General features: G+C 36.3%; 1 protein-coding gene and 1 long non-coding RNA gene across 2 annotated transcripts; both read left to right on the forward strand.

The window, feature by feature from the left end:
* Nucleotides 1–47,732: 47,732 nt before the first annotated feature.
* LOC111513102 (octopamine receptor beta-1R) lies at nucleotides 47,733–147,530 on the forward strand. Its single transcript, XM_074176806.1, has 4 exons — nucleotides 47,733–48,264; nucleotides 52,111–52,419; nucleotides 123,101–123,331; nucleotides 145,045–147,530. The coding sequence occupies exons 1-4, from the start codon at nucleotides 47,804–47,806 to the stop codon at nucleotides 145,397–145,399; spliced, it is 1,356 nt and encodes a 451-aa protein (XP_074032907.1). The 5' UTR covers nucleotides 47,733–47,803; the 3' UTR covers nucleotides 145,400–147,530.
* Nucleotides 147,531–217,008: 69,478 nt separating this feature from the next.
* Nucleotides 217,009–218,512, forward strand: LOC141482882 (uncharacterized). Its single transcript, XR_012465777.1, has 2 exons — nucleotides 217,009–217,525; nucleotides 217,585–218,512. It is a non-coding gene; the product is annotated as an uncharacterized lncRNA (long non-coding RNA).
* Nucleotides 218,513–235,866: the final 17,354 nt, after the last annotated feature.

A 235,866-nucleotide genomic window follows, 5' to 3' on the forward strand; every position in this document is an offset into this window, starting at 1 on the left:
TCTGTCACAAATATGTCGCTGAAATTGCAAAGGCTGCTCCACAAAAGCTAGTAATTCTGTTCCGAACCAGGAAACTGTACACAACTCAGCAAATTTTGATGCTTCATAAAGCTCAGATCAGACCTTTTTTGGAGTACTATTCTCAAGTATGGAGCTTCGCCTCTACTCTGAAGCTGCTGAATTACATTGATGACTGGAGACACTTGAAACCTTGATAGTCTGGAATATCGAAGGAAGTTTGGAGATTTGTGAATTGAATCTCCAGCGATTTAAATCCAACGTGAATCGCTACTTCCGCTTTGAGATCCTCAAAGATGTTCCCGTAATGCTTGTGTTTTCCATTCAGGAAAAAATATCCATTTCCACATCAAATAGTTGAAAAATCCTCGCATATAATTACTTTCTCCTTTTGAATCCTCCACATACAACCCTACAAACACTGGCTTATCCCGGGATATATAATTCCTTTCCTACTGAATTTTTCTTTGACGAAGCTTGAAAATGAAAACAGAATTATCCTTCGAAATATCTTGCTTTTCTGATTCTTTTCCTACATTCAAAATCTACAACGCCAATGGAAATCCATGAATCCCGTTTCGTGTTTTTGCTTTGATCAGCTCAATATCACCAACGTTTTCAATTCCATACCTTTGGCTTTAGGCACAAAAAGACAATAGGAAAATTTTATATTTCATTTGGAAAACCGGCTGAAGTTGTGAATATGGTGTATAAGAAACTGCAATAAATTTACGTTTTTCAGCAATGAGAATATATATTTTCCAAAAAGCAAGTGGTTTTTGTATTTATCAGTTATCGAGGTCTGAATTCTAGATCGTTTATGGTTTGCTTCAAGACACGTAGTTCATAGGCGAAATTATATTTCAGATGGTTGTCTTAAGTATTATAATTCTCATGCATTTTTTCATGATGTTAATATGACGCTGATCACCATTCTCAAAATTTCCATCACATTTTGTATATACTTTCCAAAACATGGATATGCCTCATCTTATGTTATGTTTGGAAAGTAAACTTACTCTGGAAACGTCATTAAGATTATGTTCATCAATATTTTACTGTCCATGATTTTTACGGCGGAAAACGTACGTTCCTTTGACAGCATTTTCTGATTCAAAATGAATTTTCTCCCATGAAAACCTGTTGAAAACTTGTCCATTTCCTCAACATGGAAATTGTTCACAGATGATATATCGGATGTTATAATAGAGTCTATTTCGGAAACAAAATCATTAGAATATATATCTTGAAGATCTCAACTTTTGGACTGCACGATTCTGAATTTTGTTTTTTTTTTTCAATATTTCGGGAAATTTCTACTGAATGAAATTAAGTATTGTAATACTCATTTCTTCGTGAGCAAATACTCAATTTTCATTCATTTTCCATTCGACGTACGCTTTCCACATAAAAAATTGATTCATAGTAAATATCGAAAACGCTTATCTATCTGCTTCGAAAAATCGTTTCATTTCCGTTATTTCTGAGAGAAAAAACTATTCCGTTTTGTTGTTGGAAGTAACATCAATTGTTTCTTCAACGTGAAATGTCATCGATTTTTGTTGTTTGTCAATCATCACCTAGACATAATTATTTGTAAGGTTCGAGTTTCTATCAATTTCAAGAAAGATGGCAATTCAATGTAATTTGTGCCATAAAGAATGAGTCAATTTTTTATATCGAGTTTTGTGATGATAATTTGAATGAATCAAAATATGAAGATTTACTTAGGAATGGAATTCAAATGATTTTAAATAATGAACCAGGAAGACAACGTGTATGGTACCAAATGGATGGTGCTCCACCCCATAATTCTCATTCAGTCAGCGAAGCTTTAACCGAAATCTTCGAAGACAAATGGATTGGTAATGATGGACCTTTTCGTTGGCCTTCTAGAACACCAGACGGCAATCCATTAGATTATTTCGTGTGGAGTTTCATTAAAAATATGGTTTACTCTACTCCAATAACAACAATGGAATATATGAAATCGAGAGTTACAACTGCTTTCAATAGTTTGACTCCAGACTTGATCAGAAGCGCTACACATGACAATCTTTTGAAGAGATTACATGTTTGTTTAAGTAGAGGTGGAGATGTGTTTGAACATATTCTGAAATACACTGACGATTAAATTAACTCATTAATTTATGGGTTTATTATTTTCAGTTCGTGTTTCAGCGTTAATAAAACTATTTGGTTGGTGGAATACTTTCAATGATAATCTTTTTATTGTATTATCTGTGACTAATTGAGAAACATCAAACGAAATCTGTTTTACAAAAATGAGTGATGAACAAGGAAACCATGTCAATTTCCGTTTGAAACAGTTTATCTCGAAAACGGTTCAAAATAGAAATAGTATTATCTGAACAAAGTCAATCTGAAATTGGATGTAGAGCTCTAAAATGTTGGAATATACAGGGTGTTCCATTTGAAAAAATTGAGTTCCACTAATTTTTTCATGAGATCAAAGTATCTGCATTTTTTGAAAACCCTGTATGAGGCAAATGAAAATATGAGTCATAGTGAAGATCCCCATAGTATCACTCCACTCCATTTCAAATTTGATCGTTTTAGTGCAAGAGAGTTCAAGATTATCAGCATTTATAAAAGTTCGTGTTTGGTAAAAAAAATATCGAAATTAATTTATATCTTCTAAACGGTAATAGATACGTATATGGAAATAGTATGCGAATTCGTTGATAAAGTGATAATGAATCATAATATGATATTATATACGGGGTGTTCTATTTGAAAAATCAAAGAAGCTGCTACTTTATAGTAGAAGCGACAACGCCGCTTCGTCTAAAATATTTTAGGCGTGTAGGTCATATTGACTTATGCATACTGTAGAATTTTCAGGTTGATCCGTTGGATAGTTTGCCATAAACTGCTAATTAACGCTAATCATGAAAAGCCCTGTATAATACCTTCTCTTTTCTTTTTTTATTTTTTCTTTTTTTTCTCTCCAAGCTCTAATAGAATATTTTATTTTTATACATTTTCGGCATTGTTGGAAGAACAGATACGAATGCAAATTCGCGATCTGAACCAGAAGTAATTCGCACATCAAATACAAAGTGTTTTTATTTTTCTCTCTCTCTTTTATGTTTTTTCTTGTTATCTTTTTATTTTGATGGGCATTAAATTCATTATTATTATTATTGATTCACGAATATTTTCGATGATCCACTTCCACTCCAACAGATAATATGTAACAGTCAAATCTGATGATGCGGGAACCTATTCGTGAATCAGTATAATTTGAATACTGATGATGCTGAAAAACTTCACAATCATTTTCTCCTCTCAAATAAATATTGATTACATATACATCTAAGAAATACTAAATTATCCACATTCTGAAATTAATTGATTCATTCACAATAGAGTTGACCTCATGAATATGAATGAAAACATTTGTCAACAATTAAGTGATTGCGTCTATTTTTTCAAATTAAAATTTGATATTGATATTGAAAATTGATAAATTATCAATTGATGACAACTGCGCATATAGAATCTCATTCATGAAAGGAATTCCCAAATGCCAATTCAAAATTATTGTTTTTGGTGTAGAACTAATGTTATGGAGAAGAAAACAGTGGATCTGGAAGTGGAATTTGAAATGTGTATCATTACCCACCTTGATGCTCAGACTTGAATAGATCAATTCAAAAAAAGCACGGAACTTCTGTTTTGGAATTCAAAATCACCAAATTCAATAATCGTTATTTTATCTCATGTATTCAATTTTTCTGGCAAATATCTACTTTATCATCAGTTACAATTGAAATTTTCAGAAGAGAGAAATTTAATACCTTGCAAGACAAGAAAAAATATGTTATAATTATGAATCCAATCGAACTCTTGAGTTTTTTTCTTGCAGACGAGGTCAATTCAGCACCGGAGCTTTTTGAGATGAAATTGACATGGGATAAATCTAAGACCAGATGAATCAATGCAGAATCGATTGTTAGTGGAAAAAATATATAACGAATTGTTTTTATCCCTTTCACCTGCCAATCTCAAAAATTTCACTCGTCCGATTACAATGGACAAACAAAACCTCTGTTGAAAACATTTTGCCGAAGTGGCACACATGTATCCGAAAAGCAATAATCTAAGACTCTTTATCTTTTTGCGGAACACTCAACAAGGAATGTAAGAGGCTGACATCTAGAAATAACAGTGGAATTTTTCATTTAGCGGAAAGAACAAACTGGAGATTTATAAGATTAATGAAATTTTTCTTCCTATTTTTGGATGTGGGCTTCAGATGTGAGGGATTATTAGAATTGTGACACTGCAACCGACTAAGAATGGATTGTGGAATATGCATACAAAAGAAAAATGAACATACTCGTGTAACAACGTTTTAATTTTTGTTTGCTATGAGAATCAGAAATATAGCTTCAAAAATGTGGCGAAACGAAACAAGTATACGGTCAGCCATAAACTACGATTTGAATTTATATTAGAGCTGGTTTCCGACTATATCAATTTTTTTAAACAGTTTATCGACTTCTGATGTTTCAGTAATTTCTTTTTCACTGACTAGCCCCCACAATTTCATGGTTCCTACTTCAAATTATATAGGAATACAATCCATAATTTTCAATTGAAACAAAAATTATTAATTTCAATATCGTAGATGAATATCCATCCATGTTTACCTAAAAATGTTACGAGTCAAGATATCCAACACTTGCGAATCCGCCAAAAATTCAACACCGGTTATTCATCAACAATCAGAGCATACTCCTTCACCAAAACTCAATTCATGTTCCTTCGCCAAACAATCGTGGATGATCCTTCGCCAAATATTGAAGTTCCGTCTTCGCCAAATTTTTTGCAGCTGTGCGTCCATCATACTGTTTACATTTAAAGGTTGTTTTCTTTGGAAGTTATTGATGATTACAGAAATACCTATAACTTGAAAATTCACTTCACGCAATGTTTTCATTCAGGTTCAATAATCCATTCTCTGTCGCATTTTGGAGGTCAGATTTATATCCACCCTGTAAACATCAACTTTATTCTGTGATATTTAATTGGTGTACTATTTCTGTTTGTAAATATATTAGCTATATAGAAAAATGAACTGTGTGATAAGTACGCTATAAAAGGTGTAAATAATTTAAATGTTATTGTAAATTGATGTTCGTTCTCAAAATGATGTACCTTATTTATGTTTTGTTATTTGTTGCATTGTATTGATTATTGCCGTCTTCCATTTGAAATGGAGCCAATTCAAGCAGAATTGTTCAAGAATAATGGAGTTATTTTCAAAAAGTAACGTAAAAATTCAATTTTTGCACTGCCTGGAACCAAATCCCACCCTTTACTGTATAATGTGCTTCATTTTCCCTAAAAAATGAATAAAATTCCATCAGTTCCTTCATTTACTAATTTAAAAAAATATTAGTAATGCCGGCTAAATATGAAAAGTGTCAATGTCAAATCTATTATCAGTCATTACGAAATATATCCCAATCGGATTTACATCTGTCGTTGAGATAAATATTCAATTATTCACTCATTATATATGAAATACTTTATTTAAATATGTCAAACAATTATCTGCTCTCCAGGTTTTTTTGCTTTCCAGGAATACCAAACGCAAAAAACTTGACTGCTGAATTGAAAAATTCATTTGCACAATTCAGTTCATTCAACATTCTGCTCATCCCTCCGAAATGATATCCTAGAAGAAAATGTACATAGAGTTTCAAACATATGAAGATGAAAGACAATCTTTTAGGCCTATTTTGTAAAGCTAGATAATTATAATGAATATCATCCATGTTATAATGTACACTACACAAATTGGGAAAGAAATAAATATACTTATTGTTTGTTAATATAGTAGAATGAGTTTTATTTAATTTTCCCGAAACATTTTTCGGTCCCGTCAATGATTCAAACCAGATAAACTGAATAAAAAAATCTACGCCAAAAAACTACAGATGTGACCACAACTTTAGTCAACTATAATAATATAATGTCAGATCTACAAATGTTATGTTAAAGGCTTGAAGCAGGTCTACAAAATCAGGGAAATAACCCTCTATATTTTGATTTTTCGTGGTGTCAAGTTTTCAAAAATATCCATTTTTTTTGTCATGAACCTGGAGTACAGTCTGTATTGAAAAACAAGGAAACTTCCATTGAAAATCGATATTTTTCCACTCATCAGGTTTTTCAAAGTATCACCAGGAGTAATCTTTCGAAATTTGATTGTATGAATTGGGAGAGAAATATTTATTGATTTTGATGTGACTCAGTCATTTTCTAAAGATAAGGAATGATAGAAACTGAAGCATTCAGGCTCTAACTTGATTTTTGTTTATTCATCGTACGATCACATTTCTACGTACTTTTTACTCAGCGTAAAGAAAGAAAGGCTCGGTGGTTCAGCATACGCTGATATCTCATTCGGAGAAGATAGGTAGAGCCATCTATGTGGGAACTTATGAAGTTCAAGAACATTAGAACTAGTTTTCTTCGATCTCATAAACAATCTATCCAAAACTTCAAGAATATGACACTAGATGTCCCCAGGACCATCTAGGAATATATCAGATCAATATACAAAGCGTTGTCTTCAAAAATATAGTCATCTGTATGAAGTAAGGAATCAATATTCGAATGAAATAAGTGATCGTTTCGATTCTCTCAGATTCATTTTGTCGAAAGATGTCAGAGTCATCCTCAATACCAGTGTTGCATATAAACTTCAATGACAAACTGTTTATGCACTAAACAAATTGTTTCTGAAATTAATAGAGCATACAGTGGTAAAATTTTGTTTGCTATAAACAAAAGCCTACAAGAATCTCGCCGCCTGGCTCTGCAGAGGAATCTCAATGACCTTTTCTGCAGAATAAAAATCGATTCGAGTTAGGTTTGATTACTCACCCCCCAGAAAGGGATACCATATCGTAGATGTGATTCTACTAATGAATAATAGACAGTTTTAGCTGCAGTTAGTCCTAGTTCGTTAGAGGTTATTTTCATAGCATAACATCCAGATAAAAGTTTTTTATTAAGTGATAGTATCTGGTCCTCAAACTTCAACTTATTGTCAATTGATAACCCAAGAAATCTGTTGCATGACGTGTTCACAGTCACATTCGAATTAGAAGCTAGAGGAATATTATCAAGAATGAAATTGAAGGATAAACTTTGATTTTTGAGACAATGAAAGCTAATAAATTTGCCAATCTGAGAGTTTGGAAATATCAGAGCAGATGGCATTATATGTATAGATCATTGTTGCTGGTTTTGTGCCATAATATTGTGGTGCCGTCTGTAAATAAAGTAAATTAACCCTCTATATCGATGGTAGTCAAGTCGTTGATATAGAGTAGAAATAGGATAAGTCCGAGTACTGAACCTTGTGGTACTCCGTTAGATATGTCAAAAACATCAGATACTATTGTATATTCGATCCTTTGACTTCTACCCGATAGATAAGATGTAAACTATTTGTGACTAATTCTCTCAAAACCCCAGAGGTTCCTGAGCAGAATTTTGTGATCAACACAGTCAAATGCTTTAGTACGACACTTCGACTCCGTTCTGATGACTAACTGCCTACAAAAGTTACTGCGCTCTGAGAAAAAACGAGAAACTATTTTTTTTACACACGATAGACATACTGCTGTGTCAAATAATATGCTTTTTGTAATCCAGTAAAATAAAACAATTGAATTTGTTCTCATCACATGACTTGAAAATATATATATATGTGTATGTATATGTGTATGTATATGTGTGTGTATATATATGTGTATATATGTGTATATAAATAATTATTCATCTTTACATTTTATATTTTCATATTTTTTGTCTCATATGTATTGGACACAGTGGATATCCACTTCATTGTTATTTATTCACTTTGTCAATAAGAATAATTATTCATGGACAATAAAGTACAGTTTGATTGATTGATTGATTGATATGGTGACAAGAGTCAAGGCTATAGTTTTACTGAATTGTTAGCGTCAACCTGATTGTTCGTCAGAATAGAGATTTATTTTATTGCTCAACATGTTCTTATTGGAAGAATTCGACTTGATATCATGATGGAATTGTAACTGAATGTAATTATGCAAGACTGTTTCACTATCAGTGGAATCAGCAGATATTATTCGTAAGATATACCATTATCTAGTTCCAGCGGAGTTGAGAAAATGGGAGAGAACATAAAAAAAAGAAAAACAACGACAAAGTGATCTTTACAAAGGCAAACAAAGGTAACAGTATCGTATGCGTAGAAGAAATTGAGTACCTTTTAAAAATGCACAACTCTGTGGACGAATTTTATGATACCTTTCTGAAGAAAGACCTTACAAAATATTTCGCTAATGAAGTCAAGATGAGATTTGAACAATGAAAGATGGTATTTCCCATATCCTTCAATACTAGAAAAATAACGTGTATGAATCCCCAACCTCTAGAGATGTACGATTTGCTATTTAAACATACGGGTGCATTCCTTTGCTGAAACACACTCTAGATCAGTAAAGGTCATTGGAAAACCACATCGCACATGTTTTTCTCATTAATAACATAAAAACTGGATGTGAGAAGCTAAAGTACGCCCCTGCAGATGATTTATCTTTCTGAAGAAGATGACAAGACGAAAAGAAAAATAGCTTTCCAGTCCGTACACTCCTGAAAATATATGTCTTGCGTAAATATCTTGCCATGGATCAGACTCGAATGACGGATTGGCTTTTAAAAAGCCGTCTCGATGGAGAACATCCGAAAATGATCTTCAAAAGATGTACACGTGTCATCGAACTGAATTATTCCGTTCAGTGAATATTTCAATCGAAGCTTTGACGAGTTTTTGAAGTCTTCGGGGGTTTGCATAGAAGACAAGAAATGGAAAAAAGTATCATGTTACTGATAAATGATGCAGAATGATGATGGTAATAGCGTCTACTGCCCAAAAGTTTCCCCTTCACAGAACAAAAATTAACAATTCAATGAACACACAAATGAAAGCACTATTTTTTTAGCTCGCATATACCACAATTTCAACAATGAAGTGGTTCGAGCTTTTTTGCACAAAAAAGTGGTACTATTCCTAGATGTTGATCAAACAATCAGGAGTATTTGATCCTAGACAGCTGTTTCACAAGTCACTGGTATTGAATCAATTCAGAGTGTAACTGAATAAGTGTAAAACATTTTGGTAGTACCAAAAACAGAAAACAACCCACGAGCAAATTTATGCAAATTATCAAATTATTCCAGTGGAAGACTCTTATAAAATTCCAAAAATGATGAATTTTGATATTTGTTCTTAAGCATATCACTGCACCGTGAATCAATAATTCCCATTTGGACTTCCGGAGCCACGATTTCAATGTCAGAATCAAAAGGATTTTGAAAAAGCTTAATTTCATTCGCAATGACATCAAAATTTGGAAAACGAGTATCAAAATTTATCTTCAAAGCACTCAAAGTTTCGATTGCAAAATTGACGGGAAATTCAGTCTCCGTGTCGTTTCAAAATGTGTGAAACATTTTTTACGTAATTGCGATTGAAATAGTATTATTTTCTGCCTGAAGGAATTGATATTGGTGTATAAATCAGGGGGGATCTGATTTTCTCCTTGCAATCTCAAATTCAGTTCGTTCATATAATTTGTTAAATCGACATAGAAGGCTAACTTCCACATCCATTCACTATTTTCTAAATCGGCAAAAGGGCGCTGCTTCTCATTTGAAAAAATTAGATCTCTGCTCGAAGTTCAAAAAAGCGCTTGACGACTTTTCCGCAACTAAGCCAGCGTACGGCAGTATGATATGGTAAATCATTTTCTCCAATCTGTTGAATAAACTCGCGGAATAGTCGGTGATTCAGCCCAGCGAATCTGATGAAGTTAACAACTGATATGACTGGTTTTAGAACTTCAGACATATCCAAACATTTTCCGCACAAGGACTGTTGATGAATGATATAATGTAAGACTAATGGTTTTGAACCACCATCATTTTCTACAGCCTTTGACACAAGTGCAACCACTTCTCTATTTTTACCTTGCATATTTTTGCCTCCATCAGTTGTTATAGATTTCAAATTTCTCCATCGAAGGTTCATTTTATTAATGGCATTTTCAATTCCCTTAAAAATATCTGCCCCAGTTGTCGTGCCGTGAATACTATCAATATCAGGAAGTTCTTCATACACTTCATAGCTTTCATCTACTCCGCGAATAAAAATCAACATCTGACACATTCGTTGACTCATCCAATGCTAGAGAAAACCACTCATGATGTCCATTTCTGTCAGACAGTTAAGATGATATATTTTCTGCGATGTCTTGCACCCTCCGAGCCACGGTGTTTGCTGACAAACTGACACTTCCAAATAAATTTACCTTTTCGGGGCATATTTCTTCGGCTACTGCAATCAAGCATTCTTTTATCATTCCTCCATCGGTGAATGGTTTGCCACGTTTTCCGATTTCAAGAGCCACACGAAAGCTGGCGCGAGTTGCAGACTCTTGTTCAGTATTCGCTTTGGTAAACAAAGATAGCTGCGATTTGAGTCCGCGTTTCAAAGCTTCAAATTTTTTCTTCCGCAAACTTCCTGTATACTTGGAGTAACTTTGAAGATGTTTCGATTCATAGTGTCGTTTAATGTTATAGTCTTTGAGAACAGCTATGGTTTCATTACAAATTAAACATAGCGCCTTATTACTGGACTCAATCACAAAGTACTGAAAGTTCCATTTTTCTTGGAACGTTCTGCATTCACTGTCGATTTTTCGCTTCTTTTCCATACTAACAAATTACACATAAAAACAATAAGTCAAATTAAAATACTTTTATTGACGGGTGTTACTTTATTTCACAATTTTTCACAATTATTTCACAATTTTATTTCACAACAGTTTCGCTTCCTTCGCCTTTCCTACGCAGACTAACTCGCCGTTGCGCCGCTAGCCTTTTTACATGCAATTATTACTGCCATCTCGAGGTGATCGGAATACACTAGCTAGAACCAGAACTTTCTCGAACCAACACGGTAATTTCAAATATTTAATTACGCATAATGCCACCTAGCGGGTAGCTGAAAAAGATAGTACACAGTACCACTACTCGCCACTAGATGTCGTTAAGTGTCACAATACACAATAATAATTGAAATGCAAAAAAAGCGTAAGTTTGCTAAGGTCACGCACTTTGCGACTATCCTAGTCTAGAAATATAGTTAAGGGCAGAACTGGCCCTTGAAACAAACTGAAAAAATCATTATGGCCTGAAGGCTTCAAAGTTAGGAGACCCCTGGGTTAGAGAATTCCTCAATGATTCGTTAAAATGATTCAGTTACAACGACCATTTACATTTACCATTATATATTATATTTTTTATTTTCAACTACCTGTTTCTAAGTGTATTGTCAATTTGTGTGTGAGTGTGAAACATGACGTGTATGTCCATCTTATAGATGGCTGCTGTTGCAAATACGAATGGATGAATTCGAATTTGAATCAGTAATAAATTCATCAATGATCTTAAATAAATCTTCTCTTCGATTGTCACCTTTCAATGGCGATATTGCTAGCCACTCTTTCCTAAAAATCTGACACCCAGTATCAAGAAAATCTTACGAAAATAGACAGTTGTCCATCATCAACAATGTCACATGATTCAAGTGCTATTGCGTAGCAAGGGGCCTTCTGCAGGAGTTCAAGAAGAAATAATCTGGCAGTAATCTCAGTGTATATCGACTATTTCTTCATGGAACTATAACATTACCTTCGCAACGAAGACTGGACACTCCACAGGGATCCCCTCTGCTAAAACTGCATCATTAGGCATTCAAAAACGTTTTCTCAGAATCCCCGAGGGGCACTTCCATTCCAATTCTATTTCCAAGGCCGACTCGAACACCGGAATTAATTTCTCCTTCTGCGTTCGCAAAGGTGGCACCATAAATAAAACACCATCATCATTTAAAAATTCACTTAGACTCTAACGAGCAGGGAAGCGAGAATGTTCTTATCGCCATCCAGATGGCGCTGGACGCGACGAAAAGCCGCCAAAACCTGGAGGATTTTCCACAGTATCTCGCGCTCCATCAGTGAGAGTTGCTCGTGGAATCGCGGGAGTCTACTCGACGCGAGTTTTCGAAAGTTTTCCAGGTTCCGTTCGCGGTTCTATAATCAATGCATAGAAGTTTCACTGAAGTTGCTGTTATTATCATGTAATTCCGTCTGGAAATGTATCCATTAATACTCACGTGGAATTGCTGAAGAGAAGGTAATTATTTATAGCGATATTTTTAATTTTATTTCATGTAATCACGTCTTTGATTTATAAATTGAGTTTTTGTTCTATTTTGTATTTTTATTATTTTATTTTGTTTTTTTCTGATTTATTCGGCCTACTTGATGAAGATCTATAGTAATTTTATAAAACACACACAAGCACTACAGGAAATTCCTGAAGCCGCTCTAAGAGCGGTACCTGTGCGAAAGTAGCGATTCACATTTGATTTGAATCGGTGGAGATTATATTCATTTGGAAAAAGGTTCTCAGAAAGTTTATTCCACATAAACGGTGTCCTCCAAATGAAAGAGGTCTCAAACAGTGAAGTCCGAGGTGTACTGAGTTGAACCTCATAACGATGATCAGCCACATTCCGTCGCGTATTTCTGATATGTACCGCTCTTGGTGGAATCAAATCACCAAATCACTCTCAACTAGCAATTTCGTATTTTATAATAGTTGCGGAAATGTTTCGGAGAAACAAATTATAAAACTACATTTCTCCCAGAAATGTTTTCAATGTGTTTATAAAACTGTTATAAATAGAAAATTGGCACCGTTTTATATAACATTATAGCTATTATCAATATTTTGTAAGGCCTTTCACAAACACTGCAAAACAGTTTTATAAACATTTTGGCAGTTACTATAAAATTTGTCTAACACTCTTAAAAAGTAGTTTTGTAAAGACTTCCCTCACTGCACTTTTGCAACATATTTGAGCGATACTTATAAAATATTCAGAAGACAGTTTTATAAGAGTTTTTCAATAGTTCCAAGTAAGCGTTATGAAATATAATACAGCCGAAAACGATAACAATAAAATAAAAAAGTGTTAAAAAAGTTTTCTTGACGACTCAAGAACTAATTTTGTATTGGACACTAGGAAAATATAATTGATATGTCACCAACTGAAAACTAAGGAATAGAAAGGTTAAAGCCATTTTAAAATTTCACTTTCGCACTCATAAAACTGTTAAAGACATTGTTTGTGTTTCGAAGATTGATATTTTTACTGCAAAAGAAATTTTCTTGACAAATATATAGCCTATTATTAGCAAAATTTAAGCGCGCCACTCATTTATAAATGTTTTCGGTAAAATTATTAATTATACAAAAATTCACTCTGTCGACGTATTGATTTTCTAATCACAAACTTAATTCACTTCATTCCAAATGATATAATGTTATAATATTTATGTATTTTTCAGCTGTAAATATCACTTTATGTGCGGTATTTCATATTTTCAACTCATCTAATTTAAGTATCCCGGGTCGCTATCATATAAAATGTCGTCATTCTATAAAATAAATTGGTATCAGTAGCAAGCATTTCAACGTATTTCAGCTACTATGTTACCCCTATAAAACTGTTGAGAAACACTTAGTTCTGGGAGTGATGGTAGTGCGGCAGAGTCGAACTACTTTTAAATCTGTAGGTTTCTATAAAAGTGTTTGTATGAATAAAGGATTTCTCACATACAGTTTGGATAAATATTATCTGTCGGGATGTTTTCGCTAAAAAGTTTCTTTCATCGATTATAAAGGCTAAACGACGGGTTTAAACCATTATAATAACCTTTTCCTGTTTTTTGCAAAAAAAATTGAAGCACTAGGTTGGGTGGGATAGTTTAAAGTGTTTTTTTCAATATTTCCAATATACAGGGCGACTCAAAGCTTCCAGAAAGTTTTTTATGGAACACCAAGTCATTTCTTCGTCTATTTGAAGCACCTCGTACTGAATTCAAAACTAATATATACCCCCCAATAAATGTTCAAAATGACCGCCATTGAGTTATTATTCATTTTCATTTATATATTCGGGATACAAACAGAAAAATCCACTACAGTATCCGCACAATGGAATTATTATCAAATTCAAAGTATAATATATATATATATATATATATATATATATATATATATATATATATATATATATATATATATATATATATATATATATATATATATATATATATATATATATATATATATATATATATACACATATATATATATATGCCTATCATAGTGTCTAAAATTGAGGATGAATTAAAAATATTGAATTTACTTATGGTGTACCTATACTCAATAAAAATCAAATATTTAGAAGTTGCTGAAGAACTAATTTTCACCATATCGATGGTGTCCCTTGAATAACTAAACAAAAATATTGTTACTGAATACAACTAAAATTTTGAAGAATTTTTCAAAGCTATGATTAGGAATCGATGTCAGCTGGTTGTTCTTAAATGCTGCATTTTATTCTTGGTGGCAGCAAATATATATTAGCAAAAGCAATTTGATTTTATAAAAGCTATATTAATGTTTTTGAATTGTAGTTAATATACCATACTATAAAATAGTTGGGAAATTATCATTGAAGTGACATTATGGTAATGAAAATGAAATAGTATCTGAAAGCATTGTAATAAAATAATTTCATTAAAGCTACAGGAAACAGTTATAAAATGAGCTTGAAATAGTTTTATAACTATCATAAAAATATCGCAGAAAAGTGTTATAGAACTGCTACATAACAATTTACTTCTATGGAAAAATAAGTTTTATAAGTTAGTTGCAAAAACGTTTCTGTGATAATTTCCTGACTATTTTATAATGGTTTCTTAATTTTATTTCATAAACGTTTCTGTGACGAATTTATAAAACATTTCTATTGCCTACAAGTGTATTGTGTTCACCGATCATCTAATATAATCAATTAGCATTTTGGAAGTAATTATAAAATACTAATAAAATAAAACTGTTGCAACACCATGGAATTATAAAACAACTTTGCTGGTTGGGGCTTGAATACTTCCTGTGAAAGTTTCTATAAAAGAGATACAAATACCCAACCTTTTATGGATGGAATACAGCAGTTTCAGAGTATGTTCGGGAGCGGAGCTGGGTACTTGAGATCAATACTCCAAAGAGGGTCTTATCTGAGCTTTATGAAGCATCAAAAGTTGCTGAGGTGTGTACAGTTTTTTGGTTCGAAACAGTGTTCCAAGCTTTGAGAAGCGGTCTTTGCAATTCCAGCGACATATTAGTGTCCATTTTAAATCCCAAAAACTTATCAAATTTCTTTAGCTTGTGGCCAATGTAATGGGCAAGCTTGTCTCAATGCTCTACCATATCAGAGCGACATTAACGAAGATGGAACCTTTGACCCCGAAATCATGGAAGAACTTAAGACAAATGTCGTTGAAGACGATAATGAAGACCAGTTTGAAATTTACCAGCAGCCAGAAGACGACGATGAAGAGGAAGAAGATGATTAAAATTATAAATTGTAGTTTTTGTACCCTTTATTCTATTTCTTTACTTTCAATAAAAATAAATGTATTCAATGATATTTTTTAATAAAAAGATTAATTCATAATTTATTTGTTTTTTTTTTCATCATTCAAGAAGTTATAAATATTAATTAGATTGAAATTCAAATATAATTCCTATATTTTCATTAACAATTCTGCAATTACATGGGCAGGTAAGTGTTGTTAAATAAATTAATACTGAATAAAAAGTGGATAAGTTAGGAAAAAAATTGTGAAATATAATATAATAGTTAATAAAAATTGACAAATATTTATAATAATTGATTTATCGATAGTTCATCAACTATATATGGCGCGTTTTCGACCGGAGGCACCGGTTGACCTGAAGTGATGCTGTGACCGCGTGCTCTCCACCCTCTATCTCGAAAACGGTTCACCGTATGAAAAATTTTTTCAAACCAAATTTGTAGAGAATTTTGTATTCTACAATATTGATAATGGATACAAATAGGAAAAAACCCATAGGAAATGAGATATTTCCAAAAAAAGTGCAAAAATCCGATTTTTGTAACCTTTGACCTTGAAATTTAATAGTTGCTTACACCCTACTATATGTAGGTTTTGAGACAACTTTTAGGGTGTCAATATACAAGTATTTACAGACTTACAGCTGAGTATCTCGAATTCCGAGGTGAACTTTCTACAATGACTGGACTATATTGTCTATGTGTGAAATTTCAAAATCTCCGTTGAAGATATGACTTTACTCTAGAAGATGATTTGAATATTTTGAAGTTGTTTTCTGATTCATGAGAAAAGATACGTATCAGTAATCCTAATAAAACAGAAATAATTACCATTATCATCAATAACTGAAATAATGACCATTATTATTGAAAATAATCTTGTCGCTTCCTTATGATTAATTCTGAAATTACTCAGCATCTTGCACAATCCAAGAACGAACCTCTCAATTCAAATAAAGTGACCATCTCTGGCTGTTTGACATATATCTCATTTCTGAAACTCATTATTAATTTTTTGTGTGTACTTCTTTGGGATCTTCTCCAAGTCACGATGCTATCGATTTCAATATCCTCACTCATCATTGAGGAATCCCAACCTTCCCAATAACCGCTGGTACCTTCGATAATGACTGCGGTCAAGATAGGAATGTCTTGAGGAATTCAGGTGATTAGTATGCATAACAAGAATTGGAAAGAAAAGAACATAATTTAAACTTTTGCTTTCTAAGCTATGCAGTAGATATTTTTATTCTTTCAACGATATTTTTTTGTGGATGACTCAATATTTCAGATTGTTTTTTAAGGTTTATAATTTTACACAATCTGGTATTTTGGAAAAAAAATCAGGGCTTTTGCATCACGATAATGTTCCTGCTCACTCGTTGCTTGTTGGTAATTTTTTTGGCCAGAGATAACACCGTAATCATGACTCGGCCACCATATTCACCGGATTTATTCTCCTGCGACTTCGTTCTGTTTCCAAGATTGAAGAAAACCGTAAATGTACCGTATTTTGAAACGATTAAGAAAATGAAATATCAGAAGGGGTCATCTTTGAAGGAAACATAATAAAAAATGATGAATGAATGAATAATTTTTTGAAAGAAATGAAAATTCACCCTCTTTTTTGAACAGAGGTACACTTTCACCAAATCCACCCTTCAAAACCGCCTCCAACTTGAAAGAGCAAGTGATTGATGAAATCCCCATCGAAAGAAATGAGCCCCGGAACTCTCGAATTCCGGAAATCCTCCGGAAATGAAAATGGGAAACAAAACTTTCATTCATCTGCCGGGACCACCGCATGCCGCGGAGTTGATTGAATTGAATTGTCTGAGGAATTCGTCGAAAGTTTCACGCGTCATCAACTCCGAAGGAGTTTTGTCACCGAATGGAAATCCATGCGAGATACAAAGTTCCTTTGTGAGCGAGTTCCTTTTTTTGTTCTTGATGCCTTACCCAAAGCTGCGAAGTTTTCATACAGGAATCTGTTAGCGATTAGGGAGAGGCAATACGACGATAATTCACACCAGAAGAGAGTAGAGTTAGGAATGTACAGCTAGTATTTTTGTAATAGAAGGAAAAAACATTGAAATACCTGAAAGAAAATATAAAGAATTGAAAGCCATCGAATTTAATTTAATTTTTCATAGTTTTTTTTAGGGATTTTGAATCAATTTATATCATTTTAGACAATGGAAGTCCGTACTAATGAAATGCGCCACGAAACATTGTCAACCACCTTTAAACAAACGTAGAAAGAGAAGAATCAATTACTTTATAGATCGACTTAACAGTTATTTAAGTGTCAAGGGCATAAAGTGAGCTTTTATGGATCTCAGCGTGTAAGCAGTAACACGCCTATGTCCATAAAAGTAAATTACGCCCAAAATACATACAATATTTAATGCACGATCGGTATACAATACAATACTTTATTTTTCCTGAGACTTTTCTACAAGCATGGAAATCGTCATATACACAGTAAAGATTGGAGTTGAAAAATATCAAGTGATAAAATATGGAACATACATAAAAAAAATTAAATCAATAGTAGATGTAGGAGATAATTATATAAAACAATTAAAAAAATACATAGTATAAACAGTGGAATATTGACAAGCAAATAATCGTGATGTCAAGCAGCCAGATCAGTTTGAAAATATTCATCAAGTGAATAAAAGGCATTTTTGTAGAGGATATTTTTAATGCTATTTTTGAAATTAATGAGATTTGAAATTTTCTTAATGAATGTTGGAAGTTTATTGAATATTTTTATAGACACAACATGAGTTCCGTTTGATACAGATGTTAATTTGTGTACAGGAACTATCAGATTATAATTTTGCCTGAGAGTATAACCAGCAGCTTTGCGGATAGTATCCCTTTGCTGAAACTCATGGTAATGATTCTTAATGTAAGTGACACAATTCAAAATATACATGGATATCACAGTTGAAATTTATAACTCAGTAAATAACTGCTTACAAGAATCACCATATTTTTTGAAACACATGGTTCTTAGTATCTTTTTGTGAGCAATCAACAGATCATTCAATTTGCTGCTGTTACCGTAGCACACTAACCAATAATTTAGACTTGAGTGAACATAGGCATAGTAGTAACTTAATAAAATATTTATAGGGACAGAATTTCTGAGATTTCAAATGACGAAACAATGCTTGGATAATTTTATAGAAATAGAGTCAATATGATCATTCCAGGATAATTGGGAATCAATGTTCAACCCTCAGAATTTGACTGATTTTTACTGCACAATAGATTTAGTATTAGCTCTAACTAATATACTGCAGTCCATTTCTCTAAGCGAGAAAACAATTGTATTAGATTTGTTGCTATTCAGTACGATGCCGTTTCTGGCGCAGTAATTAAGCATATTAGCAACTGCAATATCAGCAAGGTCAGATAACCCTTCACAAGAAGAAGAACTCAATAAGAAGGACGTATCATCAGCAAACTGTACAGTGCAATGTTGTTGATTGATATTAGAGATACCGTTGACGAATAAGAGAAAGAGAGTGGGACCCAGGACACTACCTTGGGGAACACCTGTTAATAGGTTACGATTTTCAGAATGATATATTCCAGATTTGAGCCTAACCTTAACAGATTGTGATCTGCCAGTCAGATAAGTCTCAATCCATTCTAGACTTTGGCCGCGAATTCCAATATCATAAAGTTTATCAAGGAGAAGTTGATGGTTGATGGTATCAAATGCACGTGACAAATCGAATAGAATACTGAGCGATTTTTCGCCATTTTCAAATTTGGATAAAATATGATTGACTAGAGAAAGAGTAGTATTTTGGGTGGATAAACCAGATTGGAATCCATATTGGCTCTTTGCGAGTAGGTTATACTTTTTACAGAAGGATACAAGTCTGATGAGATAGGATTTTTCGAAAATTTTTGAAAATGAAGACAGCAATGCAATACCTCTGTAGTTGGAGATTAAGTGCTTATCATTTTTCTTGTGAACAGGAACAACAAGGGAACACGAGGGAAATGAACCCTCAAGTAAAGAGAGATTAAGTAGGTACGTAAGTGGTTCAATGATTAGTTCAGCAACATACAACAATACTTTACCTGGTAACATACAACTATAGTTCTTAGACGATATGGACTTGATGATATCAAGAAGTTCAGTTTCGTCTAAAGGATGAAGAAAAAAAGAGTTTGTTTTTATATCGTGATGATGTTCACCAGCAGGTGTCATGTAGATAGATACCTCTTCATATCTAGAACTTGATAGAAATACATTCAGGCTGCATTTTATTCATTTATATACACGAGCAAACCCAATTCAGATATAAGTTAAACTGATAAATACAGTTTATTGTATAATTTTCACACGCGACACTTGTTTCGCTATACTATAGCTTTCTCAAGCATGTACTATAGTGAAAATCATACAATAAACTGTATTTGTCACTTCTAATATGGATTTTCATTTTCACAATCTTGTTCGAAAATACAGAACTAACTGCCCCCAACCAGAGATACGGGAGGCAAGAGAGATCCACAAACACACGGAGAATTTTAACAGAAAAGAAGAAGCGGTGAACCTCAGTTGAATATGGAACCCCATTTTAAGGAATTCGAGAATAACGAACAGAATGACAACAGGAAGCAAGATTGTTAATATTCCAGGTTTAAGTACAGGTTCAAGTACAGGTACGAGTACAGGTATAAGTACAGGTACAAGTGCACATACAAGTACAGGTACAAATACAACTGATTACCTGAGAAGGCATAAATACACTTTACGAAGCCTAAAAGTTGGTCATCAGACAGCAAGCCATGATGTTTAAACCTCTAAAAAAGTGACACTGAAAACCTCAGCCGCGAAAGTCTAAACCATTTTGTCAACATGAACTAATATAATTCTCACAGGCAAGTAACAATAGCCACAATACAACAACACAAGCAGAGAGTATTCGAAGGCTAGGTGAAGAATATAGTTTTCAAAGCCAGAAACTGATATATTGAAGATTTGAAGGTTAATTGAAGAGTTAGCCAATCGGAGAGTTCTGAGAATGAAGCTGTTATATGAATCTGTGAAAAAAAAACGTGAAACGTTTGTACATGTCTAGTTGAACCACTAGGGACGTGTAAAGATATTTTGGAGAGGAACTCGGAGCTGATACTCAGTCTGTTAATAATTTTGAAAAGAAGTTTTGAATCTCTATGTTTTCTGCGAGCCTCAAGAGAAGGTATGTTCAAAATGCATTCCAATGCAGAATAGTCATAGTATACTCGCATTATGAAGGCAATATATCGCAGAAAATTGTGCTATACGGCCTCGAGTTTAACTTTTTGTGTAACGTAATGGAGGGACCAAACTGTGGAACAATAATCGAGATGGGATCTAACCAAGGAAAAATAAAGAGATTGAATAGCATTGATGTTGGTTAAATCACAGATGATTCGCTTTATAAAGCCAAGCATCTTCATAGATTTTTCAATTACAGTAGAAATGTGTAATTTATAGCTAAGTGTGGAGTCTAGGATCACACCTAGATCCTTATAAGGTCCGATTATTTATACTATATTCGAAAGTGACTGGGTGATGTATTCGATGAAAGCGAAGAATTTGGCATTTGAATTCATTCAAACACATACCAGTTTGCGAACACGAGTTAGATAGGCAATCTATATCGTTTTGTAGACATTTGTACAGCTTCACTTTTAATTATTTCAAACAGTTCAAATCGTTGGCAAAAAGAGAAGCTTCATGGAAATAGCTGGTTAGATCGTTGATAAAAAGGTTGAACAACAGCGGTCCCAAATGTGAACCTTGTGGAACACCCGATGTAACTGCAAATTTATGAGAATAGTAATGAATTACTCTGACAATTTGCGTTCTTTTCGTTCACATTATATCGGAAACAGAATAAATCAATGAGTGATGAAATGAATGTTACCATGGCAACTCGGTCAATTTTTCGAAATGAGATTATATAGGCTAGTAGCCATATTTATTGTCAATTTTTGTGATGACAGATAATTTATTAGTGATTACATAAACTACACATAAGATTTGATTTGAATACGTTGAAGTTGTTTTCTCATTCCTGGATTCATTTTTTCATTCCTCGTGCCTGAATTCGATTCCTAAATGCAGGGTCGTCGTCATGGGGCCACCCCCCCATATATAGAGACAGAAAAAGTCACTATACAAATTAAAAGATGTCAGTGAATTTTTATATCTGAAAGAGACATTCCCCAAACTTAGCGACGCGAAAATTAAAGGAAGAAGTTATGTAGGATAAGAAATACGACAACCCATAAAAGGTCAGAGCTCTGAAGGAAAACTGAATGATCAGGAAAAAATCGCCTGGAAATGTTTTGTGAGTCTGGTCCAAAATTTTCTAGGAAGTCATGGAATGGAAAATACAAAGACTTAATAGAGGAACTAATACTGCCAGACAAAGCTATGTGGTGTAATGTGTCTTAAAAAATACATATGTTCGACTCTCATCTAGATTTGGATGCTGTGAGTGACGAACAAGGGGAGAGATTCCATCAGGATACTTACCTAATGGAGAAGCGTTATTAATGGAAATGGAGTCCAGGAATGCTAGCAGATTATTTTTGGAAACTCAGAAAGGACCTACCAGAAGACAAATATACACTAAGTAATAATTTCTCTGAGTGTAGTTGATTTTCAAAATATATAATTTGATGTCAAGAGAAAACCTGTTGTGTCAATTTTTTCTCATTGATATAATAGTGGTTAGTGGCCCTAGTAGATTCAAAGTTTGATATAAGTTTTTATGTGACAAAAACAGTTGAAATTTTGTTGAACAGTGTTATTTTTAAATTTCGGATGCCCCATATTTCATTAAAACAACTTCCATGATCGTGCAGAGAGATATGCCTGTGCCGCCATTCTGAAAGAAAAAGGTCTGCCAAGACCTTTATAATGGGCTACGTGACTGTTATATATCACCAGGTCAAATATTGACAAATGTCCCGAACAACAAACTGACTCACTACCCCAACTTTATTATTCATGTCCGTTTCCTTTCCGTTATTCAGAAATTGGAGGATCTCGATGTAAGTTCCTCAATAAATCTTCTTGGGGAAATGCTGATGAGGAGGCATCAAGGGGGTTTACTGTTGTGGAAGTGATTATCAAGGACGAGATTCGCGAAACAACGCGATTTGAGAAATGTATGAATTGAAGATGGAAAAAATATTTTTCAGAAGACAGGATACAATTTGTATTGAATACTTTGGAAAACTTGTGAAAACCGGACTAATACTGTACTTGGAAAAATATAAAATTCTAAGTAATAGATAGTTCGGTTTCAGAAGTTGTAGATCCACGGTTCAAGCCGTGGAAGAGATGGTGGGCGATATATTTGAGAGCTTTGAAGCAGGTAAAGTATTTGCCATGAGACAAGTTCAAGAGAATAATTGAAGCATTTTTCAATAACAACGCATTCTATTCTCTCGATGAATTTAAGAACTGCCAACTGAATTGTAAAATGAGTTGACATGTTGCAGTCAAGGTCAAAGATGAAAATTCTTTGCTAGTTTTTCAAGCTTTCGGAAATGTCTATTTCCTCCTTCAGGACAACTGAAATGATAATTGTAAAAATGTATGTATGAAACGTTACAGATATAACTTACTCAACATGAGATTGATGTAAAAAATTAGCAGCAAATCGAACGAAAAATAATTCAAAAGTTAATTTTGACATGAATCAATGAATGACAGTTATCTGTTGATAACAAAAATAATAATTTGTTTTACATCAGTCAGTTACATAATGGATGAATCAGCATTACTATTTCTTCTTCGACTATTATTATCTAATTTAAATAAATAAGTATAAACTTGACTGAGATTATTTAAGTTAGTTTTTTTATTCGTGGATTTTGATTCTCCATTTATGTGTATCATTTCTACAAAAGAAATAAAATACAATGAAAGGAAATGAAAAAACTAATTCAAATAATCTCACAGAAATTTATACTTATTTATTTAAATTAGATAATAATAATCGAAGAAGAAATAATAATGCTGATTCATCCATTATGTAACTGACTGATGTAAAACAAAGTATTATTTTTGTTATCAACAAATAACTGTCATGGATTGATTCATGTCAAAATTAACTCTTAAATTATTTTTCGTTCGATTTGCTGCTAATATTTTATTTTAATCTTATGTTGAGTAAGTTATATCTGTAACGTTTCATACATATATTTTTACAATTATCATTTCAGTTGTCCTGAAGAAGGAAATAAACATTTTCGAAAGCTTGACAAACTAGCAAAGAGTTTTCATCCTTGACCTTGACTGCAACCTCATTAAAAATCCTACTTGTCAAAAACTTGAATGGAAAATATATTTTTTCGTTAAACAGCTATCACCCCCGTACGAATGACAACCCTCAGAAGTCGAAATTTGTGCGAGATAAGGATTAACGGGGTCTCACCTTTCAGCGTGCGATTTCGATTTTCATTTATGAAATGCCAATTCATCATATGATTTTCATCACTTCACGATCAAAACAGAGTAAAGAAATGATCATATGATAATAAGGTTGATTTTTATAACTGAATATTACACATAATATAACACATGACGAATGGACAGTTAAATTACAGCTTGAACTTCCGATTCGGAAGGATGCTCCCAATTTCCTGGTTAAGCATCAATCATTTAGATAATTGGAGCTTTTCTACAGACTACTATTAGTCTTTTTTAAAGAATCCATCAGTGTGACGGCATTTCTTTGTTTCATCGTGAGCCATTCCTCACTTAAGCCGTGACAGAAATCCCTTGAAATCACTTCTCGATCTCCGAGGATTCTGCTCCGGTTGAAATTGTTTCCCAACGTGGTATCGCGATGATAATAATGGTAGATACTCGGTAGAAAGGCGTCGAGGTCACAATTTTGATGTTGAGGGTACTTACATATATTCATAAGGCCATGGAAAGAATACTACATCCAGAATTGATGAATCAATCAGCAGATTGATGTTCATTCATAGTGAACTGTGTGTTACATAGTGAATATTTTTATTCATCGACCTTTAAAATTGATATAGCGTATAAAGTTTTATCTGCAATGCTCATTTCATGGCAGACAATTGTTTAACTTTCTCATTTCTGATGCACAGTAATAATAATAATAATAATAATAATAATAATAATAATAATAATAATAATAAGCCCTGCGGAGACACAGGGATAAGCCAATGCATGGGGTCTTCTTCAATAACATTGAAGACCTTGGCTTATCAAAGCGCCTGACCTTCGCTTTTCTCAGGTCGAGTGGGCTGAAGTCGGAAACTGAGGGGTTCATCATGGCTTGCCAGGATGGTGTCTTCAACACCTTAGTCTACCGCAGTCGCGTGATGGGTATAGAGGTTCCTGACACAAGGTGCAGGGCCTGCCGCGAGGCGCCCGAGACCCTAATGCACTTGCTATCAGCATGTCCAGCATATGCGGTCTCGGCCTATATCCATCGACATAACGCGGCCCTAAGAGTGCTATATTACCATCTACGGCACTCTTACGGTATTGACGAGACACCGGTGTTGCCCTACGCTCCGGGGGATATTGAATCCGTTGTGGGGAACGAGAAGTGCCGAATTTATTGGAACTATTCGTTCCCCACCCTCAGGCTCATACAAGCTAATAAGCCTGATGTAGTCCTTCTCGACCACCAGACCAAAACGATATTTGTCGTGGAGTTTTCAGCTCCTGGCGAGACGAATATCGTCAGAAAAGAGGAGGAAAAACGGATAAAATATCGAGATTTTCTCTTCGAACTCCGCAGACTCTATCCAGATCACTCTGTCAAGATGGTCGTTCTGATTGTTGGAGTCCTTGGTGGAATGATGTCTTCTCTACTCTCGAATCTAAAAATCATACCGGCTTGCCGCACTAAGGCAGAAATCTTAGCCGCACAGATGCAGAAGGCTGTCATTCTTGGCTCACTGCGTTTGCTCAGGGCACATGATTCTCGGACCCAATGATCACTTACCCCACGGTGTGGGGAGTGGTCATTGGTTGATTATGCTGGCGCGCCCTCCCGAATGTGTCGGGGCTTCGGGGGATAGGGCCTGATCAGCGCACACTACGGTGAAAAAAAAAAAAAAAAAAAATAAGCAGGGATGGCCACTAACACCCTTGGCCTTTGGTGAGTTGCGACACCACTTACCCGAGCAACTGGTGCAAAACCGGACCGGCAGCCCAGGCGCACCCGGGAAGGAGAACTCTATTCTCCCTCCGGTGCCGGCCGTGGGTCCACAGGGCTAACCACCCGGTGGACTCAACACTTGGTTCCCAACAATCGAGGAAGAGGCCCCCACAATCGACCCGCTCGGAGGGGTCAGAGGCAAGGTGGTGGGGCCCATAACGATGATTTGCCTACCGACGACAACCCTGGCAACGACAACGGACGCTTTGAGTGGACGCATGAGCTGAGAGATAGCCTTATGCATTGCTACGAGAGTAGTGAGCCCGCGCGAAGAGGGTACATGGCGAGATTGCATGCTCTGTGGTGTGAAACACATCCGGAGCATGCCGCCTTTTCCGCCCAAAATCTTAGGGATTACGTATCCTATCTTCGGCGGCAGGGCTATATAGCTCCTCCCCAGTCTGTTAACGAAGTGGTAGAAGTGGCAGTTCTACCACCCGTTGGCACGGCTGGAGAGGAGACTCGCACCATACCACCAATGGAGACGACAATCAGAACACGCAGGGCGCTCCACAGAATTAGGCCCCTGAAGCCACAAGAACTGGCTTGTTTGGATGCGGAGGTTCATAGTGTTCTAACAGAAGAGGCTGACATCTGGCAAATCAACACCGCCGTGTATAACGTCGTCCAATCGCTTTCCGAATCGGAAGGACGAAATCCCGGCCTTGCGGTTCGGAAGATTGAACGGCGTGTACACAAGATGGAGGCTAAGATCACGTCGGCGAGACAACACGCGTCTCGTATCCAATGTGTGATGGACTACAGGGCGGCCAATAGGCCTTTCACGCCCGCAGTGCGGCGAATAGCCGCCAATTTACGACGTATCCATCACACTCTAAGCCAAGGCGTGCTGTTGACCACCAAACAGCATTGCCTTGATAGGATACGAATGCTAGTGGCTGCTAAGAAGTCACTAGTGAGGCGAGCGAGAAGTATCGCGGAAAATCTTAGGTTCCGCGAGAAACCTTCTCGCTTATTCCAAGAGCCTCCACGTGTTGTGGATAATCCGCCGACTGCTGATCAGGTGGAATCCTTCTGGAAGGATATCTATGAACACCCGCAGCCACTCAACTTAGACACTCCAGCCCTAGCGCAGTTCGAAGCTTTCAACAGAGAGCTTCGACAGCCTGAGCTCAATGAACTGCGCAACCCGATAACCCCGGATGACGTTCGAAGAGCCCTTGTTGGTTCCAAGAACTTTGCTGCTCCAGGCCCAGATGGGCTGAACACTTATTGGTGGAAAAAACTACCAAGTACCCACCGCCATCTGGCCAGAGTTTTCAACTTATGGCTGGACGGAGAGCAGCCGATTCCGGATTGGTTTGTCGAGGGGCGGACCGTTCTCATCCCCAAAAGCGGAGATTTGTCGATTCCTAAGAATTACAGACCGATAACATGCTTGAATTCGTGTTATAAGTTGTTTACAAGCATCTTATACACACGAATACTCACCGCAGTTGACCGAGTGTTCGAACGGATATATGAGCAGAGAGGGTCGAAGAGAGGAGTCGCTGGATGTAAAGAGAACCTGCTCATCGATAGATGTGTAACGCAGGACTCGATACAATATAAGCGTAACCTCTCTATGGCCTGGATCGATTACCGTAAGGCATTTGATACAATTTCGCATGAGCTCATTTTGCATTTGCTCAGATGCCTTGCGGTACCCGACAACATAGTGAGATGCATTGAACAACTGATACCACTTTGGCGAACTCGCTTCACCATAACATCTGGTCAAGCAAGAGTCCAAACAGGGTGGGTCACTTTCAGAAGGGGTGTATTTCAGGGTGATTCCCTCAGTCCACTTCTATTCTGCATCTCACTATTGCCATTATCCGTTGCGCTCAGAAACACTCGAGGGTATAACTGTGGCACCCCCGGAAACCGGAGGCACAAGGTCACCCATCTGTTTTATATGGATGATCTTAAACTTTATGCCTCTGGAGAGAAGGATCTCCATCAGTCCTTGAGGGTGGTGGAAGAGTACACGCATGCTATCGGTATGAAATTCGGGATAGACAAATGTGCAATGGTTCATCTCAAAAGAGGACGATGCGGGGACTACGGAGAGGATGTGCAGCTCGTAGATGGAAGCATCCTACACCATCTGGATGCCGGAGAGACGTATACTTACCTCGGGGTGGAACAACGCCACTCACAAGAGGTAACCGCAGTGAAAAACTCTCTCCGCGGCAAGTATCAGCACAAACTTCGACAGATCTGGTCATCGGAGCTGTCGGGGAAGAACAAAGTTGCTGCAACAAATATGCTTGCCGTTCCAATCTTACTCTACTCGTTTGGAGTAGTGAAGTGGACTCGGGAGGAGCTGTATCAACTCGACGTAAGGACCCGAAAAATGATGCATCTCTATAGGAGTTTGCATCCCAAATCGTCCGTTCCACGGTTGTACTTCCCCCGACAACAGGGAGGTCGTGGACTTTTGAGTTTGGAGTGTCTACATGACAGAATGGTACTGGATACAGCCTGTAAAGTCGTCAGGAGTTCGGATCCCCTTCTCTGCATGGTCCGTGACCATGAGAGAGCAGGAATTGGAGCATTTCTCTTTAGGGCAGCTGCTCGAGCAGCTGATGAACTCGGTATAGTTTTCGACTCTGAACGAGGTGACTACAACTCTGTCACCGAGTTGGAACCCGTTCAGCAAAAAGCTCAGATAAAAGCCGCAGAGATCACCTTACTTCTGCGGAGACACAGGGATAAGCCAATGCATGGGGTCTTCTTCAATAATATTGAAGACCTTGGCTTATCAAAGCGCCTGACGTTCGCTTTTCTCAGGTCGAGTGGGCTGAAGTCGGAAACTGAGGGGTTCATCATGGCTTGCCAGGATGGTGTCTTTAACACCTTAGTCTACCGCAGTCGCGTGATGGGTATAGAGGTTCCTGACACAAGGTGCAGGGCCTGCCGCGAGGCGCCCGAGACCCTAATGCACTTGCTATCAGCATGTCCAGCATATGCGGTCTCGGCCTATATCCATAGACATAACGCGGCCCTAAGGGTGCTATATTATCATCTACGGCACTCCTACGGTATTGACGAGACACCGGTGTTGCCCTACGCTCCGGGGGATATTGAATCCGTTGTGGGGAACGAGAAGTGCCGAATTTATTGGAACTATTCGTTCCCCACCCTCAGGCTCATACAAGCTAATAAGCCTGATGTAGTTCTTCTCGACCACCAGATCAAGACGATATTTGTCGTGGAGTTTTCAGCTCCTGGCGAGACGAATATCGTCAGAAAAGAGGAGGAAAAACGGATAAAATATCGAGATTTTCTCTTCGAACTCCGCAGACTCTATCCAGATCACTCTGTCAAGATGGTCGTTCTGATTGTTGGAGTCCTTGGTGGAATGATGTCTTCTCTACTCTCGAATCTCAAAATCATACCGGCTTGCCGCACTAAGGCAGAAATCTTAGCTGCACAGATGCAGAAGGCTGTCATTCTTGGCTCACTGCGTTTGTTAAGGGCACATGATTCTCGGACCCAATGATCACTTACCCCACGGTGTGGGGAGTGGTCATTGGTTGATTATGCTGGCGCGCCCTCCCGAATGTATCGGGGCTTCGGGGGATAGGGCCTGACCAGCGCACACTACGGTGAAAAAAAAAAAAAAAAAAAAAAAAAAAAAAAAAATAATAATAATAATAATAACTTTATTAATTCCTTTAGGATCACAATGTGATACAGGACAAGTCAGTGAAAAATATAGATGAATAAACTTCAAAATACAGATATGATGAAACAATAAACATAGAAATTTTTGATTTAAAATTTTGAACAAACTTTTAAAATGCTTAAACAATACACAAAAGCAATACACATATGAGCATTTCAATCACTTCTGTTCACATATTCGACGACACTGTAGAAACATCTGGAAATCAAAAACTCTTTCAGTTTTGCTTTGAAAATACCTGGGGTTTCTTCCGTCCGTACCTCAACCGGAAGTTTGTTATAAAATTTTGTCCCTGCATAGGAAGGGCAATTTTCGAAAAATGCAGTCGAGTGCTTTTTCAATCTGATTTTATTCTTTTGTCTAGTAGGATAGGTATGAAAATCTGAGTTTTGAAGGTGCGTGTCATATTTCTTCATAAACAAACAAACGCATTTATAAATATATATACATTTATAAATATATATACAAAATATATATGAATATTACCGAAGTTTTTTTCCAACACCGAATCGTTATTTTGACACCTGGACACGTGTTTCGATCACCAAGTGATCATCTTCTAGAGGAAGTTCAATCTTCCTCTTGAAGATGGTCTCTTGGTGATCTCATGTTGATGCTGCAGAGCATCTCAAACCAAAACAACGTTTGATGGATAGATGTTTTCATTGTCTCGGAGACTTTTCAGCCACTAGAAATTTTGGTGAATTTTTTTATTCATAATATGGTTGAAGCATTCGTATAGGAAATAATTATTCTCTACATGAAAAAAGAAAATGATCAGTAATTATCCAACTCATTGTATTTTCATCTATAACACCATTTTCTTCATTAGTTGTTGATGATGCCAGAGTAAATATTGCTTAGTGAAAAGAGGATTTGAAAGAAGAAATGTTCAGGTGGGAAGCACGCTTTTCTCTTCAAATACACAGCTCTACAAAAGAAAAATTGTGTTGCCCTAGATATTTTTGCAAATTTTTATGTTTTCGAGTGCCTAAATCACAAATATATTCATGAAAGTACTGAATGTGCTCTATTTTTCATGATTTTTACGTATCTTGTATTTTTAATAATAATCGGCTTGTTAGTAAAAAATTCATTTTCTCAGTCATGATTAGGCTTCTGCGCAACTTCTTTGCGCGTACAAACATCACGTGATCCCTACTTCTCGGGCTCCTTGCTCTGCCAAACAGCTGAGAACTCAGTTTTTTGATAATATTGAAGTACTAACACGAAAATCTGGATAAGTTGTTATATGTTAATATTTTGTTTCAATTGTTGAGTGTCCGTTCTAATATATTTATCTTGTCTTTTTAAACATGAGTTTGTCACGAAGGAAGTGCAAATATAGTAGTGATTTATTCTGTTATATTTGTGGTATTTATATATCAAAAAAAACAAAAAAGAAATATCACAGACTTTGTTAAGGAAACTTATGCTGAATAGTTCGGTTTTAAAATGGACAAATTAGATAAATCATGGGTTCATAATGAAGTTTGTAACTCTTGCGTTGAGTCTTTGCGGTTGTGGAAAAAAGGAGAACGTTTTGGATTAGACTTTGGTATTCCTATGATCTGGATGGCGCTTAAGAATCATTTCGATGATTGTTACTTTTGCGTAGTAGATGCTAAAGGTTTTAATCGAAATCAAACGTGGAGATATCCAGACTTACAGTCTACAAAATGTCCTGTTTTACACAGTGAAAATCTCCCTCGGCCTATTTATGTTTCAAAAGTGATTCGCATGCCCTCAGAAACAATGATGTTGCCAAATTCACAGAAATCGAATCAGTCTACCAGTGGAAGTGAATGGGAGGGTGAAACATCTACGCCAAAGTTGTTTTCTCAAAATGAACTCAGTGATTTAATACGTGATCTAAATTTATCAAAACAAGGATCAGAACTGTTAGCTTCAAGATGAAAGAAAAACATTTATCAGCACCGACAGTTACAATTACAACGTACAGAATGCGAGAAAGTGAGAAAGTGATAAAAATGAAGGATTGGTATACTGTAATAATATTGCGAAGCTGCTTCTGGACATTGGTTTGAAAGAATACAAACCTACTGAGTGGCGTCTTTTTATTGATAGCTGTAAAAGAAGTTTAAAATGCGTCCTACTGCATAATGGAAATAAATTTGCATGAATTCCAATTGCTCATTCTACAAAACTCAAAGAAGAATACGAAAATGTCAAATTAGTTTTAGAAAAAATCAATTACTCGGAGCATCAATGGTCGATCTGTGTGGATTTGAAAATGGTTAATTTTTTACTTGGTCAACAAAGTGGATACACGAAATACCCTTGCTTCATTTGTATGTGGGACAGCAGAGCAAAGCAACGTCATTGGGAAGAAGATGTTTGTCCTGAAAGAAATTCTTTAACCGTCGGTAAAGCTAATGTAATAAGAGAGCCGTTGGCGACCAGAGACAAAATTATACTTCCATCATTGCATATTAAGTTAGGAATGATAAAGCAATTCGTAAAAGCTTTAGACAAGGAAGGAGATTGTTTTAAATATATTTGTATAAAAATTACAAAACTTAGTATGGAAAAATTGAAAGGTGGAATATTTGATGGTCCTCAAATACGGCAATTGATGAAAGCCACTGATTTTATTAAAGTTATGACTGTTCCGGAAAGTAAAGCTTAGGAAAATTTTGTGTTGATAGTCGAAAATTTCCTAGGTAACCATAAAGCACCAAATTATGAAGAAATTGTACAAAATATGCTGACAAACTTTCAGATTCCAGGAGCAAATATGAGTATTAAGTTACACTATCTTCGCAACCATTTGGATAAATTTTCAGATGATTTAGGAAATTATAGTGAGGAGCAGGAAGAGCGGTTCCACCAGGATCTAAAAGTAATGGAAGAAAGATATCAGGGTCGATGGGATTGTCACATGATGGCCGATTACTGCTGGTCTTTAAAAAGAGATTGTTCTCTGGAAAATCATAAAAGAAAAGCTCTTAAAAGGCGTTTCATGGAAATATAACATGTTTTGGAAATTTCTCTCTCTATTTACTTCAAAGTATCATATTTTCTTCTAAATAAAACTGAGATTATATATATATCTGTTATTTTGTTTCTTGTTTTAGAATTTTTGTAATGTAAAATAAAAATGATTATTTGAAAGAAAACGAGAGCAAATCTTACAAAACCATTGATAATTTCATGAATTGTGAGTATAAATACACCCAAAATCAATCTTATATCTAGGGCAATAAAACTACGGTAGACCAGTGATATCATTCAACATTTTTGCAGGTACAGTTTATACAGTATTTGTTTTTTGTCTACGGATCATAAAACTCAAAACTCACAAAAAATTATCTTTTGCTATTCAAACCATCACAAATGGAATAAAACTACAGCAAAATGAGGAGTAAATCATTATTTCATCCGAAAATGGAAGATAAAGAACTGAAATTTCATAATTACTGATTGAAGAATGTTTTTTATTGAGATTTATGTATCATCAGTATTCGTACTTTTTCCTTTTCTTGTTGCCGGTTATTAAAAATCTATCTGGAAAGAGAGTTCTCTGGAAGATGACTACCACAAACATCAATTATTTTTTATTCTCGAAAAGAGAGGTCCCGTTGCAGTGAAACACACTGTATACATAAATGAAATTCTCTACAAAAAATAAATTTGGTGAAACTGAAGGGAAGCGAACTGACAAATTTCGCAAATAATTTTATTTCATTTTGATCGCTATAATGGAAGTCGTAACTTTCATAGCGGCTTGAATCTCCGGAGAAGTTTCAACAGGTGGTGGAGTTTTGCTCGTATAGTTTCTCAGTAGAAATATGTGAGGAATATGACTGCAAATAAGATAAATCAAGAAATTATGATTTTCCCGATGGATCTTTTAGGTTTTTTTTCCATTGCGCAAAAGTACATTATATTTGCAGGGTAAAGATTTTGATTGCTGAACTTTACTCTGAAATGAGCACGAAATTTTCATCACTGTCTGATAAAAATTTGTTGATAATTTGGAATGTATGAGTCGTTGTTTGTTGGAAATTGTTGTGAGAGAGTGAGAATTGCAGAGAGCTGCAGGAGGAGGCTAGAAACTTTGTTTCCGTCGAACTCTGCAAAATCTGCTGGAACTCCTTTGTTAAAATGCTTATTCTGTTCATTAGAGTCAATGAAAAATACTGTCATCCTGAACTCATGAAGTTTTTTCAGGGCACTCTTGGGTCCAATGATCATCTACCTTCTGATCTGTAGAGTAGGGACCGTGAGTGTAAGCCTACAGCACTCAGCCCACATGTGACCATTGTAAATGTCAAACTTTTTTTCCGTCACAGAAAAAAATATATTGTCACCCAATATTTTCAATGGTTTCTCATTCTCCATCAAAATATTTCAGGTATCATCAACAGAGAAAGTAAATACTAAACATATATAGGAGTTTTTCGACCCTATTCTGTTTCAGACGGCTAATTATACCTGAGCAACCCCAATGTTGAGGGCCTGGTGGATGCGAAAATAATTGAAATAGCCGAATATGCCCTGACTGAAGGTGTTTTGGGTCAAATGGAGGGCAACCATAGCCATTATAAAGCTATTTATCCGTCTGGGGAAAGAGCATAAGATGAGGATGGAAAGGTTGATTTATTATACAGGAGTTACACAGGCGAGAATAAAGCGGAGCACTTAAAGTCCGATGTAAATCAACAAAGTTATTCATTTCCAACCCATGTCTTCGAATGATATGGATTGTCTTTGATGTTTCAAGTCCACTTCTAATGATCAATATTATTGAAGCGATATTTTTGACACAACGCACACAGGAATCGATGATATAGTTCAATAAAGTGTCAGGTTCAATTTTATACTCAAGAAGGATGAATATAAAAGTTCTAATTGCGACAGCTTTGGTCTTCAAGACAACAAATAGTGTCAATGAGGTTAGGTTAGGTTAAGTCCAAAGTGATTTAGTCTATTGGACCCTACACCGCAACCCGCAAAGGTTTATTGTGGCTCACACCTATTCAATTTCGACAAAATAAACAAAATAACACCATTGAAGGAAAGTGGCGTTAGATCGTCCAATTTTCTCCACCTGGTGAAGGGGATTATCACAGTTTTGCTGGGGTTGACAGACATCTGCTTCTTCAGGCACCAACTGTGAACAACGTCCAACGCGCTTTGGAGGATATTACACGTTACCCTTCACGACGTAGACCTTGACAAGACGACAAGGTCAGCGATATTCGGTCGGATCAGGACCAGGCAAAACGGACAACATCGGTTTCAAAAAGGAAATACCTTTCCAAATCTTTTGAAGAAATCAGAACTCTTCAACGGCGAGTGGATCAACAAATTGATCAGGAAAGCAACAGATGAAACATATTCAATGCTAATGGTAGTTCCAACAAAGTATAATGATTGTAGATTATAAAAATACCAAAGTGATTCACTTCATTTACAGGTAGCAACAATTACTGGGTTTGCTGTTGCGTGTAGACGGGGAAAACTAACGAAAATGTCAATGTCGAAGTCTTGTCAATGAATGACAAGGAAGACATGTTGCTTGTGAAAATACCAGATTTCAAAACACATATTGGGGGAACTTTCGTTAGAATTCGGCAAGTAAAAACACATATCTATCTTTACGGCCGTATCATACTTCACAAAACAGATTATACGTGAATTCCAAAAAATGAATTTTGTTCTATTCAACTTGTTGGTATCCACAGTTTTGGGAATCTCGGGGATTGAGAATAGTAGAATTTTCAAGTTCACCCAATCCCAAAAATCACACAGGCTATAGCATTCATCGAACTTCAGCGACGTTATTTGCTGATAATGGTGGAAACATTACAAATTTGAAGAAACACTATAGCTGGAAGTCTACTAATGTCGCTGAAGGATGTATAGACAAATCACTCACGAACAAAAAGTCAAAATTGCCAAGACCATTCAAAAATTTTCAAATGAAAACAATCAATGTGAAACTGAAACTTTACCTTCTTGTTATGACTTCAACAAAAGTTGTATTTCCTCAGTTCGGACTTCCATTGTCTAATATTATGATATAAATTGATTTGTAATCTCTAAAATAATCTGCAAAAAATTCAAAAGATTAGTTGAAAAAATACAATTTTATTAAGCAAAAAACTCAAATAACATGCAAGCAATAACCAAAAAAATGAAAAAAAATTGAACTATCAACAAGAGCTGAGAAAATCAAAAAATTATTAACAAGAAATGAAAAATGAAAAATATAAAATTTGAAGATTCCAAACCAAGTTGTTTCACGACGTTATGATTGTTAGTATCCACAATCGTCTTTGGGTGATAACCATCTTCAAACAAACGTTCAACAAAAGGTATTGAAATAAACCAACCCATTTCAAACAAATTGAATTTCTTCAATATTAGCAGCTGTTTGAATTATCATATTAATATGTATTAGTATAAAAAAGGATGAGAACAAATTCAATAGTTCGGACTTCCATTTTCTACTATATAAAATGATTTGAAATCCCTGACACAAAAAAAGAAGAAATGAAATTGAATAGCTGAAAATAACAATTATATTAACCAATATAAACCTGAAATGAAATAATAGTGAAATAAAATACAAGTAAAAATAGAACAATTGAATAAATTAAATGAAGAAATGAAAAAATAAAGTGAAAATAAAAAGTTGAGAGATTCCAAGCCACGTTAGTTCACGACGTTTCGGTTGTTAGTATCTACAATCGTCTTCGGGTGATGACTGGACTGATTCCTCCGAAAGATGACTATTTATAGGTCGTTCGAGTAGTTTCACTTATCCCCGCTTTCCATTTTCCGCTCCACTGGTTCCGTGGGAGATGACCGTTTTGGCAGGAGTTGGCCATTTTTCGCTTGATGATGGGTTTCCATATGTTGCGTATTTCTACGCTGGCTTGGCTGAATACGTTGTTGGACAACATGTCCTAAATTTTCTCCTAAACCAATGTTCCTCTCTGTGCCAGATCTCAGCTTGGGACCACTCGATGTTGTGTTGATGGGTCCAAAAATATGGTCTGCTATTCCTGATTTGCTGGTTTCTCCTCGCTGTGTGTGTTTCTTGTGCTCGGCAATGCGAGCATTCAATGGCCTCTTAGTTTCACCAATATAGGATTTTCCGCACTCACAGGATGAGGGACTACCAATGGGATCGCCACTTTCACCAGTCATAGCCAACATATATATGGAGTGGTTTGAAACGCTGGCCATTGACGAAGCCCACAAGAAACCTCGAGTCTGGTTGAGATATGTTGACGACACCTTCATAATATGGAAACATGTTCCTGAAACACATCAACAGCGTGAGACCTTCCATCAATTTCACAATGGAGAAGGGAATCCACAACGAATTGCCATTCTTAGACCTTTTGGTGAAGAGGACCGACACTAAGTGGAAACATCTGTATACCGAAAACCCACTCATACGGGACAGTATCTGAACCACGAATCCAACCACCATCAATCGACTAAAAGATGAATCATCAAGACTCTATTAGACCGTGCTTTTGGGATCTGTAATACGAAGGAAGGTCTCGAGAAAGAACTAGGCATCATCAAAAATGATCTTCAACGGAATGGCTACTCCAAAGCAATGGTAGAAAAGACTTTGGCTAGAAGACAGCAGGAGCCTTGCATAGAAGAGAAGCCGTCACAATCAGTGATTGCACTTCCCTACATTAGAGGATTATCGGAGAGGATAAGAAGAATTGGTACCAAGTACAACATCAGAACCTAATTCAGATCTGGTAACACTATCCGTAGCAGCCTCACGAAAACCAGGCCAGCAAACGCGGACTGCGATTCCAAGAATTTCATTTTCCGGATACCCTGTGAGTTCGAAAAATCCTATATTGGTGAAACTAAGAGGTCATTGAATGTTCGCATTGCCGAGCACAAGAAACACACACAGCCAGGGGAAACCAGCAAATCAGGAATAGCAGACCATGTTTGGACCCATCAACAAAACATCGAGTGGTCCCAAGCTGAGATCTTGCACAGAGAGAATCATTGGTTTGGGAGAAAATTCAAAAAAGCCGCATACATGTTGTCCAACAACGTATTCAACCAAGCCAGCGTAGAAATACGCAACATATGGAAACCCATCATCAAGCGAAAATGGCCAACTCCCGCCAAAACGGTCATCTCCCACGGAACCAGTGAAGCGGAAAATGGAAAGCGGGGATAAGTGAAAGTACTCGAACGACCTATAAGGAATCAGTCCAGTCATCACTCGAAGACGATTGTAGATACTAACAACCGAAACGTCGTGAACTAACGTGACTTGGAATCTCTCCACTTTTTATGTTCATCTTCTTTTTTCATTTCTTTATTTTATTTATTCAATTGTTCTATTTTTACTTGTATTTTATTTCACTTTTATTTCATTTCAGGTTTATTTTGGTTAATATAATTGTTATTTTCAGCTATTCATTTTCAATTCTTCTTTTTCAGTTGTTTCAGGGATTTCAAATCATTTTATATAGTAGACAATGGAAGTCCTAACTAGTGAAATTCATCATGAAACATTGTCAATCACCTTCAAACAATCGAAGGATGAGAATGTTTCTCTGTTGGAGCCTACCTTCTGTAGGCACCAATATCTATTAGAATTAAGAAATGAAATGTTCGAAAAGGTATTCTATGGAAGAATATAACAGATAAATGTGTCTCTTCGATTCATCATTCTACATTGTGTACGCCACTCATCCGAAAACAGCTTCTAGGACTCGCCTCCTAGAAATTTGTCTATTCATCAAAAAAATATTCTCCAGCCCTCCTACGCAAATTACTATTCGGTCTCAGAATCTATTAATTCATTTGACTGACCAGAACAGTCCTGAAAAACTTGAAAAATTAATGAGGGATTCTCCTGCAAAACTTATCAAACTTTTACAAGGTTCACTTTTGTTTGTTCTACTTTGATTAGGACACTCAGTTATCCGATATATTGATCTGGAACAAACACGAAAACAAAATAGACAATAACTCCTTGCAGGACAACTGATAGTTTGATACCCTGGTAGCGTTTCTATTTGTCTTATCGATCATTACCAGGAATGAGGTGATCCAATTCTTATACGACAAAGTATTTCTATTCGATTTACTGAGTTCAATTTCATATTGTCAATTCGATTGGAAAGTTAGTTCAGCAACTACGTGTCACGGCTTCGTAAATATTAGAAAAATCGTTCAATTTTTCAGTGTGAATATTCAGGTTGTCATTCGGTCATACTACGAAGCAGGATGATCGTCCATATTCTAATCCATTCAAAAAATTACTCATTGAAAACAGCATTCTCTTATGCCGATTTCAACAACTATAAATAATAATATTTTATTTTCCATTCGACCATTAACAATTGTATTGGATTCGTCAATATAAGTTAGTAAAATAAAATAAAATTGAACCCACAAGTAATTTCAGGCTAAAACAATTACATCAGAAAAACAAAGGAAGGAATGAGCAGATTGTCGCGTCTTCGGATACTTAAAAAATAATAAAAATGAAAACAAGAGTGGACTGTAAGAATTGTAGCATAAAGCGAGCTCACCGAATTCCTCGCACAAATCCCTGCTTCTCAAAGGTCCCTTTCTTGGAGTGTTCTTTCTTCAGCTTCACTGGATTGTACAACAAATCGGGAAGTTAAAACGAGTTACCAAACAGTCGAAGATGACACAGAGTCCAGAGCACACACGGCGCGAAATAAGTAATTAGCAAAAATACTAGCGATTCACGTAGCGTACTAAGCATGAGATGGTAGGTAGGTCTCTAATGATATGGTCTAGATCAGTGGTCGCCAACCTGTCGATCGCGAGCTACCGGTAGCTCGCGGAGGCAATTCTGGTAGCTCTCACAACAATTTTAATTTAAAAAATACAAACTGCAAAAATCAGAGAAGCTTCCGAAAATTCCACAAAAAAATCTAATTGTCATAATATTAAACATAAACAGCGGCAACGTTGCGTTGAGCGATCTGCCGCTGACGCCATCAAGCTAGAATCGGCTAGAACCGACCAGCCGGACCAGCGCGTTAGTGTTCGAGAACGATCTGGATTGCTTTGAACGGGATAAATACGCACGGCGCGGTGACATTGCGCTTAGTTTGAAACTGAACGCGTAACCAACGTCCAGCGGTTGGGTTAGTAGAGAACAACAAAAATAATATTATGGCAAGCAGTTTTAAGAAGGTGAAGACATACCACTTTCAATCGGAATGGGAAGAACAATACTTTTTTACAGAAGTTAAAGGTAACAATGTGTGTTTGTTATGTAATACTTCGGTCTCCGTTGCTAAAAAAGGAAATATTGAGAGACATCATAAAATTGTACATTATAATTTTGAAAAATCATTTCCACTACATTCTGCCGCCAGAAAGGAGAAACTGAAACAGGTAAAAAAGCAGTTAATTGGACAACAATCAATATTTTTAAGAACAGTCGACAAAAATAAGGCTGCAACTGAAGCATCGTACCGTGTGTCCCAGATAATTGCACAAAAAAAGAAACCCTATGATGACGGGGAAATGATAAAACAGGCGTTTTTAGAAGCTGCTGATTCGTTATTTGCCAACTTTAGAAATGAAGACGAGATAGTTTCAGCTATAAAATCTATGCAACTTTCTGCTAATACAGTGATGAGACGTGTAGAAGTGATGAACAATGCTATTTTATTTTTTACAGTTAAGAACTGACTTAGATAACTGTGTTTATTTTTCACTTCAACTGGATGAATCAATAGATGTCGTTGACACTGCCCAGATGGCCGTGTTCGGCAGGATGGTTTTTAGTGATTTCACGATTGAAGAAGATCTTTTAAAGTTCATTCCATTGAAAGGACACACTACTGGACATGAGTTGGTTTCTCATTTAAAAAATATTATTTCTTCCGAGAAAATTCCAATATCGAAAATGGTAGGCTTGACAACCGATGGCGCTCCAGCTATGGTGGGTTGTGATAAGGATCTGGTGGCGTTATGTCGTAAAGATGAAAATTTTCCGCAATTTCTCTGTTACCACTGCATTATCCATCAGCAAGCATTATGTGGAAATTTCCTGAAACTTAACAACGTTATGAAACTGGTGGTAAAAATTGTGGACAAGATTAGAGCTCAAGCGTTACAAAGAAGATTATTCAGAACCTTGGCCGATGAAGTTGACTGTCAATACGGAGACCTACTCCTTCACTCTGAAGTCCGATGGTTAAGTAGAGGACGGGTGCTGAAACGTTTCAATGATGTCCATAGTTCAATTTTTCAAACAACGCGATGAACCGACTCCGGAACTAGAAAACTCGATCTGGCTTAGAGATTTTGGTTTTCTCGTGGACATTACAGAGAAATTAAACGAACTTAATTTGCAGCTTCAGGGAAGAGACAAAGAACTAGCGGAAATGATTTCTGATATAAAAGCATTTATCAAAAATCTGGAGTTTTGGGAACAAAACCTAATTAACAGCGATGCCAAGCATTTTCCTATTCTTTCAGAAAAAATATCTCAAAATCCATTAGAACCCTATGACAACAAATATCATGTAGAAATAATTTCTACCCTGAAGAATAACTTCAAAAATCGTTTTGAGGATTTCAAGTGAAATGGCTTTAGTAGCGCAGTTTGTTGTTTCACCCTTTATGGAAATTGATATCCAACTGTTTGCAACTTGTGTTATGCAGAACTTTGGCGAAGACATCGCTGCAACAGAAATGGAAGTTGAGTTTCAAAATGATTTAGCCTTGAAATCGTTAGTCTCAAGTACTGAATGTATCTGGCTTATTGTAAGTAAAGACAAATATTCAGTTCTATGCCGTGTTGCCGCCTTGAAAGTGAAAGCATTATTCAGTTCAACCTATTTGTGTGAATCTTCTTTTTCCAATATGAAGTTTATTAGGAACAAATATCGCAATCGACTTACAGATGAACATTTGGATAATTATATTCAAATGGCCTTCTCATTGAACGTGCTTTTTTATATTTCAATGTTTATGTTCATGATAGTGCGTTACTTTTTTGTTGTTATTATTAACTATTTTTAAATCATACGTGACATGCCATTGTGGCTGGATAAAAGTTTGTGTTTATTTTTCAAACACCTTCGTTTGATAGGTAGGAATGTAGCTATGAACAAGTACGTACTAGAAATAAAAAACTAATGAATAGAGTTTACTACTAGTAATATTAGTTATTTTGTTATTATTAGTACCTATGTACTATGTATTACCAGTTAAATAGTAAAATAAATACATATAATGATAAATTAACTGTGGATTATTTCATTTACGTTGCGTTACGTGGCTTCCGTGTGGGTAGCTCGCTGTTTATTCCAAAATTAACAAAGTAGCTCAACACATTGAAGAGGTTGGCGACCACTGGTTTAGATGGAACACTTTGTCACTAGGAAATCCTTCAATTTGTTTTTGAAACAACAAATTGTTTCCCACCTTTTTATTTCTTTGGGTGATGAATTGTGAATCCGGGGAGTCATAGCTCTAGTAGAATTATAATGAAATTCTGTACAACTGAAAGAATATAAAAATTGTCTTGTGTTCGTGTTTCGTATCTGGATTTGTTCGGTGTGAAGTTACCAATACTTTTCTTACGCAAATGCAGAATTCAAAAATTACCAGTGATGGAAGCGTAAGGATTCTTATATTCTTGAAGTGATCTCTACAGGATGAGGGTTTAAAAACCCCAACTATAGTACGAGTAATGCGTTTCTGTGCAATAAAACATCTGATGATGAGATGGATAGGCCCTAAAAGCGCACTCCGTATCTTATTCTGACTACTGACTTTTTAACAGTAGGATAGGTTAGTTGATCGCGATGTCGTGTGTTATAGTCGTGGTTTCGTGGTGATACTTCATTTTTACTGAAATGATGCTTCACATTTGTACAATAGTAATATAATTGTCTCATATCCATAACTTCACTTCCTTCATACAGGAGATCTGACGAGAAACGCGAATTTCAAGACATGATCAACTTCATGAATTTCCTTTGTAATATGTTGACGCCTAAGTATTTGATTTCTCTCAGGGAATAAATTTTTAGTTTCTTCCTTGTCCGCCGACATCCGAGAGTCTCACATGGACAATTATTGGATATATTGCAGCTGAAAGGAAGAAAATTTGTTATTTTTTCAGATTCACTGTCAGGAGCCTTTGGTCAAATCATTTTTTGAGCAAGTGGAAATCTGTTTCTACTTCCTTTTTCAAATCAAGGCAAGTGTAATGGCACCAAAAGGTCTCTCAAACGAATGAAACATTGTGATGATATCTGACACAAACTTTGGTTTATTTTAATTTGGAGATGGAAAGCGCGTAATGAAAAGCTCTTTATTTTCAACCGAATTGGTAACAGATAGCTATTCACAAGCCTTGTGTGAACCATTCTGAAATCGTTATCGATTTCATTCAATCAGATTGTTTAAAAACTATAAAATAACACCCCGATCGCAATGATCACGTCGACACCCTTTCAATCCCCTTTCAAATTGACCATATAGATTATCCGAAAGTTCATAAACTTGAATTTGATAACTTCTTTTCATTCCATTGAACTCCTTTTCATTCCATAAAACTCCCGATACGAATGAATTGAAACGAATATTGCTGAGGCGGCATTGTCGAAACTTTCTGGTGGTTTTGATTGCCAGTTTGGAAGTTTTTATCGCGACGCAGCTCGTTTAAGATTATTCGAAGTCTTTTAACACGGTAGCAGAACTTTTTGCATTGGAGTTACTCGCGATTCCAATCTTGTTGTCGGAAGTGTGCAGGGCAGGCTTGTGGAAGTGTTCGAGCCCATTCCAATCAGGCAATCGGCTAATGTATCTCAGTTTATCAATTAGTAGCAAATGTAGCTCAACCTGATAGCAAATTATCAAGATAATACAGAACTTACATTTGATCTTCATGATCTGTATCTGTAGAGTAGAGAGAGTGAGTGTAGGTCCACAGTACTTAGGCCACATCCTCCCGAGGAGTTGTCCTCCTAGGTCATCGTCCATTCTGTCCTTTCCAGGAAGGTGGACAGGTCACTGGGAGGTATCTCTTTTATATCGGCAGGTGTAGGACAAGACTCGCCGAACACACACTCTCTTATTGACGATAACTCCGGAAACTCGCAAAAAACATGGCTGACAGTCTCATCTTCCTGTTCACATCCTGCCTAGAAGTGTGTCCCCTTCCTCCATATTATGGAGGTGTTTTCTTAGTTGTGGCCAGTGGCCAGTTAGAAATTCTATTGTTAAGCGTAGATTTTTCTTGGTCATCGCCAGATAATTCTTCGGCGCCAGCTTCCCAGGGATTGAGCATGGATGTAACATTTGGCTAGTTCTGCAATTGTCGAAGTCATCAGGCCGTAAGTGCCACTGGGTCGTGAAATTCATTGTCCAGCCTCTTTCTTGGATGAATGCTCTTCATTATGTTTCGAATCCAAAATCATATTGTGACTGTCGTGCGAAGCAAAGGAGTCAGCAAGGCGTTTCTCGTACAACACTTACATGCCTTTTGCCATTGATCTAACGTTACCCAGTTTACCGTTGGTGATATTGGAAAGAGATTCTGCAAATTACTATGTGAAACAGGTCAGGATTCTGCCATGAAGTTCAAATGCTTATTATGCTCATCACCACAAAAGTGAACACACTAATTTGGCACTGACGAATGCTGATTAGCTGGAACATAACACTGCAGGTTCTCCTCTTGATTCTTCTGGAGTTTTGACAATTTCGAAGGAATAGATTGATAAAAATCATCTTTTGTTTGTTTCTATTGAACTATCACACTCTTATGCTGAGAAATGTCATAGTCAGGAGCTAGCTTCAATGGAAGTTGCCCCCTTAGTTATAGAATCTTATAAAGTTTCTCCTCTCCTTCTGAACCATAGTAGTAAAGTACCAGGCTGACTGAGTAATCCACGTCCAGTGGCAATATAATTAGATAATAAGGACCAACAGGTCCTGAATATCATGAGATGTACCAAGAGGGAATAGCTGTATCTAAGACGATCCAAATCGACCACAGTGGTATTTACCAAGACAACAAAAATAGCAAGTGTGCAACCTCTATTACTTTGAGGTGGAGAGATACAATTGTCATGAAGAATTGAATGTCTGGTAGATACACTAAGAACTAATATTCAAAGAGACAAAAAGAAAATCTAAAAAAGCACTGGTGCTGGCCAGATATTCCTAAAGAGAGACATGGGGGCTAAAACTAGAAAATATTCATCGGTTAGAAGCACATGGTGGTTGAACTCTTGATAATATTCTTCAGAGACCAACGTCCTTGGGGTTTTTTACTTTCGTTTTTTGCTAATTGCCAATAAAACACGATATCACCCTGGTAGGTCTTTAATAATGAACTGCTCTGGTCGAACATCTACAAGCAAGATAGGGGTCAACCAATACAAGACCAATATAAATACAATATTGCCGAGTATCAAGTGCTGCTAATACATTACATTATTCACATTATTTCTATTCTACAACATACAATTATCTACAGTATCATCTACACAACACTATTTCTTTTTTCCAACTGAACTTTTCAAAGAATATGGTTCCCTAGCATACACCTCTTTCTCAAGAACAGTATGTTGTCGATTTCTTTGCTATTGCGAAGGTGGTGGCTATTATTGAGTCAGGCGGAGTTCAAAGGTTCATTTGTTGATAACGAGAACAAGGAGAGTTACACTAACAGTAGCAGTATGAAAATGGAAAAGGGCAACCTCAAGTGCAGATAATACAACATATTATATTTACAGCGACAACTTGTCATGATAGATAGATAGATAGATATAGATAGATAGATATTTATTTAACTATGTAACTCATACATGATATGGTTTATAGCAAGTCAATCACAATTAATATATCATATTGAATGAATATATAATAACATTATCTAAAAGCCTCCAGGTATACAATATGAAATATATCACAAACACATAAATTGGGTAATACACGTCAAAATTGAATTTTTGTCTGAATAAACTCGTCTCTAGAATAAAAACAATGTTCGAGAAGATAATTTTTTACATTAATTTTGAACAATTTCTCGTTCATGGATCTAAATTCGCAGGGCAATTCATTATATAGTTCAAAATCTAATGAATTTTTCTCAGATTTGGACAACCTGTAACGTGGCAATACTAAATCATCAGCCCTAGCAGCCCGGGTAGTGTAATGATGCAGGCCAGAATCTTTTTGTTAATTCTGCCTTTCTGAATGGATTCCTAGTAAATTTTGGTATATATACACACAAGGGAGTGGTAGAATCCTCATTGTTTTGAACAGTGGTTGACAGTGGTCTCTATACCTAGCCCCAGCTAATAGTCTTACTGCGCGTTTTTGTAACCTGAATATTTTTGAGGAATCAACAGCATTACCCCACAGAATCGCACCATAGCTGATCACAGAATGAAATAATCCAAAATAAACATTTTCCAACATGCTCGAATTGAGGCAGTACCTGAGCTGTCTAAGCAAAAATAAGAGACTGGAGTCTCTCTTACTCAATTTATCTATATGAGGAGTCCAGTTCAAACGATCATCTAAAACAACCTCAAGCAATTTACAATGCTTACCTAACGTGATCTGATTATTACAGGAAATTATGAGGTTTTGTGTCTTCCCTTTATTCAGTCGAAGGTTATTGGCAGAAAACCAAGCTTCCGCTTTAGTCATCAAGGTTTCAGCATTATCAAGAATACGTGAAATGTTGCTGTTTGAACTGATGAAAGAGGTATCATCCGCAAATAGAACAATTTGACATTTCGTCCTCATGTGAACACATAGGTCATTAATGTAGATGATAAACAACAGGGGTCCAAGAACAGAACCTTGCGGTACTCCATGTTTTATGATTTTCAGTTCTGAATCAGAACTGTTGTTAAGATGGACAAACTGTTGTCTACCTTCTAAGTAAGACTAGAACAGGTTCAACGGCGTGCTTCTAATGCCATAGAATGTAAGTTTTTCTATTGAAAGTTCGTGTGAAACACAATCAAAAGCTTTGGAGAGATCACACATGGTAAGTACTGAATGACCATGTCTCTCCAAACCCTCGACTATGCTTTCTAAAATCTCTAGGAGGGCTTTTGTTGTAGATTTTTTTCTATGGAAACCGAATTGAGCTGAAGACAACAGTTCAAATCTCACACATGCATCTTCTGGCCACAGTAGAGGATCCATGGCTTCTTGTAAATTCTTTTCATAAATTCGAACTCTGAAAGATGAGTACAAGTCAGGATACTTAGGTACAAGAGCTTCACAAGAAACCTCAGGAAAACTAGCTCTTAAAAATTTCGCTAAGGCTTCAGCTTCCGTGTTGGGTGCTATTCGGTAAACATGCAGGTCTACTTGTTTGGAGTGAATTTGATGCATTTGTGTTTTTACCAACAATAACTTTAGTCCGGGAAGGATTCATGCTTTGTTTTGTTTTATTATTCTTCTTATGACTGACTGCTGTCCAGTCTTGCACAGATTTTGAACAGTGCGGTTCACCCTCTACTCATGGATAATCTTATCCATGGTCAGTTTTGTTTGTGCCTCCAATAAACCAGCTGATACTTTTTTTATAGTTGTTTGGGAATTCCCTTATGTGAGGATGAGAAAGATAAGCAGTCCATGGATAACCAAAACCTAGCCCAGGAATTATGACAGACGTGAACAAACCAGTTGATTTTGAATGGGTGTCATGAAAAGTTTTTGAAAAATACAATTAACCCGTGGAACTGGCAAGTTAGAGGAAACTGAAGTACTGTTAACCGTAGTTCAATGGTATCCGCTAGGATTCCTCATACACGCGTTTTCATTTTACCTAAAATTTTCCTGAATGATCACGTTCAGCGGAAATATAACAATTTTGTCGAGTGATGAGGCTCTATAATTTACAGGAATAGCGGTGTAGTTTTGAAAACAAAAACTGTATCCCTCATCAGAGTTGGTGTTTTCACAAAAACTATTTTACTTCCTGCATCTGAAATGTAGAAACAATACAAACCCATTTGAGCAGAAAGTGACTTTTGAGGTTTTTTTTTACCCAATGGGTATTTCCACTTGTAACTGAAAAACATGACATCAATATTCAGTTTTTTTTTGAGCTCCAACCACTGATCTTTCTTTGTTTCAGATCCAACCAACGACATGATGTCATCCTACACCGTAACATCCCCACAAATCATTAGGCCAATTTGAACAGGAAAGGACACGTCACCGGCCAAAATGAACGAACTGGTGCACATCATACAGCTGACAACTCAAACACCGAGGAACCTTTCCGACCTCAACGAAACCGCTTCCTTGGACCACATTAGGAACAGCTCAACCTACACGACATACTTCGACCGATCATGGCCCTCACACTCCTGGGCTTTGTGCTTCCTGGTAGCGCTGAAGCTCATCACGATGGCTATGATTATAGTGGCGGCGATGTTCGGGAACCTTCTGGTGATAGTGTCTGTGATGCGGCATAGGAAGCTGAGGGTTATAACGAACTATTTTGTGGTTAGTCTCGCGCTGGCGGATATGCTGGTGGCCATTTGGGCGATGTGTTTCAATTTCAGTGTGGAGCTCACTGGAGGACGATGGATTTTCGGGTATTTCATGTGCGACGTGTGGAACTCTTTGGACGTTTACTTTTCGACGGCTAGTATCCTGCATTTGTGTTGCATCAGTGTTGACAGGTATGTCAATTATTGGTATGGTTTCACTTGTTTGATTTCAATTGAGTTTTTGAACAATCTCAAGTTCAGAGAGACTAAAGTAATAGTAGCAATATTAACCATCACCATTATTCATTGCACACAAAAAATGTTCGTAAATACAGCAGTAATATTTTTCATGAGAACATGAATCCTTGGGAACTGCCTTTGCGGAAGATGCAAAAGTATATCCAAGCTGTCGAATGCAGAAACTCAACAAACACAACAGATATGTTCTGTTCTGAGATAAGTCATCCTAAAAAATGTATACTCACCTTGTGGCAAAAGGTTATTGCAGTTTCAAGTTTGGTAGCTCTAGTCATCAGGAAGTTCCATGGGAATTTCTTTTGCGGAAGTTATGAAAGTACATCCAACCTGTCGATGAAGAAACATAAAAAACACAACAAAGATGTTCAGTTCTGAGACGAAGCATTCTAAGCCCTCCTAGAGATTCATACTCAGCTATACTCACCTTGGTGTGGAGTCGCAAGAAGTAATTGCAGAAAAGACCTCTTCCCCGTCAAGTTTCAACATATACTCTGGTAGCTCTAGTCATCAGGAAGTTTCTTGGGAACTTCTTTTGTGGAAGTTATGAAAGTGTATCCAAGCTATCGATGGAGAAACACAACAAACACAACGAAGATGTTCAGTTTTAAGACGGAGCATCCTAAGCCCTACTAGAGATCCACACTCAGCCATACTCATCTTGGTGTGGAGTTGCAAGAGGTAATTGCAAAAAAGACCCCTTTTCCGTCAAGTTTCAACACAGACTTTGGTAGCTCTAGTAATCAGGCAGTTCCTTGGGAACTTCTTTTGTGGAAGTTATGAAAGTATATCCAAGCTATCGATGAAGAAACACAACAAACACAACATATATGTTCAGTTCTAAGACGAAGCATCCTAAACCCTACTAGAGATTCATACTCAGCCAAACCCATCTTGGTATGGAGTCGCAAGAGGTAATTGCAGAAAAGACCCCTTCCTCGTCAAGTTTCAATACATACTCTGGTAGCTCTAGTCATCAGGAAGTTTCTTGGGAACTTCTTTTGTGGAAGTTATGAAAGTATATCCAAGCTATCGATGAAGAAACACAGCAACAACAAACACAACAAAGATGTTCAGTTCTAAGACGAAGCCTGCTGAGCCCTACTAGAGATTCATACTCAGCCATACTCATCTTGGTGTGGAGTCGCAAGAGGTAGTTGCAGAAAAGAACCCTTCCCCGTCAAGGTTCAACACAGGCTTTGGTAGCTCTAGTCATCAGGAAGTTCCTTGGGAACTTCTTTTGTGGAAGTTATGAAAGTATATCCAAGCTATCGATGAAGAAACACAACAACAAAAACACAACAAAGATGTTCAGTTCTAAGACGGAGCATCCTAAGCCCTACTAGAGATCCACACTCAGCCATAATCATCTTGGTGTGGAGTTGCAAGAGGTAATTGCAAAAAAGACCCCTTTTCCGTCAAGTTTCAACACAGACTTTGGTAGCTCTAGTCATCAGGCAGTTCCTTGGGAACTTCTTTTGTGGAAGTTATGAAAGTATATCCAAGCTATCGATGAAGAAACACAACAACAACAAACACAACAAAGATGTTCAGTTCTAAGACGAAGCATGCTAAGCCCTACTAGAAATTCATACTCAGCCATACTCATCTTGGTGTGGAGTCGCAAGAGGTCATTGCAGAAAAGACCCCTTCCCCGTCAAGTTTCAACACATACTCTGGTAGCTCTAGTCATCAGGAAGTTTCTTGGGAACTCCTTTTGTGGAAGTTATGAAAGTATATCCAAGCTATCGATGAAGAAACACAGCAACAACAAACACAACAAAGATGTTCAGTTCTAAGACGAAGCATGCCACGATAAAACAGTGTTCCATAAACTACTGTGGAAAGTTGATTTTTGAATGTGAGGTTCAAATTATGGACGTCTTACAATCGATGTCTCCATATCCAGCCAACCTCCTGAATTGAAGTTGTTGACACCTTTTGTCGATTTGACAAATCATATGAATGAACTGAATTTGAGATTGCGAGGAGAAAATCAGCTTCTCCCTGATTTATACACCAATATCAAATCTTTCGGACAGAAAATAATACTATTTTAATCGCAATTACGTGAAAAATGTTTCACACATTTTGAAACATGTGAAATATTCAGCCACACTACAGAGACTGAATTTTCCGTCAATTTCGCTTTTTCAAAATCCTTTTGCTTCTGACATTGAAACCCTGGCTTCGGAAGTCCAAATGGAAATTATTGATTTACGGTGCAGTGATATGCTTAAGAATAAATATCAAAATTCATCTTTGTTGGAATTTCATAAGAGTCTTCCACTGGAACAATTTGATAATTTGCATAAATTTGCTCGTGGGTTGTTTTCTGTTTTTGGTACTACTTACTTGTGTGAGAAGACGTTTTCCAAGATGAAGTACACAAAGAATGTTTACAGATCTCAATTAACCGATGAGCATCTTAAATCTCTTTTGATAATTGGTACAAGTGAAATTGATCCACAACTACAACGTACTGTCGGTGGAAAATCACAATTACATAAATCTCATTAGTGTTTTTGTTTTACTGTGATTCATTTCAATTATTTGTTAGTTATTAATATGCCTAAACTTAGATACTTAATTTAAATTTTCTTTGTCATCATTTCTGTCGTTAAGTTTTACCTTGCAAGTAAATAAAACCGAGTAATTATCATTTTGTGTTTTCTTCTTCAACTTATCACAGCAATAATAACAACAATTAGGTAATCATTGGCTGTCGCGGGCCGGATTGATGACACTGCCGGGCCGGATTTGGCCCGCGGGCCGTAGTTTGGAGTCCCCTGGGTTAGAGTACCCACGTTTGATGATGTAGTTAACATGAAAGGAATATCTTGAAAATTCTCACATCCAACTAAGGGTTGTGCAGAGTTCCGTCAGGGACAAATTTTGTTCATCGAGCTGGATGCTAATACAATTTTCACATTTTTTTCTCAAAGCTACTCGACCAAACTGTCTTCAAAGGATTGACAGTAGACAGTATTTCATCGACTTGAGACACGATACAGCCAGTCAAGGCGTTGAAAATTGTTAGCGTAGCTGTGGAGGTTGGTATGTAGTTGGCACTTACGAAACTAGGTTATGTAAATAACAAACAAAATAGGTCCGAGAATTGATTGATTCATGTTACAATATAACACGTTGAGTTCTACCTGACTAGTATATTCTGGAAAGTTCCGCAGAATCGGAAGAGAATCTAAGACAATCCAATAGGGATATCACCACCAGATGGCATATTCTGTTAACTATCTTGTTCATCACTATCGAAGGTTTTGTAAATATAGTCAACTACCTTCAACTGGGCTATCATACAGCTGTAGCAATATCTAAATTCAGATTGAGACACAAACAGTATATTATTTTCCCCAAGATACTGAAGATTCTGAATGCTCTTAAATTTTTCTAGAGTTATTGATGTAGCACATGAAATATTGACCAGCCACAGATCATTGAAGTCATGCGGAACATTGACGTTTGCCAATGGAATACCATCAAAAATATCAACTTTGGTTTCCCATGGTTAATCTTAGATTTTTTAGATTTTTTTCGCATCTGTTTTATAGAAAGAACAATTATTGTTGGTATTTTGATGTACCTTTCCAGAAAATAAGCAAAAAATAAAGTAAGAAGTATTAGTTCGAGATAATGGATGTGTCTATGAAGACTGTATGAAAAATATTCTCATCATCATCATGAAATGATTAGTTGCTTTTTCGTATTTTGACCACCATCAAACATCGTATCAGACTATCCTGACACTGGTTAATTTTCTTTCAGATACTACGCGATAGTCCAACCGTTGGACTATCCTCTGATAATGACCAACGTGCGCTTGGTGTTCATGCTAGCCGTGGTGTGGTGTAGCCCAGCCTTACTTTCTTTTCTACCAATTTTCATGGAATGGTACACAACCGCGGATCACTTGGAGTTCCGCAAGGAAAACCCGCATATCTGCACGTTCATAGTGAATCGAACTTACTCAGTGATTTCCTCTAGTGTGAGCTTCTGGGGACCGGGCATGGTGATGATCCTCATGTATTACAGGATATATGTGGAAGCTGATCGACAGGAACGGATGTTGTACAGGTAATGCATAAAAGCTTTACTGGATAATGGATTATGAATGTTTTAATGTCATTCTTTTTGTTACACGATTTTTCCATCAGTCGAACTAGTATATCAAATTATGCTACAATGTATTCTTTATAATAATAATAATAATGTGTTTCCATTTTATCAATCTAGTACACATATAATTTTTTTACATTTGGAAAATCAATTCTAATTCTAGGGCTGACGTCAAAGGCGAAGTCGAAATCGATAATTCAAAATTACCGATTTGTTCTACCACTCAATCTCATACAATTTTAACATCATAGAATATGCGTAGAATACATAAGTTAAAAAAAAACTGTGACAGGGACTCTTAACAACTCAAGGATCTTAAATATATTATTGAGTATATCGTTTCCACAAAACATTCTCATAGTCATAGTCAAAACTAATCACATCTATTTAAAGGATTCCTGACGGTGAATTGGTGGAGGCAAACGACTTGCTTGGCTGAATATATTGTTGAACAATATGTATGCGGCTTCCTTGAATTTTCTCCTAAACCAATGTGTATGATCTCAGCTTGGGACCACTCGATGTTATGTTGATGGGTTCAAACATGCTCTGCTATTCCTGATTTGCTGGTTTTCCCTCGCTGTGTATGTTTCTTGTGCTCGGCAATGCGAACATTCAATGGCCTCTTAGTTTCACCGATATAGGATTTTCCGCACTCGCAGGGTATCCGGTAAATGCAATTCTTGGAATCGCAGTCCGCGTTTGGTGGTCTGGTTTTCGTGAGGCTGCTACGGATAGTATTTCCGGATCTAAAGCAGGTTCTGATGTTGTACTTGGAACCAATTCTTCTTATCCATTCCGATAGTCCTGTGATGTAGGGAATACAAGCACTGGTTGTGACGGCTTCGGCTTCTCTTCCTTGCGAAGCTCCTGCTGTCTTTTAAAGTCTGTTTCACCATCGCTTTGAAGTAACCATTTCGTTGAACATCATTTTTGATGATGTCTAGTTCCTTCTCGAGACCTTCCTTCTCATTACAGAACCCGAAAGCACGGTCTAATAGAGTCTTGATGATTCCTCTTTAAGTCGATGGATGGTGTTTGGATTCTCGGTTCAGATACTGTCCCGTGTGAGTGAGTTTTCGGTATACAGATGTTTCCCACTTAGTGTCGGTCCTCTTCACTAAAACGTCTAAGAATGGCCATTCATTGTGGATTTCCTTCTCCATTGTGAAAGTAATGAAAAGTCTCATGCTGTTGATGTGTTTCAGGAAGGCGTCTAGTTCAGTATTCCCATGGTTCCATATTATGAAGGTGTCATCAACATATCTCTACCAGACTCGAGGTTTCTTGTGGGATTCTTCAATGGCTAGAGTTTCAAACCACTCCATATATATGTTGGCTAGTACTGGTGGAAGTGGCAGTCCCTCATCTTGTGTAAACAATTCCTCCTTCAGTTGGAAATAACAGTTTCGTACACCACATCCTAGTTATCATATAATTGCCTATCTAGGTAAATTCGTTCTATCTTTCAGGTCCTTGACTTCGGATAGCTTCCTCTGTATGATTTGGAGTGCTTCTTCGACCGGCTTTTCACGTCAAAACTAATTAGTTGGTCTTCCTGTGTGACTTCAATTGCCCCTAGTAGCCTTGAATTCTTCACAAAAGACGATGTTTGTCCTTGTAATGATTGTATTATTGGGGGTAAACCTCTAGACAAGTTTTGAATAGCCAAATTTCTAGAATTGATGATCTGTCTGAGCTGAACGGCCTCCTTGTGGATTTTGGGTAGTCCATACAAGTGAGGAGGCCTACTGTGGTGAGGTTTTAGCAATGATCTCTCCTTGTCCGAAAAATAGACTTCAAAATCTGGTAAAACTTCCTTTCAATTGATGCAGTAGGGTCACGTACGATCTCCGTGTATTGATCCTTCTGAAGAACCTCTTCGATCTTCTGTTCGTAGAGAACAGTATCCATGATCACACTAGCGTTTCCTTCATCTGCATGTAGGATCTTGATGGTGTTGTCTCAACGTAGGCTGTTCAGAGCTCTACGTTCTTCACTGCTGATGTTTGATTTTGGAACTGGTTCTCGATCAGGGATTTCAAATCATTTTCTATGATATCAGACAATGCAAGTCCGAACTAATGAAATTCATCATGAAACATTGTCAATCACCTCCAAACAAACTTCGTTATGATTATTCTGTAAAATAAGCATCTTTCATACAGCCTCCTACGCATTGCCATATTCAACCAACCCGTCTCAACCAATTTGTAAGAAATACTTCCTTACGCTCCTTGAATGAGACGTAAACATGAGTTCGGAATCCTCTGGATTTATTTGCTCGTCTGCTCTCATTAAGCAGGGATCGTACACTGAATCAGCAAAGTTCAGGGTAGACAAAACAAGACTATCACATAACATTATTATTGTTGCCTTTGTAAGAAAGTTTCTATTTCCATAAAGAATCTTAGGAGTTTCATAAGCCTTTCGAATAGTTTTTTACGTGGGTTTCGAATCTAAAATCACTTTTTAAAATAAGCTTCAGACTTTTCGTTTGATCTACAATGGACAGGTCTTTGTCAAGAAGTTTTATTTTTAATTTGTCTCCAATTATCTCGCTGACAGTTTTTGGCCCACATACAAAAACACTTGGCTGTTTTGGGTTGTTAACTAGACAATGATCAGTTGCAGTTTCAACAAAATCATTGATGTCTTTATTAACTTGTACACAAGCCATATTAGAGTCTTCAGGTTTGAAAGAGGTATAGATCTAATAATAATAATAATAATAAATGGGCTTTATTTATTGATATACATTGTTTATAAAGAAGAAGTACATACAAAAATCAATGAAAGTGCGAAGTTCTGCCGAGGCTGTTTTACAATCTTGCTGTCTTCTAGCTGAGGCCTGTTCTACCATCGCTCTGGAGTAACCATTCCGTTGAAGGTCAATTTTGATGATGCCTAGTTCCTTTTCGAGACCTTCCTTTGTATTACAGAGCCCGAAAGCACGGTCTAGTAGAGTCTTGATGATTTCTCTATTAGTCGATTGATGGTAGTTGGATTTCTGGTTGAGATACTGTCATGTGTGGGTTTTTCCACTGAAATAGTTCACAGTGTTTACTGAAATCTAGAAGTATCAGAGCTGTACATAATCCTTTATCTGAAGCTGTGTAAATATTATCGACAATATGTAGCAAGGCACTAGTGCAACTATGTTCTGCTCTAAATTCAGACCGATATGTAATCACAAAACCTGATCAGATGAATGATGAATTCTGGTAAAACAGATAGATTCTGAGTTAACAATTACAATACAATATTACTTCTAGAAAAACAATTGAAATGTTTGTATTTTTATGTCAGAACTCAATCAGATGGATGAATATTTTTGGCAGAGAACGTAGATTTCGAAAAAAACAATAACAATACGATATCATTTCTAGGAAAACAGAAATTTCATAAATATATTGATTATTGAGTATATGATCTGAAAAGAAAACTCAACATTTTCTGATGAAATCAAAGAAATGAACTTCATAGAAATAAACGTTCAAGCCAATCTCGAATATACCTACACAGTATGTTGAATGGACTGACGCCTATCAGAAAACAACTACTTCCCTGGCTAATACCACGCAGGACGTTGAATTACATTCGACAGGCGTCAGTGCAGGAATCTTCACAGGAAATTTCCTGCATATGCAATTGGCAAAAACCAACTGCATATCCGAAATTTGCCCGATTCCTCTGAATAACGAAGGAAAACTTCCTTATCAGTCAGTGGGCTATGCTTGAAGACGGGCAGTAAACAAATCTAAAGAAATGAACTTTAAACGTTCAAGCCAGTCTCGAATATACCTACACAATAGGTCGAATGGACTGACGCCTATTCTGATGACATCAATATGGGTAGTGCATTGAGAAGCCAATCGTGGAAAAAATCAACAAGAAATCGATTGGTATCCCTTACTAGTACTTACTAATATTATGTTTGACTAACATGGAATCGAAGTATTGTTAGCTTTATTCTAATCAATGAATAATGTATTTTTCATTCATTCATTCATATGTAGGTCGCGGTGGGACAGCCGAGATTATCCAGCATGATTACTACATCGATAGACTGACTGGCAATAACATATTTCCATGGAAGAATATGAACTAACGGACAACATTAGGTTTTGAAAATATCAATTTCTAAAATTGTTACACATTAGAACGTCTCCCACACGTAAATCAAACGGACAACTGTGACACGTAGTGTATGAATGTAAAAGGATAATTGAGAACCATAAGACTGATCTTCTTGAGTGATTTATACAGGTTGTAACTGAATAAATGTAAAATATTCAAGGAGGTGATTCCTCATCGAAAAATAGAAATAGAAAGGATCTTTCATATAAAGAAACTTCATTGGAGCATCCCTTGTTAAGATACAGCCCCTTAAAGCCCCTTGTACATAAAATTTGTATAACAATTTTTTTCACAAGTACTGAAAATGTTACAATATTGAAATTAACCTGACGTTTTGTACTACCAAAAAGATACTTAGCCAGTAATTTATTTGGTGTACCTCATGGTTGTAAGAGGTGGAAAAAGCAACCCCTAAAATTTATTTCCAATGTAACTTTTTGTCTTATTATTTGTTTACCATTTGAAAATTCATTTCTGATAGCCTTTTTCATTCTGAACAAAAAATGTCTCCTGGATGTTCTGCCCAAAATAAACCTGTTCGCAGCAAAAATTCATTTACAAACAACTACAGAGCTACATTGTCATAACTCCGAACTGGATTTATTGTTATTGTATAGTTCGTACCTGCATTAAACGATTAAAGGGTAATAAACAAAACTAATTAATTAATAACAAAGCACACAACTTGTAAAAATCATAGTAAACGTTCAATATGTCTACCTTCAGACATTACGCATGCGTCTAGACGTCGGCGCATTGAGCCACCTATTTGCTCAAATATTCCTGGAGTATCTCTGATTACCCTGCACACATCGATGATGCGGTTTCTTAAGTCCTCTACATCGCGAACAGGAGTACGATAAACCAAATGCTGTGAATGGTCCCAAATAGAGAAATCGACAGGATTGAGATCCGGGGATCGAGCGGGACAGTTCTGTGGTCCTCCTCGACCTATCCACTGATTTGCATATGTTTCAGTTGAATGCTGATGTGCTACTTGACTAAAATGGGCGAGAGTCCCATCATGTATAAAAAACATATCCCTTCTGACGCCCAAAGGAACTTCCTCCAGCAGTACTGGATGCACTTCTCTTAAAAATTGAACGTTTGCCTCTCTATTTAATCGAGGAGGTAGAAAATGAGACCCAATTAAATCATCACCAATAACTCCGAGGCACACGTTAGAAAAAACTGTTCTCGATGCTTAGTTTCAACAATGGCATGAGGGTTTTCATCAACTCACATGTGGTAATTATGAAAATTAATAATCTTGTCCCGAGAAAAACTACATTCGTCTGTGAATTCTATCGTTTCCAGAAAGTCACAATTTCTTTAAATCATTTCCACCATCAAATTGCAAAATTCAAGACGGTTCGGAAAGTCTTGTGGTTATAGTGCCTGTACTAGTTGCAAATGGTAAGGGTATAAGAGTTGTTCCTTTAAAATTCAAAATAACGTTATATGATTAACATTTAGCTGGAAGGCAATCTTTCTAGTACTGGTAGTATGTTGTTTTTCAAATAAATTAAGTACTGCTTCCTCAAGCTGTGGTGTTCGTACTTCTCGATGGCGACCATAATCCTGCGTTCTTTTTTCGAATGAACCATATTCTCGTAATCGTTGATGAAGTCGAGCGAATATTCTATGTGAAGGATGCTGTCATTGAGGATACATTTCAGCATATCTTCTAGAAGCTTCTAACCCATTTCCCTGCGACAGACCGTAACCTTAATGCATATCAGCCATTTTCTCATTTGTGTATGCAATTTAATTACAAGTGAATTATTAAAGTAACAAATTAAGAACCGAACAACAACACACAATAAGTATTAATTCAATTTCGAAAATTCACAAACTGACAGCGTCATACCAATTTAATTGTCACTATCGCTAATAGCGACCTACTAGATAGATTGGTTTCGTATTTTCGCATTTATGACGATGTATCTCTGTAGTTGTTCATAAAATAATTTTTTGTAGCGAACTGGTTTATTTTGGGCAAAAATCCTAGGAGACATTTTTTGTTTAGAATGAAACAGGCTATCGAAAATAAATTTTCGAATGGTAAACAAGTAATAAGACAAAAAGTTGCATTGGAAATAAATTTTAAGGGTTGCGTTTTTCACCCCTTACAACCATGGGGTAAACCAAATAAATTTCTGGCTAATTGTCTTTTTGGTAGTACAAAACGTCAGGTCGATTTCAATATTATACCTTTTTTAGTGCTTGTGAAAAAAATTGTTATACAAATTTCATGTACCCCCTTTAAGGGGCTGTATCTTAACAAGGGATGCTCCAATGAAATTTCCTCATACGAAAGATCCTATCTTTTTTTCGATGAAGAATCACCTCCTCAAATGTTTTACACTTATTCAGTTACACCCGGTACTATTTTGAAATTTCCAATACTCATATATCCATGGAAAAATATGAAACCAAAAATGCCGATTTGCCATGTACAATTAGAAGTGAAGATTGCAGTTGTAGCCTCAAGTAGTTTCAGCTGGAAATTGTTATACTGTTCAGAAGTATGCCTCGTAAAGGCAGCCAAATGAGTTTATGAGACTAGTGTGTTTTCCAGATTCTTGGAAAAATGGACAAGTCGGCCATCTCCGAATTACAAATAGAATGACACTGGGCGAATCATTCATTCAAATCATAACGTATGTTTGGCAAGTTTCATTCCATTCAATCTGTTCTCATCTTGAACATTTCGAAAACTCTATCCTAAGAATACCTGAAACCCAGGTGGATCTATACTAAAATATTCCAGAGCCCATTAACCCCTGACAAGAGATTGAAACAAAACTCGGATCCGCTCCTCCAATCGCCATTCTTTCACGCAGCACGTTACCTGATCGCGGTGAGCCGAATTCAATCTCCAGCAGAATGACCTGTCGGTCACATCAGGCGCCAGCTGAATACAATTCACGATTTTCATTTTCCTCTACGAGATGAACGATAGCTCGCAAAATGGAGGATGGATTTATCGCTGTAATGAACCGATCTCCTGTTCATAATTCATACACTCGACGTCTATTGTTTCGAAAGGAGCGTTTCGGTTGAATTGTAGTGGTGTAAAACAGGTTTTCATTTGAACTGCCTATCGATGTATTGCTACTGGGAATCAGGGGGGAAAATAGCATCAGCAGAGGTAGCAGAGCGGGTGGTTGTTGATACTTGGCAGCTGTCAAAATCACTACTTATTGAAATTCGGAAAAATGGGTACGTTGAAATTCCTCATCTGACACCAAATTTGAAGGGTGCAAATAAATGGTTATAACTCTGCAAATTGTAATGATTTGAAGAATGTTGGGATAAAACTATAGTAGGCAAATGATACGCGTCAACGACACATGACATATAGGGGAGGGGTAGGCATAGTGGCCACCCTAAGGAACATCTATTTTTTTCCACCCCTAAACTTTTTTGAAACATTTTATAAATCCCTTCAACATTTAGTATGGTTTTTTAGGCCTGATCCAAAAATGAAAACGACTTGATTTTTACACTTATTTGAACAAAATTTTGACTTCACCAAAAGTTGTCAAAGTGGCCACTTCAGGCCACTAGGTAGGCAGGGACGCGCCGTCCATATGGGCAAGGTCGTGCGGCGCACGACGGCGCCAAGGCGTTAAAGGCGCCCTTTGAGTTGGCAAAATTGAATAAATATTCAATCCAAAACCAAGGATTTTTTGAAACTTTACAAAAAATCAACATAAAAAATATTTCTACCAATACCGATGGTGAAATTTTATTACTCACCAATGCTGACCGGTGGTGAAATTTGAAATTAATGCTATTTAAACTACCTACCTACTTGTCTTCTCTAGAAGTGTAGGCGCCGCGCATTCCCGGCAAGAGTTTTCTTGTTTAAACTTGTAAAACGTTATCGGAAAAGCGAAGTGGCGAAGAAACGCTTCAGTGAAATGCTGGTAGATGCCAAAGAATTGGCAACTGCCTTGGATGTAGATGCGAAATTCAAAAGTGCAGAAACCTTACGGCCACGAAGAATAAAAAAACAATTTTCCTATGAAAGTGAAGATCAGCCAATTGAAAACCAAGAATTAAAATTCAAAGTCAACTGTTTTTTTGGAATGCTAGATATTACTCTTTCATCTGTAAATGAGAGATTTGAGCTGTTATACTCCCATGCCGATGTTTTCAAATTTTTGTGGAATACTGAGGATTTCGGCAAGTATTCTGATGAAGATAAATTTAATTTTTGTAAAAAACTTGAAGAAGCGTTAACTGACAAAAATCGAAACGAGAGAGACATAGACGGAACGGAACTTTTAACCGAATTACAATTTCTACAAATTTGCGACGGAAAGGTAACATCTGTAGTAGAAACACTTAATTACATTGCAAAAAATAACTTGGCCCACTCATTCCCAAACATTACTATTGCGTTACGTATATTATTAACTATACCGATTTCTGTAGCTTCAGCCGAGAGATTATTTTCTAAACTTAAACTAATTAAGAATTACTTAAGATCTAGAATGGGTCAGGAGCGGCTAGAAAATCTTGCTATTATTTCTATAGAATCTGAGTTGTTAAAGGAGCTGAATATTGAAAATCTAATTTATGAATTTGCCAAAGGTAAAGCAAGAAAAGTTCAATTTCTATAAGAAATTTCCGTTGGTTTTCATCATAATAGGTGTATTTGTTTAAAAAAGAATCGCAATCTAAATATGTTTTATTTGATCTTCAGTTTTTTAATAATTTTAAGTAATGTTTTATAACTTTAACATAGTTTTTATTCTGTTCTGTTTTATTGTGCAATATAGCCAATATAGTGTTTAATATATTATTTTTTATAAGTGTACTGTGTACTTATTGTTTTCTTCAAAAAAAAATCTAGGTAGATGTAGAAAAAATTTCATAGTTTTCCACGCTGAGAGGGGAAGGAGTAATTGATTATAATATTTCTACCCTGGTAATTTTGATAAAGGCGCTTATCAATATTTCGCACGACGGCGCCGAAGTTACTTGGCGCGTCCCTGTAGGTAGGGCAAAGTGGCCACTGCCTAAATGGATTTAGGTAGTATGGAAAAAATAAAACGCATTCAGTTTCAGAACTCAAAACGATTGTATTAGGGTTTTAATCATGAATAGGCATTACTGAAAGTTTGTGAAACTATGAAATCACTAGTATTTACATAAATCACAAATAAACTCATCGTCCTCCTCTTCGGCCTCTGTGAAAGTTTCGTGAGCCCATTTGAGGCACCCAGAACATCTAATCCAGCCTTCGTTGTCCTTGGATTTCGAGTAACAATCACCACAGAATAAACAATCGACGTCGCTGACGTTGCCTACATCATCATCATTATAGAGATGGTCATTCTTTTTCTTAAACAATGCGCGTTTTCCTTTATTTCCAATTTTAGCCACCCTTTTCTTAGGAGCCTGCTGTTTCGCATTCTCTTTATCTTCCTTTTCTTTCCTAATTGCCATGAGAGTGGCCTATATGGACTGGATGTTAGAACTGTTGCTGTTCCTTTCTTCCGCTTAGTTTCTCTTTTGATAATCCTATTGACCTTGGGTACAGGAACAATTTCACGTGGACTAACAGCAAATGAAGTGGACTTTTTGTTTGGTGGACTGTTCAAATTTGAAGTTGTTTCTAGGAAACCAGCTGATGAAGTGCTGGGAATAGACGGATCAAATGTGGCAGAAGGAAGTCCACTGCTAGAGCTGATTGGATGATCAACAGAAGGTAGGGATACCATTATGAAGGCGATATTGGGGTTTTCAGAACCACCAATGAGTTCTGTTGAGCTACTGTTGTTGACAGTCTGAGATGAAGATGCACAAACTTGTATGATGGTGTTATCCTCTCTTCTGTTGTTTCAGCAGCTGCATAATCCAGTTCTGTAAACACATTTCTGTCGATTGGGACGATTCCACATTTTCTAAAGCCTTTTATGGCGATAACTGGTGTAGCTGCCTTCAAAAACGCTTCACCAAGTAGCCGGGAAACCTGTAATTGGGTCACTGTCCGTCCTGGATTATTTCTTAAGAACTTTCCAATGCTTTGCACAAAATACGTATTGAAAGGTGCCATAAACGCAACGTCAAGTGGCTGCATTTTATGACTGCAGTGGGGGGGATGCACAAAACAGTGACATGATTGTCTCTGGCTTTTCCGATTAAGTCTAAGTTGTTCGTGTGAGTTGCATGACAGTCTAGTATCAGAAGAATTGGGTCTTTTTTTGTTGGCTTTGAAAATTTTAGGAAGTAGTCAAACCATGAGGTGAATGTTTCCATTTGCATCCAACCAGTAGGATGACATGCTGAAGCTGATCCATTTTGCAATTCAACTTTCATTCTACGAATTGGTAAAATCACCAGGGGGTGGTATAAATGTCCCTCCAGCTGAAACACAGACTACAAAAGTTGAAAGAACGCCTCGTTCAGCAGATGTTAAAGAGCCGACTTGTCGCCGACCTTTTAGAGCAAAGACCTTGGACGACTTGGACTAAACTGTCAAGAGTCCAGTCTCATCAACATTGTACACCCTATGAGGTGGGAATACGTGATCTTTCTGAATGCCTTCCAAAATGTCAAAAAACTTCAATACATTAGTTTTGTTAAACGCTTGAGCCCGTGCAGCTGAAGTCGGCTCAGGCTTCCTTAATGCAATCATAGGGTGGCGTTTTCTAAATTCCTGAACTCAATTTTTCCCAGCAGCTTTTTTTTATGACTGAAGTTATGAGGTATGCAATTTTTAACAGCGAGTTTGTAGGCAAGCGAATGTTACACCAAAAAAAAACTGACTTCCATGTCCAAAAGATGATTAACTATTTCTTTTTCCTGCTCCCCAGTAAATATAGGCCGAAAGTGACCAAGAACCTTTTTTGTGTTTACTGCTTGAACATTTTTGTCGAGAGCACGCCGTTTTAAAGTATTTTGAGGTAGCTGGAACCTTTTAGCTGCGGTTTGCCAAGGCAACCCGTCCTTCTTCCCTGCATCAATGGCGTTTTGCATATCTTCAGAGTTCCAGGACTGCTGAGCGGTTTTCCGTTTATACTTGGACACCATACTGTTCTTCTTCTGTAAAAAAAACCACGGAATTAGAATAACTGAAATTTGCCGTAATCTTGCTCTTGATATTATAAGCCTACTTAGTTTTGTTTGTGATGAATGCAGCAACATACATTGCGGGCAAAGTGAACACATTCGCGGTCAAAGTGGCCACGGCTGTGGCCACTTCGCCCTCTAGCACGCCATTTTTTAAATACAATATTTCTCGTACAGCCCATTGTTGTATCTACTGTTGAGACATATGAATTCAAAGCTAGAAACATGTTGTTTTGCACGATTGATGTACAATTCACTTCACCTAGACCTACAATAAAATAAAGCGAAACATGTGATGCACTTACCTAACATCAGAGGGTCGAAAAAGTAAAAAATTTGCAATATCTCGGTGAGTTTGCGTCTGAGCGGCACCAAACTACAACACAATAACAAAGGCTGCAGGGCTAGTAGTTGTGACTATTGCCGTGAGGCTGCAGCACTATACAGTGAAGAAAACTTCAAGTGGCCACTATGCCCACCCTTACCCTACTCATGATGATCTGATCAATATACACGGTGTAACATAAGTAAGATAAAAATATTCAAGTGCCGTATTCCTGAGACATTTTTAAGAAAAAAAGTGTGTGAACTTGTGTCCGAAAATGCTTCGTTTCGGAAATACGGGGTGTTGAAATTGATTTTTTTGTTCGCTTTTTGAAAGTAACTCTTACAAAAAATAAGTTATTTGCACGAAACTCGGTACCCGAAGTTTTTTTGACGTGGAAAATCATAATTTCGTATGAATTTTCATGTTACATCTAGAGAGCGCTGCGTACGCTGTCATTATTTATTTCAAATTGCCCTAACTTTTTGAAGTTGCTGAGAACATTACAAAAACTGAATATATGGTGGATCTCATCAAAATAAACAACTTTTTACTATGAAATGTTTATGATTCGTTTTCGAAATATAGATTGTTTAAATTTTTCAAAACATGGTAGGTTTTTGTCATAAGTTTTTTGCAATTTCAATTATTTTTATCGAACTTTATACGCAGTATACCCGTACAGACTTCTTCTCAACTGAGCATTATCGAACTGCTTATTCAATTTAAATTAAAAAAAATTTGTCAGGTTAAATTATTCAATTAGAAAGTGCTACATTTCGGAGTTTGCAAAAATAACAATTTGGACAAGTATAAAAATTGAACGAAACAACTATTACAACAACTGTTCGAAGTGACGACCCCCAAAGAATTCCGCACCCGTTGAAAAGTGCCCGGAGTGTTTTTTACCGTTTCGAAGCAAGCTATGATGCGATCCCTCAACATTTCCCCGTTTTCAATGGGGATAGCATAAACTAGTGATTTAAGGTGACTCCAAAAGAAAAATCGACGGGATTGAGGTCCGGTGACCTCGGGGGCCAATGCTCAGTGCCTCCTCTTCCTATCCATCGTTGGGGATATGCTAGGTCTCAAAAATGTCTTGCTATCACACTAAAATGAGCAGGAGCTCCATCGTGCATGAGCCAAGAGTGATTTCGGAGACCAATGGGTACATCTTCCATAAGTTGAGGAAGCTCGTGTTCCCAAAAATTTAGGCAAGCATCTCCATTCAAACGTAAGGGGAGAAAATAGGGCCCAATTAAATAATCCCCAATTATGCCTACCCAAACGTTAAAAGAGAATCTGACTTGGAAATGAGTTTGTGTTATCGCATGTGGGTTATCTTCCGCCCAGATGTGGTTGTTATGGAAGTTCATGATACCATTTCTTGAAAAATTAGCCTCATCTTTGAAGATGATTTTCGATAAAATTTGCGGATGTTGTTCGACTTTTCTTTGAAGCCATTGAGCAAATTCGATACGTGGTTGGGAATCACGTAGCGTAAGTGCCTGGATAAGAATATAATTGCTGTTCTTTTAAAATTCTGTAAACTGTCATGTGACTTACATTTAGAGTTTGAATAATTTTTCTTGTACTTGTCTCTGGATGTTCACTAATGTCTTCGAGAACCGCCTCCTCCAATTCTACAGTTCTTGTAGTCCGTGGACGTCCTACTGCAGATTTTGTTTCAAAGCTTCCAGATTCGGAAAGTCGCCATAAAAGATCCGCAAATGTGGCTGCACAAAGAGTCACGCGTTAGGGATACCTTTCCTGATAGATACGTCAGGCCTCGCTTGAATTTCCGTCAGCCACGCCGTATGCAAAATCCATATCAGCCATTTTAGCATTCGTAAAGTCAGGCATGGTACCAAAAAATCACTTTATAAACTTCGAACTGTGAATTTGTCAATTAATAGTTAAAAATCTGACAGCAAACTTCTATTTTTATAAACAAACTTTCATAGCCTACTCGATTCAAATAACTCAATTTGCAAGCGGAAAATGACAAAAATTATTGAAATCAAATTTAGCTATAAAGTAATATGCATCGATATAGAAAATTGTAAATATCTCGAAAACGATCACCTCTAGCGTTGTTGAGGAAGTGTACCTTTTTTACTTGGAAAAGGTGTGGGAATTTGGTTTTTTCACGAAGAGTACTGAAAGTTCACTGTCAAAAAAGTTAGGGCAATTTGAAATAAATAATGACAGCGTACGCAGCGCCTCTAGGTGTTACATGAAAATTAATACGGAATTATGATTTCCCACATCAAAAAAACCCCGGGTACCGAATTTCGTGCAAATAATTTATTTTTTGCAAGAGTTATTTTTAAAAGCGTACAAAAAAATTCAATTTCAACACCCCGTATCTCCGAAACGAAGCATTTTCGGACACAAGTTCATATAGACTTTGTTTCTTAAAATGGTCTCAGGAATACGTCACTCGAATATTTTAACGTACTTATGTTACACCCTGTATACATTTGTCCGAAAACAGGTCGACTCAGATCGCCAGAACAGACACTGTTTTTCCCATTCAAGAACTATTTGAACTGTTGATGAGAAGTAACAGCTTATGAAATGTAGAAAGAGCGTTCTGAATTCCGTTTTGATCCCGCTCACTAGATCTGTGTTCATTAGAAGACAGTGAAAGTGAGAGAGAGAGAAAGAGAGAGAGAGAAAGATTTATCAAGTCTCTTCCTAGATTTGAGAAGCTGTAGTTCTTGAAATCTATCTGTCTGTTTGAAATCTGTTTTTCCGTTAACCAGCTGTCGTACCCCTACGAACAACAACCCTCAGAAGTCGAAACTTGTGCGAGCTAAGGACTAACGAGGTCTTACTTTTCAACGTGTGATTCCTAACACGGGTTGGACGATAGCAAGTAAAAATTGATCGTTCAGCCCTGGGCTTCAACCAGCGACCAACACGGCGGTCGATTTGAGTGTGAGAACAAAGCACCCACGTCGAACCGACCGGCTACCGATCTTTGATACACAGCACGTTTTGACAAATTCCTGTATAAAACGCAAGGAAAATTATTTCGTTGATGCATGGTGGAAAATGGGTACCAATTTTTTCTCAACGCACTAATAGACTCTCACGGTCTCGATGCGTTTCCCAGTTGAGAAACCTTCGCAAACGAACCCCAAACTACTGGGTCCTTGCACCAGAAGTCCCTGACAATCTTCTTCTTTCTTCTTTTCTCATAGGATAAAATTGAATCAAGTTAATGCCTATCATCCCATCATAAACTGGGAACGACCTTGAGAGAAATTTGTAAATAATACATCCTGAACCGTAGATTCATCAACGAGTTCTTCAATTGTCTTAAGAAAAGAATAATATTTGGGTGTTGTTCCAGAATCTTCTTCACAAACGAGAGCAGAAGGGTCTCAAATTAGAAGAGAAAAGAAATATTATGATTCACTTCTAGATTTATGACAATCGCTGAACGGGATTCGTTCTCCGTCTCTCTCTGCAGCTTCCAATACACGCTCTGTGGTTGGGCTGATATCGTTCAGCGATCTATGTCGCTTAGCTTTGCAACGGGGTCTGGCCATCTCATAGATGGTATTTTCGAAGTGTGAAATCTAAAAGCCTTTACTTTTTCAATTATACAGTTTGGATTGCAAGAATTCAAGTAAAGATCATTCAATTCTCTTCCGTGAATTAGAAATAGTATCCGTTCAATATGAGACTTCCGAATCCCAGTCAGTGACTTGTGGAATCCCACAGGGTCCTGTTCTTGGTCCATCGTCTTTCCTGGTGTACATAAATGACTTAGCCTCTATTGATATTGAAGGATGATTTCGTATGTTTGCTGATGACACTGTGACAGTAGTATGGCTCATTGAACTCAATATTGAGACCGTTTTAGATAGAGTTGGAATACGGTTCAATGCAATTAGGCTATTTTCCAATACCACAAAAACCTAGATTTCAATTTTCATGAGCGTTTTTAATGAAATTACACAATTGGTTCGACGCCAGGTATATATGTTGATGATAATCTTAATAATCACATTTCATCGGAATGCTTTGCTTTGAGAGTTGTTCTAAAGGACTTTGTCAGCAAGAGATTACTATTATTTCGGACAATGAAGTGATTTGCCCTTCCTTTCCCAGGTTTATTCTTCAAAGAGAGTTGAGTCTAGCAATTCACTCACAGTTCAGCCATGAATCACTATTGGGACCAATAGCGCTCTGTTGGATCAGGAATGCTTTGGTTGGGATACTACTTTTGAAAAAGATTGTTTTTTTAATCGTGATACAGATTCTTGAAAGAAGTGACCAAACAACAAATAATTGATTTCATCTGAAACTTATTTCGTACAACTGTACAAATCTTCTTCTGTTTCAAGAATGATCATTTGGAAAATATGCACTGCACTATAAATTTGTTCTTATGCTCATACTTCAGTATTCCGCTGCGAAAAATAAAAGCTTTGATTTTGATTCGAGAGCTTTTATGAATAGACTTTCAGCCCAGACTCAGGAGTACGTACAAAAACCGATTCACGTGAATGCTTTTGAAAGGTATAGATACGTCAGCATTCCAATACTGACATTTTGTTTTACATCTTCGCGAAATTCAGCTTCATTTTAATGGTTGAATGGACGGAAAACTGAAAATAGAAGTCGCAGAGAAAGCAGGAATTACTAACTACAAAGAGATATAGCACAGTCAGCAGTTATAAAGACCAATAATTCGTTTTGGAATTTGGTACCCAAATGATCGTTATTATCAACTTTTATTCATCTGAAATTTGGAATATTGGTGAATTTGATCAGTAAAATCCCGATTGAAACAATCACTTTCATATAAACATTGAATCAAACCAAAAACACTTTTTCCTATTCAGTTTGCACTCCAAACATTCGTAATGGAATTGAATCTTATATCAGATATCTGTGGTGTCGGATAATTTTTCAATGAATGAAACATATCGTTGCTTTTCCACTTCTTCATCTTCATAAAAAAAATGTGAGGATATTCTTGTCATTTAATGTTTAGTGAGAGTGGTTGTTTTGAGAGGGCTTTTCCAGTTTGTATCTGAAAAAAACGTTTGTACCTAATCTACAGATCTTTGTTTAGAGTTTATTTCGAACTCAGTTACTTATTGTTCTCTCTTTAGACATTTTCCATATCAAAAACATGGTGAATATCAGAAGTTTGCCTGTATTCTCCATAGATGGCGTGCCTCTTGCAATCCAGAGCTTCACGTTCCCAAAAGTCATGACAAACTGTCTATCTAAATCGCCTTCGTTGAATTTTTCGCTACTGTGTTAATGGCAATATTTACTTCTTCGAAGTTTTGTTCTTGTACATTTCCAGGTATATTTTTCCACAATCCTTCATATGTGACACTGACGAATTTCCTGATCTAATTCCTAACTGAACACTTTGGTTCCTCTACACTTTTTTTGTCCCTTTTCAGCTTACAGTAATCCAGGATGAGGATTTGAGAACCATGGTCCATCACAAACGGTATCTGGGAAGGCGCAATAACTAAGCGTCAGATGTAGCTCTTGATGGTTTGGAACGTAGTGGAAAGGTGGATGCCACACGATTTGAACGACTGAAAGAAATTGTCACATTATGAGTTCTGTTCTACTTTTCTTTTGCGCAATCAGAACGATCCTTTTTGGGATCGGATCTTGGGGTTCCCTTCGTGGAGGTGCGGGCTGTGGTTCATGATATCCTTATCCATTTTTATGAATAAATATTGATTCAGAGTTATTTTAGGTGTTATGTTTTTAAATGTTGGCTTTTTGAGCTTCTGCTACATACAATTCAGTTTGTTTCAGAGAAAATCATTGAAATGTCATGGCGTTATATGAGAAAGTTCGATTGACTAGTATTTCACGCAGTGATACTGCGTGCTGCAAGAGAAGTGTTTTCGAGATTAATGATTATGGCAGTATGACATTGTTTTGTAGAAATACACTGTAGAAGAGATAAGCAACACGATGTTATCAAAACCATCAACAAAAATTGGTAACCAAATATATAGGCGAATCTTTATTGACAAATAGAAGAAATGATTAGAAAAATACACACTTTTCTCTATGGCTCAAAGTATTTATCTCGTTTCCCAAGAATATTCGATAAACAGCGTTACATTTGCCTGATTACATTAGCCATAATTGTGAATTCGAATATTCACTTAATTTTATACTGACTAGACTGACTAGGATGGGTAGCTTTAGTTCACAAGCATTGCGGCCTGATGGATCTATATTTTCGGTACTGAAGTTACCAGATGGAAGTTATTCACTATGTATAATATTCCACTTTCTATGAAAAATTCATTTGAAAGTTTTTTATACCTTTCAATTACCCATGTGACTACTTGCCCCAGATACTGTGACAACCATCCCCGTCTCGGGGTTGGAAGTCACACTTTTTCTTTTCCATAAGAAGAGTTATATTTCCTTTATGGATGATGTTGGAGAAAAAAATTAATCTTTTTTAAATGAGTATAAAAACACTATCTATTGATATGAAAATATCATTGATAATTTATGAAGAAGAAAAAAAATGTTTCTCCCAACCCCGGTCTCCCCTATTTGTGTATACCCGTGTGTATACCCCGGTTTCCCCCATTCTGTGTATATCAAGGCCCTGAGTACAACCTGGATGACTATAAGACTATCAAACCGCCCATCCCGTTGGCAAGAATGAAATTGCCGCATTGCATATACTTCCTCTGAAAGACGAATGTATGTTGATGAAGTGGATAATTTTCATGTAGGTATATTCCAACTACACGGTATATCCTAGCTCGTACCATTATCCTATCCAAAAGCTATTTTACAAGGGTCAGAAAAAACCTTCGAATATCCAGCGAAACATGAATATATCTCCCTTAAACATTCAGATAATATCAAAGAGAGATCAACATTTTTCTTCAGCCTCTCATGAATATTATTATCCCGTGTCCTAATAGGACACATCCCGCTCCCTTCCACTCGAAGAAAACCTAAACTCCAGTGTCTTCCAGGGTTGAATTCTCAGATACAAAAGATTCCTGAATAAAATATTGGAAAATAAATCTGATCGAAGTGGAATGGATCTCCATAACAAGGAATTATTTCCACAAATGATCAAGCTGAACAAGAGAAAACGGGAACTCAGCGAGAATTCTGCTCATATCGGTAATTTTGTTTTTTTTTTTGTGGGATTACAGTGAAAGCAACGAATGAAGTATTCCTCTTTCCTAACAATGCATGGATTTATTTCAAAGAAATGATACCTGAGTAGACTTGTCTGTCCGTACTTCAAAGTATGGAGTATGTGTTCAAAGAATTTCAGTGCCGAAGGGAGTGATTCGTTCAAAATGATCTGAAAGTAATTTTGTTAAAATGAAAGTTTATGTTAGCATAACGGAAGGTTATAGAACTCTCGATAAAAGTTATGCTATATAATGTATAGCATAAGGATTTCTGATCTGGTCCATTTTTGAATAATCTTCAGAGAAATACTTCTTGAAGCTTTTTTGAAGGCCTTCCAAGTGAACAATGATATCCGCAACCACATCTGGTATTGGAGATATTCCATTTTCTTCAAAAAATGATGATAGAGTGGGAAGTGCAGATGAATTCTCCTCCTGTTTTTGTGAACAAAACAGGACCAACTTCCTCTTGAAGGAGTTTATTTTGTCACTGGATGTGGAGGCTGTTGTGTTTAGTCCCTGAAGTCCCAAATTCACTGTGTTGAGTTTGTCAAAAATGTAGGCTAGACAAGCCACTCTTGACAACCATTCTTCATCAGCAAACAATTTTCTCATGTCATTTTTTTTACTTGAAAACATGAAAACTTCTGATCTCAGTTCAAAGAGACGGTTCAAAATTCTCCCGCGAGATAACCACCTCACTTCTTTATGCGGGAGTAAAGTTTTGTACTTGCCACCCATTTCTTCACACATCAAGGAGAATAGTCGTGTGCTGAGCCCTAGCCTTTATGAAGGCTATCTATCTTTTGCAATTCTTAAACTAGCAAGGTATGACGCCTTTATCAAGTTATCAGTATTGACAAACTTCGTCAAACATTGGGTTCCTTTCAGTTAATTGGTGTATCATTTCAATTTTGTATGGATGATACCTATTCCTCTTCAAAAGTCTCTACTTAGTAGAAGGATATACCTTACAAACATTCGCGACGGAATGAGTGGACTGTTCAGGATTTACTACCAATTATTTGCACTTGCTATTATTCCGGAATGAAGGAGCATTTGACAATGCACTACCTAAATCTATAGGATTGTCTCTGGCTAGAAAGGGTATAGAATCGACCATAACTGGCTGGATCTATGTCATGCTAGTAAACAGAACTGCAACTACGACTCTTCAAGGCGAAGCTATCAGGTTCAGGGTCACCAGGGGCTGCCCTCAAGGTGGGGTACTATCTCCCCTTCTGTGGTTGCTCCTGATGGATAGTCTGCTTGATGCTCTCGACAGAAGAAAAGTTGATCTGCAAGCTCATGCAGATGACCTTGTCATCCTGGCAAGGTCCACGTCGGGAACGGTAGCTTGTAATATCCTCCAAAGCGCCTTGGACGTTGTTCACAGTTGGTGCCTGAGGGAGCAGATGTCTGTCAATCCCCTTCACCAAATGAAGGATATTGGACGAGCTGACGCCCCTTTCCCCTCAATGGTGTGGTCATTCCATTTGGAACGGAGGTGAAATATCTTGGCATTGTCCTTGATAAAAGACTCACCTGGAACGCTCACTTGGAAAAAGTTATACACAAAGCCAGACTGTCTCTATGGACATGTCGAAGAATTTGTGGTAAAACTTGGGGTTTAGGTCCCAAACAAATCCATTGGATTTATGTGATGATTGTCAGACCAATGATCACCTATGGTGCAATTGCTTGATGGCCGAAGGCTTTACAGAAAACAGCCCAAGCGAAGCTCTCTGGCTTACAGTGACAGGCTTGTCTGGCTATCAGTGGTGCCATCAGTACCACACCGTCAGCGGCCATGGAGATCCTCCTAGATCTACCTCCTCTCTAGATTTTTCTAGAAAGTGAGACTAGATGGACTGCATACAGACTTGTGCACATTGCCAATTGCACAAATCAATTCAATGCAGAGTGCAACAGACTGTTGGCTGGAAGTCACAGCGTTCTGACTTTATGCCTCCAACTGTCAACTACGAACTACCTTATAAAGAACTATTCATGAGTAGAGAGGACTGAATCCTATGGAATAAGGAAATATTAAGAGCAGATAGTTATTGGTTCACATATGGATCAAAACACCTTCCGGTTCTGGTGCAGGTGTTTTCAGTCGCAGACCCAGGACAGAGTTCTCTAACTGCTTAGGAACGTATGCGACTATATTTCCAGCGGAAATTTAAGCTATTGAATTGTGTGCGGAGAGTTTGGATAAATCCAACCTCACTCAGAAGTCGATAAATATATTCTCGGACAGTCAAGCGGTGTTGGAAGCTCTTGGCTCCTACTGAGCAACGTCTAAATTGGTAGCAAACTGCCAAAAAAGACTCTTCTCGATATAGGCAGACTAAACAGATTGTCTCTGGTCTGGATTCCTGGCCATACTGGTCTGGAAGCCAATGAATCTGCTGACTCTCTTGCAAAGGAGGGGGCTGCAAGCGGCTTCATTGGACCAGAACCTGTCAGTGGCATCGCTTTGGGCTTTGTCAAACAAACACTGAACACATGGATGGCAAGAAGAGTTATGGGCTTCTGGCAGAATCTTTTGAGGACTGGCTCACTCCAAGGCGTTTATTCACCCTTCGAAGCTTGATTACAAACAGTTGTTGGACTAAAGTCCAACTTCGATGAACTTCGATGTCTAACAGGCCTTCTTACAGGTCACTGTTATTCGAATCATCACATGCAGAGGCTTGGACTGTCGGAAGGCAGTGTGTGTCAGCTCTGTCTGGAAAATGATGACACTGCAGAGCATATACTTTGTGCCTGCCCCGCTGGGGACCGAATCAGGTTCTTTGAGTTCGGCAGATCCGTACTCTCACCATCTGCCCTGAAAGACCACTCACCGTACAAACTTATATATATAAATCCTTTATTTAGCAATGAAACTGCTAATACAATACATCTATAACTAGTTTAGTTAACTAACACCACAATGTGTTAGTTAACTAATCTCAGGAATAAAATTTCAAAGTATGAGTACTACAATAAATATACAACATCTACTTAAAATATCACAGTTGTTAGTCAATATAAAACACAAACAAAATACAAAAATAGAATACAAATAAAAAATTTTATACAGTCAAAATGTATATTATATAAAGACTAGTTCATTCACCCAATAGATGACTCTTCAACTTTCTTTTGAATAATGCAAGAGTGCTACATTCTTTAATATTTTTGTTCAAACTATTGAAAGCTAACATTCCTGTATGGTAAATGGTTTTCTCAGTACACTTTTTATTTTTAACTCCTACATATATGTTATTACGCGTTCTTGTATTATAGTGATGATGATTCTCATTGTATTCAATATGCCTACTCAGGAATGTCGGTGATAGGTGATTATCCATTTTATATATCATTATCATTGTATAGTAATATATGAGATCTGTCACAGCCATCCATTGCAATTCCTTCAGCATTGCTTTGATTGGTGTCTCTCTTGGTTTTCTTAATATGATCCTCATGGCTCGGTTTCGCTGTTTTTGTAATCTATCCATTTCATTTTTATTGGCAGTATATATTATCGATGCACAAAATGTAAAATGTGGTAATATGAGTGTGTTATATATTATAATTTTTGTAGATTTTATAAGTGTTGACGAAATCCTTCCTAGAAAGCTAACATTTCTTGAGATAGTTTTTATTACCTCTTGTACGTGTTCTTTGAATGTTAAGCCTCTATCAATTAAGACTCCAAAATATTTCGTCGCACTAACGGTTTCTATTTCTATATTATCAATATGGATATTTAAATGTAGGATATTAGTAAATAACATGAATTTTGATTTATTACCATTTAATTTCAATACATTGTAACTACACCACCGACTTATTTTTTGTAGTTCACTATTCATTGTATCTATCAAATGTTCCACATCATGTGCACAGTAATATACAAGTGTGTCATCAGCAAAGAGATGAATTTAACACTTGTCCACCTCATTATCGGCTTCGTTAAGAAGCTGGGTTCATTTGGCCAAGTGTGAATAGGTATGAGCCACAATAAACCCTTGCGGGTTGCGGCGGAGGGTTGAATAGACCCACTCACTTTAGACCTACCTACCTACCTATTCTGGAATGGACGAATGACCTGGATACAAGTTACCTCAAATATTTTCTACAAAAATCAAAATGATTTCAATTGACGAGAATTTACCATTTTAGAGATTGTTGACGTGATACTTTTCTACTGGTGAAACCGAAAACTAAATGAGAATATTCTAACTGAACAATGATGTTCATTGTCGTGCTGACATTTTTTGACGTTTTTATAAACAAAAAATGACTCAACAAACCTTATCGGTTTATTGGAATTGCCAATTGGCAGATAAAAAGGAATATTTCTAGAAATATCGACATTAGTGTGTTTGTCTTCAGGAAATTAACAAATGTTTCTCAATTTTGTAGTAGGTGAAGATATTGACCTTATATTCTAGGGTTGTGAAGTATTCGTTAGGGGCTTTAAAAAGATGTGTCACAAGGCCCCCCCTTTTTTATAAATTTTTTTCTCCAGATGTCAATTTCCTTTCAAAATAAAGTATTTATGCATTAATTTCATTATCCCAAATTTCAATTCCTTGACCCGTTCAAAAAACAAAAAGGAAGGATATGAAATACAATGTATGCCACGACACAGTGAAATAAATAACCATTGAGATATCGAGCAACAAAAACGCATGACATTAAAACGGTCAGAACTTTTGAAACAATCACAAACTCATTCACTGGAAAATTCCCATTATTTTCCAATGTCATAGTCATCAGAATGAATGAAAACAGTTTTCTGTCGCTTTACTAGCTTGACAATTTTCCTGGCTTTGAAATGAAAAACGTGGATAACTTGCAACTTCTGCCATTTAATCGATTCCAAGTTATAAGGTTGCCATTGCCGTAATATAATGAACTTGAGAAGTAAGGTTGGCATAGTTTGTGGAAGTTAGTGAGGAAAACCCAATTAGTCTTGTGATTGAGGTAGATCCAATATTAAAGCCACTTTATGAGCAGAAAGTTCGTTTGTGATAACTTGTGTCACGGAGTCAAACTATGCTTTGATATCATTGATTCTGTTACACCAACAGCGATGTAAGATTTTTGAAATTGGTAATAATAATCATGAAATTAATAATACGTATGGCATATTGCGAGAAGAAATATGAAGTAAACGTCCGGTAATATAAAAAAAAACAATTCATGGCTTTTGCATCACGACAATGCATCTGATCGTCCGTCATTGCTTGTTCGTAATCAGCCACCGTATTCACCAGATTTGGTCACCAGCGACTTTCACCAACCTAAGGTTGATGAGACGCGTAAAAGGAGGACGTTTTGCGACGATTGAGGAGCTGAAAGAGCTCAAGGGCATACCGAAAAGCAGAACTGCTTCGAGAATTGAAAAACATTGGCACGAGTGAGGGGGAAAAGAAATAGACATTGATGAGTAAATAAATATTTTCAAGGGAAATGAAAATTAACTTCAATTCTCCTGTCCACTTCCAAATGTCCTAGTAATAATGATAATGGAACTGCAGCAACAGGGATCGAGAATTGTATTTACCAGGAATAAATACCAATTATCCGGTATCTGAAATTTTACTAAGCGTAGATACTGATTTCCTTTAACAATTCGAAGATGAAGGGGGTGTGCAAAGCAGATACTTTACTAACTGTGGTTTTTTATAGCAAATTCAATTTTTAGGAAAAAATATCACCACGGTAATCTGATGTGATCTAGAAAAAACTCTACGATCTCACTGTATTTAGAGGATGACTTGAGATTACGAGAATAAGAAGAAATGAATCCTCTAACCTAAAAGCAGCAATATGCAGAATCAGAATAGGTAAATTATTGAACTAGTAATATTTGCAAGACTCTAAATTTCATCGATGACTGAATAAAAGCCAGTATAAGCCAGTATAAGCCAGTATAAGATCAATTAGGAAATAAGTAACTCTATACATGGATGTGTAGATCATGCAAAGAGGTAACTTTCAGACACAAACTGAAGTCCTGAAGTCCTCCTGAAACAGCTACTTTCATATAAACATACTTTCATATATAAATAAGATTCCTCTTGGCTGGGTAACCCTAACTGTGGCTACTCGTATTTTCAGAGTTCAACTCAGTACACCTCAAACTTCACTGTTTAGGAAATCTTCCATTTGGAGAACTGCGTTTATGTTGAAGCTTGTTCACCTTGTTTTCCCCACATTGGACCCCAAAGTAACTTCCCGGAATCAAGGAGACACATTGTATATTATTCTGATTCCAAATAAAAGCTTCATATAAAAAACTTTGTGATAGTTCCGTGTTTTCCCCCCACTTGCCGTTAGTGGCAGTTTTCCCGATCGGAAAAATCGCCGCTAACAAACGAAATTCCTATGTGATTCGCAGTTTCTTCACGAATGAACAGCTCCCGAGGCGAAGAAGCCATTAATATGTATTACAATCCTTCGGAAACACCTCAATTGTTTCGAGCGTCGAAGCCTCCGACGGCTCTGCGAGCGAAAAAAATAAAAATAATCCGAGACCGTAAAACGAAATACAGTTAGAGATCTCCTGCGCCTCCGATATTGGTTTTCAACTCTCCTACCTTCGGGGAATATTGGTCTCCGGTGTTTATTTTTACTTTCCTGTCGGTTTTCCATCGAGTCCTATTCCGTTCCTGAAAAACATTGAAACTATTTACCGGGAGCTTGAAAGAGATTAGTTGTGTTTGAGAGATCACGAAGTGATGGCTTTAAATACTAATTCAGTGTCTAATATTTGCAAGTTTGACCTATATTATGAAAATAATAATAATTAATTATCTATTGAAATCACTTTCCCAACACCAGATTAAAATTACGGTCTTTCGATGCTCGTTTCGCTAACCAAGTTAGCATCCTCAGGAGATAATTATGACTGAATTTTGATTTTTTGCTGGCATCTTTTTGGCAACAGTGTTTTTGACAGATCACGCGTGAATCGTGTCTTCTGTCATTGTCAAACCTGTTCAGTTTGGTCTATAATTCAACCATGAATCGACTAACGAATGAACAACGCTTACAAATTATTGAATGTTATTATCAAAATTCATGCTCGGTGAGGAAAGTGCATCGTCTTCCAATTTATGGGCAGTTTCGTCGGCCAGTAGGGAGCTATTCGGAAGCTTGTGACTGAATTTCGAACCCAGTTTACATTATTAGACATTAAGCCACCAACATGCATACATAGAGTGAGGACCGAAAAAACTATTGCGACTGTATCCGCCAGTGTTCGTGATGACCGTGAAATGTAGATTCGCCGCCATTCGCAGCAATTGGGCCTCTGTTACTCCACTACGTCGAAAATTTTGCGAAACGATTTGGGTGTAAAACCTTATGAGATACAGCTGGTGCAAGAATTGAAGCCACACGACCGCCCACAACGTTTAACATTTGGTGAATGGACGCTGGCAAAGTTGGAGGAAGATCCACATTTTCATCGAAAAATTGTGTTCAGCGACGAGGCTCATTTCTGGTTGAATGGATACGTTAACAAGCAAAATTGCCGCATCTGGAGTGAAAACCAGCCACGAGCATTGCAAGAGCTACAGATGCATCCCGAAAAAGTCACTATTTGCTGTGAATCATGGGTTGGTGGCATCATCGGGCCGTACTTCTTCAAAAACGACAATGGCTGGAACGTTACTGTGGATGGCGAGCGCAGTTATTGTAAGATAATGGCTGAATAATAATTATGGAAATCGATGGATGGGTCGAAACAATTCTTACATCTAGTGGCCGCCAAGATCACCAGACCTGTCACCGCTAGATTTTTTCTTTGGGGTACTGTGAAGCAGAAAGTCCAGACTGCAGTCCTACGCATCAGAATAGATGCAGCTTGTGCCGAAATTACAACAGAACAACTGAGAAAAGTTATATTGATCATTAGAACAAGGTATGACAAGTGCATTGCAATGAATGGCGGATTGATAGGAACAACGAGAATTCGATTGAAGTTAATTGCTGTGTCAGTCCACAGTAATTTTTTAATGTTGTTTTTCAATTGTTTAATTTGTCCAATGAATAATTGATCAGAATGTTCATTCATTTGCGATACGATTTCCTGTATTTCAAGCAACAAAAATATTCGCAGCAGGTCTTGGGTTCTGTAGAAAAAAAAAAGATATTTGTTCACAAAGTACAGTTTGTTGAGCTATTCAATTCAGAGTAAAGTTCAAAATCGGAGAAAAGATGCATTTTTTAGGGAGGTGCTTTCAAGTGGGTCGCACTGTATATCTTCATCCTGAAACATAACAAACTAGTTAATTAACTTTGAAAACAAGTCGCGAACTAACAAGCTTCAACTTCCGATGACAAAAGTCCATTCAGCTGTCCTTTCTTATTGCAATTATTCCAATATCTACCCATCCGTTAACTATTCTGAATAACTATAAAACTCATATGTACATTTATGCTGTCGTTCCACTCCGATGCTAACTAGGCAAGTTTCAGCAGAGTTGTTGTCAAAAGCATTTCATAAACTTTGCATGAACACAGTCTTTGCTTTTCAGGGTAGTATTTCTCCTGGATGACAGGACTCCAGCGGAGGGACGGCTAGTTGGATAATGATGATACGTGTCCTAGGTGGAGAGGAAAATATGTTTTTTAATTGAAGCGTTTCAGACGTGAGAGTAATTATTCAAGATCTTGCTATCCAATTCATTATTTTTCAAGCAGTGAATTATCAATCTTGAATTTTTTATATTCAGCCTAGAGTTGCCAGCACTTAAATTTCTATCACAAAGCAAATTGGTTCATTGCATTATTCATATTCCAGGTAGTGTTAACCAATCTTTTTCAAGTTGTTCAGTTTTGCATTATTCTCAGGGGTCTCACAATCTGGGTTTTCCAGTTGGTCTTCCAATGTACGGATCTTTTCTAATCCACTTATCATTATGAAATTTAATAACGTACAGATCAAGAGGGGTCAGACCCGTAATTAATTCCATTGCCGCGGTTGGTGTTGTTCTCATGGCTCCTGTTTAAACAGGAGCCAGTCGCTGTATTTGTTATAATTTTTGGACGGTCGTTGCTTGCAGAACTTTCGGTCCCCATGCAATGGCTCCGTACGTTAACATAGGTCTTATAATTGCAGTGTAGATCCAAGTGACCACACGGGGTGAAAGACCCCATGCGCGTCCCACTGTCCTCCGACATTGCTCATAAGCCACGGTTTTCAAACCCACCAAGAAGATACAAAAAAGCATCAGGTCAGCTAAAAACGAGAGAGACCCACAGCAACAGAGGTATATCGCATACTTGTGGGAATGTATATAACGGTACCTCCAAAAGATCCATGGAAACAAGGCTGGGACTGTCTGTTCCTGCTCAAAGTAACTTCAAAAACTGGAAGTGAACCCGAAAAACTGTTTCAAAAGTTTTGGAGTAATACTTTCAAAATAATATATGACTCCGTCCTGGGGATCACACGTTAGAAAAAAGTCGTTAATTATGAGCTCGTGCATGTTTCAACTTCTGAGGGTTGTCATCCGTAGGGGGGCGAGAGCTGGTTGACGGAAAACAGATTTCAACGGAGTTTTTCCACTAGATTTTGAATTGGAATTAAAGTCTTCAATCACACCATTGATAATTAATAGTTTTTATTCACAAATCAAAAAGAAAATTCCTTTACGAGCCAAGGCAATTTGGTAATCATATTCTAACGAATAATAATGTTTGAGGGAATATTTTACATTCTCCATACCATTTATAATTCCAAATTCCAAGCAACTAATCATCTTATTGGAACAGTACAATACAGCAAAATGTAATTTTACTTTGAAATTTTCATTATGATCGTTATTAAAAATTTTAAACATCGGTTTTGGTTGTAGACGTGGAAGTTTTGATTAAAAATTCATGTTTGCTTCAAGGATGATCAAATAGTATGCGTGAGGATGATATTTCTGGTTCACTTTATTTATTACGCGCTTTTATATGCTGAAAACCTGAATATTCTGAGAAAAATAATCAAAATGAGAGACTGTCTGAAAATTCAGCCTAGAAGTATTCCTTTAATACTGCAACCGTAAACAAATATTGGTCTTCACAACTGATACTCCTTCAATTTTCCAGTTGTGAAAGTAGTTATTTCATGAGGGCTTTTTTCAACTTTGTATCTGAAAGTAACCCCCATGCCTGATCCACACATATTTGTAGAGAGTTCATTTTGCACTGGATTACTTTCTTTCTTTTTGTTCAGAAGTTACCTACATTATTTTCGAAAATGAAGCATCAAAGATGAAACTGAAACCTCTAGCTTAGAATAAATTCAAAAACAAACACCTTTCTCGATTACAAGAACTTCAATACTCTTCTCGATGCGCGTTTCACCAACCAAGATACCTTCATCAGGAGATGAAAACATCAATTTGATTGGTGACGGCCAACGTGGTTATCAAAACGCACATCGGGAAAAATATTCGAGCTTCGGTGACTGGAAAAGGTTCCCGTTCTTGAAAAGATAAAGAGCACAAAACCAAAACATTTCTTTCCCAAAAACTGATCCCTTTTCAAAATATAGGGGAATAGTTGTTTCCTGATAGGTGTCACTCCATTAACCTACTATGTAGGTTAATTATTCTTTCAGATTATTTGATTTATAGCCAGTCTAGAAGTGGACCCGCTCACTAATATGTTGATTATTGATGTATTCCAAAACTACATGAATTTTTTCATCCCTTGATTTTCATATTTGATATGTTTAAATATTTTTTTGTTGCTGCGTCACATTGACGCAATGGCCGCGATATCCAAACTACCCGTTTTTTACTCTAGTTTCAGGGCTCTGCAAAAATTATAAATAATAGAAGTTCAGCTCCGGGAGTCGAAACTTTTCCCAGCAAATTTGATGATCTCTTTGGATCTTTTTTTAAAGTTCGAAAATTCTGAATATTTTTCGAGATATTCAAAAAAACTAAACCTTTTTCAGTAATTTCTTCATGACTTTGGTAATTTTTTCGAACTTTCCCTTGAACTTTTTACGTGACAACACGAATTGAATGACACCTTGATGTTAATTTTCGGAAACTACTAATAAAAGATGGTGAAATACCGGGTGTCAACGAATCTATTAGACAAGTCATAACTTCTAGACTATTAGGTGTATCAAAACGAGATTTGGTACAGATGAATGGTATGTGGAGAGGAGAGTTTTCACATATTTTTCACTTTCCGGTCACTTCCGGTTTCAGCGGAAATGGCTCCGGTTCTGAATTTTTAAATGGAACACCCTGTATATTGTAACATTTTTGGATTTCTGAGACAATTCTGGATCAGAAACTGACATTTCCGAAAGTTTTTCAGCCTACTTGATTTTTTCAGAGTCACTTTTAAAATTGCATCTAGGTGGCCATGATCGGACGTAAACTAATCTATGGACCTCAGGTGATATCAGAAAATTGCAATAGCGGAGTTTTAGTGACTAGTGTGTTGAATATGAATGAGACAAGTTTACAAAATAACATTTTCGTGTCTAACTATTATTTTTCAAATGGCGACCATTTTTTGACAAGCACTTTCCGAAAAAAGGATTTTTTGACAAATCTAACGATACTAATTTATTTGCGATTGAATTACAAATAAGAACATAAATTAAATATTACTGAGGAATGATGCATAATATTTTGCGGTTATTTCCATCAAGTCCACTTTGGAGAACAAAACGCTCACCTAGGTTATGACAGTGACATAAGCTTTATGAGCAGAAAGTAGAAGTTTCTCTTGATTTTCGTTAATGTTAGTTTAATTTTTCGTCGAAATAATGTATACTCAAAGTGAAAAAGTGGATATGTTGTTATTGTTTGGAGAATGCCACAGAAATTCAAGGAAAGCTGCTGAGTTGTATGCTCAGAGATATCCCAATCGGCAACACCCATCTCATCAGTATTTTCCCTATGTTGAGAGTCGTTTTAGGCAAGAGGGAAATCGAGACGCAGAACAGAGGTTTGTCATAAATGAGGAGACTGAGATTAACGTTCTTGTTATGGTAGAAGTTGACAAAACGGTTTCTTTAAGAGAAATTAGTAGAGAAATGCAGATAAGTCACGAATCAGCAAGAAAAATACTGAAAAAGCACGGATATCGAGCATTTAAATATCAGTTACATCAACATTTGTATGCTGACGACGGCAATAGAAGAGTAGTATTTTGTGATTGGTTGCTTCAAAATCATAGAGTTAACCCAAATTTTATCAACTTCATTCTATTTTCCGACAAATCACGGTTTACAAATAATGGCATGTTTAATAAGCAGAATTGTCGGTACTGGGCCCAACAAAATCAACATGCAATGAGAGAGGGCAATTTTCAAGAAAGGTTTGGCGTCAATGTCTGGGCTGGTATCGTTGGAAACAGAATAATTGGTCCAATATTGTTTCAAGGTCAGTTAACAGGGGTTAGATACTTGGGTTTTCTTCAAAATGAAATCGAGGATCATCTTAATGATATGCCTTTAGAAGTTTTACGGCAAATTTACTTCCAGCAAGATGGAGCACCACCCCATAATAGCAGAGACGTACTTGATTTTTTAATAGAGCATTTTAATAATAGAGTTATTGCAACCAACGGTCCAGTACGGTGGCCTGCCCGCTCACCGGATCTGACTGTGTTAGATTTCTTCATTTGGGGATATGTAAAAGAAAGGGTCTACTATGCAACAGCCCCAGCCACTCTCGAAATCTTAGAAGAAAGGATTCAACAGGCATTTAGAAGTATATCGCCTCAAATGTTACAAAACGTGTTGAGAGAAACAATTGAACGAGCTGAAATCTGTCTTGAACAAGGAGGGATGCACTTTGAAAATTTACTATAGTGGAATTTTCAAGAACTTAGGATATTGCAAAAAATCTAAGTGCATCGCTGAAATTATTAGTTAAATTTGTTAAATTTGTTGATCCAATCGCAAATAAATTAGTAACGTTAGATTCGTCAAAAAATTCTTTTTTCGGAAAGTGCTTGTCAAAAAATGGTCGCCATTTGAAAAATAATAGTTAGACACGAAAATGTTATTTTGTAAACTTGTCTCATTCATATTCAACACAAAAATCAATTAGGCTGAAAAACTTCCGGAAATGTCAGTTTCTGATCCAGAATTGTCTCAGAAATCCAAAAATGTTACAATATACAGGGTGTTCCATTTAAAAATTCAGAACCGGAGCCATTTCCGCTGAAACCGAAAGTGACCGGAAAGTGAAAAATATGTGAAAACATTCCTCTCCACATACCATTCAACTATACCAAATCTCATGTCAGTTCTCCTAATAGTCTAGAAATTATGACTTGTCTAATAGATTCGTTGACACCCGGTATAGAAAGTGACTTTTTTCGAAAGATGATATTGAAATATAAAGGTATTATTAAAACTTGGAATACTAAACCTGAAAATTATTCTTACAGATTGAGTTCTAGCCAGTCTTGCTTATTGTATAATATTCCCTTCATTTCATGCTTATTTATTTATCATTATCAACATCAGGGTAGATAGTTTCCCAATCCTAAATATATACCTAGCTCTAAACTCCATTCACCTGGTTCTCCCTCTAATCACTCCGGAAATGATGAGCTCATTCATGGAGTTCTAATTACAGAATCCGCGATATCTAGTTTGAACTGCTCGGTCCGCGGAACAGTCTCACATTCACCGTTAAAGTTGGCGGAGTTTATACTTAGGCTGACAGATCTGGAAATATCGATTTCTAATTAAACCCTTGTATGACCTCACCTTGAACACGGAAAGCAGGCAAACTAAATAAGTTCGTGAAAGCACTGAACTGGAATATAGAAAGTGACTTTTTTGAAAAATTATACTGAAACATGAAGGGATGATTTAAACAGCCGTGAAACCTTAACCCTACTGTTGGTATTGTTAGATGGGAGTTGCATATCTTGATGAGGATCTAGAGGGATTTTGAATTGAAGGCATCCAGGTATCGGTTTCCTCCAAAAAGATAAATGATGTCGGGACAGACAACTCCGCTTTCTGTTTCCATAAGTTTGTTGGGGGTTGAAATGGACACCAATAAGTCTTGGCACAATCATGTCGTTGGAATTGCAAAGGCTGCTTCTTGGAACACGGTTCCGAACCAAAAACTGGTACACACCTCAGCAACTTTTGATGCTTCATGAAGCTTCTTTGGAGTATTGTTCTCAGGTATGGAGCTCCGCCCCTAAGCATAAGCTGAAGCTGCTGGATTTCATCCAGAAAAGAGTCATTCCCCTGATTGGAGACACAAACATCACTTGCAACCTTGATAGTCTGGGACAGCAAAAAAAAATTGGAGATTTGCCACTCTTTTATAGATACTTTCACGGGAGGTGTTCAAGTGATTTGGCACATTTGATTCTTCCATCAAGAGCGGTTCATATCAGAAATACGCGACGGACTGTGGCTGTTCATCGTTTTGAGGTTCAACTCAGGACACCTCGAACTCCACTGTTTAAGAATTCTTTCATTTGGAGAACTGCGTTTATGTGGAATGAACTTCCTGAGAACGGTTTTTCAAATGAATTTATACTACAGCGATTCAAATCAAACCTGAATCGCTACTTCCGCACAGGCACCGCTCTCAGAACGCTCAAAACAGTTCTAAAATGCTTTATTTATACAGTGTGTAACAACGAAAACTTAACAGAGCTGTTTTTGAATATGAGAAGTAATATTTTTAAAAAAAGCTCGGACACGTCGATTCATAATTGAAGGGGGACACCTTTCAGACTAATCAAATTTTTTGTACTACACACCTCCTCGGAGGGGTGCGTCCGACGACCCTTATTTAGATAGGGAAAGTAGGTCGAGTGGCTCCTTGTTTTAAAGGTCTTTCGAATACCTTTACAACTCTGTTAAAAGAAAATTTTTGTAACGATTAGTTTTCGAGATAATTTGAAGTTAAAATTGACATGTTGATAATACATTAGACATACCACTCGGTAACTTCTATGCCTAAATAAAAAAATTTTGAGCAGTTCTTCTTATCAGCTTTTTGTTAAATAAAATCCTTTTTTTAAAATCAATACCCACTCCTCTTCTTCCAGTTTTCATTAGTACATCGTTCGATTGTTTTGTTTTAACGGGTCGTGTATTGTTATTTGTTTAAAAATGCCTTACACTAGGCCAAATGATAGTTAATAAAATGCTTCGTTTCTCCTTGATGGCATATCAACTGCACAATTCACATCTTCGACAAGGGCCCATGATACTTTAGTAAATAGCTACATCTGATGTAACTGTAATTTTTTTGCCAAATCGTTCGCCTTGAATCCGAATGCTTTTTGGCTAATTTCCTTAATGAATGCATGCACTTTCACAAATGATTTGAATCCTTTCCTTTGCCTATCCTCTACATACATTGCGATTTCTGAGAGCAAGAGAAGGGTATCTTGTAAAATAATTTCACTGCAGAGGTTTTGACACTAGCATTCGGTATATAATAGTATATTGTGTAACAAGTGCGTGAAATCGACTTTTTTACACAAGCGTGGAATTTGCGACACGAGCCCTCAGGCGAGTGTCGCAAACAACGCGAGTGTAAAAAAGTCTTCACGCACATGTTGCACACTCTACTTTTTCTACGACCATATAGAGAAAATTAAGCACCATTAGTTTAAAGAGCTTTATTGAATTTCAGAATAATTAGTAAGTACCTATATTATAAAATTAACAATTAATTCTTATACTGAGATTATTATTTTTGGTTTTCATTCTGATGTGGAATAATAATGATTATTAATAGTAATATTGGAACCTGTGACCATTCTAAAACTTACACCTGCAGCATTTGATTTTTCTATTAGTGTGATTCTTGACTTGGAAGTTGAGATGATAGAAGTAATGGCGATAGGGGCTGAGGAAATTTGATTTTGAGGCGATAAAATTTTATTTGCCACATCAATTTTCTAAGTAATTGAGTTTTCTATATACTGCTCTGCCACTGCAGAGGATTTCCAACCTCCATGTTTTTTTAAGGTAAGCAAATCGCCTCCAGCTTCTACTAATAACGTGGCAGATGACCGCCTAAAACAGTGGCCTGTATATTGTTTAGCAAGAGGTAAATTTAGGTATTTTGCGATTACCGAAGGAACTTTACCAATTTTATTTATACCAACGATCTGGCAGGTACATTTTCCACCTTGATAATTAATAAATAATTTTTTTTCTGCGTATTTTTGCGGACGGAGTGCCGTATATTTTCGGTATAATTCAAGATGTTCCGTGATGGTAAATTTTCTTGAGATTTTGGTTTTTGTATCATGGACGTTTACTATGAGTATTGTACCTGAATCTTCAATATCATCTAATTTCAGTTTATACAGTTCATCTCTTCTAAGAGCTCCAGCAAGTCCAAATATTAGTATAACCTAAAAGAAAAAGAAATTACAATATAGAAACTAAAAAAAGATTATGACTGTCAAAAATCGAACCCAGGTCCTTGTATGCGCGAGGCCGACGCACTACCGCTGAACCATTCGTATTTACAAATATATGTGTGAAAACGCGATTCTCAACGCCCAATTCAAAATAATTTAGAAGATCATAGTTAGATATCACATTAACATAGTTTTAGATGATATATCTGATTTGGCCAACTATACTTATTAGGATCTACTTAATTTATAGATATTATTTTCTATTTATTTAATACTACCGTGAGACATTAAACTTACCTTGGTCAATAAAAATTTTTCGTCAGGAGCTTCTTGTATAAACTTCAGTATTTGTTCTTTTTCCAAAACTCTGGATTTTTTGGGAACGTATCCCTCACTCTTCCTTTTTAAAAAAGCACGTACCTTAGGATAGTCAATATTTTTTTTTCAATGCTGATGGTACTTTTTAGCATTGACAAATTACTCCAAAGTGTTGCTGCCTTAAAGTTCTTGGATAATTCTGACAAATGTGCCAATATTGCGTTTTCAGAAAATGAATTGATATTCTTTGTTTTCCTCCATGCCATGAATTTCTCATACGTATTTTCATACACGCTCAATGACTTTTGGGGTAATAAAGTCTTACTAGCCTCATTGGCTGCATCCATAACATCCGGCGGGGTACTTCGTATATCTGAATGATCAGAATCCATTATAATATAATGTTAAAATATTAATAATTAACTCTCAACAATGCGCTCACAACAATAATGATCAAGCTATTTTGACAGTTTATTTATGATTTATTGCTGCTCTTAAACAAAAGATGCACTAAGGCCGCCTATCAGCGAAATATTCATGTATTAGGTCTTATGGACAGACTACAATGTATTTCTTATGAGTATATTTCACGCACTGGTAATAAAAACACTTGAATGTACCATGTTATTCTTATGGGTTTATTTCACGCCCTAGGGCGCAAAAATAATTTCACGCACAAGGGCGTGAAATTACATTTTACGATTCGTGAACGGTGTGTGAAAGTACTATTTCACGTACGGGAGTAGAAAAATTTTGTTAGTTCAATATGGGCTGCATCAAACTGAAAAGCTATCCTCTTCCAACTGGTGCAGCAACTCCATCATCAATTCCATGGAAGTAATTTCCATTTTATTCGAGTTATCATACAACTTCAGGCAATCTGAAGCACCCCAATTATTTCCAATTACTCCAGACGCTCCAGAACTTCCGCTAACTCATTCGAAGTCACAACCCGAGATGTCTGACGTGTTTTCTTTAACAGAATTTCAAATATAATCCCGCCGATGCAACATCGTTTTAACTGAAATTTTATTTCATAATCAAACAAACAATCTAACTTGGAAATGAGTTTTTAATACTTGCCAGAGTTTGTTCGGGTATTTTGTTGATTTGCTCGCGGAGTTCTATTTGAGTGATTCGTACATTAGCAAGATCCATTTCATGTTGTGTAAAGTGTTATTGAAATTGAATTGAAACGAAACGGCGAAAATATTTAACAAAATTTGTGAATTCTGTACTGATGCTGAGATGCCAATCACATTGGCTGCGGATTCACATCTTCACCGGCAGCAGGAGGTTGAATTGGGGTGAATGTAACCCGGTTCAATTCAATGCCACAAAAACCCAGGCATCGTACGTTAACATAAGTCTTATTATTGTACGGAGCCATTGCATGGGGACCGAAAGTTCTACAAGCCATGGCCATCCAAAAATTATATCAAATACAGCGACTGGCTCCTGTTCAAACAGGTGCGAACCTCAAAGTAGGAATGGGTCAATTGAGGCTGGGCCTATGGCGAGAATTACTTACGGCGCAACCTCTGCTGCAGGCACCCGGTGATGCAATTGAACCCAGGTTTGTGTTTAGTTAACCCTACAAAATACAAATAAAACAGAACACAGAGTCAGATGCTACAAATGCAATACGCGTATATATATATATATATATATATATATATATATATATATATATATATATATATATATATATATATATATAGAGTATTTAGATGAGAGTACAAAACTGTCGAGAGCTATTGACGGTTCACTTTATACACCAGGTATAGTGGGATTGAACAATATAAAAGCTAACGACTATTGCAATGTTGTGTTGCAGGTAAATACTTTACAAATATTTCTTTAACAGAGTTAAAAATATATATATATATATATATATATATATATATATATATATATATATATATATATATATATATATATATATAATAATGTTGGGGATGCAGTCAAAATTGCTGGGCTGTTGTTTAAAGAATACTCTTTGTTATATGGTCGAGCTTTCGAGAATGTTTATTCCCTTTATCAAGACATCTACAATAAATTGATAACATTGAAGCAAAATTGTAAAACAATAGATAAAAAGTACTCACTAACTTGAGGTTATAGTAAAAAGTCGAAAATTTCACTGAGAAACACAAAAATAGTCCTTTTCTTTATGTAGAAAAGTGTCACACATTAAATTTTTATGGTTTAAAGAAAATATATATATAAAACTTATTCAGAAGTAACATTTAGAGGATTTGAAATTTTAAATTTTATTTTAACGGCCATGCATGGCACTTACTAGTGGCGTGGTAGCAACTAGAAAGAAAGGAAACAGGAAATATTTGCAAATTGATAATTGACATTATGACATTTGAAGTTTAAAATTTGAAAATTGACAATATAACTAAACCAGGATTACCAAAAGGTATACCAAACAACAGTGTTGACACTAGCAGTTTCAAAAAGTATCTGAAAATGGATACAGTGCTGCCAAGTACTCATAAAAGAAGTGAGTAACAAGACTCAACACTACCTCCAAACTCACACACTATCTGTTACTTTGGGAACCTGGGGGAATCAGTTCCAATTTCAAGATATAATTATAAATATTACTGAGGTTGTTAATCTCAGTCTTTTTGTTCATGTTGTTTGTATTCCTTTTGATAAAGAACATTTCTTTAAACAGCCGTTTCTGTTAGAGTATTGTGTACTGAAAGTGATTTACAGAAACGGCTGTTTAAAGAAATGTTCTTTATCAAAAGGAATACAAACAACATGAACAAAAAGACTGAGATTAACAACCTCAGTAATATTTATAATTATATCTTGAAATTGGAACTGATTCCCCCAGGTTCCCAAAGTAACAGATAGTGTGTGAGTTTGGAGGTAGTGTTGAGTCTTGTTACTCACTTCTTTTATGAGTACTTGGCAGCACTGTATCCATTTTCAGATACTTTTTGAGACTGCTAGTGTCAACACTGTTGTTTGGTATACCTTTTGGTAATCCTGGTTTAGTTATATTGTCAATTTTCAAATTTTAAACTTCAAATGTCATAATGTCAATTATCAATTTGCAAATATTTCCTGTTTCCTTTCTTTCTAGTTGTTACCACGCCACAAGTAAGTGCCATGCATGGCCGTTAAAATAAAATTTAAAATTTCAAATCCTCTAAATGTTACTTCTGAATAAGTTTTAAATATATTTTTTCTTTAAACCATAAAAATTTAATGTGTGACACTTTTCTACATAATGAAAAGGACTTTTTGTGTTTCTCAGTGAAATTTTCGACTCTTTACTATAACCTCATGTTAGTAAGTACTTTTTTCTATTGTTTTACAATTTTGCTTCAATGTTATCAATTTATTGTAGATGTCTTGATAAAGGGAATAAACATTCTCGAAAGCTCGACCATATAACAAAGAGTATTCTTTAAACAACAGCCCAGCAATTTTGACTGCATCCCCAACATTATTCCGTATTTCTATATATATATATATATATATATATATATATATATATATATATATATATATATATATATATATATATATATAAATAGATAAGTACTCTTTGATCATTCCCATATTGATTTCAATTTAAGAGCCACCAGTAGACAGCTGTTTCAGCCTATTGGGCTTCGTCAGTACCGGGCAGGCGGTCCTCGATTGAAGACAAAATGAGACGAAATCCATCTTGATTTTGTTCAGGTTGAAAATCTCTTCCCGTACCCTTTCGACTGTCTCTCGCCAGGAGGACGAGTGGTTCATAACTTAAAGTGTTTTTTGGTAACGGCATAAAGGTCAATGGCATCTATGCCGCTCCGGCCTTGTGTACCCCTTCCTGACTGGGGTATTGATGAACAAACTGTTCATTTTAACAGACGTCGTGGGGCCTTCACTCAACCGAGCGACGGGACCTTCTGAATCGAGTGGGGTCGTCTATAGTGTAATCTACGGCTTCCCTAACTAATGTGTTATCATGAGTTTCCGCTGACTCGAAAACTCTCTGTCTACCCAAAGACCTAGGTATTTGACTCGCGTTTGCCATTCGATCTCCCTGCCTGAGATCGTGACTCTTGTGTCTGTAGAAACGTTGCGCCTCCACAAATCTATCGCCTGGGTTTTTTCTGGGTTCACCCGAATTTTCCACTGTAGGTACCAGCGTTCGAGGTCGTCCAATGCGCGTTGCATGTAGATGACCGCCAACCCCCGTCCCATGGAAGAAGCGAGGAGAGCCGTATCATCGGCGTATAGGAAAACCTTCACGTGATCGAACCTCGGAAGGTCGCTCACGTAAAGGCTGTACATTAGTGGAGACAGCACAGCTCCTTGAGGCACTCCAGCTTGGATTTCCCTGACGGGAGACAGGGTTCCTTCAACTCGGACCTGAAATGATCTGCCCTTCAGAAAGGACCTAATCCACCGGATCAGGCCCCGAGGCAGGTCAAAATCGAGCATTTTGTGTAGTAAGCCTTCGTGCCATACTCGGTCGAAGGCTTTTGAAATGTCCAGGAGGACAAGATGGACTGTCTTCCTGTTATTTAGCTCTAAGATGGAGTTTTCGACCAGTCTCAAGGCCTGCAGCTCGGTGGAGTGTGCCCTCCTGAAACCGAATTGTTCATCAGGCAGAACATTTCGGTATTCAACTTCTTCTGTTAGCCTTTACAGCACAACACGTTCAGCCCGCTTAGCCGTTGAACAAAGCAGACTAATTGGACGATGATTCTGGGGAAACAACGGGTTCTGGCCCAGTTTCGGAATCATGACAACTACGGCATGCTTCCATCTTCAGGGGAAGTATCTGAGGGCGATTGAGCTGTTTATAATGTCCAACAAATATCTGATAAAGTTCTCCGGGAGCTGCTTCAACAACCTATTATTGATTGAATCAATTCCCGGAGCCTTCTTGGGTTTGGAGGCTCTAATGTACCCCCTCAGTTCTTCCTCCAAAGCTGGACGGATCACATCGTCGTCATTCTCCCTGAGGATACGCTGAATTCGCTGTTCCAGCCGGATATCACGGTCAATATCATCATCCGGATCAATGTTAAGTTGGAACTGATTTTCCATTGTATCTGCACAGGCCAACGCCTTCTCGGCGGGGGAATAGCAGATACCGCGCTGTCCATGAAAAGGGGAGGAAGCAATTTTCCTCTTCTCGAGTCTGCGGGTGACTCGCCATAGCTCATCATCTCCAGGTTCAAGAGATTCCAAACACTCACTCCACCTCTCGTTTCTGTAGTCAATGATGGCCCGTTTAACTTGGTTGGCCATCCTGTTAGCAGCAGTCTTGTCCTCAGGATAGAGGGTCCACTGTTAAACTCTTCTGAGTCGGTTTCTCTCCCGGATAAGATTCTTTATCCTGGGAGGAAACTCATTATAGTCTCACAGAGGACACTCCGTCCTAGTTGTGGCTGCGCTGAAAGCGTTGTTCACAGACAAAATGAGAAAAAACCAAGAAAGTACTTGATAAAAATAGCTGCGTGAACGCAAGCGAAACATAAGTGGAACCACCTATTGGTGTGACACCCAACTCAACTTGCCAAGTTTTTATGTCAGTGTTGGTGGTTTGACCAATCAACCGACAACTGCGGTAGCAGACATTTGGGAAGCTAACCTGAAATGCCATCGGAGAACGAATCCACATCTTTCTAGAAATTATTTGAAATCTAGAAAGGTTAATGCAACTTTGTAAATGAGAATTCATTCTTGGACAATAAAGTATATACAGTGTCACACATAAAGTCCGCATCAAATGGGATTTTTTTTTTGTTCATCTCTTCAAGCAACTTTTGATATCTCCATTAGGTTGTGCTTCAAAAATGATGCCAAATGACATGCATATGACCAATCAAGTGGTTTTTCTTCTCTGTCAAATTTTACATTTTTTTCAAAAAATATTCAGAAAAGCAGTTATTGCTTGAAATTTCGAAAATCGGTAAAGAGAAAAGATGATTGTTTTTTCATTTTTTACCCATATACCAATTTTTAGCTCTCTAGTACAAATTTAGTTTTTTTACAGTTTTTCGAAAATTTGACATTTGCCGATTTCTTAAATTTAGCCAAACCTCAACGAAGTCAGTGCTTCATGCCTAACTTATCTTTCCAACGCATTTTTATTACCAATTGCAATTCTAAATACAACTTATTTCGCAAAAATTTAAAACACCAGAAAAAATTATGCCAAAAATGATGCAAAGTAATTTTTCGTAATTAGTAAATCAAAGTTTAACTGTTTAACTGTAAAGAATAAATTATTGACTTTTCATTGATATTGTTTTTCAATTATGCTTATGTATCAAGCTATTTCGCAAAAAGTAGAAATAAAGTGAAATATTTATCTGTTTTTAAAAACTGTATTTTCGAAATTTCAAGCAATAATTGCTTTTCTGAACATTTTTTGGAAAAAATGTCAATTGGACAGGGAAGAAAAATCACTTGATCGGTCATATGCATCTCATTTGGCATCATTTTTAAAGCACAACCTAATGGAGATATCAAAAGTTGCTTGAAGAGATAAACAAAAAAAATCCCATTTGATGGGGACTTTATGTGTGACACTGTATATATCTATCTATCTAAAAATAAGTCAACAATTTTCCACTAGCCTGTTATGTCTTGAAATTGTTATTCCATCCGTGCCCCGACAATTCTCAGTCTTTCCACTTCAGTTCCGTAATTAAAACGAATAGTCGATTCGATAATTCCAAATGAATTGGAACTGCGATTCATCTTTCACTCCTTAATACCTCAGTAACTGCATTCGAACACAATTCCAAGCAGCCTGAAATTGAAACGGCATTCATAATATGTTTTCCAATTACTTTTTGCACTGGAAAAACATGTACTTCAACTCCGACTCGATTTTTCTTCGGGTATTACCTGCAAGGAATGAAAGCAGACCACAAATCTTCTCAAGCCCAGAGAAAAAGGTGAATGGAAATTGGAGATGTAGCATGGGAGAGGTGAAAATTTTAAATTACAGTTCAAAATATTCATTTTTTGAAATGAATATGTGGTTTTTGAAATCCTTCGTTGTGAATTTCCTTCTGTATTGTGAAGGTGTAAAGCTGTTGATGTTCTTCAGGAACTGCCATTCTCAGATTTATTCATGAAGAAGACCAGGAAAACATCTATATATTGAAAACCCACTCACATGAGACAAAGCTGAATCACGAATCCAACTACCATCAATCTACCAAACGAGGAATCATCAAGACTCTACTGGATTGTGCTTTCGGATTGTGCTAAGAAAGGTCTCGAGAAGAAAGTAATCTTGATCAAAAATATCTTCAACGGAATCGTAACTCCAAAGTGGTGGTGAAGAAGATGTTGCCTACAAGACAGCAAGAGCCTCGCAAAGAAGAGAAGCCATCATAACCAGTGCTTACCCTCCACTACGTCAGAAAAATGACGTATAACATCAGAACCTGTTTCAGATCCGGAAACACCATCCGTAGCAGCCTCAAAAAGCAGACCACCATCACGGACGGCGATTGCATTTAGCGGATACCCAGTGATCGGTGAAACTGAGAGGACATTGAAAGTCCGCATTGCCGGGCACAAGAGAAACACACAGCTAGAAGAAACCATCAGATTGAGAATAGCATGTTTGGACTCATCAACATGACATCAAGAGGTACCAAGCTAAAATCGTCCACAGAAAAGAACACTGGTTCAAGACAAAGTTCAGAGAAGCTGCATATGAATGTAGTCTAACGACGCATTCAGGTTATTTGGCGTAGAGATACGAAACGTCTGGAAACTTGGCTCTAGCTTTTTGGAAAAACCATTTTGTTGAAAGTTTTTTTCGGTCTGGTTCAGCTCCCTCCCAAAACTCTCTTTCATATTACAGGAATTGAATATAATCAGAAAATGCAATTCCGCATTATGATTCTGTATGATATTTCAATTTCTCCTGAATCAGATCGGCTGAAGGGGAACAAGTTGCTCAGAAAAAACAATCCACACAAGATAGTATAGTCACGTATATTTTTGTACTGAATATTCCATGAATCTACATTTCGTTTCTATCGGATATGGTGCTCATCAGTAGTGGTCAGTCGAGTGCAAGAATGGGCAGAACTTGGTTGACAAAAAAAATACAAATGCACGGAGCCATCAGCAGAAACCAGGTCAACATTCGTGATTTAGGTTGGTAGATGTTTTGGTCACAAGGATCCACCTGAAATCTCCACGAAGGCAGCTATAGCTACCTATGTGATGTCCGGGTCCAGGAAATTATATTGATATAAATGCAAGACATTGCACTAAAAAAAAGGCAAACCATAGACACGTTTTCCAGACTTCTGGTCCATCATCAATATGGTGCAGCTATGTACAAGGATACCATTGAAATTAACTTGTGTGACATCCGGGTCCAGGAAAACATACAGCTATGAAGAATTTCGAGTGTTTTAATATACATCCAAGAGATGATTTTATTGAACATATCATCCAATGAAAAGAAGAATCATAGATACGAGTTGTGGACTTTTGACACATCATCAGTATAGTTTAGCTGAGCGCAAGGATGGGCAACACTTGGTTGCCAAAATTAGTAAAAATGCTACACAAGACACATTTTCGTAATTTTTTACAGTGGTCAACCATAACACTTCAATTAACCAAGCAAATCCTCTCAACTTCATCTATTCGCCAAACCTCGACTCTTCAATGATTGATCAAAAAAATCAGAATGGAACAGTATAATCTCACATAATAATGAACAAATGTGTAACAAAATAAGATTTCGTAGCAATGTAGATACATACATACGATGTACAATGGATCAGTATAATCTCACATATTAATGAACAATGTATAACAAACTTATAACAAAATAAGATTTCGTAGCGATGTACAGACAAATACACGATGTACAATGGAACAGTATAATCTCACATATTAATGAACAAAGTATAACAAACGTATAACAAAATAAGATTTCGTAGCGATGTATAAACATATACACGATGTACAATGGAACAGTATAATCTCACATATTGATGAACAAATATTTAACAAAGTATAACAAAATAAGATTTCGTAGCGATGTACAGACATATACACGATGTACAATGGAACAGTATAATCTCACATATTAATGAACACATGTATAACAAACGTATAACAAAATAAGATTTCGTAGCGACGTACAGACATGTACACGATGTACAAGGGAACAGTATAATCTCACATATCAATGAACAAATGTATAACAGAAAAATAATTCGTAGCGATATACTGACATACTTAGGATGTACAATGGAACAATATAATCTTATTGTGGAATTGGCCGCGGTGGTAGTGCGCCCGACTCACAATCGGAAGGCCGTGGATTCGATTCCCGCCTCAACCAGATATTCTTCTCGAGAGAATTTATTTGAAGCTGGGATGATTCTGCAACCGTGTTAGGAATCACACGTTAAAAGGTAAGATCTCCTTAGTCCTTAGCTCGCACACGTTTCTCAACTTCTGAGAGTTGTCGTTCGTATGGGGGCGACAGCTGATTAACGGAGAAACAGATTTGAAACAGATTTTTTCACTTATTAATGAACAAATGTATAACAAATGTATGTATAACAAAATAAGATTTTGTAGCGATGTACAGACATACATACGATGTACAATGGGACAGTATAATCTCACATATTAATGAACAAATGTATAACAAAATAAGATTTTGTAGCTATGTACAGACATACATTCGATGTACAATGGGACAGTATAATCTCACATATTAATGAACAAATGTATAACAAATGTATAACAAAATGAGATTTCGTAGGGCTGTATAAAGACATACATACGATGTACAATGGAACAGTATAATCTCACATATTAATGAACAAATGTATAACAAAATAAGAATTTGTACATACCTGAAATTTGAGGTTTAAAGGGTTACTTTCTCCTCCGTATAATACGTAAAGTGTATAATAATATAAAGTCAGTAAAGTTTATTTATTTAAGTGCTGTTACAAAAAATATATCATCGTTGCTCAATCAGAAAGTCATTGATTTCATAGATTTTATACTTTTGGAAAAATTTTAGTAATAACATTCAACATGTTTTCTCTCCCTCTTCCCTCTCTCTCCTTCTTGTTTTTTTCTCTTCTTATTTCTTTGTTTTTTGTCTAGTTTAGTTTTCTTTCCTTCAAGGCTAGAACTGAGATCAACAATACCCTTCCGGTACATGTTGTTTATAGCCTCATTTGTAGGTTTTTTTATGTTTATAGATTGAGTATTTATTTCACTGAAACAGAATCACAACTTGCCAGTCTGAGTAATTTAGAATTACGTGTAATGCCGCAATGCCAGAACATGCCTAATGTTGTAACTCTCACCCTCGCGTGGCATATTTCTGAATCCACGCATGCAACTTGTATTAAAGACATGACCAACAGGAGGTTACGTCATGAATTCATATGGAAAATGTGACTGGTTCTATTATTAGATTGGGATGAACAATTAAAGAGCAATCACGATATTTAGTCCCGTACGAGAATTTCACCAACGAATAAGGAAACTTGCTTAATGATTTTGATTCATGAAAAAACTATACTCGTAGCTTGTCATATAATCCCGCCAAATTCTTCAATGACCTTCCTAGTTACAGGGTCTGTTTAAAACTCAATGTGGTTGTTTTTCAAGGTCAAAACACAAGCACAACAGGAAAATCTTCGAAGCGCTCTAATATCATTGCCTGTGCGAAAAAAAGGTCTGATCTCAGCTTTATGAAGCATCAAAGGTTGCTGAGGTGTGTACAGTTTTCTGGTTGGGAACAGTGTTCCAAAGTTTTGAGAAGCAGCCTTTGCAATTCCAGCGACATTATAGAAGGTCGCCTGTTGATCTTTGTTACCGAAAGCCATATTGATGGTCGCTCAAGATGTTAAAGCCTTTTAAATATTCAAGGGTATGTTGGTTTATGACTTTCTACATGTTTTTATAATATCACTGATAGTGAAGCAGCTGGTCTATAGTTATTTGGATGATTACTGTTGTCTTTTTTGGAAGATTTTGAACGCGAGCAATCTTTCGATAAGAAGGAATAACCGCTAACACGTCAAAAAGTCTGCAAAATACTGATACGAGGAAAAAATGAAAATTTACCTTATTTCTTGAACAAGGTATATGTCAATATAATCTCTCGAGTTCGCAAAGGTATTGGACAAGTCATTCAAAATCAATGGCCAGTTGAAATTAGAAAAATTGATGAATTCCAAGAAACTCAAAAAGAGTTTTTGTGGAACAAGCTTCTTGGCTTTCTGATTCTCCATCGTGAACAAAAAGTTGTGAACTATCTAGAAAAGGAAGAAACACCTACGATAAAAAAATTTCATGAAGATATGTCCTTCAGACACAAACTGTAAGATTGAATCCTTTTGTAGCAACATATGCACATTGAATTAGTCTTTTTCCCATTCAGTTTATACCCAAAACATTCTTAAAACCATTGGAATAAATGTTTTCCGTAAAAACGTTACACAGCATAGTATCAGAAAGAATTTTAATATGAAATTTCACTTGGATGGAACATTATCATCCTCAATGGTGTACTTCGGAGTTTCGAGATAAGACACCTGCTTTATCTCCCAATCAGAATCGTTTTAGATATTACTGAACAAAGCACACATTCCTTTCATAACATTAAGACTTAATGTCAACGAGAGAGACAAATTTGCGCTTGTTACGAAGTAGCATACAAATTGGAACTACAGAAATGCCAATAGAATTGATTAGGGAATATTTTGGAAGTTTGGTTTATGGGGTACAAAATTTTTGGCTTTGAACTGCCTCATCATCAAATGAAAAAGTTTTCCACGTGTGTCATTCAGTGATGAAAAAGTGGAACTCCCAAAATAGTTTTTCATAAAAAACAATAAGCAGATATCAAAAACGTTCGATGAATTCATTCATAGCGTAGGGACAAAATATCTTATCTTCATCCATAGACTGTTGAGTAGAAAGTGGGAATCATTATTACATGAACAGAATTGTGGGCCAAGGATCCAAATAAAATTTTGCGAGATTCAAAACCAGTTTTTCTTCATATATCAATATCCTACTCAAATGTAAGAAACTCCTGTTTCAACAACAAAACTTACTCGTTAGGGAAGCTCACTAGACCCTATTTCTCGGACACATCCTCTCCCGGATGAGCTGAAGATAATTAATCGCTTCCACAGTCTTCCATCGTGAGATCAGAAAACCCGTAAAAGCAACTGTTCATCAAACATCCTTCCAGGCGGAACAAAAACGTGGGCCCTCTCCTATGACAAACTCCACAGGGCAGAGTGCGTTTCGCGAATCCAATTAACAAGATCGTTTTTGCGATTTACAGTACTTTTTGCGATGAAGGAAACCGAAGCTATCACGTATGAAACTGAAGGAACTTCATCGTGTTGTAGAAAAACACGGCATCCTGGTCATGTTTTGAGGATAAATTAGACTTGTGTTTCTTGTTCAGTGTTCAAACTCGTGAAAGTATGATACATTAATGAAACAGAGGTTTGATGCTCTATATGTTTGCTAAGGGAGAAATGTATGTATCTAAGTATAGCGCAACATGTTTCGCAATACTATATATACATGTCATAATACTGTAAATAATGTCACGATATTGTATTGTCATGTGAGAAAATGCTATTGTATAGCGAAATATATGTCACAATACTGTATATACTGTCAAAATATCATATTATATCGCTCAAGATGCTATTGTATAGAGAAACACGTGTCACGAAACAGTTTATACGTGTTACGATATTTTTATACTGCCACGATATTGTATTTTAATGTCAGAAGATGCTATTGTATAGCTGATCACGTACCGCAATACTATATAAACATGTAACAATATTGTATTATGACGCCCAAAAATGCTATTGTATAGCGAAACATGTGTCACAATATTGTATATACGTGTCACAATACTGTATATACTGTCAAAATATCATATTATATAGCCCAATATGCTATTGTATAGCGGAACACGTGCCACAATACTGTTTATACTTGTCACGATACCGTTTATTCTGTCACGATATTCTATTGTAATGTCAGAAGATGCTATTGTATAGCTGATCACGTTCCACAATACTATATAAACGTGTCACAATATAGTATATACGGTCACAATATTGTATTGTGACGCCCCAAGACGCCATTTTATAGCGAAATATGTGTCGCAAAACTGTATATACGTGTGACAATACAGTTTATACTGTCATAATATCGTATTTTGTCTCCCGAATATGTTATTGTATAGCGGAACACGGGCCACAATACTGTTTAAACGTTTCACGATACTGCTTATACCATCACGATATTGTATTGTAATGTCAGAAGATGCTCTTGTCTAGCTAAACACGTTTCACAATAACTATATAAACGTGTCACAATACTGTATATACTGTCACAATATTGTATTGTGACGCTCTAAGACGCTATTTTATAGCGAAACATGTGTCACAGTACTGTATATACTGTCAAAATATCCTATTTTGAAGCCCCAAAACGCTATTGTAAAAAGGAAAACGTGTCATAATACTATATAAACGTGTTACAATACTGTATACAGTATCAAAATATCATATCGCCCAAGATGGTATTGTATAGCAGAACACATGTCATAATACTGTTTATACGTGTCACTATACTGTTTATACTGTAACAAAATTGTACTGTGATGTGGGAAGATGCCATTGTATAGCTTATGCTAATCACATTTCACAATACGTGTCACAATACTGTATATGCTGTCAAAATATCATATTATGTGCAATGCTGTTATATTCTATTATATGCTATGCTATTGTATAGCGAAACACGTGTCACAATACTGTTTATACGTGTGATAATAACGTTTATACTGTCACGATATTGTATTGTAATGTCAGAATATGCTATTTCATAGCTGAACAATTGTCACGATACTATATAAACGTGTCACAATAATGTATATACTTTCACAATATTGTATTGTGACGCTCCAAGACGCTATTGTATAGCGAAACATGTGTCACAATACTGTATATACGTGTCGCAATAATGTATATACTGTCACAATATCGAATTTTGACGCCCGAAGATGCTATGGTATAGCAAAAGACATGTTACAATACTATATATACGTGTCACAATACTTTACATATTGTCACAATGTTGTATTGTGACCCTCGAAGATGCTATTGTATAGCGAAACACGTGTCACAATACTGTATATACCGCCACAATAGTTGAATAGAACTGGGTGATACTTGATAAAAATCTATATTTAAACTCATCAATACAGTTTATTGTATGTTTTTCACTATAAAGGATTTAACAAAAAACGGTTTTTGTACAACCCTTTATAGTGACTGCCACAATATTGTATTGTGACGCCTGACGATGCTACTGTATAGCGAAACGGTTTTGTAAACTTCCAAGTGAAAATCTCACAATAAAATATGCTTTGTGAATACGTTAAAATGGATTTTCATCAAGTATCTTCATCTTTTTCTACCGATATATTTATATTCTCAATTGTTTGTAGGAATATCATTTTCAGTGAGTTATACATTGTTTTTTTAATATCAAATTTCTAACCTCACAAACATATGAATGGCCCCATCTAAGAATTTTGTTGTTTTCCAATATTTAGCAAGATCCAACATTTCTAATGATATCATTTAACATACAAAAAGCCCTGGTAACTTCCGCCCTTTGAGCAAGCATCATTCGTTGATCCGAATTCAATCAGTTTCGCCCTATCAGTCACTTTGATCCGGGAAACGTCTCGTTTGCGATGGAAAGATCTTTTCACGCACCCGCTTTTCCTATCTAAATAGAAGTTTAGCTGGCTTCAGGCATGTCAAAGTATACTACAAATTTTGTTTTGCTGACGGGTGAAATGTCGTTAAGTACTATCAGCAACATTCTCTATAAATCGACTGTGTATCCATGTCGTGTAATGAACTGTCGTAAAAAACTACGGTCTATTCTGTCAGATGATTGTGTGATTCTTACCTTCATTAATCAGGTCAGTCAGGAACACCAACTGATGTATAAAAAAAGTGAGTCATGGATGGCTCGTTTAGAAGAACGACCATAGAAAATTCATAGAGGAGGCTGTTACAAAATGGTACGGAAGATTCTGTAGAAGTCTCAATGTGTCAATTTTTTTAATGAATCAATCAATTCCTCAACGATATAAGTACACAACTGGTTCACTAGCAGGTCTTCCAACAGGGATTTGTATTTACAGTTGTTATTACAGTTAGCTTTGAACATGACATTACTAATATCGGATATCTGAAAATTATGACATCATTAACATAAATGCGCTAATTTTGTCAGTTGTAAAACTCAGATTACCTAAAAGTATTGTCCATTTTTTCCAGTTCTTTTCTATTGTATATCATTTTCCCCCACCAGAAAACATCAAACTCAGAAAACAAGTCAATGAAGGAAACCGTATTGACATCTGAGAAAACCTAAACATCCATAAATTCAAGTGTCATAATTCACTTATCGAGGAACAAATACAAATCAAAACACAACAAGACCTAACATTCAATATACTATACACTACAGTACACAATCGTAGAAACAATGAACAAAGGATATTAACTGATGTAACCCAAATATAGGCAAATTTAAAGAAACATCCGGATGACAGAAGGAGACAAATACATGCACTAAGGCGTTCGAACCGTATGAAAGAACAAACAAGGAGATAAAACGTTCAGTTTGAGTAGAGCCATGCTATCGAAAGCGCTCGCATGTAATAAGTAGAAGTTATCAAAGCTTCAAATTCTTTTTGTAAACATATGTTAATATTGAAATACTGAAAATAAAGGGAGAGTATTTGTATCAATAAAAAATAATAATTTTGGTGTCAAAAGGTTCTCTTATTTACGTAGAGATCCAGCACTAGGCGTCATCTGTTAGGGCGTCGCGACACCGACGCCAATTTCTTTAAATGGTAACCCAGTATTTTCGGTAAATTTTCGTTATGTGGACACCCAGCGATTTTGAAAAAATTTTTGACTGTACTTACGTATTTTGATGCGTAGATTACGAATCTGAAAGAAAAAAGCGGCGTTCTCTCTTATTTAAAAAGTTACCGCCCTTCAAAGTTCAGAAAAAGGCAACTTTTCAGCCTTCTTTTTCACTAAATAAACTATTTAAAAATACAAGCATTTATTCACTAGGTCACCTTTACACCTTATTCCCCCTTCTTTAACACTTTTCACTTCAATAATCAACATTTTTCTTATAAAAAACTTAATTTAAAAACGAATGCTTCTCCTGGTGACATTATTCTATTTTTAGGTTAGTTACTAGTGACATTTCAGAAAAAAGCGGTTGGTATTTGCCGTCGCCTACTATTTCAAATTCGTAATACACCACCAAAAACCAATTTACGATCTGAAGAATGAAGGTAAAAAACATTTGAATTACTTCAGGAATATGGACTGCATCAGTCGTACCAACCATATCATTAACCTTAAAAACGTAAAATACAGTGATATGTAACCAAAAAGCAGCTCCGTACATTTTTTAACATTTTTATAAGAAAAATGTTGATTATTGAAGTGAAAAGTGTTAAAGAAGGAGGAATAAGGTGTAAAGGTGACCTCGTGAATAAATGCTTGTGTTTTTAAATAGTTTATTTAGTGAAAAAGAAGGCTGAAAAGTTGCCCTTTTCTGAACTTTGAAGGGCCGTAACTTTTTAAATAAGGGAGAGCGCCGCTTTTTTCTTTCGGATTCGTAATCTACGCATCAAAATACGTAAGTACAGTCAAAAATTTTTTCAAAATCGCCGGGTGTCCAAATAACGAAAATGTACCGTATTTTCAATTGGTTTTTGGATTCTGCATTGAATTCTGAATTCAGCCATATACCACACTTGTAGTTTTTCTTGAATACTGATGAAAAAAGGCAATTTTATTGCGTATTATAAAGAGGGCCATGAATGAGTCAAAATAAATTCAATAATGTATTTATCGATCTGTCAGGAGACCTGTCAGATCCGACGAAAGTGAAAAGTGAAAAATTGAAAAATGGTTCAATTTTCAAATGTATAAAAGTTGGATATGATATGTATTTATGGCGAAGCAAAAAGGAATTGAAAAGAAGCAGTAAGAATATACGCTTATCGGTATCCTGACAGAAAATTACCGTCAGACAAAACATTCGCTGGCTCAGCCAAATCTTTGGCACGAAATGGATGTTTTAATGAACAGAGGCGAAAAAAAAACAAAAACGGCTACTGATGAGAATCACAGTGTTGTATTGCTAGGTCAAATGTTATTGGAACCACATAATTCCACCAGACAAGTAGCAATGAATTGTGACATTTCGCAATCGTCAATACAACGTATTTTGTCAAAAAACAAATTCCATCCATAGAAAATACATTTGGTTCAAGGAGTACATCCAGGTAATAATCTTCATATTTCATTTTCAATAACTAAAATACATTCCCATATTCAGGAGATGCTGATAGAAGATTGAACTTCATTGCATGGTTGTCCATGCAATGATGATGATGATGATCAGTTTCTGAAAAAAATATTATGGAGTGATGAAAGCCGTTTCCATAACAACATTATGATAAACAAACATAATTGTCATTATGATGATGATCAGTTTCTGAAAAAAATATTATGGGATGATGAAAGCCGTTTCCATAACAACGGTATGATGAACAAACATAATTGTCATTATGATGATGATCAGTTTCTGAAAAAAATATTATGGAGTGATGAAAGCCGTTTCCATAACAACGGTATGATAAACAAACATAATTGTCACTATTGGTTTGACGTGAACCTTCATTGGGTGCCAGAAACGAGATTTTAGTCTGTGTGGTGGGTTGATGTTTGGTGCGGAATCATTGATGGTTATTTGATAGGACCTCATTTTTTCGAAGGAATTCTTAATGGGGAGAGGTACTCCCATATGTTGCCGAATCTTTTGGAGAATTCACCAATACAAACTCGACTGAATATGTGGTTTCAACAAGATGGGGCACCTCCACATAATAATAGAATAGTTACCCAATATTTGGATGATACTTTTAATGAGAAATGGATTGGAAATAAGGGTCCAATACCATGGCAAGCTCGAAGTCCAGATATTACTCCACTATATTTCTTTTTGTGGAGATATATCAAAGACTTAGTTTCTATGCGACGTTCACAAAATGTAGAGGATTTGAAAAATAGTATCACAAATGTTTTTGCTTCCATAACGCGAGAGATGCTTTTAGCTGTCACGACTCGGGAATTACTAAAACAAAGATGCAATATGTGTATTCTACGTCAAGGGAGGCAGTTCGAACACTCACTAAAATTATTCTTATCATCGCTAATTGATTTCGTTATCATCATGTTAGTAGAGTTATGGTCGAAGTAACACATTTTTGGTAATTTGAAACATTTATATCATTTATATCATATTAGATGGGAAAAGAAAGCGGCGCCATCTGTGGGAAATTTTAGAAATTTGGAATCAGATCTGCAATGTATCACAATTTTTCAAAAGTTTGTACAGAAATACGCAACTAAATGAAATTGAACAGACAATGAAATCATAACTGATGGATTCATTTCATTAAACTCGTATTATTGCATTCATTTTTGACTTATGCATGGCCCTCTTTATAATACGCAATAAAATTGCCTTTTTTCATCAATATTCAAGGAAAACTACGAGTGTGCTATATGGCTGAATTAAGAATTTAATGCAGAATTCAAAAAATTATTGAAAATACTGGGTTACATTTTAAAAGAATTGGCGTCGGCATCGCGACGCCCTAACGAATGACGCTTAGTGCTGGATCTCTACGTAAATCAGAGAACTTTTTGACACCAAAATTATCTGCTTTCACGAAATATGGATTTTTTTTTTCATTTTTTAGATATTTGCCCGCGGAGTTTTATATGGGACACCCTGTATATAGTAACCAAATAATTACTGGTAATCAATTTGGTGGACTGTAATGATTGACTGTATGACTTGAATTGAATATAAAGATTCAATCCCAATCTATAAAATGTTCATTTTTCAAGACACATAAAAGTCAACAAATTCCTGCATTTTTCTCAAGAGTGATCATTTCAAAAGGAATAACCTGTTGGCAAATTGTGATGAATATAAGTAAACATCAAATGGAAAATTGTTCAAACTTTCTGCCTTTGAAATATTCACGCAAACATTGAAAACAATAAACTGTAATTAACTAATATTTAATAAAAGTCCACAAACAATGAAGTTTGTTTAGAAATGATTATTTGGCCATGATTGAGGTACATATTTTTGATATACTCTCTTGAATTTACTGCCCGACGTTTCGACTGTTGCAACACGAACAACGCCGACTTCTGCTTAGTGAATCTGGATAACGTGCTCGAACTGTCATTTGCCAGGTGGAATCCACGATTCTCCATTTTTTTCTCAGTTGAACTTTACTCAATAAATTTTTGACAGTTTTTTCTAAAATCACATCCACTTCCATTAGCTTCTAACACACGTTTTGCCTCGGAAATTATCACCATCAATTATGAATTATTCAATTCACCCTGAACAAATATGTATCTTGCGGATTCCTCATGAATAAACCGATCAGGACCCGTTTGGGAGCAGAGGTAACCAGAGTACACATAACTACAGTTGCACCCCCACGTTCATGCAGGGCAGGGGGACAAGGACGAATCAGAAGCGAGAGCGTCACGGAATGCTTGATGGAAAAATAAAAGAGGAAAGAGATTGAGGATTTACATTAGATTACTTAGGATACTTGGATGCAGAGTACGTCGGAAAGTGTGGTAGCTTCTATTTTTAAAACAAGCTATTGATTTTATTTAGTGGAGACGAACGAAATAATGAGGTTTTTTTTTGGTTGGTATCTTTTCGGCAACACTGTTTTTGACAACAGATCACGTGTGAATCGTGTATTGTTTCATTGTGTCAAACTTGTTCAGTTTGGTCTATAATTTAACCATGAATCGACTTACGAATGAACAACGCTTGCAAATTATTGAATTTTATTATCAAAATACATGCTCGGTGAAGAAAGTGTATCGTGCACTTCTTGCAATTCATGGGTAGTTCCGTCGGCCTACTGAGGGAGCTCTTCGGAAGCTTGAGACTAAATTTCGAACCCAGTTTACATTATTGGACATTAAACCACCAACACGTATACGCAGAGTGAGAACCGAAGAAAATATTGCGGTTGTATCCGCTAGTGTTCGTGATGACCGTGAAATGTCGATTCGCCGCCGTTCGCAACAATTGGGCCTCTGTTGCTCCACTACGTGGAAAATTTTGCGAAAGGATTTGGTTGTGAAACCTTGTAAGATACAGCTGGTGCAAGAATTGAAGCCACACGACTTCCCACAACGTCTAATATTTGGTGAATAGGCGCTGGCAAAGTTGAAGGAAGATCCACATTCTTATCAAAGACGAGGCTCATTTCTGGCTGAATAATAATAATAATAATAATAATAATAATAATAGCGACTTTATTTTCTATTTTGAATAACAAATAATTATTTCCATTTTGAAATGCTAATTGTTGGCATAATAGGCGGAGTTCAGCTTAAAAAAAATGAGGTTGAGTTTCAAACCTCAAACTCAACCTGTTGGAGAGTATGGAAAATGTATTGATACCTGACTTTTTTAGGTATATTTTTTCAGGTAGATTTATTACTTAGGTAGACGAATAGGTACTAGGTTATAGTATATAAGGTGTAATTTAGAAGTAACTCTTAGTTATGCTTGAAGGAGCTATTGTATAGCGAAACACGTGTCGTGGTTTTTGTAAAACCCTCATAGTGAAAATCATAGAATGAACTCTATTTATTAGTTTTTTAAATATGGATTTTCATCAAGTATCGGCCAGTTCTATTCAACGTTCCTACAAATTCAAATTCTAGGAGAACTACCTGTTCCAAAAACCGAAGAAATCTTTTGGAATTTCGGCTTGATGAGTATTTGGATTTTGTTGAAATTTTTAAATTCTCCTTCCCTTCACAAAGTTCATTTTAACAATCTCCTATGCCAAACATCAAAGAAGTCATACAAATTTTTGAGTAACATGTGAAGTCTACGAAATAAAGTTCCATCTATGAAAGTAACATGGATTATCAGGGTTCAAGATGGTTAGATTCGGTCAGATGCAGCTTAGGTTAGGTAAGGTTTCAGTTCCGAACGTTGTTCGTCCTCACATCCTGTGTTCAGAGATTCGGGTACCTAGACTTCTCTTGGTGGTCCCAATATAGACCAATCTACAGCTCCAAAGGACTCGATGGACCCCGGTGTTGCTAAAAGTCTCCTGGAGTTCTGAGCGGACCTCAAAGTCTATCTGACGAATTTTGTTTGCCTCAACATCAATTTCATGTTTCTCCGGGTGATAACATTCTTCACATGTGGCAGGAGAGATTTTTCTCTTGAGGATCGTATTGCCTGCTCAAAATCGGCTTCGTCATACCTATTCCCTTCGAAAGCATATTTCAAATAATTGAATTTCTCGGGTGGGAGAGTATCATTCGACAGACACCCCAGGTCCTCTCAACTGAGGACCTGGGGTGTCTCTTTCATCTTGGCTGGTGGTTGAAATTTTCATTCAGGCACCTATCTAAATGAGTTGGTTCTCTTCACACTCCATGATCCAATGTCTCATATTCATGTCTGTTCACTATTGAATCCAATAAGGTACTTTGGGTTTCCCGTTCGATTGTGAATTGAATTTTCAGGTTGAGGTATTTTAGATAAGCAAGAAATTCGTTAAGTTGGATCTGATAGAGATGACTTGCTGTGTTGCTACGCCATAATATTGTGGTATCATCAGCGAAACCCGTAATTCACCTCATATATCGATAGATGCAAGGTCAATGATATACATCAAGATAAGAATGGGGCCCAGTATTTATCCTTGTGGTACTCCGTTTTCCATTTTGCGTTCTGATTAGGATGATGAGGTTGATGAGGTTTTCACAATCTGACTCCCACATATTCATCAGTTATTTCACGGATGCCATAGTAACAAAATTTATTCAGCAGTAATTGGTGATCTACACAGTAAAAGACCTTTGCACAGAACACAGAACATTGCTGTTGATGACTCTCTGTTATTAATATTTTTATTATCATAAACGTTGTATGTATGTACCTTAAACATACTATTGCATATGATATTGATTGTTTCAGAAGTTTCGATCATTTTTATCACTCTATAAACTGTAGAATCTCAGTGTATACTTATTCAGTTCAATCGAAATAAGCACCATTTAAATCAGTGCACGTATACCAACGTAATTCCGTCTGCCTAAAAATCAGATCAGGACTCGATAAAGTCGCCGTAGGCAATTGTTGCCTTGTCCTGATTGGAGAAGGTTCTACCCTGATTGGAGAATGTTCCACCCTGATTGGAGAAGGTTCTACCGGTGAGGAAGTTATCAGAGTGCTTGAAAAGATGAAAGTCGGTTGGCGTTAGGTCTGGGCGGTAAGGTGGATGAGACAAAACGTTGACACTTATTTCGTTCAATTTCCAGACCTTGATTTTTGATTTGTAAGTTGTCGTGGAGCAGAATCAGATCTCTGCTGATGCTGATGCAATTTTTTGTACAATTCGTCGATTTCTCAACAATAGAACTCTGCTGTGATGGCCGCTGATCACCATAAAGTAACCATGGATTTTTCGGATAAATGTGGGAATGTGATATGGATCAACTATAGAGATCCTATAGAGGGTTATCATAAATTTTAACTTTCAATTCGTTCAATACAGTTGGCACTTTGTTTTTGAAATAGTATATTACTTAATTTAGCTCACTAACATCTGAGTTATCACTGATCCAAATATTCTCTAAATAAGTCAGTGGATTGTATATCTAACATTCTAAATCAACCGTCATTTGAAATGAGGCAAATTTTGCAAACAATTATTTTCAATGTGTCCAACGAATGCATCAGCCAATTATATATTTGAAAGAAAACCGGAATTCCTTAAGTAATTGCTATATAAATTTCAGTAAATTCTCCATGCTGCTGAAACAACAAAATCATTATTCAAATTGAATTAAACGAATCAAGAAGATGGAAACAACTGAAATCCTCATTTCGCTCATCCTTCAAATTTACCTTTTCCGCTCCATGAGAGCAGAAGAAAACTTCTGCTCTGTGAACGAATTAACATTGGCATCAATAGGACTTTATGCCGTCGGATCAGGTAGCGACAGATGTTTTAAAATTGCACAAAGTACCCTTCGAAACAGCTGTTTCCATCTGAAACTCTTCAAACTAATTGCAATCAAAATTGCCTACAGCGGAAATAATTCCCGAAATTTCTGCGTCGAACATTTCACCATTTGAATAATGATCCGATTAAATTCGACTTTTCGCAAACGGACCAATCCTTGAATTGATTCTTGGTGAAGAGAGGATTTTTCGACAAACGTTTTGTTTTCGTATTTTCTATTGAATATTTTGGAATTTTCATTTTCCAAGAGAAAACCTCTTTTCATTTCTTTGAAAAATTCTGTGGACATCACGAGATGTTATGAAACAAAGTCATCTATAAACCGGTCTATATGTCTGTCTAACTCTCCGTCCATCTGACTATCTGTCTATGTCTATGTCTGTGTCTATGTCTATGTCTATTCTATAATAAGTTACCATGTCACATAAAACAACTCAGTTTCTACTGTTCCAAGCTAAAACTGAATTTTTTTAATCACTGTTTTTATTCTACAGATGAATACATGTTATACAACATAGATAATTCATGTGACTGTGAATGAGTTACAATTGTTCTCATTTTCAACATTAGTTGATTGATTGTTTTTATTATTATATTAACTGTTCTGTTATACAAGCATTGTGATGGTTTTATTTGTATATATGACGTCATATTTATAATTTTTTTCGTTTTGACTTGCTACAAATATTTGTTCAAATGTATCACGTAGCCAATATTCTATTCTATTCTATTCTATTCTATTCTATTCTATTCTATTCTATTATATTATATTCTATTCTATGTCTATTTCTATGTCTACGTCTACGTCTGCGTGTACGTCTACGTCTGCATCTGCATCTGCGTCTACGTCTACGTCTACTTCTACTTCTACGTCTACGTCTACGTCTATGTCTATGTCTATGACTATGTCTATTTCTATGTCTATTTCTATATCTATGTCTTTGTCTATGTCTCCTTTTCTGTCTTTTACTCATAACTGGTTACGAGTAAAAGACAGAAAAGATTGCCGTCTGTGACAATGACGAGAAGTGGTCATTGGAAGTTGGTACCAACTTCCGGTATAACCGGAGGTGTGGGAAAAATCATTATTTTTATTCGATAAAGCATATCAAAAAACCAATATTTGGTAATTTTCAGAATATGGATCCTATTATTTGCCAAAATTCGGCCAAGCGACGGCCATCGCTCTGTCCCCAGTTTATCGACAAACTCTCTAATTTCCTCACAATCGTTGATAATTACGTAACACAATATCGATGTATATCAGAGGTACATTATCCCCGCTGAATACAGGAATACTTAATAGGAGCTTCGCATTATCAGATAGTGCAAGCTATGCATTGTAATAATGCTATTCAAATCGATAAAACTACTTCAATGCAGGTGAATCTAACCCCGGATATTACCAGCGGTATAAATTAGCAGAGGTAAAAGTTGTAATTTCAGAAAACTACTTCCCCCGATAATACCATGACAGATATTGAATGACATCCGAAAAACATTTGTGAAACAATTATTCCAGTTGAAGATAGAACTGGAATCTCAGGCGTAGAACAAATCCAGAACAAGCATTGTTCACAACAAACACCAGAACTGCAATACTTTTTTAGACGCGCGATTAACACATTAATTTGGAGTAGTCAGGAGATGGAGTGGTCTAGTTTTGAACTCTGAAACCTAGAAAGAATGATAATTTAAATATCTCCCAAAATTGGTGGGTTTTATGTACCAATCAGTTATTAATTTTTTAGTTTCTGTTCTGATAACTCTTACGTCAAGAAAAGGTATATTGTTATTCTTTTCATAATCAAAAAACAAAAATCAATTTAGTATTAGGGTTAAAAAATAGGATTGACAAATTGGTACATCCCACTTTAAAAGAAAAAAATTCAAAATTTTATATAATATTCTCATTGATAATTCTTATCCATTCAAATTATTAAAAAAAAACTAATCTAAAATACGGCCTCCAGAAGAATTAATAATCCTTACTATGAAATACAAAATTTCAATAATAATACAAACAATCAATCTCAATCTTTGGGTATGTTAGCACCAAATGAAACAACTATATATTCTTCATTGATTCATATTCCCTTTTTATCAAAACAAATCGAAAGCATATTCCCAAAATTCAATCAAAATGTCAATATTAAAATTACAAACAAAAATATCAAAACCGTTGAAAATCTATATATTAAACTGGAAAGTAAAACAGAACCAATGAAGCAAACTAATATAGTATATAACAAACCTTGCAATGATTGTGATCATTGTATTTCTTTTTTCAATTTGTTAAGTCAAACACAAATTTTCTCTGACATTTTGTTATAAATCAAACATAACTATATATTTCCATGAACATCAACTATTTGTTTTTCAAAATTGTTAAACAAAGTTATATCAATTTTGACAACAACTATTAACTCAATTTAAATTTCAATCTTTTGACAATTTTTTTTTACAAACTTTCCACAATTATTAGAGCCACCGGTAGACAGCTGTTTCAGCCTATTGGACATCGTCAGTACAGGGCAGGCGGTCCTCGATTGAAGACAAAATGAGGTACTTGATAAAAATAGCTGCGTAAACGCAAGCGAAACATAAGTGGAGACACCTATTGGTGTGACACCCAACTCAACTTGCCAAGACATTTGGGAAAACTTGAACATCCATAAATTTAACAGTCATAAATCATTTATCGAGGAACAAGTATAAATCAAAACACAAGAAGAACTCACATTCAATATATTAAACAAAACCATACACATTCCTAGAGAAGATCTAACACAAAGAAGAGTATCTGAGGCAGTACAAATACAGGCAGTACCTAAAGTACCTGAAATACCTGAGTTGAGACGCTCTGACCGTATAAAGAGGCAGACGACAGGATGACAAGTTCAGTTTGAGGAGTGTCTAGAAGATGACAGTACTACCAACTGTCGAAAGCGCTCTCAGATAATTAATAAAGCTTCAAATCCTTTTTGTAAAATTTAATATTGAAATATCTGTTTGTGATGCATACTCACCATCGTAAAAAATCCTAATCACTTGCGATGAACTGTCAGAAGCATCCACTCTGCGTAATGTCAGACCATACTTCAAGGTAGCCTTGATAATCTTAACCCATTGAAGCGTCTACCCTGACGGATAGGAATCGCAAATACTTCAAAAGCTTGATTAGAGACAAACAGTTCGAATCGGCAGTAGTTGACGAATGCAAACATCGAAGAGTGTCAGGCAGAGCGGCATATGTTTTATGCATGAGAAAAATGAAGAGGTAGATATGCCTTCACTTCGCATATCGCTGTATCGATTTTTGTTTTCTCGTTGACGGAAACTTTGAATTCCTTTCGGCATTACTGCGAAAGTATTCGCTTTGACTTTTGTAAGCGTTTCGCTATTTTGTTAGCTCTGTTAAAGTACGCCCACTTTTAAAAACGCACGTGTTTCAGAGTTACCATGACAATCTCAAGATCCCAAAAAACGTGAAGTTTAAATGTCGAATGTTTAATTAATTATCTGACAAGTGAACGTTGTGATGTTATCTAATTGTAAAACGAACTAGATGAGATTCCTTGGAGATATTCACCAAATTACAGGAAATGTACAAAGGTTTTGATAAAAAATATATGCGAAACAGGGTGATTACTTAAAAAAAAAATAGCTACCACTAAAAGACAATAAATAGAAATAGAAAATATCGAAAGAAGGGAAAAAGTAAAAGAGAATACAGTTGAAAGGTTCTAGTAGGATACATTTCTTTCAATGAATTGATGGATGTAGCCATTACTACGTGGTAGGAAATCATAATGAAGAAAAGAGATATGAAACTACTTTTATTTGTAACTAACGTTACTGCAGTTTCGTCCTATGCGGACATTTTCAAACTCATACAATAAACTAACAATGATTCATTACATTAGCCATTATATACCACCCCTGTAGGTACTAATAGAGGTACTTGGTTTGATTGAGTACCTGAATTTACAGTTCACGAAGCGGATCTGCCAATTTAAAAACCGGCGAGTAAACTAAATCGATTTGATCATTTAACAGGTTGCACCTGCAATGTTTATGCTTGTGAATTCACAAGAATTCTAAATAATTAAGTTTGTAACCCTTCCTTGCATAGTACAGATTCCGTATCGTTTAGATTCGGAACTTGTGGTTGTATGCCAAGGAATGGTTTGAAAACGTCGAATAATTTTTTCCTAGTCTGAAGGACCTCCCATGCTCATGTTCAGCATTCAGTTTTTGGAAATTTCGGCCACATTATCCCACATAAACACTATTACATTCCGGACACTTGAGCTCATAAACTCCAGATTTCTCCAACTTGTCCACCTTATCTTTGGCATTGAAAAGGAAATGAGATAACCTGGCATGTGGTCTGAATACCACTTCCACATTGTTTTTTCTGAAGAAACCCGCAATTATCTCTGTTCTTTGTCCAAAATATGTTAGCGTTACCCATTTCTTGATTTCTGGTTGTTTGACCTGAGGGTGTATTAATCTGTGAGTGAATTTCCGGCTTTGTTTCCTGACTAACTTCTGGATAGTATCTGCGTTGAAACCATTATTATGACCTATCTGTGTAATTGTATCAATTTCCCCAGCTAGATTGTTAGCAGACAAAGGCAGTGAGAATGCTCTGTGCAACATTGAGTTGTACGCTACTAATTTATGACTTCTGGATGGAAAGTATCGCTTGGGATGGTGATGTCTGTATAGCTAGGTTTTCTGAAAACATTGAACTCAAAAGTAATTCTGATTGTGTGTAATAGTCAGGTCTAAGAAATTTATCTGTTTCTCTATCTCTGTTTCGAGTGTGAACTAAATGTTGCTATTGAGATCATTCATGAATATCATAAATTGGTTCAGCTGTCGTGTAGTACCTCTGAAACAGGCGGCCTTAGAAATATCGAGTGCCTTTCTAGTCCAGTCATTATAGGAAGTTCACCTCGAAATTCCAGATACCCAGCTGTAAGTCTGTAAATACTTGTATATTGACACCCTAAAAGTTGTCTCAAAACCTACATATGGTAGGGTGTGAGCAACTATTAAATTTCAAGGTCAAAGGTCACAAAAATCGGTTTTTTGCGCTTTTTTGGAAATATCTCATTTCCTATGGGTTTTTTGTTACTTGTATTTATTATCAATATTGTAGAATACAAAATTCTCTACAAATTTTGTTTGAAAAAATTTTTTATACGGTGAACCGTTTTCGAGATAGAGGGTGGAGAGCGCGCGGTCACAGCATCACTTCAGGTCAACCGGTGCCTCCGGTCGAAAACGCGCCATATATAGTTGATGAACTATCGATAAATCAATGATTATAAATATTTGTCAATTTTTATTAACTATTATATTATATTTTATCATTTTTTTCCTAACTTATCCACTTTTTATTCAGTATTAATTTATTTAACAACACTTACCTGCCCATGTGATTGCAGAATTGTTAATGAAAATATAGGAATTATATTTGAATTTTAACCTAATTAATATTTATAACTTCTTACATGATGAAAAAATAAACAAATAAATTATGAATTAATCTTTTTATTAAAAAATATCATTGAATACATTTATTTTTATTGAAAGTAAAGAAATGGAATAAAGGGTACAAAAACTACAATTTATAATTTTAATCATCTTCTTCCTCTTCATCGTCGTCTTCTGGCTGCTGGTAAATTTCAATCTGGTCTTCATCATCGTCTTCAACGACATTTGTCTCAAGTTCTTCCATGATTTCGGGGTCAAAGGTTCCATCTTCGTTAATGTCGCTCTGATATGGTAGAGCATTGAGACAAGCTTGCCCATTACATTGGCCACAAGCTAAAGAGCATTGCAAGCCCGCTTTCCTGCATCCGCATCGCTAACCACAACCACTCTTGCAGTTGCAGAAAATTGTATTTAGCAAATCTTCTGGAGCATTGCCCAACCCCATACCTGGGGTTCCAAATCATGTTCTAACCAAGTTTGAAGATAATATACACGGTTGAAATGTTGATGAGCAGCTGCACTTGTTGGTGGAATATTTGAAAGCTGCACAGGTTTATTAAGTTTTGTAGACTTGACGTAATGCATATAATGAAGATGATCGAGACTTTTCACAGATTTCGGAGCATTATAGACTCCCAATGAGGTTTGAGTTCCACTCTCTAATAATTTCTGGGCCGAACAATTTTCTTCCTCAAATGCTGCAGCTAGTTCATCCAAATTTGTCAGTTTCTCAAAAACTTTTAAAAATGATTTTTTCCCTTTTTAAAAAGCGCAAAAGTTGTGTCACAGCCACTTAATGCGTGCAGAAATAAAATATGTTTTTTAGAATGAGCATAATTATCAAAACTTTTAGTCGAGTATATCTCCGTTTTTACATTACCTTTCCCAACTTTTTTAAAGAAAATTTCTTGTTCGTAAGACAGTGTGCGCCCAATTAAAATGACAAGTAAATCAATATCTTGTCCTATTATAACTGCAGTTTTTTTAGACTTTGATTCTTCAATTGCAGTTTCAACAATAAGAATATCCGCATCATCTCTGGCTTGTTTAGTAGTAATATTTGCAGCTTGTAATTTTTCAATTAACATATTAATGAACTTATCTTTGTTATTTCGATTTGATAAGAATTTTTCTTGAGTAACTGGTACAACCATTGTTTAATCGAAACAAACTTCATACGTTTTTGAAAGTGCAGCAGGTCTTCTCTGCTGCTCCATAGCTTTTACGTTCTTACTGTAGTCTGAATATCCGTCAAATACAACAATTATTTTGGAACTGTAATGCCTTTGTAAATAATTCATGTATTTATCAAAAATAATAGAAAAAGTATCTTCTCTGCTCCATACGATATGAATAGATATAGATTTAATGCATGAAGAAAATGATAAAATATAATATAATAGTTATTTAAAATTGACAAATATTTATAATCATTGATTTATCGATAGTTCATCAACTATATATGGCGCGTTTTCGACCGGAGGCACCGGTTGACCTGAAGTGATGCTGTGACCGCGCGCTCTCCGCCCTCTATCTCGAAAACGGTTCACCGTATAAAACATTTTTCAAACAAAATTTGTAGAGAATTTTGTATTCTACAATATTGATAATAGATACAAATAGCAAAAAACCCATAGGAAATGAGATATTTCCAAAAAAGCGCAAAAAACCGATTTTTGTGACCTTTGACCTCGAAATTCAATAGTTGCTTACGCCCCACCATATGTAGGTTTTGAGACAACTTTCAGGGTGTCAATATACAACTATTTTCAGACTTACAGCTGGGTATCTCGAATTCCGAGATTCTTACCTAATTTAAGCTTAAATGACTGGATTATTCCTCGAAATATAACATAGATAACTATCATTAATATCGCACATATCACAGATATTGAATTGTTATGCTTTGAAACTGTTATTCGTTCTGCTAAGATCACAATGGTGTCCCTCTGAGGATATATTCCTGTGACCTTGAAAAACGTATATTTCAATTTTCTTGAACAGCATCAGTATGAAGTATGTGGCAATTGTAATTTGGATATCATATTAACACGCCATATTCTAGTTTAGACCCCACATAAGCGTTAAACAGTGGTATAATCCTATTTAATATTTTCAAACTCTCTTGTACTTCTTATAATAAAGCCCAACATTCGATTCGCTGACAAAATTCACAGTTACTTCTCCGTTAAACGGATATTGAATACCTCAACGTGCTCCGAGGATAATGAATTTCATAACTCATTCGACAGCAGATCGTATAATCAATTTCAATTTGCAAAAAATCTTCACAACCACCCCCATTTGACGCGCGTCAAACTCCATTATCCATGATTTCTATTTTGTAATGCTGTCAATTCTCTCAGCTTGTAGCGTAGCCTGTGCTTTCGGATAAGTTTACGCCCTATTTCCCAGTTCATGTTGGAAGTTGTTAAACTCTCATGTTTCTAGAAGTTTGCCGTCGCAAATTCGCCAGGTACTGTATTTGTTCCCACCCTGCGAGAATACATGAGGGGAATCGAGAAAGTTTGAGTGTCTGACAATATCTGAGTAACAATCAAAATTCAAGGGGATTTTCTTCGTAAGGTACAAAAAGATGAGCACCGTATGCGAACTTGATACTTGTTACGTGAGTGGAAAGTTGGAATTGTATCACCATTCATTCAAGGTAAAAGGAAATTCATAAAGTGAGGAGGGTTGTTAGAAAGAGTACTTACATTTCAAAGAGTGAGTTGTTGAAAAATATAATGATGTTGTAAATTGAAGTCTCAGAAAAACAGATTAGATTTGTATCTGAAAATCTGTATCTGGAATAGTAGTGGCACGAAAAACATTAGTCTAACATTAAAAGAAGTTCTGTAGTCACCTTTATTCAAATTGTAATAGACGATCTACTAGGATCTTCTGGACCACAATTGTCATGCAATATAAGGCTTCGCAGACGACTCAGTCATGTTTGAGTCCAGAGCATGATTATATGAGAAGATGCTTTTAGTAGGCCTGAATATTATAACGAAATGTATCAGAGAAGGGCTTAATAGTTCATGGGTCCATTCAAATCAACATTAGTAGTATTCACTAATGTGGAACTTATGTGGAAAACCATGAAATCTCTAATTAATACTAAGTCTAATACAGGTGACACAAACAATATTGAATTTGAAGGAGAAGGACAAGTAAAAATCCTTAGAGATGAAGCTGAAATAGCAGAAACTTTCAACAAATATTTTGAATCCTGTTTAGAAGAAATTTTTAAATCAATCAATGGAAAGGTGAAATTACGGCGGTCTTCAGTTTCGAAAGCTTCAATCAACTTGAATTGAAAGATCTTACAGGAATTGTTAATAGATTGGAAAATAAATCTGGAACAGAAATCTTAGATATCAAGTTTATTAAAGCTACCTTTGGAGTCATTGGTCATGTTTTGTTACATTTTATAAATATCTCTCTACAATATGGGCAATTTCCTGAGCAACTGAAAACTAGCATAATAGTACCTGTTCCCAGAGTCAAAAATACTAATAAAGCGGGAGAATTCCGTCCAGTAAACACCTTACCAGGAATGGAGAAACTACTAGAAATGGCTGTATACGATCAGCCAATAATATTCTCATAAGTAATCAATCCGGTTTTAGAAAAAATCATTCTTGTGAAACGGCTTCACAACTTACGATTAGTAAATGGACTCAATCTATTGACAACGGAGTTGTCAATAGATGTTGTAACAGTATTCTTAGACTTAAGAAGAGCTTCTGAGACAATTGACCGTAATATATTAATGAAAAAATTAGAAGCTATAGGTCTTAAAGGAACAGTGCTAGGATGGTTTAAGGACTACTTAAGCGATCGAAGACAAATCACTAGAGTGGGTAATGTTCTCTCATCTCCTATTAACGCAAAATTTGGGGTACCTCAAGGAAGTGTCTTGGGCCCTTTTCTATTTCTTATATATATTAATAACATCAGTTTATGTCAAAATTGTGACTTTATGAATTTATTTGCTGATGATACAATGTTAACAACATCTCATAAAGATTTAGAGATAGCTTTGACAAAAATGAATATCTGCTTGGAGAAGATTCATAAATACTTGAACATTAACAAATTAAAACTAAACGTGTCTGAAACAAAAGCCATGATTCTGACCACAGCATATAAATATAAATATATAAACATGAATTACTATTCTTTGGAAATTAATAAAGAAAAAATTGAATTTGTAATTTGTTAGACAACTGTTTATCTTATGATGCACACTTCAAATACATTCTTAAAAATTATCACAGAAACTTTACTTTTTCACTCGAATCTCTAATCATTTGTCAGTTTCTTCCAAGGTCACTATATATAACACAATCATTCATCCTCATTTCGAATATTGTAGTACATTACTATATGGGTGTGATCAAAACAAAATTTCTACTTTACAAAAACTACAAAAACGTGGAATGAGAGTCATATTGAAATGTAATCATTATTCAAGCATAAAGTTTATGCTCGACGCATTACAATGGTTATCAATACAAGAAAGGTTCTATAGATCAGCAATGATATTTATTTTTAAGACTATCAATAATATGTTACCATCTTATTTTGATGAAATCATTACTTATCGTGATAGTACTCACAACTACGAGACAAGACAAAGTTATCTTTTTCACTTGCCTAGATGCAGATTAACCAGCTCAATGAAAATATTGTTTTATGAAGGTTTAAACCATTTTAATAAGCTGCCAAGAGACATGAAATAAAGCGAAAGTATTTATATATTTAAATCTAAACTAAACAACTTTATTAAAACAAACACAATTTTGTAGGAAAAGACTCAATGATGCAGAACATCAGTAGTCTCAAACCTTTACATTTATTATCATGTATCAGTATGTTTTAAATTGTTAGTATAGTCTTATCTAAGTTAGTCAACTTTGAATTTTGTTTCCATTTCTATTTTATTTCTCAACATTGTTAGGTTACAGTCATATGTATGACTCTAGTTATTAGTTATTATTATTGTTTTTTAAGGACATATTATTATTGTTTACTGATTTATTATTATTATTGTATATTATTATTATTATTGTATATTATTATTATTATTGTATGTATATTAGGATTTCCTAAATGAACGGATTCATTCATTCACTAAGAGGCTAACAGCTGGGCTGAAAATTGTTTCAGTAGCAGTTTTTCAGCATCTGAGGAATCGGTATGAAATGACAAAAAAATTAATTTTTTCATTGTTATTATCCTAATTTATACGCTAAAACATCATTTCGAAATCAAAAATTATTTACCCAGTTATCCTGCTGAAATAAAATTACTCCATTCTGTATCTGTAGAGTAGGAAGGGTAAGTGTGAGTCCACAGCACTTAGGCCTCATATGACCCATTGTACATCCTTCCGAGGAGTTGTCCTCCTAGGTCATAGTCTATCCTGTCCTCTCCAGGAAGGTTGACAGCTCACTGTCGCCAGATATTTCTTCGACGCGCCAGCTTCCCAGGGTCGCCCAGGGTGATTCTGGCAAGACTGCATCCTTTGAATCCATGTCACCTCTTTAGGGATTGAGCATGGGTGTAACATTTGGCTGGTTCCGCAATTGTCGAACTCATCAGGCCGTAGATGCCACTGGGTCCTAAAATTCTTAGTTTAGCCGCTTCTTTGGCTGAAGAGTCGGCAACGCGATTACGTTTACTTCTGTCGTGCCCTTTAACCCACCTCAGGATAATGTTATTATCTACCAAGGCTTTGGCTAAATCTTGGTGGCACTCAAGTACTAGCCCTGAGGTTTCACGTTCAAGGCTAATATGGCTCGTCTGCTATCAGTGCAGATTGTTATGTTTTTGCCAGAAATTCCTTTCCTGGTTATTTCTTTTGTGGCGATTGAGATACCAGCCAGTTCTGTTTGGACCACGCTAGTATTTTTGCCATTCCCTACGTAATCCTTAGGCTTAGTGACCTGAAGTACACTCCACATCCTGAGCCTTCTTTGGTTTTGAGCCGTCTGTATATATGCGTATAGAATTTGTAGCATCTGGCACAGTGTTGTGTTTTATTTGTATTTTGTAGGGTTTAATGCACACAAACCTGGGATCAATTGCATCACTGGTTGCCAGCAGCAGAGGAATGACCCCATTTTCCTGTGGTTCATCTGGTAATGTTGAATACACAAATTCGTTTTTGTTTTCTTCATTAGTTAAACTTTGAGTAATATTCCTATACCCAACCGCATATTATTAAAAAAAACAATTGGTCGTTCCTTAGTACGACTTTGTACAAGCAGCTATATCTGGGAGATCACCTGCCCAATGCAGGGTAATGTTTTGGAGCACTCCGTTTCTTGAATGAAGTGTTGGAAAATCATATATCATAGTTGATGTGTCGGCGAAATCATGAAAACTTGACGATTTCCTTCCTTGTTACAGGAGCAAGGTAGCAGCTGCTCTTCTCAACAAGCACCTCCAGATCAACGGCATCTCAGCTGGGCTGACGACGCTGCGGCAGTCTGTGGATGAAGGCTTCGTGACTGACGAAAAGGCCGCGGCTGCTGCGGAAGCTGGCACCAGCAGCAAGATGAAACGAGAGCGGAAGGCAGCCAGGACGTTGGGGATCATAGTATCAGCTTTTCTTGCATGCTGGTTACCCTTCTTTTTATGGTGAGCAAAATCAAGGGAATTTCCAAGAAGTTATCTGATATCACTTTCATTGAAAGGACTGGATTAGGTTGGGTCCAAAGTGAGTGGGTCTATTCCATCCTCCACCGCAACTCGCAAGGTTTTATTGTGGCTCACACCTATTTACACTCGACCACTAGTCTTTCAGTTCAGCTAGTAAGAGTACGACTCTGCCGAACTCTAAAAATCTAATTCGGTTTCTAGCCGGGCAAGCACAAAGTATGTGCTCTGCTGTTTCATCATTTGCCAGAAAGAGGCAATCACACTGTCTTCCGACAGTCCCAGTCTCTGCATATGATGATTGAAATGACATTTACCATAAGAAGGCCTGTTAGACATCGAAGTTCATCTCTACTGTAGTCCAACAACTGTTTGGTATTAAGCTTCGAAGCGTTATTGAACGCCTTGTAGTGAGACAATCCTGGAAGATTCTGCCAGAAGTCCATAAATCTCTTTGCCATCCAGGTGTTCAATCTTTGTTTGGCAAAGCCTGAGTTGATGCCACTGACAGGTTCTAGTCCGAGGAAGCTGCTTACAGCACCCTGCTTTGCGAAGGAGTCAGCAGCCTCATTGCCTGCCAGGCCACTGTGGCCATAAATCCAAACCAGAGACAATCTGTTAAGTCTACCTATCGAGGAGAGTCATTTTTGGCAATTCGCTACCAATATCGACGTTGCTCGTTAGGATCCTAGAGCTTTCAACGCCCCTTAACTGTCCGAGAATATTTTTATTGACTTGTTTATGAGGTTGGATTCTTCCAATGTCTACGCACACAAACGCAATAGCGTGAATTTCTGCTTGAAATACAGTCGCGTAGGTTCCTAGGCAGGTTGATAAAACTGTCCTGGATCTGCGACTGAAAACACCCACACCAGAACCGGAAGGTGTTGTTTTTGATCCATCTGTGAACCAACAACTATCTGCTCTTGAAATTTCCTTCTCCCGAAGTATCCCGTCCTCTCTACTCGGGAACCGTACATTATAAGGCAGTTCGTAGTTAACAATTGGAGGCATAAAGACAGAGGTGCTGCGACTTCTAGTGTCAACCAACAATCTGTTGCACTCTGCATTAAATTGTTTTGTGCAATTGGCATTGTGCACAAGTCTATATGGAAGCCGTCTAGCCTCTCTCTCTCCAGAAAAATGTGGAGAGGAGGTAGATCTGGAAGGATCTCAATGACCGCTGACGGTGTGGTACTAATGGCATCACTGATGGCAAAACAAATCTGTTTCTGTAGACCAGAGAGCTTCACCTGGTCTAACCATAACATGAGTCCAATGGATTTGTTTTGGTCCCAAACCCCAATTTTAACCAAAAATTCTTCGGCATGTCAATAGGGACAGTTTGGCTTTGTGTATAACTTTTTCCAAGTGAGCGTTCCAGGTAAGTTTTTTATCAAGGACAATGCCAAGATATTTCACCTCCGTTCCAAATGGAATGACCTCATCATTGAGGGAAAGTGGCGTTAGATCGTCCAATTTTCTTCTCCTGGGGAAGGGAACTATCACAGTTTGGCTGGGGTTGACAGACATCTGCTTCCTCAGATACCAACTGTGAACAACGTCCAACGTGCTTTGGAGGATATTACAGCCTATCTTTCCCGACGTGAACCTTGCCAAAATGTAAAAGTCGTCTGCATAAGCATTGCAGATCTACTTTTCTTCTGTAGAGGGCATCAAGCAGGCTATCCATCAGGGGCGACCACAGAAAGGAAGATAATACCCCGCCTTGAGGGCAGCCGCTGGTGACCCTGAACCTAATGACCTCACCTTGAAGAGTCGTAGTTGCAGTTCTGTTTACCAGCATGGCATAGATCCAGCCAGTTGTGGTCGATTCTATAACTTTCCTAACGTATTCTAAATAGTATATTATGTAACAAGTGCGTGAAATCGACTTTTTTACACAAGCGTGGAATTTGCGACATAGCCCTCAGGCGAGTGTCGCAAACAACGCGAGTGTGAAAAAGTCTTCACGCACATGATGCACACTATACTTTTTCTACGACCATAATTCTAATTGATATTGGTGCCTACAGAAGGTAGGCTCCAACAGTGAAACATTCTCATCCTTCGATTGTTTGAAGGTGATTGACAATGTTTCATGATGAATTTCACTAGTTCGGACTTCCATTGTCTACTATATAAAATGATTTGAAATCCCTGAAACAACTAAAAAAGAAGAATTGAAAATGAATAGCTGAAAATAACAATTATATTAACCAAAATAAACCTGAAATGCAATAATAGTGAAATAAAATACAAGTGAAAATAGAACAATTGAATGAATAAAAATAAAGAAATGAAAGAAGAAAATAAAAATAAAAGTGGAGAGATTCCAAGTCACGTTAGTTCACGACGTTTCGATTGTTAGTATCTACAATCGTCTTCGGGTGATGACTGAACTGTTTCCTCCGAGAGATGAATATTTATAGGTCGTTCGAGTACTTTCACTGACTCTACTTCTCCATTTCACGATGGAGAAGGAAATACACAACGAATTGCCATTCTTAGACGTTTTGGTGAAGAGGACCGACACTAAGTGGGAAACATCTGTATACCGAAAATCCACTCATATGGGACAGTATCTGAACCACGAATCCAACCACCATCAATCGACAAAAAGAGGAATCATCAAGACTCTATTAGACCGTGCTTTTGGGCTTTGTAATACAAAGGAAGGTCTCGAGAAGGAACTAGACATCATCAAAAGTGATCTTCAGCGGAATGGCTACTCCAAAGCGATGGTAGAAAAGACTTTGGCTAGAAGACAGCAGGAGCCTCGCAAGGAAGAGAAGCCGTTACAACCAGTGCTTGCACTTCCCTACATCAGAGGATTATCGGAGAGGATAAGAAGAATTGGTTCCAAGTACAACATCAGAACCTGCTTCAGATCTGGTAACACTATCCGTAGCAGCCTCACGAAAACCAGGCCACCAAACGCGGACTGCGATTCTAAGAATTGCATTTACCGGATACCCTGTTAGTGCGGAAAATCCTATATTGGTGAAACTGAGAGGCCATTGAATATTCGCATTGCCGAGCACAAGAAACACACACAGCGAGGGGAAACCAGCAAATCAGGAATAGCAGACTATGTTTGGACCCATCAACACAACATCGAGTGGTCCCAAGCTGAGATCTTACACAGAGAGGAACATTGGTTTAGGATAAAATTCAAGGAAGCCGCATACATGTTGTTCAACAACGTATTCAGCCAAGCCAGCGTAGAAATATGCAACATATGGAAATCCATCATCAAGTGAAAAATGGCCAACTCCCACCAAAACGGTCATCTCCCACGGAACCAGTGAAGCGGAAAATGGAAAGCGGGAATAAGTGAAAGTACTCGAACGACCTATAAATAGTCATCTCTCGGAAGAATCAGCCCAGTCATAACCCGAAGACGATTGTAGATACTAACAATCGAAACGTCGTGAACTAACGTGACTTGGAATCTCTCCACTTTTATTTTTATTTTCTTCTTTCATTTCTTTATTTTTATTTATTCAATTGTTCTATTTTTACTTTAATATAATTGTTATTTTCAGCTATTCATTTTCAATTCTTCTTTTTTAGTTGTTTCAGGGATTTCAAATCATTTTATATAGTAGACAATGGAAGTCTGTGAAATTCATCATGAAACATTGTCAATCACCTTCAAATAAGAATTCGAAAATGGAATGATTAAAAACATGTTTCGGTGTTGAACGTTTTATTGAAAAAAAAAGATACTGGTGATGAAGATAATGTAGCAAAGGCTAAAAAAATAATCGGATGGTCCTATGTAGCAGTCGTCACTCTTGAGTAAATATGTAAATACTACGTTATTATTTTTGTATCTGATCAATACCCCAGATTGCTGAGGAGAATGATGTGATGATTACCACCTAGGATCTTCCCCCAATAATTTTCCAGCTTCCATTACATCATCTACATTAGTATCATTTTTTTTTTCAATAAACTATTCAACGTTAAACTTTTTTCACTTATTTAATTTGTGCTGTTCGGATAGCGCTTTCATTCAATTTCAATTCGTAGCGAAATGATGGCCGAAAATCGCTCTGAAACAACATAAAAGGGGGCATAAATTCAAAATTTCGAGAATAAAATGAACAGTGTCAATGTTTATAGTACAAACTTCTCTATGGATCAGTATATATCACGACGCAGTAGAATAAATATTTATTGAGATATGGAGCTACAAAATACATGATTTCGAAACAGACAAAACTTTTGAGACTTCTTGTTCATTTCAGTGCTCTTATAATGGATGTTCTATTCAATACCTTACTCGTTATAGAGTTATCAGGGTATAGAAAGTGATTAGGTGGAAACAATGTGTTTCAAAACTCAATTTTCAAAACAATACAGTCTGCTCGTTTTGCCTAACAGCTTCTGGGATTTCACCCTCTCTAATGATATCCAGGAGAACTCTCAGAATTATGCCTCCTTCAAATGCCTAGCGTCTTCAAAAACAGGATCTTATTTGTACTAAACAGAGACAGTAATTGAGTATTCAAGTTACACATTAACTCGGATTATTACCCTCAAAGAAAATTACTTTACTCTGCCATAAATCTTGTCTCGAGGACTAGGTTTTTCACAGTCATAAATGGGTCACTTGTTACGCTAAAACTCCATTATGGAATTAGGCTGATAGTTTATAACGGTTTACAAGTATTTTGGAGTTCATTGTCATTTGATATTAATCACTACTCCTAACCACAGGATTGAGTTGTCGAGAAATAGTGGATTATTTCTTTGGGTGTATATTTTTTAGGAACACCATAGATGAGTGATTTACTAACTACACATTCTAAGATCGAAATCAGCAGAAACTCTTTGTATAGATAGTTGATGACTTGTTCATTTTGTGGTAATTCATGATCACTTCATTCATTTCATTGAAGAGAACTCTTTGAAGTACTGAAGAAAGAAGTATTTCAGCCTTTATGCTTTGAAAGACTCTGATATGAAGAAGCCAATGTTTGTTTCCCTGGATTTTCAACCTTCAGCATCCTGAAATATAAATTGGTGTAGAGTTTAGGGTATATTACGCTAGGAATTCAAATGACTGGTCAACGAATAGCCGGAGGATTTCTGCGTTAATTATTTTAAGGTAGGTATACAATTCACTTACTCTACACCCTCTATACTGCCACATTTATCAAGAAGATGAAGTCTTTTAAATATCAACTTTATGCAGATGACTACCAAATATATTTATCTTTCAAATCTTCAGATATAAGTCAAGCAGTAACCGATATACATTTTGATTTAAATACGATTCTAAAAGTGTCCACTGTCCATATGTTGAAAATCAATTCCAACAAATCAGTAGCTATTATTTTTGGAAGTGATGGCATCAGAGAAGAAGTAAAAAACTACACCTTGAAGAAGGGAAACCCTGAGATACAATTCAGACCGTATTCAAAAAATTTAGGGTTGATTTTAGGTCATAAACTAAGATTTCATAAACATACAGGGTGATTCAAAAGTACTTTGACAAACTTCAGGAGGTGATTCCTCACAATATTATAATATGAATTGTCCGAATAAATAAATGTCTGGAAACGCTTCGTTTCCAAGATACAGGATGTTGAAGTTTTATTTTTATTTTCGTTTTTTTTTAAATAACTTTTGAAATACTGAACTTAATCAAACGAAACTTGGTAATAGGAGGTTTTTGAGGTGTCGAATTCGAACCTGATGTTCTTATTGCTCTTACTCGTAGGGGGCGCCACCTACACGTCTTTCTCTTCTTTTAAGGTTCATAACTTTTTTGAACGTACTTCTAGCACATTTTTCGGTGAAAAAATCGATTTCTCTATCATATCTACGTAAATAAGCTACCCTTGTTACTAGTCGCTGTAAGCAACCGTTTTCTAAATATTTGGACTTGAAAACTTCAAGTCGATTATTTGATAATCGATGCATGTTGAAGTTATTACGAATATTTTGCTTATTTCACAAGAATGCTTTGGAAATGAATTTGACGTTTTACTCGTTTGAAGACGTCATTACTGGGTACGTTCCTTTATGACATCCTTAAGCGAAATAGTTATTTTTGTATCAAGGGTGCATAATCAGTATTTGTTTTGATAAAATTTGCAAGAAATGTCAACATTTTATTTCAGGAAATTTTGAATATGTAGAATAAACTAAAATAAACGAAACTAAATTGTATTCAAATAAATTGTTGGAAGTGTCCACCTTCAGTGAAGATACAGGCAGTCAGTCGTCTAGTTATTGAATCTCGTACCCGCTCAAAAATTATTGGTGTGTTTCTTATTGTTTCACAGGCGTCTACTATTCGGTTTCTTAGATCTTCCTCGTTCACTACTGGAGTCTTATAAACTAGTGACTCCAAATGTCCCCAAAAATAAAAATCTATCGGGTTTAGATCTGGGGACCTTGGTGCCCACGCCTGGTTAGGTTCTTCTACACCCCTACCGATCCATCGATTTGGATAGACTGTGTTAAGGAATTCCCTGGCTACAACGCTAAAATGGGCAGGAGCCCCATCATGCATGAACCACATGCGGATACGAATTTGTAATAGTACATTCTGAAGTAGTCCCGGCAATTCATTTTCTAAAAAGTGTCTGTATGTTGCGCCATTCAGTCGGAGCGGAAGAAAGAAAAGACCTATCAAGTAATTATCAATTATTGCCGCCCATACATTAACAGAAAATTGATACTGATAATGCCTTTCATTAACTGCGTGCGGATTTTCTAGAGCCCAAACATGGTTGTTATGAAAGTTTTTGATAGCATTTCGGGAGAAGTTTGCCTCGTCCGTGAAGAGTACATGTCTTAAATATTGAGGATTTCCAGCCAATTTTCTCAAAAACCATTGACACATAGTAATGCGTTGGGGAAAGTCTCGTGGCAAAAGAGCTTGTACCCTTTGAATATGGTATGGATAAAACTGTAGATCGTGGATAATTCTCCAAACTGTGGACTGAGTAGAATTGATAGCTTCAGCAATTACTCTTGTGCTTGTTTCTGGATTCTCCTCGAGAGCGTTCAAAACAGCTTCTTCCAATTCTGGGGTTCGGACTGCTTATGATCTTCCAATAATATTAGCAGCCCTCTTAAAGCTACCTGTTTCTGCCAAACGACGGTGGAGACTAGCAAATGTTGGAGCAGAAGGCAGTACTCGATTAGAAAATCGCTCCTGGTAAATACGTCTTGCTTCGCGCACATTGTCATCCGCAAGACCATAAACGAAATGCATATCGGCTAAATGAGCATTATTGTTTCAATAATCCATTCTTTCAAAATGAGTGTTTTCTACTTCTACTTACGGAAACTTCAACAAAACGTCTAACTGTCACAAAATATGTAATTACCAAAACTACTCACAAACGTCAAATTTATTTCCAAAGCATTCTTGTGAAAAATGCAAAATATTCGTAATAACTTCAACATGCATCGATTATCAAATAATCGACTTGAAGTTTTCAAGTCCAAATATTTAGAAAACGGTTGCTCACAGCGACTAGTAACAATGGTAGCTTATTTACGTAGATATGATAGAGGAATCGATTTTTTACTGAAAAATGTTCCAGAAGTACCTTAAAAAAAAGAAAAAGACGTGTAGGTGGCGCCCCCTACGAGTAAGAGCAATAAAAACATCAGGTTCGAATTCGACACCTCAAAAACCTCCTATTACCAAGTTTCGTTTAATTAAGTTCAGTATTTCAAAAGTTATTTGAAAAAAACGAAAATAAAAATAAAACTTCAACATCCTGTATTTTGGAAACGAAGCGTTTCCGGACATTTATTTATTTGGACAATTCATATTAGAATATTGTGAGGAATCACCTCCTAAAGTTTGTCAAAGTACTTTTGAATCACCCTGTATAACACACAAACTTAAAATTGCTTATTCATCATTGAAACTCATATATCCCCATAGACAATATTTGGATGTAGATGTCAAGAAAATGCTATGTGATTCATTAGTTTTATCTCATTTCAACCACTGTGACGCTGTTTATCATTCATGTTTAGACAAGAAAGACAGGTGTCGCAAACAAAAAGTTAAAAACTCTTGTATCATGTTAATATTTGGTATCAGAAGAAGGTCCAGAATTTCACAAAAATTAGCAGATTTAAAGTGATTGAATATGTTTAATCTTAGACGTTTTCATGCAACATGCATATTCTTTAAAATATTCAAATATAGGAATCCTCCCTACTTATATGAACATTTGTCTTATAGAACAGATATCCGTAACCTGAATTTGCGTAAAAAGACAGTGCTAAACATTCCTGTACATAAAAAGTAAATATTCAAAAGATCTATTTTCCTATAATATCTCCACCACAATAAATTATCTCCATAAATGAGAAAACAATTGTTTCAACATGTCGGAAACTGTTTTTAAAAGTAGGTTTGAACCGCGTTTGTTCAGCATTCAGAATAACTAGGTCCGCGACGAGAATCCTGAAAAAGGTTTTAGCTATTCATATAATATATGAATAAAATTGCCGTAGACACAACTTTTTCAAGTAACTTTTTGTTAAATTCGATCTAGAAATGAACTTTTTCAATTAAAAAAAAATGAATTTGACAAACACTGAACGTCAGTGGGTCGCAGTTGGCCGCATCATTGTAACAAGTGCCGAAGTTAAACTTCATTGAGACTTTTCGAAAAAAAAGTTTTTCATATGGTGCGCACTTTAATGGTGACACTGTATATTTTTTTATACCACTACCTTCACATTTCACATTACCAACATCTTCCGGTCAAATTTCTCTTTAGAAATTTCTAACCAGAGAATAAGTTTTCCCCCTCGTTGTGCAGGAGATTGAAAGGGTAGTTTTCTTTTTCCCAAACACACTATCCAGTTTTCCCTGTCGTGCACGACCCCCCTCCGTGATTGGCTATTATTTATTAGTTACGGTTTTCCATGCACCTTGCCAAACCCTGTGTAGAAATTTGTCAATAATTCCATTTGCTAAATTTTGAGTTTTATTGGATCTGCTTGCTAATTCGTTATATAGGGTTTATAGTAAATCTTTCGACGCCCTTGGAACATAAATCATTTGTATAACTCACCTCCCCCTCCTCTCGCTGTCTAAAAGCTAATTGTCAGTAAATAACCCTACCTCGTTTATATCTAAAATACCCCACATATGAACTATTCATTGAATAAGTAAGAAGGAAAGAAAATAATACGTAACAATGTTATTTATTTTCTGTATAGAGTATATCTAAAATACCCCACATATGGGGTATATATTTTTTTCAAGTACGTTTATGATGCACTGGACCAGAGAAAATATGTTGAGGCACTTTTTTTTGATCTATCGAAAGCATTTGATGTCATTGATTTGAATATAATTCTAAGCAAGTTGCATTCCCTTGGCTTCAGGGGTAATTTTCTCCTGTGGTTAAAATCGTATTTAACATTCAGAAGAATACATGTGAAAGTAGAAGAAAAGCAGTCTTCGTCATATAATATGGATTTAGGTGTTCCGCAAGGATCCATTTTGGGCCCACTAATTTTTTTATTGTATGTCAATGATATGCCAAACCATATTAGTACAGATTCTGTAGTCTTATATGCTGACGACTCGACACTTGCCACTGATGCAAATAGTCCTGAGGAACTCCAGGACAAACTCAACAAATTATCTGTAGAATTCACAAGCTGGTGTCGCAGGAATTCTTTAATTGTAAATTCGAAGAAAACTGTTTTGTTGCAGTTCCATTACAGAAACCAGAGAAAAATAAAAAATTTACAGGTCAAAGTCAATAATGATCTCATCAAGTCATCAGAAAAAACTAAATTTCTTGGCATATGCATAGATAGTGACATGTCATTTCAATCTAGCATTAACCAAGTGAATAATAAACTTAACAGCGCATACTATGCCCTAAGAGAGTTAACTTCAATTTTTAATAAAAATCAGCTGTTAAATGTTTATTATGCCATATTCTATCCTCATATTTCCAACAATATAGCAGTGTGGGGCTGTTCTTCTGATATAAACAGAATTTTTGTCTCCCAAAAAAAAGTTATTCGTTTGATATTCAATCTTGCCTATAGAGATTCGTGCAAACAAATTTTTATTGAAAATAGAATCATGTGTTTACCTTGTATATATATTTATAAATGCGTTTGTTTATTTATGAAGAAATATGACACGCACCTTCAAAACTCAGATTTTCATACCTATCCTACTAGACAAAAGAATAAAATCAGATTAAAAAAGCACTCGACTGCATTTTTCGAAAATTGCCCTTCCTATGCAGGGACAAAATTTTATAACAAACTTCCGGTTGAGGTACGGACGGAAGAAACCCCAGGTATTTTCAAAGCAAAACTGAAAGAGTTTTTGATTTCCAGATGTTTCTACAGTGTCGTCGAATATGTGAACAGAAGTGATTGAAATGCTCATATGTGTATTGCTTATGTGTATTGTTTAAGCATTTTAAAAGTTTTAAAAGTTTTAAAAGTTTTAAAAGTTTGTTCAAAATTTTAAATCAAAAATTTCCATGTTTATTGTTTCGTCATATCTGTATTTTGAAGTTTATTTATTTATATTTTTCACTGACTTGTCCTATATCACATTGTGATCCTAAAGGAATTAATAAAGTTATTATTATTATTATTATTATTATCGTAGTTGATATTGAAATCGTGATTGTTCTCCAAAAGGTGGCACACAGGTCAAATTGGTATTCTTCAGTTCAAAACTTCTTTATATACGAAGATTCCTGTTTTAAAAATTCTTGAATTCCTTTCTACATACATTTTCGGGCATGATCCGCATGTTAGTTTGTAGACACCTGATCTGTTATCTTTGTCTATGTGTCTTCACATGCCTACCCAAGGAGTTACCAGTCTCATATGCTATGTCAATATTCCGGTTATTCAGTAGTCTTTTGATTTCATCTGATATTTTTCCAGTATACCGGGTGTCAACGAATCTATTAGACAAGTCATAACTTCTAGACTATTAGGTGTATCAAAAGGAGATTTGGTAATGGTATGTGGAGAGGAGAGTTTTCACATATTTTTCACTTCCCGGTCACTTCCGGTTTCAGCGGAAATGGCTCCGCTTCTGAATTTTTAAATGGAACACCCTGTATATTGTAACATTTTTGGATTTCTGAGACAATTCTGGATCAGAAACTGACATTTCCGGAAGTTTTTCAGCCTACTTGATTTTTTCAGAGTCACTTTTAAAATTGCATCTAGGTGGCCATGATCGGACGTAAACTAATCTATGGACCTCAGGTGATATCAGAAAATTGCAATAGCGGAGTTTTAGTGACTAGTGTGTTGAATATGAATGAGACAAGTTTACAAAATAACATTTTCGTGTCTAACTATTATTTTTCAAATGGCGACCATTTTTTGACAAGCACTTTCCGAAAAAAGGATTTTTTGACAAATCTAACGATACTAATTTATTTGCGATAGGATTACAAATAAGAACATAAATTAAATATTACTGAGGAAAATACTCGATACAAATTCATTTACTTTTGTCAAGGGTGCCATGGATAGGAATGATGCATAATATTTTGCGGTTATTTCCATCAAGTCCACTTTGGAGAACAAAACGCTCACCTAGGTTATGACAGTGACATAAGCTTTATGAGCAGAAAGTAGAAGTTTCTCTTGATTTTCGTTAATTTTAGTTTAATTTTTCGTCGAAATAATGTATACTCAAAGTGAAAAAGTGGATATGTTGTTATTGTTTGGAGAATGCCACAGAAATTCAAGGAAAGCTGCTGAGTTGTATGCTCAGAGATATCCCAATCGGCAACACCCATCTCATCAGTATTTTCCCTATGTTGAGAGTCGTTTTAGGCAAGAGGGAAATCGAGACGCAGAACAGAGGTTTGTCATAAATGAGGAGACTGAGATTAACGTTCTTGCTATGGTAGAAGTTCACAAAACGGTTTCTTTAAGAGAAATTAGTAGAGAAATGCAGATAAGTCACGAATCAGCAAGAAAAATACTGAAAAAGCACGGATATCGAGCATTTAAATATCAGTTACATGAACATTTGTATGCTGACGACGGCAATAGAAGAGTAGTATTTTGTGATTGGTTGCTTGAAAATCATAGAGTTAACCCAAATTTTATCAACTTCATTCTATTTTCCGACGAATCACGGTTTACAAATAATGGCATGTTTAATAAGCAGAATTGTCGGTACTGGGCCCAACAAAATCAACATGCAATGAGAGAGGGCAATTTTCAAGAAAGGTTTGGCGTCAATGTCTGGGCTGGTATCGTTGGAAACAGAATAATTGGTCCAATATTGTTTCAAGGTCAGTTAACAGGGGTTAGATACTTGGGTTTTCTTCAAAATGAAATCGAGGATCATCTTAATGATATGCCTTTAGAAGTTTTACGGCAAATTTACTTCCAGCAAGATGGAGCACCACCCCATAATAGCAGAGACATACTTGATTTTTTAATAGAGCATTTTAATAATAGAGTTATTGCAACCAACGGTCCAGTACGGTGGCCTGCCCGCTCACCGGATCTGACTGTGTTAGATTTCTTCATTTGGGGATATGTAAAAGAAAGGGTCTACTATGCAACAGCCCCAGCCACTCTCGAAATCTTAGAAGAAAGGATTCAACAGGCATTTAGAAGTATATCGCCTCAAATGTTACAAAACGTGTTGAGAGAAACAATTGAACGAGCTGAAATGTGTCTTGAACAAGGAGGGATGCACTTTGAAAATTTACTATAGTGGAATTTTCAAGAACTTAGGATATTGCAAAAAATCTAAGTGCATCGCTGAAATTACAAGTTAAATTTGTTAAATTTGTTGATCCAATCGCAAATAAATTAGTAACGTTAGATTCGTTAAAAAATCCTTTTTTCGGAAATTGCTTGTCAAAAAATGGTCGCCATTTGAAAAATAATAGTTAGACACGAAAATGTTATTTTGTAAACTTGTCTCATTCATATTCAACACACTAGTCACTAAAACTCCGCTATTGCAATTTTCTGATATCACCTGAGGTCCATAGATTAGTTTACATCCGATCATGGCCACCTAGATGCAATTTTAAAAGTGACTCTGAAAAAATCAAGTAGGCTGAAAAACTTCCGGAAATGTCAGTTTCTGATCCAGAATTGTCTCAGAAATCCAAAAGTGTTACAATATACAGGGTGTTCCATTTAAAAATTCAGAACCGGAGCCATTTCCGCTGAAACCGGAAGTGACCGGAAAGTGAAAAATATGTGAAAACATTCCTCTCCACATACCATTCAACTATACCAAATCTCATTTCAATTCTCCTAATAGTCTAGAAATTATGACTTGTCTAATAGATTCGTTGACACCCGGTATGTCTGTCTTGGCACAAATTTTTTCATCAAGGATGTGATAAACTGCGTTCGGATTGCACTTTGATTCATTAGAATCAATTCTTTACTGAAATTCTCCGTGGTCATTAGTATAGTATTGAGTTTGTGCATCATACTGGAACAATCTTTGTGAAACTGGAGCAATACAAACAGTAATCACCAGAAAATCTCAAATATCACTTCTTCAACCGTTCCAAGACCCAAACTGAATCCGAACTTGACTTTGATGACCAAACAAATCGACAGAAAACTCCCGACCTGTCCGATATAAATGCGAAAGCGAAACAGAGGAGTAATTCAATCAGGACCGAACGGATTTCAATTTGGAGTGAAACTCGTATTTTTGAAAGCAATCTCGACACGAACGCCAAGGGAAAGCGTCAAACAATCAATTCACAACCGATAAAATTACCCGGCATCGGGAACAGTCAAGTGTCATTTTTACCACGGGTTATGGTCGTCACAACGAAGTAGGAAACAATTCGATATTGAGCATCGGTTCTGTTCTGTTTCATTCGGGAATGGAACATGGAATTCGTTGATAAGCATGATTTCATGTGGTGGAATAATCAATGGCGGTAGCTATATTTCATTTCTGGAACAGTTGCATCACCGAATGGTGGATGTGCAACTTCAAATTTCTGGAAATATCGAAGAATTATGACTTCAGGATGGCATGGGTTATGTTGGCTTTGAGAACCACTTTGGCTTTTAGTTTATTCGCATATACCTGCGAACAATGGCCCCAAGTTGGAACCTTGGGGGACTTGACTGATTGCAATATAGTTTGGTGGGTATGAGACATACTATTCTCTATTATTCAAGAATGATTTCGGAAGGATCAGAAAAATATTATTGAAACCTAAACAAGCCATTTCCTTCAGGAGTATTTCATGGTTTACTTTGTCAAAGGATTTGGAGATATCAGTATACACCACATCAACCTATCCTCTTCTGCTCAATGATAAGTATTGACTAAAAATGGATAAATTACTGATTGTAGATCTTGAATTCATGAAACCACATTGAGATTCAGAAATGATATGTTGAATTGTTGGATAAATGCGATTATACTGGCAAACTATTCAACGGATCAACCTGAAAATTCCACAGTATGCATAAGTCAATATGACCTACACGCCTAAAATATTTTAGACGAAGCGGCGTTGTCGCTTCTACTATAAAGTAGCGGCTTCTTTGATTTTTCAAACGGAACACCCTGTATATACTATCATATTATGATTCAATATCACTTTGTCAACAAATTCTCATACTATTTCCCTATACCTATCTATTACCGTTTAGAAGATATAAATTAATTTCGATATTTTTTTTACCAAACATGAACTTTTATAAATGCTGATAATCTTGAACTCTCTTGCACTAAAACGATCAACTTTGAAATAGAGTGCAGTGATACTATGAGGATCTTCACTCCGAGTCATGTTTTCATTTGCCTCATACAGGGTCTTCAAAAAATGCAGATACTTTGGTCTCATGAAAAAGTTAGTGGAACTCAATTTTTTCAAATGGAACACCCTGTATATTTCAACATTTTTGAGCTCTACATCCAATTTAAGATTAACTTTGTTGAAATAATACTGTTTCTATTTTGAACCGTTTTCGAGATAAACTGTTTCAAACGGAAACTGACGTGGTTTTCTTGCTCGTTTTTTTTTGAATTCATCACTCATTTTGGATATTCAACATTTTTTTTATATTTAGTAATATTTCTTTTTGATCCAGTTTTTTAACTGTCTCAGATCAGTCAATTCAAAATTGGTATGTACCTACCTTAGAAAAAGTTACAATTTGTATACACTGAGGTATTGGTCTCTAACGTACAACAGTACACATTAATATTTTTTAATAGTGTGCTTTGGAAAAATAAATAAACCAATTATTTAACGTCAGACTTTCGTTGGTGGTTTTGACTGATTGTGATAGCTACCAATTATAATAGAATAATGTCAGGATTAGGTTACAGTAATGAAGATTTCTTGAATTTATTAATAATTTATGATGACTGCAATAGAATTGCAAGTAGAACATGCCGAGTATTTCATGAAAGATATCTACAACTTCCGAAGCCGAATAATAATGTGATAAATCGACTACTAAAAAACTGTAGGTTGAATGGAACCTTCCGTCCAAAAATCATTCGTAAGAAGACTAAAGTGGATGATGATGACAATGGTATAACAGTTTTGGGATACTTTCATGCATTTCCAAATTCTTCTCTGCACGAGGCTGAAAGGGAGATAGGTATACCCTACGTGACAATTTGTCGAATTCTTAATAAGCATAAATGGCATCCCTATAAGTTCTACTGTGTCCAACATTTGAAAGAGACTGATTTACCTCGTAGAGTAGAATTCTTTGAATGATTACTTGTCAAGACTCAAGAGGATGAACATTTCCTTGACAATATCATATGGACAGATGAGGCCAAGTTCACAAAAAATGGAGTTTTCAATAGACACAACAGTCATTATTGGGCGCCAGAAAATCCCCATGTTGTCCGACAAAGGGGTTTTCAAGAAAGATGGCAATTCAATGTATTTTGTGCCATAAAGAATGAGTCAATTTTTCATATCGATTTTTATGATGATAATTTGAATGCATCAAAATATAAAGATTTACTGAGGAATGGAATTCAAATGATTTTAAATAATAGACCAGGAAGAGAACGTGTATGGTACCAAATGGATGGTGCTCCACCCTATAATTCTCATTCAGTCAGCGAAGCTTTAACCGAAATCTTCGAAGACAGATGGATTGGTAATAATGGACCTTTTCGTTGGCCTCTTAGAACACCAGATGGCAATCCATTAGATTATTTCGTGTGGGGTTTTTAAAAAATATGGTTTACTCTACTCCAATAACAACAATGGGAGATATGAAATCGAGAGTTACAACTGCTTTCAATAGTTTGACTCCAGACTTGATCAGAAGCGCAACACATGACAATCTTTCGAAAAGATTACATGTTTGTTTAAGTAGAGGTGGAGATGTGTTTGAACATATTCTGAAATACACTGACGATTAAGTTAACTCATTAATTTATGGGTTTATTATTTTCAGTTCATGTTTCAGCGTTAATAAAACTATTGTTTGAAGAGAAGTTTCATTCGATGGTTGAGGATAATTTTAATAATTATCTTTTCATTGTATTATCTGTGACTAATTGAGAAACATAAAACAAAATCTGTTTTACAAAAAGGAGTGATGAACAAGGAAACCATGTCAATTTCCGTTTGAAACAGTTTATCTCGAAAACGGTTCAAAATAGAAATAGTATTATCTGAACAAAGTTAATCTAAAATTGGATGTAGAGCTCAAAAATGTTGAAATATACAGGGTGTTCCATTTGAAAAAATTGAGTTCCACTCATTTTTTTAAGAGATCAAAGTATCTGCATTTTTTGAAGACCCTGTATGAGGCAAGTGAAAATATGACTCGGAGTGAAAATCCTCATAGTATCACCCCACTCTATTTCAAATTTGATCGTTTTAGTGCAAGAGAGTTCAAGATTATCAGCATTTATAAAAGTTCATGTTTGGTAAAAAAAATATCGAAATTAATTTATATCTTCTAAACGGTAATAGATAGGTATAGGGAAATAGTATATGAATTTGTTGACAAAGTGATCATGAATCATAATATGATATTATATACGGGTTGTTCCATTTGAAAAATCAAAGAAGCCGCTACTTTATAGTAGAAGCGACAACGCCACTTCGTCTAAAATATTTTAGGCGTGTAGGTCATATTGACTTATGCATACTGTGGAATTTTCAGGTTGATCCGTTGAATAGTTTGCCAGAAACGGTTAATTAACGCTCATCATGAAAAGCCCTGTATAATCTCCAATAATAAATGAAGGACTGTGGCGAAAAGTACATCGGTCATCCTTAAGGAGCTCTTGAAACTCGTTTTAAAGAACACGCAGTCTATATTCAATTTTGGAGACCCTAAATATCTAGTGGACGAATTCGGTTGATTTTGCAGGAATTTTGAAACTCTCTTGTAGTCTAGGTGTTCAGTATCTATTCGTTATGGCCTAATGGAATACCAATGATAGGTTTTGGTCTAAAAAAACCGCCTGCAGTGCGAGAGAGTCAGCAGCTTCGTTACTGTTGAAGCCAATGTGCCCAGGAATTCAGATCAGAAACAATTTGTTGAGACTTTTCATTGAAGAGAACCTTTTTAGTTGAGGAGCTCAAAGATTTGTGTGTGAGGAGGGTTTCTCCCAATCTCTCCAAATACACACAAACCAATCATCGCAACCAAGCTGAATTGTGTCCCCAGATATCTCCTCAGCCTTATTCTCTGTCCTCAGCATTCAATTATACTTATTTAATATCACCACAAGCTGGAACTTTCTCCAGATCATCATTGAAAAACAAAATTTGTTCTTGAAGATGCACATTCTTATCTGATGTTCCTGAATCAATATTGAAAACAATTATGTTGCTGTCAGCAGAACAATGTTTCATATCACTGCTCATTTCCAATCAAAGAGTTGGCAATGTGATTCCTGGAGTGACGAAAGTGAAAGATCCCAAAGGATTTTGGATTTCATGAAACTTCATACAATGCAATATATCCCTCAGCGATCATCAATCACACCAAAAACACTCTAATGATTTCCCCCACAATGATGTGACTTCACTTGCTGGCGAAACTCAATATATCCGTTACATTTGATGTCATCCATTTGTTCTACTGGGTTGAGTTTTACAGTGAAATATGTATAAACATGCTGATGACATGGAATTGAGTGAAGATAATAACATGAACCTCATTTCCAGAATGGAATAGATTATATTCAAAATGGAACATTATGGCGTTTGGGATATTCCTGTATCACACGAATGATAGCCGTTATATTTCTCCACAATGTGGATGTAAAATTTTGGAAATTTTCCAAGAGTACGTATGTCCTTCAGTAGTTTTTCAAAGTGGAGGAGTATGTGACATATTGTGAGTTTATTTAACATCAGATACTTTTGAAAATGATATAGTCCATAATATATGCTATAAAGACATTATACTTTTCACTGGTTCGGAGTATTTTGGAATATAATAGTGTAATTTGGTGTCCTCTTTATGCTTGTCATAAAGAGAGGCTTGAAAAAGTGCAAAATCGCTTCTCTAAATATATAATTTGGAAACTTGGCCTACCCTACTTTGGATTTACCTCGCAAATGAGGCTGTCTGTATTAGATTTATTATCACTTGAGGACAGACGTAAACTTGCAATGGTTCTATTCCTTCATAAAATAATAAACTTCCACTACAATTGTTCAGCTATTTTAGAGGACCTTTGCCTTTCTGTTAACTCAAGATCCTTAAGAAGCAATTGCATTTTTTCATTTGGGTTGCGATTCTACAAGACTAACTAATGCTCGATGGCAATAAGTTGTAGGCTTCAAAAAAATTTCAATACATACTTTTCAGAACTCGATCTTTTTCATTTGTCATATTTAAAATTCAAAAAAATGGCAATTAGACGACTTCATCAAGAGATTCTGAATAGTCGTTAATTATTTCTTTTAATAATCGTAACTTATTCTAGTATTCGTACATGTCTTTTTTTTATTTGAACTTAATGTACTACTTGACAAATGAAAATGCATACCTTTATTTAATATGAAGTAATAACTTGACTCTAGCGTTTGTTTGCACATTGATGTAATATTTGGGACTTTGTTACAATTCTGTAATGTACTTGACATAGTTACGTTTTTGTTTTATAATTTAATTATTCATTAGTGTTGAATGTCTTTAGGTTCATTTTTGTCTTTTTAATATTTTTTCTTTTTTTATGTTCCATTTGGTATTTTATTAATAGTATAATATATGTTCAACTGTTATAGCTGTATATAAAACAATTTTCAGATATATGAAATAAATTTTACAATATTGCCTATCTAAATTTATTTTTGCAATGTGTCCTCATGTATTAATCAGTAAACCCAACAATATTATTTTAACAAGCTAGATAGTATGCTCTTTGGTATAGGTCCGTCATCGTTATTCATAATATTATTGTGTTTACTTATTTCTACACTCTCTTAGGCATCTAGTTGCCTGTTGTTGTTAACTGGTCTAATTAATCTTAATGAACTGAAGTCTATGGAATAGTTTTGGTCTTCCATATTTCAAGTGTGCTATGTGTTCCTTATATCTTACTTTAATAGATCTTTTTGTCTGTCCATAATATTTTGCATCGCAGTTGCAATTTCGTAAATTCCAGACTTTTTCGAATTCTCGACTTTGTCTTTTGGACTTCCCAAAAGGCTCTGTTGTGTATGACTTGTTTTGAAATCCTCCTTCATACCTAGTTCCAAGAAAATCTTTCCAAAGTTCCTCGTATATTGGTGGTATGGAACTGAGATGTATTTATCTTGGTTTTTGCCCTTTCTGAAACGAACGAAACGAAACGAAATGAAATTTCGACTTTCAGGAAGGACAAAAACTCCAGTAATATTCATTACTACACATTCCAAACAGTGCATCACAAGTATCATTAATATTGTAAAATCATGGCGAATAATGGCACATTTAACAGCCTAACATTTGTTGCAATGTTTATACTTTTTAGATGTTTGCATTTTCATTTTAACATTTAACATCGACCTAAAGTCGATGATGGCCACTATCTTGCACTGAGTGGCTAATGAGCCCGAAACCGGTCTGCAAGTGTGCCCGTTCCAAAATTGAAGGTCTACTCTTTCAGTTGTATTGCCAATTGCATATGCAGGAAATTTTCTGTGAAGATTCCTGCACTGACGCCTGTCGGATATAATCCAACGCCCTTCGTGGTATTAGCCAGGGGAGTAGTTTTTTCTGATAGGCGTCAGTCCATCAAACCTACTGTGTAGGTATATTCGACACTGGCTTGAACGTTCAAAGTTCATTTGTTTAGAATTGTTTACTGCCAGTCTTCAAGCATAGCCCACTGACTAATAAGGAAATTTACCATTTTTATTATTTTTTTTGTGTTTCATTCTCACATATTACCTTTTTACATTCTTACATGATTATATTTTCACATTTTAACATTTCCAACATTCAAGATTTCCACATCTTTATATTTTCATAACCTGAATTGTCAAATCCATTTTACTATCACTCTTCTGATTCATAATGTGAATATTGTGAATAAAACAGTGATTTCCACGCACAGGGTGTCCTTTATGGGTTTCCTGAATTTGTTCAGATTGTTCAAATTGTTATTGACTGATCCTTGTACAGAAAATTGAATAAATTCATATTATTATTATTATTATTTGGATCGGATCCTTCCCTTACTGATGCAACGCAATATTAGGTTGTTTTGATATCATGTGTTTTTGTAACTCCATATCACTAAATATCCTATCAGATATAATTCAATGTTCAGCATGGTATCAGCCGGATGAGTAGGTGTTTTCCGGAGATTTCTTTTCAAAATATTCATTTACTCATCGCTGGAAAATCTATTCTCTGTAATTTGTGTCTAAAAATAATATACATTATCAATAGGGTGATAGGATAATTGAAATGGGTCAGATGTTCTGATGAAAAATGTAATTATATTTCATCCAAACTCTTCTGAATTATAGGAATTCCCTCAGTAATTGCAAAAAAGTTGTTTTTATAAAAGAGCTCTAAAACAACGCATTTGAAACTTATCAGTTCAACCTTTTTCTTTAAAAAATTATTTAAATACTCAAAAAAGAGGAATGAAATAATGCATTCAACATTTGAAGGCATTCGTTTCTATTTCACCATTTGGCAACATCGGTTATAGCTAATAAAGGACAATGAATCTGTTACCTGTATGAGACAAACAAAGATGACATATTTCAGAGGCGTGCTGTTCTGTTTACTTATGTTCCGAGTTCTGAGGCATTCTGTAACATATGACATTTTGTGCACCTAACCTATCTTCCTCTATATGAATAAATAACAAAACAACTGTTGTTTATGTAGCTTGTGGAGGTGGTATTGAACTATAATTTATATTTTGCCCCAATCGTTGATTAATACAGATAATTTTCCTTTTTTAAAGTAGGATATCTAGGTAACCTGAACTTCGATGTAGCATTCTAGGCGCTGTTGCCAATATGTGAATTAGAAACAAATCCCTTCAAAAATTAAAATCCAACATTTGAAACATCGATTTGAATACTTTCCGAAGTGAATTTGAAAAACTCATGAATTAAACTCAACTTTATTTAGTTCAAACTTGCATTTGCTGTAATAACCCAAATTGACTTACATTCCCCATTCTGTACTCTATTCCCAAAAAAAATAAATTATAATGTATCTACATTTGTCGACAGGTACGTCATATCATCCCTCTGCGGCTCCAGAATCTGCCCCAGCCCGCCCTGGGTGGTCACCCTCGTCTTCTGGGTGGGCTACTTCAACTCCGCCCTCAACCCTCTCATCTACGCCTACTTCAACCGGGAGTTCAGGGTGGCGTTCCGAAAGACCCTGCAGAATTGCTGCGAGGTCACATCCAGGATAATATGGTGGAAGTACTCCAGCAGGAGGAGGGATGTCCCCATCACCTGCAGCAATGCCTCCAGCGAGATGCACAACAACTATCTCAGAGCCGAGGCCATCATACAGAGGTTCAACAACATTTCGGAGCAGGAGGTTGTCAACTTGAGGCACAACGAGGCGGTGATATAAGGTTGTTGCGGTGGGGTGACATATCTGCTCATGATAAGACTGAACATCTCGAGTATTAGTTTCAGGTGTATATTGTCTATGATTTCAAATTGTTAGTGGAAGCTGGGTATTTCCGATTCATTCACCAAACTTCGACTTTCACTTCTTAAAATAATCCACTGTCACTATGAGGAAGTTTTCACAATTCAAGTACTAATATCGATGATAATCTGGTCAGCCTAACATTTGCTCAGGCTAGAGTCCAAACATAATGGGTCACTTTCAGAAGAGGTGTATTCCAGGGCAATTCCCTCAGTCTCCTTCTCTTCTGCATTTCAATATTGCCACCATCTGTTGCGCTCAGAAATACTCGGGGATATAACTGTGGCACCCCCGGAAAACCCAGGCACAACGTCACTCATTTGTTTCATAGGATTGATCTCAAACTTCATGCCTCTGGAGGAAATGATCTCCATCAGTTCTTGAAGGTGGTGAAAGAGTAGATGCATGGTATTGGTATGAGATTCGGGATAGACAAATGTACAAAGGTCCATCTTAAAAAAAGACAGTGCGTGGACTATGGAGAGGATGTGCAGCTCGTAGATAGAAGCATCCTGCAACATCTGCATGCCTGAGAGACGTATTCTCACCTCTGGGTCAAACAACTGGTAACAGCAGTGAAGAACTCCCTCCGCGGCAAGTAATAGCACAAACTCCGATAGATTTACAGCTGCAACGATCCGATCTTACTCCACTCGCTTGGAGTAGTCAAGTGGATTTGGGAGGAGCTGTATCAGCTCAACGTAAGAACCTGAAAAATGGTGCACCTCCGTAGAAGTTGCGTCCGTTCCACGGTTGTACTTTCCCCGACAACAGGGAGGCCCCGCACTTTTGAGTTGGAGGGTCTACATGACAGAATGGTACTGGTGGAGCCTATAAAGTCATCGGGAATTCGGATACCTTTCTCTGCGTGGTACTCAATCATAAGAGAGCATTTGTCTTTAGGGCAGCTGCTCGAGCAGATGGTGAACTTTGTTTAGGTTTCGACACTGAACGAGTTGATCATAACTCTGTCACCCAGCTGGAACCCGTTCAGTGAAAGGCCCATATGGAAGTCGCAGAGATCATCACACTCCTGCGGCAACACAAGGATAATCCAATGCGTGGGGTGTTCTTCAACAATATTGAAGACCTTGGCTTATCAAAGTGCCTGATCTTCGCATTCCTCGGGTCAAGTGGGCTGAAACTGGAAACTGTTGGATGGAATCTTCAACACTCCAGTCTACAACAGAACTTGACGCGAGGTGCCTGAAGTTCCAATGCACTGGCTGTCAGCATCTGCAGCACCAGCCTATTTTTATCGAATTATGAATGGACTGATCCGTTACTTGAGACCAAAACAAAATGAGGGCCTTACCCAAAAGGTCCAAATACTTGCTAGTTGAAATAATTGATAATTTTATGCATTAATTGAGAATGTTGTAACATTAAAAAGTTTGTTTACGTTCGAAAGTTATTAATGATATCGGGAGATATACCCAGGCTCACATGCTGATGAACATCCCTAATCAGTATTCAGAGATACTTGATTGTAAGTTTGATAAGATAATACTGAATGTGGAGAACATCTGAAGAGTTCAATAATACACATCATTTCACAAACCCATAGACTTCCATGATCCAAAAACATCAAAAAATTCTCAGTTCATAATCATCTTTCAATTCAGGATCGAATAAAATTCCTGAATGGTAAGCCTCTGGAAAGACGTCCATTAAAAAAAAACAATTGATGTATAGAAGGCATTTTCTTCTAATTCTTCTAACATTAAATGATCATGAAGTGCCAGATATATTTTCCTAAAATATGACAGAGAGTGGGGAATGGGCGATTAATTTCATTTATGTGTTTCGTCAATACCGTAGGGGTGCCAGCTATATAAACCCTGTTAGAAGCAAAAACATTACTCCTCTGTAAACTGCAAATATAAATTTTGTCAACAGTAACAACAACATCGAAGCTGATATAAAATAATTTTTTATTTTTCCATATTGAACTCATGATTTTGAATTTATCCATTTAGGCATGATGAAAATCCATAACGTATTCAAAAACAGTTTATTGTAAAACAACAAGAAAAAAAATATATTGGCGCTCCGGTGCGAGTTTATTAATTTCAGTGCGCATTTGCTTTTTCAGGTGCAGGAAAACCCAGAAAACCAGAAATAGTTCACAAAACCGGTACACGTGTTCAAATATAATAATAATAATAATAATACAGTGTGTCTCACTTCTCATGGAAACACCCCCGTATCTTCCGTAATATTCGAGGTGGAACGATGAATCTCTCAGGACTGATGGAAATGCTCAAAATGCACCTACCATCTAAATGTGGTTGACCAAAGTGATATACACTGTCCGCCACTCGCGATGGAACACCCCATTTTCACGGTAAAAAATATTAGGGGGCAAAATAAGCTCAAAATTCATTCAGATTCGTGATCAGGACTACCAACTTACTATGAATACACTTTTTTCTTGAAAAAATTTCAGTCCTGAAAAATCCGAATTTGTCTCACTTCTTATGGAAACACCCCCGTATCTTCCGTAATATTCGAGGTGGAACGATGAAACTCTCAGGACTGATGGAAATGCTCAAAATGCACCTACCATCTGAATGTGGTTGACCAAAGTGATATACACTGTCCGCCACTCGCGATGGAACACCCGATTTTCACGGGGCAAAATAGGCTCAAAATTCCTTCAGATTCGTGATCAGGACTACCAACTTACTACGATTACACTTCTTTCCTGAAAAAATTTCAGTCCTGAAAAATCCGAATTTGTCTCACTTCTTATGGAAACACCCCGTATCTTCCGTAATATTCGAGGTGGAATGATGAAACTCTCAGGACTGATGGAAATGTTCAAAATGCACCTACCACCTAAATGTGGTTGGCCAAAGTGATATACACTGTCCGCCACTCGCGATGGAACACCCCATTTTTACGGTAAAACATATTAGGGGGCAAAATAGGCTCAAAATTCCTTCAGATTCGTGATCCCCCCAAAACCTCAAACGCGTTCAGATATGGAGATAAACGTGTTTTGGGTATGTGAAAATATGTTTCGATGCGGGTATTATATTCATGCAAAGATAGGTTTTGCTTGAGAAGTTCTTTATTTTTATGGATATACAACAAAACTTTCAGAATGTAGAAATTTTCAATATTTTAAATAATGTTCTACACGATGATCTTCATGATGCGTTCGCAGTGGTTCCAATAATTCTCTTTTACGATACAAAAACATTGTCTGCAGGTGGAGAATTTCCCCAAACAATAATTTCATAGTTAATTCTTGATTGTATCTCAGACCAGAGCAGTCTAGAATTCTTTTCAAGTTTCTTAACATGTAACACTTCTTATTGAGTATTTTAGTGAGGTTATCGCACTGCCGTCTAGAAAAAGCCCTAAAAATGTTAAACTGTCAACCCTGTCCATTTCAACACCGAATATTCCAATATTAATGTTTACCGTATTAATATTTTGGGCAGTACGAAAAGCTACTGCTTTCGTTTTGAAGGCATTCAAAAATAATAAATCTTCTCTGAACCAGTTTTGCTAGTTATCGAGAGATCAGAGTTTATATTTTGTTGTAATTCAGGCAAATCTTTTGCTTTGAATTGGAAGGAAGAATCATCAGCATACAAACAAGTGAGTGACTCTTGCAAAACAGATGGCAACTCATTGATATAGAGAATAAAAAGGATTGGCCCCAAAACTGATCCTTGGAGAACACCTATGTCATTATTCAACTGATCGGAAAATAAAGTTTCGTACAAGAGCTATACAAGAGCTTCCTCAGGCGTGGAGCATGTACTATATAGTGAAACACGTGTTACACTTTTGTAAGCTGTCCTATAAAAATGTCACAAGAAATGGTTTCTTGAATCAACATTTTTCCTTGAATGTTGATATTATGGAATCAATGTAAATCATTTTTCTTTTTTTTGTATTTCAATGTATCATATGAAATCAATACTGACCATTTCGTGTTTGAGTAATGTTTGCTACAACCAATATCCATAAAATTTGGAGTCACTTCCATGGAATAAATCTATGATGAATTGTTGAAAACAAAACAAAATATAATGGAATTGTTCAGTATTGCATATTAATTGCACGAATTGTTTTTACATATTTATTGGACTTGTTCATATGAAATACTGACAAATTCCATCGATACGGATTATGCAATCGGAATATGTATTACGGCTGTTGTCATCGTGAAAGTTTTATCACGGAAAGCGGAAAATCTGTGGCATATTGGCTCTTTCGAAAAATGATGGCGGTCTATTTTTTTCAGCAAGCTTTCATATAGAAAGAGAAAAAATATTATTCCCTCCTTGAGAACGATATGAAGGAAATTCTGTAGCTTCATGAAATTATCACATCTTCTCGTGGCATCCATCGCAGCATTTTCATTCCCTGTACTGGTTTGCATAGTTTCATAGGTTATCTTTTTTCAACGACAAAGCAGAAGCACCACAGGATTCACATTGAATTTGAATTGCTGGAGATTAAATCCAGTTTTCCAGATGAAAGAAACCTCAAACAGTGAAGTTTGAGGTGTACTGAGTTGAACCTCAAAACGATGAGCAGGCACAGTTCGTCGCGTATTTCTGATATGTACCGCTCTTGGTAGAATCAAATGTGCCAAGTCACTTGCAAATGGTCTTTTCCGGTTTACGTCTTGTGAAAGTGGACGTGAATTGTAGGGGAGACCGGGGCAAGATGAAGTTCGGGGCAGCACGGGAAGTAAGCTTGTGTGCGTGAATAGTAATCGTGTTCGGAGCGGCGACAGCGCCATTTGCACGAACTTCACTCTCCGCTAGTGTGTCCAAGCAGAGCGAACAGGTTAGAACTCGTTTTTGCGTTGCAGAGAGAAAAAAGTGATATTGCAAGTGTTTTTACGCGATATTTGATTCGAAAACTGATGTAAGTACCTGTGTTAATGTATTATTTCAATCCCGAGCTTATTATAGTAGTCCAAAACATTGAATTCAAACCAGATTTTTTCGCCGGTAAAGTTTGAGGTTGAAATTGCGTCATCTTTTTTAACTACGTGTGGATCGGAGCAAGATGATCGGGGCATAATGGGATACTATCCCGTTTTGCCCCGCCCTTGTGATTAAAATAACATTTTCTATGTACTGATAATCAAGTGACTGAAAAAGGTAAAAAACAAATAAAGAAACCTGGAAAAAAGACTGCAAAGAAGATTAAAAAGACAACTGACAAGGAAAACCTGCAGAAAAAGCGTCAAACCCAAAGGTGCAAAAAAGAAACTGAATCGGAAAATAGTTCATCCCAAGAAGAGGATGATGACTGTGCTTGCATCTATTGTGGGTACTTATACTCAGATTCAACCAAAGGTTGGCTCATCTGCGGCGTGTGCCACGGTTGGGCGCATAATTCATGTGCCGGAGTAGATGAGGAAGATGAAGAGGTACACATTTGTGAACGCTGTCTACCCGATTAAAAAGCGTACTCGTTTTGCCCCACAGCGTTTCCTATCTTACCCCAGTTATGGGGCAAAACGGGAAATTTGCCGAGTTTATTTTTTCATTATTTGCCAAAAAAAGTTCTGTGATTTTGCATGCTACAACGTTTTGTTAAAGAATGTTATTAAAGAGTTTAATTTTCCTTGTATAACGAGTTTTGTCTTAGCTATATCATCTTGCCCCAGTCTCCCCTAGTTGTTGACTTATTGTGTTGAATGTTGTTAACATTCTATCTACGTTTTCTTTTTCTATGCACAAAACTATATCATCAACATATCTTTTGAAAAAAATTATCGGAAAATTACATTGACGTAGACATTTATTTTGTAAGTCAGACAAACAATATCAGAGCAAATTGGTGATAAACAGTTTCCCATTCCCAGACCGAAAATCTGTTTATAGAAAACTTCATTGAAATTGAAATAGCTGTTACTCGTCACGAACTGGAATAACTCAATGAATGCTTCTAAAGGGATAGTAGTGTGTGGTTCTAATTAATGTCATTTTTCATTAACGAGATATAGTACTAGATCTATTGGTATGTTGGTGAATAGAGATACTACATCCATTAATATCAAAATGAAGTCGTCTGGTACGATAACATTTTTCATTTGATCGACAAAATCAAATGAATTTTTCACGTAATGGTCATCTTTTATAAATGCATATTTGAGGAGACCATCTAAAAATGTACTCGAATTATATGTAGGTGATCCAATAAAACTGACAATTGGGCGTAATGGAATATTTTCCTTGTGTACTTCACAGTCCTAAAGATGAAACAATGAAGTTTCGAAACTTCGACAATTTAGAAATTGGTTTTCTTCAACATTTTGACCGAATTCCCGCCAACTTGACAATCAAAATACGAATAATGTTCATCATGCCAAGCCTGGGCTTCAGCAGTATTTTTTTCACCGAATAGCAATGCTTTATCAACACACAAATTTCCTTTGTATAATTTTTTTCAAGCCAACAAAAGTTGAAATATCTTCTACGTACAGACAGCGGCGATTCGTTACACTGTCATAGAGTGCGAAAGTAAATAAGTTTCCCCTACCCTCCTAACTTTCGAACGGGGCAAGATATCAGAATCGGGCAAATCCGATGAACAAGCAGGCCGTTATAGAGTCAACTCCGGTGAACGAGCAGGCCGTTCTAACGGACCACGAATACCAATACAAGCTAGGTTATGTCTGAACCAACAATGTCTAGCAGGACTGGAAAATGTTAACAAATGGGGGGACCATTTTCATCCGCAGTGTACATATTGTTTCAATTGAAAGTTTCCGTAGCGGAGTATAGAAGGAATGTTCCCGCTGAAGTTGTTCATGGTTGATTTTCTATTAATTATCTACCGTGGATTTGAAACAAAACTGTACCCATCAAAATCGTGACACTTCCCCACAAAGCGTGTTGAAGCATCTCGCGATATAACAAAAATTGCAGCAATCGCAGACCAAACAACCATAACTAAACGCTCTCCAGCTAACCCCTAGCGCCTTTCCAGTCACGCTTCAACCCCGTAGTTACACTAATGACCCTCCAGAAGCATATTCAGCATAATATTTCGATCCGTCACAATCGCGGAATTAACTACGACTTACTACGGCAAACCAGCGGAAATTCTCGTGGCCTCATTAAAATGTTCTTGGAGCGTTTCGCATTGCCGTTTTCGTCTTGTAGATGACCGAAAGAACTACGGGGTAGTTCACATTGTATCGGAAACCTGATGGCTGGTGACTCTGATAGTATCAGGTTTTTCATTAGGCGCTATTTATCTCTAAATTTGAATAGAACAAAGCGTGTGAGACTTATCAAGGCCATTATGTGTTGAATCTAGGTTACGTTAGGTTCAAAGTGAGTGGATCTATTCGAACCTCCACCGCAACCCCCAAGGGTTCATTGTGGCTCACACCCATTCACAAAATCATAATCATCATAATCTTTATTTCATCCACAAAATTCATACACAAATATAAACAATAGAAATTACTTACATCCTGCAAGAAATATATCGGACTAGTCAGCTACATAAAAAAGTAATATATCAAAATGTATAGAATGTATAAAGTAAATAAAATGTATACCACAGCCATTATATTAATATGTAATCATCTTAGAATTTAAGGAATTCATCCACCGTGTAGAACATGTTGCTGTAGAGAACATAGAACATACAATGACATAAATGTTAGGTTGGATGACCAGCTGATAGAAGACCCAGAAACTATCTCTTCCTTGTTTAATACTTTTTTTATCAACACTCCTTCTAAGTTGGTGAATCAAATACGCTCTACAAACAGTGAATTTGAAAGATTAGTAGATTTCAATCCTCACACCATGTATTTGACTCCATACACAGGTGACGAATTGTTTATACTATTAAATAACAAACTAAAAAATAAAAAAATCATCAGGTCCAGATGAAATACCTATGTTCATATTAAAAAGAGTTCTTCCTGTAATTATTGCGCCTTTGACACATTTGATTAATATGTCATTTACAGTAGGTGTTTTTTAAAATCATTTAAAAACTGGAAAAATTACACCCATTTTCAAAAAAAAGGATCCAACATCAATGGAAAATTATCGCCCTATCACAGTTTCCTGTGGATTATCTAAAGTTTTTGAATACGCTTTTCTTGCACGCCTCTGTTCATTTTTAAATAAACATTCCATATTAAGTCAAATACAACATGGATTTCGTTCCAAAAAATCAATTAATACAGCAATGTTTTGACTTTTGTAATACCACAAATTAGACGAACACATGAGTTCGGTACTTTCTGTATACGACGAATTTCGACTTGACTAAGGCAAGGACTGTAAACAACAACGCAATAATTAAAATGAGGAAGAACCAATGTGTCACATAACATTTTTTTGAGGTCTTTTCATAAAAAGTGTCTTTGAGGAAAAATTAGCTTTAGAGAAGCGTATGCGATTCTCAATTTATTAGTAACGTGTTCTTTGAAGCGAAGTGTTGTACAACTGTGAGTCCCAAATTTTTACAATGTATTTTTTAATAGGTATTTTTTTGTCTCCAATTTTGTTATCAGACAAAAAATCTGAAGCATTATCATTTCCTCCAAAAAGTAGAGCCATCGACTTGTTACGATTGATTTTCAGTCCATGATCAACAGATACCTTGTGCAAGGAAATCAAATCGTGATTTATAGACTCCGTAGCAGCTACCAAATCCGAGTATCGAAAAGAGAAGTAGATCTGCGTATCGTCCGCATAGAGATGATATTTACAAAATTTGAGTACGTCAACGAAGGTTGAGGTATAAACAGTGAACAGTAGGGGTCCTAAAATACTTCCTTGAGGAACAGCTGAAATAACTTCCAGCGGTGTAGAAAGCTCGTTATTAAGTTTAACAACTTGTAATCTATCACTCAAGTACGATCTCATAAGAGCATGAGTTGAAATACTGAAACTGAAATAATGTAGCATTGACAACAACATATCATGATTTATCAAGTCGATGGCTTTTGAGTAGTCGAGAAGAATGAGCGCACTCATTTTACTTTTGTCAATAGCCTCAATTAAGTCGTCAACTACATCAGTAAGAGCAGTTGCACAGCTATACCCTCTTCTGAATCCAGATTGTTTGATGGGTAAAATATTGTTTTCAGACATAAACATTCTAATTTGCGATTCCATTATTCTTTCGATAATATTAGAGAAGGTAGGCAAAATACTAATAGATCTTAAATCACCGTATTCTATCGGGTACTGATTTTTAGGCAAAGGAATAATATTAGCGTATTTCCATGCTCTGGGAAATCAACATTTCATTAGACACTGATTTATTATATGAGTTATAATAGGTTAAATGAAGGGGCAGCATAACTGGATTAATAATAATAATAATAATATTTATTCACACACAAGGATAATAGTACAAGGATAATAGTACAAAATTGTAATTTGAAAACAAATTTCTAAAACTAACGGTGAATAAATTTACAGCTTACGAAGTACAATTGTGAGTTTTAAAAGAAACACATAAGACATTACTAATTGAAACGAAATATACATACACAGAGTGTATAAGTTCATCTAATAAAATGATCTAAAATTAAAATCTAAAAGCAAAAACATACTAAAATATCCACATTAAAGAATTCAATGGTAAAAATGTCATTACTTTTATTATACTTTTATTTTCATTCTATTCATTTTAATCCATTGCCTATTTGATTTAACTCTCTATAATTTCATGAAAATAGTTTCTGCTTGTATTTTGTACATAATGTTTAAGAGTTTTTTTGAAACGGTGTGCGCAGACCCCATTTTTAATATCATTTGGCAATGTATTAAACAACTTAGGCCCAAGATATGGATAGCTTTTTTGCCCGATCGACTTATGCATAAGGGGTGATTTGTAATTATATTTATGCCTAGTCGAGTAATTATGGTTTTGCATTATCAACTCAGATCTGTATATAAATTGTCTCAGATTTGCTTGTATGTAATATAATTGTTTAACATCATTAACACCAGCTTCACAAAACAGCAAGTCACTAGAATATCTTCTATTCTTATTGAGAAGAATTTTGAGGAACCATTTTTGCGAGATTTCCAGTATATTGTAATAACTTTTCGAAAGACCCCCCAACCAATGATTCCATAATTCAAATGAGATTCTACTAAACTCTTATATATCATTATTTTCTGCTTGATATTGAGATATTGCGTCAGTTGTTTGAATTTGTACAGGATACAGCGTAACTTTTGATTACTACGATATTCAAGTCATCATTGCCAAAAGCTCGGGATTTGATATTTTTTATTATATCATGAACATTCTCTTCAGAAACCAAATTAATGAAAAGGTTGAGGTTATTCCCTCTTTCACACTATTTGTGTAATACTCTAATCCGAATCTGAAAGAATATTTATTTTGCAAAAATATGCAGTAAGAATCATTGCCGGTATTGGTTGGAGAGAATCATGTAGAAATGCTTTTAAAAATTTCAAGATACTAACTGTTGCTGGTCTCTATATTCATGAATTGTGTATATACGTTTATAGAAACAAGCATAATACACCTTTCCAGCAACATAATTATCCAACTCGTTCTAGAGGCAAACTGATGCCCAATATTCATAGAACAACTCTTTATCAGAAAAGTTTTCTTTATCTTGGACCAAATGTTTAATAAATTAGAAGAATCAATTAAAATATCACCAAATCTTAACATTTTCAAATCAAGACTGAAAAAGGCACTTATTGAAAAAAATTGCTACACACTTGACGAATTTTAAACTGTTTTTTTATATTTTAATGACAAAATATCACAACTATGTGATAAAATTGACTTTCATTTATTTATAGTTATTTTTTTACATAATCTAAGCCAAACAAATAATTATATGTATATACCTATATGTATCATATTTTTAGATTATTGATTACTACAAACATTATACTCTGTAACATGTCCTACCCTCAGACGTTTTCCTTGTCACTGTACGTATAACAATGTACTTTTTAACAAGGAAATAATAAAAAATTATTATTATAATTATTAATCAAAAACCAAAGGACTGCTCGAACAGAACTGTAATCTGCTCCAAATAATCAGAGACCTACCTACTCAACATGAATTATGTGAAAAAATAGGAAGAGTCGGCTCACTGACTGACAAAAAAATGACCATCTTCAATGAAGGACCTATACAAAATGGTACGAGAAATGAGATTGTTGGATGTGGTCACACGGAAAGATGGGAGAAAAACAATCATGAGATTGAAGTTTTGGAAGGACCGCAACAAAATGAACAAAATCAGACCTTACCCAAACAAATCAAACAATCTCTGAATTGCACTGAAAACAATCTAATGAGATACCTAGCTCCTATCCATCAAATTTTCATGTAATGATCCTTCTGAATATCTCAGTTTCACCCAAGATTGAAATATGATCGACTTGTTGCCAATAAAAGATGCAGCTCTGATAAATCATATATTTTCACCGTCGCAACATGCAAGGTCAAACGAAAAATACCCTTGTAACCGTTACCCAGGACGCCGTAATTCCAGCCAAGTTCGCATGCAGGGATCATTAGACAGGCCGATATGATTTATAGCTCTAATACCTTCTGGAAGTAAGGCCGCGCATACCAAGGTGACTGAAACTTCAAAATTTCAGAAACGTGAAACGTGGAATGTTGTTTCCATCAAGCTGTTTTATTTGATATTCTAGCCGCCTCCTGTTACCGTAGGAGAATTTATTGAGTCATTAAATCTGGTCTCGATGGATGTGCCAGTTTAGATGGTGCATCCTTAGATTATTATTCCATCGGAAACTTCCCTTCTCGAATCAGTATATAATAATAATAATGATAATTTCCTCAGTCCCCTTCTCTTCTGCATCTCACTATTGCCATTATCCGTTGCGCTCAGAAATACTCGAGGGTATAACTGTGGCCCCCCGGAAACCGGAGGCACAAGGTCACCCATCTGTTTTATATGGATGATCTTAAACTTTATGCTTCTGGAGAGAAGGATCTCCATGAGTCCTTGAGGGTGGTGGAAGAGTACACGCATGCTATCGGTATGAAATTCGGGATAGACAAATGTGCAATGGTCTATCTCAAAAGAGGACGATGCGGGGACTACAGAGAAGATGTACAGCTCGTAGATGGGAGCATCCTACACCATCTGGATGCCGGAGAGACGTATACTTACCTCGGGGTGGAACAACGCCACTCACAAGAGGTAACAGCAGTGAAAAACTCCCTCCGCGGCAAGTATCAGCACAAACTTCGACAGATCTGGTCATCGGAACTGTCAGGAAAGAACAAAGTTGCTGCAACAAATATGCTTGCCGTTCCAATCTTACTCTACTCGTTTGGAGTAGTGAAGTGGACTCGGGAGGAGCTGTATCAACTCGACGTGAAGACCCGAAAAATGATGCATCTCTATAGGAGTTTGCATCCGGAATCGTCCGTTCCACGGTTGTACTTCCCCCGACAACAGGGAGGCCGTGGACTTTTGAGTTTGAAGTGTCTACATGACAGAATGGTACTGGATACAGCCTGTAAAATCGTTAGGAGTTCGGATCCCTTCTCTGCATGGTCTGTGACCATGAGAGAACAGGAATTGGAGCATTTCTCCTTAGGGCAGCTGCCCGAGCAGCTGATGAACTCGGTATAGTTTTCGATTCTGAACGAGTTGACCACAACTCTGTCACCGAGTTGGAACCCGTTCAGCAAAAAGCTCAGATAAAAACCGCAGAGATCGCCTCACTTCTGCAAAGACACAAGGATAAGCCATTGCTTGGGGGCTTCTTCAATAACATTGGAGACCTTGGCTTATCAAAGCGCCTGACGTTTGCTTTTCTCAGGTCGAGTGGGCTGAAGTCGGAAACTGAAGGGTTCATCATGGCTTGTCAGGATGGTGTCTTCAACACCTTAGTCTACCGCAGTCGCGTGATGGGTATATAGGTTCCTGACACAAGGTGCAGGGACTGCCGCTGGGCGCCCGATACTCTAATGCACTTGCTATCAGCATGTCCAGCATATGCGGTCTCGGCCTATATCCATCGACATAACGCAGCCTTAAGAGTGCTATATTACCATCCACGGCACTCTTACGGTATTGACGAGACACCGGTGTTGCCCTATGCTGCGGGAGATATCGAACCCATTGTGGAGAACGAAAAGGGCCGAATTTATTGGAACTATTCGTTCCCCACCCTCAGGCTCATACAAGCTAATAAGCCTAATGTGATCTTTCTCGACCTCCAGAGGAAGAAGATATTTGGCGTGAAGTTTTCAGCTCCTGGTGAGACGAATATCTTCCGAGAAGAGGAGAAATATCGAGCAGCACTGAGGCAGAAATCAGCCGGACAGATGCAGAAGGCTGTCATTCTTAGCTCACTGCGCTTGCTCAGGGACATGATTTTCGGACCCAATGATCACTTACCCAACGGTGTAGGGGGTGGTCGTTGGTCGATAATGCTGGCGCGCCTCCCGAATGTATCGGGGATTCGGGGATAGGGCCTGACCAGCGCATACTACGGTAAAACATAATAATAATAAGAAACGACTCTTATTGTTATTCGAGAAATGGTTCATTCATAGACTGTTGGCGGAGTCTAGCTCAAAGCTATTCCACTCAACCAACAAAGGGACAGAGCCCAAAACATGGAATAAAATCAAAAATAAATTATAAATTGTGAATTATCGGTGCATACATACCTAACAATACAAATCATTATGCAAATCATTATACAAATATAAACGATGTATTTGTTCATAATAAATATATTAACAATAGCTGTGAAAAATTTAAAAAAATATTATTAATTAGTTTTCAGCCATGAGACATTGAAAAAATGAAAAATTAGAGAAAAAAAATTTTGTAATGTATTTTTTATAAATTTATAATTTTTAATTGTCAATAAAAAAATTGAAAATAATAATTTTTTCATTTTGGCAACGGTAATTCAGTTTTTTGCCTATTAAGGATAACTTCATCAAAGGAAAAAATGCCAGGTTTTTAGTTTAATAATTATAGGGATTTTTATATCAACTTTCAATTCAGAAAAAGTTATTAATTAACAAATTTATAATTAACGTTGAAATTGGGATAAGAATTTTTTGACTACGGATTATTGTTTATTGATGTATCCCAACATTACATGAATTTTTTCTTTCCTTAATATCTACATTTAATATGTTTAAATATTTTTTTATGTCAGAGTGACGAAAGGCGCGCGGAAGCCAGACTACCCGCTTTTGGCTCTATTTTCAGGGCTCTGTAAAAATTATAAATGATCGGGAGTCGAGGTTTTTTTCACGCAAATTCATTGATCTTTTCAAATCTTTTTTCAAATTTCCAAAATTTTTAAAATTTTCCGAGATATCAAGAAAAAACTAAAGCCCCATTTTTTTTCACTCAATTGTTTATAACTTTTGTAATTTTTATCGGCGCGTTTTCGGACCTTTCCTTAAACTTTCTAGGCAAAAATACGAATCGAATGACACCTTGGTAGTAATTTTTGGACAGGGCTGAAAAATGTTACAAAAAAAAGTACATGTGAACTAGACTACAGAGTGATTTTTGTGCTTCTCTATCATCATGTTATCAAGTATTCCATTCATCTTCAAATATTCAATACAACCAGTCATCCAAACTGGCTTTCATTCTACCAAGCTGTATAGTATATGTTTTTCAGGAAAATAAACAACAAATAATGAAACCTTATCCATATGGTGCCCTCCTTTATTAACGAGCGTCACATACAAAAGCCGATCAGCAGAGCAACTGGATATCTCCAATAAAAAAGCCCACGCAATTCGAACCCCAAAAGGCATTATTTTCTCTCGAGACTTGAAAGTTTTCCAGCAGTCCTCTGTAAACTCGTCCCTCACAAATCTTTTTCTGTAATGCGCTATAAAATGCAGGCCGGGAATTTCACCTGTCGCAAAGTGTACATTATTGGATTTTGAGCTCCTTTAGTTCCGAAGCAAGGTGCTAGCTCTGAGAGGCCTTTGACAGGAGACTTGTCTAGTGCAAAATTAAAGGATCGATCATTTGAAATATCACCCAATAGTTGCGAAAAGCTGGAAATCTTAACAAATCAAATCAGGGACATAACTACGCATATTTTTAAACAATAAGCATGATATCAATATAAGGAATACAGTTTTTTTGGAACTCTTCATGAATTAATTAATTCTTACAACAGAATAGAATAGAATGAATTCCTGCAATGCATACATAAATAGTATTCTCATAAATAGTAAATAAATTAAAATCAATGTTACACAATACAGTCAAATTAATACATAAATATTGTTGTGAGAAAATATATCTATTAATTATCAGACACGCAATACATTTGTTGATGACACGAAATAATTGAAATATTTTTCGAATTTGTAAAAGGGATTGTGTAAAAAATATTCTTTCCACTTTGAAAGTGTTCATACTCATGTCCAAAGCAACACGTTAAAAAATTTCAAAGATATATATATATAAATAAGAGTTTTGCGATTTACCTTATCTATATTTGGGTAGCCTTACATTTGTTTATCATGGTAGTGTATGTCCTGCTAAGTCAATTTATTTTCCCTATTACATTTTTAACACACAGTTATTAATATATGAAGCAAGATCGCGGAGTTAATATACGGAGATTTTTGGAAAAAGTTTAACAATGATCGTCGTATTTAGCCTGTGTCATAATTTTTACTATTTTTTTGAAGTTTAAATATTATATCTAGATGACATGATGAACTCCAAACTATTAGTCCATATATCATTATGCTGTGCAAAATGGCGAAATGAGCTACTCCTAAACAATTCGTTGTTATTATGTTGCTAAGTTGTCTTATCGTATACAGTGTGTAACAACGAAAACTCAACAGAGCCGTTTTTGAATATAAAAAGTAAGATTTTTAAAAAAAGCTCCGACACGTCGATTTCTAATTGAAGGGGGACACCTTTCAGACTAATTAGAATTTTTGTAGTACGCACCCCGTTGGAGGGGTGCGTCTGATGATCCTTATTTACATAGGGAAAGTAGGTCGAGTGGCACCTTGTTCTAAAGGCCTTTCGAATAACTTTACATATCTGTTAAAAAAAATTTTGTAACGATAATTTTCGATATAATTTGAAGATTCAAAGGTATTTTCATTGGGTTCAACTCTTTTTAAAATAAATCAAATTGTTTTTAAGGAACAATTTACATTCAGAACTTTCATAAAAAAAAATTGCCTTTTGTGACAACCTGCTAATACGTGTCCATTTGATTTCGTAAAAAAGTAAGAATTATTTGTTTATTATTTATTTTATTTATTTATTATTACGGGATTTTTTCGGGGAATATGGTTGGTTACCACCCTTACATTTTAGGTAAATTGAGTGGCACCTCCTTATGAAGGTTGCCTTTTGACGTGGATATGTTATGCTTCTGATAAAAAAGTGAATCATACTTAAAACTTACCTACACAACGAATACAACCTGCTGATTTCCTTGAATTCTGATGACACGGAAAAGTTTAAAAAACTGTTTTTAAAGCACACACAAAAAAGTAACACCTAATAAGGGTAACTCACATAGGAAATTCAGAGTAAATGTTCAAAATGTGCGCCATTTTGCTCCATGCAACTGTAAAGATTTTGTTCATCATCATCTCAGGAGTTATAGCTCGGCATTCATCAATAACTCTACGACGTAATTCATCCAAATTGGCTGGCTGTGTAGCAAAAACTTCAGACTTTAAATATCCCCACAAAAAGTGGTCCAGTGGCGTTAAATCTGTTGATCGTGCTGGCCATTCGATTGGACCTCTTCTATCAATCCATTGTCCTTCAAAATGATTATTCAAAAAATTTCGAACATGCTGGCCATAATTGGGTGGTGCACCGTCTTGTTGAAAATGGATGAATTCATCTTGGCATCTTGGATCCTGTTCAATTATTTCAACTATACGAGGTTGTATTGCCTCTTCAAGAAGTTGTAAATAAGAATCACCGGTTAAATTTCCATCAATGAAAAATGGACCTATAATATGATTGCCTAATATTCCGGCTCAGACATTAAACTTTTGGGGATATTGGGTATGTATTTCTGCGTATTGTCTTGGGTTTTCATCCGACCAATAACGGCAATTGTGACGGTTCACGCAACCATTTAAATAAAATGAGCTTTCGTCCGAAAAACAGATGTTATAAAGCAGCTAGGGATTTTGGATTAATATCTCACTCATGCCCTCACAAAACTCCTGTCTTCGGTCAAAATCATCCTCATTGAATTCATGAACAAGTTTAATTTTGTAAGGATGGAATTTGTGGTTTTTAAGGATTCTCCATGCGCTCATATGGCTTATTCCGGCCATTGCTGATAAACCTCTGGTACTTAACCTGGGATTGGCGATGACTTGACCAATCACTCCAATCGCATTATCGTCATTCACTACCCTTCTCTGAACATTTCTATTCTTATTTATAACCGAACCTGTCTCCCTGAATTCTGTGACCAAATCCAGAACGTGATTTCTGCTTAGGTGTTTACCAGGGTTTTGCTCGTTGAATAAAATTGATGTTCTATTAGCATTCTGGTCGTTGCCAAAAAATAAAGCAATAACTGAAACCCTTTCAGCCGTTGTGTAGGGCATTTTCAAACAAATGACAATACACGAGCCGTTTAAACAAAACAATCGAACGATGTACTGATAAAAACAGGAAGAAGAGGAGTGGGTATTGATTTTGAAAAAGGGATTTTGTTCAACAAAAAACTGACGAGAAGAACTGCTCGATTTTTTTTGTATTCAGGCATACAAGTTACCGAGTGGTCTGTCTAATGTATTATTAACATGGCAATTTCAACTTCAAATTATCTCGAAAACTAATCGTTACAAAAAATTTCTTTCAACAGAGTTGTAAAGGTATTCTAATGGCATTTAAAATAGGTGCCACTCGACCTACTTTGCCTACCTAAATAGAGATCGTCAGACGCACCCCTCCGAGGAGGTGCGTACTACAAAAAATCTGATTTGTCTGAAAGGTGTCCCCCTTCAATTAGTAATCGACGTGTCCGAGCTTTTTTTAAAAATCCTACTTTTTATATTCAAAAACGGCTCTGGCAAGTTTTCGTTATTACACACTATATATACACGTTGAGCGTAGATTTTTCCTGGTCATCGCCAGATATTTCTTCGGCAACAGCTTCCCAGGGTCGCCAAGTAAGATCCTGGCAAGGTTGCATTCTTTGATCTCTTCAGGGATTGAGCATGAGTGTGACGTTTGGCTAATTCCGCAATTGTCAAAAGTCATCAGGCCGTAGGTGCCACTGGGTCCTAAAATTCTCAGTCCAGCCGCTTCCTCGGCAAAAGAGACTTTCACTCCTGTCATGCCCTTTATTCCACCTCAGAATAATGTTATTATCTACCGAGGATTTGGCTAAATCTTGGTGGCTTCCTAGTACTAGCCCTGAGGTAACACGTTGTGTGTTCAAGGCTAAAAAGTTTGTATGCTATCAGTGCAGATTGTTATGTTTTTGCCAGAAATTCTTTTCTTGGTTATTTCTTTTGTGGCGATTGAGATACCAGCCACTTCTGTTTGAACCACGCCAGTATTATTTCCCATTGCCCACTTAATCCTTAGGCTTAGTGATCTAGAGTATACTCCACATTCTTACCCTTCTTTGGTTTTTGAGCCGTCTGTATATATGCGAATTGCATTTGTAGCATCTGACTCTGCAACACCTTTTTGATGTTTCTAACCGATTTCTTCTCCGTAACCATCAAGAATACCTAAATCCAACCCTGTTTCTCCAAAACTTTTCCATTTTTAACGATTGTCGATTCTATTTGCCGTTTCGAGTTTCTCTAATTTTGGGCTCCTCAAATGTTTGAGAGGCTACCCGAGCACTAATTATTCCTGAAGGCATTCGGAAAGAATCAAAAGAAAATCAAGGATTGTTTGATGTTTTCGTTTGGCTCGTAAATCTTATTTGGAGAACTAAATTCAGTTGCAGACTGAACAGTTAGCGACGAGTTGATTATTCACGTTTTGAAAATGATTAATGATTTTGTTGCTGGATCTTTCCGGGTAGTATCAATCAACCAGGCGGAGTTGGATGTCGGAAGATTTGGTTTCGTAGACACTTGAAAACTATGGGTTGGATTTATAGCAGAATGTCAAAGACCATAGTTTGTTATAATCCTCAGAGAGTTTCTCAATGAATGGATGAATTATGGTTGATATAAAAGCTGATGATGATTGATATATGGATAATATTGAACAAAGATTTTTTTTATTTGGTACGGGCAAAGTAAAAACTGTTTGAGAACATTTTTGGAATGCAGACTTCGAATCCGTTTTCAGACTGCAGTGTTGTTAGCTTATACAGTGCATTTCTTCAATGTCCCCCCCTTTTATTTTTTGAACGGGTCAAGTCAAAGAATTGAAATTCGAGATAATGAAATCAATGCATGAATACTTCATTCTGAAGTAAAATTGACAGATAAATTTTTCAAGATGGCGACTGGGCGCCATTTGGAAAAAAAATTGAATGGAAGGGGGGGCCTTGTGACACATCTTTTTGAAGCTCCTGACGAATACTTCACAACCCTAGAATATGGAGTCAATATCTTCACCTACTACAAAATGGCAGAACATTTAATTTTCTTTCTTGAAGACAAACACACTAATTTCGATATTTCTAGAAATATTTCTTTTTATCTGCCATATGGCAATTCCAACAACTCGATGAGGTTTGTTAAGTTAATCCTTGTACAAGTGCCTTACAAGTGAGGCATCAAGTCGGTTGGGAAGATCGACGAGTTTAAATTAAATGAAAAGTGTTGGTCTACATACATAACGCGTCTTGAACAATACTTCAAGGCGAATAATGTGAAAGAAGATATCAAAACAGCTATACTTAAAACGGTCATTGACGACGAAGCTTTTGAGTTACTGACTGATTTGTGTGACCCGGAAAAGCCGGAAAGAGCTAGTGCAAAAGATGAAAAACCATTTGGAGTCAGTGCCACCGGAAATTGCAGAAAGGTATAAGTTCCGACAAAGAAAACAGGATTCTGGTGAGTGTATCGCTTCATTTTTCGCAAATCTGAACAAGCTGTCAAAGACTTGTAATTTCGGCGCAGCCCTAGGAGAAAACATTAGAGATCAGTTAGTATACGGTTTGAAGAGCGATGCTATTCGCCAACGATTATTTTCTGAAAAGGGTTTAACTCAAAACAAGGCATATGAGTTATCTATTAGCATGGAGGCAGCAGAAAAAAATTCAGGATTGGTGGAAGCAGTTTCGTCATTGAATAAAATAAAGTTGCAGGAGAGTCGAAATGCTGCCTACAGGCAGCAACAGCCATCTTGTTCCAGAAAGTCGGCCTGCCGCCATTGTGGTAAATTTAATCATGACAACAAACATTGTTATTTCAAGAATGCTCAGTGTCATATGTGCAAACGTACAGGCCACGTGAGCAGCTGTTGTTGGAAAAACAGTACCGGACAACAAAAAATTGAATATAATAAATTTGTTGAAGTAGGTTCGGATTCTGAAAAAATTGATGTCGATGATCATTTTGAGAGTTTTTTCAATTTGAGAGAAAAACTAAAATTATAATGAATGTTACTGGTATTGCTCTAAAAATGGAAATCGACCCAGGATCTCCAGTTTCCGCACTTTCTAAAATGACATATGATAATCAATTCAAAAAATTTCCAATTTGTGCTGAAAATTTGAACCTGAAGTCTTATTTGTTTGAAGGTGATTGACAATGTTTCATGAGGAATTTCACTAGTTCGGACTTCCATTGTCTACTATATAAAATGATTTGAAATCCCTGAAACAACTGAAAAAGAAGAATTAAAAATGAGATAGCTGAAAATGACAATTATATTAAGCAAAATAAACCTGAAATGAAATAATAGTGAAATAAAATACAAATAAAAATAGAACAATTGAATAAATAAAAAAATAAAGAAATGAAAAAAGAAAGAAAATAAAATTAAAAAGTGAAGAGATTTCAAGTCACGTTAGTTCACGACGTTTCGATTGTTAGTATCTGCAATCTTCTTCGGGTGATGACTGGACTGATTCGAATCCATCTTGATTTTATTCAGGTTGAAGCCTGGCCTCCTTCCCCTTTTAACTGAAGTTTGTCAGAAAGACAAATGGGTCACAACTGATGTTTGTTGGTGGCATGAAAGTCCTTAGACATCCATACCGCCCTTCGCGTTATACCCCTACCTGGCTGGGGTGAGATAGATGAAGATATTATTCATCTGTTAACGGAGGACATAGGGGCCTTATTCGACAGAGTGTCGGGGCTTTCTATATCGGGAGGGGTCGTCTACAGCGTAATCTATAGCTTCCCTGACTAAAGTGGACTGGACTGATTCCTCCGAGAGATGACTATTTATAGGTCATTCGAGTACTTTCACTTATCCCCCCTTTCCATTTTCCGCTTCACTGGTTCCGTGGGAGATGACCGTTTTGGCGGGAGTTGGCCATTTTTCGCTTGATGATGGGTTTCCATATGTTGCGTATTTCTACGCTGGCTTGGCTGAATAAGTTGTTGGACAACATGTATGCGGCTTCCTATCTCATTTTTAATTCTTCTTTTTGAGTTGTTTCAGAGATTTCAAATCATTTTATAGAGTAGACAATGGAAGTCCAAACTGGTGAGATTCATCTGAAGTCTTAAGTTGTCAACCACATTCAAGTTCTAGGTTCTATATTGGTTGATGTCACACTTCGTGAAAAGGTGTACAGAAACTTGAAATTGTTCATCATTGTCGGTGGGGTCCTCCACTGATCGGTCGCGATTGGATAAAGAAACTGGAAATTTCACTTGATTCCTTTTTTCTCAATAATGTTTTTTCTAATGAAGTCGTTTCCAAAACAGACTGGAAAAACTCTTTATTAGAACGATTTCCAGAAGTCTTCAATGGTGAACTCGGCTGTTTCACAGCAGGTAAGGTAAAATTATATCTGAAACAGGATGCTGTTCCGATTTTTCTAAAAGCAAGGTCATTGCCATTCTCTCTTAAAAACAAAGTTGACGAAGAATTGAATCGTTTGGTTGAACAAGGTATTTTGAAACCAGTAAATTTCAGTGATTGGGCAACGCCAATTGTGCCTGTATTAAAAAAGGTTGGAAGTATAAGAATTTGTGGAGATTTTAAAGTCACTCTGAACCCTAAATTATATATTGATAAATACCCCTTGCCCAAAATTCAAGATTTGTTGGCGAATTTAAAAAACTGTAAATATTTCACAAAAATTTATTTATCTCAGGCGTATGCACAAATAGAGCTGGACGAAGAATCACAGAGCTTAGTCACCATTAATACACACAAGGGATAATTCCGTTATACAAGATTACCATATGGAGTGGCTTCCAGCCCGGCATTTTCCAGAGAATAATCGAAAGTATTTTTGCAGGAATGGATGGCGTAGCCTTATTTTCAGATGATATTTTAATCTGCTCAAGTGATGTGGAATCACATGTTCCTTTACTTGTCGGAGTGTTCGATAAACTCCGTAAATACGGTATGAAAATTAAAATATCGAAATGTAGCTTCTGTCAGTTAGAATATTCTCATTTAATGTTCGGTTTTATTAGTAGAAAGGTACTACGTCAACAATCTCTAAAACGGTAAATGCTCGTCCATTGAAAAAAAATTGAAGCGATTTTTATTTACGGTGCGACGCGTAACTATCTCGAGATCGAAAGGATTTTCAATGAACGTTTTCCGAATCGTACTATCTGTAGAAAATATTTGAGGAAACTTGTATCCAAATTCACAACTACCGGTAGTGTACGGAATAAAAAGCCCACAGGTCATCTGTCCATTCCGGAAGAAAAGCAAGTGCAAATAATTGGTGAGATGGTAGTAAATCCTGAACAGTCCACTTATTCCGTCGCTGATGTTTGTGAAGTGTCTCCTTCTACTATGTGGAGACTTTTGAAGAGGAAAAAGTATCCTCCATACAAAATTAAAATGGTACACCAATTAACTGAAGATGACCCTATGACCGAAAACCCACTCATACGGGACAGTATCTGAATCACGAATCCAACCACCATCAATCGACTAAAAGAGGAATCATCAAGACTCTATTAGACCATGCTTCTGGGCTCTGTAATACGAAGGAAGGTCTCGAGAAAGAACTAGACATCATCAAAAACGATCTTCAACGGAATGGCTACTACAAACCGATGATAAAAATGACTTTGGCTAGAAGACAGCAGGAGCCTCGCATGGAAGAGAAGCCGTCACAACCAGTGTTTGCACTTCCCTACATCAGAGGATTATCGGAGAGGATAAGAAGAATTGGTTCCAAGTACAACATCAGAACCTGCTTCAGATCCGGTAACACTATCCGTAGCAGCCTCACGAAAACCAGGCCACCAAACGCGGACTGCGATTCCAAGAATTGCATTTACCGGATAGGTACCCTGTGAGTGCGGAAAATCATATACTGGTGAAACTAAGAGGCCACTGAATGTTCGCATTGCCGAGTACAAGAAACACACACAGCAAGGGGATCAGCAAATCAGGAATAACAGACCATGTTTAGACCCATCAACACAACATCGAATGCTCCCAAGCTGAGATCTTGCACAGAGAGGAACATTGGTTTAGGAGAAAATTCAAGGAAGCCGCATACATGTTGTCCAACAACGTATTCAGCCAAGCCAGCGTAGAAATACGCAACATATGAAAAGCCATCATCAAGTGAAAAATGGCCAACTCCCGCCAAACGGTCATCTCCCACGGAACCAGTGAAGCGGAAAATGGAAAGCGGGGATACGTGAAAGTACTCGAACGACCTATAAATAGTCATCTCTCAGAGCATTCAGTCCAGTCATCACCCGCAGACGATTGTAGATACTAACAATCGAAAAGTCGTGAACTAACGTGACTTGGAATCTCCACTTTTTATTTTTTTTTAATTTCTTTATTTTTATTTATTCAATTGTTCAATTTTTACTTGTATTCTATTTCACATTTATTTCATTTCAGGTTTATTTTGCTTAATATAATTGTTATTTTCAGCTATTCATTTTCAATTCTTCTTTTTTAGTTGTTTCACGGATTTCAAATCATTTTATATAGTAGACAATGGAAGTCCGAAGTAGTGAAATTCATATTTCTCTCTGATTAAATTTCAGCATTATGGATATAATTTTGTATTGTCCTATAAATGGGTAACTGTTGGACAATAGAGATATCATTATTATCACTTGTAGTTAATAAAAAACGATATTCATCAACAACGTTGAAGAAACACATCCCATTATATCAAATTCAATCTTCTAATGACTGAAAACCAGAGAAAACAAAAGGAGTTCAAGGATCGTACCCTGTGGAACTCTTGAACTGTGAATGCTAAACTGATTCAACACGAGAAAACCTCATTTCTCCTCCCTCAAAACTACCCTGGCCTCAATTTCACTAAATTAGTTCACGAAGTAAATGATCTAGTGGCTTCTGCAAGCAAATCAGGCTGATTGAATCTTTGCTTCAACCGAGGAGCTATTTCAGAAATGGAATACCCCGATTTGCCACGAATTAACTAATTAAGGTTGTCTGGGGTATTAATCTCGTCCTGTATGACAACTTTGCCGTTGAAACGTGCTCCAACTTTTACCATTCAGTCGTTGCACCAAATTTATTCATAGAATGGGTTCATCAAAAGTTAACGGCTCGTCAAATTTTATGTGACGCTCTGACTCTGGAGGGAATTATGCTGGAAGTAGTTACAGTGTAATAAAGGCTTCTACTCAAGTGCAGATACGTAAAAGTACAAATTGTTTGTGAGTTTACAGGCCAACTTGATATTTCTCCAGTTCTTGTACTGTATTTTTCAATGACGTAAATAACAAAAGCGTCAATCTAGAAAGAATTCATTATGGAAGTCAGAATTATTGAAGGTCTTGAACAACCACTGACGAAAATCTGGCAACACGTGTTTCTGGCTTATTGGCGTCCATCAGTATGATAGAGCCAACTGTAATAATAATATGCTTTGTTGACCAAAGAACATTAGGTCTTACTGACAAAGCTGCATATCTATACACACACATACACATATATAGGGTACAAATAATATTAAAATAGTCAGACACATATAAAATTGATTAAGGATATCATACAATAAAAAATAATACCAAAAAAGTTTGAAATGTTCAAATGCAGTATACCATAGTTTGTTTAATAAAAACTACAGTTGATAAAATAAATTAGAGAAAACGGTCCTCATGGAACTCTTCTAAACTATAATAGGGTCTACCACATAATAAGTTTTTTACTGATTTTCTAATACACAATTGTCCTCTAAAATTTTAATATGGTCAGGTAAATGATTGAACATCTTGTGACCATTATAATATACAGAGAGTAACTGAATAAGTGTAAAACATTTAAGGAGGTGATTCCTCATCGAAAAAAAAGATAGGATCTTTCATATAAAGAAACTTCATTGGAGCATCCCCTGTTAAGATACAGCCCCTTAAATGGGGTACATAAAACTTGCATAACAATTTTTTTCGACCACAATCCTGCGTTCTTTTGTCGAATGAACCATATTCTCGTAATTGTTGATGAAGTCGAGCAAATATTCTATGTGGAGGATGCTGCCGTTGAGGATACATTTCAGCATATCTTCTAACCCATTCCCCTGCGACAGACCGTAAACGTAATGCATATCAGCCATTTCCCCATTTGTGTATGCCATTTTGATAACAAGTGAATTATTGAAGTTACAAATTAAGAACAGAACAACAACACACAATTAGCATTAATTCAATTTCGAAAATTCACAAACTGACAGCGTCATACCAATTTAATTGCCACTATCGCTAATAGCGACCTACTAGATAGATTAGTTTTGTATTTTCGCATTTATGACGATGTATCTCTGTAGTTGTTCGTAAAATAATTTTTTGCTGCAAACTGGTTTATTCACAGTCTTCTTCCTTCGGGATAATTCTCGAAGCATTAATGAGAAATTCCACGGATGCCATAGTGATATAGTTTTTTTAGCAGTATTCCGTGATCTACACAGTCAAAGGCTTCAGCAAAGTGACATAACATTGCTGCTGATGACTCCTTTTTGATAATGTTTCTATAAACATTATATAACAAAGAAAAGCTAGCATCATGGGTGTTCTTTTTTGATCGAACCCCGAACTGGTTATTGCTCATGACACTATTATTATTTTAAAAAATTGTCAATTTTAATTGTCTTACTGCTTTCTTTTTACTTATGAGTGCTTGTCCATGGCGTTTCCCTTTCTATCCGGTGAGCAATTTTCAGGTCTGCGAACAGAAAAAAGAAGGTGGAGGCCAGACCTAGAGAATACGAAGCCTAATTCATGCAATTTTTTTTCTTAGCAATTTCGGCCTTCAAAAGCTCCAATAACGCTATATATTACAACAGGTTGCCTTTTATGTTTCGGGATTTGACAACCCTATTGTTGCAATCTGTCAACTGACAGCTCTATCGTGAAGTTGGACATTTTCGAGCTCATACATTCGAAAGTTTTGACATACACGCGCTATTTGTGTTGTTTACAGTATCTTAAAAGATTCATCTCGGTCCAAAAATGGAACATTTTCGTGCGATTAGTTTTTACCGCTTTCGACGTGGATTAACTCAGCAACAGTGCATGGATGAACTTAATTCAATTTTTGGCGATGAAGCTCCACCAAGAACCAGTGTTTATCGATGGTATGGTATATTCAATCGTGGTCGTAGTTCACTCCAAAACGAATTTCGTAAAGGTCGTCCAAAATCAGTTGTTGTTCCAAAAACCATTGATGCTGTGCGCGAACTGACATTGCAAGATCGTCATGTGACCTATCGTGAGATTAAGACAACCTTAGGCATTAGTGGGACCAGCATACATTCAATATTGCATAAACATTTGCCTGTCAAAAAAATTTGTTCGCGTTGGATCCCACACAATTTTTCAATCGCTCAAAAAAAGGCTCGTGTCGATTGGTCGAAGGAAATGTTCAAAAAATACGATAGCTGTGCATCGAAACACCTCTATGACATCGTGACAGGTGATGAATCGTGAATTTACGCGCATGAGCCCGAAAGTAAACAGCAGTCGAATGTATGGGTGTTTCAAGAGGAGCCAAATCACACAAAACTTGTTCGCGCATGAAGCACTTCCAAACAAGTGGTCGCCTGTTTTTTCGAAAAACTGGACATGTCGCAACCGTACCACTGGAACAACGCAGAAAGTCAATTCTGAGTGGTACACAACCATTTGTTTGCCAGTTTTCTTCCAAGAAATTAGGAAAACCAACCGCCGAAGACGGATCACTCTCACGGCTCAAACGACTGCATTTTTAAGCACCCAAAACATCGATTATCTGAGTCATCCGCCGTATAGTCCTGACCGGGCACCGAATGACTTCTCTTTATTCCCGCACGTAAAAACCAATCTTGCGATTGCGATTGTTCGCAATTAACGACCAAAACGTATCGTTAATATTGACATCACGTATACAAATGTTTTCTGATGATATCAGACCTGAATAATGATATATGGTTCTAAAAAGTAATAGTTATCCTGCCCAGGTCAGAGCATGAATCATTCGAAAACAAAAACACACTCCAAATTACCGATAAAAAATCCTGAAAAAATACTCTATCATTAACTTTCTTTGCATGATAAACAAAGGTTAACCTGTTATTTGGTCAACTGAATCAAAGAGATTTATCACAGAAATGAACACAGAGCTCTTACTACACGATTTGATAAATCATATATTAAAATAGTTGTTTTGATTCGATATCTCATAAAAAATTCAATACGAATTAGAGTTCACTGTTTTTTGTATTGAATCATGAATGAGGAAGAAAATTCAAATGAAATATCAAGTGTTGAGGCTACCGACTGATTGATTATTCATCTGCGACTTTCTTGACCTTCTCAATCAGGTGTGGTCACATGAAAACACACAGAACAATAACAAAAACAATAACGAATACTCATTCAATAATAGTTAATGAATACAACTATCTTAAATATTTTAAAAAGGTAGTGTTAACAGTTAGATATTTTGGACATTACAAAAAGTCTACATGAAAACATAAAACTAAAAACTATAGATACGTGTTTCGAGCTTTTGGCCCATCGTCAGTATGGTGCAGCCAAGTGCAAGGATTGGAAATACTTGGTTACCAAAAGAAGCAGGAATGCACGGAGCCATCAGTAGAAGCCAGCCTAGATTTGTGGTTTCGTTTGATAAATATTGTGTTCACACCACTGAAATTACCACGGAGGCAGTTATGGCTACCTGCATGACAACCAGATCCAGGAAATCATACAGGCATTGAAGATATCGCTATAGCTGCAATCCAAGAGATAATTTCATCAAATATAGCACTCAAAAAACAGGCAAACCATAAACACGTATATCAGGCTTTCGACCCATCATCAGTATTGTGCAGCCAAGTGCAAGGAATGGCAATACTTGGTTACCAAAAGAAGCATTCGTGCACGGAGTCTTCAGCAGCCTAGATTTGTGGTTTCGGTTGATAAATATTGTGTTCACACCACTGAAATCACCACGGAGGCAATTATAGCTACCTGCATGACAACCGTATCCAGGAAATCATCCGCTGTAGCTACAATCCAAGAGAAAATTTCATCAAATATAGCACTCAAAAAAATAGGAAAATCATAGACACGTCTATCAGGCTTTTGACCCATCAACAGTATTGTGCAGCCAAGTGCAAAGATTGGCAACACTTGGTTGCCAAAAGAAGTGTTCACACTACTGAAATTACCACGGAGGAAGCTATAGCTACCTGCGTGACATCCGGGTCTGGGAATCATACAGATTGAAGAATATCCACTGTCTTGATACAATCCAAGAGATAATTTCATCGGTCATTTCAAACAAAAAAGGGGCAAACCATAGAGCGTGTTTCGGGCTTTTGGCTCATCATCATTATGGTGCAGCCAAGTGCAAGGGCTAAGCACGGGTCAAGTTTATCACTGAACCCACCTTGTTCAACTCATAATCTCATTCAAACCAAGCTTTGAACTACACTCAAATTGTGATGGTTTAACTGAGCATAAATGACATTTCTTTTGAACTCTATTGTATATGAAATCGTTTCGCGATTCAGATATGACTTTTGCATATCCTCGTTCCAACAAAAAAAAAACATCTTAGAGTTATTGTTTTTGTTCAACTCGTGATATTTTTCATCTAACCGAGTAGGTAGAACTTGAGTAATCTATTCGAATTGTACCTAACTTAATTTCCCGCAGGAACTTCGTAAAATCTCTGGTTCTCGTTATTAGATTAACGCAACTTTCATGGGCGTCTAGACGGAGAACAAGATTCCAATGCAGAAAAACTTATACTCAATCTTACTTTCTAAACTTTCTCAATGAAGGATTTTTTTTGTTTTGATAAATTACATATTGACATTCTACGAATGAAAATACTTTATAAATTTGAAAAACTATATTCAAGCTTTTTTTTCACAGTACATCCCTGAAAATGTACTCATAAGTAGATTTTTCTACGAAGTTCTACCCCATTTCAAACTAACACCTGGGATGATAAGTCTTGGGCCGTTTTTTTTTCAAAATTGGCAAAAACGATTTATCTTTTGCCTCAAAATTGACCGCCTCATTTGAGCGAAATTTTTTACCGGTGAACATTTTTTTGCCATCGTTTTCGTTGATTTGTGCATTGCCTTGATGGAGCAACACTTTCATTTTCTTCAATTGAGGTTGTTTTTTGCAATTTCGGGTTTCATTCCATTAACGCTATATAATAATCACTGTTGCTTGTATTTTCCTTCTCAAGATAGTCGATGAATATTACACAACGCATATCCTAAAATATGCTCTCACCAGTTGCTCTCCACTCAGATGAGAATCGTTTTGATTCCGGAGTGGGGTGATGACCCGTGTTTCAGCCATTGTCACATATCGATGCAAAAATTCCGATTCTTTATGTTTAAACATGGCCAAACACTGCTCAAAATCATCAAGACGTTCTTGTTTTTGGCCAACAGTGAGCTCCCGTAGCATCCACTTTGAACAGAGCTTTCTCATAGTCAAATACTCGGGATGTAAAGCCAACACGTTTTTTTTGATATTTTTTGCAATGTCAGCTAACTCACGCAATTTCGCTTTTCAATAATTCAAAACGATTTTTTGTGTTTTCTGGTGTTACTGACTCATTTCGACAAAATTGTTTTTGATCCATTGTTTTAAAAATAACAAAAATAGTGTCAATTTCACTAGTTCGGACTTCCATTGTCTACTATATAAAATGATTTGAAATCCCTGAAACAACTAAAAAAGAAGAATTAAAAATGAATAGCTTTTTTAGTTGTTTCAGAAATTTCAAATCATTTTATATAGTAGACAATGGAAGTCCGAACTAGTGAAATTCATCATGAAACATTGTCAATCACCTTCGAACAAAAATATTGTCACTCTTAAATAGATTGATAGATAAATCCCCTCCTCTTCCTGAAAAAAAAATGGTAAAAAAATTATATATAGATAGCTATTAACTCGTTCTTGCAATGCTTTGTTAAACATTGCAAGAACAACTTTGTCTTGCCTCCACTATACAGGGTGTAACTAAATAAGTGTAAAACATTCAAGGAGGTGATTCCTCATCGACAAAAAGATAGAATCTTTCATATAAAGAAATTTCATTGGAGCATCCCTTGTTAAGATACAGCCCCTTGAAGAGGGTATAAAAAATTTGTATAACAATTTTTTTCACAAGCACTAAAAACGTTACAATATTGAAATTAACCTGACTTTTTTACTACCAAAAAGACACAGCCAGAAATTCATTTGGTTTACCGCATGGGGTTAAGAGGTGGAAAACGCAACCCCTAAAATTTATTTCCAAAGTAACTTTTTGTCTCATCATTTGTTTACCATTTAAAAATTCATTTCCGATAGCCTGTTTCATTCTAAACAAAAAATTTTTCATGCGTTTTTTGCCCAAAATGAACCAGTTCGCAGTAAAAAATTATTTTACGAACAACTACAGAGATACATCGTCATAAATGCGAAAATACGAAACTAATTATAGTGACAATTAAATTGGTATGACGCTGTCATACTGTGAATTTTCGAAATTGAATTAATACTGATTGTGTGTTGTTGTTCTGTTTTTAATTTGTTACTTTAATAATTCACTTGTTATCAAAATGGCAAACGCAAATGAGGAAATGGCCAATATGCATTACGATCACGGTCTGTCGCAGGGGAATGGGTTAGAAGCTTCTAGATGATATGCTGAAATATATCCTCAACGGCAGCATCCTTCACAAAGAATATTTGCTCGACTTCATCAACGATTACGAGAATATGGTTCATTCGACAAAAGAACGCAGGATTGTGGTCGCCATCGAGAAGTACGAACACCACAGCTTGAGGAAGCAGTACTTAATTTGATTGAAGAACAACCTACTACCAGTACTAGAAAGATTGCTTTCCAGCAATCCAGATTATTGATTTTCATAATTACCACATATGGGCTGATGAAAACCCTCACGCTATTGTCAAACTAACCATCAAGAACAGTTTTCTCTTAACGTGTGGCTCGGAGTTATTAGGGATGATTTAATTGGACCTCATTTTCTACCTCCTCGATTAAATGGTGAGGCATACTTCCATTTTTCAAAGAAGTGCATCCAGTACTGCTGGAGGAAGTTCCCTTGGGTGTCAGAAGGGATATGTTTTTTATGCACGATGGGGCTCCCGCCCATTTTAGTCAAATAGCACGTCAGCATTTAACTGAAACATATGCAAATCAGTGGATAGGTCGAGGAGGACCACAGAACTGGCCCGCTCGATCCCCGGATCTCAACCCTCTCTATTTCCCTATATTTGGCCATTTACAGGTGTATTTCTGTAGTCTTTGTCCGAAACGAATTCTGAAAAACTATAAAATGCCCTGGATAACAGATAACATTTCATTTTTGTTGTGAATATGAACAGGTTTGGCTGATTCTTCAAGTCATCATGTAGCATGTTAAAAAGGTTTGCCGCAGCATATTTTGGGGATTTTTTATAAGTCGAGCAGTTGACAATTTCCAATCTGAATTGATTTATTTGACGAGTTGGGTAGTGGTGGACATCCGCATTTTGAATAAAATGGTTTTCATGAATGTAGGCAAATATTGATAATTCATACAAATAGATACTCGTAAATGTCAATACTATCTTCTCTTTGAAAACATATCTGCAAGATTCTCGAAAACCCAAGTGGAATGTCAATCGTATGATTCTTTTCTGTGCTATAAAGACTCTGCTGCTGCCAGTGGCGGGACCATAAACTATAATACTATGAATAATAGAAGAATATACCAATGCATGGTAAACGCTCATGAGACCTCCTTCATTTAAGCAGCTCTTCAAATTGCTCAACGCAAACAAGTGCTTATTCAAGGTGGATTATAGCGACCGAATGCATTTGTCCCATTTGAGGTTTTTGTCGACAACTGTACCCAAAAACTTGAAGCTATTTTGAAATGTTATTTATGAACTGTTCATATCCAGGTTTTCACCGATGGCTCTTCCCGTAGTCGATAAGTGGAATTGAATAGCAAGAGTCTTCGAGTAGTTTATTTTTGAATTATTCTTCTGACACCACTGGTCGAATTGATTTAATAGGTTTTTTGTTTTATCTACTAGTTCACAATAACTCACAAACTCATGAGTATAATATCATGAAATTCCAACAGCTTTCTTTTGAAGGTTAGAACTAACAGAAAAAACTGTGAACGCTACCGCCATCTATGTGTTGGGCCCGAGAATTTTCATTCCATGTTGTAGTTCCTATTATAACAAGTGAAATAAAATGTGAATTGATGACCTCTTCCAAGAATGTATTATCTTCAGATGATATACACCAAAACAACCTGTAATTCCTAGAAAAAAAATCAAATAATGTATGTATACATTAGAAAATCGACCAATAATGTACAATCCAGTATTATCTAGATATGTAATTGTAAATATAAATGGTAGCTGTGTCTATTAAAACTGTAGTTGATGTCCAGATTATCATAACACCAATTGATTCTAGGTATTCACAAAGCTAAATTGAGTAAATTAAACGTAAGGATAAAGCTTACGTTCCGGATGTATAAAGTTATAATGAAAAGCCCGGTTTCAATATGGTTAATTGCAGAATCACAAAATATGAACTTGTATAGAAAAAAACCATCAGTCTTGTTATTATTTAGGAAGGTGTGACTTTCAAAAATCTGTTCCGAAACCATACATTTGTAAAAATGGAGAATGTTCCTCCTGACGAAAATCAAGTAGTTTTCATAAAAGAGCTCTAAAACAACGCATTTTACACTTATCATTTCAACCTTTTTCTTTAAGAAATTATTTAAATACTTATAAAACTGGAATGAAATAATGCATTCAACATTTAAAGGGATTTGTTTCTATTTCACCATTTGGCAACATCGATTATAGCTAATAAAGGACAATGAATCTGTTACCTGTATGAGACAAACAAAAATGACATATTTCAGAGGCGTCCTGATCTGTTTACTGATGTTCCAAGTTCCAAGACATTCTCTGACATATGACATCTTGTGCACCTAACCTATCTTCCTCTAAATAAATAAATAACAAAACAACTGCTGTTTATGTGGCTTGTGGAGGTGGTATTGAACTATACTTTATATTTTGTCTTAATTGTTGAGTTATAAAGATTATTTTCCCTTTTCAAAGTAGAATATCTAGGTACGTATAATTCTAGGCGCGGTTGCCAATACGTGAGTTAGAAACAAATCCCTTTAAAAATTGAACCCAACATTTGAAACATCAATTTCAATACTTTTCGAAGTGAATTTGAAAAACTCATGAATTAAACTCAATTTTATTTTGTTCAAACTTGCATTTGCTGTAATAACTCAAATTGAGGAACATTCCCCATTGAAGAGTAATATGTGTGAATGGACTTATTTAATTTATGGTAATTCATGATCACTTAAATGAAATGAATGAAAACACTTTTTTCTAAATACCACTGGTAGATTTAATTCATACGACCGGTTTCGGTTTTGACCCCATCATCAATTATAAAACTCGTATAAATAAAATCTACCAGTGGTATTTTGACAAAAGTGTTTCATTCAACTGAAGAGTACCTTGAAGTTAGGATATCTTTTTTTTTCTACATAATTTTTGAATATCTTAGAGAAAATCAATTCAAAATTGCAGGCAGGATATTATTTCAATTCAAAAGAGTTATAAATGATCTTGCATGAACAATCAAACTATGTAGTATCAATATGAACACTGTTTTGTAGGTTAGGTTTCGAATGTGATACACATACTATATTGTTCCACTGTAATATATTTTTTCACACGACAAACGTTTCGTGGGAGGAGATTTTTGTTTTATATTATAATTCCAAATGTATTTTTGTCGCAATCTCCCCAACAGTGGATTGTAAATACCTAACATTCGACGTTTACAAAATCAGAACTGTCTTTCTGATTCATGAGTATATAATTTCATTTCCCTCAATTCAGCGACCCATCCTGATAGTGCCATTGATGATTTTATATTCCTTCATAACTTTTAAATGGTGGTTCTGATACCTTGATATATGAAATTATTGTACAGAAATAATAAACCTTCAACTATTTGTCTTACATTTTATATTTTCACAGCACACATGTGGACCATTGTACATCCTCCCAAGGAGTTGTCCTCCTAGGTCATCGTCCATCCTGTCCTTTCCAAGAAGTTGGACAGGTCACTAGAGAACATCTCCTTTATATTGGCAAGTGTAGCCAAACACACACACGCCAAACACACTCACTTTGGCAACCTTGAGGTGTCTCACGGTGGGCTTCGCGAAGGTTTTGGAAAATACAGCGACATTAGTGTCGTTGCGCGATTTCTTCAACATTCTTGGGGTTCCCTCCGTGGAGGTGCACCAGTGAGGGAGCTTTCCTGCAGGGGCAGCCGGTTCCTTGCCTTTATTCAAGGCGGAGTTCTTGGCGCCTGCCGTAGGAAGTGCCCTTGCTGTTGGGAGTGGAGTGAGGGAGAAGGAGGGTGCACTTATATTTGCTGCCACTGCTATCTATATCGCTCTCTTTTTCCTTTTGGCCTCGGCGCCGCAAATGCGCTTACGCCTTGGCCTTTGTATTGCATAACGAGGTGATCTGCTATGTCCAGCTCCATTCCAAGCGGTAGATTGGAGTGGACATTTCTGTTCATCCCCAGCCACCACCTTAGATTGAGGTGAGCACGTCTGTCCAGCTTCGGGATTGATTTTTGTTTTTGTTGTTTCTATTCTTGTGTTTGTTTCATTCATGTATGTTCCCACGAGTAGCAAGGGAAGAATTGGTCACCTCTGGCGGAGCTCTGCATTGCCCCCAAAGGGATCGTTCGTAACCGCATATCAACCTGCGGCCATTCAGCTTGGGTAGGCTGGTCCACGGTGGCAGATATTGCAAAGGCTTCTGGAGAGTTTTAGCTCCCCTCACCCTACTCATTTCTGCCATTGACCAAGAGTCCGGCGACCCCATCCGTAAGGCCACATTCATATTTCACAGTCTATTTCTATGAATTGGTTGTAAAATCCTGACCATAGGAGTACTCTATGATGGAAAAAAATTGTCCCGAAATAAATTCACTGAATGACCAAGTAACTGGAATCCTATCCTAATTTTCATGTAAATATCTAGCAATTACGTATAGCATATGCCAATGTTACTGTGAAAATCATTATTTTAAAATAAATCGTTGATTCTAAAACAAGTTTGTTCTTATTGTTTCCCAACCTGAAAAATATGTTGAGTGTCCACTATTTTCATTGTTTATTTACTTCATCTGCATAGGTTCAGGTTCAACTCAACTGCCTCAATCCGCCCCTGTTCAAAACGAATACACGCAGCAGCGATTGGATTTTTAATTAGAATACGACTGGGAGTTAGAGAATTTAATGGAATGCGAGAAGCCCCCTTTTTTGCCTTTGTTAAAAATGAAAGATGTGCAGAGTCGTAGTCCTCATTAAAAATTCATGGGCATTTACGGCATTTTCAAGGAGACGTTTATGATATCATGAGTTGATAGGAACGGCATTTCGAATTTCTTCCCATTTTCTTGATTAACGTTCAACTTTTTCAAAAGAGAAAGCAACTGATTCGAATCAGTTGTCAATAGAATAGAATCGTTTATTAACTACGTTACATTTTCATGTTTGTAGCAAGTCAAGTAAATATATAGGCTTTCTTAAATAAATATATAAAACAAAGAAGTGAATTGTAGAAATGTAAAAATATTAAAGAACGCAGGAGTTGCCAACGTACATACAGTGCCTTCATTTCAAAACTTCTCACCCCTAGTACTTTATTCATCAGGAAGAATTTAGATATCGTCAATTTAGATATCGAGGGGGAAGTTTAAAACCAGTGCCAGTGGTATTTTAGGTTCAACCCCCTTACTCCTAGCTACCCCCATTTAATAATTTCAAATGGCAACCCCTATCTTGTAACACATCATTTCAAAGATCTTAAAAATCCTCACTCAACCCCGTTTAGAAAACTGAAATTGATTTATCCGTTCTCGTAAAATAAGGCAAAAATAGAAATTCTTTATAACAAAAAATAAAATAATAGCTATTGCAATTAAATAATAGTATATTATGCAACGATCGTGTAATGATGGTTATTAAGACACGAGCATCAACCGGGATACGAAACGAGCCGAAGGCGAGTTTTGTATGGTATATGCGAGTGTATTAATAACCATTACATGAGAGTTGCATACGCTATTTTTTCTAAACCCGATAAATAATGAAAAACTATAAATATTATATTTGTATTGAACACATTTACAGTAATTAACTCATATTTTTTTGAAAAAACACAAACTTAATAGTATTATCATGGATATATGAAAACTATAAAGATTCTAATTATATTTATATTGAATATAACAACTGTAATTAATCTGATCTTTTAAAAATATTGGAGTCGATGGTATTCCTTCTATATCGCTGTTTTCAGACATTTTGATAATATAGGTAGGAATATGAAATCTGATTTTGACAAATAAAGCAATTAATTACTTAGGTAGAATCTAGGACAAATAAAGGACAAGATTCTTGATTGAAAAATTATGGGTTTCTATTGGTTGATAATCTGTATCGTTATGAAAAATCTGTATCATAATGGATATCATTATAAAACGGATTATGGTCACATAAGTGTATTGTTAAAGTACGGGTGTAGAAAAATAACCTTATTTTATTAGGTGTTCAAAATGATCAACCATTGGTAGCCAAGCAAAAGTACAATCTATTCTCAAATTCTGTCGGACTTTTGTAAATGTTTCGTTATTAATTTGTCTACATGTGTCAGTAATCCTGTGTCATAGATCCTGAATGTCCTGCGGGGGAGTTTTGTATACCATTGCTTTTGTAAATAAGCATAACTGTAGATACTGGGATAATGAAAATTCACTCTTGTTTCAAGAGGATCATACGCAATATCCACAAAAAATAAACGTCTGGGCTGGAATTCTAGGAAACGAAATAATTGACCCTATTTTTGTTGAAGAAAATTTAACTGGTCGATTGTTTTTAAACTTATTGGAAAATGTAATCGCTCCACTCATAACACAGTCGTTAGAACGCCAAGTTGATGAAGAAGACAACCCGCTCTTGGATGAAGAAAATTTACATTTTCAACAGGACGGCGTACCGCCACACTACGCATTGCATGTCCGACAGTAGCTCGATCAACGGTATCCTGACAAATGGATTGGCAGAAGTGGCGCTCTGGAATGGCCGGCGAGATCTCCAGATTTAACGCCATTGGATTTCTTTCTCTGGGTTATTTGAAGACAATGGTATACAAAACTCCCCCACCAGACGTTCAGGATCTATGACACAGGATTACTGACACATGCAAACAAATTAATAACGAAACATTTACAAAATTCAGAAATTGAAGAAGAGATTGTACTTTTTCTTAGCTACCAATGGTGAACATTTTGAACACCTATATAAGGTATATTTATTTAATTGCAATAGCTATTATTTTATTTTTTATTATAATTGATTTTCTTTTTGCCCTATTTTACGAGAACGGATCAATCAATTTCAGTTTTCTAAACGGGGTTGGGTGAGGATTTTTAAGATCTTCAAAATGATGTGTTACAAGATAGGGGGGGCCATTTAAAATCATTAAGTGGGGGTAGCTAGGGGTAAGGGGGTTAAACTTAAAATACTACTAGCACTGGTTCTAACCTTCCCCCTCGATATTTGAATTGAAGTGTTTTTTGCCTACGGCAAATTCTCCCTGCTAAACGAAGTACTAGGGGTGGGAAGTTTTGAAATAAAGGCACTGTATATAAACAAATAAATATTCACCTATGATAATAGGGGTATTTACAGACTACTGCAGTACAATCGATACCGGTGAGTATGTTTCATCTCGAGTAGACATAGCTGACGTGAACTGTCCTAAAATGATCGTAGTATTCCTAGACTGAGTAAAAATATTTGTTGAGTAGCATTTCCTTGATTTCAACATTTTTGAGCTCTACATTCAATTTTAAATTAACTTTGTTCAGATATTACTATTTCTATTTTGAACTGTTTTCGAGATAAACTGTTTCAAACGGAAATTGACATGGTTTCCTTGTCCATCACTCATTTTTGTAAAACAGATTTCGTTTGATGTTTCTCAATTAGTCACAGATAATACAATGAAAAGATAATTATTAATATATTCTCAACATTCGAATGAAACTTCTCTTCAAACAATAGTTTTATTAACCCTGAAACACGAACTGAAAATAATAAACCCATAAATTAATGAGTTAATTTAATCGTCAGTGTATTTTAGAATATGTTCAAACACATCTCCACCTCTTCTTAAACAAACATGTAATCTCTTCAAAAGATTGTCATGTGTAGCGCTTCTGATCAAGTCTGGAGTCAAACTATTGAAAGCAGTTGAACCTCTCGATTTCATATCTTCCATTGTTGTTATTGGAGTAGAGTAAACCATATTTTTAATGAAACCCCACACGAAATAATCTAATGGATTGCCATCTGGTGTTCTAGGAGGCCAACGAAAAGGTCCATTATTACCAATCCATCTATCTTCAAAGATTTCGGTTAAAGCTTCGCTGACTGAATGATAATTATGGGGTGGAGCACCATCCATTTGGTACCATACACGTTCTCTTCCTAGTCTATTATTTGAAATAATTTGAATTCCATTTCTCAGTAAATCTTCATATTTTGATGCATTCAAATTATCATCATAAAACTCGATATAAAAAATTGACTCATTCTTTATGGTACAAAATACATTGAATTGCCATATTTCTTGAAAACCCCTTTGGTGGACAACATGGGGATTTTCTGGCGCCCAAGAATGACTGTTGTGTCTATTGAAAACTCCATTTTTTGTGAACTTGGCCTCATCTGTCCATATGATATTGTCAAGGAAATGTTCATTCTCTTGAGTCTTGACAAGTAACCATTCAAAGAATTCCACTCTACGAGGTAAATCAGTCTCTTTCAAATGTTGGACACAGTAGAACTTATAGGGATGCCATTTATGCTTATTAAGAATTCGACAAATTGTCACGTAGGGTATACCTATCTCCCTTTCAGCCTCGTACAGAGAAGCATTTGGAAATGCATGAAAGTATCCCAAAACTGTTATACCATTGTCATCATCATCCACTTTAGTCTTCTTACGAATGATTTTTGGACGGAAGGTTCCATTCAACCTACAGTTTTTTGGTAGTCGATCTATCACATTATTATTCGGCTTCGGAAGTTGTGGATATCTTTCATGAAATACTTGGCATATTCTATTTGCAATTCTATTGCACTCACCATAAATTATTAATAAATTCAAGAAATCTTCATTACTGTAACCTAATCTTGACATTATTCTATTTTAATTGGTAGCTATCACAGTCAAAATCACCAACGAAAGTCTGACGTTAAATAATTGGTTTATTTATTTTTCCAAAGCACACTATTAAAAAATATTAATGTGTACTGTTGTACGTTAGAGACCAATACCTCAATGTATACAAATTGTAACTTTTTCTAAGGTAGGTACATACCGATTTCGAATTGACTGATCTGAGACAGTTAAAAAACTGAATCAAAAAGAAATATCAATAAGTATAAAAAAAAATGATGAATATCCAAAATAAGTGATGAATTCAAAAAAAAACAAGCAAGAAAACCACGTCAGTTTCCGTTTGAAACAGTTTATCTCGAAAACGGTTCAAAATAGAAATAGTATTATCGGAACAAAGTTAATCTAAAATTGGATGTAGAGCTCAAAAATGTTGAAATATACAAGGTGTTCCATTTGAAAAAATTGAGTTCTACTCATTTTTTCATGAGATCAAAGTATCTGCATTTTTTGAAGACCCTGTATGAGGCAAATGAAAATATGACTCGGAGTGAAGATCCTCATAGTATCACTCCACTCCATTTCAAATTTGATCGTTTAAGTTCAAGAGAGTTCAAGATTATCAGCATTTATAAAAGTTCATGTTTGGTAAAAAAAAATAATTTATATCTTCTAAACGGTAATAGATAGGTATAGGAAAATAGTATAGGAATTTGTTGACAAAGTGATAATGAATCATAATATGATATTATATACGGGGTGTTCCATTTGAAAAATCAAAGAAGCCGATACTTTATAGTAGAAGCGATAACGCCGCTTCGTGTAAAATATTTTAGGCGTGTAGGTCGTATTGATTTATGCATACTGTGGAATTTTCAGGTTGATCCGTTGAATAGTTTTCCAGACACGGCTAATTAACGCTCATCATGAAAAGCCCTGTATATACTTATTGACAATTCCCAAATTTCGAACAATATATCGAAATCAGAGTTTCAAAAATCATGAATTGTATTAGAGACAATAAAAACTCATTTGAAAAGAACAAGGCCTTATTTTCTGAAAAAAAGCAATCAAACATCGTTTCACACTGAACAACAAAAAATATACCATTCTAGTACATTCGTAAATGCACCATCCCCTTTATCCCTACTGAATCCAATGGAAATTATCTAAATCGGGAACAGGTGAATAGCTTTAACTCTCACCAGAACCATTACATCTATTGATTTACAATTAATTTCCATTCTACTGGAATTGAATGAATGCCACAATATGTGATTGTAGAATGAGTGTAGAATTTGAAACACACCGCCTCAAAAAGTCTGTGGGTGATTACAGGAAATTGAAGTAAATATGATGATACGAATGATAAGTACATCATCTACAGATGCGATGGACTAGAAAACTAAATGCTTTGAATTGACATGGTCAAACTTTGACGATGCATGTTTCGGAACTATATCGATGGTCGCTTAAGATATTGAAGCGCTTAAAATTTACCGAGAATGTGTTGATCAACAGCTTTCTCCATCACTTTCGAAATTATCCATTGTATAGCGACTGGTCTGTATCAGTTTGAAAGATTCATCTTGTCCTTTGTGAGTATAAGATCAACCTTTTTTTACGCAAACTAGAAGAGCCAGAGTTCCATGTATTTTTTGTTGTATTCCTTATTCTGTTTCCTTCTTACTTGTATGTTACATAGAAAATATGTTATGTGATAGAATAACGGAGCTATAATTTTACCTACTTTTTTCAATACCAACGATCTTATTTTTGAGCATGTACATCATTTCTCCTCAGCCCTTTCCTATAATTGAGGAGGTCCGGCTAGTAAATCACGAGATTGGCTACGAAAAAGGATTTGATTATGAAAATCATTCTACATCCGAACGCTCTCCTTCAATATACTCCCCTTCCCTCACCACACACATTTCCATACATTTTTCTCATTGATCGAAGCAGTGCTAGAAGTCTACTTTGGTGAGGGTCTTCAGGATCTCTGCCGTTATTTGCTTCACCGCTTCCATCGACTCAAATCGGGTCCTTTTCAAAGCAAATATTATCTTCGGAAACAAAAAAAAGTCGCACGGCGCCAAATCTGGCGAATACGGTCCGTGTTCGAGCACTGGAGTGCATTTATTGGCCAAAGACGATAGTTCTTCATTTGTTGACTAGTTTCGGTCAAGTAGTAGTCAGCAAATATAGAACTATCGTGGAGAATAGACAAAAAGTGTGTTTTTGTAGTGTATCCTCAGTGAACATGAATTTCCAGAAAATAAACAAGTCGTCAATCAAAGAAGTTAGAATAACCTCCTTAAAAAATCAGTTTATCACTGAGAAACCTTTTGTATAAAATGATGGGTATTTTTGTGACTTCGAGATAAATTAACTGAGAATAATATATCGAAGCACCAGCACAATGCTTGTACGAGATATGTGTATATCTAATTACCCAAGTACGAAACAAAAGATGTACGTCTAAGTGGCCAACACTTCATAAAAGAAACTGAAGACTACCCTAACAAGATCTCGGAACAGACCAGATCGTGGAGATATAGTACGGGAGCTAAGTTATGAAATAGATGTCCCTTTTTTCATTCACATGTTATAATGTGCATTATGGCTTTTTAATTACGACGAACTCATTAGAATCACTTTGAATCATTATTCTGTCAGAACATGAGAGTTTGAATTGATTTGACCAAAGACCTTACTGGTAACCCCCAAAATATGAATATATATATATATATATATATATATATATATATATATATATATATATATAAATATATATATATATATATATATATATATATATATATATATATATATATATATATATATATAAAATAAATAGATAAGTACTCTTTGATCATTCCCATATTGATTTCAATTTAAGAGCCACCAGTAGACAGCTGTTTCAGCCTATTGGGCTTCGTCAGTACCGGGCAGGCGGTCCTCGATTGAAGACAAAATGTGAAAAACCAGAAAAGTATTTGATAAAAATAGCTGCGTAAACGCAAGCGAAACATAAGTGGAACCACCTATTGGTGTGACACCCAAGTCAACTTGCCAAGTTTTTATGTCAGTGTTGGTGGTTTGACCAATCAACCGACAACTGCGGTAGCAGAAATTTGGGAAGCTAACCTGAAATGCCATCGGAAAACGAATCCATATGTTTCTAGAAATGATATGAAATCCACCTTCTGCTGCCGGTGAAAATGTGCCTCCGTAGCCGATGTCCTGGAATCTAAATGGAATGACGAGACAAGTGTGCTGTCGTCAGTAAAGTAAGAATAAAAATACTGCACGACTTGTCGATTGTCAGTATCCACAATAACATTCGGGTGATGACTGGACTATTCCTCTGATAGATGACTATATGTCAGCCATACTCAACCTACTCAACCAACAAAGATTCTCGTAAAGATAATCAGACAGAAGTTGGCAGCTTATTTTGAGATGAATAACTACTTCCATGATTCTCAATTTGGTTTACGAAAAAACAACTCGACTACTCGTGCAGTGATGAGAGATATAGTTGAGGCGATGGACAAAGGACATCATGCATCAGTAATCCTATGTGATTTGTCAAAAGTTTTCGACTGTGTCTCTCATGATATCCTTCTTCAGAAGCTGAGTTATTATGGAATGAGAGGAAGAAGTTGCTCTAAAGCTTTTTGAATCTCACCTAAAAAATCGCTATCAAGTTGTTGAAGTCAGCAATGAGAGGTCAGAGTTGGAAACTAACATACATGGTGTCCTACAGGGTTATGTCCGTGGACCGTTACTGTTTATCATTCACATTAAGGATTTGCGATAATTTCTGTTGCCGAAAAAGTGTACTTTGTTTGCTGATGATACTACCCTGATTACCTCTCACTATGACTATCGGCAACTACCGATGTTATCACTGGCGTTACAAGAAAAAGCCAAATATTGGTTTCAGGCTAATAAGCTACAACTTAATAATAGTTAAATCCAGAATATCACATTTTCTACAAATTAATCTCTCATGGAGGACAATAACGTTGAATTATTGGGAATAACTATTGATAACAGACTTGGCTGGAATTGTCATATTGAACAACTTAGACATAAACTTTCTAGTACGCTATTTTTACTTCGGCAATTGAAGAGAAATGTTAATCATGTCAAACTGAAAAGTACCTACTTTGCACTTCTTCATGCTCATATGAGTCACGGTATCATAATGTGGGGTAACTCCTCAAAGTCACTGCAAATCTTTCGACTATGAAAAAGGGCCCTGAGAATAATTTCAAATTGTAATAGCCGAGAACATTGTCGTCCTTTATTTGTTCGCCTCAAAATTTCATCGCTACCTTCCTCATACATATACAGAGTGGTCCAACGAAAAGTATGCACCTTGCTTTTCTCCTTTTTTTGTAACTTAACGCAAAAATGCTTGGACAGGTCAATTTTGCTTTTGAGGAGAACACATTTTAGATGTATTTTTCTACCTGTGCCTTCAACCCCCTAGCGAGGTTGAGTAACTACCCTAAAATTTCAAATGGAAAGTGGGATCGATTGATATATCATTTGAGAGGGCACATGATACCTAATTTGTTGTATTTCACTCAAACATGTAGGTATTATGAAGAAAAACAACTACAACCCAGTACTTTGAAATGTGTAATTGACTCAGTAGAATCCTACTCCAGCAAGTGATGAATATGTGACCCATTTGCTTCCATACAATAATACAGATTTTGTTCGAATCTATTCCTTGCATTCTGTAGCATATCAGGTGTTATACTTCTGCACTCTGCTGTAATTCGTTGGCGAAGATCTTCTATGGACTCGGGCTGCGTAGCAAAACATTTATTTTTCAAGTGTCCCCAAAGGAAAAAGTCTAAAGGCGATAAATCAGGTGACCTGGCAGGCCCTTCGATGGGGCCTCTCCTTCCAATCCACCGTCCAGGAAACCGGTCATCTAAAAACTCTCTTACCGGAGCAACATAGTGAGGAAATGCTTCATCTTGCTGGAAATGAAGCCGATCATCAATATGATTTTGGTCATTTTCAATTATTTCTGTTATGAGAGGATCAATTGTATCTTCAAGCATGTTCAGGTAGACCTCACCAGTTAAATTCCCAGGAATAAAAAGTGGCCACACGATATGACTACCTAATATGCCACACCAGACATTGATTTTTTGAGGGTACTGGGTATGAACCTCTCGGAATAAGTGTGGGTTACTGTCATCCCAGTAACGTCAATTATGCCTATTCACAGCTCCATTCAAAAAAAATGTACTCTCATCGGAAAAGCACGTGTTGAATGATAGGTGCGGATCATCAATCAGTAGCTGGCTCAGTTGTTCACAAAATTGCATCTTCATTGAGTTCCTGTACTAATTTAATTTCGTATGGATGAAATTTATAGGCTTTTAATATCCGTATTATGAACGAACGGGAGACACCTGAGGCTGCAGCAAGCTGACGGGTACTTTGAGTATGATCCAATTCAACATGTCCCAAAACAGCGACTTCCACTGCTTCATTTCTGATCGGTTTCCGTGGCTGGTGTTTCACATCACAGACAGATCCGGTATCGACAAACTTCTGGACTAACTTGGCAACGTACGAATCATTCACATTTTTCCCGGGATGACTGTTATTAAAGAGGAGAGCAGTAAGTCTAGCACAACTATTATGTTGATAATAAAGTTTAATAATTTCAACTCGTTCAGGAATGGAATAAACCATTTTCACAGTAAAGTTGAAATAATTTCAAAAACAACCGAACTGAATCAATGAACGGTTGCCTAAATTCTTTCTGTACACTTATCTGCTGTTGTTATTTGAACCAAAAAACGCACTAGAGAAATTGAGTAATGTAGTAGTGATAAAAATGCCGTTTTTCCGCATTTTCATTAACACCAAAAATATCGAGTAAATGTTCTTGCTTTTTTTATAACTATTCAAGTAAATACAAGTATCATTGGAAAGAGAATTTTGAGCCCTATCAAATGATATTTCACACGACTCCACTTTCCATTTAAAATTTTAGGGTTGTTACTCACCCTCGCTAGGGGGATAAAGGCACAGGTAGAAAAATACATCTAAAATGTGTCCCCCTCAAAAGCAGAATTGACCTGTTCGAGCATTTTTGCGTTAGTTACAAAAAAAGGAGAAAAAGAAGGTGCATACTTTTCGTTGGACCACTCGATATGAGACTCTTATAGAAATACATAGACAAAAAAAAATTTGGTAACACAATCTCAAGTACATTCCTATGATACAAGATGATCAGCTTACAGTCTCCCAAATAAATTCACCAGACTATCATGTGTATAATATATTACCATCTGATATCAAGTCACTCAATATAATTTCCTTTCAAAAAAAGATAAAAAGATTTATTTTGCAGCACTGCTTCTATTCAGTGGTTGAGTTTAAAGTATATATGCAACATCTTGAAGTTCCTCTTTGAACACTCCCTTCAGATCCCATTCGCTAGACTCTGTTTTTTCAGAAGTGCTCTGATAGATCTCATCACTATTTTCATTTTTCAGATCAGAATAATCATAAATATACTCAACGTGGCAATCTTCATTTGTCGCTACTATGTAATACTATATATTTTTAATCTAACTGACTTGCTATAAATGTACTTTTGTATATAACATAGTCAAATAAATATTCTATTCTATACTTTGTGATTGGCCCACCTGGAGTTGTAATTTTTTTTTATTTTGCGCCCATTAAAGTCATATAGAGCAGAAGACTTGTTTCCTTTGGGTCTACATTCGTGTGTGAATCGTCTTTTTCAAAAATGAAATACACAAAGAATGTGTACAGAAACAAACTTACAGACTCTCATATGGATAATATGATAAGGTTAACATGCACCAACAAGCCAGATCTTTACAAAGTTTTGAAAATGTATTCACAGTATCAAGAATCTCATCAAAACAAGATGGTTTCATACGAAACATCTTTTTTAAATAAAACCTTCTTTCAGAATTTGGTCAACATCGCATGTGGCTTCATGATAACTTTATAATATGAAGGTTACAAGGTCATGTATTGTATACCTGGCTTTATTGTGACCACCTATTCTTTCATCAATGAATACATCGCCAATTTTCAATTATGTTTTTATTAACACTTAAATATTTTTGCGCCCCGCGCATCAATACCGAAACGTGTTTGTGGCCCCATTAAGAAACAGGTTGAGTATGGCTGCTATAGGTCATTCAAACCCTTGCACCTATCCCCTCGTTCATATTTTCGCTTCACCAATCTAGCGGGAGTTGACCGCCAAAATGTGTGTTGCAATCTTTCATATGAAGAGACTGACCTAAAATATCCTGCTGGGAATATAATCATTTTTGATTATGACACCAGCTTAACTAATTGTATCTAACACCTTGCTCCTTGACTATCATACCCTCGTGAATGCATTACATGCATGAACAATGGTGTTCTCAGTAATTCACCTGCCTTGAACAATGTCAGAATTTCTTGTCCTTACTAGAGACAACTTCAAAATTGCTGACCTAAAAAGACAGGAGTGCTTTCTCTGTTCTTCGCCTTAAACTGAATTAGAAGGTAAGTGCAAGGTGGATGTTGTCGGTTCACTCATGAGTTACCGATAATTGAGTTGAATCAATTTATCAATTTCAGTGAAGTAGCCAATTCACAATCATCGTGTAAATACACACGGCATCAAAAAGCCATTTTTTCATTTATAAAATCGCATCCGTAAATTTTCGTTTAAAAGTTTGTAGAATGTTCTGTTTCAAGAAAGTGATTACATAATCGTTGTTATGTTGGAATGCCCCATTAGCGTTATTCTAGAATACGCATTATAGCTCCTTTGGACATTTTTCATCAGTTCGGACTTCCATTGTCTAATATAATATAAATTGATTTGAACTTCCTGACAAAAATAAAAAGATTAACCGAAAATAACAATTTTATTAAAACAAAAACTGAAATTACAAGGAAATAACATAGAAGCTACAACCAGAAAATAAAAAATTGATATATTAATGAATACTGACAATTTAAAAAAATATTATAAACAAAAGAGAGTCATAGTTACGACCGCACCGGGGGGCCTGGGAGACCGGTTAGGCCTCCCAGACGTACCCTGGCGTAGGATGCGATCGGGTGTGGAGGGGTGGATTTTCGGGAAATCCTTGCGGGTACCGCCCCTCACCCCACACCAACAGGATTTCGCAGGGCTTCCTCCCGCTCACCGAACCCGGAGTTGCCTCCTTACATCTACTTAGTGTGGCTAACCAAGAGACAGGACCATCGGCAGCGTTCGACCGAACGTTCGTACAAGTTAACTAAGCTCTTCTTTCGCCAGAGAGTGCTCGCGTCGCACACCTGCCCCCGCCAACCATGCCATATCAGTTGGGAATATGGTCCCGGAAATGGCCGGTCGGGGTCCTAAGCTCGGATACTAGTAGCTCCGTCCAACCGGGGTCCGACACCTCAATCATCTGCCTTGGTGCCCTCCAAGACTAGACTCGGATACTAGAACCCGGAAGGACCGCAAGCCCCGACACCTCGAACGCTCGGATCCGTACAGAAGCAGGCGAGGATCACGGAACAGCATAAGCCGTCCAGTGCCTCGGTATGGGGCTGCAATGCACCCATGAATGGATTACTGCAACCCTGTATCGCTTTACCCACTAGTGGAGCCGCTGCCCCTAAGAGGCCAACGCCAGTTGGAGATGAGGCTCGCTAGCCTCCAGCCGCGAGCGGGCACTCACTTCCCCCCTAGAACTCATGCTAGGAAAGTTCTCTTTCCAACGTTTGATGAGTAACCGTCGAGGACTCTTTCGAGCATCCTCTACCACACATCATATGTCGAAGACGTCGCGCCCATTACCCGTATAGGTGCGGGATAGGGCGGTTCATCAACAACTTTTGGGTGTACGCCGTGTGGTCTGCACCGCATACCCTTACGTTACCCCGAAGGGCACTCATGTTAGGAAAGTTATCTTTCCAGCGTTGGATGAGTAACCGCCGAGGGCTCTTGCGAGACACCTCTCCCACACATCTAGCTTGAAACCGGCCAACGCCTGTTACCCGCAGACGCGGGATTGGGTGGTTGACCGATAACTTTACTGGGTGAGTGCCGTGTGGTCTGCACCGGGGACTGTCAAACACCCATAAGAGAGAGACAGTGATCCCCCGCCACTCACCCCGTAAATAAATTATCCACAATCGTCTTCGAGTGATAACTGGACTTATTCCTCCGAGATCTGACTATTTATAGGTCATTCGGGTGCTTTCATTTTTCACATATCTCCTCTTTCCTCTGTCCGCTCCATTGGTTTTAGCGTGACATGACCGTTTGGCGGGAGTTGGTCATTTTTCGCTTGATAAGAGGTTTCCATATGTTACGTATCTCTACGCTAGCTTGACTAAATGCCTTGTTGGACAACATATACGCTGCTTCATTGAATTTTCTCCTAAGCCAGTGTTCCTCTTTGTGGATGATTTCAGTTTGAGCCCACTTCATATCAGATCATAATATAATGATGAGTATTGAGTATATCGGAGAAACTCTTGCTCACTGAGAGCTATTTTGGCATGCGCTGCCTATACCGTTGGAGATATGAATTCAGATTGGAAATTTCACGGCTTCACGGCCTGCAACTGGTCGTCTTTTCAATATAATAATACAATTGTCCAGACAGATTACAGAAAAGAGCTGCAGGCTCTCAAGCCATGTAATTTTCAATCTTAGTTCCATTAGGAGCCTATGAGTTACATGAAGATGATGTACCGTAAGATCGTTTATCTTGAATAGTTCTAAATAAAAGTCTGGGATAGCATATATCTACCTCTCATGTGGTAGCCAGTATATGCAAAATACTGAGTCATGAATACAATTGAGTTGGATACATTTTTATAATGCACATTTTAGAATATATGTCAAATTCGTATAAAAACTGATAAAAAATGATATCGTTTTGAGTATTCAAAATAGATACACTATTTTACACTAAGTAATTTGGACAAGTCGTTTAGAAGTTATCAAGAAAATATTAACTTGACGCAACACAGTTAGCCATTGCGCGTCGCGTCTACTGTAAGACGACGGAGGACGATGCGTGGGGTAGAGGGGCTGTCTAAGCAATGAAGCGCAATCACCGAAAACGTGAACCGAACGCGGACAGACGCGTGAGGCAGATGTAACGGTTGTGTTAGTTTTGCGAATTTCTTTATAGGTAGCATAATTCAATTCACGAAGCTATTAATTACTAAGTGCAGTTGACATATTTTTTCTGTTACTGTAATTTTAAAGTGAAAATATGAATTACTGGCTATTACCCGCTCTTATATCAACGTACAGCCGAAGCTACTGAACCTAGAATCTTGAAATATGCAGGTAGGTTTTTTGTATAGCGTAACTAAGAATCAAGAAGGGAAATCAGGAATTTCCACCCCCTCTAGAATTTCGGTAGCCGGGCGGTTCGACGTGGGTGCTTTTTCACTCAGTCAGTCGGCCGATGTGTGAGTCGATGGTTCAAGCCTCAGAATGAACGCTCGATTTTCACTTACTTTCGTCCAACCCGTCAGAGGAATCGCACGTTAAAAGGAAATAACGCAAACTTCGACTTCTGAGGGTTGTCGTTCGTAGAGGTGCGATAGTTGGTTAATGGAAGAAACATATTTCAAACATATTTTTTCTTTCAAAAGTCGGGTAAAACACATCAGGAAATCGATCGTACATATTTTAGTAGAGGGTACATCTGAATTTACGATATTTACGAATCAAAAAATGAATTCACAACTTGCAGTTACACATTACAACGGAACGGTATAAAATATTTAACAGAAGGTTGTTATCTTCTCCCCAACTCGGTCACAGAAAACTTTTCAAAACGAAACAATATAAATTTCAACACACAAAACAGAGACTCTCTCAAAACCCACTTAGATTAATGGCGTGGGCCTTTTCCAGAATAAAACACAATACCTTTTCCGCAACCCCATTAACGCAAAAACGTTCCTTGTCCACCACACTGGAAATCAAATGAAGGTACAGTGCGGTAAATAGATCTTTACACATACACACTAATACATCAATTTGTGCATCTGATCTTTCGATGAAGAATTGCTTTCATTTTTGAAGTTCATTCAAAAGTAACATCACGATGTGGGTCAGTTTCATACACTTCAGATATTATTACTATCAAATTATCATTTACAATTTGGAAAAACATTTTATCAATGAAACAACAACTCTACAAATAAAATACAGCCAAAAAATGAAAATTTAACAATAGAAAAGAAATAAAAATTGAAAGATTTCAAGCCCGAGTGACTTCACCACCTTAAAACAAACCCTATATAAATGTATATCTATTTATATACTCATCAATGTAATTTCGTTGGCAAGTCTCTTTCACGGCTTTTGCTCCGTAACTCAAATATTCAGGATGAATTCAGATTTGTATCCTGAAAAGATCAAAATCTTTTGAAACAGTTGATTTCAACTCCATTTCAATTACTTTTCGAGTGTTGTCGTTTTAGAAACAATCTCTTCCAGTTGTTTTGGATACACTTGGGCCACATGTGACCCATTATACATCCTCTCGAGGAGTTGTCCTCCTAGGTCATCTTCCATCCTGTCCTTTCCAGGAAGGTGGACAGGTCACTGTCCACCTTTACACATCCTGCATAAAGGTGTGTCCACTAGCACCATCTTACGGAGGCGTTTCCTTAGTTGACAGTGGTCAGTCAGAAATTAGTAGATGTTTCCTGGTCATCGCCAGATATTTCTTCGACGCCAGCTTCTCAGAGTCACCCAGGGTGATCACGGCAAGAGCATGGATGTAATATTTGGCTAGTTTCGCAATTGTTGAAGGTATCAGGCCGTAGATGCCACTGGGTCCTAAAATTTTTAGTCCAGCCGCTTCCTTGGCTAAAGAGTCGGCAATGCGATTACCTTTACTTCTGTCGTGATCTTCTACCCACCTCTATCGAGAATTTAGCTCACTTTTGGTGGCACTCTAGTACTAGCCCTGAGGTAACACGTTGTCTGTTCAAGGCTAATAGGGATCATCTGCTTTCAGTGCAGATTTTTATGTTTTTCCCAGAAATTCCTTTCCTGGCAATTTCTTCTGTGGCGAATGAGATACCAGCTAGTTATATTTGGACAACGCTGGTATTTTTTCCCATTCCCCACTTACTCCTTAGGCTTAGTGATGTGGAGTACACTCCACATTCTGAACCTTCTCTAGTTTTTGAGCCGTCTCTATATATGCGTATTGCATTTGTAGCATCTGACTATCTCAATCACTGCAATATATCATCAAAGCAGTCAATAAAATCCGAAACAGCTCTTTCGATGACAAATTATCTAATCAGCTATGTGTTGCTAATGATGAAGATTTCAACCGATTGATATTTCATACAGAAATGCGTTGGTTATCAAGAAATAACTCTCTGACTCGATTTTACAATCTATTTGACTCTGTAATAGAGTTCTTGGAAAACAAAGATAAATAATTGCACGACAACCTCATCACTTCAAAGAATGATATTGCGTACTTGACAGACCTCTATGAATTATTCAATGATGTCAATCTCCAACTTCAAGGTGACGACTTGAATTTGATTGAAACAAAAAATGTCATTGCTGCTTTTGTAGCCAAATTGCTGTTATACAAGAATAATACCGGCAGACGTGAGTTTCGCAATTTCCCTAATTTGCCACAATATTGCCTATATTGGATAGGCAATATAGTGAAATTAATTTTTATATAGCTGAAAAATGTTTTATATATTATTATATATTATTATATTGTATTAAAATATTATATTAAAATATATTATATTAAAATAATAGATTAGGCAAAATTGTGAAATTAATTTAGCTTGGTATACCTGCCTGTACGCCTGGATGGTTTACCTGAATGACTTACCTTTATAGCATAAATAGGGTTAGCTCACATTAGTTTCTAGTTTAAATCTTCCTTTTTGAAGATTATCACTTGGAGATCGAAACACGTGTTGTGGTGTTAAAAATAACGATTTGGTGTTGGAAAAAAACTCCAGTAATATTCATTACTACACCAAAGGTTCCAAACAGTGCATCATAAATTAACAAACTTGTTAAAAATCATCAAATCACTTTAGACTAGTTTTAAAATTCAAACTGAAATATGTTTTAATAACCTGAATAAATGTTTTCCTAATATTACAAAATTGTGTTTTACGTTACCCTCATCAGAAAGTCTTATTTTCACATGACACACATAATTTAGGTAATTATTAAAATAATGACTGCGATTGTAATTTTTAAGTTGTAGTAAAACAAAAAAATTTAGGGGGCGGTAGAAAAAGATTAATTCTCAAAGTGGGCGGTAAACAAAGTAAGTTTGAGAACTTCTGGTCTGCACGATATTCGCTAATATGAAACACAGTATTTCCTCACACGTGTAGAAGACAAAGATGACTACATGTTTTATTACGTATTTCATAGATGAGGCATGTGTAATGAAGTGTACCGGAAGTGTGCTAGTTTACACTTCCCTATCTCAAAGGAGTGAAAACATCCACACCTTTTCAATAACCGGCACCGCAAAACTCCGGGAAAACTTTCCATATCGATAAATTATCGGTGTTCACGATGCGAGAGCATATTCCTAATAACCGGAGTATTACCGAAAAGTTCTCATTCGGATTTATAGACTCACATTTAGCATCTGGATGAGGCGTATAAATTTCCTGAGGGTTTCTCTCCCGGGAACTCGAAAGGGTTATTTTGAGCTTCTAAATCTTGTGCAGCTTGAAACTAATTTCCGTGGTCTATCAAATCACTGGTGGTTTGAATTGATTGCAGTGATGTATTACAGGTGGAAAATACAGTGTTTGATAGGACTGTTAATCTTCTTCGGGCGGTCACTTATCAGGGTGAAAAATAATGGGAAGGGTGGGATAAAAATAGTACAAGACATTTGTTGCACTTTCAACCGCTGTTAAAAATATTTTTGGCTGAAACAGATCATAACCTGTGTGAATATTTGAGAAATACTGACATCAGTAGGTACGTAGAACAAGTTTTTCGCTACTAGAGAGCCCATCTGACACAGTCAGCTTTATTTTTTCAAAATACAATATCAATTTTATATCCTCTCACTGTTATTGCCATTTATTTCCGATATTGAGAATTTCTCTAAAAAGAAAAGATCTTAAGGGTTACCCTGGAAAACACAAATGACATCAGGGACCATGTTAAGTACAGAACGTTGAATAAAATATAATACATATGATTTTCGTATGTACGATGCATGTTATGACGGATAGTTTAGTTTGTAATGTTATTTGTTCTCTGGTCCATGTTCATGATATTTTTGTTTATTTTTCCATTTCAACTGACATCACACAAAAAACGTCCTAACTTAGTTTATTGTTCCAGTTTTTTTTCGTCAAACACAAGCTCTATGAGTTTCAGTGACTTGTCATGTTTATTTCTGCATTTCTTCTTGTTTATATGTATATGTATTCAATCTTATGAATTAAACATTATTATTGTTATTGTTAATCAAATGTGCAACATCACGCAGATGATGTGGTAATTCTTTCAGAGCCAGAGTTTGAAGTCAGTAAAAACTTAAGGAAATTCGAAATTCATACTGACAGAAATCTCATACAATCAATACTTTTTAAATGATCTTCCAAAGTATATATCATATTCTTTGGAATTTTTGATATGTCTGTTTCTCAATTGAAAGGTGCATTTTACTAAATGCAATCAAAGTTGATTCCTTTCGAAAATGTTATACGAGGAGGGATGATATTTATATTTCGGAAAAAGCAAATAATAACAAATCTTCTTCAATGAAAATGGCTCTATTGTTTTTCTAAATATTCCCCTCGATGATCAATACACTTTTGCATTTGTTCAAACCATTTGTCAAAGCAGTTTTTCCATTTCTCTTGATACACCTCCAAAACATGGTTTTTGAACGTTTCAACTACTTCTTCGGTGCTTGTAAATCGTTGATCACGCATTTCACCTCTGATATTCGGGAACAAAAAGAAGTCATAGCGTACCAAATCAGGACTGTACGAAGGATGAGTCATCGATCTTTTGACTACTCAAAAATTCACCTGTTTGACAAGATGTATGAGGGCTCGCATTGTCATAATGGAGAATGATTCGTCTTCAGCGGTTAGTTTTACGAATTTCTCCGAAGACTTTCGGCAAACAAATGGCCATGTAACACTCATATATATATATATATATATATATATATATATATATATATATATATATATATATATATATATATATATATATATATATATATATGTATATATAAATATACATAGATATAGATTATTATCGAGTGTGTATGATATACATCAAAAGGGAAAAATTCGTGGACAAGACACTTGTACATCTTTGCAATTGGCTGCACCGCGCTGATGAGGCCAATAGCCAGAAACACGTGTCCGCGGTTTGCCTCCATATTTCTTGAGTGTCTTGTCCACGAATTTTTCCCTTTTGATGTTTTTGATGTATATATATATATATATATATATATATATATATATATATATATATATATATATATATATATATATATATATATAAATGAGGATCGTGTCAAATACAAAAAATTATTATAGCTGGTGATGAATAGATCAATTATGTTATTAGTTTTTGAGAAATTCATTAAGTACTGGGTGAAATAAAGCAATATGGTTTTTTTTGGGTGTTCCAAAAGTGTTGATCCAAGTATAACGTTATAATGATACTTGGACAATTTGTAAACTATTCAGGAAACAAGATAAATCATGAGACTGACAATTGACGACAACAACAATAATGAAAAAGCAATTCAAGTTTGTATATCAAACTATAAGAACGAAAGATACGTATAATTTCTCGAAAAATGAAATTCCGATGTCACTATTGGTGAATCTCATTCTAGATCGAGTCATTCCCGCCAAAAGCTAATCGCTGTCTCTGCCCGACATAAGTTTTGACAGGAAGGACAGATTTGGAATTGATTAATGCGAATAAAACGCACCATTTATCATATAAAAAAAATTTTGTTCACAACAAACACGAACTAACAAGCATAGACTTTATGATAATACCGTTACTGTACAGAGAAATGGAAAATATTTCACGCATTTGCATACATAAAAGCATAACCTACTCGTAAAATAAGATGTCAGTGTCATCACGATTCACATATATCTTTCAGCTTATATAATACGCCTATGAAAATTATATCATTTATGATGAAAATTCTAAACGTATGAGTCGCTACACCAGTGTTGAGGCATTTTAATCCATATATTTTGTAATTCAAAAATATCAGCCATTAACCTCTATTTTCTATCCGTACCTTTCAAATGACACCTTTATTGAATTCATCCGTCATTTATCAAAGTCGATCTCCGCAAACGCAAAATTCTAATATCGCAATACCTTTCGGAGGCATCAGGGAGGAAAGGAAAATGTCATAAATAAGTTCCATATCGCTCTCCAGCCTTTTCCTGCGAAGCTTCGATTCCGAAATTCACAGAAGCTGCCCGTTGCGAGAAAAGGGATTCGCAGAATGTTCTTGCAATATTTTTATCCTAATAACTTTTATATCCGTACGCGAGATATAATCCTACTCCGATATGTTTGTTTGTCGGATTTTTGGAGACGCAAGTTGGGGTTTCCCAGTGGAAGAAGATTGTTTCTTTGTTCTTTTTTGTCGTTGTTCGTTTTCACTCACCCAAACATAAGCAGAAGAATCATGAAATACAAATCAATTAACAAAATTCGCTTTATAAAAAGAGAAAAAGAAGAAAAAACACCTCAAAAGTGCTGCTTCGTTTCCTCCTGTTCATAAAAGAGGACATATGCCTCCCCACTCACAAACAATTTTGGTGAAATTGAGGACACGTGTGAATCGTTCTATTCTTGTCACGTGCCAATATAAACGTATTTACAAAATGCTGTGAAATGCCCGTTGTAAGTAGTCCCACTGTGACTCGAAAGTGCATATAGATTATAACGACGACAAGGAGCCACATTGTAGAGAAAGGAATCCAAGCATGGTCGTAAACTCAATTGACCAGTTCTTTGTGGTATGGGGAGAGACAAATCCCAGCAAGGATCGAAAGTGACTGTTGAATTTCCACGGTTTATGCGCTTCATAGTGGATTTTAATTGACTAACGAAATTGTCTATGATTTTAGAGTTGTTCATGTTCAAATATCTCAGCAAGAACTCTTGGGCTTTCATCGTCGAATTGTCATTTCGTATAAAGTCAGTTCGACTCCGTGGAAAATTATACAAACCGACCACTTGAAGCCCTACAGGTGTTAGTAATTGGAATCAATATATCTTTCATGATAGGTGTCTTTCCATTGTGTCTTAAAAGTACAGTCATCATCTCAATATATGAAGGAGGAGAATTGGTGGAATCAGCCTAAGTTGAACATATCGGTTTACTGTTAGTTGTCTCCAAAATTATAGAGAAATTAGTCAGGAGAAAAACACTTTTGTGTTCAGTTCAATCCAAGAGAAGCACCAATGACGCCATTTTCAATTTGCTGAATGATATTTATATGGGATTGAATGATCTGAGTCTGTCAAAGCTTTTTACGTTATGGGTTTAGAGGAATAGCAAACAAATGGCTGAAATAAATATATCTCCAAGAGAACTCAAATTGTTTGAATTCCAGAACAAATACTCTGACCCTCCAAATGTTGAATGCGGCATCCACAGGGTTCAGTACGTTGGCCAACCCTTATCTGAATGATTTCAGTAAATTGGACATTCAAGGATAATTTATCATATTTGCAGATGACACTACGTCAATGTGTCATGAAAATAAAGTTGAAAATCTCCAGTGATTTGTAGTGGTGCGATACAAATTTGCTTATTGACAAAACTGACATTTGAATTCATCTATAATGATCTCTATTTAGATACCCATGTTCTTAACAACAAATAATTCATGAAATTTTTCGGTATTTACTTGATGATGAGCTGAAGTTTGAGAAACATATATGAAATTTAAATAAAAAACTGACCTGTTAGAACAAGGGAACTGGTCTTTAACTTTGGCAGAATGGTCTACTTCTTACTTATTGAATCTCACCTAGGATTGCTTTTTGGGGCGTTCTGCAAGAATCAGCTGATAAATTTGATATTTGTGTCACAGAAAAGAGTAGTTTGGTACGTTTGCAAAAGTAAGCCCTGTGCGCATTGCCAACCTCTTTTTATCAAACACGGAATGTCAACTCTGTACTTCATATTCATCTTGGAAACGGTCTGCTTAATACATAAGTCCAAAACAATAACTACTAACCAAAGAGCATACAAAATTTTTAATGAAAAATTATTTCTGAAAGATTCATAACCAGTTGCCAGGTATCTTCGAAAATATCATAAACTATCCTTTATTTCGAAGGACAGTAAGAAGCATCCACAATCAGATTTGTTGAAAAATGGAAACAATAATGAATTATTGAACAGTTTTCTCACATATTTCTATTGATATCATTAATTATTGCTGCAAGATTTTTTGAATTCCTCATTCGTATCATGACATAATTGAATGTTTCAAGAAGCATATGATTATTGATGCAAGTAATGGTTCTTGAGAAAAAATCGTTTAAAAAAATTAATGGCCATAAAAAAAACCATCAATAATAAAGTATTGATTTTGGTCGTAAAATTTTTTATATATACAGTGTGACCCATTTTTAATGGAAAACCCCACTGAAATTTCAAGTTGTAAATCGATTTTAATAATTGTTTTTTTTCAATGTCAAGTACTGAAAGGTCTACCTTGGGACAAAATTTGAAATGTCTATCAAAGTTTCAGGGCATACTACGATATTTTTTCATAGTCGAAAATCGGGGTTTTTCATTAGCGATTTTTTTTATTGAAATAATCACTACTCCACTGGATTCAGAGTGCCTCTTAATAAGTGTGACCAAAATTTCATGAAAAACTATTCATTATTAACAAAGTTATGACAACTCGAAAAGTCACACAGCTTACAGTGACAATAAATCATTTTTTTATGATTTCAACAATAAAGTGCCGCCAGATGCCACTGGATTCAGAGTGCTTCTAAACAGGTGTGACCAGAATTTCATGAAAAAATATTCATCATTAACAAAGTTATGACAACTCGAAAATTCGAAAACTCACACAGCTAACAGTCACAAAAAACACCCTATATCAATAGATATAGCCATGAGAATTTTTTTTAATTTCAGCAATAAAGTGCCGCCAGATGAAAACAAAAAACGAATAGTGTAAATATTTTTAATGAAAATAACGAAATTACATTCACACAATTCAACTAACAATGAAGCAAAAAATTTTAATAAACGTAACTAATAACTAATTATTGAAATGTTTCGATTCAGTGCAACAATTAATTCTAACTCATATTCTAGTAGCCTCTACTAATCCACCACGTATTTGGATACATGTGTCGTAGCTCTTACGAATGTTTCTGATTACGTTCCTTAGTTCTTGAGGGCTAATATCTGCACATACCTGTCGAATTCTTGCACAAAGTTCATTTTTATCTCTTGAGCGGTTTTTGTAAACCTTTTGTGTGAGAAGTCCCCAGAGAAAAAAGTCCAAAACTGAGAGGTCTGGAGATCTGGGTGGCCACTCTATAAACGGACTACCACGGCCTATCCATCGGTTTGGAAAATGTTCGTCAAGCCATTGCCTCGCAGCTCTGGCATAATGAACTGAACACCCGTCTAACTGGACAATTAAATTTGATCGTTCATTGATTGGCAGCTCGTGTATAGCATCCCAAAACTCTGTGTTTAAAAATTCTAGAAACCTCTACGCATTAATGTTTTCCTCAAAAAAGAAAGGACCAATAATTCGTTCGTTCAATATCCCACACATTTTTTGGGAATACTGGCTTTAACAGTTTTTTACCCAGTTAGGATTATCCGCTGCCCAATAGCGACAATTTCGTGATGACACTACTCCATTTGTAGTGAAAGTGGCTTCGTCGGTAAACAATAAAATATTTTTTAGGAAATTTCTATTGCTTAAATATTCCCCTTGGGCCCATAAACAATATTCCAGGCGTCTTGTTTCGTCGCCTTCTTGAAGTGTGTGTAAAAATTTTGGCTTGAAAGGTTTAATATTCTTCGCCTTGAGACATCTCCGAATAGTTTCTCGTGGAATATTCAAATCTAAAGTGGCATTCCTTATACTGGCATAAGGATCATTTCCGAAATAATCTAAAATGATTTGATCATTTCTGTCATTCCTGTTTCGTCTTTGTACAGGATTACTTTTTAACATCATTTTCGATTCTGCACCAGTTTCGTTGAATATTTTATTTACCGAACAACAACTAATACGAGGACGATCTGGATGTCTCTCATTAAATACTCTACAAACCTCTCTAGCACTTCTAACGTCATCTCCCGAAAGGCGTACAATTTCAATTTTCTCTCTTACGCTCAATCTCGCAGCCATGACACAAAATAATTCGAAGAACTGTAAAGTGAATATTGTTGACAATAGTACACTTAAATCTTTCACAAGTGTCAAACTGTAATATCATTTCCATGACAACTAAGATTTAAATTGAAATATTAGGTCTTAGTTTTAGTTAATTTGCGTGAAAACTTGAATGTAATTTCGTTATTTTCATTAAAAATGTTTACACTGGCGGCAATTTATTGTTGAAATCATAAAAAAAATTCACATGGCTATATCTGTTGATATAGGGTGTTTTTTGTGACTGTTAGCTGTGTGAGTTTTCGAATTTTCGAGTTGTCATAACTTTGTTAATGATGAATATTTTTTCATGAAATTCTGGTCACACCTGTTTAGAAGCACTCTGAATCCAGTGGCGTAGTGATTTTGCCAATAAAAAAATCGCTAATAAATAATCCCGATTTTCGACTAAGAAAAAATATCGTAGTATGCCCTGAAACTTTAATAAACATTTCAAATTTTGTCCCAAGGTAGACCTTTTAGTACTTGACATTTCAAAAAAAATTATTGAAATCGGTTCACTACTTCAAATTTTAGGGGGGTGTTTCCATTAAAAATGGGTCACACTGTATATATTTTTATTTTTCGTTATAAACTAATGAATTTTCATTTTCAATTTCATTTCACTAATGAAAAAATTCAAACAAAATAACCACATAATATTTTATAATGAAATTTAGTTTCTGTTTTTTTACTTTATTTCTCTATTTTTTTCTGCTTCTGAATGATACATGTTTTTTTTGTTTTTATCAGTGTTCAAAAGAATGAAATATGAAGAATGATATATTCCTAATAAATTTGTTCATCAAAGAACAAGGAGCAATAAAAGTATTGATTTTTCAAAAAATATCGATATTTCCGTTCATAAATGAATAGTCATTTCACTGGTAAATATGCATCATATGCAATAAAAATTGTTTTTTTGAAAACATTTTTTCAAATCATTATTTTGATTATCAAAATTTTCAGATTCCGTAAATAAATTGAATTGTAAATTGAAAGAGTTATAATTTTAGGAGTGACTGATTTTTAGGGAAAGAAAGTTTTTGGTTTTCTAATTGCATTTGTTTACAATATTTTTTTGAACAATGAAAAATCATTATGCCTTGACACGTAAATAAATGTAAAATTGAATTTTTCATTCCCAGCAAGGATGTAAACTCCTTCTTGGAGTACGAATAGTTGTTCGTGCATTCACAATTGTATTTCTTTGAAAACCAGACATTTTCAAGAAAAGTAACTTTCCTCGGAAAACAGAAATTTTTGGTACATGTCACGTCTTGTATACTACATCATCAAACTAAGTGTGTATGACTCTCTGAAATACGACTTTCTGAAACATTATATTTGATCTTACGATGTTAATTAACCTTACAGACATTCTGTAGTCATCTTAAAGAGCAATTTCTTCAGCTAGATTACTTCACTACTTGAATACCTATTCAAGAAATGATCAAGCTATTAGTATGAGGGATTTTTGGTTCAATATGCTCGCCTTGTGATTCATGATGAGGGTTTCAGCCCCAGCAAAGAGTTCCATGAGCAAATAAATAAACAAGTGAATATCCTCCACCATTTTCTCTTTCATAATTTCTTCCCGGGCCTATTCAAAATAAGAAGAAACTTATACAGCCGGAGTAATCAACCGTATCTGGGAAAATAAGCATGAAACCCCCAAGTATCTCATATCCATCTAAACTGATCATCGTGCTGGATATAATAAGAATATTTTCAGAGGCAATTTCGGTGGAATACTCCATATTTCAATTTCATTTCGGCGGTCAAATAAAAGTTGAATGTTCTTATATTATCGGCCAGTTGCTTTGTTCACTTTCTTTCAGAGATATAAATTGCTCAGACTCTCGTCTGGGCCCCTCTCGGTAGACATATGCTAGGTCGATTCATAATGGCGCAGTCGGTAGGAAAGTGATTGATTCCGATTTGGCTGTTGAGATCAAAAGAGATTCATATGATTGTCAGCATATATCTCTCATATTTTCAAAAATACATTATCAATGGATGATTCAACAGAAATATACATGATTTCAATCGAGCCGTTTTTTATCGAAAATTTTCTAGTTTTTGAGAAAGGGAAGAGCCTACTTTCCGAAACATCAGCCGTTATAAAAAAACTAAGAATAAAAACTGTATGTTTCCAATCATTGATTCCTATAATGCACACGACTAATTAGACTCCTCAGAGATTCACATCACTAATAACTTCACCGGGGTGAAAACAGAAATGACCAGAAATGACCATGTTGATCTAACTTCAAATTCGTCTTCCGCTAGATTCATTTCGTCTGCGATTTTATGTGGAGCTGTGGACTTCAATTTTTCGGCAAAGAAGTTCATAAATATCCGTTGTGTGGAAAACAGGCAGTGTATCTGGGATGAACTGCTCCTCTACGAATTCGTTGAAGTATCATTATGTGAACGGAGTTTTATTATTTCTGATATTCATTATACAGGCTGATTCACGGTGGATGGCACATTAGACGTTTCTGGTGAACCAGACAACGGATCACTTTGAAAATTTAATGGAGGGCATATTCGGACATTCTCTAGCCAACTAAAATATTTTCGACAATGCGGTGTTGCCGCTTCTATTAGAAAGCAGTAGCAACTTTGATTTTTCAAATGGAACACTCTGTATATAATATTATTTTTTGAATCTCCAACAATTGCCCGACAACTTTTCTCGATATTTCCCTATACCTATCTGTTACCGTTTTCGAAAGAAAAATTAATTTCAATTTTTTTCTTCGAAAATCATGACTTCTAAAAATGCCGATATCTTTTAGTTAAGGAGTACTATGATATCGAAATTTGGTTTGGAGTTAGGTGATACTTGGACACTTCCCACACGTCAGCCTAATCTCCGTTACTTCAATACAGGGTGGTAAAAAATACAGTTTTTTCGTTTGCTTGAAAAAGTTGCTGAAATTTGATTATTTTAAATGGAACACCCTGTATATTATTGAAAATTCAGAAAGCTGCTGAAATTTGATTTCTTTCTATGTATATCATACCTATACCTAACTAGTCAAGTTTCGGACTTATGAACATTTATTTGTGAAAATGTCCCTTCAGAATGGTATTTCCATTCGGTATTTGGTAAGCAGGCCATGATTACTATTTGACAGTAGCGTTGTGACATTCTCCTAATAATATCGACATTTTCGTCACTTCAGAAGTTGCAAATACCTTCAAAACGATGGAACAAAACTATTCAAACGAAGTTCTTATGAATTTGTTTATTATTTTTGGACAGTGTGACAAAATTATCAGCAGAACATGTAGAAAGTTCAATGAAATGTATCCGAATCTACCGTCCACCAGTATTTGAAATGAATAATTATCAAAGCAGAAATAATAATGATAACGTTAATTCAACAACATTTATAACAGGAATAATACAAAGTATGCTAAAATGAAGTCGTAAACAAAAAGTACAGTACCTATATGGAAGTTTAAGTCACAATTGTGATAGCAGATATTTTTTCAAAAGAAATATCAAGTTCTGTAGATTCGTGGTGTTTTTAAACTAACAAGCTACTCTACTATGAAATATCGAATTCATTCCATATTTTGTATGTACATAATACGTGTGGAATAATCACGTTTCGTGTTGATCAGTTATCTGAATCTCATGAAACTCAACATTCGAATCTTTCAAATTCTTCTTCACAGCTGAACTGTTGAGGAGTTTCACTGATGATTATAATTTTATGGGAGAAATTCTTTAACACGAATCTAAATTTAGCTGAAAAAACGCACATCGGAAAAAATATTTACTATACTAATAAAAAGCAAACGAATGAACTACAAAAACGGCTGCACATGATCAGGTGAAAAATATCCAGGGAATAATTATGTTCCATTTCTTCCACAGATGTTGACAAAAAAACCTTTTAGAAAGTTTTGATAAAAAATGAGAAACTGGAATGCGATTTTGTTTTGTTGAGTGGTGCGTTGTCATTGTATTGTCAATATTCTATAGGATATTTGGAATTTTTTTGATATGGCCGAACAGTTTACATTCAATGAATATGCAGATATGCATGTATTTTATGGACGAGCATTTTGTAATGCTGCAGAAGCTCGTCGTACCGGTACCGTCAAGAGAAACATTCGAGCGTGTCGATCGCAGCTTGAGGGAGACAGGTATGTAATAATTGATAATTGTATTGGAGGAAAATATTTTGGAAGCCGTCGCTGATGATCCTTCAATGAGCATCAGAAATCTATCAGAACAGTTCCATACATCCAAGTCCACTATTCATAGAATAATTAGGGAACAACTGCTCCACCCATTTTACATCCAGAAGGTACATGCCATGGCACCTCAAGATTTTCCAGCACGACTGGAATATGCCAATTGGTTCATGGATAGGCAAAGAGAGGATATGACTTTTATTAATCGAGTTTTATTCACTGATGAAGCAGGTTTCAGTAGAGATGGAGTTATCAACTCTCATAATCTCCATATATGGGCCGAAGAAAATCCCCATGGGATATTGCAAACCAAACACCAACGGAAATTCAACGTGAATGTTTGGGCTGGTATCATAGGAAACCATCTTATAGGACCATTCGTTCTACAGGATCGATTGAATGGAGAACGTTATTTGGAGTTCATTCTGAACGATTTGAATGGACTTTTGGAACATGTTCCATTGCAAACCCGAAGAGATATGTGGTTTATGCATGATGGCGCTCCTCCTCATTTTAGTTTGATTGTGCGTGACCATCTGAACCATATTTTCCACAATAGATGGATCGGTAGAGGTGGGCCATATTCATGGCCATCGCGGTCTCCGAATTTAAATCCATTGGATTTCTTTCTGTGGGGGCATCTAAAAAGCCTTGTTTACGCTACACCTATTCACACAAGAGATGCATTGTTGAATAGAATGACATTACATTGTGAAGCCATACGAAACGACCCTGGAATGCTATTTCAAGTACAGAGAGGGTGTCTTCGCAGACTAAGAAAATGTATAGAGAGAGAAGGTGGTCATATCGAGCAGTTTCTGTAGCGGATTTTTCATTTCTGTTTGCTCTTGAGGCTCTTGAGTTTCGTTAGTTAAACGTGTTTGCATTATGAAAATTCGTTATGAACATTTTACCTATCTTTTCCATTTTCCTTAAAAACTAATATTTTCGAATAATGGTAGACATCTCAGGATAAATGTTGTTGAATTAACGTTATCATTATTATCTCTGCTTTGATAATTATTCATTTCAAATAATGGTGGACGAGCGGGTTTGATGTCGTCGAGTGAAACTAAATTTTTATCAAGACTCGTTGCTCCGATCAACTTTCCACACGAGTACTTTTATTCATAAAATTGTCCATGTAATCTTAATTTGTTGATAAATATTGAAAAATATCTGTCATTTCAAAGTTTTGGGGTGAGGACCATCGGGGGTAGTCCGTTCCTGACTTTGTAGCAAAACAACTGACTCCTGCATGAAAGCTCATCGAAGGAATTCATTTGTTCAGTCAATTACCAAAATTTGGATGATTTTGAATATTCACTTGAAAAGTTATCAAAGAAAAACCTTTTTCATTTTGTAACTTCGAGGGCCCGTTACTTGGTAACGAAGGATTTTAGGAAAAAAAGTTATATGAAGTACTGGTGATATTTTGACCCCATCCCGAGAGGAAAAGAGGAAGTCCAGGGACACCCTGTATAATGTCAAATGCGTAGTGAAACCGTTTTCATATCATCTGGAAATCATGTTTTGTAAAGAAAGTTTTTTATTCCCATCTACAGCTCCGATCAATTGCTCTTTTACTCATTTGCTTTCATCCAGTTTCATCTGAAAAATTACATTATTTATATCGACAAAGTCGCACTGTGCCAATCATCACTCGCATTCCATTCAACTCAAGTAATATATTGTAACGAATATGAAGCCACCCCTGACTCATACGCCAGCCGATTTATCGAATAAATACATGACTCACCGCAGAAGAATGCAGTCTGAAACCGCCGGGAAAATTCTAGACGAGTACCGAACAGACTACAGAATTCAACAATGGACCTCTACCGATATACAGCGTGACTCACGGTCGATGGTAGGTTAGACGTTTCTGGAAAACGCAGAGCATGATTTTTCTGAAAATTTCACCTCTCACATTTCCTTACCTGTTCTATCGATCTAAAATATTTTCAGCTTTGCGGCGTTGCCACTTCAATGAAAAAGTCCTTGCAACTTTATTTTTTCAAATGGAGCACCCCGTATATCAATACATTTTTGGAATCGCTCTGGTATTTTAATACTTTTTTGTTGATAATGTCCTATACCTATCTCTATCTGTTTCCGGGATAAAAATTAAATTGTGCTAAATATGGTTCAAAACATAGCCTTAATTGTAATTAAGAACATCAGTACTATCAATTCATGAAAAGTTAATGTTTTGATGATAGTTTGGACAAACTCGAAATATTCAAATAACATCAAGAAATCGACTCCACATCATACAGGGCGTGCTAGAATTACTATTATTTTCATTGTGCATAAGAGTAGTCAAAAGTTCATTTTTTCAAATGAAACCCCCTGTATATCACTCGGTGAATTGAAAGATGGTGAAAAATGTTTCAAGATGATACATCATGTCCCTATACCTAAATCGTCAAGTTTTCTCAATAAAGTCGCGTCTTCTAGAAACATCATTTTTCTTAGAATTTGGATTTAGGTAGCAGTGGAATTATCAAGCTTACAGCAGTTCGGTTACTTTTATAAGTAATTTACAGAGAGTTATCGACGGTGTTTCGAATCATCATCCAAAATGAATGCAAATATCGATTATTCAAACGAGGTTCTTATGAAATTATTTATTATACACATGAACAAAGTGATCAAATCATTGTCAGAACGTGTAAAAAATTCAACCAAATGTATTCCGAATTAACACCAATGAACGAGAGGAAGTTTGTAAGGTTACAAAATAATTTCCTTAACTATCGCTCAAAGTTTCCAGGGAACAACTGTACCAAAAATCAGTCATTCCTAGGTAAAAAGTAAGATTTTGTGGGCTAAAACATGTCAAAGTACAGACAATAACAGAATAGGATGATTCAAAATAACAAAATTGTAAACAAAATATCACATTTTCACAATAAATGCTGAAAATGTTGTCCATTACATCCTAAACACTTTAAAATGTTTTTTGTGCGCGACTTGTGGTTGCTTTTTCAATTTCCTGGGGATCCAGATCTTCAATACTCCGCATTATTCCCCGTCGCAATTCTTCTTTGGTAGGCACTGGAGTACTGTATATTCTTTCTTTTAAAACACCCCATAAAAAAGTCAAGTAGCGTGAGATCGGATGATCTCGGTGGCCAATCCCACGGCCCTAAACGCCTAAACCAAAGATCGTCGAAGAGCTCGTCAAGTTGCCTGGAAACTTCCTGGGTGGAATGAGCTGGCGCTCCGTCCAGTTGAAACCACGAACTCCTATATTCCTCTAAAAGTAAATCTTCAAGAAAATCGGTTACAGTCGTCCTTAATATTTGGAGATATATATCTGCATTCAGTGTGTCTTCATAAATAAAAAAGCTAATTTTATTGTTCTTCAGAATACAGAAAACATTCAGGTCAAATTTTTTTTGAAAACCCATTTCTTTTGTAACATGAGGATTATGATCAGCCCAAAAATGTTTATTCCTTCTATTGAAAATACCATCCCTCGTAAATTTTGATTCGTCGCTCCAAATCATTTTTGACAAAAATTCCCGATCTTCCTGTGTATGAATCAAAAGGGATTCACAAAAATGCATTCTACGTTCGAAGTCTTCTGCTTTTAGAGCTTGAACTTTGGTAAATTTTTACGGATGCATTCCGTGATTTTTCAAAATTCGTTGTACTGAAGCATGTGATACACCTAAATCTTTTTCTGCACTGCGAATGGAAGCTTCTGGATATGCATAAAAATATGCCAAAACGTTAACAGTATTGTCCCCATCTGAAGTAACAGGTTTTGGTAATGTTGAAGGCGCTTTTAACATGGAGCCATAGTTAAGGAAATTATTTTGAATTGGTGTTAATTCAGGATACATTTGGTTGAATTTTCTACAAGTTCTGGAAATGATTTGATCACACTGTCCGTGTATAATAAATAATTTCATAAGAACTTCGTTTGAATAATCAATATTCACATTCATTTTTGAAATCAAATTCTTTAAAAATTATTTTTTGTACAACTGTTATTGAAAATCTCTTCGATAGAAACACTTCAATCAGAACACCTACCAAAAAATCATTTAGAAAAGTTCACACATGCAGTTCGTGCTATTGGTAATATTAAATCCCTGTGAATTTACTGACGATGACGAAGTAGTATTCAGTCCAACTGTAGAAAGTCCTTCATGACTAACCAATAATCCTCCTTAAAATAACGTGAGTTGGCGTATGTAGTTGTAACATATGCCTTGTAATCCAAAGATCGTGTGTTCAAATCCCATGGACCCTATAATTTTTTTTATTATCAGCAGTAACGTTATACAAAAAAATTTGTATGATACATTTGTTAAAAGTGATTTTATTTTGCTCGTGAGTTTGCTCCACTTGCTGACGCTCGTTTTGCAATAATCCCCACTCACAAAATAAAATGCCACTTTCAACAGTTGTAGGTAAAACGTGAATAGGTAACTATTTTTTCACAAAAACTGCTTTATTAAGAAAACTTGACGATTTAGGTATAGGGACATGTATATCATCTTGAAGCATTTTTCACCATCTTTCAATTTATCGAGTAATATACAGGGGGTTTCATTTGAAAAAATGAACATTCGACTACTTTTATGCACAATGGAAATAATAGTAATTTTAGCACGCCCTGTATGATATGGAGTCGATTTCTTGGTGTTATTCGAATATTTCGAGTTTGTCCAAACTGTCATCAAAATATCAACTTTTCTTGAATTGAGAGTACTGATGTACTTAATTTCAATTAAGGCTATGTTTTGGACCATATTTAGCACAATTTATTTTTTATCTCGAAAACAGATAGAGATAGGTATAGGACATTATTAACAAAAAAGTATCAATATACGGGGTGTTCCCTTTTAAAAAATATAATTGCTAGGACTTTTTGATAGAAGTGGCAACGCCGCAATGCTGAAAATATTTCAGATCGATAGAACAGGTAAGGAAATGTGAGAGGTGAAATTTTCAGAAAAATCATGCTTTGCGTCCAGAGAGGGAATTCAGAAAGTGAATCGAGCGGTTAAACAAAGAATTCAAATTGTGGAAACGTTAGTTGCTGAGTGTTGTAAATAAATCAGTTTGTGATAATGAAATATTGTTAGAAATAAATTTGTTCAAGACAGTAAATTCATTAATTTATTACAATATATTTCTTTTACACCCTCCACTGCTTCAGCTTCACCATGTTCAATAAAATTAATGTTTCTTCGTCTATTTTCCCTTCTTTGTGTTTTGTTCTGAAGCAATGTTAAACTTACATGTACCAGCTCTATTGCTGTGTTACTTCTATCAATTATTCAAAGGAGAACTAAATAAACCTGACCATTCCTCGGATACTACCCCTATAAAATCCCACCTTTTTTGCTCATCAAACTCGAACTCCGAACTCAATTTCCTAGCTACGCCATGAACGTATTCAAGTTCACATTCGTAGACAAGATTGATTGGTCTGGAGGGCGGTGTTATATTTCAAAGTCTCGCGACACATAATATGAATTCAAACCCATTCAAAACGAGGTAAATTCCAGACAAAAGACTACTTTCGTCGCCCTTAGTGAGAGGTTTGATTGTGAAGCGTCACACACTGGGATGTACGAGATGATTGATTGGCAGGTAGATAAAAAGCAGAGGGTGGATTTTTCTTAGGAGGAGATCAAGGTATCCTCAAGAATTGTTAAAGAATGTTGGGAGAGAATGGAAAGGTTGTTTGGTAGTGCCATCGATCGAATACGTTCATTTTCACTTAATGTTGGTGAGTTAGTATTACATGTGTTTTAAGTGCCCTGCTGTAAGCTAGTACCTCTTCAGGGGCTGTGTTAGTAAAAAAATACATTAATTGTTTTTGTATACAGCTCAATCTAGTCCTTGCTGTTGAGTGTTTGTGTATGGTTGAAGTCCTTTTGTCCTGTGTTGGTCGGCTAGTGGTTCTTCTCTCTGTAGTTGCAGGTGGTTTGTTGGTTGGTTCGGGATCTGCTAAGTCTTGGGGGATAGATAGAACTATTTATTCCTGGCCCCCTCCTCTGGTAGTGAGCTGTCTTTCACCTGATCGCCAGCGGGAACTCTTCAAGGATGCCCTGAAACCGCTCCGGGATATCCTCCAGGACTCCTAGTAGCCTGGCAGGGGAAAATTGGAGCTTTTTCTTGGAGATCCTTCTTGGACCCCACGGGGCGTCCAGGGGGTGGCCAGTGTCTCAATTAAAATAAAAATAATAAATAAAATAAAATATTCATTAATCCTTTCAACTATTGTTAACAATAGATAGGATAAGTCAAAAACAGTGTCATTAAGTTTTAATTGACAAACAGGACGAAACAAGCACCATGATGACTAACATAGACTATGTAAAATACACTTCGATATCATCTCAAAATTGAAAAGTATAATTCAAATTCATCAACAGTATAGAAACATTCTCTGATAAGGAGTTCCCTAAATCTATACTTAAAAACCGCCAGGGATCCCGCGTATTTTATTTCTTTCGGAAGACAGTTAAAAAAACGGCAGCCTGCATTGATGGGAGATTTTTTGTAATAGGAGTGTTTGGGCTTGTTCAATTTGATATCATTTTTATTTCTGGTGTTGTAAGAATGTGAATCACTATTAATGGGAAATGAATGTTTGTTATTGAGAATATATGATAATAGTTTCATTAAATAAATTGATGTAACCGTGTGGATCCGTTTAGTTTTGAAAACCTGTCTGCATGATTGGCGACTACTAATGTTAAAGATAAGCCTTATGATTCTTTTCTGAGCAACAAAAATTCTTGTTATGTCTGATGCCTGACCCCATGCTATAATATTGTAGGAATACACAAATGCATAGTAAACCTGTAATAATGAATCTGTGTTCAAAATATTTCTTAGTGTTGCCAAAATATAATAGATATTTATGTATCAAGGGAATTAGGAGGGCCTTAATTACCGATGGCAAAGTTTGCGTCCCGAGGGCTTCTGGCCCGAGGGACAGCAATTGCCTGAGGTTATTAAGGCTCATTAATTCCCGTGGTACATAGATAATTTTATTTCTGACCGATTTCAATAAAATTTTGTTCATTTTTGAAACGGAAAAATGTACCAATTCATTACCTTCCCGGTATATTTGAATCAGGTACCGTTGATTATAGTAGAGTTTTCTTGTTGCTAGGTTGTTGCTATGTTACTTGTTTATAAACAGAACTTTGTTATCAAGCTGTGTTTGCGGTGAAAACGTGTTTTCTACCCCAAATATAATGGAGGATATTTTGAAAAAAGCTGAACAAGCAAGAGAATCATTAATTCCATCGAAAAGTGAAACCGGTAAACCAAAAAGAATACAAGATATATCTGGACTGGCTAACACGGAAAAATGTTATGCCAAAAGATGTCTCTGAAACTGTATTTCTGGCATATTTTCAAGAACTGGTAAGGAATTATCTATGTTTTTCGGTAGATTTGGTAGTAATTGTGTTTATTCGTTTCAGTCAGAAACGTATAGTCCGAATTCTTTATAGACTAAATGGTCAATGCTAAAATCGATGGTGACTATACATGAGAAACGAGATATCACCAAGTTCAATGAACTACAGGCTTTTTTGAAACGGAAGAGTAAGAGTTATAAGCCGAAAAAGTCTGCTGTTATCAGATTCCTAAAGGACGCTCCTAATGATATTCATTTATTGCATAAGGTAATTTTTTTCTTATTTTCCTTTTTGTGTGTATTTATTTCCTTTTTTTTTGTTATAGGTTGTTTTGATTATGGGTTATTTTGGAGGATGCAGAAGTCAGGAACTTTTGAATATGAAGATATCGGATATAGAGGACCGGGATTCCGTTATGGTAGTGAACGTACCGGAAAGTAAAACTGGTGTATCGAAGAAATTTACAGTTGTGGATGAAAAAGAGTTCTCCGCTTTGCCTTTATTAAGACTTTATATGTCTTTGCGTCCTAAAGGTATTGAACGATTTTTTTTGAGCTTCCGACAAAATAAATGTACATTTCAGCCAATTGGAAAAAACATGTTTGGGAAAATCCCCAGCAAAATCGCAATGTATTTAGGATTGCCAAACTCATCTTCCTATACGGGACATTGCCTTCGTCGCACTTCTGCTACTGCTCTAGCCAATGCAGGAGCAACTATGACTAACTTAAAAAGACACGGAGGTTGGAAAAGTTCCACGGTGGCGGAGGGGTATTTGGAGGATAGCATCGAATTGAGAAATAAAACGGCGCGTATGTTGTCTACTTTGTCATCAGAAGAGGCAGGTACCTCGACTGTAGTGAACAGAAGCTCCAGCCATACAAAAGAAGAAATTGTTTCCAGTGGCGGAAGTAATTTTCAGGGAACATTTCAAAATTGTACATTTATTATTTGTAATGACGTGAATAAATAAAATATGGTTCAGTTTTCATTTCTATTCATTTTTACTTGTGAAAGGTAGAGGGAATTATAAAATCTATAATGTCCCAAGGGAGTTATGACCCTCTTTAATGATAGCGTAACTATGACGATATAAGCTTATAATATCCCGGTCAGAAATAAAAGCTTTTATTGATTTTTTTACATACTATTTGTATTTGATCTTCCCATGTTAGGTTACAATCTATGAGCGTTCCTAAGAATTTAGATGAAGTGGAGGTTTCGACAATATTATTATTGACTTCAAAGGTGAAATTAGAAGGTATTCCATGTTTTGTGTGAAACTCAATTATTACTGTCTTACTTTGATTCATTATTAGTGTATTCTGCATACAGTAATCCGCAAAATCTTTCAAAACTGAGTCAGTTTTTTGCTGTAGTCTTTGGCGATCAGTGTCAGACACCACAATAGAGGTGTCATCAGCATACATGAAAACTCTACCGTCCTTTATGTTATGAGGCAAGTCATTGACATAGGTAAGGAAGATCAAGGGACCCATGACACTTCCCTGCGGTGTTCCAAGATCTAAATCGTATTCCTTCGATTTCGTTTCACCGATTCTCACGATGATCTTCCGATCTTCAAGAAAGGACGTTATCCAGTCGTTCACTGGGCCACGTAGACCTAGGTTGTTGATTTTTTCGGAGACGAAATTACGATTAACCATGTCGAATGCCCGCGTTAGGTCAAACGATATGACAACTACATACTCATTTTTGTCCATCAGATCATTAATGTGTTGGACAAGTTCTGTTATGGCTGTTTCGGTAGATAGGCCAGGGCGGAAACCATGCTGGCAATCAGTAAGTATTTTATGCTTTGTGAAGAAATCTGTAATTCTTTTGCAAATGATTTTTTCAATGATTTTGGAAAATATGCTCAGGAGAGCAATTGGGCGGTAGTTCTCTATGTTGCTCGTATCATCTTTTTTGAATATGGGAATGATGGCAGCCGATTTCAGAACACCAGGAAAAGTGCCTGAATTCACTGATAGGTTTATAATGTCAGCAAGGTATTGTGATATAATACAAGCACACTTTTTTAGTATATCAACCGGGGTGGTGTTGCTGCTTCTGATTGTTCTGGTCGTGTATCTGCCTCGAAGTTCCCGAAATCTCTAATTTATAGGGGTTAGTTTTACGGTGTTGGAAAGAAATCGGTAAGGAAGGTTGTTTATGTTTCGCATCAGTATTCTCCTTTCTGTGGTTAGTAAGCGGTGTGTTAGTCTCGGTGGGATTGCGCAGTAATAGATCCTGGCTTTATAGTGTGGGATAGTGTTTTGCTGTCGCAACTTCCGAGTTTGCCCATCAAGGCTTTATGCTTGTAGTTACTACACGACGTTTCGATTGTTAGTATCCACAATCTTCTTCGGGTGATAACTGCAATCATTCCTCTAAGATCTGATGGCTATTTATAGGTCATTCGAGTGCTTTCACCTATCCCCTCTTCCCTTTTTCCGCTTCATCGGTTTTAGCGGAAGCTGGCCGTTTAGCGGGAGTTGGTCGTGTTCCGGTTGATTAGTGGTTTCCATTTGTTGCGTATCTCTACGCTAGCTTGGCTAAATGCGTTGTTGGACAACATATATACGGCTCCTTTGAATTTTCTCCTGAACCCGTGTTACTTCTTGAGGATGATTTCAACTTGAGCCCACTTGATATTATGTTGATGAGTCCAGACATGCTCTGCTATTCCTGATTTGCTGGTTTCTCCTCGCTTTGTGTATTCCTTGTGCTCGGCAATGCGAACTTTCAATAGCCTCTCAGTTTCACCGACATATGAGTCTCCGCACTCGCAGGGTATCGGGTAAATGCAATCCTTGGAATCGTAGTCCGCATTTGGTGGCCTGGTTTTCGTGAGGCTGCTTCGGATAGTGTTCCCAGATCTGAAACAGGTTCTGATGTTATACTAAAAGTTGATTTAGAAAAATACTTGAAAAAGTACTGGATACTTTTTGACAGGCAACATGGATTTATAAAAGCTAAGTCCACACAAGAATCAATGGTTCACTCAATGCGATGCTAAACATCGTGGAAAACCTTCCCTGTGTCTTTGTAGACTTGGCTAAGGCATTGTATACTTTTCCATGAAGAATTTTCCAAAACCACGTAAAATAAAGGCTCCAAAACTTTTTCCAAAATGTTATAACAAAGTAATCGTTTTGTTATAAGGTAATGCATTGAAATGGATGATTTATTGAGAAAGGAATGAATAATTGAATATGGGGTACCACAAGAAACGGTATTAAGTTCGATTCTATGAAATGTGTACATGAGCGACATGAGAATAGAGATGGATTTTGCTGAAATGGCAGATCGGTTTGATTGTAAACACATTTCATTCCTTGCAGTCACTTTGATTAGTATTCATACAATGAAAATGTGGAGGCACATTACAGAATTCGAGATAACAAAGATCATCGCAAGTATCTCGTAACCTCAAGATGGAACAAATTAGAACACTCTACTTGAGTCCGGTATAGCCCAATATCAGTTATGGAACTATTGTTCGGGGAGAAATTACTGAGAACGATCTCAATACTCTTGAAGTCACTCAAAAATGACAAGAATTTTTATTTATATATTTATTTGTTCATTTATTTATTAAGTAGGCAAGCCTAATATACAAAAAAAAGGAAAATGACGAATTCATAAATATCTCACGACATTAGCTATGTAAATTTAATAACATTTTGAAGTATCTTTCAAGGAAAACCAAATATACATACATATCTATAGATTGTTAGGTTAGTTCACATTAAAAAATAAAAAATTACAAATATCATAATGAGCTGTCACTAATATACTTCTTTAATGATGACTTAAATTGGTTTATTGAATTAGATTCTTTTACAAATTGTGGTAGTTTAGTGAAGTTGTTTAAGCCTTTATGAAATATACTATTCATTCCAAATTTAGTGTTGGTTTTATTAATGTAGAAATTGTTATTTCTTCTCGTATTGTGATCATGAACTTCATTATTTCTCAGTAAGAATTTTTGAAAGTAATTGGGTAGCAATCCTTTATGCAGCTTAAATATAAAGATCATAGTCATATATAATATACGTTCTTCAACTGACAACCAGTTCAGACACTGTAACATCGATTTAATTGCTGAGTAATGGCTACATCCCAATATTAATCGCATGCCCCGATTTTGAAGCTTTTGCAATTGCGCTATTTTATTTTTACCAAGTAGAAAAAGTAATGTTGTACAATAATCAAAATGAGGTTGAATTAGGCTTTTAAAAAGAGTCAACCTAGCATACATAGACACTTTTTTACATATACGAGAGAGAAAAAAAAGTTTTTTAGATATTTTTTTACAAATAAAATCAGCATGACTATTTAGTTTTAAATTTTTATCAATTATAAAACCCAAATATTTCATTTCAGTCACAATTTCAATGCTAACATTATAAATTTTTATAACAGCATTTTTTGACAGAATTAATGTTTATGACTGAGGTTTTCTATGGCAATAATCAATGATTTCCTAGAGTTCGACTTTCGAATTAATATCCCTAGATGTCGCCACTCCGTGGTTGTTCCAAGTTGAGAGTTCAACAGTTCAGCTCTTCATCACGATGAAGTTCAAATTCCACGAATGTTGGTTTAGTTCTGAAAGCATCAACGGTCTAGGCATTTCCAAAAAATACGATCTCCATCTCCAAACAACACGAAAACTTCTGTAAACGAGATTGGAATAACAGAGTCGTCGTTTCATAAAAAAAACAGTAGCGAGCAAGCCGGCTGTGATATGAAAGTGCATGTATTCAGGATTACGCTGGCAGTTTCTATTATGAATAGTCTCTCATTATTTTCAACCCCGCTGGAAAATTTGTATGAGGATCGCTTCAGGAACGTCCTGCGTTAAGCTGTTTCTATGATAATTTTCGAATTATAAAACTGGGAGTTATGCCGGGAATGGAGTACTGCATCGTTTAGCAAACTATTAGACTGAATAACTTTTTGTGGAAATTGTGGCTTCAGAATACTTGGTTATGTTATGGATGGAAATTTGGAAAAGTCACTCAAAGGTTTTTAGCAAATCGAAAATGCTATCCAGAAGGAAATGTTTCATTAGATTTTTAAAGAACACAAAGATCATTGGCAGATCAAAGTCTTCAGATGTGGTGCTGCAGGTTTTTCCGGGTTTTTGTTGTTGTTCCATAATTTCATGATTTGTATTACTTTCTCGATGAATAAAGGAAGCAAAAGTAATATTCAGTAATTATTCAGTACTCTTTTATATATCGTTGATATCGTGATGATAAGAGTGTCATTGGATATCATACTCTATAAAATATAAACGAGTTATCAAGAGACTACGTTGATATGAAGAAGGCATCATACACCTCTTTCGATAGGTCTTTCGATTCTCCATACAAATGTGAATTTTTTTTAGAAATCGGACGATTTCAGTATTCTTGATTCAATCATTGTTTCACTTTCACACAATTCACTTCACCCAACAAATGCCAAAAACTGTGTTAAACTGTGAACTCCCCCTTGGGATTTCCGAGTATATAACAAGACAAATATCATGTAACATTTTATTTTTATTTGGAAATAAAGACATTATTATTATTATTGCTTCCAAGTTAATCTCTCGCTGCCGAGATGAAACGTACACTTTGGTTATCTTCTTCTTCTTCTTGTTCTTCTTTATGGTCGTCGCTTCCTTGCACTGCAATTTGGTTATATTTTAGTTTTGACTGAACTTACTCCATATGCCAACTGAGAATGAGGTTATGAACACAACCCAAAAAATACAGAAATGATATCTTCACAAGTACATTTCGTTCGACCTTGACATCTACTTCCATGGATATGTTAGGAGAAGGAGGGACTTTTTACGTTGGCGCTGTATATTTTTTTCAAAAACGACAAATACAATGAAATCTCACGGCGAAAGCTTGGATACGTTTTCAGCAATTGTTTCGTTATGTTTGTCAACATTTTGAAAAAATAGAAAGAAATTTTCCTAAACCATTTTTCAATTGTCACAAATACGAGCTTTGCAATAGTTCAACTAGAGTATATTATAAATTGATTTGTTTGATTTGTTGTTTTTCCATAGTTGTAACCTATTAGAGGAGAAACTTTTTTAACAATCTCCAGCTTTTTTTTCGTTTTACCTCAGACACGACTGATCAGTTATTCATATCTTTTTCGGGCCACCCTAATTTTTACTGAACAAGAAACAGCTGGAATATAAAAGTCTGGATTATCACTCATCAGGCTAATCAATTTAGGATTCTCAGTATGGGTCGATCAAGTGGCAGCTCAGACGATAAAAAAATGTCCAGTTCGTTATGACTGTCTGTAGAATTAATCGAATTTTATATAGAGAGGACTCTTTCAAATGATGTTGACAGCAGTACATGTTTCATTATAGTTTCGTATCTGAACGAAGCATTAAAAAAATCAATGGTTACAAGATACATAATATTAACTTTGAGGTTAGAATATAGGTGTAACACTCGACTCGCATTTCAACAAGTTGGCATCAATGGGAAATGTTCTTTCCAAATTTTCAACCAACTAATTACTAGAATCGATATCTTTCTTTGCTCAAGACAAACGGCACAGGCCCATGGACAAAAAAGAGTGATCCTCCTACTTTTTTGATACAGTGACTCACTTGGTGAAAATCAATAACACTTTTCATTATTATAATCACAAATCTTCGCAATATAGACCTTATGTTCAACATATGTTTCACTACAACAGTAGTTTCCTCACTTGCAGTGGTACTTACTCGGAGTGGTACCAGAGGTTGTCAAACTTATTTTGTCTACCGCCGACTTAGAGAATTAATTATTTTCTAGCGCCCCCAAATTGTTTTACTTTACATCTTAAGAATCACAATCGCAGTCATTATTTCAATAATTAAACTATGTGTGTCATGTGAAAATAAAACTTTCTGATGGGGGTGATGTAAAACACCATTTTGTAATATTAGCAAAACTTTTATTCATTTCACAAACATTTCAATTTGAATTTTGAAACTAATCCAATGTGAAGGATGAATTTGAAGATTTTTAACAAGTTTGTTAATATCAGACTCAAAAACAGCCGTAAGTCACCGCGTTCGGTAACCTGGAACAGATTTCTCTTTTTAGTTAGCAACGTTGCCACAGCACTAAATCCACGTTCACACAAATATGATGATGGGAATGCTATCAAAAATCGTTGAACGATGGACACAGTTGGCTAACCTGAGTGTTTCTTTTCCAGTTCTTGAAAATAAGTCACACTTTTCCCTTTTTTATCTGAATGCTTTATTCAAATGATCTTGTAGCCTTGAGGTTTCATCGCTTCATTCGAAAATGTTTTTGACAAAGAAGGCACATAGATAAAGATGGATTTGTGGGATTTTCAATAATACCATATTTTATATATTCCGCGCTATACTGCAGTTTCTTATTTTCTACTTCCGACATAATTTTGTCTTTAAAAATGCCGAAGTAAAGAATCTGGTATTAAAAACTTGCTAATGACACCACTCACAGTATTCACCACCGCACGTACAGCACTTTACCTAGCTAGTCGCTAACTAAATTCACTTGTTTTCGTTATATCGTCGAATGACATTACTGGTTGAATGGCGCGCCCACTTTTATATGAGGCAGCGGGCGGGCCTAGTACTTTCGAGAATGGAGACTAGAAACTCCTTTCTCGCTTCGCATTGTAGCTTACCGCCATCTATTGTACAGTTTGACAACTATCGGACATGAAATAGTTACTGTCTAGTCCCCTAGATGGCGTTACACGGGGAAACGCCCATTAAGCATAAAGGAGAGGTAAAGTTTGTGTTGAAAAAAAAAACATTTTCAAATCAGCCATCGCCCCCCCCAAACGGCTTCAACACCCCCGAATCTTCTCTGTGCTCTTTACTGCCTCCTATGTCCTCCAGCGCTTACAAGTGGGCGTTATTGCCCACTTTGAGAAAAACTACTCTACAGTAACTCACAATGGAATTTATATAGATTACCCACTTCAGTCAATATAAATTACTTATTGGTGAACAGGTAGTTAAAAAAACCAGTAGGTAGCCAGTAGGTACGAGACAGGTAGAATTGATGTATGGGTTGGTTTTCGGTAACAGTGTGTTAGAAGGAATCATTTGCTTTTGTGATGAAAACTTCCAGAAATGTAAGTTTAATCAAATGCCGCCTTATCCCCTTTCAAGCATCATCGTGAAACAGGCCACACAATAAGCTTGATTATCTCATTTATGGAGATCATTACTGTCTCGCCGTACATCTCATAATATGACACATCTCGCTTCTGCAAGTCACACCTCAGTTCCCAATACCAACTCTCCCCTCACTCCCAGACCAGACTCTGCGGACCCACAGTCGAACTGGGGAGTAGGGAGATTGAGACCTTGGTGTCAAGTCACAAAACCCTTAGAGCGTGTCACTACCTGAAAAATAGATAGATTGAGTCTTCAGCGTAGTCATATCTTTTTGAAAATGACTTTGAAGTCGAAGCCGAAACTTCGAACAACAAAAAACACCAGACGCAGTTCCACCCGGACTTCAGATCATCAGTTGGCTAACCGCGGAAACCCTTCTTAATATCCACCATTTTGTATTCAGAGTGACATCATGTTATTGTTCGTAGTCCCTTCAGAAATTACTTTCATTTCCGAATGGTGGTGCATCAAAAAACCAGTACGTCAACTTGGTCGGTCCTCCACATTGTTTTGAAAGTGGTGTTAATTTTTGTATCACTTTCAGTGCATCATTCATTTAAGGGTGAATGAGAAAATTAGTCCTACATTTCGGGTGATCCGCCATATTGGATATAGATGGCGTTGGGGTTGAAGTGACTTAAAATTCAGTCGCAAGATTTAACCCAAAGTAACATAAATACATTGCAAGTAAATAAAAGCTCGTGAAGAAATGATTTGCGTTATGAAATTCATAAAACTCTGACTCAGACAACCTAACAAAAATGATTTAATGATTCTAGTTATGTTTTGGAGATGTTGAATGTTTTTATTATTATTTAAGCCTTTTCTATCAAGTACCAGCAGTTCAATTATTTTTACGATAACAATAGTAAGTGTTTATGACGAGAAAAAATCCAGATGATTATTATGAAATGTATAGTTGAATTCGAGGTCAACTTTAGTATCCAATACTATGTGAAGGTAACCTTGAAAAGCGGGGTTTTGTGCCTTAAAAGCGGCCGATGCAAATCAACAAATTGAATCCCAATAACTTTCCGAAGACCTTCCTTGGAGAGAACAAAAAAATAATTCATTGCGTCCTTCGGAAGTTTGGCAAATATAGCTGGGAGATGACTTTTTCACACTGTACCTCTCATGCACATGGCAGATTTTCGAGTGCTATCCCCCTACCGCTGCCAACGGCTTGCAAATTATACACGCTAGAATTCCTCGATAAACTATTTATAATAAGTTGACCTGATTGAATATCGATTCCCAGGTAGATCGTATGACATAGCACCTAAAAGATGCACAACTTCCTCTAATGATGCCTATCCTTATCGCTCACCCCGCTAATGGCTTCAAAATATACAGGATGCCTAATACATGAGTTTGTTAGCGTTTACATTTAGACATATTGATTGGTGTGAAGTATAATAACGTTCAAATATCCGCCACGGCTACTTTGGGTGAAGCGCATCCGAAACGTTGAAATTTTCATGACTCTGGCGCATAAATCAGGCTGAATTAGACCGATGGCATGGGTTATGTTGGTTTTGAGGACCTCTGTGGTTTGTGGCTCATTCGCATGAAGCTGCGACTTGAGAAAACTCCACAAGAAAAAGTCTAACGGGGTCAAATCACACGATCTCGGTGGCCAGTGTGGCACATAGCGCCGTGCTGTTGAAACACGTATCGAAGTGTTAAAAACTACAGTTTGGTGTTGAGATTAAATTCCAGTAATATTCATTACTATACCAAAGGTTCCAAACAGTGCATCACAAGTATTGCTCTATGTGTTTATTCCTGATTCATGATTAGGTAATATTGTGACTCTTTCTATTTGTACTCTGTGTATCCTGGAAATAAATTATTTCCATCTTTCCGAAATGGATTTTGACCAGAGATTATATCAAAAACTTTGCCTATGATAGTCCACAATAAAGAACTGAATTTGATTAATGTTTGTATACCGATTGCCTCATATAACGTCAATTAATATAAGTAGATATATAGATAGAAGAATATATATATATATATATATATATATATATATATATATATATATATATATATATATATATATATATATATATATATATATTCACAAAAAGGATTTGAAGCTTTATATCTTCTATTAATTTTATCTGCGAGCGCTTTCGACAGCTGGTCGTACTGTCATCTTCTAGGCACTCCTCAAAATTTGAGATATAATTAATAGAAGATATTTAAGATATATTTAAGAAGATATTTAATATTAAAATACTGAATATATATATATATATATATATATATATATATATATATATATATATATATATATATATATATATATATATATAATATTCAAAAATTGACTCCAAAATTAAGTAATGTATTCCGAAATAATAACCTCAAAATATCTAAAACAAATGTCACTTCTATATCTAAATTATACAGTAAACTAAAAGCTCCAATTTCAAATAAACAAAAATCCAATTTAGTATACAAAATTTCTTGTATGGATTGTTCTAAAACATATATAGGACAAACATCTAAACCTCTAAGTAGTCGCATCACTTCCCATAAGAGCAACTGTAGACGAAATGTTAATTCTTGTGCATTAACAGAACATGTTAATTCGGAGGATCATAAAATGAATTTTGAAAATCCAAATATTTTAGATAGAGAAACCCACTAAAAGAATATTTTTGGAAATGATACATATTAATACGAAGAACATTCAATGAATAAACGAACTGATATCGATAAACTTAGCAAAATTTACACGTACCTACTGAAATATGTCCCTTTTTTTCCCTTTTCTCTCATGCGGACCTACGACTTTCTAGATTCGTGTGGCAGATACCCAACGGAAAAACAACAATTACCATAAAGCACCTGTGCAACGTCTTCGACTTCGGAGATTCGTCGCAAGGTATTTCCTACTATGAAAAGCAGAAATTAATTTTGTTTGGTCGATCCGACCAACCGATATACATGTTTTGGGGCGTTTGCCCCATCATCAGTACCAGACATGATCTCTTTAGAACGGTGTGAACCGTCTGAGTATCACGACCAAACAAATATAATTCCAGCTAGTCATGAAATCTTTCTGCAGTTGATTCAGTAGGATGTCCACTGCGCTACCTGCAGAAGAACCTTTAGAAGAATATATATGTATAGTACAGATTTAGAAGATGAAGTCTTTATTGTACAGTGAAACACGTGTCAACATGTTCTGTAAACTCTTTTGAAAATCTCACAATGAAATAACACGTTTATCATGGATCACCCTGTATGTTCTATGCCTGAATGGGATTTGCTGAGTCACGCAACATTTTTCAAATAACCCACACGTTCTGTAGACCAACTACGCAGAACCTCGATTGTTCCCCAAACAGACGTAGGTACGAGTATGAGTCGCGGTTTTTGCATCATTTTCTGCCCAATTTAATCATATATTCTACCTGTTCCGTTTCCTTGAACTCTCTTTTGGAACAAACGATCCGGTGTAATGAAGATTCCCGGTTTGATCCCGTTTGCTTGGTGTCAGTGAAGAGTTTTCACCCTTCACAAATACCAAAGGAGAAATATAAAACGTGCCCATTTAGACGAGCAATATTTTCAAAAAGGTAGGACAGGTTTTTTTTTCTTCGAACTGATGCGTCATTATTATCTCCAGCTTCTTCCCCCCGCCTACAATAAATATCACTTTATACATCTTTGTAGGGAGTTTATTTTTTTGATATAGTTCCTTTGTGTTCTTCTTCTAACGTTTCCTTAATTTTTGTTTAAATGGAGAAATAGAAAGACAGATGAGCTTTTTCCTCAAGAACTAAAATCTCTCCTCAAAAGAAGTAATGTTTCGGCAACTGTCCGGGAAGTACCCGCTTTTTCTTCAAGAAAGTAGCATTTTTTCAGCCTAGGAATTTCCGAAGGTTTCAAATAATTGAGTTTCCAGCCCTTGCCTGCATACCTAGTGCAAAATTTCCGTATCGTTTAGATTCGGGGTTAGGTTAGGTTAGACCCAAAGTGAGTGGGTCTATTCGACCCTCTACCGCAACCCGCAAGGGTTTATTGTGCCTCACACCTAGTCACGCTCGACCAAATAAACCCAGCTTCTTCACGAAGCCGATTAGTTTGTATGGTGACAAGTCTTTCAGGTCTGATGGTAAAAGTACGGCTCTGCCGAACTCTAAAAACCTGATTCGGTCCCCAGGCGGGGCAGGCACAAAGTATGTGCTCTGCTGTTTCATCATTTTCCAAACAAAGGCGACGCACACTGTCTTCCGACAGTCAGAGTCTCTTCAAAAAGTGATTCAAATGACAGTGACCTGTAAGAAGGCCTCTTAGACATCTTAGTTCATCTCTACTGTAGTCCAACAACTGTTTGGTATCAAGATTCAAAGGGTGAATAAACGCTTTGGAGTGAGCCAATCCTGGAAGATTCTGCCAAAAGTCCATAAATCTTCTTGCCATCCAGGTTTGGGGACTTGTGGTTGGATTCCAAAGAATCGTTTGAAAATGTTAAATCATTTTAACGTATTCTGAAGGACCTCTCATGTTCACTATTACACCTTGGATATTTAACCTCAAAATCCAGATTTCTCCATCTTGTCCACTTCATATTTGGCATTGAAAAGGAAATTAGATAACCTGGCTCCATACGTTAACATAGGTCTTATTATTGCAGTGTAGATCCAGGCGACCACACGGGATGAAAGACCCCATGTGCGTCCCACTGTCCTCCGACATTGCTCATAAGCCACGTATGCTCTTTTTGCTCTATTCTGTAGATGAAAGTTCCATGTTAGCTTCTTGTCGAGGATAGTACCAAGGTATTTCACCTCTTCAGAGAAGTTTAGTTCACTTTTGAAGATTTCGGGAGGTTTTAAGCCCGTTAAACTTCTTTTCCTGGTGAAAAGGACCATCTCAGTCTTCTTGGGATTGATCGACAGTGAGTGTTCCTCACACCATGTTTCTATTAATTTAAGCCCATTCTGCGCTCTATCGCACAGTGTGTTCACAAATTTGCCGGTCTGCAAGATAACTATGTCATCTGCGTATGCAATTGTGCAGAATCCATTTATATTAAGGTGACTAATTAGGGTATCCAGAACTATGTTCCAGAGAAGGGGTGATAAGACCCCTCCCTGTGGACATCCCCTCATGACCAGTCCTTTCACTGTGATGTCTTCTACATTAATACTTATTGCTCTACTACATAGCATCTGGAGTATCCATTCTCCTACTACCAGGGGTACATTTCTGGAGTGTAGTTGCTGGGTAATTGTTGGAAAGGTTGTTTTATCAAACGCTCCCTCGATATCAAATCCACCCAGGGTGGATTTTTTGTTGTCCATTGATCTCTCGAATCTGCCAACCACATGGTGAAGGGCCGAATCAGTAGACCTTCCCGGAGTATATGCATGCTGATTTGGATGAAGTGGGTTGTGAACAAGTACTTCATTTCTTATTTACCGCTCACATAGCCTCTCCATGGTTTTTAAGAAAAACGATGTGATACTAATTGGTCGGAATGCTTTTGGTAAGGTGTAGTCCATCCTACCTGGTTTGGGTATAAATACTACTCTCACTTCTCTCCACTTACTGGGAATATACCTCAGAGCTAGAGAGGCTCTAAATATTCCAATCAGGTGCGGCATAAGAGTGACCAGTCCACACTGAAGTAGGGCTGGTCTTCTACCGTCAGGTCCTGGTGACTTGAAGGGGGAAAAGCCCGATCTAGCCCATCTTATTTTGTCCTCATCAATTACTGTACTAGCATATTGCCAGTCATATTGTGAGGGTGTTATTGGTACATCCTTTCAGTTCGCTGTTCCAGGAAAGACATAACCTGGGAAGTGAGTTTCCATAAGAATCTCAGCACTCTCCTGGAGGTTGGCGGCTTTGTCGCCATTTTCCCTCGTCAGGATGCCGATAGTCTTATGGTGGTCATTTGAGAGTGTCTTCTGTAGCCTAGAAGCTAGTGGAAAGTCTTCGACTGCCTCACAATAGGCTCTCCAGGCTTCTCTTTGCTTTCGTCTGCAGACTTTTTTGAACTCTCTGAGGTTGGCTTGATATATAACCCAGTCGTCTTCGAGTCTTGTACGTTTTGCCTTGTTAAAGGTCGTTCTCGCTGTCTTCCTAAGGTGTTCCAATTCAGGGCACCACCATGTGTTGGTTGTGCCATGCGTTTGAACCATCTTCATCGGACAGGATTCCTTATAGGCAATGTCTATTTTGTTGTGGATAGATACTGTGTACCTTTCCAGTTCTTCATTGTTGCCAGGAGTCAGGATCTCTGTTTCCCGCAGAGCTCCTCTTAAGAGTCGATTGTAGAGAGCTACATCCGTCCTCTTCGGGTCACGGGATTTTACAGTAGTCCTGAGATCCTGGCTTACCGTATAGGTCAGCCAGCGGTGGTCTGACATAGAAATATGGTCCGAGACTTGCCAGTCTTGGATTTTGTTTGATATTTTGGCTGTCGTGAGCGTGATATCTATTAATGTTTGGCTACGGGCATTAATAAATGTTGGCTCCGTTCCTCTGTTCAAAATTGTTAGATCTTTCTGTATTATATATTCATATAGTGACTCTTTAGCCAAGGAAGCGGCTGGACTGAGAATTTTAGGACTCAGTGGCACCCACGGCCTGATGACTTCGACAATTGCGGAACTAGTCAAATGTTACACCCATGTTCAATCCTTAAAGAGATGGGGTGAAATCAAAGGATGTAATCTTGCCAGGATCACCTTGGGCGACCCTGGGAAGCTGGCGCCGAAGAAATATCTGGCGATGACCAGGAAAAATCTATGCTTTACAGTAGGATTTCCGACTGGCCACTGTCAGCTAAGGAAACACCTACATAATATGGGGCTAGTGGACACACCTCTATGCAGGATGTGTGAACAGGAATGTCCTGTGCGAGTGCCCGGAGTTATCGTCAATAAGAGAGTGTGTGTTCGGCGAGTCTTGGCCTACACCTGCCGATATAAAGGAGATGTCTCCCAGCGACCTGTCCACCTTCCTGGAAAGGACAGAATGGACGATGACCTAGGAGGACAACTCCTCCGGAGGATGTACAATGGGTCACATGTGGCCTAAGTGCGTGGGCTCACACTCACCCTCCCTACTCTACAGATACAGATAGATAACCAGGCAAGTGGTGTGAATGCCACTTCCACATGTTTTTTGTGAAACATCCCGCAACAGAACAGAGAAATTCCTACACTAACATTCCTACACTACATTTAACTTGAGAGCTATCTTAACAGAAGGAACCGAAACACGAAAGAGCTACGAGCATGGGGGGATGAGGAGATGGGGGGGGCTCCCCCCTGCTTTTTCGATTTGGGAAAAGTTGGGAAAAAGTTGGTAAATTTTGGGTCGTGAAGATAGAAAAAAGTAATAGTAAAAAAATGAATAAAAATTTTCAAAAAATGAAACTGAGAGAAAAGAAAGGGAGAGGTAATAAAAAAAGGGAAAGAACCAGGAGAAGGTTGGGATTTCCCAACATGCATAACTTGGAGATCCCATATTTTCAAATTCTGAGATGTTTGAAAACTTAAAAAAGGTTTAATTTCTCCCAAGTTAGAAAACAGTCCTGAACAGTCCATAAATTTTGAAGTGACAATTTTACAAAATTCCCAACTTTTCGCTGTTTTTTCGACTTGGAAAAGTTGGGAAATTTCGGGCCGTGGAGATAGAAAAAATAATAGTACAAAACAATAAGCACAATATTATTTAAGTGTTGTTTTCTTTCATTTGTATTGAATATTCCTATACATGTTGGATATAGTGAAAGACCAAGGATCTTGGTCCAAAGTAAAATAACTCCCATTATTATTTTTATATTTACCAAAATTCATTTTTGTTTGTGCATACCCAAACGGGCATAAGCATTCAGCCAATCTTTGAATATCTAAGTAAAAAAATTAATATATTATAGTAATAACTGATCCTTTGGCTTTCATTTTTTTGAAAGTTATGATATTTTGCTGGAGGGGTTGGGAAAATTTGGATTCCCTACGCCTCTGGTTTTTTTTTTTTCGCTACGGCCCTGGCGACGAGTCTCCTGTGATTTCTATTTCTCACCGAGAAGGGTAATTCTCTGAAGAAATAATTCAAAAAAAAAAGCTCACAATATCAATAAACGTATTCGATGGTGTTAGACAGCGTATGACATAAAAGCCCTGATTGAAAATCGATACTAGCCTATCGCAAAAGATAACTTTTCAGCCCGCCAGAACAATGGAAAAGAAGCACATCACAAAACATCGCTCATGACTGTCGATACGAAGGAAAGAGAATAATAGAGACGAAACGTTTTCAAGAAGCAAGCGAACAAAGGTCAATCTCGCTAATCACAATAATGGTCGACTAAAGTAAATTTTCCTTTATGCTCGAGCTAGGTTTCACAATCGCATTCTTGAGACAGAATACGTGTTTGCCAGTTGGCTTTATTGAACATTTGAGACGTAATAAAAGAACGGGAAAACTGAAATGGATAGATTTGCCAAATATGGCTATTGACGTTGAATTCAATGTGATGAGTTTAACGAGGATTTTGCCATCATACTTTATTGATAAATAATTCTCTACTTGAACTGAAGTGACAAGGGTCAGTCAGTAGTTAGCGTGAGCCATCGGCCCCAATTATCTCGAAGTACCACCGAAAGGATAACCAGTCTTTCATTTCTCCTTCAATTCAGTTTCAGCAATTCAGGCTCAGGATACACGTTACTGATAAGCACTTGCTCTTGAGATGTCACAGGATAAGGACAGTTGAGGTGACTCTAATCGATGCTTTAGACGTATTTCAGTCATTCCAAGTGTAGCTTAAAGTTGGTTGAAATGTAGCCTTCAATAAGTATTCAAAACATAGCTTCGCTATACAGTTTCATCGGCTCCAATTCTCTCAAACTACAACCAAAAATATAACAAGTCTTTCATTTGTCCTCTAATCAGTTCTGGGATTCAGGCTCAGGATTCAGGTTACTGAGAAGCACTAGCTCTTGAGATGTCACAGCAAGAGCAGTTGGGGTGACTATTATGTCCACCTCCTAAGGGTCGGATGGATTCAATAACTATTTTAGGGTCTATAAAATGTCTCACAAGTAAATAGAGAACGGAGGTTCGTTACAACACAACAATGCATTACTATAGTGAATTCTCTGCACAAAGGTGGAGAGGGAGATGACACCTCTAGCTTTAGACTTATTTCAGTCATTCCAAGTGTAGCTAAAAGTTGGTTGAAATGTAACCTTCAAGAAATATTCAAAACAGCTCCATTCTATACAGTTTCATCGGCTCCAATTATCTCAAACTACAACCAAAAATATAACAAGTCTTTCATTTCTCCTCTAATCAGTTCTGGGATTCAGGCTCAGGATTCAGGTTACTGAGAAGCACTAGCTCTTGAGATGTCACAGGAAGAGCAGTTGAGGTGACTATTATATCCACCTCCTAAGGGTCGGATGGATTCAATAACTATTTTAGGGTCTATAAAATGTCTCACAAGTAAATAGAGAACGGAGGTTCGTTACAACACAACAATGCATTACTATAGTGAATTCTCTGCACAAAGGTGGAGAGGGAGATGACACCTCTAGCTTTAGACTTATTTCAGTCATTCCAAGTGTAGCTAAAAGTTGGTTGAAATGTAACCTTCAAGAAATATTGAAAACAGCTCCATTCTATACAGTTTCATCGGCTCCAATTATCTCAAACTACAACCAAAAATATAACAAGTCTTTCATTTCTCCTCTAATCAGTTCTGGGATTCAGGCTCAGGATTCAGGTTACTGAGAAGCACTAGCTCTTGAGATGTCACAGGAAGAGCAGTTGAGGTGACTATTATATCCACCTCCTAAGGGTCGGATGGATTCAATAACTATTTTAGGGTCTATAAAATGTCTCACAAGTAAATAGAGAACGGAGGTTCGTTACAACACAACAATGCATTACTATAGTGAATTCTCTGCACAAAGGTGGAGAGGGAGATGACAACTCTAGCTTTAGACTTATTTCAGTCATTCCAAGTGTAGCTAAAAGTTGGTTGAAATGTAGCCTTCAATAAATATTCAAAACAGCTCCATTCTATACAGTTTCATCGGCTCCAATTCTCTCAAACTACAACCAAAAATATAACAAGTCTTTCATTTCTCCTCTAATCAGTT

This window comes from Leptinotarsa decemlineata, unplaced genomic scaffold (genome assembly GCF_025532065.1).
Source record: "Leptinotarsa decemlineata unplaced genomic scaffold, Ldec_3_MD MMD2_tig00002082_RagTag_RagTag, whole genome shotgun sequence".
Taxonomy (NCBI): Eukaryota; Metazoa; Arthropoda; class Insecta; order Coleoptera; family Chrysomelidae; genus Leptinotarsa; species Leptinotarsa decemlineata.

What these genes read in the sequence shown, in the direction of transcription:
- LOC111513102 (XM_074176806.1), top strand. Translation starts at nt 47,804, where the DNA reads ATGAACGAACTGGTGCACATCATACAGCTGACAACTCAAACACCGAGG. An exon ending in TGTTGCATCAGTGTTGACAG is followed by an intron (nt 48,265 to 52,110) that starts GTATGTCAATTA and finishes ATTTTCTTTCAG; the next exon opens with ATACTACGCGATAGTCCAAC. An exon ending in CAGGAACGGATGTTGTACAG is followed by an intron (nt 52,420 to 123,100) that starts GTAATGCATAAA and finishes TCCTTGTTACAG; the next exon opens with GAGCAAGGTAGCAGCTGCTC.